General features: G+C 47.0%; 5 protein-coding genes across 7 annotated transcripts; 3 read left to right on the top strand and 2 right to left on the bottom strand.

The window, feature by feature from the left end:
- Positions 1–4,409: 4,409 nt before the first annotated feature.
- LOC144173122 (uncharacterized) lies at positions 4,410–15,747 on the bottom strand. 3 transcript variants are annotated; one of them, XM_077701641.1, is made up of 4 exons: positions 15,555–15,747; positions 14,876–14,962; positions 7,930–8,371; positions 4,410–5,166 (listed from the first exon to the last, which is right to left on the bottom strand). In XM_077701641.1, exon 3 carries the CDS (start codon positions 8,330–8,332, stop codon positions 7,976–7,978), a length of 357 nt encoding a protein of 118 aa, XP_077557767.1. In that variant the 5' UTR covers positions 8,333–8,371; positions 14,876–14,962; positions 15,555–15,747; the 3' UTR covers positions 4,410–5,166; positions 7,930–7,975. The 3 variants fall into 3 exon arrangements, 1 of the variants encoding a protein (XP_077557767.1); XR_013323160.1 differs by lacking the exon at positions 7,930–8,371; XR_013323161.1 differs by lacking the exons at positions 4,410–5,166; positions 7,930–8,371 and adding an exon at positions 10,290–10,409.
- A 42,373-nt stretch (positions 15,748–58,120) lies between these two features.
- On the bottom strand, positions 58,121–99,500 carry LOC144173121 (uncharacterized). The gene is made up of 4 exons (XM_077701639.1): positions 99,333–99,500; positions 75,857–76,078; positions 70,377–71,609; positions 58,121–62,479 (listed from the first exon to the last, which is right to left on the bottom strand). Exons 1-4 carry the CDS (start codon positions 99,391–99,393, stop codon positions 59,007–59,009), a joined length of 4,989 nt encoding a protein of 1,662 aa, XP_077557765.1. The 5' UTR covers positions 99,394–99,500; the 3' UTR covers positions 58,121–59,006.
- A 42,366-nt stretch (positions 99,501–141,866) lies between these two features.
- On the top strand, positions 141,867–180,005 carry LOC144173136 (glucosylceramide transporter ABCA12-like). Its single transcript, XM_077701651.1, has 8 exons — positions 141,867–141,876; positions 144,547–144,818; positions 148,024–148,269; positions 149,244–149,547; positions 162,202–162,450; positions 166,717–166,905; positions 175,346–175,530; positions 180,000–180,005. Exons 1-8 carry the CDS (start codon positions 141,867–141,869, stop codon positions 180,003–180,005), a joined length of 1,461 nt encoding a protein of 486 aa, XP_077557777.1.
- Positions 180,006–182,879: 2,874 nt separating this feature from the next.
- Positions 182,880–212,197, top strand: LOC144173135 (phospholipid-transporting ATPase ABCA3-like). The gene is made up of 10 exons (XM_077701650.1): positions 182,880–182,884; positions 183,094–183,277; positions 184,490–184,607; positions 187,106–187,260; positions 190,191–190,346; positions 200,869–201,041; positions 204,691–204,901; positions 209,666–209,831; positions 210,648–210,907; positions 212,003–212,197. The coding sequence occupies exons 1-10, from the start codon at positions 182,880–182,882 to the stop codon at positions 212,195–212,197; spliced, it is 1,623 nt and encodes a 540-aa protein (XP_077557776.1).
- Positions 212,198–212,386: 189 nt separating this feature from the next.
- On the top strand, positions 212,387–269,395 carry LOC144173133 (uncharacterized). Its single transcript, XM_077701649.1, has 15 exons — positions 212,387–212,515; positions 215,724–215,993; positions 222,033–222,186; positions 224,937–225,062; positions 228,846–229,103; positions 231,519–231,705; positions 232,225–232,394; positions 232,674–233,150; positions 243,108–243,358; positions 246,372–246,524; positions 256,030–256,188; positions 257,572–257,753; positions 262,575–262,748; positions 264,494–264,716; positions 269,049–269,395. The coding sequence occupies exons 1-15, from the start codon at positions 212,387–212,389 to the stop codon at positions 269,277–269,279; spliced, it is 3,144 nt and encodes a 1,047-aa protein (XP_077557775.1). The 3' UTR covers positions 269,280–269,395.
- Positions 269,396–288,358: the final 18,963 nt, after the last annotated feature.

Here is a 288,358-nt window from a genome sequence, read left to right as displayed (position 1 = left end):
AAATACAAACAGGCAGGCACTCGCCTGGTAATACAAGCAGGCACTCGCCTGGTCAAAAACAAATAAACAAATAAAGACGCCTTGGGGCCCCTACAGGCCCCTTGTTCACAATGAAGAGGGGTTGACAGGTCGCGACTATCTATAGGTTCGGTGGCGCAGAGTGCGCATGTATATCTCGGGGGGATTACCCCACGACCGGTTAATCGTGTTTTTAATTGGTTGAATATGCACTGATTCTAAAAGTAGTCGTGTCGACAGGCGCTTCTCTAATGCGATTATGTTTGCGGAATCCTAATCGATGACTTGATCAGTAGCCAGGTGATGATCCGCCAAGGCATTTCAGCTTGCATTGCCTTTTTTGACATCGTTCTGGTGCTATTGAATTCTTTTAAAAATTTCCAGTTTCACCTATGTAGGATTAGGAACGAAAAAGAGACGCCGACCAGTCCAAACAAAACGTACTGACGTTTCGGCTTCCAGCACGAAGCCTTGTTCACAATAAATGCATCACCAGAAGTGGGTCGTTTAAGTGGGCTTGAATAATCGCTGAAAAGAGCATGCGTAGATCGGGTTTAGATTTCAGTCATTACGATTGACTGTGTTAGATGTGGTCTGAATGATTAGTGATTCCAGATGTAGCCGTGATGCTGTCACTTTTTCTGTAGTGACGATTCTTGCATTGTCCTAATCAATCTTGTGGTCATTCACGACGGCGTGTTCGGCTTTTATTCTTTACGTCACGTGCGTGCTGCTGCAGACGATTCTTATAATTTCCTGATTCCCCGATATACACGCCGCTGCAGTCTGCACAAGGTATCTCGTATACCACACTGGGGAAGCGCTCCTTGGGAAAGCGGTCCTCGACTCTCACGAGCTCATGGCGCATCTTTTTGACTGGACCGTGGGCCACCTGCATGTCATATTCCCATAGGATACGTGCCAAACATTCACTTGTTCCTGGAAGGTAGGGCACAGGAGCTCGCTTCATCGGGGCAGGAGGCACGTCCAGTTGTCCCCGTCGGGTCAGTTGGCGTTCCGTTGCGTTTATAAAGTGCCTCGGGTAACCGCAGCTAGCCAGGTCGTCCCGCACCTTTGCCGTGTCCACCGCCGCATCCTCGGGCTTCGAGCACAATCTTTTCGCACGCTGCAGTAGCGTGCTAACAACAGCCCTCTTGTGAGAAGCGGGGTGCACGGAGTTGAAGTTCAGGTAGCGGCCTGTGTGCGTTTCCTTGCGGTACATGCTGAAACGTGGCCTCTGGCCCTGCCGAGACACGAGGACGTCCAGGAAGGGAAGTTTGCCATCGGCATCCTAATCTGACGTGAACTGAATGGCACGGTCCATACTGTTGAGGTGGGCCAGCAAGCTGTTCGCCGCGTCTTTCTGAACGACGCAGAAACAATCATCGACATAACGCAAGAACACTTGGTTGAGGGGCAAAGGAGGCTAGCGTGCGTGCTTCCAGCGCTTCCATGGGCAGGTTCGCCGCCGTGACCGAAATAGCGGCACCCATTGGAGTCCCCTGCCTTTGCTTGTAAAAATGGCCCATAAAGACGAAGTACGTATTGTTCAGGCAAAAATCTAGAAGCCTGCGTAGTTCTGGCACATCCATCGGTGATCTCTCGGGCAACGTCTCATCAGCCTCGAGAGCAGCGGTGCATACGGTGACAGCCAGGTCACTCGGAATGCTCGTGAAAAGGGACTTCGTGTCGAAGGACACCATCAAGTCGTCTTTCTCGATCACGGTGTTGCGAGTCTTCTCGACAAAATCGAAAGAATTACGAACGTGAGTGGTCCCTTTATTGACGAGCGGAGCCAGAACTTGGAGCAGGAACTTCGACAGGTGGCCCACATTCCAGCCAAAAAGATGCGCCATGAGCTCGTGAGAGTCAAGGGCCGCTTGCCCAAGGAGCGCTTCCCCGGTGTGGTATATGAGATACCTTGTGCAAACTGCAGCGGCGTGTATATCGGGGAATCAGGAAATTATAACAATCGTCCGCAGCAGCACGCACGTGACGTAAAGAATAAAAGCGTCCGCAACAATGCTGTAGCCGAACACGCCATCGTGAATGACCACAAGATTGATTGGGACAATGCAAGAATCGTCGCTACAGAAAAAGTGACAGCATCACGGCTACATCTGGAATCACTAATCATTCAGACCACATCTAACACAGTCAATCGTAACGACGGAAATCTAAACCCGATCTACGCACACTCTTTGCAGCGATTATTCAAGCCCACTTAAACGACCCACTTCTGGTGATGCATTTATTGTGAATAAGGCTTCGGTGCTGGAATCCGAAACGTCAGTACGTTTTGTTTGGACTGGTCGGCATCTCTTTTTCGTTTCTAATGTACCCTCCCGGCCAGACGGGATTCCGTCATGCTCTCGATTTCACCTATGTAGGATGCGTCACAATCCTTGCATAGAATTTTGTAGGCAACTCCGGGGAATCTTGATTTTTCTAAAGGGTTCTTCACGCGTACCAGCTTCTGATTAAGCTGGTACGCGTTTAACACCATATTTTAATTTTAACACCATATGTGCCAAACACCCTTGCAAGAGCTTCACTGATGCCTTGCGTGTAGGGGACGGCAGCGCGGTTTTGCCTGTATTCTTCAGGAACCCTTTCGGGGGAGGCAACTGAAGCCCGCAATTGTTGCGTCCTCACACGCTTTGAAGGGTAGCCGTTGCTGCGAAGGTCCTTCCTTACCACGGCTAGCTCTTGCTTGCACAGACCAGGCTCACAGCAGATTCGTGATGCGCGTGAGAAGAGTGCAGCGGCGACGGAGCGTTTTTGGCCTGTAGGATGCGCAGAGTCGAACCCCAGGAATCTACCCGTGTGGGTCGGCTTTCGATACACACTGGTTGTAAATCCTTTGGCCGACCGTCTCACAAGTACGTCGAGGAAGGCGATCTGTCCATTATTTTCTTGTTCCATGGTGAACTGGATGCTTGGAACACAAGAGTTTAGATGCTCAAATAAAGGCATTACGTTTCGGCGGTGGATCGCACAAAAATAGTCGTCTACGTAGCAGACAAAGATCTTGGGGCCGTCTTGTACGAGCATAGCGCAGAATTTTCTAGAGCCTCAGGGCAATATTCGCACAGACTACTGAAACGGAAGCTCCCATCGCTGTTCGAAACCGCTGGTCCGTTGAAAACAAAATATGTGTTCTGCAGGCCAAATTCCAGGAGACGATATAAGTCTTGCATCTCAATTGGCGAACGTGAAGGCAGAGATGCATCGTTCTCGAGTAGATCCTTGCAACTCCGGACCGCGTAATTTTGCCTGGAATTTGGCCTGCAGAACACGTTTTGTTTTCAACGTACAATGTTAGAAGCAGCGGTTTGGAACAGCGATGGGAGCTTCCGTTTCAGCAGTCTGTGCAAATATTGCCTCAGAGGCTCTAAAAAATTCTGCGCTATGCTCGTACAAGACGGCCCCAAGATTTTTGTCAGCTACGTAGACTGCTTTTGTGTGATCCACCGCCGAGACGTAATGCCTTTATTTGAGCATCTAAACTCTTGTGTTCCAAGTATCCAGTTCACCATGGAACAGGAAAATAATGGACAGATCGCCTTCCTCGACGTACTTCTGAAACGGTCGGCCAAAGGATTTATAACCAGTGTTTATCGAAAGCCGACCCACACGGGTAGATACCTGGGGTTAGACTCTGCGCATCCTATAGGCCAAAAATGCTCCGTCGCCGCTGCACTCTTCTCACGCGCATCACGAATCTGCTCTGAGCCTGGTCTGTGCAAGCAAAAGCTAGCCGTGGTAAGGAAGGACCTTCGCAGCAACGGCTACCCTTCAAAGCTTGTGAGGACGCAACAATTGCGGGATTCAGTTGCCTCCTCCGAAAGGGTTCCTGAAGACGGGCAAAAAGGCGCTGCCATCCCCTACACGCAAGGCATCAGTGAAGCTCTTGCAAGGGTGTTTGGCACATATGGCATTAAAATTGCACACGTGCCAACGAACAGGCTTAAGCAGAAGCTGGTATGCGTGAAGGACCCTTTAGAAAAATCAAGATTCCCCGGAGTTGCCTACAAAATTCCATGCAAGGATTGCGACGCACCCTACATAGGTGAAACTGGAAATATTTAAAATAAGAATTCAATAGCACCAGAACGATGTCAAAAAAGGCAATGCAAGCTGAAATGCCTTGGCGGATCATCACCTGGCTACTGACCACGTCATCGATTGGGATTCCGCAAGCATAATCGCATCAGAGAAGTGCCTGTCGACACGACTACTTTTAGAATCAGTGCATATTCAACCAACTAAAAACACGATTAACCAGTCGCGGGGTAATCTCCCCGAGATATACATGCGCACTCTGCACCACCAAACCTATAAATAATCGCGACCTTTAACCCCCGTTTCATTGTGATCAAAGGCCAGTAGGGGCCCAAAATGTCTTTATTTGTTTATTTGTTTTTGACCAGGCGAGGGCCTGCTTGTATTTCATCAACACCGAACTAACCCGCCTGAATCACCACTTTATAGACATTGAGCAATTATTTGAATTGGTTTATTGTAGCAAGCTGTCTTGTTTATTTCCTTATTTTTTTGGCATTTCCTGTCTCATTTGAAATTGGGAGACCAGATAGCTTTTACTACGGGCCATGCACTGGCGACAACAAATATTTGATTTCACTTTAAACAATTTTCGGTTATGTTTTATTGCTCACCAGCCAATGACCTGAAATACAAGAGGCTCCTAAAACATGTGCTGGCATTTCTTTCCTGCACTGCAGTACAACTAATCATGACTTTTATCATATTTTGTTCACAAATTGTAATATTTAGAAAGTATTCAGCTGAATGAAAATGTTATTTCAGTAGCATGCGCAATCAACAGGGCCTCAATGACTCTCACCACGTGGTTCACTTGTTTCCGTCACAAATAACCTGATTGCAGCCACATTCCACCCAAGACGAAGGTAACATATCCTCTGGGATGATGAATATTTAAAATGCCTTACGAGTAAGTGCTAAGCACATGAAATTGTGGCATTAAAACCGAAGATCCCTCTGCGGCATCCTTCACTTGGGGCAGCGCTTGATCACAAACTTCGAGAAGTTGAAAAATGCTCCATGCGCCGCTCCAGCCAGCAGAAACAATGCAGGACGCAAGTTGGTAGGTGGACCGTTGGCATCCTGCGATTGTGAAGATTTTTTTAGTAGATGCACTTTTTTTTGTACCACTGTTCATTTTTCCGTTAACAAGCAGCTGAACTCCTGCAGGTTCTACGAATCATACAAGCATAATAAAACGCAGCAATGCAGAACAATTGGCAGGGTTACCTCAATTTTTCTTTTCTAGGAATGAAACAAATGTAGGTAATCTATACACAACTACAATCAAACCTTTCAATTTTTACCTACTTCACTCCTAACAAGCACACATACACGTTAGACATGTGAGAAAACTGCTAAATTTATGCCCACAAACTTAATCAGGCATCAGAAATCGGCAGGGAACGACGTGTCACCTTTAAATGCACTTTTTTCGTTCAAAACACTAAAATGGGCGAGAAAGACCCATAACTATGATTTGGTACCCTTATCTGGTATGGTTTTCAGGCAATGCTTACATCTCACTTCAGTACCTTCAGGTGGTGGAGATCTTTGAAAACTCATTGCGGGCAAGTGGGTTGTGTTCAAGCTCTCGTATCTTGCCAGCATATGCTGGATTCCAGCATTCCCAAATCAACGTGACGACTCGAATGTGGTGGATGCAAGAGAAAGAATAAGCACACGCCAAGGGCGTAGCCGGGGGGGGGGGGAAGGGAGGGGGGGTCCCGGTGCCCCCCCCTTCATAATGTTTTATGTCATGCTGGAGTTATCTTTGTGGGTGTTCTTTTCCCCGGGGCTTCTCCTCCAAGCCGCTGCAGCGCTGAGGATCTCACCCCGGGTATCTCCAACCGACAAACTCAGCCTCCGATCAAAACTATACATTTATTTACAGCCCAGTGGGCGGCTAAAAAACAGTGCTCAGGCGGAGCTCGAAGACGACGGGCCGAGCTCTCCTGTGCCCGGACCGCGTCTCTCTCATCTCCTTGTCTTCATATTCCCTCCACCCTGACGCTGGGGGCCAGGGAAGAGGGAAAAGCGAGTCCTTCGTGGGAACCCCATGTGGTGGCCATTAGCGCATTCGGTGCGAGCAGGCGCGACCCTCCTCGGAATGCGGGGAGTTTCAAGGCGCCGCGTGACACGACACGTGCGTTCAATTTCTGTGCTGCTCGTCCCAGGTACCGCGCCAGTTCATGCGTCGAAGCGCCCGACACCTCCACCGCCACTGTGAAACATAACTTCAGGAATGTTCACACACCACACACACTTTGCGAGCGTGCTCCATCGTTCCTTCAATTGGCGACACAACAATGAGCACGGCCAGTGCCCCTTGACCCTGGCTGCAGGTCACCATGACAAATTAGGCACAATCCTCACAGCTCATTCAGAGCGAGCGGCCTTTAGAATGCGGTACGCACCGGCCGTCGTCGTCCGAAAACGCCCTTGCCATGCGCCGCACACCCTCACACAACAGTATCATGGGCCCCTCTCCTCCTCGCTTCCTCGCTCGGGAAGGGACCACTGCTGGCTCGTCACCATGCGTTGAAGCCACTCTGCACTGAGGTGAAGCTGACTGACGCTTTTGCCTCTTTCTAGGCGAACCCTTGGGTTCGGCCGCTTCTGCGCTCGGAGCGCCGTGCTCCACTACGCACCGTTGGTCAGCGTAAGCAGGAGAGGACTGCTTAGCGGCTACGTCAACGCTGACATGAAATGCTGTAGGGGCTATCTCTTCAGCCACTCCTACAGACCTACCTGCAACTGCCCTGGGCTGCATTACATGAGCGGCCGTACCCTGATTTACACTTTCCTCGCTGAATTCGCTGGAGCTCCCTATGGCAATCACATTGTCGGTACTCGACATTTAGGTATCTCGAGAAACACAAGATACAGTGTGCGTGACACCAACTGCATCCGATTCCTCGCGCGATTCCCGTGCTGCTGCATCCTGCAATGCAACTGGCCGCTCGCCCACGCTCCCGGAACGTTCTCCCTCTCTGAACGCGGTGACAACGAGCTCACGCTCGACTGAAACCAGCCCCTTCACAACGGCTGATTTAAGAACTTCATAGTTCTTCCCCTCCTTCCTGTGCGAACCCTCGTGTTCGGCCGCTACTGCACCCCTGTGCGCGCACAAAGCGCCGTTCTCTACCACACAACGTTGTGTCAAGCAAGGAGTAGCGAGGGGCTCATCGGCAACATGAACAATAACATGCGACGCTGCGGAGCCTTTCTCTCTTGCCATCAGCTTCATCACGGGCATGCGCACACTCTCATTCAACTTTGACTGCCTGTCATTTACCAACGCAGCCTCGCGCGTAACACCTTCCTTCACCTCCATCTTTATTTCGGTGAAATTCTCTAAGCGGGATGCTTCACTATCCTGCTCCCCGGTTGCAGAAAATCTCAACGCCCACGAAGGAACGTGCGCCACTATCCTATCTTCGCCTTTCCCACGTGACTCTGATCGTGGCGGATCCCGCGAAACAGGAGGACTACGCGCGTCCAGTGAATGGGTTCCACCCAGCGCATCTTTCGGCGTACCGGAGCACCCCAGTTCACTCTCTCCCCGAGTGCTGAACATTACTGTTTGAGCAATCGGTGAGGTAGGAACATTGTTAGCTCTCTTGAAACGTCCACTCTTCGAACGTTCCGCTGCTAACTCTGCCTCAGCGATTCTCAATTTCGCCAGCAATAGCGCCTTCTGCTCAGTGAACGACATTGCAATGCTTGCTGTCCCTGCAACGTTCATGCACGCTTCCTAATCCTCATCATTATCTCGCGGCTACACCTAGATAGCTGCTAGATGTCATGGTGAACCGCAGACCCAGCATCAAACGAGGCACTGACCTGTATAGCTCGGCGCCTGTAGAGATGCCGCACCGGTGCAGATGGGTTATCCATTTATGCACCGCTCCTTCCGCCGAGGTGTCCACCAAACAATCGCCCGCCGACTTCTCGCCTGCCGCTTCTCCTTCAGTGGGCTGCTGATGCCTCCACTGACCGCTCGCCAAGCTGCTTCTCCGCTGCTCAGCAGGCCGCAGAGATTGCCTCGGTCTCCGTTGAGTGCCGCTCGAGCCGCTTCTCCACCTGGGTGGCGAGCTCGCTGCTCCTGCAGATCTCGTTCAGCAGGCTGCCGCTCTCCGTTGAGAAGTCCGCTGAGTGCCGGTCGAGCCGCTTCTCCACCAGGCTGACGAGCTCGCTGCTCCCGCCGATCCCGTTCAGCAGGCCGCGACTTCTCCGCCTGCTCCATCTCGCCCGCCGGCTGGCTGAGTCGTCGCTGTTGAAGATCCTGTCGACTGCGCCAGTTATCTTCTTGGATGTTCTTTTCCCCGGGGCTTCTCCTCCAAGCCGCTGCAGCGCTGAGGATCTCACCCCGGGTATCTCCAACCGACAAACTCAGCCTCCGATCAAAACTGTACATTTATTTACAGCCCAGTGGGCGGCTAAAAAACAGTGCTCAGGCGGAGCTCGAAGACGACGGGCCGAGCTCTCCTGTGCCCGGACCGCGTCTCTCTCGTCTCCTTGTCTTCATATTCCCTCCACCCTGACGCTGGGGGCCAGGGAAGAGGAAAAAGCGAGTCCTTCGTGGGGGTCCAACCCCATGTGGTGGCCACTAGCGCATCCGGTGCGAGCAGGCGCGACCTTCCTCGGGATGCGCGGAGTTTCAAGGCGCCGAGCGACACGTGCGTTCAATTTCTGTGCCGCTCGTCCCGGGGCCCGCGCCAGTTCGTGCGTCGAAGGAGTGTGGGCATGCCCGTGAAAAAGCTGATAGCCAGAGAAACAGCCTCAGCTGCGTCGCATGTTCTAATTCATGTGACTGATGAGCCCCTCTCTACTCCTTGCGTCACACAACGGTGTGTGGTAGAGAACGGCGCTTCGTGCGCGAACGGTGGTTCAGTAGCGGCCGAACGCGAGGGTTCGCACATTAAGGAGCGGAAGAACTATGAGGTTCTTAAATCAGCCGTTCTGAAGGGGCAGAGACTGGCTTCAGTTGAGCGTGAGCCTGTCGTCGCACCGTGCGGAGACAGAGAACATCCTGGGAGCGTGGCCGAGCGGCCAGTAGCTTTGCAGGATGCGGCAGCATGGGAATCGCGTGAAGAATCGGATGCAGTTGGTGTCGCGCACACTGCATCGTGTGTTTCTGGAGGTCCCCGAATGTCGAGTCCCGAAAATATGATTGCCATGGGAAGCTCCAGCGAATTGAGAGAGGGAAGTGCAAATCAGGGTACGGCCGCTCATGTAACGCAGCCCCAGGCAGTTGCAGGTAGAACTGCAGTGACTGAAGAGATAGCCTCTCCGGCTTTGCATGACCGCGTTAACGTGCCCACGAAGCAGCCCTCTGCTGCTTACCCTGACCAAAGGTGTGTCGTAGAGAATGACACCTCGTGCGCGTACGGTGGGTCAGAAGCGGCCGAACCCGAGGGTTCGCCTGGAAAGAGGCGCAAGCGTCAGTCAGCTTCACCTCAGTGAGAGTGGCTCCAACGCATGCTGACGACCCAGCAGTGGTCCCTTCCCGAGCGAGGAAGAGAGGGGCCCCTGATACTGTTGTGTGAGGGTGTGCGGCGCATGGCAAGGGCGTTTTCGGACGACGACGGCCGGTGCGTACCGCATTCTAAAGGCCGCTCGCTCTGAATGAGCTATGTGAGGATTGTGCCTAATTTGTCATGGTGACCTGCAGCCAGCGTCAAGAGGCACTGGCCGTGCTGATTGTTGTGTCGTCAACTGAAGGAACGATGGTGCACGGGCCAAATGTGTGTGTGGTGTGTGTTTCGTGTGTGAAACATTCCTGAAGGTATGTTTCACAGTGGCGGTGGAGGTGTCGGGGGCTTCGACGCACGAACTGGCGCGGGCCCCGGGACGAGCGGCACAGAAATTGAACGCACGTGTCGCTTGGCGCCTTGAAACTCCGCGCATCCCGAGGAAGGTCACGCCTGCTCGCACCGGATGCGCTAATGGCCACCACATTGGATTGGACCCCCACGAAGGACTCGCTTTTCCCTCTTCCCTAGCCCCCAGTGTCAGGGCGGAGGGAAGATGAAGACAAGGAGACGACATCGGGAGACGTGGTCCGGGCGCAGGAGAGCTCGGCCCGTCGTCTTCGAGCTCCGCCTGAGCAGTGTTTTTTAGTCGCCCGCCGGGCTGTAAATAAATGTACAGTTTTGTATCGGAGGCTGAGTTTGTCGGTTGAGGATACCCGGGGTCAGATCCTCAGCGCTACTGCGGCTTGGAGGAGAAGCCCCGGGGAAAAGAACATCCAAGAAGATAACTGCTGGGCTGCCGTTTAAGCAGCCTGAAAAACCGCCTGAAGTCACCTGCAGGCGCGGAACCTGCAGTTTTAAGGACATTCTTGCTCATATAAAGCTGAAAACAAGGGCTATGTCAACGTCTGATCCCTGCGCCCGCTCCAGATGCTGTACCTGTCAACATATACAGCCCGGCTGCATTTCGCGCAGGATACACCGACAAGCGCTGGGAACCTGCCACGAGCCAATCGAAACAGCCCCACTGTTTCAAGGGCGGAACAGCACGGCCGGGGAATGGCAGAACAGCAGGAAAAGCCTCATATAGGCTTACATGTTGTCGGGAGCGTGTCATTCCTTGTCTTTAGACTGGTACAAAGTATAATCACATGACAGAGCACGTCGCTGTATTTTGTTCAGTCAACTATCAATCCTTGATATGTTTACTTTTCTACCGGCATCGCACTTCATTGACTATTGCAGATCCATAATTTCTTCTGCATAAAAAGCATTGCTCTGCCCATCTTGTATTTCCTCCACATCAACAAAACTACACAATTCTCCCTAATGCGGAGCTTTGTTTTTTTGGCACTATTCCAGTTTCCATGACCTCCCTCTTGGTTAGAATCAGCATTCTGTATTTGCTTAACCGGAGTTTTACTGAAGCCATGTCTGTTTCGATTTAACAGATAGAAATAAAATGAAATTTAAGAAACGTGCAACAAGCTCAATATTCAACAGCAGTGCAATAAGGTGTTCCGCTTAGCGAAAGTTTACTACTCGCGCTACTAGCACAAAAAATAACAAAAGGCGATTACTTAAGGACGAAGACGCACATTTGCTAGTTTCAGCGCCATAATATACGAATGCGCCGCATGTACAGTCCACTGCGATTCGGAAGTTGTCGCACCCGCCGCGGTGGCTCAGTGGCTAAGGCGTTGCGCTGCTGAGCACGAGGTCGCGGGTTCGATTCCCGGCCGCGGCGGCCGCTTTTCTGATGGAGGCGAAAAGCAAAAACGCCCGTGAGTACGAGATTTCGGCGCACGATAAAGATCCCCAGGTGGTCAAAATTAATCCGGAGCCCTCCACTACGGCGCGCCTCATCGCCTGCGTTGCGTCGGCGCGTTAAACCCTACAATCAATCAATCAATCAATCGGAGGTTGTCGCGGGAAAGCTACTCTTTCAAACGAAGCAGGAAGAACAACAGCTTTAGCAAATATTCCATGCAAGTTTCGTTATCATTGGTGTAGATAAAGGGCAACCAAGTCCAAGTCTGTGCTTGATAACAACGAATGTACAGGGCCGTCCACGCTAGGTGCGAACACGGCGCAGCGTGGCCTCGCTCAGCGGAGCGCCAGCGCACAATCCACGGCCGCGCATCGAAGCTAAGCGGCGCAGGCGCATTGGGGCTTGGAGGCGGGGCTTCGTGTAGTCTGCTAGAGCGGGAGAGCGCCGTGCCTGCTTTGCTGTGAAGCACGCCTAACTGTAATCTTGCTTGCCTGTAGCGTCTAAGCGCGCTGCGACGGCGTTGCGGGAAAGCGCACTTTCCTTATTACGGTGCGTTGTGTAGTTTCTGCGTACGAGAACCCACAGCTTCCGCTTTTCAGTTCCGTGGTGCAGGTTAAATGCAAGTATTGTTGCAAACATTTCAGGACTGGCGGCTTGGTTTGGTTCAATGAGAGACGCTGTATAGAACGGCATCGTATAATTTCGGCCACTAGGATTTATTTAATGCTCACTGGCATTACGCAGAACATAATTGTCTGTGCATTTCGCCTCCATGGAATTTCGGTCACAGCGGCTGGGTTTCGATCTGCCGAATTTCTTCCAGATGTGTATTGGCTTTTTTCAAACATATGAATATCGCGCATCGTTGAGATGGTTCAAGGAGTCGCGAGGAAGTACGGGTCTTACCATAAAGGAGGATGCGCACAGGTGGCAACAAAGGGAGGGGCCGCTTTCTCCAAATAACGAGCCATGTAGGGAGCGCAACCAATGACGTATGCATTATAATTTAGCACACTAGAGTGGGACCGGTCCAGGATTCGACCGTAGAGTAGACGATTGTGCTGGGGGCGTGACTTCCTGGCTGGGCGACTGCTTGAACCATCTCGACGATGCGCGATATTCATATGTTTGAAAAAAGCCAATACACATCTGGAAGAAATTCGGCAGATCGAAACCCAGCCGCTGTGACCGAAATTCCACGGAGGCGAAATGCACAGACAATTATGTTCTGCGTAATGCCAGTGAGCATTAAATAAATCCTAGTGGCCGAAATTATACGATGCCGTTCTATACAGCGTCTCTCATTGAACCAAACCAAGCCAGTCCTGAAATGTTTGCAACAATACTTGCATTTAACCTGCACCGCGGAACTGAAATGCGGAAGCTGTGGGTTCTCGTAGGCAGAAACTACACAACGCGCCGCAGTAAGGAAAGTGCGCTTTCCCGCAATGCTGTCGCAGCGCGCTTAGACGCTACAGGCAAGCCTACAGTTAGGCGTGCTTCACAACAAAGCAGGCACGGCGGTCTCCCGCGGTAGCAGACGACACGAAGCCCCACCTCCAAGCCCCTGTGCGCCTGCGCCGCTTAGCTTCGATGCGCGGCCGCGGATTGTGCGCTGGCGCTCCGCGCAGCAAGGTCACGCTGCGCCGTGTTCGCACCTAGCGTGGACGGCCCTGTACAGCTTGAAACCCAAAGGGTGGCAAGTCAGTCGTGCAGGCCATTGTTGTATCATGGAACAGCCAACAAGGGAGCGAAGAGTGTGAAATCTCGATTTTCATGGTTCCGAAACGAAACCGTGGGCTGGTGGCACGCTTGGCCGCTCGATAACCTTCAAATCGTGCTCGACTGTACTTCATAGCTGACAAGAAAACTTAATAGTCCCTTTTCTAAAACACGAGAATCTTGATAGTAAACATTCAGTGTTGGCCTCCACTTCCGCCTGACGAACTTCGGGGTCCGCGCGCCATTTACGAGCGCACTCATGATCACACTCACGAGCGCGGGTCCGCCTAACCACCTGCTCTGCGGACGAATGAATCGCCCGTGGTCTGCCCATAGACCAGCGAACAGCAATTTAGCTGATCATCACTATCATCACCATCTAAGCTCCTTAAAGGAGCCATGAAGAGAAAATACAACTTCGTTTAATTTGAAAGAACTAGGATTCAGTATGTCACTCAGCTCCATTAGAGCCGCAAAATATGTTTTTTAACAAAAAAAAGCAAGAAGTATTTAAAAACTTTCAAATTTTGCGCCACAGTGACGTGTTATGAGCAAGAATGACGTCATACGGGCCCACAATAAAACATAATTTTCAGTGCCTTAACTGCACCTTAACGTTCAAGTGATGCGGTCAAATGAAACTAGAGGCCGGATTACAGTCCAGTCATGTGCCGTCGCGACAGGTCAGTTAGGCGGCCGCCAATCGCACAAACAAGGTTCCGTGACGTCATAGATAAGTTGCGGGAAATTGGCTAGGGGGTCGCGACTGCTTCAAACGTGTTCCTTAATATCTCCGTTATTTTTTCGAAGATTGCGATGATATTGGGATCATTGTTATCAGGACTAAGCAGTCTTTCTAATAAACCCAACTTGTATTTTGTCTTCATGGCTCCTTTAAGGTGGGCTTTACAGGTAGTGTTGAGCATACACAAATCACATGTTAAAGTCAGTTATTTCAAGCTTCGTTTGCAAAACAACGCGCAAGATGCCTTGCCTACATATTTCCCCGTCCCATTTTTTGGTCGACCACCCCCCCCCCCCTCCCCCCGAAAAAATTCCTGGCTACGCGCCTGGCACACGCCCAATCAGGAGTACGTTCAGCATGCACGTCGGTTGTTTAAAAAAAAAGGGTGTAATGTATTGCTCAAAAGACTCAATGCTTGCACGCATCTTGGAGCAGCAACGGCCTTGGCAGATGTGTTTGAGTGGTTTTCTTCTCTCATAACATCCACAGTGCTTTCAGGAAAAGCCCCAGGACTAGCAATTAGCATGTTCCACTTAAGAATAATGCTGCTCATACTTTACACTTTCAAATCTTTTTCTTTGTGGAAGGGTGTTTCTTTATTGGCGGTACAGCACTAGCGTGCGTAAATCGCAGCCTTCAGAACTCCAATCAGGCCTCTTTAAATGGTACAGCCAGTTACATAACTATTTGAAAAAGTGGACTGCAAGGACTGTCAATTCACATGATAAACATCCAAAAAATAGCTGAAAACAGAACTGGTAAGGCTTTATCGAAGACTAAACTACGAAGGTTATAACATTTTTGTGTACCTAAGAAATATGGCTTCACCGTAAACATGGCTAACACCAGGAAATTCGTATACATGGTGATTAACTGCTACGCCCACATTATGATTTTGGGTGAAACTTCGAGTTTTCCGAAATTAACAAGAAAGGTTGCCATTTAGCGGCTACATGTTAGGTTATGCATGAAACACCAATAATTGTTACGGGGGCGAGAACTTGTACATTCAAGTGATCGAACATTATTCAAGTATGGTAGCCCACTGTGCTACCAAAACTGTGTTTGAAAACTTACGTTCTGGCGGCCAAACACTGTTGACAATGCTTGTGGCTCTTGTCCGGTTGAATGGAGGGACGTGATGTGCTCAGACCGTCCAGAGGTCTAAAACAGGATGACACATGATTACCACACAGGCAAGAATGGAAATTATTGGGTGCACGAATGTTACAACTCGGGCAACACAATATTCAGCCAAAATCAATGCCCGCGTACAGCGGCACTGTACACATGGTGAGGTGGCTCGCCGCAAACGCAACGAAGCTTGCGAGGCGCGCACATTCGCTCGCAAACGATTCTCCCTCGCCATTCCCAACACGGCACAAATGACAGCGGTGATTAACGAAGCCGTAAACGCTGCGCAGCATAGTTTAGAGGAGTAGCCGCCCGTGTTCTGATAAACTACGCGTAAGACGTGGCTTGCAGTGGTGAACTCTGAAGCTGTTCAATGTAGTGCTGCGGAATGGGAAACGTTACTGAGTTACTGAGCGCCAGTGCGTTCAGCGCTCAATGCAAGCACCACAATGTTCTTTCGCACATCGCCTTTCTAAAGACGAGCCCTCAAGGTTCAACCTAACTAGTTCAGTTAAACAATTCACACACGCGGGCTCCTGTTAACGAATCCTTAAAGCGGCGCTGACAGCTACAAACGGCATCCAGTGAAAAGAAAGGCGGTAAATGTGTCGAGACAGCTTACCTGCAGGAAACGAAGCAGAAGAGCGAGCGACGTTCAGGGGCAAGCGCCGAACGAATTTAGCCGTCTTCAGGTGGCAAAGTTGTTCTCAAATACTTCATCGCGAAGTCGAACACGACAGACATAACCGAAGACGACGAGGTGTCCAATTAATCATAATAACTGCGCTTGTGTAACTGCACACCACAGTAAACAATCCATGAATCCATGAAAGACGGGTCACGGCATGGAGGGTCACGGGGTGTCTGTTCCCGAATCCGGCCACGCCGCCGCGCGCCATACTCAGGGTTTCGGCCGTTGGCAGGGAGTTGAGTAAAGAAATTAAAACGACAACAATAAATAATTGCCTCTTTTACTGACTACAACACTAAATTATTATTTTTTGTGTGCAATATAATAAAGAAGCTTAGATTTTTAAAGTTTACAAACACAAAACGCGGACTGAGTTTTTTGGCGCTCCATTTGAATGTTAAAAAAGCAGCAGATAGTAAGATAACACTGCGCAATGAAATTTGGCAGTGTTCTAGTGTAAGTAATCGTATTATTATTTGGCGTCTGTTTATTTAGCGCCCGACTTCATGCCCCCTCCATTCCCAACTTTTGTTTTCTTTTGATATCTGCCTTGTTCTCCAACGTTGATTCTGTGGGAGAAACTAGGTGGTCTGTTTATTGCATTTGTACACAATATTTACGGTCGCTAACAATAAGAATGGAATAAAATTGTGATTGCTAGTACTTTATAACTCCACTGAGTGACGAGAATGACTGTTGTCAGAGGGGGCTATGATTGTGCTGGTGGGGCAGGAGAGGAACAGGGAACGACGGAATGATGATACAGATGTCACAGTTCAAGGTTGTGCTGTGCTCGGTGCAAGGTTGTAGAAAACAAAAAGTGGGAGGGGGAGTGTTATTCTGTCGATGTCGTAATAAGCAAGGGCTGATATTTTTTCCTGTTTCAACGTCGGTGCTGCCGCTGCTTTTTATTGAATTTGGCAGCTTTTTTTTTTTGCTTTTGAACATTTTTGACGAGGTTGGGAGGATGGTGCAATGGGATGTCTTTTTGAAATTATATTGCATGCATGACCTCAATCAATGATGAGCTGAACACCTTTTCCCCACCCTTTCAACACCCTTCCAAAAAAAAAGGTGTTGAGGTTGGTCAACACCCTTTTTTTTCACGCAAAAAGGGTGGAAAACTACAAAAAAGGGTGTTGAGATTCAAGAAAAAGGGCGTAAGGGCCTCCCAACACCCTTTTTTCAATTATCTTACACCCTTTTTGGCCAAAAGGGCGTAAAAAAGTTTAGTGTGTACACACGCATCGCACAGCAGGAAGTAAAGCGGCTGTCTTTTATTTCTTTCGCTGTCGTTGACTTGTATCAGATCAATGTTTTTTTTTCTGTTCTCAACACATTCATTTTTCTGCATCGTCCCACCTTCACAAATGTCTTATTAGTAGGTTTGGTTATGTTTGGGAAGCTCACAAACATCGTGAAAAATTTTCTACAGGCTGTATTGCTACATTTCTTTCTTCACAAGTTGGTTTTCGTTATGACTGCGTGCAAGAAGGTTCATATCCGCAGCGTGCGTTGTTCAATCACAATAAAATACACGGAGGAGGTTTATGCTAGGCCACCGCGAACACGCCCCAGACAACGTTGTCCGCAGTACCAGAATTTCGATCGTAACCATCGTTATCATAACGAACTGAATCTCAACCCGAACAATTATGACATGATTACGGTGTTGAAAGCTTGATATACTCGCTAACGAACTGAATAAATGGTATACGTGCATTAATTACAAGAATCGAAAACGATGAATATTTCCAAGCAGCTCATTATTGGGTTTCAACCATTCCAGGCGTAAATAACAAATGCTGGTGTACTTGGGATGACGTTCTATGAATTGAAAAAAAATTACTTTTACTCTTTTGTCCTGGTCTGAGGACTCAGTTCACTAATCAGCTCGATTTCACTGTTAAATAAACTTTTATCCTCCACCTCTTTCTAATCCTCCTCCTATTAAGCGCACTTTTTTTTATCACGCATATCTGAATGTTCGGAAAATAGGGCACTGGGAAATATGGCGAAATATCCCTCCAGGTCTTAACAAACATAGTGTTACTGTATCTTTACCATAGACTTGACTCGTGTTGCTCAATAAACCTCCATACTGGTTAGAAGCTTGGTATAAAACCAGCACACGCCTAAAGACGCCATGGGTTATTTGGAAATCGGCCTACAGTTTTTGCAGCCCATAGTACATGTCGGCACACTTTCATGCTATGACAACATAACATGATGTGGAACAACACTTTTGAGTGTTTGGCAAGATTGCAAAAACTCTTTTAATGTACATATGAATACGAGGAATCGTAATATTTCTTGCCAAAGCCGACACCGCCGAAAGCCGGAAATTTCTTTTGCGCTTGTATTTTCGCTGTTGTTTACTAGCATTCCCTTTGTTCGAAAGATTGCTTAATACAGGAGCTGACGTCTAGCTCTGACTCTTCGTGCACACAGATCCGGCTTCGCAATGAATGGGGCTACGCCGGCAATGCTTCTTCGGTAGCGGTATCTCACGCCTTGAGCTTCTGTATGCGACTTTAAGTCTATAATTATGATAAAAAGGTGCGCACACACAAAATATGGTGCGGACAAGCCTCAGACGTCAACCGAACGCAAAGAAACAAGAGGGAGAGCGAGCTCGAGTGGAGCAGACGACAAATGCGACAATCCCTAAGCCGACGTCACGGAGGCGCGCTCCCCAGCGCCGCGCGTGGTCGCGCTCACCGCCAATAGACCTGTTCCAACCGGGGCGCGCACAGTGCGCGTGATAAAGAGGTTTCGCGGGGTAGTTTGATCTGTGAGGCTAGCCAGACGAAGCCGCGCGAGCGCCCTGAACCAGAAGGTGTTCCTTCGGGTTCGAGCTCTAACTCAGGCGATGTTGTGGCAAATCCTGCGAGCGGGACACGAAAGACTAACGAGCAACGAAGCCAGAGCGCCGAACGGACCGTAAGCTCTTGCGGTAGCGTAGACGAACCGCCAACAGCCGAAGCGGGTTACGTCATCCCCACTGGCAGGGAAACCCAGCTGTCCCCGCGTTGCGAGGCAGACTCGATGGTGTCCCATTTTTTGATGGCTTGCTGGGAATTAAGGTGGGGAACAGTTCTGACTTTCACCTGCATTCTAACCTAGTTGGGCGAAGGCACTCAGTGTGAAAGCGAAAGTTGAGAGCTCTCTGCTTTGAGCGAAAGCGCGATTGGGAGGCATGCGTGCCGGCCGCTATGTGGGCCTTGAAGTCAGCTCCGCACGAGATTACGGGCGTCAGCTTTACGAAGCTTGTATATGTCCGGGGAAAGCGAACACGTTTCGAATGACGAGACTAGCCGGGGGCGAAGAGCTAGTTCTAACGGTGCGTTCGTTTCCCCGCTGCGGGGAACCACAGTCCCGCGCATTGGCAAGCGGAAGCAGTAAGCCTACGGTCAAAACGCTCTCATCCTCGCAGTATACCACAATGCAACACATAGCTTCCAAGGGCGTCCATGGACGGCGCTGCATGTATTGGCGGCCACGCGCTCGCAGTGTCGCGTTTCAATCTGTGAGCACTGTACTTATTTTTTAGCTTGAAAGAACTGAAGGTGCCTTTTTTGCACCTACAAAAAAGAAATTCTGTCATGTCCTGTCAGAGCGAGTATTTCACGGCATTACACCGCATATTTTTGGCTTGTGTACTACTTGAACTTCCATTTTTTACAGGGCCAGGTGTTTGACATGGAGGATGTACGTTGTGAGCTACCAGAAGAATTGGCTGCCTCCTGTTTCTATCTATCTTGCACGACCTGTAAGTGGAGTTCATTACGGCTGTGAAATGCATGAAAATCTCGATTTTGAAGGCTGAGAGAACATGAAAACATAGAAAACCATTGTGGCATCCTTGTGGTACCTTATTAATATTAAGACATAAGAACATTGCAGAGATGGGACAAAAAATAAGGAACCGATGAGGGTGAGAAACTTCCTGGTACCTTTCTTATTTTTTTGTCGCATCAGGGCTGCGTCCTTGCTCCATGAATTAATTAATAACGACTTTGTCACCCTTGTTCACTGTGGTAGTTGGGTGGTGGCCACAGACAGTGTGTGGGGATTTTTCTTTTACCGCCTATTACAGATGAACTAGATCTTTAGACTTCTACTCAAAAGTCATATTATGGATTACATTACATGAGTGAAACAATTCCATGCACCCAGAAATAGAATTTAGGTGAATTCACTTCAATGCCCTAGATGCAACTTGTGCCTAGCAGTGAAAAGGGTGTATTGCGTGCCTTTTTGCCACTTTGTTTCTTGTAGTGTAATGAGTCTGACTGGCCATCGTAGCCCCCTCCCCCCCCCCCCCCGAACAACTATTTACTCTAGCAAATATAATGATGGTCCTAATTGTAGAAGGGTACTCAGCAATTGAAGAAAGAGCTGTGGGGGGTTCTGGTTTGTGTACCAGACTTTGTTTGGAATATTGTTATGTAGCCACGGATAATGCAGGGTTTTCGTAAAATTATAGATTATCGGAGCAAACTTGTGCTCCGCAGTGAACATAAAAAAACACAAACCTCAAAGGAGTCAGCAAAGGGACGTGCATGGATGAGCGTTGCCGAATTGAATGCCGCAGGGTTTCTTTTGCACTCATTCATTTAGATCGAGAACATTTTCAATAAAAAACAGGAAAAGCGAGGATAAGGATCCCAAAGCTACACCCTTTCCATATCAAACAAGACTGCTGGTGCAGCATACAAAGGAAAAAGGGGAAAAAGACGGTTCCCTTAAAAGAGGATAAGATTGCAGGGTGTGGCCAGGTGCTTGTAACCAAACCTTTTTTAAAAAAAATCAAATGGCGTGGTTGGGGGCAATATGATGACGTTTATAGTAGAAAAAATCTGCATTATTTCTTAACAGTATGAATGCTCTGTGTGCCAACATATGCAAAAACGCTTGTGTGTTTTTAGCATTTGAGTGCACGTTACAGAGTAGTCAGCTCAAGTTACTGCGGTAGCTTCCTCATTGCTGATAAGCATAAACCCTGAAATTAAATTTGCTGTATTCGACCGCTTTAACCATTTCACTGTCACTGATGTCCTGGTTTGTCTTCGAATTTCTATTCCACATTGTCACTGACATATACCGGTGCGTTTTCTGTTTTGCGTTGAAAAATTCGTGCCATGGTGCAAAGTTGGTGCACCTGCACTGTTTGTGCTATCTGTCGAAGCTTTCTAGTAGCTTGTATTTTCACAAAGTACAGAGTGACCACGCCCAGCTTTCGCTGCTTGGGGGTCACTCCGTGCGCTGTACATCTGTTGGTATGAGTGACCACGTGGCACGCGTGCAATTATGGGTGCAAGTGTGCTATCCACCACGGTTTTCTTGGGTTGTTTTTTATTTCTGTAACTGTGTCTGCTACGGCGCACCAGGTTACCCCTGCACACACCTCGTGTCAGCAACAACCTCGTGTTTCAGCAGCACATGAGGTTGTTGTATTAAGGTTGTATACCTTTTTATCTCTATCTGCCATCATGGTTTCAAAAGGCACCATTTCTGTGCGTTGTGGGGCTGCTGAAAGTGCTCCCTCTATGCGTGTCGTTACTTTCGGATGGCTGACCGTGCGGGGCCTTCGACTGCAGATAGGAGCGGTGGTTCTTCGATTCCAATTCGAAAATGAGCTGAGCTCGAATTTGCACTCTGAGAGTTTCTCATCTGAAGAAGGGGTGTGAGTTCCACAGCATCGGATTCTGATGTTGAAATGATGGGTCATCCTCCCGGAAGTGTGCACGGCAAACTGAAAATATCTGGAAAGGCGATTTCTCACCCACGCTCTTTCCTTTCGACGTGTTACGTTCCAGACGCTATCATAGTCATATAAATCACTGTGTTCCTTCCTTGATATTCCGGAAACCAATCCGACACTAGGGGTGCGTCACGGCCAGAAACCCCCAACAGTGAAAGGGTTAATACCGCTGACATAATTATTGAAGAGCCCTCCACCCCCCAGTCACAGATCTCTGGTATACATGTGCACCTTCTTAATGCCCAAACGATGAATTTATATTTGTATCTATCAATAATTATGGAATTCACACGGGGGGTGCACACTTCCTTCTGCTTTATTTACCCATGTTCTGGCCGACCCATCGACACAAGAAAATATAAAAAGTGAGGAGCCAACCTAGAGGTTGGTCAGTTCATGGTGATGTACATTTTGCTTTTTGTCAGCAAATACAGACAAACAAACTAGACAATTCAAATGCTGTCTCGTAAACGAAATGCACAATAAAACTGCTGCCTTTATAGGTTCCAAAGAACGCGTAGACACAAGCAACTACTCATGATGACGACTGATCAATGCCTGTCTTGGCATGTTCATGCAATTTTATGTTGCCTTCTCTGCCCCCCCGCCCCATATTGCTTTGTTCCCACAGTGCTGCTGCAATAATCTCATCTCTCAAATGTTCTTGCGAGGCTGTATAAATGGCCGTCATGAGGAGGCCATGAATCTAAACAGCACTTAGTTATGGGTTGTGTTACCTATGTAACAGTACGCCATATTTGATGTTCGTAAGCTCATTAGTTATTTTAGGTGGTCTAAATATTGTGGGTAATTTTGCAACTTAGAAGTTGTACCTTCTCTTTCAGGATACTTGGTTCAGTTTTGTATGGAAACATTCCTTTATATTTATAAGCATAACCAGCAAATGTTTTAGACGTGTTTGTTTAAACCCCTTCAAATGCGATCAATGCATTTTTTCATTTCAGGTTCAAGTGTGGCAGTGGCTATCCCGTCCTGTAAGGGGTAAAGATGAGGAGACACCTGGTGTGGCAGGCGGCAGCAGCACGTATGGATCCAACCTGAATAAAATAGTCAGGTTTGCAAGAGTCATATGTGATTCATGTGATTTCGTCAGCTTGCTCTTACAGAAACAACTGCAGCATGAAACAGTGACTGTGGAGCTGGCTGACATTTTCCACATGCAGCTGGCTGTTGGGCGCTGTTATTTGACAGCATGCAAAGGGCACTCAAAAGGTGGAAGCTTGTGGGACACGTAGAGGACGGAAACATAAAGGATTCTTGGAGGACGCAGAAAGTCGGTGGCGAAATTTCAATGCAGGGGACGCACAAGGGACGAATGCGGTCTGTTGCCTTCGAGACATACAGGGGACACACAAAGGCCGTATGGTGTCTGTGTTGCCTTTGGGAGATAGACTGGACGCATGCAGGACGGAAACACACGGGACACTTGGAGGACGCAGAAAGTCGGTGGCGAAATTCCAACACAGAGGAAACACGCAGGACGCACGCAGTCTGTTTCCTTCGGGACGTAGACTGTCTTTTGACTGGACGTAGAAATTTTCATAAGGGGTCCGTCCCGTCATGCATGTTGAGCTTCGGTCTCAAATAAGAGCAGTAGTGCTTCTCGAAACCAATGCATCGGGTCTTTGTGGCCTATCGGAGTACGCGCTCCTTTACGTCGACGGTGTCTCACCAGCTTTTCTAGAACATGACTAGGAGCATGTAGAGCACTTAGAGTCATGCAGAGTAGGCTCACAGAAGCAGGCCTGGCAGTCAAGCCGTCGAAGTGCCACATAGGTTGCGCCAAAGTCACGTAACTGAGTCAGCTGGTGGTGGTAGCGCGGTCGGCCCAGACCGTCGGAAATCAAACTAGCCGCGGTCGTGAACTATCGCCGACCACCACGGAGTCCGATATAAGAGATTTCTTGGGTTTGCCTGGATATTTCCAGCATTATGTGAAAGATTACTCCACACTTGATAGTACTTTAACTGATGCTCTTAGGACAGAGCCAGTTAATGTTGAATGGCATGCAAAGAAGGAGGACGCTTTTCAAACACTGAAACGAGCCTTGAGTGAGGAGCCAGTTCTAATGGCCCCCTACTTTTCAAAGGGCTTCGTGATTCAGTGCGATACGAGCGATCGGGAGATGGAAGCTGTACTATGCAAACAGGATACGAACGGCCCAGAACGACCAGTTTCGTATTTAAGCCTCAAGCTAACTTCCAAGGAAGAGGTGCACATACATACTAAAAGGAATGTAGCTGCGTCGTGTGGGCAGTGCAAAATGTCAGCGTGTTATGTAGCTGGTTGCCAGTTTGTTGTAGAAACTGATCATTTCCCGGTAACGTGGCTAACTATCATGCCGGCTAAAAGCGGTCGTTTGCTTAGGTGGAGTATGATACTCCAGCAGCGCAGTTTTGTTGTTCGCTATAAGAAAGAAAAGTTGAACGCTAACTCAGACGCACTAAGCCGTGCATTCTAATTAAGGCTGCCTTTTTCCTCCCTGTGTCTTCTGTTTCGTCTCTTCGTGAACAACTTATAGCCTAGCAGGTAAATGGGAGTAAAATTATTGCCCTCATTTGCTGCTTCAGTTGATTATTTCCGCACCGTGTGATTTCAAGTAATCAACCTTAGTTATTACCATTTAATATCGTGTGTTATCCTTGACACACAGTTTCAGTTCTTATTTTAAGTCTCTGTCGTCCCGAAAGGGCCTTTTGGTGTAGAGGGTCCAAATTAGGGATAAACGCTTAGATAGGAGAGTTTATGACGTTTTAGAGTGTGGTGTTCAGACGGAGGACAGAGGGCGCTTGCTTGCGCTAGGTGTTGCCTGTTGTCGGTCGGCTCTTTGCACGCTGCAGAACGATGACCTACTGGTGCTCATAAACGAGACCGGAAGAGCAGGGCGAAGCTGGAAGAGACACCTGGGAAACACGGGGATGTACAGGCGGTCACAGAATAAACCGGACCAAGCGAGCGGTGCGCGAAAACTATCGGCGCGACACCTTCCGGCCCAGCGCCTGCTGTCGAGGCAGCGGCGGGCGCATGCGTGTCCCTAACTATAGTTTGTGCATGTCAGTTTCATTGATTTCGGCTGCAGCACTTCGATCCTCTGGAATGCGACGCGCGGCGGTGCCTTTCCCGGCGCGCCTACCGAGCAGGCGTGATGCTTGGCAAGAGCCGGCAGCGCGCGACATGCGCTGATACCGCGTAACTGTGCGTTCATCTGAAAATGTTTGTTCGGCGCTCTTTTTTATCATTTTATTGACTCGATCGCTAACTGGCGTTGAAGAAAGGCTGCGATAAATATTCACACATGACTGAGCCAGTGCTGGTCGTTATGCGACGAACGCACAGTTGATAGCAAGAACTGAAAACAGCGATGGTTTATTCGCTTCGGAAAAATAGACCGATAAACACAACTGTCGGTGTGAGTGAATTGCTATCGAAAAGCAATGAAGCGTTTCCTTCTATGTCACCCATTGGACAGTGATAGCTACGAAGCGTATAAAGCACGTAACCCGTCCTGCATGGCCATATTCGTGAAGAATGCCGTTCCGCGTCCCAATCGAGCAACGGAGGCACATCGTGCGACTTTTCATCGAAGGGACTACTCAGCGGGAAATTTGCCGCCTCACCGGCAGGACTAGGACTTCTGTTAAGCCCCATTATTCAAGCCTACCGCGATGATCAGGGCAGACTTATTGACGCTGAGCGGAGCGGGTGGCCTAAAGTCACCAGTGAGGAGCAGGAACTACTGATTGTCGCAGCCGCTGTGGCAGATCCCTTCCTGTATGCAAAAGAAATTCGACAGGAGCTGTCATTGAATGTCTCTTGCGAGTCAATTCGAAGACGACTGAAGGAGGCGGGACTCGGGAGTTGCGTGGCAGTGCAGAAATCGCACCTGACGGACCGCCAGAGGCCGGAAAGGCTAGAGTTCGTAAGGGCAGTGGACAACGGACGAGTTGAAGGAAGTTATATTCACAGACGAATCGACTTTCTCCACTCGCTGGGATCAACAGCGGCGTGTTTGGCGTCCGATGAGCTGCAGGTACGAAACTGAACTGTGAAACGTAGCTGGTAATGTGCATTCTAGGCGATACATAAACCATTATAGCGCAAGAGGTCAAATTGGGAGCACGGTTTAATGTGACAATTGCTGAGCATTCCTTGGGGGGTCCCGAATGCAATGCTAAGCGTAATTGTTAAGGCTAGCAATTCATAACTGCCTGTTAATACCTATATTTCGGAGCAACCGATATAAAATGTCCCTGTAAATTTTATTCATCTGGGTTCATTTGAAACGTTTGAATCGTAGTTTTATAACCACCGTTTGTTAAGCGTTTCTTGTCGCTGTTTTTTTACGAAACACTTCAGGTAACCCCCACCGGCTAACGGGGTATTTTGTAATTCTCGGTGTGGAAAGCGGATACAAATGATGCATAGTTTTATGCAGGATACTGTTCGTCTACGTGCCAGTGGTGGTGCAGCCTTCCGCTAAAAAAAATGTGCCAGTAATTTCAATCAATATAAACTATCCGACACGGCGAATGTCATTTCATTGATTTAGCTAGTATACCCTCCCAATATCTTCGGGGATACCTTTCCTCGGAGATATCTTTCCTGATGTATTTCAGTATTTAGAATACAAGTTCGCTTTATTCCCTTTTCAGATACCAGCCCGGCTACATCCCAAGCGTCTCTTCCAGTGGGGGCGTCTCCATCAGCGTATGGGGCGCAATGAGTGCAAACGGCCTGAGACCCCTCGTCAGAATTACTGGGCCATTCAATGCTTCCCATTATTGTAAGATCATTTCGACAAGTCTTCTCCCCTACGTCCTGGACGGCCCGTTCATGGACGGGTGCGTCATCCTGCAACAGGACCGAAGCCCTAGCTGTCCACACAGCACGAGCCGTGAGATCACTGCTCGAGGACCACGCGGTGCGACAGCTGCGGTGGCCTCCGTGCGGGGCAGACCTAAATCCGATAGAAAATGTGTGGGGAATTATGAAGATGAATCTCGGTAAACGAAATGACTCCCGGCGCTCGGCGGACGAGTTGTGGCAGGCAGTGGAAGATGAATGGGGACGCCTGCGCTCCCGTCCCGAAATCATAAAGTCGCATTATGAGTCGCTCCCCCCAAAGCATTCGTGAAGTTATAGAAAACGACGGAAACTTCACACACATTTAATAAGGGGAACCACTGCGACAATCACCGATGTCTTTTTTTTTTTGTTCCGAACCGAATAAACCTTCGCTGTATTCAGTTCTTGCTGTCAACTGTGTTCGTCGCATAAGGGCCAGCACTGGTTCAGTCATGTGTGAATCTTTATCGCAGCCTTTCTTCAACGCCAGTTTGCGTTCCAGTCAATGAAATGATAAAAGTAGCGCCGAACAAAAATTCTCAGATGAACGCACAGTTACGCGGCATCAGCGCATGGCCCACGCTGCCGGCTGCTGCCGAGCATCACGCCCGCTGGGTAGGTGCGCCGAGAAAGGCGCCGCCGCGCGCCGCATTCGACAGGAACGAAGTGCTGCAGCCGAAATCAAGGAAACTGACATGCACAAACTATAGGGAGGGACACGCATGCGCCCTCCGCTATCTCGACAGCAGGCGCTGTGCCGGAAGGTGTCGCACCGATAGTTATCGCGCGCCGCTCGCTTGGTCCGGTTTATTCTGTGGACGCCTGTACCTATGATCCGGACCTGGAAGGTGGTACCTGGTTGTGGAAAGGAACGTGGTGGAGCCGCCCTTTTCCTGGAGCACTAGAGGTGAACCTGGATGAACCTGGCGAACGAGTGCGTCCGGCATCCTAGCCACGTGGAGGCAGCTCGTCTTCCTGGCGCATCGTCTGGAGGCGGGGGTGCTGTTGTGCCAGAGCGCCCGGCCTAAATTTCTTTGTACGGGGCGACGCGCCGACAGCGGGTCCGATTCACGCCTCATCCAAACCACAACGAACCACCCGCGGCCGACGGGCTCAAATATGCACCGCCGCATAGTCGCCTCATCCTTTTGCGTCGCGGCGGCTCGGCCGAACCATGCATAGGGTGAACGACCGGCAACCGACAGGCTGCTACTTGCCTGGAGGCAGAATCGCGGAGACGGCGTGGTCGTCGCTCTCCCTTTCCCTATTGAGGCGGCTCGGCTGACGCAACCGCTTCGCTTCCATTCGTCGGATTTCAAACTTCGGCCAGCGAGAGTCCTGATTGGAGCGATTCAAACTTCTAGGGGCTCCAACAAACTCCCGGGGGTATAAAAACCCGCTCGGAAGCCCTTATCGTCGGCTTTCTCACAGCGGAACATTTCGGGGACACCATGTGGAGAGGTGCTGTCGCCTTTGTGCGAGCCATGTAACGCTTGGTTACCCTTGCACCTACTGTATATAAATGTTGCTTCAACTTTTCGTCGGCTGGAGAACTTCATCGTTCTGCTGTGCGCCGCGTCGATAGCGAACGGAGCAAGGCAGCGTCGCTACACCGGTGAGCGCTCGAATGGCCCTTCTCAAGAGTGGTGACAGCGTCGGGATGGCTGATTCCTACCATCGGTGACAAGCTGGGATGCGAGTCACGACATTGGTGTCTGCGTAGGGATTCCCAGTCCCAAAAGCACGTCGTCCCCATCCAGAAGAAAAAAAGCTGACCGTAATGAGGTGGTGGTTGCGTCCAGTGCGATAGCCAGAAAAAAACTTACACCATCTTCCCGTGGGGAACCCCGATGAGGATGCCAAGCATCATGAGAGCTCCGTGTGGTTGCATTGTGTTGGCGTTCAGTTGAGTGATCTGGCATTTAGTAGCGCCAGAAGGGATTCCGCGTCCGGGTCCACACCGGTGGCAAAGGCACGCAAGTACTGTTGGGTGACGGTGAGTAGGCGGTGGTTCTCGAGGCTCTGAAACTCGTCCATCATGTTTTTGCCGATGTTGTCGTGTCTGTGGTTGAATCGGTAGTCTCCGTCAGCGTTGGTGAGGTAAAGGTTGTTGACGTTGATGCACCGGCTGAGATCAAAGTACACGCCCTCCTCTTCGCACCTTTGTCTTCTTCTCCTTCTTCTTCAGCAGTTCCCCTACGGGAATATGACAACGGTGGTTGAAAGCGAAACTATGTCGTGATGGGTTGGCAACGCACACGCCCTCCTCTTCGCACCTTTGTCTTTTTCTCCTTCTTTTTCTTCAGTGTTTCCGCTACGGGAAGATGACGACGGTGGTTGAACGCGAAGCTGTCTCATGATGGATTCTTTGTTTGGCCCATCCCTAGGGGCATCCTGCCACAATTTTCATCAGAGGCGCTGCGGACGGGGCACGGACAAGTGTCATCCCCCCGAGCAAGAGATGCTCTGAATCTAATATTTTTGGAGTTGTGTTATACCCCATTGTTAAAAAATTAAAAAAAGACAGTCTGCTCCCAAAATAGAGGTTATTTTTTATTTATATCTTATTCTCGTTTTTACATTTACTTTATATATGAAGCGTGCAGAAAGCGTGGGCAGAAAAACTGTGGCTCCGATCATGGGCGTCGGCAGGATTTTGTCCTGATGGGGGCAAAAACTGCATTGAGGGGGAAGAGGGACAAGGCGAGGGGGCAGGGCAAGTATGCTGGGCTTCCTTGGGGGTGGTGGGGCAAGTGCCCGTTTTTGTGAACTCCTTCAATGAACACCTGTGAACTTTCTGTGGATTGATTTTGCAGTAGCTTGTTTCACCACCACGGACATTTTTTGCGCAGTGTTGAGCGCCCAGAGTACTTGAAAACTGATTGTTTTTTTTTTGTTTTTAGGGTAGCCCTGTTACCACTAGTCGAGGTGCCCTGATATTTGGTTTGCACTAAATTCTCGTTTCACTTCATTTCGCACTAAATACGATTGAATAAACCTTGTTAAATTCGGTTTTCGCAGAGGTCTAAGCAGTGCACATTTCTTTGAATATTTTAGCTGTTACAGATGCAGTAAGTTTGATTATAACGAAATGGTAATTTGCCTTTTCGGCGATTTAAGAAAGGCATTTGACACAATGAACCACCCCTCTTTGCTAAGAAAATTAGATACCTTTGGTTTCAGAGGACCATATAAAGCAGTTTTATAATAATTACTTTTCTGATCGTGCTCAATGTGTCCGTATTTCAAATAGCATTAGCAATACGTTTCCCATATACCATGGAGTATGGCAGGGGTCTATGCTGTGGTATTTATTATTTAATATTTATGTTGGCCAACTGGGCGATCTTCGTTTGAGATCAAACATTTTCCTTTACACGGATGGTGCAGTTCTTGCAATGGCCTGCGACACATGCGATGATGGAGCACGCATTATCCAAGAGGATATTTGTGTTTTGGTAGACCGGTTCAATATCAAAAGTATTTTTCTTAAGACATCAAAAACAAAGTTATGTTTTCATAGCCCGCATAAAGTACCGGCGCCGAGAGAGAGACAGAGAGAGAGAATAAACATATTTATTATTTCTTAGTAAGGAGTCTTTGGGGGGCCTCTTCATTCCAGGAGTCCATTGTCACGGGTCGCATCTTCCGCACTCTTCACCAACTTGCGAGGGACGTCGAGGGAAGAGCTGGCCAAGGCGCTCTCCCAAAGCTCATAAGTGTTATAGGTATTGGGTGCGTCAAGTGGGCTTTGTGTGCAGCCGCAGACCATATAAAAAAGTGCTCCGAATTCCCCACAGAAGCGGCACAAACGGGGATACAAGGTGTGGGCTATGGAGTGGTATCTGCTCGGGTGGGGGAAGTATTAGTTTGCTTGTACACAATGTAAATATCTTGGTTTGATCTTTGACGAAACGTTATCCTGGTGTTTGCAAATCGAGGAGGTGGCTAAACGGTTGCGCTTGATATGTATATATTTGTATTCTCTGAGGTCTTGCTGTGACGTTTGCGTTAGAAAAATGGTGTATAAATGTCTGGATGAGTCTATTATCAATAATGGTCTGACTGTTTATACTTCTGCTTCCTGTTACATATTAAACGTTATAAACCGAATATTGAATAAAATTTCTGTTAACCTTGCGTATCGCACGCTATACCATGATTACAGTTTTCAATCAATTATGCATTCCTTTGGCATGTTGTCTGTGCGCTATCAGTGCATTTTCAATGCAATAACGAAACATTATTTTAATGGTTCATTCAAAGTAGTACACATTAAAGTAAATCCGCTACGTTACACTGAACCATTTCTCCTACCTCGCGTGTACACCAATCTTGGTAAAAGAAGTCGCCGCTTCTATATTCCATTTTATTTTAATGCGCTTCACTTTGATCCCAATATTCCTAACTTCACCACAGTGAAACGCTTGCATCGACTGTGGTTAAGCGCAGACGCATAAAGCTTCCCATTCTTCCACACCGTGCTTTACTCAGTTTGTAATTCTTACTGTGTTTGAGCAACAAGCTTGTCATTCCTTAATGTAACGATTGTTGTATTTTTTCCTTCTAGAAGCTTCCTAAATCGCAGTGTTTTCTAAAATGTGTTGTATGTTCCCGTACTTGTGCTCCTATTTATCGAGCTTGTTTTAAAATGTTGAAAATTTAGTATTTGGTTGTAAATGGATATATGCATATTTATTATGTTAAATCACAAACTGTGATTTGCTGGGCTGCCCAGCCGCGCACACAAGCGAATCACATACGCTTATGCGGGCTGGATCATGTATTTGCACACGTACAGTGAATAAATTACTAATACTAATACATACCAGGGCGAGGCGCCGACATCGCACTGCGCTTGCGTTGACCCCTGCCACTAAACCAAAATGGGGCATGCGGATTGCTTAAATCCGGTTCAACGCATGAGAGAATCCCCACTAAAAGAATCATACACATCACAGATAATTGTTAGATTGTTATATCTAAAACTTATCTCTGATGTATATACCTTTTTTATTGTGGATGTAGAATGTAGCATCCTTGAATTTGGAGTGTTGTATTTTGCTTTATTTTTAAATCAATATCGAATTGGCTTTCTTCTGAAACTGTTCTTGCCCAAGTGCCAATTTTATTTATTTTGAATTGGTTGTGTTGGTGCGGGTGTTGTCCTCGATTTTTTTAATGTGTACATTAGGGGACAGGAATTAATTGTGAATAAATGATTCAACGCAAGAGAGGGCACCACCGCCTCAGCAAGCGCATGATTGCTCCTCTCACCGGCGCTTCTCCGGCGCCCAATCATAGCGCGTCGTTTGGCAAGAGAGAGACTTCCAATCTATACTAATGCACTGCATGCCTCGCCACTCCCCACGTGGCGAGGCATGCAGTGAAGATGGCCGAGGATTTCATGCAATATACGACTGCATTTGGGACTAAACGTAAGCTACCGCCTTTAAGAAGGCCACGAGCCGCTCCGAATTATCTACAGGCACGACGACGTTTAATGATCCCCGTACAGCGTATACCCCAGATTATTCATTTTAAATTAAACGGTTTCATTGGTAATTATACACACGCCTGGTGCCCATTATAGACACTAAAAAACTTTTTTTTTGATGGCGCAGAATATATTTGGGATCTGAGGCACACAGGTTTCCACAAGGGCAGCCATACAGTTACAAACTATTTCTGTATTTTACTGTTGTGTGCGGACGGCGCTGCTGTTTTCGAAGAAGGGTCGCTTCAGTCGTCATCCAGTCCGCAAGCATTTCAAGTTTTACGTCCGGAAAGGACGCCCTATATGTCAGATTGGAGACTGTCAGACCAGGTTATCGGCAGAGCATGCTGCTTACATTTGAACGTCACGTGAAGAGGCAACACCGCGCAGAATGCCAAGAACTACAGGTTTTCCCGCTCAATTTAGTACAATCGCCATACAGTTTATTCCAAGCGTCAGATAATTTAATCCAAGAGTCGTCTAATTTAATCCAAACGCCATCGAATTTATTCCAGGTGCCAGCGCATTTAATCCAAGTGCCAACCAATTTAATCCAAGCGCCAACCTATTTATTCAATCTGTAGGAAGGTTGTTCAGGGGTGTTATGTGCAGAATTAGGTGACCTTTCGGGCCTTCATGCGCGTGGTGTTATTAAAACGTGATGTTCCATCATGGCGTACGTGCAAAATATCATATTCGCGTAGATTAATGGACATTTACTAATATCCACAGACCAGGAGAGCGGTCTCGATTGATCCGTAGGTTGCGTGTGGTGATCGTCTGCGAGATCGTCAGAAGTGTCGCCTGCTCGCGTATTGTTACCCCAGCAGATTTGCCAGCGTATTTTTAAGCGAGCAGACAACGGTTTTGTCGCCAGCAGGCGATATTTCTGACGATCTCGCAGACGATATTATAACCGGAAATGTTGCTTAACACTGCAGAAAAATATTCAATTATTGAAAATCAGAATGGAAAGGCATTTGTGCAATGTGTCTTTATTAAACGAGCTTCTGAAGGCATTGTTACGCGAAGATCAGACGATACTTCTGACTAGTGCTATCGACGGCGCTGTTGCAGGCGATCAGCTCACAGCAACGCTCTGCGTGTGTTAGTAAATGCATATTGAGCTGTTCGCATACGATATTTTTTCCCATAGTGAATAGAAAAACCACGTTTTCACGACACCTCTCGCAACAAAGTCCACAAAGCTGTGCCTAATTTCGCAAAAACACTCCTGAACATTCTTGGGGTATCTGGATTAATTTGGTTGGCAAAAGAATGAATTTGGTTGACCCTTGGGTTAAATTCGCTGGCAGCTGGATTAAATTACATGGTGTTTGGATTAAATTAGTTGGCGCTTGAAATAAATCTTATGAACATTTCGATTAAACTGAGCCGGAAAACCTGGAGTTGCAGTCAGACTTGAGAGTGGTAAATAATCACTTAGACATCTCATCACTTTTACCCCCCGATTCATCGTTACGCGGTTATGACCTAACGGATATGAAATAAGCCCTTTGATTTACTCGTTTTCATGACACACGATCAGCACGTCTTATAAAATTGCATGTGGTAAGAACGGCTATATGAATCAACTATGTGAAGTTCTTCATTTAGTGGGTCTTTCATATTACAGCACACACAGAACGAGTGAACAGTCTTACAACACCTCGCGATATCTCGAGGTGTAATATGTAGCGATCGTAGTGAATGTGGTTACATATTCCCAATGTTAACGGCAGCGCGAAGAAAGGAAAAATTGTGTCTCTCATACGCTGCATATTCAAGGAATCTGATGTTCTCAATGGCCTCTTTCGCGGCGTTAGCAAGCATGGAGCGCCGATGTTGCTTTTTTGTCACACCTGCTGGCGCGTTGAGGAGCGCCTGTCGACGTTACTCTAGGTAGGCCTTGACGTTGAACTTGAATTTCGAAATCACCTCTTCAGTCGGATTGAAGAAAGGGCTGTAGGGCAGCAGTTTGGGATCTTTTGTTGGATCATGGCCAAAGCCGCCACTTACGCCCGTCGATGGGGTGGGGCATTTTCAAAAATAAAGACCGCCTCGCTGTCCGGGTCCTGTTCATGTGTTTGCTGCGACGCTTCTTCAAGGAATTCGTTGAACCCAGCCCAGTGTACTTTGTCGGCGATACACCAGTGGACGACGCCGTTGGGCGACGTACAGAGCAGGATGTTTACATTTGCCCCTGTGGTTTCCGTCACAAGTTTTACAGCCGCATCACCTCTCTTACCTATTGCAAAACTCCGCGCACACCACACATTAAAATTGGTCTCATCAATGTAGTAGCGTGACACAGTCATCCCCTCGTTTTGCAGTCATTCTGCGTACTCCCGGCGGTTCACCTTGACTTCCGGGCTGTTTCTCTCTACCGGTCTCAGCGTGGCCAACTTCAGAGAATAACCGAGGACATCCAACAATCGGTGGTTGTTGGAGAAACTAAGCTCAAGGTCTGGCATGGTTTCGGCGAGAGCAGACCGAATCTCAGAAAGTGTGAAAGATGGGTTATTGTCAACAATATCGGTCAGCACGTGTACGATGGTCACGTCGAACTTCTTTGCCGAATCGCCACACTTTCGTGCGTTGCTGGGGTTCGTTTCTGCAATGTATCTAGCCATCTTGACGTTTTAAGTCGCCGCCGCGCGGGTAAACCTCAACTATCCGGGCTCTGTCAAAATTTGAAACGAGTTGTACTTCTTTCCTTCACCCGACGCTTTCTTCGGTCTTCCTCGGGGCATTTTATAACACCCGCAGGCCAGACAAGCGGTCTTTTTACTCTGTCGGTGCCGTGTGATGATCGTCTACGAGTTTGTTAGAAGTATCGTCTGTTCTTGTATTGTTGCGCCACCAGACTTGCCAGAATAGTCTAACTGGCGTCAGAATTATCGTCTGCTCCTCGCGTAACAATGCCTTAAGACGTTTCGTTGGTAAAAACTCATTAACGCTTTTCTGCAGTGTTAAGCAATATTTCCGAATTCTAATATCGTCTGCGAGATCGTCAGAAATATCGCCTGCGGGGGACATAACTGTCGTCTGCTCGCGTAAAAATGCGCTGGCAAATCTGCTGGGGCAGACGACACTTCTGACGATGTCGCAGACGATCACCACACGCCACCTACGGATCAAACGAGACCGCTCTCCTGGTCTGCGGATGTTAGTAAATGTCCATTAAGCTACGCGCATATGATATTTTGCACGTACGCCATTAAGGAACATCACGTTTTAATAACAACACGCGCATGAAGGCCCGCAAAGGTCACCTAATTCTGCACAAAACACCCCTGAACAACCTTTCTACAGATGGAATAAATAGGTTGGCACTTGTATTAAATTGGTTGGCACTTGGATTAAATTCGCTGGCACATGGATTAAATTCGATGGCGTTTGGAATAAATTAGATGACACTTGGATTAAATTCTCTGGCGCTTGAATTAAATTGTATGGCGATTGGATTAAACTGAGCGGGAAAATCTCTACTCCCGCAGAAGCCGTCGTATAGCAAGTCCTCGCAAGGGTCTGGCAGTGAGCAGGTTTACCGACTACAGACTGGAAAAACATGAAGCAGACAAAACTCCACCACACAGTGCATGGGAGCGCGAGTGTGAGCGTAGACATAACCGGAGAATCCGTCATGAAAGCTTGCGTCTAATTGGTCCCTATTAACGGTCGACCATTTCGCACATTTGATGACTCTGCGTTTCGAAAATTTATTGACCGTATATTTCAGGGCCTTAAGAGAATAACGACTGTGAGCGCCGATAGTGTTCGATTACCAGTGGATCAAGAACCAAAAAAAGACCAAAAATTGATTTCACAGTCACTTCAAAATCGTCCTGGCTCGCGTTAATAGAGCAATTCATTGGAACAATTCAGAATATATAGAACACGATACGATCCGCCTGCAGACAGTGGATATATAAGAGCTTTTCGAGTGGCACACCGCGAAAAAAGTAAAGAGGGAAGCTCTTGATGTGCTCTGAATATGGAGTAGCTCTGAACCAAGTGTACAGTGGAACGACGGACAATGGAGCGAATATGGTCAAAGGGTTTACACTTCTAGCGGAGCCGGCATGTTTGTTTGTTTATTTAGGCAGAGTACGAGTGCACCGCGCAAAATAGTGTGATTTTCAATCTGCTGCCGAGGTAAACGGGGCAAAAGGCGTTTTAGCCAATTTAATCGAGCCCGATCGGGGGGCCGCATGACGAGGCCCCGTCCCTGATGTAGCACAACAGTAGCAGCACTAGCGAAGCACATTCAACAACCAGTGAATCAAATTGTATACATAAACAAACCAAATGGCATAATAAAAAACAATGACAAAGCACAAAAAACAGTTTAATGATAACAGATATATACTACGCAAAAGTTAGAGACTGTTACATAAATAGAAAAAGTTTGGCAAAAGGAAGTTTTACCCGAACAATACCAAAGCAAACAGTTTTTGTTTTGCAATCACGGCGGGTACGCAGCATAGTTTTAACGGTATACATAAAACAATACTCAAGGAAACCTTCTCATGACGGCACACAATACGGAATATAAACCGATCACGCGCGACATTCATGTCTGACAAAATTTTTTTATTTCTGTCTAAACAATTGTACTAAAAGAGAACTTTTTCCCAATTGTCTTGGGAGACATGGCGAAAGGCAAAACCATCCTTGACTGGGCCATGACACCCTATAGCTGTAGCGGCTTCGAATGGTACGTTTGTTTACAATTTTCTCACAAAACAACAAAATAAGATGTAAGTAACTGCGGAACAGAAATAACAAACTGTATCACATCAAGTGGGAAAAAGTTATTTTCTTTTTGTATATGGCATTGCATAAACAATGAAATTAGAATAGTGAGTTTTGTGTACATGAACTGATGTTAGCACAACCTAACAAAACATTCGTGTGAGGTATATAAAATAGAACGCTGCGAATATGTTGTGAAACATTTCAACTCTAAGTTAACTTTGGGATGTTTTTTTTTCAAAGAGTATTTGTTTTATAAGTATTTGGTAGTTATTCCTCGCATATAACTATTTAAAAATTGGGCTTTCACATTACGTCAGGTATTTTAGATGCCATATTTGTTGAGTACCATAAATTGTTCGGAAGCACGGTTCTCCAACTGTATATCTTCGTAGTTCATAACAGGTGTTTTTCGGGAAGTAGTTAGTGTCAAACAAAGCTTTATTCGTCCTATGTTAGTGGAAAAGTTCTAGGCTTAGTTTGCATTTGTATAAAGTTCGAATATCGAACACTTTATAAGTTTCAAAGTACGGCGCTACGCTTTCAGTTCTATGCAGGTTGGCAATAGTCCGCATTCCTCTCTTTTGTAGGTTTAAAAAGTTTCTTAACTTAGTCTGAGTTGTCGCCCAAACTACACAACAGTAACTTGTACGTACGTGGACGAGCGCATATTATATACCACGTTTAACGACTGCTGGTAGGTAATATCTGAACTTATTTAAGATTCCAGTTGCACGACAGAGATCTGATCTAAGTGAGTCTACGTGTGGTGTCCACCAGAGATTTTTTTGGAACAGGCCTCCCGAAAACCGGGTTGAGGTTGATTCCTGAATTGGGGAACCGCGAAATGGTATGTTTAAATTTAAGGTTGCGGATGTCCCTCTCGCTCTAAACAAGACGTATGCGGTTTTCTTTAGATTTAATTCCAGTTTGTTGGATGCAAGCAACAAACTTAGATCTGACATCCAGCTGTTTGTGAGTATATATAAGTCTTGTAAGACGATTCCAGAAAAAAATACATGCGTATCATCTGCATACAATATTACTTAGCGTCACCTTTTATGTTTACCATATCATTTATATACAAACGGAACAGTGTTGGCCCTAAAACTGATCCCTGAGGTACACTATACTTTAAACAAATAATTTCAGAATTTACGCCATTAAGAACAGTGTACTGGGCTCTAAAGGACAGGTACTTTTTATCAGTGACAACGTGACTCCTCGAATTCCACAGAAAGGCAGTTTTCGTGCAAGAATGTCGTGCTGAACACAGTTAAAAGCTTTCCTTAAATCAAAGAACAAAGCTAGCGTGAAACGTTTGGCCTCAATGTTTTCAAGTATCTGCTCCTTAATTTGAAGGAGAGCGCTTTCTGTGTATTTATTTCTCCGAAACCCGGATTGTTCCTTCGCTAAAATGCAAGTTGCTGCTAGGCATCCTACCAACCTTCTGTTTATAATGTGTTCCGCTACTTTCGAAAAGACTGACAAGACTGAGACAGGCCTGCAGGTATTCAATTCCTCTACTGATCCACCTCGGTGTATTGGCTAGGAGATCGTCCTATAGGTGACGCCGCTTAAGATAGGGGGCACCACGGTCAAATTTCAATAGAGGGGAAACAAACGACAAAAATACATGGGTTTCTATAGGGCACTAGTCGGTCCAACAAGATTCCTTTAATGTACGGAGAAATTATGCGCAATGGGGCAGTGGAAATATACAAAATACACATCAGACATTAGCCTGCATTGCTTTCCGCAGCCGAAAACCGAACGCAAGCTCTGGATATCAAAGCTGAAATTTTGAAGGAACGCTGGACTCGGTCTGTAGTACACTTCAGCGCAGAGTGTTTCAGGCACATCGATCTCAGACGGAAATAAAAATAACAGCGCAGAAATCGCCCCAGACAGGAAAAGCCGACCCAAAAGGCTTTACAATCATTCGCGGCGGTGAAAAGACAGTGACTTTTTTGAAGAACAGCTGTTCCGTCGGACAATTTAGCCGTGGTGAACAAGACAACCCGCCTCAAGTTGCAAGTTTTTAGAGAATTCCCATTGAATTCCCATCGAGAATTCCCTTACCGGGCACGGCGGTGAAAAGACAGTGACTTTTTTGAAGAACAGCTGTTCCGTCGGACAATTTAGCCGTGGTGAACACGACAAGCCGCCGAAAGTTGCAAGTGTTTAGAAAATTCCCATTGAATTCCCATCGAGAATTCCCTTACCGGGCACTAAAGAAGTTTGGCTCTAGGTCACTTTTGATGAACGCTGTGTGTACGTAGTAAGTTCCATACCTACGAATTGAGTCGCGAGTCAGTGCGGAAATTTATAAGGCCCCGCTTGCGAAGACGATTGATACTCCACAGTCTACGCTATGCCGAAATGAAACTTGAGCATGCTAAAAGCTGTTCTGGAAAAAACTTCTTGCTAGCAACCTTCACTTCAAAACAAAGCCGCGCGAGTGGTCTAAAAACGCGTACAAGTAACATCAGCGCCGGTCACCTGCAACGCTCACGCCGCAGGCCACCGTTGAAACAAGCTGATGTTGTTAAGATGAAAGCGCTGATGAAGAAATGCCAGGATACGGCTCCGCAAAGGAACAAAACAAAATACGAGCATAGCACGATAACACAGAACTATTTCTTTTTAATTTTGCAGTTGTTGCGCAAGAGTCACGACCGCGGTACTTACGCAAACGCAAACGCAGAAGCCACGCAAAACACGCAGCTATCGCGGACGACCCGTAATCCGGACAAAATAGGCAGCGCTACACGTACCACACACTGTTGTGTGAGTCGGTATCCAATGGTCATTAAACGTCGTCGCGCGGAGAGCCGGCAGCGAATATAAGACGGGCGAGCTGACACGCAGACAGTGATAGACCAAGCACAGGACTGCAGGAAAACCACGAGATGTACACACCATAGAGTTTCATAACTCTATGCGACACACTGCACAAGCTGCACACCGACACAGACGAGCTACCTCAACGAGCCATAAGCGCACAATTCCCGCGCAGCCTTAGCACGGCGAGAAAACCAATACGCTCGAAACAGAAGCTGCCGCCGCGACACGAACACTTATTGGTCTAAACAATCACGCGACCCGTCGCTGTCTGGAAATGAACGCCTACAAAGAACGGCAAGTTCCCTTTGAGGCAGGGAACGACACGGAGGGGGATTCTGGCGGCCGCCTCCGCCACCCCCTCTGTTCTTTCCCCATCACTTTGGGCTTATTGGGTGGTTGGAGTCAATACAAACACACAAAATGCGGGAGGTCACTGCTCTTTTTGTTCCCCGTTCCTGAACGACAGCACGTGACGAAAATGCGGGCAGCCGTTAGGGCAGTTCGTGGCTCTTACATCCGCGCGTGATTAGCGAACTTAGCGGAGCTTTTGATGTGCTTATAACCAGGTCAGTGTAGCGCGTACTTGAACGGGTATAGAGTGCGAAAGTCGTGAAGGTATTATAACTCTGCCGCCTTCAGCGTCTGCTGGGTGGGACTATGTTCAGTGTGGGAGACAAAATTTTGCACCTGTCGGGGGATCCGTACACCGACACTAAGGCAGTTTCTTACCAAACTGGAATTTCATTCGGGCGCCGAGAACTAAACAACGTCGGAGACTTCGCTCCTCTGTTTCTTCTTTTAGTATCTTGTCTCGTGCAACAGTTGTACGGATTCTCATAGCCATGGTAGGAATGACGGAGTGTGGCAGCTCTCGTAGAGGGGCGGCTGCATGTTAGGTAAGTGCGATTTTAGTTCGGACAAAACGCGGTAAAACAGCGAGCAAAATCTTCTCGGAAAATGTGTACAGTTGGAGTAATTCTTTCAGATCAACATATACTCAAAAGTGCTCCCTAGAATGGGGTAAATGTCTAAATATCGTTCTCCAGGAAATAAGGTACGTCTTCAGCCATGTGAAAAAGCCTGTGTTGTCTGCTTTGTTTCCCCTCATTTCAGTTTCTCGTTAGCGCCACTAGGGGCGCCACTCTAAAGTCTCCTCCTGGTTAAGAAAGACTAGAAGGCTAACGTTGAAATACGCAAAGAACAGTGGGGAATCCAAAACCGCCAAGGTAACCAAAAGAGAGGCAAGGCAGATTGAAACGAATAAATGGGGGGAAAAATGGAAGCTAAAACGTCGTTAGAGATGTACAGGGCTGAGAAGATGAACATCAGAAAGAAAAATTTCTACGATAATTCCCAGGGCAGTGCTTTGCTTTTTGAGGCTAGAGCAGGTTGCCTGCGAACTAAGAGTTTTGTGGGGAAGCATTCACAAAATGATGGGGTATGCGTGGTCTGCGGAAAAGAAACAGAAACTATGCGGCACATCGTGTTAGAATGTGAGGGTATCCATCCAAATCTACATGAAGGGAATATTGGGCTTTCAGAAGCCCTAGGATTTAAGGGTATCACAGAGGAAGTTCACTGCAAGGCTGTCGATGGGACGAAAAGAAGATTAGAATGCTGGTGGACGAAAAGCAGAGAGGGGAATATTGCCTAGGACAGTTACCACCTGTAACAGAAAAAAAAAGTATTTTGTGCCTAATAAGCTTTTTGTGCCTGCCCTAAGCGGCGCTAGTATTGAACCAAAAGTGTAAAACATAGGTATATTAGTCCTTTTTGGTAAGATGACATGTCATCACCCCGATACAAAGGGGAAACCAATAGAAATCATCATCATCATCTCCCCAGCGCGACGAAGTTTCATTTTGTCAGGAAAGACACCCGTCGTGAGAATCAAATCAAAAATGTGCGCTAACGGCGCTCTTACGATGTTACTAACAAGTTTTAGTGGCTTTAATTACCTCATCTGGGCCACCAGCACAACAATCTTTCAGCCAAGAAATTATGCACAAAATCTCATTCTCATCCGTGGGGAACAGATGTAAGGAATTCAGGTTATTTACACAGATGAATTGCTCCCAAGGTTTTCCTGCTATGCCGCAGGAAGGAGCACGTATGTCGACAAAATGGTCATTGAAAATATTAGCCAATATTCATCGGAGAACCCCTGTTTTTCAACTATGACTTGTTTAGGTGGCTGACATGGAATTAGTTCTTCAATACTTTGCCAAGGTAATCGCGAATTACCCATTATTCCCGAGAACTTGTATATGTAATATTGACGTTTGGCTCTTTTAAGGTCGGCGGTCAGTTCATTTCTAGCGGTTTTAAACAATTTCAGATCACACTTGTTTCTGGTGCGTAGAAAGGCATGGAACAATTTGTTGCGATATTTAATTCTTTCGAATAGTTCACGTGTGATCCATTGCTTGCGCGTTTTTTTCTTTGGCGTGTTTTTAAAGGAAAGCATAAATTTTATATTCGGAGAAAGATTGTTAGAAAGTTTTTGTAGGTGTTATCAGCACGTGTTGCACCCATCACTGAACTGCAGTCTTGGTACAGGAGGCCATCCTTGAAACGTTCCATATTTTTTCCGATAATTCCCTAGTTAAAGTATCATTTTTTAAAGTGGAGGGATACTTAGTAGGCAGATCAAAGAATATAGGCAAGTGATCGCTCAGATCACATGGCAAAGTGCCTGATCAAAATTCAGTGCTAGGAAAACTTGTGATGCATAAGTCAAGAATAGATTCAGCGTTTTTTGTTATCCTAGTTGGGGTAATAATAGTGTTAAAGCAGCCATATGGCTGGAATAATTCTGGGAAAGTGAAATAGGTTGAATTTTGAACTGAGGCATTGAACTGCTGAAGTCGCCCGCCATCACGTTTCGTAATTTCCGAGAGATGCATTCTTCAAACATCGTTTCAATTAAGTGGAAAAAATCTCTTAGAGACCCAGAAGGAAGGCGGTAAGTAACTGCAAACATGATATTACAAATTTGATACTGGTAGATTCGTAACTTTAATGAATAAGTTTAATAACCATATAATTTAACCCAGAGCGTATGTATAGGGCGACACCTCCTCCTGTCTTTCCTGTGCGTCCTAACCATACACATTCAAAACCAGTAATCGGTACGTATGTATTACGTAAAAAAAACAACTCCGTGAAGCAAAAAGTTTTAAACAAAACAAAAACACTGAAAGATCGTTTTGCAAGCTGCGAGCGTTTAAGTGAAATACCGACAATTTTTAATAAAGTTGAGATCAGTGATGTGAAGTGAAAAGTCAAGCTTAGAAGACATGAAAGGAGGAAAACCTATTCAGACAGCAGAAAGTGTGATAGTTATTGAGGCAGGCCGTCAAGGGCGGCTTCACAACGGATAATTACCGCCTGGTCACCACTCTTCCTTCGCACCAGCACTTTACCATATGAATGTCAGGCATACTCGTAGCCTGACGTCTTATCCATTCATTCTTTTGTTGCTTCAAGCAGTTTACGGGAAAACCCAGTCATATTCTCACAGATATACACGTCGCTTTTTTGTTCCTTCAGTTCTTGCTTAGCTGCCAACTATGAGTCGCTTAGCTGCTGGCTTACGAAACGAATGATGACACCGGGTAATTGGTTGGGCTTTGACGGGAACCTATGTGAGGCAGCTATCTCGCTTCGCGTGTTCGGGCGGTACGAGCAGCTTTGCTGTCAGTTCATTTATCTTAACCAATACATCCTCGTCCGGAGTTTCTGCAATACCCTGTAATTCAAGATTGGAACGGAGGCTACGCCACTCAAGTTCATATACGTCCAGTTTGAGCGGAGCTACATCGGCAGCTGAACCTGCTCTTTCAAGCTGGTTAAGCCACTTCGACAAATTCTTTGTTGATTTTCTTGATCAGCCAAACGCGTCTGAAACTCGACAAATTTGATTGATTGATTGATTGATTGATTGATTGATTGATTGATTGATTGATTGATTGATTGATTGATTGATTGATTGATTGATTGATTGATTGATTGATTGATTGATTGTAGAGTTTAACGCACCGACGCGATGCGGGCGACGATGCGCGCCGTAGTGGAGGGCTCCCGATTAATTTTGACCACCTGGGGATCTTTAACGTGCACCGAAATCTCGAACGCACGGGCGTTTTTCTCCATCAGAAAAGCGGCCGCCGCGGCCGGGAATCGAACCCGCGTCCTCGTTCTCAGCAGCACAACGCCTTAGCCACTGGCCACCACGGCGGGTAAATTTATGTGGCATAGGCTGCACAGACCCTTCAAGTGCGTCACCCTTGTCAGGTAAAACAAGAAGCGCGACCAGCTTATTTTCCATCGCTAGCAGTCGAACTAACAGCTCACTGGGACTTGTTAGTTTGCCACTGTCGCCTTCCGATCTTGCGGTCACTCCCGTGCACGTGTCGCATTTCCATGCTTTCTGAAAACTCTTACGTTTTGAGTAATGCTTTTCCTCAGCGGCACTAGAACATGATCCTATATGGAATGCGAACTGACATTCTACGCAAGTCAAACCCGGCGTGCCAGAAACAAATGGCGACCGACACACACAGCAGCGCGACGTACTCGAACGAAAACGAAAAAGCAGCATAAAGTGTGGCAGATACAACTTTGGCAGCAGCAGCGGAGAAAAGCGGGATAACAAAAATAAATTGTAGGTAAAGTAAACCAACCTGGCAAATTGTAAATGCCAAGATCAGGTTGCTGCCCCTCGATGCCGCGGCTGCCAAATGCCAGGATCCGGTCCTCGTTGGTCCACAGTAGCGCACGGTGTCGCTGCTATCGTTGGTGCAGTAGCGGTGCCATTGGTTTGGTGATGTTCTCGGCGACGTAATTCTGAGCAGCACCCGCCCCAAAAAATAACAAAAAATATCGGACTGGTTCTTCGTCGCAGCGGCAGACAGGCAGGCTGGATGCTTCAGCGCATCCGGTACCGGCCTTGTCCGCGGCTGGTCGCAAAATTGGAGAAGTTGGAAAATTATAAATGCCAAGATCAGGTTGTTGTCCCTCGATGCCACCGCTGCCAGAAATTGTGAAGGCGAAGACGTGCGGCATGTGCCACAGTCTGGAAGGTGAAGAGTGGGAAACGTAAGAGGAGAATGTAAGCAACTGGCCTTGCCTAAACGAGTATGAAGAAGACATCACGGTTCCGGATAATGGACCCCTCCAAGGAAGGAGGTGTGCCGTTCACACTCTGCAACTTGGAGTGCACAATGAGCTGGAATGTTCAGCAGTGGAGGACCTTGTTATGAAAGCACGCAACTGTCATGTACTGCGCTCCGGCAGGCCCCAACTCAAGTAGTGCGCTCCGTAAAGCCGATGATGATGATGATGATGATTAGTGGCTTTCTCTTTGAATCGGGGCGTCGGTTGTCAGCAACCGACTTGCCAGTTTAATTACACTTACTCGCCCTACTCCCAGCTTACCTAACATATTTGCATCCTCCCTCCCATCTGCCTCTCTTCCCTGTTTTAAAACTCATCGCCCCCACCCCCGTTTTTTTTCCTCCCCTCGCTGTTCTAAATTCTCATCCGTATGATTACTCCACCTGCGTACTCATCCCTTCCCTACTTTTCCTCCACCACCACTCCAGTCGCCTCTTCGTCACCTCTATGGCCTTGAAGTTGAGGTTCACCCTCCCCCCAAATCCCAAAGCCTCCACCAGCGTCATTTCCCCCTCACCCCGCGGTGGTCGTATCTCCGTACAGTTCCTGACAATATGGTCTATAGTTTCCCGATCCCTGCCGCAGCACGCACATGTTTCATCCTGCTGCCTGTAGCTACCCAGCAAACCACTAACATCTCTGCGACGTCCCAAAAAGATCCGAACGTCTATGTCCCAGCAGTATCTCTATTAGACATCCGTACAACGTGTGATATTTTTCTGAAAATTTTTGGATGTGGAGATAACGTTGCTGGTACCTTAATGTGGGACGTTATTTCAACTATGCTGAAGACGTACTCTAGATGTTGCTGCTGCTTCATTTGTGGACGGTATTTAGACATATTTTTCTGACGTTGTTCAGATGTCGCTGGTATGTCTGCTTGTTACTTCGTACATGTCTATCACAGTTACATATTTTTAGCCATATCTGCTATACCTTATTTTCAAACTCTCCGCAGCCGTAACCTTTTCATGTTACCGAGGGTTTTGTATGTGTTTTGTATGGGTTTTGTACCGAGGGGTTTTGTGCAAGTTTTGTTATCCACCAATATTGCTTTTACAGAAATATAAATGCGGAGGACATAATAAATAAATTATCTTCAACATATGCCTGAACAAAATTTGATGCCTAAAGGAGTTTTCATTCACTGAAACCACCATTTTACTTGGTCCTTGTGCTCGCTCTCTCCGATGTTTCTTTGCGCGCGGTTGAGATTTTGTGCTTGTCAGCAGCAGATCTCGCGTATGCGCAACTTTTTTGGTAACAAAAGACTTAAAATGGCGTAAACTAGCTCAAGGCGTCATTTTAAGTATAGTTTGTGATACCGCTCCGGAAAAATACATTGCCGGCGTCGCCCATGCATTGCTGTGAAGCTGGCCCCGTGAAGAGCGCGAAGAGTCTGAGCTGGGCGTCAGCCTCTGTATGCAGCAGTCTTTAGAACAAACGTAGAAGCCGGAGGCTGACAACCGACAACAGCGAAAATGGAGGACCAAAACAAATTCCAATCCTTCAGGGCTGTCGGCTTTGGCAGAAGGCATTACGATTCCAGCTAATCGTATATGTAAGGTAAAACAGATTTGGCAACCTTGCCTAACGCTCGAAACTATTGTATAAAGTCACTTTACGTTGTCACGGCATGAGAGTGTGCCGACATGCACTATGGGGCACAAATAATGTAGGTTGTTTTCTAAACAACCTTCTGTGTGTATAGGCGCGTGCTGGTTTTATACCAGGGAGTATGCAGACTTATTGAGTATGCAGTATGCAGGCTTATTGAGCAAGACGAGTAACCGGTATTGCAAACATACAGTAAGGCATTTTTGTTCAAATTTGGAGGGATATTTTGGTACATGCGCCACAGCCATATCATCCTAATATTCAGATAGGCGTTATAGTAGAACTGCACTCAAGAGGAGGAGGACCAGCCGGAGGAGAAAACTTTAACAGTAAAATCGAGCTGGTTAGTGGGCAGGCTTCTCAGTCCCAGACGAGAGAGAAAGATTCATTCTTCAATTCACCGAACGTCACCCAGAGTTGCCCAGGATTTGTTCTTTGCGCCTGAAGTGGTTAGAAAACAATAAAAAGCTGCCTGGACATATTCATTGGTTTCGAATTCTGTCATACTGAAAATTGGCATGTACTCTATTTATTGCGTTCGTTGGCGAGTATATCAAGTTTTCAACACCGTAATCATGGCATAACTGTTCGGGTTGAGATTGAGTTCGTTACGATAACGATGGTTCGATAGAAAATAGGTGCGCAAAAGCTTTCTTCGAGTACTGTGGACAACATTATCTGCGGCGTAGCACAAATCTCATTGCATTGCATATCCACACGAACTTTGTGAGCCTTGAAAACATCTCCAAACCTCCTGGGACGTTTGGGACGGTGCAGAAAACTGAATGCGTTGGGCACAGAAAAAAAAACTTTCATCTAACACAAGTCAACAAAAATGAGAGAAATGGAAAACACCCGTTTTATTTCCTGCCGTGCGCCCCGCTGCTTCATACGTGGCATTACACTGTTGAGTCTTCATAAGAGCATCTCAGAAATATTTCGGGGAAGCTTACGCATTTTCAATACTTACCAAGGAGCTCTGAGCACTGAAACTCGCAGATACGCTAGGTAGGACGCGTTACGCACGATCGTCTGAGCGGTGCTCTCTGAAAGACGTTATCGCTCTCCTCGTGTGTTGTAAACTTGTGCGAGATAAACCTTGAAATTATTCAGAGCTGTCGGATTCTGAATAAAAACACGCTTTTTAAGGCCCCAGAGCATCAAAGCGGGCGATTTCTAGCAAAGGCACTGCTGCCAGTCACAACCGGACGATCGCGGCGCGAATGTAGCAGACGACAGAGGAGCGGGTCCCTCAGACGTCACATCCAGGGGGCGCTACTCAAATATCTCACCGTCATTTCCCGCAGTGCCCAAAGTTGAGTATAAACTCCTCCCGCTAAGATAAAAACTACTCAAAATACACTAAATCTGTACTAACGCTACAGTTCGAACTATTGAAAAGTTTATTGTTGTATATGCTGTTTTGAGACCGCAAAATAACGATGGTGCTATAAAGCCAGATCATATGAGCCAATCCAATCCACTAGTAATGACCTTCGGCGTTCAACGAGTGCAACAGCCAGACGCGTCTGTTCTGTGACGCGTCTGTTCTGTGGACGCGTGCTGCGCCGTTCAGTTTAAACGTGTTACCGGATGAGAGCCTTGAATGTTACTCAAATGTCTACTGTTACTACTGTGAATGAAAGAAGACTGTGTGCAGCCGTGTGAATTGTGTTGTGAACTCAATTCGTCTGGAAGAGCTCAGCGAGCCGAAAGCGCGACGACAGTTGTCACCGATGCAACGCTATTTAGACCGTTGCAGTTGCGACCTTGTTCATCGCCTTCCCCTCGTGAGTATTGTGCATTTCAACGTCATTACTAATGAAATATCACGGTTTATTAGTTTTGCCAGCATATCTCTGAAAAGGCATATGGGTTGTACGTTGTTGCTGCGTTGTGGGAAACGTGCCTTCGAAATAAAGCGGTGGCGTTACAGACGGGGCGGAGCGATAAGCAGATAAACACTTGCGCTTTGTTCACCGCAGAAGCACAACGTCGCATCTCATCGCGAATGCGACCACAACACACACACACACCCACACCACTTCGTTCGCTGGCCTGGCTACAAAGCTTTGTTTGGACAGTCAGCGATGTCACGACGATACAGAGCTGTGCGAGGGAGATGTGCTAAGCACTCGTAAAGCAAGGAACTTTCTCCATCGGAGGCAAATTACTGTCGACAGAAAGGCGGAACCGTGGATGCTTGTCGCGCTACTTGCCGCCTGTTGGAAACGCAAGCGGCCTTACGTAGGCACGCTATTTCGCTTCCGTTCGCCAAATGCAGAAGCGGCTTAACGTACGGCGCATGCGCAGTGAGAACGACGCAAAGAATAAGCGTTCGCTAACTTTTTGCATACGGTTGCGTACGTTATTCTAAAACTCTCTAGTTTCCGCCCCGTCCGCTCCATTGGCCTACGCCTTCCCTCGAACCTACCAGTCGAAGTTCAAACTCTGTGAAGCGTGCCTCAAAAAAAGCAGTTGTTGGCGACGCGATCTTCAATGGATTTACAGCGCACGTAGACGAGAACATAAGAAGAGAAAAAGGACAAAGCGGTGAACTCTGAGTTTTATTCAGACACGAAAGACATAAACCGGGACACATCCGATAGGAATGGCAACACCACCTGACGTAAACATCATCTTGCGCCCTGCCAGCTACACCCGTTGCTCCTACTGGCTCCGCAATGCTGATTTGCCAAAGTGGACTAGCTGTGTAGAGGTTTGGTCCATACTCTTTAGCACAGCCTCGTTTCCCACTCGTGCGTGAAGGCACAACGCCTCAGAAGTGTCATCGGGATTTGTTTGCGTTCGCAGCGTAGAAGGCGCCTTTTGTACAGTCAGTAAAAAAACAGAACGAGAGATTGTGCACCTGAACGGGAAACCTCTGATGTGCAGCATTGATGTAATGAACACGAGTGGCAGGAATTTTCATTGTTATATCCTGTGCGTATATATTTCTGCGATTTGGGCAGAGAAACTGTAGAATGACAAAATTTGTGCGATGATACTCAGCACGCCATGGAACGGAAGCGCCCAACCACTAAGTGCGCAATTGAACGGAAGATGATAAGTATAACATTAAGCGACAAGAAGAGAACGGAGTGGATCAGGGAACGAACGCGTGTTAATGACATATTAGTACAAATTAAGAAATGGAGGTGGGCAAGGCATGTAATGCGAAAGAAAGATAACCGTTGGTCATTAAGCGTAACAGAGTGGATCCCTAGAGAAGGCAAGCGTGGCAGGGGGCGGCAGAAACTAAGTTAGATGGGCAGATGAGGCGAAGCTCGCGGGGGTAAATTGATCGCAGTTAGCGGAGGACCGGGATAATTGACGATCTATGGCACCTTTGCCCTGCAGTGAGCGTAGATTGGTGGGTGAAGAACGCAAAAAAACGTAAAAGAACCTAAAAGAACGCAAAAAAACTCAGCTCAGCCTCAAAGAATGCAATTTTAACTTTTGTATTTTTAACACGCCGTTCTGCTGAATATAGCAACCTTGTTTTCGCGCAAGTTGGTGTCTCTTTTATGTCTAGCGCTGAACTGCGAATGCAACACCAAACTCGTAACAAGACTGACTGCCAACTTTCACTTGGGGAAGGCCTACCCCAATAGCATTGCTATACAGTCAATTCATCCCACCTATGCAACGAACAAAGCCTGCTGTATTGCGTAAAATTGAGCCAGTATCAATTGCACATTGCGTGTATCATGTTTTACTTCACGTGCGTCTTGTTTGCGTCCTGATTATCCCGTCTACCAGTCATGTTTGTTGGTCGCCTAAATGCCACCTAAGTCATTATATTTTGCATGTGCTTCATTGCTGAGACGAATATTTTTAAACTTGCTTATCTCCTGGTGCAAGCCAATGCCATCCATGCCCCACCCTTCACTGCATTGTAGGATCGTGCGGTGTGGCCTCATTAACTGTATATTGATGCAAAGTTGAATTGTAAAAATATTCGGCTAGCCTGTGTTCAGGGCATAGTAGGTGCAGTAATAACCAAAGTGAGTGAGGGAATCTATTATTTTGGTATCATTCCTACCTGTTTTTAAGCAATGCCGCAGCCACCACTGTCACATGTCTGTTGTTTAAACGCTAACGCCACTGAAAGAACATAAGCAAAATGCACTTCATTTAATGAAAGCCTGCCAAAACAACTCACTACAATAGAATTCTAACCTCAGAAATTCGAATACAGTGGCCACTGGAAATTTTTCATAGAGTTTAAATTAAGGGAGGTCTATGTTTAAACTTGAGTGTGCAGTAAATATTTCTTGCACTACCTTGATGTTTCCTGCTGTACAACGTATATTTCAAATAAAAATGTAGGCCTAACAAGACAAGCGAACAGGACAACAGGACGAGTTTTTCAGTGATGTGGTTGTTGAAGGTTTAGTTATGCATATATACCAACTAGCCCACCTCGCCATTGTGCTGCAGGATGTACGTCCATGGCAGAGACGCTGTCCGGGTTTGTGCATGTTTCCTTTTGCCACATTTTGTGGACATGGCTTCACCGGTGTATATATTGTCACTTCACTCAAAAAAGTGGTTAACATGACACAGAAAAATATTTTACAAGTTCTGGTCGGACCCGTAGCTGGGCTAAAATGTCCTCAGAGTCCCGATTCACGAAATATAGTGCGTATAAATAGTGGTACCTCACATTAGCAGTCATAATTTTAAGGTTGCCTTAGTAGTCCAATGCTGGCATTAAATTACATCGACTCCGCTCTCTGCCTTTCCCTTAATGTTACACCCATCATCTAACGTTCTACGGCCTGCTAAGTAGTGCCTAATTTCAGTTAGACCCTTTTATTGACCCTGGAAGTATCTGCCCCGTAGGTGAGTACCGGTAAGCTGCAGCTGTCATACACTGTAGTTTTCAAGGACAATGGTAGGCGGCCACTCTGTATTATACCAGCCTTAAAAGCTGTATTAACAACATAGATTTTCCTGTACCCATGCCTAGATTGAAGAACTGGATTGCAAGGGAGGTGCTACTGCAACAGTGCACAAGGCGCCTGTTCGAGCTACTTTTGACGGTCAACTTGGCGCAGGAGTTCTCCCGGTTTGGGAAAAAGAGAAGCACCCTTTTTTCCACCTGCGAACGACATCCTGAATGTGTGTAACTAGATATCTTCGTGTTGTTACAGACATCAAATTCTTTCATTAGACAATGTATAGGGCCCAGATTTTTATTTTCAGTCACATCCTGCGCAAATATCAACATTGTCGACAACCGGCGGCTTCTTAGTTTTTATTGCTAGAAGAGGCATTTAATTTCATTCAGCCTTTGGATAATTAAATTTCTACTCACTTTCCAACCAATCCGGTCCGCAACTATTTTGACAGTTTCTGGCACCACAACGAAGAATGAAAACTGTTCAAGAATCCCTACCATAACTGATGATGGAGGCATGCACCATAGAACCACCATTGAATTATTTTCTTGCTTCGATGCATTTTTATTTTGTGTTATTGTTCCTTCAGCGTATCACTTGGTGTGAATCATGTAGTTGTGTATATCTGTCTTGTTGTAAATATTATTCAATCATTTCCGTGTTCCCCGTTTTTTCGTTTGTTGCCAAATCATATCACTTTGTGTGAAATATTGAAATAGTGTAACATTGTATTGTTTTCCTATCCAGACTTGAATAAGTTGTTGCTAAAGTTTTTTGTTGTTTTATTGTTGTCCTGCCATTTCGCGAAGTGTGAATTATTTCATCACGTAAATTACTACTGCGCTTGTAACCGCCGTACACTCATTTCTGTATACTCACCTTTTCTAGTGTCTATAATCATTTCCCTATAAGTTGGTTTGTTTAAAGTATCTCAAATTTGTATGGCACTCCAACCCACCACTCAACACCACGTTTGTGTTTCCAAGGTGCTTTTGGTGTATTGTTCCACAAATTGTTCACTAGATTTGAACCATTTATTTCCGTAAATTTGCTTTGTTTTTGTAACCACCATTCAATTATTTTTTTTCCACACTGTTTTTTTTCCACACTGCTGTTTTTCACCCATTTCACTTAATGTGAGATACTTCAAGTTGCATAACTATCTTGTGCTTGTACGCTGGGCTTACATGTTTGCTTTTTTTCTATTTTTGTCAACCTTTTTGCTGTGTTTGACTTATTTAATTTGTCATGAATATTTTTACTATTCTTGCAAATATACAATGTGTACCCTGTGAGCCAGGGCAAATAGGAATCAAAATAAAGTGGTTGTGTTGCGAAAGCATATCACATAATTTTGTGAAGTCAATATAAACTGTGTTACTGAACTCTTGTGTTTTATGTGTACATTGAAAGCTTTCTTACTACCCAGCTGCTCTTACTTACATCTAGGTTGGCAAGACTGTCATTTTAAAGTTTAATTTTTGAATTGTTTCCCTGATAGTTTATTTGCAGAAGGCCTGTACAGCCATGCTGGTGGTACAATTCGATAACGCTACTGTTGTTGCCTTAGTGTCAAGGTCACTTGTACTGATCGGGACTGGTTTGCTGTTACTTACTGCCACTTGTTTTCGATGCGACATTTCTTGTTTAGAGCAGTGCTTCGTGTGCTTCTGCAAGAGTGTGTGGTCAGCTTGTTACTTCACATATAAGACTTCATGCAGTATGCAGCACTTCAAAAGTGGAAACATTATTCTAGAAACCAGGTGACAAGTAACAGCAAACAGTGCTGAATAGCTAGTAAGACATGTATTTGAAATATTATTGCCTACAACACGTAGGCAGCCTTGGATAGGGGGCTGGCCAAACATCCAGATAATGTATAAAGAATGTAAATTTCCATTATACAGGTTCATCTCTACAATATCATACTAACGTACACTAGTCATGAATATAACAAACTAATGCTTGTGCCGAAGACAGAAAAAGAATGTAGAACAGACGTCTATAAACGTCTTGCATGCGTACCACTACAATATCCATACGACGTACCACTAAGGTAACGTCCCGCTAACAGCGTATAAAAGTACCATGAGACGTCTACAGTACGTGATCCTTCGTGTTATTTGGATGGGTTTTTTGCAGTTGTGGGGACGTTGATTATATGTAACTCTGACCCCAACAGTACGTCTCCTGGACGTCTGCAATGTCTATTGCTGACGTCTCCGGGATATCTGCACGACGTAACGTGGTTTGCTGGGTACCCGTGTATGCCCGGGTTCTCAGCCACCCTGCCCGTGCCTCGAAGAGCAAAGTACGGCCTCTCGTATTGTCATAGAATCCCTCCTCCTTAATTTCCCGTTTCTCTGCCCTATAAGTCTCCAAGGTTTTTTTCGCTTCCATGCTCTGTGCCCACTTCGTCGTCTCTGCTGCCTTTACCTGCTTTTTAACTGTTGTGTAAACACCAGTTTCCCCTACCGAATTTCCGTACCGCTTGGTCAGCTGTCTGGTCCTCCGTCTCCACCGCGTGTCCACGCTCCTCATATACAGGTACTTAAACACCCTCGCGGCCCATTTTTCGTCCTCCATGTCACGAAGTCGCTCCTCAAACTTTATCTTGCTCTGGGCCTCCCTCGCCTCGAAAGACGACCCACCCATATCCCCTTGTACCGCTTCATGTAGTTTTCCTGTGGGCCCCTAGGGCCAATCTGCCTACCGCCCTCTGATTTACCTCCAGGCCGGCTTGGGTCTCTGGCTCCATGCACAGAACCGAATTTGCGAAAGTTAATCCTGGTACCATGACCCCTTTCCAGACTCCCCTTACCACCTCGTATTTGCTATATTCCCACAGGGCTCTATGCTTCATTATGGCCGCGTTCCCTCTTCCTTTCGTCTTAAGGTGCGCCTCATGCGCCTGCGTGTAATCTTCGCTGTCGTTCAGCCATACTCCTAAATATTTATATTCTTTCACCAATGGTATTTCTACTTGCTGCACTGATACTGTTTTGTGCTCCGCGCCGTCGTTAAAGACCATGATCCCCGATTTTTCTCTGCTAAAGGATAGCCCTAGCTGCGTCGCTTTTTCACCACATATGTCCATCAAGCCCTGCATACCTATCCGGTTATCCGCCATCAATAATATGTCGTCTGCATACATTAGTCCCGGAACCCGTTGTTCCACCACATGCCCGTTTTTCATGTATGATAAGTCGAACCCCATCGTACTGACGTCTAGCTTCCTTTCTAACCCAGCCATGTAGATCATGAACAGCAGCCACCTGGCGGAGGAAGGGGAGGACGCCACCGCCGTAGCGTTAAGTGCGGGCGTCGAAGGAAGGCAACGTGCGCGCAAAGCCGTGTGCGATGGGGTAGTACGAACATCCAGCTGTGTCGCTCGTACAGCGGCAGCGCTTAAACAACGGCGGGAACCGAAAAAGAGGAAACTCGCTACTGTGGCGTGCAGCTTCGCAACCTTCAAGTCTTACGGGTTATTGTGAGTTTCCTTCAATTTTTTCCCTACGTTGAGCTACTCTTTTACCAGTAACATTCATTGAGGTTAAACGAGCGCGATGTTATAAAAGAAACGTACTTTAGAAATTTCACGTTCCGAGGTTCATGACTTCGGTGTGGGTGTTGATATGACATGTAGCCGATTCCACATCGCCGGGGGTTAATGCCCCACAACCCGTTCGCAGTTTCACAGGTTTGTTGGGAAAAAAATCGAAATACATTTTGGACACGTTTAGGGCAACATTTGTAAGCAACAAATAAATTGAGTACATTCATTGGCTAAGTATTTTTTGAGAAATTCGTATCAACTCGTAATTAGCCTTAAAGGGACACTGAAGTAAATTTGTCAAGCTCCATTTTTGCTTGCACTGCGTGGACTAGCTCAAATTAACACACTTTCATCGTTTATCCGATTGATAAGTCCTTAATTATTTTATGAAGCGGGAAAGAAGAAAGAACTACCATGCGCGGTCTGTGGCGGCCGCACCAACTAAAACTGTGACGTCGCGAGGAGATGGCACCTTGATTGGACGATGTCCGAGGTTAGCATTCAAACAAGTTTCGGTTTCGGTTCTGTAAAACAACATGCTTGACATCCGACGGCATCGTTCGATGGGCATTCTCGATATCTCAGTAATCGCTGTACCACCCTTCTGTCATATTGTCGGCTGTAAAATGCATAAGATAAGCCTCCCAGCAGAGTTTGGAATCGTAGCAATCACTAGCCGAGGCCTACGCAGTGGATGAACGCCCTTCGCGTCACCGCTGACGCTCAAATGCCATGCGCTTTTCCCGCATATTCGGAGCTTGCCTCACTCATGCCTGTATCGTAAAAAGTGTGTTCGCACTAGGCCGAGGGTGTGCTGATTCAGGCCTGTGCCCACTGCCCGCAAGCAGTCGGTGCTTGTGGCAACAGCACGCTAACGAGAACTCACTAGCGCGTCAGTGGCAGTCTGCGCGCGTTCTGTGAACTCGCTCTTGGAGCAGGGAACTTTATGGCCCAAAAATGATGAACTCAGTTTAGAAAACATCGGCCGAAAACGAAAAAACCAACTGGCAAAAAAAAAACGATGTAACCTCGGGAAGTCGAACTTGCGATTTACAAAAGGGCAACCTAGCGCCTCAAGCTACTCGGCCACAGGCCAGCCGTGCCGAATTTGGATATATAAGGTATATAATGTATAACCAGTTTACACTTTTATTTAGTCTTATCATCTGAAGTACTTTAGGTGACTATTTGTTGTATAGCGCCCATGCAGTAAGCGTCCCCCAAACATCCACAATATCTCACGTCTAGCAATTGCATTTCTTGAACTTCACAGATGTGCGGTCGTGCTGCTGACCGCTCTGCTTGTTCACCCAGCGCAAAAAAGTGCTTCCTGCAAGCTAGTTTTGCGCTGTACGGTAAAAGTTTCAGTTGATTTTATTTCCTTAGTACCAATATTGACTTCGTTGACTCTTCTCCCGCCTTCAAGTGGCCTTAGATTTTCCTACTAGCGTAAAGACAACGAAGCGTCGCATGTGCCCTTGTGCAGCGCTTGTGTGAGGCGACCTTGACTCGACTTGGAGCTAGATACAGTGTACAAACTAACAAAGTAAAGAAAGGCACATTCTTCCATTCAAAAACTTGTTGTGGCTTATTTTCAATTGTGCGAGCCAATTGCGACGACGCGTCGGCGGCCGGCTGTCTAAACGCTGGGCCGACTGATTCGATCGGAAGGTCGGCGAACCGTCCAGTAGCGCAGCCAATTACCAGCTCGACTCCTCGTGACGTCACACGAAAACGCCGCAAAAATAGGCGAGGTTGCAGAGAGGAGGACAGCATTTTCTAATTGCTTCTTCTACTAAATAAATTCGCGTAAACGCGCTCAGAGTGGTCGAAACATGGCCTATGGACTCTGGACTACAATTTGCGCTAGTAATCCCGCAATGTTTACGAATCACTTCAGTGTCCCTTTAAATCTTTACTCCACTATAGGAGTTCGTTAGGAGAAACTTCAACAAACAGCCTTTAGACATTCGTGTTCGTTACGTATAACCGCAAGAACCAGTGCGATGTGTTAAGAGGCCTACGAGATACCTAAAAATATCTTAGCACTTCTCACTCTCTCACCAATGTTTTTTTTTTAATTCAGCCACATTGACCTGGGACAGCGGAATAGAAATGAACTGCCAAAATTTTAACTCCTTAGGACCTGCACTTTTGCTGGGCTTTAATATCACCAGTTAGACCTTCTTGCTGTGCTAGCGATGTGAGTTTTTAAGCGGCAGCGTAGAGCAAAATTCATAATTTTTTTCGCCAATTTCAAGAGTAACAGATGCTTAGAAAAACCAATTTCCTATATCAAAAGGCAGAACACATAGGAAATCTTTAAGAACACCCAATTCATACCCTGATTCTGACTCTCTCTTACAGGTTGCTTTGGGCGAAACAGTGAAACTGCTTTTTTTGTACGAGTTGCACATATATCTGCAAAGACCTCTCCTATATCAGAATGGATAAAAGAGGTAATCAGAAATTTGGGAAAACATAATTTTCCCATTTTCTCCTTAAGGCGTTATATCCGGAAATTAATCTGGGTGGGCCCAACGCCATGATAATAATATACTTACGAAATTTCACGACTCTATGTGTAGTAGTTTTTGTTGGGCGTTGACGAGTCAATCGGTGCTTCGGTCGCTCGGTCGCTCGGTCACTTCTCTTACTAGGTATACATGCTGAATACAAACGTGAGTGGTGCCACACGTGTAATGGCGGCACCCCTAACATTAAAAATAAGATATGCTAGAAATATTACTATCGCATAGCTATTATAATCGCATACTATCGCAACAAGTATTTTAAAGCTGGTAAGACTTTCTATGAGACTTGAGAACGTAATACCTTCAAAACAATGCCAAACTGGCCAATGAGTACACGCTCTTTCTTGGAGAGAAATAACAGTATTGCATTCCGTATAAAATTCTGGTTAACTTCTTTTAGCGGCTGCACCCTTCATCTTCCTACTACCTGGACACACCAGTTACGGATATACATCCATACGTGTGTGCTTTCACGTGGTCTCAAAGGACACCGCCTACCAGCGTACCAGCCCCATCGAGAATGAAGAGTTAGAGCGAAATCTAAGACATACCGTTTCGTCGTATCTGCACCCAGCTTCTAAGCGTGAACTATTCATTCTCGCACAGGAAAACAGGATAATTATGACTAGTTCCAGTTGAAATGCACTCGGAGTACTCGGAAAGAACCAGAAAAGGGCGGAATAATTACGAAGCCACTTATATTAAACATCAAACTTGCTTTCTATCCCTGCCAAGCGCCAAATGCTATTATTACCTTCCGTGCTGTTTATGCATTTTCCCATCATTAATCACTGGTAGCAATGACACCACATTTAACTTCTGTCGCATTCTACAACAAAATGTTTAAAACTACAAATACAGTTGAAAACGGCCTTCCGCAAAAAACTCTGATTTGATGCTTATGACTGGTCTGAAGAAATGAAATTGAAGACTGTGCATGTAATAAAAGGTTTTATTACAATCCACCAGCAATAGTTCGAGAACTTTTACGAATGACAGCCAAACGATATCTTCATGGTATTTTATAACACCGTACAACAGCATAAAACACCCGCACACACACTTTTTTCGAGATGTGTCCTTGGGCAGTGTCCTCAATGTTTCATGTAGCTGTGGCGCTTCCACATTGTGTATTCAAGGAAAATTGTGTTTTTCCGTGCAGTAAAATCACACAAGTACAACTACACAAGTAAACCCTTTCATAAATATTTAAAATAGCAATATGTTGCTATGCTTATTCCCCACCTTCGCACTGTAAAGAACGATATCTGACGAGACCTTACCCACGTAATTTCTCACTTTTCGCCCGTGTAAACCCGTCATCCATAAGTTACTGAGCACCGTTTCACGAGCGAATACATCTGTTGCGGCAAGAATAAACCCAAACACTTTTTTTTCAACGTAAAATTGTGGTATACTAACAACCGAGCAAGCGCATCTAAAAACCAAAATTCAGAGCCATATTTTGTTGTACTGTCTCCAACTACGCCTTTTAAACTATAAAAAGTAAAGAGCGGATTATTCTTTGCGTATCCTCGCAAATAAGAGTATACGTCTACCAGGAAAATGTTTTAAGGTGCAAACTATCAAACACAAAATAAGTATTTAACGTCCAACCTACAGTCGGGGTTGCAAAGTGGAAACACTACTCAGTGTTGTTATTTTGTACAAAGCTGCTGACCATACTCGTGAAATGATAAGCCTTATGGCAACATTTGTTCGCAATGCTTCAAGCAACAATGCACAGCTAAACGCGCAGTGATTTCTAGACAATATGGACTGGTAACTAGGTGCTTCGTACTCCCTTTTACCTCCACAAAATGACGAATAAACAGATATCAGAAGAATAAATCAATTACGTTCGTCTTGGGAGGCAGCCGGCTCTGTAGGGATAATCGCAAACCATTATTTCTTCATTAAAATGCAGGTTGGCAGGGCATTTCTTCACGAATGGTTTAGAGTACGAACAGTGAACGAAGAGGTTACAGTCAGTGGGATGGCGAAAGAGGCCAAAGCTTGTTTTGCATATGGGGGCCTTCGTTGTGGTTGTTGGCGGTTTCGATGCCGTTGACGACGTGATAACTGTGAGCGTTGTAGGCGCTGAAGGCACTGGAGAAGATATTACGGCACTAGTGGTTGCAGAGCTGCTTGATGTTGCGTACTCTTCTGGCGGTGTCGCCGTTGTGGCAGTAAAAATATTTTTAGCGTCATCGTGAGTTTGAGTTTGGAATATTTCAACGTGTGTACTCTGTTCGTATGAAGCCTGTTCTGTAGATTGCAAGTAAGATGTTTGTCCGCTCGTTAACGTGGGCACAGTGGAGGTTTCAGACACTGGAACGTATCTTATGTCTTTTTCAAGCATTGTTGTATCATCGGATTCTAATTCAGGAAGTGTTATTTCGGCTGTTTGTCGGTTTCGATTAAGCTCGATTTCAGGACTCTTCACGGTTGAGACCTCCTCGTGACGTGCACTTACTTCTGCGTATGACACAGTTCCCATTGGCGAAGACACTTCAGTTGTCATCAGCGCTTGTTGAGGGGAGTCCGATGGTGTGATGTTTAATTCATTCGTCTCTAAAGAGGGTTCTGGTGCCGACGTTTCACCAAGAGCGGGCGTTGTTGGGGTGCTAGCGTCTGGTTCGCTACCATCGTTGCCATTAGAGTCAGATGTGTGTGGAGTATTGCTGTTTGGCATTCTAGGAACGTGCGTGGTTAAATACATTGTCATTGAAGGTCTGATGTTTTTGCTTCTCCAAATAGCTTTTGAAAGATGCAATTCCTCCGCCAACCACTCGGATGACTCTTCAGGATCGTTTTGGCAGCCTTTGTCTGTGGTAACAACGTCTGAATCGGAGACTCCTCTCTCCATTGTTGCTGTTGTTTCTTTCTTTTGTGTTGAGAACACAGACTCACTTTTGACAGGACTGTTTGCCGTGCGAGGATGGGTAGTAGTTTCAGCGGCTGTAGTTGCAATAGGGAGTTCTGTATTTGAAGGAGGGTTCGAAACTTCTGACGCAGCTTGTTCTTCAACTTCCGAATCCGTCCGCGCGAGTCCTAAATTTGAAAGCTGTGTTTGGTTAATTGTAGGAAAGCCCGCTTGTGTTACCGTGACAAGCCCTTGCTCTGTGGTACCCCGTTCTTTCGCTTCCACGTTCTCTTGAACTGCATTTTCTCCTTCAAATTGCAATGATGTGGTTGAACTTGATAGAAACGGTTTCTCTGCATTTTTAAGCGACGTTTTCGACAGTGTAAGCGTCTCCCATGAATCGGCCTGGCTAGAAAGAGTTGCGGAATTGGGGGTGTCCGAGCTATCACTTCGAGGGCCTTCTCTATATGCATTGGCGGTTTCTTGCTGAGGGAAATTAGTGCTACTGGAGAGTTCTGTCGTCACTTCTAAACCTAGAGTGTGCAGTGCTTCCCTTTCTTTGTGTGCGGTAGGAAGCTTGAGAGTCGTTGGCAGCTGCCTGTCGCTCTCTCCGGTTTCTTCCGTCGTCAGAGGTAGCTCGAAAACACCGTGCGGTGTTGTTAACACTGCTAAGGTAGATTTATTCGAGATTCCGTCCGATTCTGATGGTTTGCTGCCATTCATAGCTATTGAAACTTCTGGGGCATCATTTTCTGACAGGACTTTCGGGCTGCCAGGTCCACCATTGGGTGTTGTGCTGGTCAGATTCGCATTCGCTGCTACGTTTTCAACAATGGTCGTTTCTAGCGGTACCCCAGTAAATGTTGAGATATCAGTGGTTGCAGCGTTATGAGGTGCCGCCACTTCTTTTTGGTTCCAAAATATTTCTGTCTCCGTTGGTGACGTAATGGCGGGGGTGAAATTATCAGCTTGAACAATCGTTATGTGTGGTACACTACTAGTCACAAAGGAAGAATTGCTATTTTCTTTCGTATCTGTCACACTAGTTGCCTCAAAGTTCTGCTTGGTTGACATAGCAGAGCTCGTACCAGCCTCAGTGGGAAAAATAGAGTGAGGGTAGTCGTTGCTGTCTTCAGTACTAGAAGGCGTACTCCGAAGGACACTGATCTTTTCATATTCTTCTCCTCGCTGCTCTGCTTCCTGGGGTTTATCCGCAGTTTCCGAATCCTTTGATAATTGTCTTCCAAGTTCCTCTGCTTCCGAGGGCACTGTTGTTGGTGAGTCGCGTTTGGGTGGTATTTCTTCGGGTGGAATAGGACTTGTGGTGTCAACTGCTGTCGTTGACGCGCAGTCAAGTTGCTGACATTGGCTTGCCTCTTCTGGGAAAGACGACTGTGCACTCGCAATGGCTGGCGCAAACGTTGTTGTTTCGATCACCCCTTTCACTGTGCTTAACGCGTTCTGTAAACTGGTACTTTGTGGATGATCACTTCCTAATTGTCCCACTTCAATGTCCGTTTGAGCAGGAAGTACTTGTGCGCGTTTTGTTGTTCTTGCTTCTTGTACTTTGGAATATGTGGGAGTGTCCGTTAGTGAAGAAGTAGTGTACTGATAATAAACCGATTGGGTTTCACTAGTGCGCGGTAATGTAGCCCCTGTCACTGTATGGGATAATATGCTGGCTTCTGTTTCTTGACTTCTTGAAGTTGTCATTCCAATCTCAGTACGCACAGCCGGAAACACTAAATCACGATCCTCGTTAAGAGTCGTCTTGACGTAGCTTTCATCTGGCGCACTAGTTCTTGTTTTAGCGGGAGACGCAGTGGTGGCATGCGTGAACTCTGTATTTGAGGCAGTTGGTTCTTCCTTTGGCGTGTTGAGGAAAACCTTAGAATCGCTCTCTGGAGTTATTTTAGGCACAGTTGTAAGCGTTGGCGTTGAAGGCAAGGGAGTAGTCAAGATCGGGAGGTTTACTTCTGTTTCAGCGAATTGGCTATCGCCATAGCTGATGGTCTCTCTTGTAACAGCTACCGTAGTCAAAATGCTAGCCGGAACTTCTTCAATACCGTTTAGGTGTGCTTCGGTCGAGCGCGTATGCGTAACTTCACTTGCACTAGACGATGTTTTAAGTGATTCCGTAGAAGGCAGTGCTGTTGCCAATGGTAGGTCGCCAGTCTTTCCTAATCCCACACTTGTAGATGGTCTCCTGTCGCTGAATTCAGTACCAGCAGGTTCCGACAAAGCGTCGGCGGTCGAAAGTTTTGTGTCTGCGATTATTAAATTCGTGTCTGGGGTGACGATGTCGGCAGCATCCACGATGTCTCTCGATTTTGCATTTGGTGGGTAGGCCGACGTCGAGTTTAGAGGATTCGATTTCAATACAGCAGCTCCACTTTCCAGATTTTCAGTGGGGTTATCCTCCCGAGCTCTTTCTTGAGGATGCCTGTCCCTTGTACTTGTACCTAGAACGTAAAAAAACATAAATGTGTATTTTTAATTAAATACTCAACCAATTTCTTGGCTGCTGGGCATCGTGAATACATGCGATGCGGTAACGTACGTATAATGAAGCCACGAGCAGAAATAGGCACCCGGCGCAGTAAGAAGCCGCTGATAGCACACTACGTTTTCTATAAATCAGCCTGCACTGCATGTTAGGGCACTACAAACAGGGCGTAATTTCTTCACCAGTTATGAAACAGTGCGTCACGCGCTGTGCCGACGTCTTGCGGGGCTGCATCTCCGGCAGAGCACAGAGAGGTTTAGTACACTGCAACGTTGCAGTCGAGCGTGCATAGTGGAATGGCGTGTTCCCACCGCGCACGCGCGACACGATATTAGACCATTTTAGTTGGGCGTATGCTACATACTGGTGTACGAGCTCAATGTACCCGTCGCTACTTGGCATTCGCAGTAGGCTACGCATTCGCCTTGGCGATGAGTGCGTACATAAGAAGCGGCTAGGAGCGAGAGTATTCGTGGGCGTATGCAGGCCATTCTCCCAAGATCTCGCCGCTGCTAGTAGGCACCTTTCAAAATGCTAGCTTTAACTCCGGAAAGTGAGTGACGGCGGTTAGACTGCAAACGCGGCCTGCTGCGTGTCTGTCTCAGCAGGTGACGGCTTCTTCATTCTAACTATGATGAAGGCCAGAAACGAACGAGCAAGATCATCTCCGACTGCTCCTGAAGCAGGTGGCAGTGTACACGTGCGTATCGCGGTGGTGGAACGTCCGTGTCCTTTGTGCGGGATGCCCCCTTTCGAGGCGTCAGAAATTTTCACCTCTGCCATAGTCGCACCCTCGGGTTTGATCCGAGAGCGTTGCGCTACCTGAGTGAAGCGCATTCGTTTTGTAGTTACACTACAAAAATCAGAGGAGCTGAGTGATCGTTGAGTGGCGACACCTCGGTGAGCAGAAACTCAACTGTCGCGCCAGGGTTTCTTCTGTTTCTTTCTGCGTGTCACATTCGAGTCTCATGCATGATATGTTCAGTATTTGTCGCATGGTCTTGGCTTATTTTGATGCTGAATAAAATGAGTATTAGCCCTGCCAGTTCATTCAAAACATTGGTGTGAGTGGTTGAACAAAACCATAAAAACAAATGTGCGATATCCTGCGTTCTATATTATTGAAATATAGGCCGGGGCTAACGCATTTGTCTTGAACGAACTGGTCGATCAGCTGCAGATTAGCTTGTATGTATTAATCACGTGCAATATAGCAACTTGGACAATTCCCACTTCGTTGAGTTTTCAACAAATAACGCTTTATAAACATATCCAAGGGCGCGTCGTGACGAACGCTCGCACCATTTTACGCCCCACAATACCCAAACGCCGGAATGGCCGTTAAAAAACACTGCATCAACGTCTTCGCACAGGATGGAGGCGCGGACCCACCATCGAAATTCCTCAGGCACTGACGTCTGCCTACGCTGATTGAAGGCGACACCATAGAGGTTGTCAAAGACTCCTTTATAGCTGTCATTTTCTTCTTTTCTTCGTGTCTTGACACGAAATAATTCGACAGGCAGACTGGCAGCACATAACGCTGCGGCTTCCGCACAGTCGGAGATATCCTGCGTGTGCACCCTTTTGAAAACGCAGGCCAACACGTCCACCCATCACGGCACACGCATCGGGCTAACTCTTGTTCCATTCGTACAGAGTGCCGGTTTAGCGCTGTTATTAGAGCAGTCAGTGAAATTAGAGCAGCCTAATTATAGCTCGAGGTGCTGTCTTGGGAAAAACACAGCGCGCAGACGAACGGGACAACAAATGTACAAGCAACCGCAAAAGGTGCGCTGTGCGTCTTTCTTGATGTCTCCTCGTTCGTTTGCGCGCTGTGTTTTTCCCGAAATGATACAGTACCGATTCCCCCAACTTTCCGTGTCACTCAAGGTGCTGCTCTTGCGACCCCGGCTAAAATTCCTCGCAAACAGAACTTATTGCCTGTTTAAAGTAAAAGCCATTTTGGTACCATTCGCCTTGCCGCCACCGTCGACGACGAACATGATCACTTTTCGCGTTAGATTTAAGCCTTAACATATATTCGGTCCTCGTGCGCAGCGCGCGCCTTAAAAGACGCTACATTAGCCTCCCGCACTCCCCTTCGCTTCCCCCAAACTGGCCTTTGGCCTCCCTTACCAATAAACGGGCTACCATTACAACTAATGGAGCCTGCTTCTCGTACGTGGAGTTCTGCAACCAGGTTTAATCAAACGCTTCGTTGAAATTTCGTTATACGAACGCACCTATACTTCTTCCGATGCAATATCCACAGTAAAAGAAAAAGGCGAGAATTAACGTAACAGAACGTCTTGTGCGTGAGCTATGCCAGTTTGTTGCCTAGCTAGTGCCGAGGACGAAGTTGACATGCCTCAAGTCCGAAAGCCTTTGAAAAAATACGATTATAATTCAATGGGGGTAGTAAAACAAATGTCCTGGTACTCTTTTATTTCTTTGCATGAAAAAAAAAACTGGAGAAATTACGATACGAGCTTTAATAGTGTGCGATTACGAAAACAAACAACCACTTATAGCATTGATTCCACGCAAATCGAACCTGCCTCGCCAGACCACTCCCATGCGAAACGTCTGCAGAAATTCAGAGAACCGTCTGCCAATGCTTAGCATTCTTATGCCGCTTGTCTACAGTGTGAAGACTTTACAGCCACACTTGGCTATGCGTAGCCAAAGTTTTAATGTTTAAAGTTGTTTTAATGCGTAGCGTTCTTTGCCTTGTACCCTCACACTCAGAACCGTGCAAGGCCCTGCATTTCCACAATAATGCAGATTTCGCAACAGTTCCAAATGGCATCGTTGTAGTAGCGTAAATAGAGATAATGGGTGGAAGGAAACTTTGAAAAACTAAAATATAATAAAAATATAAAAAGCACATAACCGCAAACCGTACAACGGCCTGCATTTCCACAATAATGCAGACTGTACGGAAGTTCCACCTGTAATGGTCATATCAGCGTAAATGCACATAATTGGTCGAACGCAATTTTGAAACACAAACAAATAAAAAATATAAAAAATCATGGAAAATCGCGAAGCGTGGAAAGCCCCGCATTTCCAAAATAATGCAGATTTCGCGAAAGTTCCTCCTGTAATCATTGTAATAGCGTATGTGGGGATAATTGGTCGAACAAAATGTGGAAAAACTTCAAAATAGGAAACGTATAACAAATTACGGAAAATGGCTAACCTTATGACGCCCTGCAGTTCCACAATAATGCAGATTTCGCGCATGTTCCACCTGTACCCGTAACAATAGCGTGGAGATTATTGGTCGGATAAGATATAGAAAAATCAAGAAATTTGGCTGTAAAGCACCCCCATTCAAGACAAGCGCCATAAGAATGCTACGCATTAGTGGACAATTCTCTGAATTTCTGCAGAATTTTTACTGTGTTAGAGCTGTTTTGTTTCTTTTTCTCCAATAAGGCAAATATATACCATTATTTCGATTAAGTGTCTTTACTCCGCCAATTATGTATTCACGCACATGCAAGGCGTTGTGCAGGGTTGGTAAGTTTTCGCCATTTTTTTCGTCGTACTTGGAACGTTCTTTGGCGGGCTTTTTTCGGCCAGTCTTCGGTTTCTTGGGGACACGTACAGATACATATTTTTTTTGGTTTCGTCAGATCACTTTTGTCAAATTTTTATTTTTTTTTCTACTTTTATAATTTTTGGGTTTTTAGTATTCTGTTCGAGCAATTTTCGCAATTTGAACTTCATTATAACAACTAAGTGTGCTACATTAGCCATTTCGGTATTTTTGTGGAAATGCAGGGCGCTACACGGTTTGCTCATTTTCGCAAATTTTTTTCGTATTTAAGACGTTCTTTTGTGGGCACAGGCTTTTTTAGTTTAAACTACGGTTTGGGGGGAAATGTATAAGGTGCGCGTCCTTTATTTCGTCAGATGGATTTAGAGCGCAACTGTACTTTGGTTGCCAGAGGTAACTTTTTCAGTTGACAATATGACCAATGTAACGGGAGGATCAATTTCCCCTTCCGTTGGACGTGAGTCTAACTTTTTACTGCGGATTATATCGGACGTAACTTTAATTTAATTTTAATCTTATGCCGGCCGTAAATTTAGTTTTTTATGATGGGTCCGACGTAAGTTTACTTTTAATTGTGGATTCCGTCGGATATAACTCTAGATACTGCGCTTATAACAGGTCCTAAGGTCCTCCTTCTTTTGTATCAGGTGGCTCATACGGTGCATGAAAATGTTTTCCCGCAGTCTATGTGCGCGTTGTAGTGAAGTGAAAATTACCGGAGATCAAACAACTTATATGACGCCTGAGCAATGTTTTCTTACTAACGCACATCTGTGTAGTAATGAAGCCACCTTAAGAGCGGTTTAATCATTCGTTTGACAATTCTCATTTGTGAGTTCCCATAAAGTTTTTCAGAAGCATAAATCGTTGACAATACGTGCGACTACTTGCCATGACCTGCGTACGTCATTTGTATATTGCTTGTTATTTTTTCAGGAGCATTTTACAGGCACCGTATAAGCTGCCAGATACAAGAGTAGAATGGTCTTAGGACCTTTTACTAAACATCTCCAAAGAGCCCCTGTATACTGTAAAGTTGTGCACAGCGAGTGTCTTTGAAGTCGGATTTACTACTTTACAAAATTGTTCGCTAGAAAGACATGTTAGGAACCCTATATAAGGTCTTGTATTAATACATGAATTCCCTAAAGTCTTGTTTCATAAACGTCCAAGCAACCCCACGACGGCGACGACCAAGAGTCGAAACTGCCGAGTTGCCAGACTGCGGTGTCACACTACGCCGACGGCGACACAAACACGTCGGCCGATGGAAAAGTCTGCTTAGTGTGACTGGCTCACTGAGCGAAGACACCAACAAAACCGGCCGCGACCGGTCGCCCGATGCGTCGTCAGGAATCGACCGAGAAGCGAAAATTGCGCCCCGGCAACATTCGTGTCGTAATGAATGCGGATCTATTTTGGTACTTTCTTGAGTGTAACAAACTCAGTAAGGTCCATAAAGCCCATACAACTCAACACTAGCGCTAATGCGATCCGTATTTTTGCTTTCGACGCTTCGGCCGTGCTCTTCGGCAACGCCGCTACCCCGTAGCTGTAAACTGCACATGCGTGTACGATGGGCTCTCCTGTAGAAAGTATAAGGTCAGTTTCGGGCACAAGAATAGTTACGTAGGGTACTTTGTGTGATAAGAGATCAATATTGGCGAAGGTTTTCAACGTAAAACGTAAAATCAAAGTACAGCAGGCACCATCCCCGCAGTGCGAAATCGCAGTCGCAGCCAGGCACACAAATTTTTGCGAGCGCTTTCGCGAAGCAGTGGAGTTGATGGCGACAAGCTATTGTGGGGGCTTCAGGGAACCTTACTGCCCAAGCACTGTTTAAGAAAGTTCACTTTACCAGCCAGGAATTCTGTAAATCAATTAGTAAACACCGACGTACGACACGAAGGATGGGCCTCCATGTACTACACGGGCTATTTGCCAGTGGAGAGGCATTTGTGCGGTGGCGCCGTAGTCTCGAGCGTCGTGTCCGCTCCGTCAACAAAGCGGGTTCGATTCCCGGCGGCGTCAGTTATTTTTTAGCGGCTTTTTAAAGAGCATAGTTTGCGTATCCAATTCGCGAACCATTTTCTGCGTGACTTTGAGAAGCAACTACCTTGGTTGTGGAAAACTTCCTTCAAAACGGCGAGTACCCTGTAGGAGCCACAACAATCAATTTTACTTTTCTTGCACCGAGTTTCTCGAACATGCGGTGCCATGGTGCACTGTAAGGCCTTCTCCATTAGAGGAGGTTAAATTTCCGCTGACGTACGCACTAATTTATATGCATATTCTACGTGCTACAGAGGTCTTTTCGCCGGGGGTTCATACATAACATGCGTATTATTACTGCCGCGGCAGCAGCGAACGCAGCTCTTTTTTTTATGTGCCTGTGATCCAAGAAGACGTTGAGGAGTACAAACAGTACAAGCAGCGCACACGCGAGTACCCCCGAACGGCTTCAGTCGTGGTAGAGGCGGCACAATACTGCAAGTTTGACTAAAGAAAGAAAGAGGTCCCCGGCGGAGAGGTGAGGCGGCAGTGGGTCATCGCGCGGTCGTCGGCGTGGTGTGAGAAGCGCGTCGGCCGACAGCACGCAGACACTTACGCGCCGCCGATTTCTCGCCGACGCCGACGGTTGCCCTACAGTCGGCGTCGGCGGCGTGTGACATGGCCGCCGACAGCTCGCCGACACGGTGTTGACCGACCAAATCGGCCGATGGTCGGGCTAGTGTGACTGCGGCTTTAAGGAGCGCTCTACAACGAGCTCCTTATGGTCGGCTGCGCTGCTATACACAAATTTATTACAGGGATTCTGGGCAATATAACAGCCCTGGGTAGAAAGCATGATGCCCCAGTGCGTTTTAATAAATACCTCGAGAACACGCCATGCGTCCATGCAAAGGATTTTATACCAACCCCTCCTAATGTCGGCGTCACTTGTACACAGATGTGCATTGCTAGAAAGGCACTTTCAGGGATTATATTAGGAGGTTGATATTGTTACTGGTGTGCTGATGCTCCGAGTGAAAACGACACTCGACCACAGTTGTACCATCTGGCACAATCCGCCGCGATCATCATCATCATCATCACCTGCGCTCATTATCATCGCCGGGCACTCGCGCTCTAGGCGCCATTCGTCGTGCGCGGTGCCCCGGATCCCGTTCTGAGAATCTCGCAAATACACTCGCTTCCACGCAACATTTTTGCAGTGGCAGTAAATTCTACCTTTAATCTTTTTTATCTTCTCGTATAGTTAAAGATGACTCGATGCGTCGTCATCCTAATTCATTCTCCGCCCCTCAACATTTCTGATCTCAACCGTCTATTGAAGATTCTCCCGTACTTGTGCATCCTTCCCTGGATAGACATTGGGTTAGTGTGGTTGTTCACTTGTTATTAATACTTCGCATTTCCAGGTTAGCACAACTGAGCTTATGTTCCTAAATTGAGCGAAGATGTCTTAAACATCAGTATGTTGCCTTATGGACGGCGCTCGTTTCCAAAGTGTTTCTCCATAATCGTTCTACCCATGACACGTAGGGTTGACTTAAACTTTCTTTCAAGACGTCTTGTAAGGTACGGCGTTTTTGTAGCATAAATCATCATACCCATTCGCTGTATCATGGTTGTGATGATAACCGTGAACGAACCTTTCCTATAAATAGTTAGCGAAAAGAGTTGCGTGGTGCCCCACACCGAATAAATGTAACAAGTGCAACCCTAGAACTTTTGCTATTACGTTCGCTTCCTTGGCTTTTTGCAGACTTTGTTGACGGAGTGGCACAGTGCTACAGCCCTGGGTTCTAACTAGTGCTCGATTGAACGTAGGCTGGTTCATATCTCAGACCGCTGATACGGTTGTGCTCATCAACGGTTACACTCCACTGGTCTACGAACGTCTACTCTGTCTTTCTCCCATGGGTAACAATTCCACCAAACTGACACGGAAAAACAATACTCGATGTTTTTACTTCGCCATACACTCTTAGCTCATCGTTCAGTTGCCTGGTGGATTTCTTAAATTACTCTGTTTTATTGGGGCCTAGGCGATAGTTAGGAACCTACGGCATACTACAGCCGCAACCTACAGCATACTACAGATGAAATCGCTGAACTTGATGCTTCCTTTAGTGTGCTTTGTGCATGCGTACCTATTGTAACGCGTTTCATCGCCTAGTGGCGTAATAAAACGCCGCCGTAGCGCCAGATCGATCGTGTGGTAGCTTTAGGCTTTAAAGGTATGGATACTACTGCACGTATTGCAAACATTTTACTGTACCTTGAGTAATGCTGTCCGGTGCTTCAGTTCGGCCGACGTTCTTAGATGCAACAGCCAGGACTCTTTTACCGGTCACATCTGTATTCCACGTTGATCTCTCTGGTAGCTCAGTAGTAGCTCCGTCTGGAACATCGCTTCCATGCCGAAGGGTCACGTGCACGCTCTCTGTAGCCCTCGGAGTGGCTGCAGTGGTGCCGTTTTGTGGTGTCTTGATTTTGCTCGCAAACGTTTCGTCACGAACGGGGGCACTCGACGTCACATTGACAGTTCGCTTTCCCTCTGGCGCCGCGCTTCGGATGCCGACAAAAGAAACCCAAGTGACAAAGTCTGCAGCAAAGTTGCTGGCCGCTTTAGCAGAATCCCCCGTGTTCGATTTTGCTTCCTGTTGATGACTTTTTGTGGTTGACTGAGGAATGTACTTCCGTCTGTCCTTTCCTTCAGTCAGGTGAGGGTCGCGTATTTTGGCGGACGTCCAAGGAAGTGTCGACGAAGACGGCCTACTTTTTTCATTTCGCACTGCTGGCCATTTTTGTGGCCACCGACGTCCCGTCGTATACTCTGGCAGCGCTTTACTCGTGATGGCGTTGCTGCTGGTATAACCCTTTTTGCGCGTGGACTTGAAATTCGCTGGCGTTGAAGACGATCGTACTGAATGTGAAACAGCTTTTCGGTCCTGCAACAATGCCGTAGTTTGGCCGCTTGAAACCGAAGTGATGGTCAAGGTTTTCTTCAATACCGTGGAACCGGTTGTCCGCCTCGGCGACATCGGCTTCACAGTTCGACGGCGAGTGCTAGCCTTCGTTGAAGACGTGTAAACATTACTAGCCTTGCTAATCGGGGCAGCTGAGTCTGTACTCCTCACTGGGATCAAAGGCCGCGTTGCAGGTTTTTCCTTTGCCACCACTACGCGCTTGGTGGCCTGCTTGAATGCTCGATCCGGGCATCGCAAAGGACGCGTCCTGCGCTGTTCATTTGGGTGTACAGTGGAAAGCCCATTCTCCCGTCGCCTGGTAATGGAATCTTGAATCTCTTCTTTGTTAGCACCACGGTCGACTGGCGCACTGCCGCTTTCTTCATGTTTCTTGTCGACGCTGTTCAACTCCTTGTGTGGTTGCCTGCGCTCTTGTTTTTCGAACGAAGGCCGGCTTCTTCTGTCGGCCGAGGAGACGCCCACACCGCGGCGATTTTCAGGAAATGGTGAGTTTTGTGACTGGTACGATTTCCACGTGGAACCTGCATGCAAAAAAAAAAGGAATTGCAAAAGAGCAAGGCCTGAAGCCAGGCTCCAAATACTGAAAAAACCCTTGAACAGATATCGGAATGCGTTATAGACAACGGTCTATACAAACTGGTGTAATGATCTGACCGACTTCCCTCATGATTGCCGCAGCTCCTCTGCGAGAAGCGACGGAAAACCTGCCAGTGTTGAGTGAACTTGAACATGAACAATGACCCTTTTATGTAAACTTGTGAATGTCTCAGGTGTTTCACCTTCCCCTACACCCTTCGTTTCCCCCGGCCCGACCAGGGCGCTTCTGCCCCCTTTCGATTAAAAAGTGAATACTACTTATTTTATACCTTAATTGTTATACCACCTCGTGATAAAGGCATAGTTTCAAAAGGCAGAAAGATGGCAAAACTGAAGTTTATCTTTGTACTAGGCAGCTCCACTACTTAGGGGCACATGTCCTTTTTTTCCTAAAACTATGCCGCTAATAGAATTGGTTGTAACTTGTCACCATAATGCTCACGGCGCAAAAAAACAGGCAACTGACAGAGAAAAGGACCTCAAACAAGCGCTGTGGTAATATTTTGTGTCCGCTGTGTGGTTTTTGCGCTGTGAACATTATGGTTTACTAAGTAGCCCACACCCTCACACTTCTAGGTTTTGACCGAAGCCGTGTTTTCTCAGTCCACCCTGCGTAATGAACCACCCTGTATTTCGGAGTTCCTTAATAGTTCGTACGTACTTTACATTGGCCATCGTTTATATAACTCCAAAATAATGAAATTACAGCGTCTCGCGTGAATATTAATAACTCCCGTTTTGAGTAGCGCCAGTTTCGCAGGCTTGAAATCATTCGCGACCTCTCTTGCTACACAGCTTCTCTTCTACAATGACGCAGCCTTGAATTCATCGAAGAAATTGTGTACATTGTGCCGCGGTGAAATTATGGTGCCTAGACGCAGTTTTGAAGAAACGCAGTCTTGAAGAGACAAGGGGACTGAATAAGAAGCTTTTACTTGTTCAGGTTGTTGAACCTTGTTCCGGAAACAATCAGTTTTTTCATCCCAGGATCTCAGGAAGGGGAGCGATGAATAGCTATATCCGACGCTGCAATGGACGCATTGATTAACTCTGGCCCACGTAGTCCTGTTGAGTCATGACCGACATCGTTACAAATAACGACCAGCTCACGCAGCCCGGGCCTCCGGGAGCCAGCGGGCCGATGTGTTGGTTCGGAGGAGAGGCGCGTGCATCTGCTGGTGCTAAATTTATTCCTCAACTGTATGTCTTTAAGATGTTTATTGGTGTTTTGGGAGAGCCGCGGCTAATGCATAAATATATAAGGCAAGGGCTAAAGAGAGTAAAAGAAAACTGTGCAGAACACCTGCCGGTAAAGAGCACGGTAGGGGGGCAGAAAGACTGTTGGAGGGTGGAGGGGCTGTGATGAGGCGGAAATCATGGACTTGAACAAAACAGTGATGAACTGGTGAGATACTTTACGTATGACTTCGATCAGTTGCGGCAATCGAGAGGTCCGATTCTAGTGAGAAACATGAAGCCTATATTGAGGGTCTGGATGGACACATGGATCAAAATGGCACACTCATATTACATATGTGTGAAGATCGTAATATTAGTGCTGCAAACAGGTAACTGCATTGGCCCGGTACTAGCATTGTTGCAAAGGGCCCAGATGAAATTTTCACTCTTGTACCAACCCGTGTTTTGAAGTAAATAAAAATGAGAGAATGAATAATTTATGAGGGGCAAATTACTTAATAGCAATAAGAGGGAAAGCAGCCTTGTGTAGACTACAGCTTCCTATCCAAAGGAATGTATGAAAGGTTGAGTGTAAATGAAAGTCTAAATTAAAGCCTACAGGTGAGCAAGTGGCCATAAAAACTACCTTTGTCCTTTGGCAAAGTGCAGGACGAAATCATCGTAAGTAGCGCTAGAGACGGGACACAGAAGAGAAGACACACATGACGGCGCTATGTCTTCTCGACGGTGTGTCTTTTATGTCGACGGTGTGTCTTCTCTTCTGTGTCCCGTCTCTAGCGCTACTTACGATGAATCAAAACCAACTAGCCCAACTGTCAATTTTATTGAAGGACGGAAACCTAAAAGCGGTGGTTTACGGCTTCCAATAAGTGGTAACGCGAAGGATGCAACTAATGGAAAAGAAAAAAAAGCCAAGAAGCTGGTGGAACAAGGAGATCAAGGAAGCTATAACACAAAGAAAACAATCACGGAGAGAACGCAGGCACACCAAGCGATGGGAATGCAGACAAAGGAAATAACTTTGAAGTGGTTGTGGTTCCACCAAAAGAAACTGCAAGCATAGAAACTTGTATGGCAAAAAAATAAAATAAACGCGAAAGTAAGCGATGGATGCAGAATATACGGGCAAAGGATAAAGGCGTGCCGATAACATTTCGGAACCATGCAAAGCAACTAGAGAAAAATACTGAAGAACTGAGCAGTCATGTCATAGGAGCTGATGGTCAGATACTGCAAATGGAAAAATCGGTGCTCAACTTTTTCTCCATTATACAAGAGATGATTAGAAGAACGGAAAGACGGTTGCATCTACTAGCGAGTGGGCCAACTGAGGTGCGTACAGATAGAAAACTGAAGTTGTGAAACATGAAGTGATAAACCCGAAGAAAATTCAAATTTAGGGGTATAACGTGCACAAGATACACCTGGGCGATGAGGCGTGCTATATTTGAAAACTCTGGATTAATTTTCAACGCCTGTGGATCGTTAAACTGTGCCTAAATCTCGACAGACTGGTGTTCTTGCTGTTCGCCCTCATCTGAAAAACGGCCACAGAGGCCGAAAAACTTGTTCCTGCTATTATGGAAACATCGCCTAATGAAATTCGATACAGTTAGTCATCTATCCAGGCGCAAGAAACAAGGCACAACTGACATGTACAAGTGAAAAAGACATAAATGTTAGGCAAGTACCGGGTGTTTTGCGTAAGCGAGGAAGATGTTATGCTACAGAGGTTACAAAGACAGGACCGAGTCCAACTCGTACAGTAGAGCTCCATTGATTTCATTGGTATACAGGCTGCCAATGCTAGCCATGCATGCGGAACTACAAGCTTGGATGAAAGAGAAGGGGATTCTGGGAGGAGTATGAAATGGGTTCATATGAGGCAAACAGTTAGGGTGTAATCTGTTTGTCCTAACCGAATGCACAGAAGCGTCACCTGCTGAAAGCGACTGATATGAATAGCATTTTTGGATACAGAAGAAGCACACAACCATGTGGATAGACAAGTTTTACAAAGTCTTCCTCAACCGGAGGGGTTAGGCCGGGACTTCATTCAGCTGCTGCAAGGAATTTACAGTGAGAGCATTGTGCAAGTTACGTGAGCGGACCTGTAAAGTTCACCAAACCGGTGATTACGACTGGAGTTTTAATGCAGTATTGCTCCTAGTCCCCACTGCTGTTCACGCTCTACATGGTAAGACTAGAATAAAAGCTTGAAGTCAGTAAAATTGCTTTCAATTTTTTATAGCCGCATTTGACAGAAATCGGGACATGCTCGTGTACGGCAACCATCGCAGTTGCACAAAATAATGATAGACGAAAGCACAGCCTCATTGCATTACCGGAAGCAGGCAGACCGGCATCGGAGCATTGCAGAAACTGTTATGTCTTGACAGACGAGGCTCATTATTGTGCAATTATAATCCCTGCAATCCCGGAAAATAATTAACTTTGGAACTATGTCTTGCGCAATGTGTATTTGAGCACGGGCACCTGCTCACATACACATTGCGCAACATACACCAGTTCGTCTGTCGAGTGTTGCAAGCATTGCGCTCCCATCAAGGAGACTATGCATGCCGAGAAGTGGAGCGCCAAGTTTAGGTGAGCTTAAAGCCCCTAGCTCCGCCGCCGTAAAATCTATCGGCAGCTTCGAGATGATGCCAATACACCTTCATTAATTGATAAGAAGTTGGCTTCTCACGCCCATGCACCTTTTGTCGAGCATGTGGTTAGCCCGACACAATTAACTTGACCCCTCAGTATGCTGAGTGGCCTCCAAGTGATGGCTCGCATGCAGGCTGCCTTCTTGCCTGGAAAGCGTTGGTTGGAATGAAAACGCCTTATGGAGTAACTCAGGGAGGGTGATGAATTTGCAAGGGGCTTTCGTATTGGAGCCGTGCTTTGGAATTCTATCAGAAATAAGGCCTTCCTTTATATAAGAAGTCCGGGCTGCATCCTTACGTACCTGGGTTCCGTGAATTTGCCGGCGTGCAGCTCTTGGTACCGGCGTCGAAAAAGAAACCCGCAGGGCACCTCCGCCACTCGGGCACTCCTCCGACGCATTCCAGGTAGGCATCCGTTTGAGGAAGTGCAAAGCGCTGTCCCTCGCCACATACCCGGGACAGCTTCGCTACGTTGTAGCTGCGCCTGCCGGATGAGGGACGTTCACCGTAAGGAAGAGACCAGCCTGCGGTGCGGAAAATTACGATACCATTCGTCGCAAATTGGTGAACGATTTTAATGTAAAAGCAACGACATCGAAAGTAATGTGACAGCAATGCAGTGAATGAAACAAGCGGACTCCACAGGAGCTTCACAGCTCCTAAACTCACGTGGCTGCAAAGCATTCCATAGCATACATTTTGTATTTACGAAACAATAAAACGACCACGCTGTTAGGCAATGGCATTGTCTCCATCATGTGTTATAGTGCGTTTCTTGCCGAGAAAAGAAACTAGTCATTTTGTCGTACATCCAGGATGTGTCAAAGAAATTAAAGAAGGTCGCGCAGCCGGTGAACCTTCAGGTCTAATTGGATGCTCGCAAAAGTTTTGTAACTGTGGAAAACAAACAGGCCAAATCTCGAAGCCGATCTTTGTTGCCCTTAAATCATCGAACAAAGTATTTTGAATGTGTGCAAGGGGTAGTCTATAAAATTCTCCTTTCATCGTACGGAATAAACTCTTATATGCGCTTTCAACACATTTCAAAAAATAAATATTTTGGCACAATTAAAAAAGCCAGTGCTCAAAACAGGTATTACCGCGGGATGTTTGAATAGCAGGTTGCGAGGGTACGATAACAAACCACGGCATGCTTAGGTAGGACACCTTCACTCGCGTATCTGACCATGTGACCTCATAGGTCGCAAACTGTTAGTCAACAATTGCGCTTTGGTAGGACATCTTCACTCGCGTATCTGACCATGTGACCTCATAGGTCGCAAACTGTTAGTCAACAATTGCGCTCTGGCTAGCCGTCAAGCACATGATTTGATTGATTGTGGGGTTTAGCGCGCCGAAGTGAAAAGCTTCGGATTTAGTTTGGTCAACTGGGGCTCTTTCAAGGAACACTGAAGAAAACCAGCAAGTTGAACTCAGAAGAAAGTTCAGCTGCCCCGTAGCCCTCTCAACGCTTATTCGGCGGCGAAAGATTCTGTAATTGCCGAGAAATCACCAATTCAAAAACGCATTTAATCCCTCGCGCCATTTCATGATGTTTCGCGTGACGCAAGCGGAGACCGGTAGCGAGTTACACAGCGGTGTGGTCTAGCACGAAAACTAGAACCTACCAAGTGAACCATCGCGGCCGCTGGAGTCACTGGTCGTGCCTTCGGCGCATACGACAAAACAACTTCACCATCATGAAACATTAACCGTCATCATATTTAACCATTGTCGCACGTTCCCTGCGGCAAAAAGATTGGGGCGAAATATTGGTATTGCACGGGACTTGCAATGGTGGGTAAACAATGTGAATGCGCCGCGCGACCTTTTACTTCACCTGCAAAGCGTCTAGCGGGCAGCGCAACCACAGCGAGAACGACGTCAGGGGCGCTCTATTGCTTTGGAGTCTCGTATGGATAGTCGGGTTTTAGTCGCTTCGATGCACTCAGCTTGGCTACGTGCGCCATCTGTTAGTTCCATTTGTAACAGTGTCCAAAGCCTAGTGTGAAAACGGAGCCTACGTACCCGGTGTACGAGCACCTGAATGGCAGTACGTGTGCATTTGTGATCTATTAGTATGCAGGCGTGCGTGTGCGTTTTCATCTGAAAACTCGAAAAAGACATTCAAATTTACGGCTCGACAAACGGGCCTACGTAGCGCAGCCTTAGTACACGTAGAGTTGGGAGTAACTCATGTAATCATACCTATATTTTTATAATTGTTTATTACTTATGAAAGTTATGACGTGCAGATAAAGTGCTTACGTGTTTTTTGAGAGCTTGTGTGTGCGTTCATCGCTCTGTTGTTCGTCACGTGACTATTAGCCCACCCGCTCAGTCGCTCGTTACATCATCTGTTCTGCGCAACTGCTAGCTTCATTTTTTTTATTATTTACGAGATTATTTTAAAGGCACTGCTCCAGAGACGGGTATATTAGTTTTCTTGGGACGCCAGTCTACTTATTTAAACCAACTTCGTTTTTTTTTTCTTCGGTCTCCAACGCGTAGGATCACCCCTGGGCTTTCCAACAGGCCGCAGGAAACCCTGCCAGAGGACAGGAGCTTCTGTCCGACGTATAGTCTCTCCAATTGCCATTTAAATAGTTTTATGCTCTCTTCTCACAGTGTATCTTTAATGTGAGCTGAGATCTCTACATTCCGGAATTTTCTCTTTCAGTTATCCGGATGTGCTAATGCGCGAGACTATTGAGGAATGCATGAGCTGGAGAGTGGAAAGGACAGGTGCGTAAGCTCTCCATTTCATTGACGTGAGATCAGTTTTGTAGGCTCCAGCAGGAAATGAAGAATCCCAAGCTAAAAAGATACTGTGGATCATTGTCGCTTTGTCGCTGGCCTTATAGGTGATGCTCTGTTACATAATTTCAATCTTTTGCCATGTTGCGGCTGTGTGGCTACCAACCTTATGTATTTGTATTGTGTATATTTAAGCTTTTGGTTTTTCAAGTAGGTCGAAGTCCGCCCTTGTTTCTTACCCCTTTTTTATTCTGTTCGTGGCCCCTGTTTTCGCTGTTTTCCAGAATCATCGAATGACGAATAGGATAGACCCTCACGCTTTTAAACTGTAACTCTAGCTTGGAAGCACTTCTTCATTACTTGGTCTTGACCACTGCAGGGGAGGTGGCTACGTCTAGTGGTCTAGCAGGGCTTACGGCCCCCATTACAAACCCAGCCATACCAAATCAATGCTAGCAGCATTTACGCCAATAATATGTTAGAAAAACGGCCTCTTCATTATTCTTAATATGAAAATTTCTCGGAAACTAACCACGTGTTCACACTGTTGCAAGCTGTTTTCACAAAGCAGGGGTGTAATGAACGCTAAATCTGGCTTTAGGGTGACCACAGACGTCATGCAGACGTACATCAAGCTGGCTTCGCCTTCCGCACGTGCAGAGAGCGAGTGAAGGATATGTCGGCTCCGCCCTTGGAGCGTGTATTGATGTCAGACGCTGTATAAAGAAGGACACTTCTCTCGCCAAAATAATGGTTGCGTGGAGCTGCCTAGCCTACCCGCCTGTCCCTGGGAGCTTTACTACCGACGAATTGCCCCGCCCAAAGAGGCTGCACACCGAGGTCTAGTTTGACGGGTCCGAATGTAAGCTCGCCACGACTGCCCGACGCCGTTACGCTGCCCATGCGGGTGAGGCTTGCCTTGTCATACAAGAATGACCGTAGAACACCATACGCAAAGGAAGGGGTGTTTTGACGCAGGCCAAACGTTTGTTATCAGTAACACTTACAATCGAAAGTACGCTAGGCGTCGTGTTCTGTAGAGGTGAAAAAGCATTACTTCAACACATATTTTCAAAACTGATTAACCACCTTTGGTCCGAGATTGTCCAGGAATTGTGGCTCGCCATTTTTTACAGCTGTGTTGAAATCAAGCATTCTGGGAAAAAATTAAAAAAGAAACCAGCGAGCCATGGCACACATTCCTCACACATGTGGGCGACAACGTATATTACGCGATTTTTTCCTCTTTCTTTAAACTTAGGTCCCCCATAAGATGTTAAGACGCGACCATATTAGACATTTGGTTATGCTGAGTAAGAAACATTTCTGGACAAGGTGATTCATGTCGGGATTTGAAAAGGTTAAATATGAAATGACACACGAAATGCCACATCACAGACGCAAACTCACAACTTCTTAATTTTACCGAGAAACCCCACTAAATACTCTTGCGCATCCATAGAAACGTTTTTTTAAGTAATACGTAAAATTAGCAACTCAGTATAAACAACGACTGTCCAAAAATTGTTGGTATTTTAGAAAAGGTACGGAAAGAACACGATCACACAGGCGCTTGCGGGTGTAAAATACGTCTCCGGTAATGTATGGGCGATAGCGCACGGGCAGGGGGCAGTGTAATTGTTTTTGTTTGTTTCTTCTTTCTATAAGGAAACAGCGCAATTTTAGAAGGGTGTTTCGCCCGTTTCTTACCCGTTTTGCGTACTAAACCTTTATCCTTTAAATAATCACCACGCCACCTTCAAAAAGCACCCTTCTGTGTCCCCGAAACGGCACACCGCTGCACTCAACAATACGAAAAGTGCAATGTGAAGAAGCAATGTTTATATCACGTTTCACACTCAAGCGGTGACCACGGCGAAGATTTCTCGTGGAATTAAAGCAGCGCATTAACCCGCAACGGCCGCTGATTATTGCGTTTCTAGAGGAAATGAGCAAGCAGAGGTAACTATGTCATTGCTTACAGTCAAACGAGTACACGTATTGGTTGTTTTGTCGTGTGCAGCACGCGTCTTGCGCCGCGCGCAACGTGAACAAGCAGACGACCCCAGAGCGCCATCCACACTAGGAGCGGTTCGTCCCGCCGCCGACAGGGGCCGACTGTGTTCGCGCTAGGCACCATAATTTCGGGAAGGCGCGACGCAAATAGTGGTGGGGATTTCCTGTTCCCGTCACGGTTCGGCACTTTGCTCCGGCGGGAGCGGCTGCGTTCCAAAGGCAGCTCCGGAGTGCCCGCTCTTCGCGGAGTCGGCGCGCTCCGCGGTGAAGCACGGTGACCGCTCCGGATCTGCCATTGGAATTCAACATATAGTGCGAAGCAGATGAGCTAGAAGGACGCGTCTGCGCACGCGCCTCCCGCTCCGAGAACCGGTTTGTCTGTTGGAACACCCCCCGCATCGGCCGCTTTCGAATTTTGGCGCACGGCCTCGGAAATGCGATTGATCGAACACACGTGCCTCTGCCGCATGGGCCTTATGCAGTGCCTACCACTGACTGTGGTGTCCTCGGATGTCCACCCGATTCATGATATCGGACATCATTTGAATATCGGAGCAGCAATGCTTCTCATTATGTTGCGTTCAGCGGGAGCTGGGTTCGCTTTAACTTTCCTGAAAGATAATATGCAGCAGAGTATTTTTTTTTTACAATGCTCGTTTCCTACCAACTACTGAATAAGACGTAGGAATGTATGAGTGGAATTCGCTTGGGAAACGACTGTAAATCAAAGTCTCCGCACACGCTCGTACACGCATTTTGGAACTCAGTGCAATGTTTGGCCGTTTACAAAAATAAAAAAACCAGGCTACGTTTCGTCTCACTCATAGCGCCCATAACAGGCATGCGAGTTACTGAAGGGGCCATAAAGTCAAAACACAAGTATGTTTCATTAAAAAGTATCCTTCGTACGGATAACAATGATACTAATTTTATGGCGAACTTTTAGCAAATAACGGAGATATTAGAGAAAACATATGAAGCAGTGGTGACTCCCACCCAGTTTCTGACGATATCTCTGTGACGTCAGAGAAGCCTGTTTGTGCTATCGGCGGCCGCCGGCCTCAGCCACCGTCAAGAAACATCACTGGGCGATTGTAGCGGGGCGTCTGTTCCGTTTGACCCCATTACCTAAATGGTGACGTGCAAATTAACCCACTGACAACTCTTTATAGTGCTGGCCTATATAATGTCCACCCTGGCCATTTTAGCCTGATCCTGGGGTTTCCTTTTTTTGCTGAGCACGAGGTCGTGGGTTCGATTCCCGGCCGCGGCGGCCGCTTTTCTGATGGAGGCGAAAAGCAAAAACGCCCGTGTGTACGAGATTTCGGCGAACGTTAAAGATCCCCAGGTGGTCAAAATTAATCCGGAGCCCTCCACTACGGCGCGCCTCATCGCCTGCGTTGCGTCGGCGCGTTACACTATACAATCGATCCCCGGGTTTTTAAGGGACACACGCCTTAGTGACTCCTGGTGATTTCCCGCGCATTGCGGCAAGAAGGTGTTGATCGGGGGAGCAATTCCCGATATATCGCGCAAGGCTGTATCCAAGAGTTAAAAAAACATCATCACCACCACCACCACCACGACACTGTATGGAAAAAATTTGAAAATTTCTCAATATTTCTTGCTGTTTTCAGGTGCGAAGTCTCTCAGGGGTTGGGGGTGTTGGCGTCTCCTGTCGTCGTCGTCGTAATCGTCGACTCATGTAGTCACGGTACTAAACACCAGGAAACTCGTTTACGCCTCGCGCTAGAACGTAACGCGTGTGAAAAAACACCGGGAAACTCGTTCACCCCTCGCTGGAACGCTTCGTAAGGCGTACTGAAAAAAACACCCGGACACTCGTTTACGCCTCCCGCTAGAGAGCTTCGTGCTTCAGAGACCAGAGAATTCTACAGCAAAGCTGTATATCTCTACCGCTGCCCCCCCCCCCCCCCCCCAAAGCGCCAAGAATACACTTATACATTGCATGCTTCGCCCCTCCCCAGATTTCTTGTTAGTGAAGATGGTTCGGGATTTTTTTCTTTTTTTTTATTGAGTGCGTTTTTGGTGGCTGGAATGGAGCTGGGGGAGTTTTTGTTAAAGCTACTTCATTCGACTTGAAAAAGTTGTATTTTGTTTTCACGGCCCCTTTCAAACGAATGACAATGCGTCAGAATCAATCAATCAATCAATCAATCAATCAATCAATCAATCAATCAATCAATCTTTTTATTCTGCATGAATGGCTTCCCGGAATGGCTCTCTTTAATAGAGCCGTTCCGGAATGTCTGCCCGGATTTATCTACTAAAAACGGTAGTGGAACGTCCTTTAATGCGAATACCCTGCCCAAAAAACCCTGCATGTTTGTCTGTAGAGAGAGAGAGAGAGCTCTTTATTAGATGAAAGCAGAGAGGTTTGCCGGCATGTTACCGCCTGCATGCTACTCTGCGGGGATGGGGAGAAGGGAGTAAAGGCCCTAAAAGAAGTAGGGCAGAAGAAAGATGGGAAAAGAAGAGATTAAAAGAAAAGTGAACACGAAGCTTTGCGTGGTGACTTAAAGGTCCACACGATCTGACACGTAAAGTTCTAAATTGTCTCTGCGAGGCCGATTCCGTGTAAATAGTCAAATAAAGCAACCAACACTTTTCTCTGGGACGATGGAGAGGGCCAGGGTCCAAGGAGACCTTTCAAAGATATAGATGCGTTGTTGAGGCACTCAATCTTTTCTGCGAGGTGAGTTCTTTCTTGGATGTATGCCGGGCACTCTAGAAGGACGTGCTCTACTGTTTCGGGCAATCCACAATTATCGCAATAGGGGTTTGCAGTTAGACCGAGGCGATGGCGGTAAGAGTTCGTGAGCGCTGCGTTGAGACGCAACCGGTGGTAAAGGGTTTCAAGCTTACGTGGAATCCGCTCTGGTAGCCTCATTCTGAGTCCAGGGTCTATATGGTGCAGGAAAGGGTGCCGAGTTTCAGGACAAGACCAGAGGCGGTTTCGCTCCGCTAAGGCAAGCTCCTTCGCTAGCGCCGCGGCCTCGTGTTTTGTGAAAAAAATCTTTCTTACATTTCGCAGCTGTAGGCCTCTGCGAGCTGTCTCATCCGCTTTCTCGTTGCCGAGAATGCCGCAATGTGCAGGAATCCATTGTAGGGTCACTCGGTGACCGGCGACGTAGGCGAGATGGTGCAGGTACGTGACGTCACGGGATACATGCTCGTGAAGACTGAAGCAGCTGGCACGCCGTAAGGTTTGCAACGCTGCCTTCGAGTCCGTGAATATAGCCCATTCGGCTGGTGGCTGCTGAAGAATGTAGCGCAGGGCTTGTTTAAGTGCATGGAGCTCGGCAGACGTGGAGGAGGTTGTTCGTTCCAGGCGGTAGGACAAGGCTTTGCCGGTCGACGAAATGAAGACGCCAGAAGAACTACCGTGAGGCGTAGTTGAGCCGTCAGTAAAAATGTGGGCCATATGTGAATATCGGGCATTGATGTGGGCAAGCGCGAGTTGTAGGAGGCAAAATTGTGGCAGAGTTTTCTTGGAGTTAAGACCAGGTATGCTAATGTTTATGCAAAGGGGTGAGAGAGTCCAGGGAGGGAAATCAGACGGCATGGTTTGTCGTGCTTGAGGGGGTACAGAAATGTTTATAGAGTTTATCCCTTCTGCGAAGCTGGAATTTTCGTTGCGCTGTACATTACGGGCCAAGACATTGCCTTGTGAGTGCAACTGATGCCTCAGGTATATTCGAACTGTTTCCTGCAGCCGGAGAACATCCAAGGGCAAGCAACCAGCCTCCGCAACTGTACCAGTGCACGAAGTGCCCTTAGGCAGACCAAGACAGGCGCGCAGACAATTATTTCTTGCTCCGTCAAGCTGCTTTTTGCTTGAAGTCGATAGCAGCTGTAAAACTGGTAGGCTGTAACGTAGCAAGCCATCGACATAAGCCTTGCAGAGCAGCACCATCGATCGACAGTCACTGCCCCAGCGACTGCCGGCAAGGTACCCAATAACTTGCGACACTGCAGAAACTCGAGTACGTAGTCTGTGGACCTCAGGGGCCCACGAGAGGTTCCTGTCCAGAGTTATCCCGAGGTATCTTTGGGTGCGCACATAATTCAGTCGATGACCCCCAAGGATTAACGGGAATTGAGTCATCCGCTTGCGGGTGAATGCCATGGCTACGCTTTTTTCAGGCGATAGACGGAGACCCTTGGGCGCAAGGTAGTCAGATATATTTTTTAGAGCTTTCTGGAGCCTCTTTTGTGTATGGCGACGAGACCTTGCTGCACTCCAAATGCAAATGTCATCGGCGTAAATTGTTAATTTCACGCCAGGAGGCAGGGCACGCTTTAAGTTGATAAGCACAATGTTGAACAGCAGAGGGCTCAAAACTGCTCCTTGCGGTACTCCTTTCTCGATAATGTGACACGAAGTAGGGCCTTCCGGTGTACTCATAAAAAGTTGTCGTCGTTCCAGGTAGCTTGATACCCATGCATACAGTCTCCCACCAAAACCAATACCAGCAAGGGACTCAAGAATGGATGTATGAAAAACCGAATCAAAAGCCGCCTTTATGTCTAAAAAGACCACAGTTGGTATGTGCCCGCGGTGTAATTCTTGTTCTAGTGACGCCACAAGAGCAAGGATGCTATCGATGGCAGACCGGTTTTGACGGAAGCCATTCATCTCAGGCGGATAAAGCTTCCTGCTTTCGATGTACCAGTTCATTCTTTTAAAGATCATTTTTTCCATAAGTTTTCCTATACAGCTTAGTAGGGCTATGGGACGAAAAGATTCGTATCGAGTTGGTTGTTTTCCAGGTTTTAAGATGGCTGTAATTTTGGCTGTTTTCCATTCTGCAGGTACAGTACCACGCAGCCAGGTTGCGTTGTAATACTCCAGAAGGCGTAAGCGCGAGTGATGAGAGAGGTGGGAAACTGCTTCATATGTTATGCCGTCGTAACCTGGAGAGGACCGTTTCTTCACGTTTGAGATGGCCGCGTTCAACTCGCCTATCGAAAATGGAAGGTCCAGGGCAGGCAGAGAGGTTGGTGGCGCTGCGTCAGGAACACGCTGCGGAGACACTTGAGGCGTAGAAATCGTAGACAGGAGCATACAATAACCTTCAGCCGCTAAAATTATAACTCGACCAAGCATCTTGTTAATCACTGGTGCCGCCTCCTAGTGAGTTGTCGGCATGGTTAACGTCGTCATGATGCGAAGATCCTGTGTCCGGATAGTCCACACTATCGCCGACGGTGGATGGAGAGCAAAGAAAATAACATTTGGTGCGTTTGGGTGCGTGATTCGAACCCCTGGGTTTTGACAATAGCAGAGCGAAGAGGTAAACGACACAGTGAGAAAGGGATGACGGCGACGGTAGTAAAAGGACACACCGCGCCACAAGACGTTCATCTATTTGCTGGCAGTGGGGTCTGTGCTGCGATGGAACTCTCAGGCGTCTGCTTCCGCGGCAGCTGCGACAGGTGGTGGGTCACGGATGTACACCTCAGAAGAAGATGGTTGCAAACACAACTTCACCACCCCTAACTAAAGAAAATTAAGAAAAGCGCGAAAACTTTGACATAGAAACAGCGTCATAAAAGTGTGTCAAAGCCTTTGTGAAAAGTGCGTCCAACTTTCGCCTAAAGTGCGCTCAATCGACCGTCAGACCTTCAAAGGGCCAAATCGCAAACGAACAACGAACCCATGCAACGATTTTTCGCGCATTAAGCAAACGCATCTCGACCGATCTACATGTATACCGATACGTGGTTTATGGAATGAAAATAGAATACTTCATTTCGTCTTCATAATCGATGCAAGTAATGTTTTACCCAGAACCGCTCCTTTTTCGCGATTTTCCAGTAACCGGCTCGGCACAATAGATACCCAGTTTCACAAACGCGCCTTGTGTCCAGAGATCATATCAGACCTTTTTGATCGGCCAAGTGGTCCAGAAGGAAATGCATTAGTTTTTTCAGAGGACGCCATTACACCTACTAAGAAAGCTTTCACAGTAAAAATGCCGCACGGCGCGCGAAGAGGCAGCCGCTGACTGCTCTAAACTACCACCAGCCATCAGTAGATAACACAATCACGACCTACCTACCATTGGACGTGCAGGATTTCCAACTTCCGACGAGATTCTCAGTTATGAAGAGATCCCACCGACAACCCGTACGTTAAGCTGATTCAAATAAAGGAAGGTGAAGATTCGGAATAGCATCCTACATCTTCGAAATTTTACATTGTCCGTGAGGCAGCTGAATGAACATTTCTGAAGATTTTTTTGGCTTTCCTTTATACAAAGCTTTCAGTAGGGACAGGCATTCAAGGATGTGTATGTATTTCTCCGAATTTATTTCTTGTCGGGTCAGCTACAGGCGTAAAGAATATGACGTCACACTTGTTTTGTCTTTGCATGAGTGCGCGTACGGCGTGTTGCGTTCCACTAAAATAAGCTTTTAGTCGCATCTGCTATTCTTTTTGTTCGTGCGGTCGACGCATGGTGACACCAGTTCCTTAACATCTTCATCCCACAAGCAAAACATCGCTTCTTGAGAAACTAGATAAGTAAACTGTGCAGCCCTTTCTATATATCTCCTATTGGGGCCGTTAAAGCTAAAATTGAAGCCAAACCCGGTAAAAGCCCGAGTTCCCATTCAGACGCTGAAGGAGCAGTACAGACAAAAACGGTGACGTTATTCCAAATCCGACTATAGACAATAGGCACTTCTTTCCTTCGTTGAGCTCAGGCCTGAACAGGACCTCCTAACGCCAACGCAGAACCATTTTGGTGCATCCGTTAAATTAAATCAACCTACTTGCAGCCATCGTCAAACTTACCATCACCATTTTCTCTATGTGGGATTCAATTTATATTGCAGTGGGAAGACTTCTACTGATGCTTTCCTCGTGCCAATATCTTGCGCAGGCAGAATCACTCTATGACCCCCAATGTTTGTACGTTAAGCTGCCCCTAATTATATGAGTCTCGTCAATTATCTTCCGGCACCTATTTCTCATTTCACCCCTAATACTTACTCTGTCGCATCCGACATTCATCTCTCCTCCTCCTTTCTGAATAGGTTCCGCTAGAGCTTATTTCTCTTTACTAATTTGTTGCAGAAAGCTGTGAAAGATTTGGCAGCCTCAGCTAAGGCTCATGCTTTTTCACACAAACCATAATCTCTCCGTAATAACATCGATTTTTGCGGATATTTTTTCCCCAGCTCCAATGCTCAAAACTATTTCTAATCGGGGTTCCTACGCCCATGTGTACGAGATTTCGGCGCACGTTAAAGATCCCCAGGTGGTCAAAATTGATCCGTAGTCCTCCACTACAGCGCGCCTCATCGCCTGCGTTGCATCAGTGCGTTAAACCCTACAATCAATCAAATTGGGGTCCCTAACTTCGTGAAAGTTCTCAGGGCGCGTAAAAGACAAATTTCCATTAAAAGGAACGGCGCCGCATCAGGGGAACGTGAACTGTTGATAAAAAGCGATGGAAGAACCGCGCCATTTGTTCCCCTATACGAACGTGTGGGTCTTCTGCATAGGGTCGTTAAACGCAGTCGGCAGATAACTAGCGCCGCCTACTGCTCTGATAAAAACGGCTGCATTCACCCGAGCAACAGCAAGCAAGAGGGCCATTCTGGAGGAATAACGAGTGACATCGGCATAGTTTCGCGGGCGGCACCGTATCGCAAAAGGATTCCCCGGCAAGAGAGCCAGACGGACAGCAACCTTGGCCCACAATGACGGCTGCCGCGGCGCAACTAGCGTTTGCGCTTTGTGCGCGGGAGTTTTATTTCGGTAGACGTAAAAACTTGGGCGCGTGAGAGGTCGTCAGATGACTTACCTTTCTCATGCGTAGTGGATAGAACAGCTAACCTCTACTTCTGGTCATTACATGCCAAACATCCCAGTCGTAAAGTCAACCATCACGGATTTCTTCACTAAACATTTTGGCTGATCCTTGCAAGGCACACAATGCTTCCTCAAAGTTTTTTGTTCAATTTTTTTTCTTTTCGAAGCCGCCATTTTGTCTCCAATGATTAAAGCAGAGCTAGGTTCGTCAAAAAATTCACAAAAAGAATCCATTCTTTTTCAATCGCAACCGTTTTTTCATGGCAGCATGTTGAGGCTCTGGACTGACCCATGCCGCATTTTAAAAAACATTTTTGCTTTTTGCTCTCGTTACGATATCCAGAAAATACACTATGCTGCGTATTTTCAAACATTCTGGGCAAATCCAAGCATACTCTGTGAGCCAATGAAGCATTTCTTTCTGAATTTCTCCATGCTGGACAATTTAAAAATATATATTGGCACTGAAAGGGCCAAATGTGCGAGAAAACATTTGTAAAATTTAGAAAAAGCTTCTTTCAGGACCACATTCCCCGCTAAATTGCGCAGTGTTGCGCTCATAGTAAAAATATCAAATACAAGATATTGACTAGTACAAATCATTCCAGGTTATTTCAGAAAGTGTAATCGGAATAGTTTTTGTTTTCGAAGGGAAAAACATATGTTAATTTGCACACCGACGTTTCATTGTGTTATTCCACAGAGCGTATTCTCTGCATGGCTGTGTCTGCCTTCATGAAAGACGCTCGAGCCAGCGGCTTCGTGCTGCAAGAATAAATTTCCATGCAATGTTATTTCGCAGCGTCAATACGGGAAAAAGGGATAGTTCACGCGTTGGTGGGAAAAGTACAACGTGGAGCTAGCGGTGGTGCGTCCATTCTACGAGTACGGATAGACTCAAAAGCTGACTGGACATCAGACATGCATTTAGAGCCTCAGTTATGCGTGGTGTTCCTCATGTATGCCGAACATTAGGAAGCAAACAGCGGCCGAGTCATCGTGTTGAACTGATTTATTTGCATGCGTTTGAAACATCAGTATATCAGTGCAATTAAAGCATCCGGTATGCACTAATGCGTTAAACGCATGTCTGGTGTCTAGCCAGCTGTTGACTCTACACGTGCTCATAGAATGGGCGCACCACCGCTAGCTCCACGTTCTACTTTTCCCACCAACACGCGAACTATCCCTTTTCCCCGTATTAACGCCACGAAATATCATTGCAGGGGAAGGTATCCTTGCAACGCGAAGCCACTGGCTCCCGCGTCTTTCAAGAAGGCAGGCGCAGCCATGCAGAGAAGACGCTCTGTGGAATAACGCGATGAAGCGTCCGTGTACAAATTCAAATATGTTTTAGATGCAGAGCATCTGATTCACTCGCCTTGTCCCTCCGGCGCCGTCGTCGTCGTCGTCCGCGTTGTCCACCCCTCCCCCATTCTCCTAGCCGCGCCAGCTGCGCTCTCCGCCGCTCACCCCCTCTCCTCTCCGATAGCGAACACTCTCTCGCGAGGGGCATTGGATTGGATTGGATTGGATTGGCTTGGATTAGATTGGATTGGATTGGATTAAAGTGGATTGTGTTGGATTGTGTTGCGTCATAGCCGCGGCACGTTGCGTCATAGTCGCGGCAGACGCGCTGGGGCCGGCGCATGTGCAGTACCACGGCCGCTGGATGAGAGCGCGCCTTTCATCCAGCGGCCGTGGCAGTACTCTCTCTCCCGCTGTTTCCTCTCCTTCGGGCGCGCTGCGCATATAACCGATGTGCCGTTCTCCGGTGAAGCAACATCCACGCTTGGCTCAAACACCTAGAGTCCACGCCGCTTTACAAGTACGCCAACGTCGTCATCGACTGGGACCGGCTTACGCAGTCCCCTCAATGTTATGCGCGCTATAAAACGCCGTCCCTTCGCCGCTCCGCCTATGCGTCGCATCTACACAGGGGTTCCCGCGAGGGGAGGTGGTAGTTTTTTTTTCCTGCTAAAACAAGTACTGTTGCAGTTCAACTTTGTGAAATAAACTGGGGTGACTTGTTGTAGTAAATGCCTTGTATTTGATATTTTTACTACGAGCACAACTATGCGCAATTAAGGGGTGAATATGGGTCGGAAAGGAGATTTTTCCAAATTTGATAAATGTCTCCTCGCACATTTCTCCGTTTTCGGCGTCAATATAGTTTTTACGAATCGTCCACGATAGTGAAATCCAGAAAGAAAGACTTCATTGGCTGATAGAGTGCGCTTGCATTTGCTAAAAATATTTGAAAATGCGCGGCATCGTGTATTTTCTGAATTTCGTAACAAAAGCAAAAAAAAAATCAAAAATCAATACAAAATTCGGCATAGCTCAGTCCCAGAGTGTCCGCATGATGTCTACAGAAAAATTGGGGCGATTGAAAAAAAAAAGTGATTCGTTTTGGGAAATTTTTGACAGACCTAGCTTTGCTTTATTCTCTTGAGGTAAAAAGACGGCTACAAAAGGAAGACATTTTTCCGATAAAAATACTTCGCGCGAGCATTGTGAGAAATGCAAGCATGAGCCACAAATTTTACGGAAGAAATCCGTAACGGTCGAGTTTACGGCGGGGACGTTTGGCATATGGAATGACCTCTTCGGCATTTTCTCCTTATGTATATGGTTGGTTGTCAAGCATGAATACCAACATTCACTTATTGTCCGCACTCTGACTCCTCTCCCTGCTGACATATTTTGTAAGACAGCGTGGGAGCAATATTTGTGTTTTAAGGGAACGACAGAACCCGCGCGCTTGACACCAGACGGTTTTTTTTTTCTTTTTAAGTTCTTGCAGTTCCTCGTTAATAATGGACAAACTGAAGTGTCTCACTGAATGACGGCAGTTGCTTGTTAGATATTGGTGTCCCCAGTAGTGGCCACCGCCTGCTTTCACTCAGGTGTCCAGGAGGTCCGGGTTCAACTACCGGCGTCGGAATTTGCACAAGGTTTGGAGGGTGGCTGGTCCGGCAATAACATCTCCGGATTTTGCAAGTACGGTTCCCCGGCATACAAATAGCACTCCCTCACCAAAGCAGGTTATGGCCACCCTGGGGAAGTATTCCGTCGCAGCCTAACTATGAAACGACAACTGAACTTAGTCTGCAGCGCCTGTAGAGAGCCCGACCGACGCGGTGATCCGGTCGGCCTTCTCGAGTCCGCACATGCCGCAACTGGACCTTGAACCTAGTAACGTTTAGTACCAGCACTGTGACTAGCAAGGGTAGCTCATCCGGGATGCCACCGGAGCGTCCCAGGCGTTAAACGGGACATCGCAAGACTAAGCGAGGTTAGAACTGGCGGGTGCTTCGAGGTGTCAAAAAGCGAGCGTATTTTGTGCTATCAAAAGCGAGAACAAAGAAACGGGGGGCGCGTTTTTGAATGCGCAGTCACAGGAGGGAATGTCGCATTGAAAAAGAGGCAAGGCCGTTGTGATCTAGGTAAATAGTGAGTGCAAGTTAAAAGTAATGCAAGCCTACGCACCAACATCTAGCGAAGTAGATGAGGGGGTTGCGGATTCTGGATCGGCAATAAATAAGCTAACACTCAGTTCATTACTGTGGTGGACGACTTTGAGGAAAAATTAGGAAAGAAGCCTCTCCAGGCGAGCGCCAGTGGGAAATTTCGCAATAGCGGAGACCATGTGCCCGATTGATTAGCGGAGAGGCGTAACCTGAGGACACTGAATACGTTATTCTGCCTACGAATGAACAGGAACTGGACGCGGAAAAGCTCGAACCGGGAAACTAAAATAGAAACAGACTTCATTCCAAGTGCAGCTACAAACAACGTGTAGGATTTAGGTGTTAGCAAGAAGCTAGGCAAGCTGGCGAGAACTACAATATATCGCTCAAGAGAAGACAGACGAATCTAGCGTATTGAAGGAAGCAAAACATTGTCACCACTAAGACACAAAACGCCGGAGTTTCGATTAAAGCTTCCGCAGAAATTCGCGGTCCTAACCCAAAGGGAAAAAGCTTAGACACACTAAATAACATCATAAAGTTAAAGATTCAGCAGTAGCAGCAAGAAAGTAGATCCTGAGCAACACTCTAGTAATCTGGCAAAACGAACAAGCTCATTTTAAAACCAATAAAACTCAAGAGAGCACAAAATTCTCATCGTACGGGCAAAGTTACCAGAATTTGTTTAACGAAGCGTCTGCAGTGACGTAAGTGCGTACAATGCGACAAGAAGTGATACAAAAAAGAAGCTGTCTATTAACACGGATACATGAATGCATTGAGGGAGAAACTGGTAAGGTACAAGCAACAAGAATGAGATAATAAAGTAGCGGGAAGGTTCTGTGCCGATTTATACCCTAGCAAGTTTCGACAAGAAAACTGTCCTGAACGGACTAGCTTGGTGGTTGATGTTCCAGCAGTAACATAAAAGGAGGTAAAGAGGACTCAACGGAAGGAAGACAGGCAAAGCCGCAACGAAGATGGAATAACCGCGGATCACCTAACGCATGGAGGTGATGTTGTAAAAGAAAAGCTAGCTAAGTTATTCCCATCATGGCTTCCGAAACCGAGGGTACCCCTAGCCTGGAAGAATGCCAGCGTAATTTCAGAAAGCTATGCGGAAGCGTTTGACTCACCAATCAGTGAGCTCTATGTGGTACACAAGCTCAGTGTGCTACACAAGATATATTTCTGTTGGAATGTGTTATTACGTATGGATTACTGTTTTTTTTAGTTACACATTTGCTGGGTATAAATATTAGAGTGTTTTGTTCCCATCCCAAATTGAACAAGTGCTTTGTTTCTGGCTACTGGTTGTTTGTTACCCTTGCTGCCGGTGTGGCTCAAGAGAATGGAGCACCATAAATCCGCCGGAATATAGGAAGCTTGACGGGGTGAAGCTCGGGTAGCCGCTTGAGTATTGTGATTTCGGAGAACACCTCGAAAGAATGCTTCGGAAACTGCACTCAGAAAGCGTTCTCGTATAGTAATAAATACAAATATGAATAAAAGGAAAACAATATTAAATAGGCTAATGATGGTAATGAACAGTTATAGGCATGCAACATACATGACTGACATTGCAGCATTAACTTTTTTTTGTTTATTTACATTATGCATAGGTCCCGGGGCACCATGCTGGCGGCAATATGGCAGTGCAGTCACATAGTTATGTGGCACGAAAGAAGCCACGGGCACATCATCACACAAATTGCATTAGGAAAAGAAACCAAAGCAAAAGGTAAAAATATAAGCCAATGAACTCCGTACAGATGGTTAACGAGCGAAGCGCTAACATGTGGCCAGTGTTTACCCGTACGTTACTACTTATGGTTCCTTAATTAAAATCTCTATCATTATGCGGTGCGTACGGATTATGCTCGTCAAATGCTGCGTCTTACAGTCCCACACCTTCTAAATAAGTTGAGATCCCAAAATATAGATTTAGGAAGCAGCAATTTTTATGTTATTAGGCAGTTATTTTTATTGTGAATACTTTTCACGCCTAGGCTTACTTTTAGTTTTCTGTCTTTATTATTTTTAAGTACATGATATTACATATTACTGCTGCTAGTGCCATGCTGTAAAAAAAGCCGGCGAACTGATGTATATTTTTGTGTATATTAAACTAAACATGTGTAAAGTTTGGAGACCTCACTCTATTTACATTTGACGTTTTGCCTGTATAGTTATCATTGATATACATGTTTTCTCTGTTGTTTCTCTGTATTTGTTTATTTTACTTATGTTGATTTTTTCCTGTTGTGTTCGGGTGACTCCTGTGCTTTAAACACATGGTTGTATACAAATATTTACCCTGATTTTACGTATGAGCAGAAACTACGTCAGAAACTCTGTACTGAAGAGGTTCAGTTTTTTTTTGCTTTTTTATACATCACTGTTTTGTATTTAAAAAGCACTGATTTCTGACGTTGCATGCCTGTACGGGGGGCCCGGGCTTTCTTCAAGTGAAGCAGTTCACTTTTCGCACGGGCCTACCGCATCGAAAGGATGCAAACAAATAACTTGAAACTGAGTTTCTGGTATTTTTTTCGTTCCCGTTCCTGGTCATGGCGTCGCTTATAGTAAGGTTTCTACACCGCGTGCGCACGTTTTACGCGTTGCCTAACCAGTTTGAAGAGACATGTGGTGGTTGTTTGACATTATCACGTTGACGCTGTTCCTGCCGCACCACCGGCCGCCCTAAGCCCGCCGTTATCGCCCGAGCTGTGCTTCACGCAGTAGTTTGCTGTACGCGCACTCTTCTGCGAGAATAACAATTCCAGCGAAGCTCCCTCTCCTCTTACTTGAAACTCCTTTCCCAGCTGTTTTTTTCACGCATGTTTACCGGGTTGTCTGCCTGCACAGCAACACGGGATTACCTTTCGCCTAAGGCGCATGAAGCTTCGCTTTAAAAAAGTACCGTTCCACGGGGTTTGGGACGATGTTATTGTCGGATTGAAAAGTAGAGTTCTGGCCCAGGGGGGACGCAGCTTTACTTAAAAGGCATTTACCCGCGAGTTGTGAGAGAGAGTAGGTCGATTAATAGGAACCCGACAGCTTAACGCACGCCCTGACCGAATAATACGCAGTTGACAGAGTGACGATGTAACTGAAATTCGGAATATTTGTAAATATCTCGGAGAAATGTAAATGTGTAAAGAAACTTGCAAGTATAGGAAAGGTAAAGTAATCTGCTCACAAAATTGGACTTCAGCATCGACCATCGCGGGTCATAGAACGAGCTGAGATACCATTTCCCCGCTCCGGCTGCAGTCACCTAGAAGAACTACAAGTCTTCACTCGGCGCAGCCCGACGCTGAATCTCACTTAAAGTTTTGGCTTACTCTTTGCAACTGTAGTTGCCCAACGCGTCTATCGCATTCCCCCTCTTTAATGTAAAAGTACAAATGGTCCATGAGTGAAAAACCCGACGTCGGCGTCTGTAACAGCGAAACGGCTCCTTGGGAAGCGTTCCATAGCGGGAGGTTGACCATAGCGCGAGCCTTAACTCGACAGTTGCGAGAAAGGGCGGTTCGCGCCATACACCACAGATTAACGGAGCAGGAGGACGCACCCAAAGGAGCGAACGGACAAGCACGGAAACAGTCGTCAGCTTTCCCATTACACGGTGGCAGGAACGAGAAGCAGTGCAGCGTGTAGGAGACAGGACGAAGCCATTCGAAAGCGTTAATGTGGATCGCTAAGGAAGGCTTCACTAGGGGCACGATTACAAAGACATTCGACAAATCGAGGCAAAGCAAGGCGCCTGATGCTTTGAAATCGACATTGATGTCATTGCATTCGCAACCAATTGGATTTGCTTTCGTCACCTGGAACTTTTATCGCGGTTTCGAAATAAAACTATTGCAACAGGCTGAAGATTTCTTTTAAATACCCCGAACTAAAAAAGTACGGATGACGTCAAGGAATGGAAATTACAGATTGTGGTAGTAATTAAGGTCAGTCCCAAAAAATTAATGCCTCGCCGCCGCGAAGTCCACGCGGATTTTGTAACGGAGCCTTCCACCTAATCAGAATGGTAATGTGTGTACCAGTTAACTTACAGCTTTGCAACAGGCTTATACGAAAGAGGGTTCTGCAAAAAAAAAAAAAAAAATCACACGAACAGTTGCGTCTTTCGAGAGAGATATGTAAACACTTCATTTTATTGTCCTTCGAAACTTTTATATAGCTTACAAGGAATCACGACCAAAAAGTATTTCAATATTGTGATTGGTTGGTACTACAGTGAATAACAACAAAGTGCCTAGAAGGTTTATATCCCATAGGATGCGCTCTTACTAACAATAGGTTTAATGGCGCTTGCATGATATAATGAATGACACATATCATGCATATCATATATCATGATATGACGTCATGATAATACGATATTATATCATGATATGAAATCATATATCTTATAGCATATCATATACTGCATGCATAGCATGCATTATATATTTATAATTTACCTGACCGGTGCTTTTAGCTGCGAAAGTCGTTTAGTGTACGAAGTATCTACTCTTAAGCATTGCCAAGTTTAGAGAAGACTAATGGTACGTACACAGTTGACTTTACTGGAGATGTGTGCCCAGCATTGTTGGCGGCCGCTAGCTGACCTCGACATATCCATCTTCGAGATGAAGTACCGGTGGATGTGTAGGACAAGTCTATGGTAGTTTACAAATTGCAAATTGGTATTCTTCTCCCTTAATTAGGGTAGTGGACCACTGCATGGCTATAGCTTAATTTCTGTAAACAAAAATACTTGCATTTGTTTCGCCACATACGCAATGAAACACTTTTTTCCCCGCGCGCCCACAAAGCTGCTGTGGAGGTTTAGGCGTCGTGGCACTCATTTTTAAGCCCTCATTTACGAATGTGTGTGATAACAATGCAATGAGTATACACAGGTAGCGCTCTTACAAATTTCCCTTACCTGGCAGGTATATATAGGATATTGTGTACTAAATATGCATTATATATTCCCAGTTACAGGAATTTTGTCAGACGTCCGTTACTGTTACCGGGAAGCTAACAACGCCTTTCTTGACCACCCAAAGGGGCAGAAGCTCCAAGTCACGGGCGCGTTTGCATGTGAAGCGTTCGGAAGCCCCTAATCAGCGGCCTCAAAAAGGGGAAGGCGCTCGCGCACGGGATACGAATGGGATCGGCAAAAACGGAAACTTTCCGAGCTCGACGCCACGGTACACTAGGTGACCCGGATTGTCCACGCAGCGGTGTTAACGATGACACCGTACACGTCACGTGGGACTTCCCACGATTACCTCAGCACAGACGAGAGGATCTTACCAAGGTCAGTATCCCTCTTACACCCCGCTCATCGGACTGAATACTGCGAACAGAAATCAGCCCATGTTGCGAGCGCCACTTATTATCCGCCTTGCACATCTGCCTGGAGGTCTGTGAGCTTCTTAACTTTCTCATACCTCCAATCGCTCGTATTTTTCCTCTGTTAAGTTTGCCTTCCAATTCCTTCTTTCGTACTGCCTTCTGGCACCAAAATATGCCGGTGCACGAGATGGTGTATTCACGAAAAATAAAGGCGTTTTAGCACCTCTCTCCCCTGCTGATTATGTTGCGCGTGGACCATCCTCCCCCTATCCCCCTTCGATCATGCTAATCTCGATCCTTCCATACGTGAAAACTATGGAAAAGCCGCTTTTCAACATTTACATCGCACGGGGAATGCGCATTAAATATGGCGCCCAAATGCGTAATTAGGTTAGAGGCTCCTAGCATGAACGCAGAGAGGCAGAGACGGCCGGAGAAAGGAACGAGAAGCTGGTCGGCATTGCCTGTGACGCGCGCGTTCACAGAGACTGAACGGCCGAACCATACATCCTTTCCAGAAGTGGACACTTGCGTCCACAGGACAGATTCCCACTACTATGCATGAGCTCATATTGCGGAGCGCTTGGGAACAAGTACCTTTGTAAACTTGGAATGCTCGCATTCATGCGGCAGTCTCTTTTTGGCTTGCTGTGCTGTACCACCAACATGCGTTTCGCTCAACCGGGCACACGTCCAGGACGTCACGAAATAAAGTCGGTTCGAGGCCCTTGTGCAGGTATTAGAGAAGGTCATGAAACCTGTCGGTATCATCGTGGGCTACTTGCAATTCGAGGATTTAAGCATCAACGTATCCAAAGCAGCCAAAGAAAATGGCGGGAAAGTTGAATGGTAGCTCATATTTAAATACAGCTGAATAAAACAGCAGCAAAACTATTACTGCGATGTCTTCGCGCGAGATTCACCGAAAGGGAAAAATATAGATAACCCAAACACACCGCAGTGATGCTACGAATGGGTACGGAACGACAGAAACCTAATAACTCTATTTTAGTTCCCGCCCTGCGACTTGAGCGAGTGGGAGTTTATGTTGCTCCTTTCTTCCCCACCCCCCCCTTCCCCCCCCCCCTTCCCCCCCCCCCCCCCAAAAAAAAAATCAGCGTGGTCTCTTGACAGTGCTAGCCAACAGGGCTTCGTGCAGCATTCGTCTCATGTCCACTGCTTTTAGGAATTACCGCGGTTGAAAGTTGCTTCAACTCCTACTTCCCATATATGTCCCTAACATTGTGTCGCTATTGCAAAGGTATATGCAATTAGCGCAGTACTGGAGACGTGCGATTCCCTGTACACACGCTGTCCTTTTCTCTGTAGAGAAAACACGCTAATAATCCCGGGAATAAGCGCGAAAAAGACGACACGCTGTCCTGTGTCGTCTTTTCGTCGTCTTTTTTGCGCTTATTCCGAGAATGCGTCACAAAATCGCCCAAATTTCAAGAGGTTAATGAACCACGGGCGAATTTAGGTACCTTTTCACTAAGTCCATGCGACCGCGATACGGTATCAAACATTGCCCGGAAGGATGCGTTGTTTATATTTTGTTGTCCCCAGAAGACCGGAGACGGCTATCTTTTCTTATCTCAGGCTGGAGCATTCGGTTGTCAATGGTAGCGCATTTGACGCCCGCCTTGACAGTTCTGGCTTGTTCCAAAATGTTTCCAGTCCAGTAGCACCATTATACAGCAACGGATGCTATGATTTATGTCCCCGGAGTCCAAATACTGCATACTTGGCACGCCTACCTCCCTACTGGTCCAAGTTATTTGCGTAATGAAAAGAATGGACTGTCGACGTTTCTTCTTCTTTTTTTTTTTTTTTTTTGCAGCAGTGAAGACGGAGTACAGAAAAATCATCCCGGGAAACCCAATTCCAGAGGAGAACGCATTTTTGATAGAAAAACATTTTGCGATGAACGTTTCAAGCATTGCTGTGTCAACGTTGATCGTACCAGGCCATCGTTGACTTACTGTTATCAAAATAAAGCCGCTATCTAAAACGACAAACCTATTCCTCCAACTATCAATGTTTCGCTGGCGGAGGGTGTCAATACCCTCGAAACCGAAATAATAGAACTTTATGTCTCGAACGAAGAACCAGACTGCGCGTCTGATTTTTCACAACACCCTGCTGTAGAATCGAAACGGCTTACTTTTCTTCCAAGCAAACATAAACCTGATCACGATGTTTCGGTGGGTCACTGAAAATACCTTAAACCCTGGCTGACCCACAATGCCAGTAAAATACTATTCATTGGACACTCTTACTCTTATTCTGCCTCGAAATTGATTCAAATAACCCCCTTATACTCACCGGGGACGAAGAGAATGAGTGTGAGGAGTATCAGCGTGGTCATTCCGTCAATTTGATGCATAGACTCCACTTAATCCTCCAGAGCCGGACTTCCTTTTGCGGCACCTCCGCTTGCTTTCTTCGGCACAAGATGCTGCTGACGTGAAAATGGCTATCGTCAGCTCCTGCTCCCGCTAAAACAGCCGACAACAACTGCGCCTTCAAACGGCCCATCCCGACGGGGCGATAAGAAGGACGTGCAATTGCCCCCTCATGAACGTCTGCAGCCGCACTATAAAGCCAACGAAGTGAAACACTCGCCCTGTAAATTACTCATATACGCAAGGCTGAGATAAGTATTGAGAGGCATATTGCGAGCTCGGTGAAATCATTGTTCACGGTGGTTTTTTTTTATTGGCCGTTTTCTAGGAGCCCCAGGAATTGCATTCGCGATTATGCGCTCGTTTCTCCCGCCCGAAATCAGTAAGCGGGGGTAAATGTTGCGTTATGGCTTTTGTGACATGTGCCTCCTGAGCGAAGGACATCTCGCACGCTCTCGTAAGTCTTTATAACGGTCCAGTTGCCTTGGCCTTCACCTCCTTTTTTAGCTCGAATGACGTCCTACATTGAATTCTTGGCGTATATAGCTCTAGGCGTTGCGCGGTCATATAAAGCAGACGCAGTAAATGTTCCCCGGCAGTGCAGCCGACAGCCACTTTCATTTTGTGTTTGGTTTTAATAGTTTTCTGTTCTATCATGTTGCGTTCATTTTTTTAACAACAAAAAATAATCATCATATTTCGTTGCAGATTATCACCGACGCGGTTTGTTTAGTCCAGGGCAAATGTCTCTCTGTCGCGCTGCAAAGAAGCACAAAGGTGGAACTGCATTCGTTGAATTACTTTGTCAAGAATTTAAATGTTTATAGCGCACGCAACCGAACATCACACGTACACTTCTGTGAGAATACGAATGATTGACCTTTTCGTGCGGAATCTTGAATAAGAAATCATGAGCAATTAAACTTTGTTAAAGGGACCCTGCAACACTTACCATCGACTACTAGGAATGTATTTTGGGGCAAAGTCTATTGTCCCAGCAATCTCCTCCCGCAAGAATTATGGAAATCCGTTCACTATCACCGAAACTACGCGCGATGAGAAATCGCGCATAGTCATTCCCTCTGAACTCGACCACGGACAACGCGACGAAATCTGCGCGCTCTCTCCCGGACAAGGGGGGTGGCTCACGGCGTTCTCTTCGGTGGCCTTCGGTATATCACAGGCCGGGGAGTTTTCTCCTTTTCTCCGCAACGCGAAAGGCCTATTTCCGGTATGGTGCCACAAAAAAGCAGGCACGGATGCCTGCTCGCCAGCGGGTGCTCGGGCTGGTAGGGCGTTTTTGAAGCAATAAACGTTTGTTGTCGAGTGGTCCCGTTGAAAGGGAAGTATTGAGCTCATTACGCCAACTCCGCGCGCAATCAAAACACAAAAGAAACGGCAAAACGTGTGCCTGCAGGTTCAGGCATAGAAGAGGTTCGTACACAGCGCTGACGACGGTGAGAGAGAGAGAGAAAATGACATTTATTGAAAATTTCCGGCGGGGAGGCGGGTCAGGCCACGCAGGGCTTCGCCACCCCCTGTCTATGTGCTAAGCAGACCCCGAAGCTATGCCTGGGCACCGGTTCAGGCTACTCGGCGAGTCCCCTCCCGAAGGAGGGTCTCCTTTTCGCCTTTGCCGGGCCAGAGCAGCCTCGAGCCGCTGGACTGCCAGCAGTTGCCGCTCGTATTCGGGCGAGCTCACGAGTCCTATAATGTCCGGTGGTAGCTCTTTTGGGCTCCCCACTGCACTGTGTCTTTCACATCCCCACATGATGTGGGCCAGGTCTGCAGTCACCAACGCGCACACACTGCACACTGCACTTTCGTAAGTTCCAGGGCACACGTGGCGCGCGAGCGCTGGAGTCAGCACGGATCCAGTCTGTAGTTGACGGAGGAGGACGGCTTCGCCCCTCTTGAGCCTCGGGTGAGGTGGGGGCAGGGCGCGTCTTCCCGCACGATGCCAGTGAAGGATGTCCCCGTAGTTGGTCAGGGGCTCCATGATCTCCGCCGCAGACGATGGGCAGGGGGGCACCGCACGGTGCGCGAGCTCGCGTGCGATGGCGTCCGCCTCCTCGTTACGGTTGACGGTGCCACCCGCAATGCCCCCCACGTGTGCGGGGAACCAGCGGATGTGCGTTGTAGTCTCCTTGCGCTCGGGGCACAGGCTCGCTGCAGTCCCGCACACGGCGTTCCTGGCGTAGCTTGCTACTGCGGTCCTCGAGTCGCTGAGCACCGTGGTGATTGTGGGGCTGCTCGCTAGCGCTAGGGCTATGGCAGCCTCCTCTGCCTGCGCGGCCGTTCGGGCCTTGATGCTGCAGGCGTTCATTAGTTCCCCGGTGGTGGCTCGTACGACCACCACCACATATGTGTTGGGGTGGTCGCGGTGCTTGGCTGCATCCACGTATACTGCCCCCTCGTCACTGTTGTGTGCCTCGGCGAGCGCTCGGGCTCGCGCCGCTCTCCTCTCCGCGTTCCTGTCCGGGTGGACGTTCCGCGGCAAGGGGAGCACCTTGATCTTGCGAATGATGTCGTCCTCTATGGGAACGATCCTATCTTGATGTTGGTCAACTTGAGGTGGGTTGAGGCCCAACCTCTGGAGGATGGCCCTGCCGGTCTTGGTGGAACCGAGGCGTTCGAGCTGGGAGACCCGCTGGGCTTCACTCACCTCGTCCAGGGTGTTGTGTACCCCCAGTTCGGCAAGGGCCTGTTTACTCGTGCTGTTGAGCAACCCCAGTGCTGCCTTGTAGGATTTGCGGATGGCCGCATTGATCCTATCCTTCTCCTGTTGTTTCCAGTAGTGGAACGCACCAACGTATGTAACGTGGCTCATGACAAATGATTGCAAGAGGCGCAACAGGTTAGCTTCTCGCATTCCCTGTCTGCGCGTAGATATTCGTTTGATGAGACGCGTTGCGATCCCCATCTTGGTGACCATGCGGTCGATTGCGGTTGTATTGCTGCGGCTGGCAGCGATGTGCATGCCGAGCACTCTGATGCTTTTCACGTGGGGTATGACTGTGCCGTCCCCCGTGCGCAGCGTGATCTTTTTGGCGTCCTCCGCTGCTCGCTTGCGGAGGCGCCCGGGCGGTGGTAGTATCAGCAACTCCGATTTCTGCGGAGAGCATCGTAGTCCCGTGTCTTTCAGGCAGTCTTCAATGTTTTCGATTGCCTCTTGTAGTGTGGATTCAATGTGGCCGTCACTACCCCCGGGGACCCAGAGGGTAATGTCGTCCGCATAGATGGTGTACTTGACTTGAGGGAGCTGGTTCAGGCGTTCGGCGACTCCAATCATCACCAGGTTGAAGAGAAATGGCGAGATGACTGCGCCTTGCGGAGTGCCGATGCTGCCCAGCTTCCGCTCTTCCATTTGTAGGTTTCCAATCTGTAGCATCACCGTGCGGTGTGACAGAAAGTCCCTGATGTAGTTGTAGGTCCTCTCTCCGAGCCCCAGTCTGTTGACTTGAGCCAGGATCGCAGAGTGGCGTACCTTGTCAAAGGCGCTCTGTAGGTCTAGGCCGAGGATGGCGCGGTTGTCCCCGGTGTTGACTGTGGTGGTGTCCATGGCTTCGTGCTGAATTAGCAGCATGGCGTCTTGCGTGCTGAGCTTCTCTCGAAACCCTGGCATCGTGTGCGGGTACATTTTCCGGTCTTCTAGGAACCTTTGCCACCTGTTGTTTAGGACATGTTCCAATACTTTTCCCGCACACGAAGTGAGGGAGATGGGCCTGAAATTCTCAATGCCGGATGGCTTGTTCGGCTTTGGTATTAGGATTGTTCTGGCTGCCTTCCACTGCTTGGGTAGTGTTCCGGCGCGCCAGCACTTGTTGTAGTAGTTGGTGAGGGCCGTTATGGCCTCGTCATTTAGGTTTCGCAGGGCCTTGTTGGTGATTTGGTCAGGGCCGGCTGCGGACTTGCAGTTGAGGTCTTGGGCCGCCTTGCGAACCTCCCACTCTTCAATATCCTTGTCGAACGACGGTGAAACTTGAAGGAATTAGCCGCGAAGTTGAGCAGTGACAGCCTATTGGACAGCCATGGCCTCAATGACGTCGTTTAGGCCATGCCAGGGGTGCATAATGAGGAGAACTGAAGAGAGCGCAGTTGGTTTTTCCGTGTCTTTCAGAGCGATTTGCGCGCTCACCGCTTGAGGTGCACGTGTAATATTTGGCTCAGGTATCTCTGGCAGTGTAATCTAAACGTCCCGCACATTTACTTGCACTGCTCAAACAGTGTTGCAGGGTCCCTTTAAGGCGGAGGACCAGCGGTGCTTTGTAGCACGCGACATAGAGGTGGCAGAAAATTTAGTTATAATTTTGTAGTGGTTGAACGCGGTTAAACACAGTTTCTATGTTTTCGTTCGGTTTTCGCGCCGACAGCGCGCAGTGAACGCGCGCGCAATTACAACGCAAGACAAAACCCAGGCGCTGATCGGCGCTGTAGACGCGTACCCATATTGAAATTCGATGCAGGCAGCTTCCTCCTCGTATCATTTTATGAGGACCCGTGTCGTTTCTCTACCCTATCCTACTCCCCGCACCCCTTACCTTGAAACCAGCGCACCCCCTCCCTTGAACCCGCACCCCTTCCCTTGAACCAGCGATTAGACGCTTTCACTGCGCAGCCGCACGAGGCGCGGGCTTGACCTTGTGTGAGCTCGAAGGTCAAAATAACGTTATTAGGAACGAGCCGTAATCTGGGTTTTTCCCTGGAGTAACAAGCTCAGCTTAAAACACTAAGATATTTTGAATCAGCTGTGGGGTGCCCGCTTAAGTGCCATAAATTTCGTGCTCACGCACAACTTCTGCGAGCGGCCCGTCCTCCTTCAACTGGAGCAAGGCGCCCGTGGGGAAAGCACGACAACCGTTGCAATCACCGCACAACCAGTGCAAAGTGGATCCAGCCAACGGCCACGAACGAGTTTGAACACGTAGCTTTAAGGGGCAACGCGCCGTGACCCACGACACCGCAGCGTGGCTGAAAGACGCTCAGCGCGTGCGCGCGGCCAGCACTGTTGCTCGGGGTTAATGAATCACCGCTACTCCTGACTCTCTGAGAGTGTTTTGAAGCGTGAGCTACACTGGCCGAGGTTAGTTTTGCGTGGCTCCTGGATGGCCGTGCTGCGCATGCGCAAGGAGCAGTGGCGTCACACAGCGCACAGCCGGAGCGCCGGAGCCGCCGCCGCCGCCGCGCGCCTCGCCGGTCTGCGCATTCCAGAGGAGTGACGTCATAGCCGCGGCAGACGCACTGGCGCCGGCGCGTGCCCAGCTGTGCGCCTCAGTTGCGCAGTAGCCAAGTCTGACGCTGCGCCGAACCACCGAGCCATCTTTTTGGCAATCGAGAAGCAACCAGACGTTGAGCAAAAATAAATATACATGTGTCACATAGTGCTTATACCACGTGTGTGTGTGTGTGTCATTGAAACAGCAGTAAGCATGATAATCAAGCTAATACTATGATAATCAAGCTAATTCTAGACAACCAGGAAAACTAAAAATAACCAGCTGAACCTTAGCTCACGCTATGTATATCCTGGCATAGCCGACGTAAGCCACTGCTAATTTTTTGCTCGTTCGTATTTTCTCAGTCTGAAAATATCGATGTGTGACGCGGGAAAACTGACAGTCAATGCAGTGACACGACGAAGAGCGTAAATGTGTACTCTCCCGAGAGGGTACATCTTTTCGCTCTTCAGAGTCCAGTGCAGTGCGTTTTTAAATGCGAATGCATTTCTTAGTCGGGGGTTGTCGTGCTCCGTCGGCGTGCGCCTGCATTCCTCCAGCGCGAGCACAAATGAGCGCGCGCCTCGTAGTTCTGCCTTCGTCGTCGTCGTCGTCGTCTCGCCGCGACGGACCCGCGGCGCTCGCATCGCGGAGCTCGGGCGGAGTAGCGGAGAGTGAGTGGAGAGGAGGAGCGCGCTCGGGCGTGTGAGGGCGCTCGCATCGCGGAGCTCGGCGGGCTCTCTCTCCTCTCCGCGTACCCTCTCTCCGCTCGCTGCGCTCGGAATCTATATAATGCAGTGGAGCGCGCGCCTGGCGCCTTGATAGCGATGGAAGTCGGTGAAGTCGAATCCCTCGCGGCAACGATACCGCAAGCACGAAGTGTAACACAATGCAACCTGAGAATTACACCTCCCGCTGGCGGTGACGTCACTGCCGTTGCTTCAACGTCATCATCGGTTGGAGTGCTCACACTCTCGTCTCTCTTCATTAAGTACGCCATTAATAATAATTACTCGCGCCGCACTCATCGGTGCACCCAATGCATTCGTATTTCCGCACGATCCCCTTCGGGGAGGTGGGGGGATTTTTTTGGGATTCGCATGGTAGACGTTACTCTGTCCGTTCGAGTTGTTATGTTTTCGCACAACAGCGTGCTGAATCGTCGCCTTTCTCTTCCCGCCATGGATCAAACTGTGTTAAAAAAAGTACTCTCGTTGGTAGCTTCAAATCAGGCACATATCTACGCAGATATTGGACAACAGGTTTCCTAGTAAATTAGTCTGAACGCACGCACGACCTTCTTCTTTCTATTTGCTATGTGTGTCAAATAAAAACCTCATGTTAGTGGGACTGTTCGACGGGTTCTGGACTCTGGTCTTTTCGTAAAAAAACTGTGTTAGTTTGGTTTCTGGCTCCTTGTCGTCGGAACGGAGGGAACTCTTCTGCGGGGCGCTCGCCAGTCACGGTACCTCGAAAAAACAGGCTGTACTCACACGCTGACACCTTAGCACTGACGCGATGTTGAACGAAAAAGCTATTTAGTCTAATTGCACGCCGCTGAGTGCTACTTACACTGCGAGTAATGTTTTCCAGTTCTATCTCGGGGTATCCGTGGTGTGTTTCTTTGGACGGCCTTCTACCGCCACTGCCGAAGTTGAGAGAGAGAGAGAGAGAGAGAGAGAGAGAGAGAGAGAGAGAGAGAGAGAGAAGGCTTTTTAATGTAAACTGGTGAGGTCAGCCCTGCTAGGGACAAGGCTTGCTACACCAGATGGTGGATGACTACGTTGATGAGTGGTGAATATTAGACATTAGGGTTACAGCAGGAGGAAGACAAACAAGAAGCGTTCAAAAAAAAGGAAAGTAAAAACAAGAGAAATCTGCCAGCAGAGTCCGGACATAAAAATACAATTGAAAAGAGAATCGTTAATGTAAACACTGAAACAAAACGAACAGTAAACACACACAACCATACAGATGGCTTCGGCTTCTACGTACGCAAACCTCCAAGTAAATTATTTAGCGGCCCCGAGCACGGACGTTTTGGAGAACTTGTAGACTCCCTGGCTGAATTCGTAAAGGGGAAATGAATGAACCAACGGCCCTTCATCCGAAATTATGAATGCCAACGTGCTTTGCACGCTTTCAGTGTTCGCTGTTTGTTTTTAGGCCAGCCAGCGGGAGATTGGTAGGGAAGTTGCCTGGTGTCAGGTCTTTTACATCGGCGGGGTGTAATCGGCGTCATACCAGCAGTAAAGATCGTTTCCCCGAAGTCCGGTGTTGATCAGGAACCCAATCGCCCGGGCTCCGGTTGATTTGGCAGGAGGCTGGCAGGGCGATGGTGTTGAAGTTCTTGGAGACGGCGGTCGAATTGACAAACTCAAGGCGTTCGGGTTGATTGAATGAAACGAAGAGTTTATATACAGCTATTTACAGTAGGAAAACTGGGTACTTGAGTAATAAAGGAAAAACTGCAAACTTCAGCTAGACGCTAGCTCCGAGTGCGCACAAATCACTCGAGCTCCTCGACTTCGTCTAACTCTCCTATTCTAGGAGCGTACACAAACCGCTCGAGAAACAACGGCCGAGACTCTTTCTCGCCGCAAGATCCGTATAGTTGCCTGGTACGGCGCTGCACCCTAAACCTCCGACGCGATCTTAACCTCGACTAAAGGGCTCACAAATTCCAACCTAGCTTTAACGGTCGAGACTCCTTGTCCCGCCGGGAACTGGCCAGCTCGGCGCTCAGACAAGAACGATTTCTAACGGCCAAGTTCGGCCTTATAAAACCTCGAGATCACCCTCTCTCGGGAACGCCCCTGTGGCGTTCGTACACGCGTAGGGGAGTGCCCAAATTCACGTAGACAGCTGTCGCTCAGCATGCCACGGAATATTCAAAGAGGTGCCGCCATCTTCGGGTCAACGGCATGCTCGCAGATGAGCAGGTGCGTGCGACCCCGCGGGGTGAAAGCGAAAGACGGCGACAGTGCGTCATGCTGATCAGGACGCGTTAACAATGGAGGCTCGCGCGGCGCTCGTCCCGACGCCGGTAATCCCACCACCTCCGTGCGTCAAGCAGACGGTTCCCGGAGTCCGGCGGCGCTGTCTGCTTTGTCAATGGGGAATTATCCCTGTGGTATGCGGTGGGCCAGACAATCCGTCTCCCATGCGCGCCGTGACGAATTGGCGACGGCTGCAGCGCAGTGTTGGCAGTGCTACGACGCCAGACACTGGGGCGGGTTCTCACGCGCAGTCTGCGCGCCTGGCCACTGACCGCATAAGTGGACCTTACAACTCCCCCCTTTGAGAATGTTACTGGACCTCTTGGTGCAGTCAATCCGAAAAGAATTTAAAAGGGCCACTCGTTTCACCTCTCCTTCCGCAATAACAGCGGAACAAACAAACAAACAAAAAAACACGTGGAAGGAGCTTGGTATAACCGCAAATGAGCCCCCCATCATTTCTGCAGCTGATCCGAACCCTCTCTCACCTAAACTACAAACACAACCTATTCACTAGCCGTTCAACAGGGAGGGAATACTCTAGAAAACCAGAAACACACACAAAAAAAGCTGGGGACACTAAGTGCGAGTAAAAAGAAATTGCGTAGTGTCTCCGGGGCGCGTAAACGCCACGAATAACGATACAGATCAACCTATAACCCTCATGCGCGCTATCACTGCAAACACGCACACACATTTCGGCACTTGACAACAAGAACAAAAGGAATAAGGACTGGCAAACAACACGGGCAAGTTTGCAGTCAACAAAAATAAAACGTTAAGAAAGTTTGCATTGTCACTATGAGCACGCGCGCAAATGTCCTCCTTGACAGCATAGCCTGATAACGTTCCCTCGAGAATGTTTGGCTGTGCTTTCGCTCACTTGCGGTGCACAGAAAGTTCGGTTCGGTGCACGGATCGATCTATTCAGTGCATGGATCGAGCACCCAAGGCATCTCGTCGCGCACAACCACGGCACACACACACACACACAACCAACGAAAAAGGACGGGTGAACGGGAACGTTCACGTCTCCGTCGTGGCGGTATTGGGGCTGGGAGGCAATTCAATAATGGCCTCCCCGAGCAACATTCCGAAAACAGAGTAGGACATTCGAGTATTTCCAACCCCTCTGCTGATGATCCGGGCCGTGTAGCGTTGCAATGTCAACGCAAGTCTCGACAATTTAGCCCCATGAGGCGAACACTACTTCGGGAAAGACGGAGTGGTATCGCAAAATGCGACTTCGTTTCCTGTCCCACAGGCCAAGTGGCCATGCTTCTCCAATGCCCCAACGTAAGGCAATGTTGCGCGCTGACAGCGTGAGCGCAGGGTTGATGCTCGAGCGGAATGTCGGCCCGCGAACGCGACGACCTTCTCGGGATCATTCTTTCCCCTACGCACAGACTGCCCCACAACAACCTCACAAGCACCTGTCATTACCAAAAACCGCTCGTGCACGCTAAGTGCATTCTGAGCAGCGGCCTGACAAAGACAGTTTTTCGGCTGTCCCAGCACGCACTCATCCTGGCACAACTCAGAACTAGGGCCTGTGACCCACTGCCAGGTCGCAGAACTTAGTGCGTCAACCCATCCAGCGCGGCTACCGAATAAATCTCGGTAATGGCCGCAACCAACACTAAAGCTACGAAGCCTTATCTCAGACACCGGTTTCGCGAGATCGCCGATTGCGTCTCGTTCCTCTGTTTCAACTGTAGCTGCCTCCTCACATGGTTTTTCCCTCTCCTTCGCAACCTCCTCGGTTACACTCTCACCATCAAGACTACCAAACCCACGCGACATCTCCGTATCGATCCTACCCTCTTCAAACGTTCTGAGCTTCTCATGCTCCGTCTTCTCGCGTTCTCTCTCACTTCCTCTTCCATTTTCTACATGTTCAACCCAATCTACCTTCTCAGCTCCCTTACCCGCCTTTAACTCCTGCATTTCCTCAGCCTGATCGTCAACTCCGTCCCTCTTTTGATCCGTCTCGTCACACGCTTTCTCGTCTTCTATCTCCTTTCTCTTCTGGGCGAGCTCCTGAACGCCCGACACGGAGTTCGCTTTCTCGTGCAACTTTCGAGCGTAATTGGTAGCGCGGCGGGCCCCAGGACTTTCCTGCGCGACTCCAGCCTCCTACGCTCCACCGATTAGAATTTGGGCACTGCCCGTGCCAGGAAGTTCAGCATGCACTAGCGCAAAAGCAGCTAGTCCGGTGCAAAAGTCCGGTGCAAAAGCAGCTGGCGGCTCTACACCCGCAACAACAGGGCTACCCGTTGACTCTGCTCCCATACCGGACGCGCTCGCTGGGATGCTCCGCCTGCTCGCTTCCCCTTCCATGCGGCTGTTCCCGGCTGAGCCGCTCGCTTCCCGTGCGCAGCCACGGCTGCTTATCTCGTTTTCGCGCGGCTTCAAATTGAAAAACCGGCTGCCCCCATCCAACTTTGCTGTCAGTGCATAACTGGGCCCGCTCGACGGGTTCTGCCTTATGCGCTGCAGCTCCATCCCCAAACTTTGCCTGCGAGGCTGCTCGTCATGTTCGAGCATCACTTCATTACACCGCTCTACGGTATCATCGGACGCGCTTTCCTCGTCACTCCTCATCCCAATGTCCGTCTCCACGCGCTCGACACCGGTGGAAATGCTAGCCTCGTGTAGGGAGTCACGGCTGCTTACTTTGTTATCGCAATGTTCAACTTCCAAACATTCGCCAGAACCATTACACTTCGCTGTCGCCATACAACTGGCTGGATCTGTGCCCCATTGTTTCTGCTCGCGGGTGCCCGAGCGCAAGGGCGACTGCCTTCTCCGTTCCAGCTCCAACTCATACGTTCGCAACCGCTCTTCAGATTTGAGCTTCAGTTTTTGCATGCGCTCCTTCGATTCTCGCGCCTATATTCTCTCTCGCTCCGTCGCCTCACGCGCTCTTTCCTCCGCTTCGCGCGCCTCTTTTCTCTCTCTTTCTTCGGCTTCGCGCGCTGCTTTTCTCTTTCGCTCCTCCGCTTCGCGCTCTGCCTTTCTCAACCGCTCTTGAAACTACAATTCCATTCGTCTAATAATTATTGTTTCGGTCTCCACTTTGGGAGATCCTCCTACTGCCGTTCCTTCTTGAGGTGGCGCCTCATGTGTCTGACCATTTCCGTCTCCTTCTGCCATGTTCGCCAGCATGCTCCGCGTGACTACCATGCAACCCCAGACTCAGCCTACGCCGCCACAACGAAGCGCAAGAAATCCCACTCACCCGCACCTTGGGTGGTCGGCTGCCACGTCGTTGGCCCCGTGCGCTGGCTTGGCTCTGCCGCTCCACTCCGCGCGGAGCTCGGCTGCTGCTGATAAAGGCTGGCTTGCGTCTGCCTGCTTCCCCTGGTTGTGGCCTGGAGATTTCTTCTGCCAAATCCTGTCGGCTGCGCCAGTAAAGATCGTTTCCCCGAAGTCCGGTGTCGATCAGGAACCCAATCGCCCGGGCTCCGGTTGATTTGGCAGGATGCTGGCAGGGCGATGGTGTTGAAGTTCTTCGAGACGGCGGTCGAATTGACGAACTCAAGGCGTTGGGGTTGATTAAATGAAACGAAGAGTTTATATACAGCTATTTACAGTAGGAAAACTGGGTACATGAGTAATAAAGAAAAAACTGCAAACTTCAGCTAGACGCTAGCTCCGAGTGCGCACAAATCACTCGAGCTCCTCGACTTCGTCTAACTCTCCTATTCTAGGAGCGTACACAAACCGCTCGAGAAACGACGGCCGAGACTGTCTCGCCGCAAGATCCGTCTAATTGTCCGGTACGGCGCTGCACCCTAAACCTCCGACGCGATCTTAACCTCGACTAGGGGGCTCACAAATCCCAACATAGCTTTAACGGTCGAGACTCCTTGTCCCGCCGGGAATTGCCCAGCTCGGCGCTCAGACAAGAACGATTTCTAACGGCCAAGTTCGGCCTTATTAAACCTCGAGATCACCTTCTCTAGGGAACGCCCCTGTGGCGTTCGTACACGCGTAGGGGAGTGCCCAAATTCACGTAGACAGCTGTCACTCAGCACACCACGGAATATTCAATGAGGCGGCTCCACCTTCGGGTCAACGGCACGCTCGCATTCGAGCAGGTGCGTGCGACCCCGCGGGGTGAGAGCGAAAGACGGCGACAGTGCGTCGCTGACCAGGGTCCGTTAACAATGGAGGCTCGCGCGGCGCTCGTCCCGACGCCGGTAATCCCACCAGCTCCGTGCGTCAAGCAGACGGTACCCGGTATCCGGCGGCGCTGTCTGCTTTCTCAATGGGGGATTATCCCTGTGGTATGCGGTGGGCCAGACAATCCGTCTCCCGTGCGCGCCGTGACGAATTGGCGACGGCTGCAGCGCAGTGTTGGCAGTGCTACGACGCCAGACACTGGGGCGGGTTCTCACGCGCAATCTGCGCGCCTGGCCACTGACCGCATAAGTGGACCTTACACCAGGTTTCTAAATTTTCATAAGTAAACTTACCTGCGGGTTAAAATCAGAGCCACGGTATAGCTGTGCAAAGAGTGACCTGGCACGCATGTAAGAGAATGCGAAGCAAGCGCTATGGAGCGTATCGCAGACTCGGCTCTCAAATTCGGCCGCCGGGTGCGACCATGCTATGATGGTCTGCTTCGGTAAAAAGACGGCATTCAAGGATATGCTTCTCAGCGGTACGATGAAAAGTCAAAGCGTATGCGTATTACAATAGCAATATCAGCACAGTCATTAGTACGTTGCTTTGATCGCACAGTTGGGCTACTTCGACATGGCGATCCGGTCGAGCGCAGGACAGCGCACATTCCATCGCCCTCGAGTGCGTAGCAGTCACGTGAGTTTAGGAAACATTTCGTCACTACAGAGGCCAGACGCCGACTTTTTGCTCAATAGGCCAATTATATTTTCGCATTACTAAAGGTCCACCAGTTAAAAGTTCACATACTTCGGGTCTAAGGACGACGATGGTTGAAATGTGGGGCTTTCTTGCGTGCGAAAATCAAATGCCGAAGTGCCGAATTCAAGGCCGCGGAAGTCAAAGTCCAAGCATCAACAACCAAAGAGCAAACCGCCTGCAAGTCAAAGTCAGACAGTTTCAACTCAGTCAACTCAAACTACATTTGACTCAGACTACTGGAGTCAACTCAGACTAGAGAAAACGAGTCCACCACGAGAAAACTAAGTACCCCGTCCTTACCCCATCGTCATCGTTAGACCACCGTCGTCGTTTGACGGAAGGGATTTGAACTTTTAAGAGCATAGCTGTTTAAGCTCTAGGTTGCGCCGGTAATGAACAGAAACAATACCGAGAAAATGCTGAGCACGCGTGAGCTTGCGTATCGTGAGAGCGCCGGTTAGCACATACCCACGTGGGGGACTGGCCAGGAATCGAACGTAAGGAGGGCTAATGCGCCCGCTAGACAAAAGTGTAAATTTGGAACTTCAGTATTGCATGAAGAGCACATAATCACGAACTAGATTTGGTAAAAAATTTTGACGCAGAGGTTGGAACAAAATATTAAGCTTTGCATGTTGGCGGCAAGTACTTACGTCGGGGCTGGCCAGGATTCGGGATGGAGGGCTAACGCGCCCGCTACTCAAAACTGTAAATTACAACGCGTTCATACGCAAGGCGTACAAGGCGGCACTCGTACTCCTCGACTGCACGAACACCGAGAAGTTCGTGGCCGTGGGGTCGCACAACACCCTGGAAGAGATCTCAGAGGCGCACAGGACCGCCCAGATCTCAAGGCTATCGGAAAAGAGAACGGGCAGACAGATACTGCACGACCTGGGTCTGACACCGAGAGAGGAGGGAGCCGAGAACGAACCGGTATACCCGTGCCGGACGCCACGGGCAGATGGTTACGGGTATGCGCGGTACCGAAAAACATGAACCCGGAGTTCAACAAGGAGCGAAGGGCGGCGAGGGCCAAGGGCCCGTCGACCTCCACGCCAGGACGGAGGAGCCGTGGACGTGGACGCGGCGGAGTACCGGGAGAGCGAGGGGACCTACGCCGCGGTGGCCGTCGGGGCGTCGACCGGCGAAGCGATAGCGGCGGCGAGCGTCAGAACCCAGAAGGCGCGCCGGGCAGATGAAGTGGCCATCGCCGACCCCCCTGCACGACTTTGTTGTGCGACTCAAGAACAGCGGTGAGAAACTACGCCTGAGGGAGAATGTGCAGGGAAGCCGCGCGAGTACGCACGGTCGACCACGACGGCGAGAGGAGATGCGTGGCCATGAAGTGGTTCCCGGCACACATGGGCAGCGATGTGTCGGACCGGGGCACACCAACCACATCAAGACGGCAAACGTGGCGGCGCGAGGGCTGACCAACAGCGTCGCCGCAGCTGACGCCGACCCGTCGCGGTGGTGGAGGGAGACAAAGGACAGCATGACCACCTACAACGAGATCGTGAGGGGGCACAGACTGAGTAGACGAAAGGTACCGCCACCCCACTTGGGCGTGACCCGAGAGGAAGCGGCCATATACAGGCAATTGCAGACGGGGTCATTCCTCACCCCGGTGCTGATGAGGCACGTGTGTCCGAGCGTGTACGAGAGTGACCTGTGCCGAGTGTACCAGAAGAAGAGAGCCACCGCGGCTCACATCCTCTGGGATGGTGTCGAAAATTCGCGCGAAGCGTCGATAGAAACTATGATCCCACCGAATCTCAAAGCAGCAGCGGAAAGCTACGAAGCAGACCAGGCCGCCCAGCAGATCTCGGTGGGGCCCTCGAAAGGCAACGCGTGAGCTAAACCGGGGGAAAGTTACCGCCCGAACGAAGGGGCAGGCCAAGCCGGCCGTAGGGAGTAGCGAGGCCGGAGCCGAAGTAGAGGGACAAGAAGTCGAGAAGACGTCACGGCCGCGTCACTGAAAGACCCCCCGCACGAGGGGGATTGAACCGAGCTGCGGGCACTTAAATAAAGTTGTTCTCTTTCTCTCTCTCTCTCTCTCTCTCTCTCTCTCTCTCTCTCTGTCTCTCTCGAAGAGAATTCGCTAAAGATGTAGTGTGTCGTGTTGTTTGAATGAAGAGGCGGCACGTAATAAATTGCTTTCATTACATTGTCTTCCTCTCAGCCAATGTACAAAGCCGACGCCTGCGCAACGAACCCGAAAGAAATGCTCAGCGACCGCAACGCCCTAATTGCGGAATCGGATCAACGTCGGCTTCTCAATGCGGCAAACCCAGGTTCAATTCCGATCGAGGGAAGTGCTCCTTTTCTTGTTTCATCATCCTCAACATCATCTGCCCTACTATAGCGTGAAATTTCTTTCCTGCAATGCATTTTGGTCACAACACCGCTATCAGAGAAACGAAGCAATCTTCGATTTTAAAAAATCCCAAATTTCAGTGATAACCCTTGTTGCGACTCTTGGTGCGTGGCTGAGACTGGAATAGTCTCGCGTCACGACAAATATCCGGGCAGAAGTGGAACCAAGAAAGAAAGACTTTATAGAGTAGTTTGTTTAATTCGAGAACTAAGGTCAGCAGGACCCTTTCTGCCTTTCCTCACGCAGTGGCGACGCTTGCTCCAACCAGGAAAATCTTAACAGACGAACAACACTCAGGGTTTCTCTCTGCATATCCCGGGTGGCGCCGTCGTTCCAAGATCAGCTTGCACAGGCTCGCACGTCCAAACCTGTGGCCATTTCCCCATAGGCGAAAGTCGTTTTATTTATTTTCAGAATAAACAGGTAAGTACCGTCGTTGTTCTCAGTGTCAAACAAAATACACCACAAAATGCGACCTTTGTGTGAAGCTTGAGCGCAAAACAGAGCAGCGGTTCACTCAGGGTAAAAATATAAAGTGTTCCAATTATCGTTTTACACCCTGCAGCGCAGATTCACTGTTTCGAGGGTGACTCTTTCCCTGTCTAGTGAAGGCTGTGGTGGTTTTGCGGGAAGTTCGGTGCGGCCCGTACCCATGTCGCTGAATGGCCAATTGAGCGAAGTGTTCGCCACTACACTTCTGCAGTACAGGGTGCGTGCGACACCTGAAGAGGTAAACTACTGTGTAGCGTTGAAAAACGGGTGAGTTCGTGAATGTTCGTCCTCACAGCGCAAAACATTCCAGAAGTAGAAAACACAAGACATGAGCTGAACATCCACGGAGTTGCAGTTCAGCGCCTTTCCTGTGTTTCCGTCTCCCTTTGTCCTGTCTGCTTTGCGCTGCCAAGATGAACCTAAAGAGGGCACATTGCTTCACCACGGCAGTGCAATCGGCCCCGCAGTCTACCCATGCCAGCGAGCTGTGCCTCAGCCGCGATTTGTAAACAATATAATCCAGCGAACTCGATTTCGCCACATTTACAGCTCTGGCTTTTTTTTAATGGCGCAACTGATGAAACATCCACCGTGAATCTGCTCCTTTCGTTGAAAAACAGAGTCTTTGTCGACAATGGAACTCTCCCTGTATGTAAACACCATGACGTCGCGAAGCACACGTGCGTGACGGGTGGCGCCTGCTGGCGGTCGCAAAATGCGGCGGCGGTTGGAAGAACGCGCCTGCGCCGACGGTCCATCCTGGCCGCGCGGCGCCCGAAAGGAACGATGTGCCGTTGGTTCGGTAAAAGGGTTGAGAGTTGGGCTAGTTGGTAATTACGCATCTCGAAAAACAAACTGCGGGCAAATTCACGAGGACAAGAACACATGAAGACGGCACAAGCGCAGTGCCGTCTTCATGTGTTCTTGTCCCCGTTAATTTGCGCGCAGTTTGTTTTCCGTTGGTTCGGACCGTCGCTGGCCGCCTACAGTACAGGTGGGGGGGAAGTCTAGCTATCCTAGCTGCGGCCGTCGCACCTCCATGTAGCTTTCTGCACCAACAACCTCCGCAACATTTTCGTGTACCGTAGGGTACACGAAAGTGTTGAGTAGGTTGTTGGTGCACGAAAGTGTTGCGGAGGTTGTTTCTTCCTTGTTTCTTCTCTCGATGTACTTCTTTCTTGCCGGTGGAGGTGGCGTTTGAACTTGCGGGCTTTTCTTGGAAACTGAGACCTTTCCATTTTCTGGCAGCTGAACTCATCACCGACGAACTGACACCACAGACAACAGTGAAGACGCGCGACTACGCAACGACTGGCAGGCTTAGCAGCAAACCGACACCGCACTCACAAGTTTAAACGCACAGTAGTTTGCGGTGCCGACGAAATTCGCTAAATTACTGCACTTCTCCAGCCATTTTTTCAGGGAAAGTTCCAAAAATAATGACTAATCATGGCAGCGAATTCGTTACATCAGGATTAACCGTCGCAATGCCTTCGTCACATAGAGGTTGCAAACACGTGGGTTTCAATGGAGCTGGTAATGGGGAATTGAAAAACTTCGTTAAATCCAGGAATTCGTTACACAGAGGTTCGTTATATCCGGGTTTACTGTATTTCCTTTCGCAAAAATCAAGCAACTATGAATTTTTTTATTGAAGAACACCGTAAATATCCCTTGTGTATTAATTTTCTGCATTATATTTGCATAATATCTTGCTCTTGTTCAAGAATGTTGAGAAGTATGAACATATAAACAGGACTCAGGTGTTTAGATTTGGTCGTGAGTATATAATACTATTGCGCAGACTTCGTTTCACTTTGCCCTGGTGGCTGAATCGAGTCACAGGCAGACAGACAGACAGACAGACCAAAATGTCTGGGTTTAAGAAGCCCAAGAGAGACTATCGTCTTTGAAAGGCACGAAGCTCCTCAAGAGCATGCCCGCATTCAACGCGTCTGAAATGCGGCCACGCACACAACTTCGATGTCAGCGGTCGCTGCATCCGCCGAGCAAACGTAAACCCGGTACACAATGAGGCTTACGCCATTGTATTCAAGGTTATTGACAAATTTGCACGAAACTGCTTGAACCAAGAGTCCATCTGCCAACTTTTGTCAATGTATCCACCACATGCATTGAACACCAAAAATTCAAATGGGCGCTTTTTTACCGTCGCTCTTGTATTGGTTCATCTACGCGCACAAGAGGTGTGTTTGTTGTTTCTTCTTAACCCATAGCCCATACGCAAAACAAAAAAGTGATTAATAGACGCCAGGACTTCCTCTTTCCGTAAATTATATGTAGCGGTGACTTCCTTGAAATGAGCTGTCGATATTGCTGATGAGGTAGTTCTCATCCAATTGATAAGGTCAATATTCGCTGAAATTGATGAAAAAACACGACAGGTCTTAAAAATCTCCACGGTGCCGATCTAGAGCCTTTATGATTAGAGCACAAAAAAATGCAGCACGTGAGGTAGCAGTTCACAATCTTGAAATAAATACGCGCTCATCAACACACAGGTCTTGATGTCATTGTGAATACGTTAGCATCAAGGAGCACCGAAAGGGCTCGAAAAAATCCCCGCGGCGCACGAGAACAAAAGGCGACATTGATGTTCGTATTAATCAACAAAATGCTGTCTCATTTCCCCTTCTTGGTGTGGCTAACAAGATTCCGAAGCACGGAAAGGTTAATCTTATCAACAGAAAATACAGGCAGAAGTCTGGCACTTTATAACCAGATTCCTCTGCCATCAGGTATCGCAGGTGTTTTGTGGTAGGTGGGTGGGAAAATCTTGGACGCGATTGGCGGAGATCTTGGGCCCGTAGATGGTTTACCACCAACGAAACGAAGACTGTGTATTTTTATTCTCTTCGCCGGCTGCCGATCGGTTTCACCAGCACTGCGTAAAAAAAGAGAACGACGCGCGTTTTCCGCACACGTATATACAAGAAAATACAAACATCGTGTCTTTCACACGACGCGCACTGCGAATATGCTGAAAATCGAAAACAATTGTTTCTAGAAGATAATTAGAGTAATTGTTTCCACAGTTCGCAACATAACAATGTGTGCGCGCGTCAAGAAGTCACCGCCCTGCGTAACTATCCCAGCGCTCTCTGCGCAAAATCCTGCGGCATAGCTGGGGAAGCACCCACGAGAGTGCTCCCCGTTCTTGTTACGCAGACCCAATATTTGTCGCGTCACGGCCAATAGGAAGTTTAGGAACTGTTTTGTCGCTACATACGCCGTGTGCCGAATTTATCACTCAATAGACCATTTATGCTTCGCAATGAAAATATAACAACCTCTAGAGTGCCACAGAAGCCATATATGTGCATCATCGGCTACTGCTACTTAATTGCTACTACACAAAATCCGAGCTTTACTAATCTCGTCGAGCGGTTTCGCCGTAGCCGTAGTTTGACCTTCAGTTGACCGCAGCTGTGCCGTATCTTTGGAAACGCATCAGGTGACTCGCTGGGCCGAGCTCCGCCGACGGCCCCCTTCGCCGCTGCCGGCTTGGCGCATGCGCTCTCCGCAGCTGGTTCACGCTTGACGACGTGACTTGCCGCGTTCATGCCATAGGGTTTCATACCAACATATACTAGAGGGAAATGTGTCGCTGCAGCCGCGGGCCGCCGTGGGCGGCGCCATTGCCGCTAGCGACGTTCCTCGCCTACTTTGCTTAGCTAGCCATATGGCTTCTTTTTTTGTCTCAAAGCCAAAATCAACAATAAACGGTAACATTTTCCTTCTTGTTCATCTTGCATGAAGCTTCTAAAGAATCACTTACAAAATATCTTTTGGAGGTTCAGTTTTATAATAACAAAACAAATTCTATGAACCTTCTTAATTAATATTCTTGCTTTTTCGCAGCCAGAGCCAACTTTTCAGCCTGTTCATGAGCCATGCCAAGGACAAGTGGAACGTGCCTTTCCGGTACATGACGGAACGCTTCCTGAAGTGCGGCTCCCCTAGACAATGGCGCCAGATTTCCCTCTGTATATATTAGTATGAAACTCTGTGGTTCATGCGAGCTTGGGCATGAATAAGAGCTAGGCCGGGTCGTCTCCTTTGAGCGTTCCACGGAAACTGTAGGTTTTGCTCCCTCGTCGGCAAGCGGCGTCTGACAACCCCGCGGATATCACCCGGCGAGCCGTTCAGCTCGGAAAACGCCGGAAGCGGGACCACAACCGCAGACAACGGCAGGCTTTCGACGAATAGTACAATAATTACAGCTAAATCTAAAGATAACAAAATGAAACCAAGACCTAACCAGGCGAGGTGAAGAATTTGGTTTCGGAATCCAGGGTTAGCCGAGCTAAGCCGAAGCCATTTTTTTGCTCCAATGTCAAAAATTTCTGCGTGGAGCAGACCAGGGACCGGCCCATGGGGACGCCGCTGTGCCAGTTGACCTGAGGAGCAGTCTATCTGCCACAAAAAGCGATATGCTAACGTACAGTAAAACGAGTCCATTCGTAGTGTTGTCTTAGGTCTCGGGGTTAATTTCTTTCGCTAAGGCAACGAAGCCGCGGGACGGGCAACAAGCCGCACTGAGAGCTACCTCGGACCCGCGGCAGCCGCGACAATAAACCGCCAAGCCGCTCTTTTCTGCTTCTATTGTGAGGGAGAGCTGGACTCGTCAGCACTACTGATACTGCCAAGATTGCAAGAAGAATGGCCACGTAAAGAAAGAACGCATTGCCACGGAAAACATCTGTGGGACGAGAAAAGGCTCATCAAGCAAACCCTCGTCCGATTTTCGCCGCACGAAGTGAAAAATTGTGTTCAAGTGTTTTTTGGGCGCCGCCAGGTTTCACGTCAACTTGCACAGGCTAGGGGAAAAACAGAAATAAACGAGACGCAGACACGAAGCAGAAGAGAGGCAGCACACTTGCTGGGTTAGCAACTTACGTATAATTGAAAAATTGTGCAGCCGTCTAACAATCAAGTTCCAGAGGATACGCAATGCTTTTAAAGTACAAAACTTTCAGTTTGATTGATTGTAGTGTTTAACGCGCCAACACAACGCAGGCGATGAGGCGCGCCGTAGTGGAGGACTCCGGATTAATTTTGACCACCTGTGGATGTTTAACGTGCGCCGAAATCTCGTACACACAGGCGGCTTTGCTCTTCGCCTCCATCAGAAAAGCGGCCGCCGCGGCCGTGAATCGAACCCGCGTCCTTGGGCTCCGCAGCCCAACCAACGCCTTAGCCACTGAGCCACCGCGGCCGGTTACAAAACTTTTTCATGGAGTGTCTTATGCCTATAGGGACCACTTGTAATCTGGGCAAAATACAGCCTTGTTCATTTTTTATAGAATGAGCCTGTGGCAACTCACTCAGCTCTATTATTGCCACGTAAGAAGTTTTTAAATAAAAATGATCCGATACTGAAAATCTTTCTAGTCTCGCACTCTACGTCGTCACCAGTGGCGCGACAAAGGCAGCAGTCACGCAATATGAGCCAACACTAAAGCATAGTTTTCAGTGTGTTAACTACACGTTAGTCGTGAAGTGAAACGATCAAAGGGAACTAGATGCCGTACTACAATCGTCCAGTCATGTTTATTGGCGGTGGCGCTGGTCGGCGCCCTCCAATAGCGCGCGCGAGATTGCGTGAAGTCATTGAGAAATCGCCGAAAAGTGGCTGGGGTGGCGCCACTACTTCGTATGTTTTATTTATAACTTTGATTTTTAAAGCGAAGCTTCAAGCCTCTCGGTGACGTCGCCTGTAGTCCGCCCAAAACGCACTGCACGAAAGCCAACTTTTTTTGACGGTGCTGATGATCGTGGGGGAAGTGGAGAAAAATTAAAACGGTTTCCGCCGTCGGAACCGAACCTGGGTCCCCCGCCTTATGAAGCCGACTATGGCGGCTATGTAATGACGAAATCTATCTGATTTCACCATTCCGGGCACGGTCGAAGCAGTTTGGATTATGAAAGGGTGCATCGACGTGCGAAATTAGACAGAAAATGCACCTCTGCGTCTAAAGACGACAATGGTTGATCGGTAGGGAAAGCCATGAAATGGCCGTACCCCTAAAGCACTAGAGCGCACAATCTCAGAGCAGTGAACCGTCCAGGTAAAAAAAATAAACAGGTGTTCTCGTAAACGGTGCATAGTCGTATACGTGTTACTTTACACATCACACACGAGACGTTACAGAATTGTACACAACTCGCTTCTGGGTTGCTTCGATGTGTTGTTGGATCTGGAAAGCTTTGCGTTTCCCTTGTCGTTGTTGTTTCTACAGGTGGGTACTCGGTTTGAACATCATAGCTGTTTAGGCTGACACAAACGCATCCGGTGTAGACAGAAAACTTCGAAGCCTCAAGAAACAATGTGGTTAGGGCCTTTACGCCGTGGAACCTTCAACCTACCACTGGGCCACCCAAAAGGCCTGAGGTGTACGGGTTAGCGGCGGCAGGGAACAATAACATAACCAGCGAATTGCAAAAAAACAAAACTCTTGCCGTGGTCGCAACCGAAGCAGGGTCCCTCGCGTTATGAAACCGGCCTCTATGCGATTGAGCTATCATGGCATTCCGGGCACACAGCATTTGCTTTGGGTTCGTAGCGCGGGCATTGGCTTTGGACACGGCCGCGGGTTCTAGGGCGTGCTGACACGATCCACTTTGGGAGAGGTGTGAAAGCCTGCGTACGAAACGATCTGGGCTTGCCAGTCACGGAGAACTTTTAGCGACAAGTTCAGAAATAAATGTGAGGTAAAACATATGAAGCGGAAACTTGGCGTCTTACGAAACAACTTGAACACAAATTTAGGTCGGCTCAGCGGGCCATGGAACAAATAAGGATCGGAGTAACATTTAGAGACAGAAACGAGCTTCCTGGATCATATACCAACTTGAGTAGAAGAAATAATAGTTCAAATAAAGAAAGAAAATAGACTTGGGCTGGCCACGTAATTAGCGGAAATGACAATCCGTGGACTGCCAGGGTGGCAGAGTTGACGCCGATAGGCGTGTCTAGAAAAAGAGGAAGTCCAATTACTCGATTGAGGAACGAAATAAAGAAATTGGGAGGCAAAAAATGGACTCGAGCGGCGCGAAACAGGAGCGGTTCGAGGACGCTGTAGTTCATACCACAAGCGGTTCGAGGAACTATAATTCATACCACAAGCTGCATGCAGCACTGGGGAGGCTACATTGTTGTCAATAGAGGCCCTGCTGAGGGCGCCTAACTCGTCGCGAAGGGGGTTTTGAAAGGACCTTTCCGTCTCCCCTTTCGGCCAGTGGTAGCCGGCGTCTATTCTCCTTTCCTTCGCGGCGAGTTAGGCGCCCTCAGCGGGGCCTCTATTGACAACAATGTAGCCTCCACAGTGCTACATGCAGCTTGTGGTATGAACTATAGTCGGCTGCTTCTGCTGCTGCTGATGCAACAGCTCGGTCTCCCACGAAGGGAGAGGGGTCGCCACATCTGCTGCTTCTCCAGCCTTGCACCCCTAGTGCAACCTGCGCCAATTGTTGTATGATTTTTCCGATGAAATTGGTGTCATTGTTATCGGGACCAATCAGTATTTTTTATTTAATTAACAGAACTTGTGTTTCGCCTTCACGGCCACCCTTTTCTTTACCACTCATATACACAGAACCAGCTCTGATGCAGTTTTCTTTCTCTTGTCGACCGACTTGAAACGCCGCAATTATTTCTCCCTCCATTTCGCTTCTACGCTCTAAAGTAGAGCGATCGTACAAAAGGTAGTTCGCCTGAAGCAGGTATTTGCACATACTACTGTGACTCAACCTCCGCACCATGAGGAGCTATTAGCGTTGTATGAAGACTCAAGTGAAGCTGCTCTGCGTCTTGAACACCAATATATTAAGAGACTTAACCTTAAGAATGGTGTTCTGTTGAAAACAGGCATTGGTGGGAACAGGACAAAAAGAAAGGAGCGTTCACTCGCAGTATTAGGAAGACTAAGACTGCCTTGCCATGTACAGAACAATGAAATGTATCTGCACTGATACTTAATAATAGGGCGCCTTCCACTCTGCGAAGAAGGATGACCAGCGAAGCTGGGCACAGTTCAAGCAGTGCACGAAACAAAACACGTTTGCTTGCAATTTTCGGTTCAGCTTGCTTCCTAGCTAATTATTTGATCATATCTTAGAACGATTAGAGTTTTAGTCTAGCGGCAAAACGTGCGGCTGTCCGTTACCCTCCCGCGTCGTAGGCATCTTACTGTGTGTGGAACACACCAACCCAAACGACTCGACAAGAGAGGACAGCAGTCGGGTCGCATCTGGCCGGGGTGAGGTGTCCACGTGGAATTCTCCCCCAAGCAGGACGGGTATGCCAATGGTGAGCGCGTGAAGCCTGGCTCCGCGAACACGGAAGCAGTTCATAACATAGCATTCAGGCTTTTAGAATTTCGTCGTAAAAGCCTGAATGCCAGGTGCTGATAAGAAGCACGCAATATCATCGCCATGGACGTTCGTAGAACTTCAGGACCCCGGAACAGGGCTGAACAGGACATTCAAAAGAGTGCATAAAACAACATGCACTTGAGCAACCTCCTCTTGCCTGCAGTCGCCGAGATGGACAGATATTACGGCTGACAACTGGACTGCGTGTCCCTCATAAACTCATAAAGCTACGGCACAATGTACCTTGGGAATTTGAGATTCTGTAATCTAGGCAGAACGCATGAAAGATATACAACAATGGCGTAGCCCTTGCATTATTTAGGGTCACTAGAGCAGCAGTAGCAGTTTCGTGCCAGTTTATACTGCTTGCAAGGTAGATGAGACCACTCGAGATAGAACTACACGGGCAAAAGCAAATTTCGCTCAGACTGAAGATATTTGTTCTGAAAATAACTTGCGGAATGCGTCTAGGCAGAGCTGCCCGAATGTGTTTCGCAACGTTGGGATTCAAGCTATGCGCCGGATGTTTTCGACAACGAAGCCTTGGCCAATATTCTAGAGTATTTTTGTCAATCGCCACATTGCGGGAACTCCCGTATTACTGAAGAAATCGACTACATTCCGCCAATAATTCGAGTTGTCCCCGAACACCTGTTTCAGCATGTTTTGGAACAGTTGGAACAGCTGTTTTAAAAGTCACCATCTGCTCACAAATAATATGAATTTATTGATACTTACAATGAAGTCATACCAGAACTAACGCGGAATCCCAGTTCACCAAAGGTTGAAAGCTTATATTCGGTCAAATGATAAGGCTACTAAATGTATGGGTTAAGCGTCACGTAGAGCGCCAAAACCCAAACGGGATAAAACAATTTTGGATGGCAATTTTTTCGACCCAACGTGTAACTGGTTCTTGATTATCAAGCCGCATCAGCTAGCTGAAGAAAACAACCCCGTTAATAACTGGCCCCAGATAAGGTCTGCGTGTGCGTCAGAGGAGCGATTCAGCTACTACCGGAAGCAGGTGGAGGAGACAACGGCAATCTGCAAGGCTGAATTTTCGCAATCTCTGGTATTCGCGTGGTTCTGGTGTCGGTAGAAAAAAAAACACTATGTGGCTTGACGTAGGCGTCACTGCTGCATAACCGCGAACGTGCGCCTTTTGATTGCGGCGCAGCGCCTTCACGATAAACTAGACTTGGCGTGAGTTTGCCGCCGCGTTTTTGTAATTGCAGGCTCTCGGTTCATCGTAAGTCTCTTCCGTGAGGCACTGTGAAGTGGTCGCCCTCCACGCCCATTCTTTGTGGGCCAGTTTTGTGCTCCCCAGTTTTTTCAAGACAAAAAATTACATATATCATTACATACCGCGAAATAAAAAAAAAACGTCGTGGCTGTTGCTGTGCTGTACAAAAAATAGCGGCCCTGCAAAACCCTGGTGTCCATAGACAGAGACGGCTGCGTTGCCACCGCGCTAACTCCGCACGCTAGTCGCGGTTTAACAAAAGGTGCTGTCTTTTTTTCATGTGTATAGCTTATCAACCCGCCAAGATTGGCAAAGAAAAGGGGCAGAATTTTGGGGCTGATGCGTTCGCTTCATGCCGCGTGACACGCGAATGTGAGGGCACGTGAGTAGAACAGGTGAGTCCCAGCCGCGTAGAACTTCCATTCTGGGGGAGCTTCGGCATCTGTCATCACTCTGCTTGTACGTTAATTCACTCGAAACGACGAAGAAACGACAGCGCTGAGAGAATAAATACGATGTAGTAGCAAATAAGTGGTTGAGACGTCTCAGCAGGTTTTTGCCTTCAAACCACGTAAGCAGACTGAAGTGCCCTGAGTAATTTTTTTTGGCCACCACTCCCGCTTTGCTTCAAATGAAGGCGAAAACCCTCTGCGCCCCATGAGGCAAAAAATTAGGCACTGTCCGTCGTTCTATATTTGTGTAAGTCCTGTTACAAAATGAAAGCATACAGGTGCGGTAACCCGTGGTCTCGAGGTTTTAAAGATAATGTTAATAAAAGAAGCGGTTCGCTGGGGTACGATGGCACAGAATACGAGGAGCTCTTCCGGGACACGTCAGTGGAGCCAGATGCTGTTCTATGGTCTGTGGTGAATTTGTTTGGGGTTGGCCGCATTCCACGGTGACTGCTCGTTTGGTTTCAATTTTCGTTCCCTATCCTCCGTGTTAGCGAACAGGCGTTTGCCATGTCTTTCTCTTCCCCCGGCCAGGGAACCTCTCCCTGGTCGGCTTGTTTCTCGCCACAGGACGTGCCTCTGGACTCCTTCCTGCGGAATAGCGCGACAGCTGTTACAGTGCTACTGGCCCTTATTAATGGCGGGACAATCAGGCTCGAAAACTGGAACACAATTCAAAAAGACCCGTCAAGCTGCGAGTGAGCACTTCAATAACGTGCAGGAGGTGAGACCGTACGAGACAGGTGGAATCGTCTGCGAATCCTCACAAAAAACCCTGCTTGGTCGACCGTCCAAAGCGCAGAAATTTTTTTCTTCCCTGTGAGCTCTTTTGTGCACTGCCACCTTACATGCACCAAAGACGTTCTCCGCTGTGTTGACGTGAGCATATTCGTAAGTGAAGCTGCTCGAGCAATTCCTGGATGGTGGGGTGATCTCAGCGTATTGCTGCTCCAGTGTGTTGGATAGCCCTAGCACCGAATCAATGACAGCCACATTTGCGGGTACTTCATGCCCGTCAGAAATTAAGGTACGGCCTTTGATCTTTTATGCCCCCGCCCTGACGAAAGTAGCAACAGCTGGCGTTTCGGTCCCACTGCATGGTTGTGGGAATCCTTTACCCTCTGTTTCAATTGTGGAGGCGAGCCCTTGGCAAGACAGTGTTCTGCTAGTGAAATCTCTTACGGCCTTGAGCAAACTTAGGATTCAGCCGACTGTAACTGCCCGGCGATGGCATATGAAATTAGTGTTCTGGAAGGGTGTCATGTGTCAGGGCACACCCTTGGAGGTGGATTCATTAAAACCACAGAGAAAGAAAAAAAGGAACAAAGAAACAGAAATTTAAAGTGCCCGCCAGGAATGCACCAATGAACGACCGCTGCGCCTAAACAGCGAGGCATCATGGCCCAATATAGTAGCGCACTGGTCAGGCAATCCGAGAAAGCCACGCAGGAGACAAGTGACGTGATGACCAAATATGGACACGAAAAGGCAAGGAGCCAATCAGAGTGTGCCGCGATCAAGCCCAGAAACGTTAAAAGCGGGGCGCACAAGGAGAAGGGAGGAGGCGCGGTACCAGGAGTGGGAAGGAGCACGTGAGGAACGAGCCAGGGGGATGCGACGAGGCCATCGACTAAGCCATTCGAGCCTGGGCGGGAGCGGGCCGACCTCGCATCGGCTACGGTGTCCTAGGAGCCCCCAACCTGTGTTTTGGAGGCCCCAGTGGCATCTGTCGGGAACCAGCTGTTCAGCGTCCACGCTTCGTCGACCTTCGCTTCGACGCCCGAGACCTACCTGGGACCGCCAGCGGCAGCGGCTACCAGGGGGTAGCCACCGAGGAAACATGTCGGGACGCGCGGAGCCCACGCCGTCCAGGGAACGACCTCGCGCATCGAACGCAGGCATCGACGCGAGACGACGACGGCTACACCGAGTCGCGGCCACGCAACAGGTGTGACACGTCCGCGCGGACGACCGGGGTAGGCCAGTCCATTAGGGACACAGTCGTAGGACACAAGTAGGGAGTTGTGGTGGGAAAGACATTAACTATGAGTTGATGTAATTAGCGTAGTTGAACTAATTGAGTAGAAGTTTATTGTATATACTTTTAGGTTTTCGTGTAGATTGTGTTTTGGGATATTTATTTAGGGTTTTGATTGGTTATTGGTTGTGTTGGTTGTGTGCAATTGATCTCCTGGGGGGTTTGCTTTAGGGTTTTACCAAGTGTGCATTAAATATGTGTTGTATTAAACCTGTCAACGACTTTCCTGCGTGCACCTCTCTGAGCTGGTCGAGACGCCTCACCAACTGTCACGTGTCAAAGGGCTTGAAATGCTTCGGTGCGCCCACAAAAAAGTGGTGGAGATAGTGAAAAAGGGAACTTGCGGGTACGCAGGGGCTGTAGCCCGTCGAACCCCATCCATGAAGCTTCTCTCGCAAAAGCCATAGCTATTGCTTTGCGAGAAGTACGGCCGGATGTTTCCGGCCAAATAATGCTGTTGGCCACTGGAGAAGTATCAAATTTGTTGCCGGTCCAGACACTGCAAACAGTGCAGGTTGTGCCTTTATCCTTGTCTGCCTTCCAGCAGGCGGGCTGTTCGCAGTCTGCATCCACAGCTTCTAGAGATCAAGTGCCCCACACTTCAGCGGTTCAAATAGCCAATCATCAGTCAATGAGTGCACTCCAAAAGTCTGCTTCAGAAGAGGCTGGAAGCCAGAATTGGGATATGGCGTTCACTGTTCAGGTTTTGACACGAGTCCCTGTAACTCGCCGACCACCCGCGATCACCACGACCCCTCGCCTCCATTTCAGAATTAAGTCCCAAAAGCAAAAAAAGAATAACCAATGCGATGTTAAACTTAAAGAGTGAATTTTGGAGCCAGCCATTCCAGCCATCGACTCCCCGTAATGGGCCTCCGATTCCATCAGTGGAATGATCGTTCGGTAATTGCGTCTCATGCGAATCTTAAATATCTTATCAGAAACCAGAAAAGGTTTGTTTGTGCGAAATATACATAACATATGCAAGATACACAGAAAGAGGCCCCGTAGCCAGCGACTGTAAGGGGACCTCTTGTGCAATGTAGAAGTGCGAGTAGCTTTTATGTAACAGCAGAGGGACAGAACTTCAGTACATTGTAATTACGGGCAAATAAGATGTGAGTATACGCTTATAATCTCATAGAAAACCATTGAAAATCAAGAAAAACACAGTCATTACAAAAACAGGTGTATACAGAAAGCCACTCACAAGGAACAATAAACAATTAAGAAAGATACAAACAGGATAGCTAATTGGCATGATATGATCTTGAACCTTCGTTTTAATTTCATTCTGGGAACGGGATGTTTTAAGGTCAAGAAGTAAACTGTTACAAAAAGAAATTAAAGCCGTTCCTCTCAATGTGAAAGCTGTCGGAAGTGTAGAGCAGTGATTCGCCATAATGGGCTGCAGCGCCGTTATCCCCTCACTGCTGCATTTCAAATTTCCCGCCTTCTCAGTGTTGACGCGCCCCCTGCCTGTAACTGCACAAGCGGGAGTTCTGTTCTTTTTGCGCTTGCTTTAATTTCGTATGCTGGAGCTGATTTGCGTGATTTCGAACGCGTAATTTTTTCTTGCGTGGCTGGAGCCTTTCTGCGTCATTTCGAACGCGCCATTTTTTTCTTCCGCGGCTACAACTTCTCTGCGGCATTTCGAACGCGCCATTCCTTTCTTGCGTGGCTCGAGCCTTTCTGCGTCATTTCGAACGCGCGATTTCGTTCCCCCAAGGCCACGTTTTTCGCATACTATCGTAAAAACAAACCCAACGAGCGTTCCTAACTAAATGAGCGCTGGGGCTGTCGGTCGTATACACATATTTTGCCTGAAATGTACCTGCAGTCTTTTGGAGGGGGGGGGGGGAGGGCGAGTAATGGGGAGATGTATGACAAGCGCCAGAGGTTCACGAGGTTTGTATTTAAACCACGTCGTTCTCCAAGACCCGCGTGACTCCCTGACCCCGGTACAGAAGGCTCTACTTGGGTCCGCTATCTCGCTGCACCGCCTAATTCCGGCAGTCGCATCAACCGTTAGCGAGCTAATAGGACAGGGCGAGCCCATAAGTGCTCTGCACTTAAAAGAAATTCCACAAAAATAAACTGTTTGTGTGCCGTAGTTACTATAAACTTTTCGCAAGAGAAAATTCTTTAGCCCAAACCTCGCGACATTGTCGTTTGTAAGGATAGAAGTTAAGTGCGGAAGTTGATTGTTTGTAATACCAGAGTCCTTCAATGCTTTTCTAGTCATGAAACTCCGGCCGAAGTTTCATTCAGGGACAAAAGCTGCCGCTAGGATCGCCCCTGTTAACGTGAAGGCTTCGCCGGCGGGAGACGACGCTTGCTGGCCGGCTGTTTCTCCGTCGGCACGCGCCTACTTTCATCTGCTCTTCATTTCCACCAGTAAAAATGTGAGCGAAGTTTTTGAGTAAGCTTTTGAGTCAGTCAGTTGTTTTTGAGTCAGTTGTTATCCCTTAGCTCAGCTGTGAAACTGAGGCAAGACCACGGGTGGTAGTGAGGCGCATATGTTGCAGTGTTAGTTCGTTCCGGCAAGCACCACTACGTTCTCGCTTCGAAAAAGCGGACATCTGGCGTTTTCAATTTTTGACTAGCCTTTGCAGCCGCCTGCATGATTTGAGTGAACTAGCGCCAGAATTAAATCTGTATTCAGCCCTGGGCGCGACATGCTGCGCTGAGCAAATAGGTGTGCAAACGTACAGCACGTTGGGTTAGCGCTGTGTTTGCGCTATTTTATAGCGAGCTAATAATGTAAAACAATAATCGAGAATCGGAAGGTTAGCGTGGACAGCAGGGAAAAAAACGGTCACGAAATGGAAGCAGAATAATGGGCGCACGGAGGGGCCAGGGTAGGAGTAAATGCTACAGTTTTGAGCTAGTTTCTCGGCTGTTCTCATAGGCATAGGGTGTCAACAGATAAAAACTCGCCCGCTCAGTGCCTGTCACACCCATCCCACCCAAACGGCAAGTTAAAAAACATTGATTGACTGATTATGATGTTTAACGTACCGACGCTACACAGGCAATGGGGCGCACGCCGTAGTGTAGCGCTCCGGATTAATTTTAACCACACAGGTATCTTTAACTTGCGCCGAAATCTCGAACACACAAGCGTTTTCTCTTTTCGCCTCCATCAGAAAAGCGGCTGGGAACCCGCGTCCTTGGGCTTATTAATAAGCACAACGCCTTAGCCCCTGGGCAAGCGCGGCGGGCAAGTAAAAAAAATATATGCAGGCAAAGATAGCCATGCTCCGCTTTCCAAATTCAAAATATCTGGTTGGATAACCAAAATCACAGTAGCTGCAGTCCGATCTTTGTGCGGCGACGAAAGGCGACGACGTTAAGCAGACAGATTTTCTCGTTGTGAGCGCGATCGTGGCTTGGGCTTCGGAAGATACGCCGGCAGGTTTTCAAATATCCGGGGCGACGCGGAGCTTGAGTTTCTCGCGCTGCAGAAGCACAGGTTGTCCACTTATTTTGAACTCATCGGCTCAAATAATGTCCGTGGGGTCGAAATATTTCCCGAACACACGAACGGCCCTCGACTCGAAGCTGAAAGCGTCCGTCTCCCGTCGTGGAATGGCTCGCATCCACCTGTCGCGTTGTTCGCGGTCGCTTGGGAGGCAGAACAACAAAGCCTTTTCCGTTGTATTCCGATAGCCAGAGCGGCAACCAGGTACACAGCACGTCAGAGGCATGGTAGTACACATAGTTCCCTGCCATCCTGTTCGTCTGCTCCTGCCGCTTTCGCTGTGTCCACGTGTAGAAGATTTGTAGAATGCCTTGCAGGTAGAAACATTGGTGTCTGTGAGTGCGAATGACACAAAGTGTCAGAGAAACTGAGAAAAGGAAACAAGGCCTGCTGCGCTGCTGCGTGGTGCGACAACTCGCGGAGGAATAGCACAGATAAATTTTTCCGCTTCCTATTGAACCGCAGGTAACCACACTTTTCATTTAGTCTAAGTTATGAAGAAGCAAGCGCTATGCGTTTAAAAAAAAATCACGCCATATCCACGGAATAAATGATGATAAGTGGGGCGAAGCTCGAGAAGGGGAGATCATCGGTGACCGTAACTCTCCCGTGAAAGTTCGCCCATTACATCATTAAGAAAGACGTAAGACTGTGTGCGTACATTGTACAAATCAACTTTTATTTTCGGAGTCAATGCTCCCAGCCCCAGACCTGGTGAAAGACCCCGCGCCATCGAGGACTACCCCGCACCTCCACCACAATTTGCCACGTAGGATGGGACACAACGTTAAAGAAAGAACTTTTATTTAGGGCGAACTTGTGCCCGAACAAGAAGAGAGGAAACGAGCAAAGGTCCTTGCGTCTCGTTCGATCTCCGAGAACGACTGCCTGCGTTCGTGGCGTGATCTCTTGCGTGATCTCCCCCTCGCAGTGCACGTGCGCTCGCGCCTCCGTTCGCGAACACAGACAAGCTCGCGCTCCCGGTGCCGAGTTTGCGCTGCCGGTTGCAGCCGGTTCTTGCGCGTGCAACGCGGCCCACTTTGCGACATCTCCGAAAGCATGCGGCGGTCACGTACCACGAGACACAAGGGATGGACAGACCCATGGCTTTACGAGCTTCGCCCCTAAAAGCTGCAGCGCGAGCCGAGAAATCTTCCCCTGCTGCTTTACATTGAATTTCTTTTTGTTTCGCCCAACGCAATTTTCAGAAATGTTGTAAGCATGTCAGAAATGTTGTAAGCAGTTTCTCATGAGCCGATTGATGCCAGCGGACGCGCAGACGAAAATTTGGCTTGGGTATCCGTTTGGTTAGCGGTTGCTCTGGAGGTCGGGGGGACACCGCGCCTTGACGACAGGCCTAGAATAGTCGGGCTGTGGGCGATCCTGCGTGGTCCGCCTGCAGCCTCCGTAGGATTTTTGATCCAATAAAGTCGATTTCTCTCTCTCTCTCTCCAGGAGAGGAAATATTGCAAATTAGTTTGCCGAATGAGATTAAATGCTTTTTCGACGAACTGCTTTGGCTTTAAAGCGTTCCGACGACCAGTTTCCTATAGTTACTGTACCATCTTTGAATGTTTATTAACACGAAAGAAGCCCCCAAAATAATTTACGTAGCAGCTGACCGCTTGCATTCCGTGTGCCGATAAATTCGAGTAACCTGCGCGACGGCCGAGCTGCGATTCGCTTTTCAACCTGTTCTAGAACACGTTTTTGTGTCTCTTTGCACTCTCAATATTTGTTTCGCTTTTACGTGGTGTTTAGTGATATCCATGGTGGTATTTCTTCCATTTGTTAGGTGTGCCGTGTGGCTGAATTACGCAGAAACTTCGCTGGCTATAGAATGTTTCTTGGGCTATCAAATTGACAAGAATAAAAAAAGAAGCTGTTGTTAATGGTGTGCGAAATGTGCCGGCCATCTGCACTTCATAATGATTTTATTATTCACAAACGTGTGCTATTATGAAACATCATTTCTTTAAAATTTTATTGTGTACAGCGAGTTAACGTGGTGACATCTGTAGCAATTTTCTATAGACTATGAACTGTACGAAGATGTCTCGTATGTTTGTGTAACCGACACAGGATGCGAGCAATTGTACTTACTATACGAGATGCACAGCTCTATGCTAATGTGGCAGGCATTGAATTTCTTCGTCTGCGATACGTTGTTAATAAAATCAGTGAATAAATCAGGTTTCTCGCCCACTCCTTCTTCTTGCCGAAACAAAATTGTCATGCTTTAGGGCGTGCTGGCTCACGCCTACTGAACTGAGAAAGATTTACGAACAAATGTTTTGGGCACGTGCCTAGAGTCTAAACCAATTGGCAACTGCAAGCAGTCTAAAATGAGATGTGCAGCAGCAACACAATTTAAAAAAAAAATGCAAGCGGTGTTGATTCCCGCTTGCGCCACACGAAGATACTCGCGCTCGTTGAGCCTATATCAGAGGACAAGAGGCATGGCGTGTCCTCCTCGCGCATTAACGAATGGGTTGCCATAGCAGCATCGGTGATTTTTGTTGTTTTTTGGTTTGACAGTTTGGCCTACCAAGCACCAGGGGACAAATTGGCGTTAGTGCGGAATTCCCCCTTAACTGGTGACGTATACCAGCTGACCTAGCCCTGGTAAGATTGTTTCAGTTGTAGAGACGCCAGATTAAATTTTACATTTCCTTCATCAAATCGCTCGGCAATGAAAAGAAATTGAAGCCGTTACACTTGCTATGAAAGCTGTCGGAAGTGCAGAGCAGTGATTCGCCATAATGGGCTGTAGCGCCATTATCCGCTCACTGCTACCACCCACTGCATTTCAAATTTCCCGACTTCGCAGTGCTCGCGCGCCCCCTGCCTGAAACTGCTCCAGCGGGCATAGAGTTTCATACTAATATACACTAGAGGGAAATCTGGCGCCACTGTCTAAGGGAGCCCCGCATCGGCGAGCGTTCCGTCATGTACCGGGCATGCACGTTCCACTTGCCCTTGGCATGGCTCATGAACAGGCTGAAAAATTGGCGATGGCTGCAAAAAGCAACAATATTACTGTATAAGGTTCATCAAATTTGTTTTTTCTTATAAAATTGAACCTCCAGAAAGAAGCTATTGTCAGTGATTACGTAGAACCTTCATGCACACTGAACAAGAAAAAAAAATGTTACCATTATTTGTTGATTTTGGCTTCGAGAAAAAAAAAGAAGCCATATGGCCATCTAAGCTAGCCAAGTAGGCGAGGAACGTCGCTAGCGGCAATGGCGCCGCCCACGGCGGCCATAGACTGCACGAACAGATTTCCCTCTTTTATATATTAGTATGAAACTCTATGCCAGCGGGAGTTCTGTTCTTTTTGCGCTTGCTTTTCCCCCCGCACGTTCCGGCGTTTCCCTGCCACTTATTTTCGTTTGCTACTGTAAAAACCAATCTAACAAGCGTTCCTAACTACATGAGCGCGGGCGCTGCCGACTATTTACGTATATTTTGCCTCAAATGTACCTACAGTTCTCTTTTCGCTAAACGACGGGGAGGTGTATGACAAGCGGCACCGGTTCACGAGTTTCGAACGCTTATGACTATATAAACTGCTTGGCTTTCGAAGCCTCTGGGTTACGCCGCGACGGCGGAACGCCATGTGGCTCTGCACTTTAGTGCAGCGAGCGAGCTACGACGACAAGGCGAGCCCCTAAAGTGTCATGCATTTAAAATGCTTACTGCTACCTTTCCATCAATGGTTCTTGAGATCCACCCAACTTCACACTTTTCCAAGGTCACAATAAAAGATATGGTTGACGTGGCCTTGCGCCTCCCGGCAGCTTCTCAGGCGTCCGATGGTGTCTCTACTTCCTCCATAAAGTTATCTTTTCAAGAATCACCTCGTGGTCAGCTAAATATCGTCTATATTTTCTTAGAAAAAGGATAAATTGCCGCACATTGAAGAATCATACAAATTATTCCTGGGCTAAAATCTCCAGTCTTTCAGCTATCCCGGACAACATTCGTGCAATTGCTCTGACTAGCATCTTATTCTAATATGTAGAGAGAATTTTGACCGGTAACTCCGATTCCTCTTCAAAGAAAATGTTCTTAATCCACACCAAATCTTCCAGGTTGTTCCATTTGGCCGGCTCATTTTAGCTTGGAAAGTGGAATTAAGGTTGCCCGTGAATAAACCCGTTCGCGTGGTGGTCACACTGGCCATTGTCGAAGCGTATGGAAGTGTGGAATATAGCATTTCTCTTTGCCAAACTCAAGAATTTCGGTCTGCCTAAATGCATAATTTCCTAAATACGGCAATAGTCTATCAGTAGCCTGCTGTTTTGTTCCCAAAAAAGTTTTAATTCATCGACTGCACAGCAGGCAACGGGTGTTCCGAAAGCATGGGTTCTCTGTCCCATCCCTTTTAACATATGTATGACCTGAATTCCAACCAATCCGAAAGTCTGTTTTGGTGTTTATGCTGAAGATACAGCCTTCTTTACTGCTACGTGCAGGGTTAATCGTCTGTACCGAGAATTACAAGCATATCTGGGTATCGTCGAGAGGTGGACTGCGGACTTGAATTTGTCTATCAATGTAGTCAAATCCGTGGTTCTGATGCTCCCAGCATCCGCTCCTGTTAAACTGTGTTTGACTTACCGGGAGGAGATCATCCTTTAGATAACGTATCTTAAAATAGTTAGTCATTATTTATGTCGGCAAGCTTGATAGACGCCCGAACATAAGTCACAATACGACAGAAGGGGAACGCGCTCTTGAAGGGTTGCCAGTTTGAGCAACAGAAAAATTCTTATGAAGAACGACACCCTACTCTTATTATGGGGGATATATGCGACCTATCTTAGAATTTGGATGTGCCCTCCTTTCGGGCTCAGCAGCGTACAGACTCCATCCTCTTGCTCTTTTGGATCGACTATCGTTGAGATTGTGCCTCAGCCTTCCGAGATACGTGGCAAATAATATTATGTATGCAGAGGTCCGCTTGTTGTGTACAGAGTCGGAATTTCAGCTTTTGACACTGCAGACTATGATGAGAATTTTGGAATCTACCCTGAGCAAGTCTGGCATCGATGGTGGCTCAGCCTGCATTGTTTTTTAATTCTGCATGGCCTCAATACAATCGCCATCCGTGTGTTTATGACCGGAGCTTGCTTTGGCCTTTCAACATCAATCATCCCGCCAACGTTTCGGTGTTCTCTGAACTACTGCCTCCCCCGAAGACCTTCAACAACGTTTTCTCCAATAACAACAAAGTTATATGCGCACGGATACCAGCGTGTTTTTCGGATGACCATTTGGGAACTTGCACTCTGACGTAGTGGCGACGGATAGGCCGCAACGTGCGGAGAGGGCGGGCGTGGGAATCATGAGCCGATAACATAATTAGTCATTTTCTTATATTTTACCTTACTTTACTCCTATATTTGAAACTGAGTTTTTTGCTATATTTCTGGCTTTAAAAATGTTACCTCCCCAGTATTTGGATGTTGCTCTTCGAAAATTTGAAAATGCCGACTGCATATTGCTAACATCTCCCTCTAACATCTCCAAAAATTTCACTATTTATTCGCCCATTAGGTTCTTTCGTGCCTTACAATTTACGCGGCATCCGCCTCATTTGGGTTCCAGTTCACGAGGGCTAGGTCTCAATGAAGCGGCTGATTCTGTGGCCGCATGATCTTTAGATCGCCCTCCGGAGGATCCCTGCCCTAATCCATCTGTGGCGCGATCCAAGTTCCGCAGATGTCATTGTATATGGAGAACGCAGGAAGGTGCTATCACTTGCTCGAACGACAAGTCCTATTTAGCTCATGTTTGGGATTCACGGTGTTCTGAGCCCTGCCAGAGTGAAGTTACATTTACCAGCATCAAATGTAGAATTCCCCAGCTTAACTTCTGTTTGAATCGCGCCGGTCTCACCTCCTCCGGTCTTTGTGCCGTTTCCGGTGAAAGTGAAACAATTCTTCATTTTTTCTTATATTCCCGAGGTTTTCCTTTGATTATAAAACGTTACCTAGCCAAGACAATCCAACTTCTTGGCCTTACTCTGTCGACGCCTGTCCTGCTTTCGTTCGCGGCCACATCCCTGGAATTCTGCCACCGAGGGGCGGTTGTGGCTATAGCATAGATCGAAACCTATTTCTGCCCTCAGGCTCTCGTTCTTGTCTAGCCGTGGCGACCTCCTGTACGCATCTAGCACCTTCTCCTGATTCGCTTGTAATACTGCGATTCTTTTCACGGACACTCCGATTCATATACTCCGATGACTCCACGATATGGAACGGGGCCAGAGACTACCGTGCATCAACATACATGCTGTAGTAAACACACTAGAGGCGCGCCTGCCACAGTTACGTTTAGAACTCGCCAATTAAAACACTCTCTTCTCATGGTTTAGAATACGAACAAAGCTCACCGCACAGGCGATGTCGTGCCCCAAACAGCAAACACGGAGACACAAATTACACTTTGGCACGTACGGCTACTCGGCCTCCCCCTGAACAGTTGCGGGAGCCCCAAAACATGGATGACAGAGCTTTAACGAAAACGGATATCAATGCTGACATTGATAGGGAAACAAACACGGAGGTGCGAGTAGGAAATCATGTCAAACGATAGTCCACACGGTCGTAATTGGCGCTCTCGTAGAAGGAGCCCCTGTGTACGAGTTCAAAATGGCCAACACCAAACACAATGAGGTGCTCCACAGAGCCACACTGCGTACCATAACGGCCCTCCCCAAACACGAAAAAATGTCAGCCCTTGAGCAAGCCATGGAATGGTACTCCCCCCCCCCCTATCCCCCCTGACCCCCCCCCCCCCCCCCCACCAATGTTACCATATTGAGAGAAACAAAGGATCAAGCAGACTTCAAGCGAGGTTACACCCACCTACGTTTGCTCCTCCCGGCATGGGAAGAATAAAACCCCACCAACAATTGCGCTTCCCATTTGCACCTTGGTCAAAAACAGACAACTTAGCAAGGCACCTCAGCAAGCCAATCCGAAGGGCCCTTGCAGCAACGACATCCCAACGCGTTCACCACCTGGAGATGTCCAAACTACCAAAGGAAATTTTATTTTCCCTGATGCAAGCATGACTTCCCCACAGATCGGGACCGCGTGGAGACGTTCCGAAATTTCATCTCCTAACCCGGTAATACCCCTTAAACCAAAGGAACGAACTACATTAGAAGGACAACTAAACGCCATTAACTGCGCAATTATCCATATTTTCTACGAACTCGACTCTCAAGCACTGCCAACGTTTACTCCTTGACAGATTAATTCACAGCAATTTACGAGCAACGAAAACCCCTCTTACTTAACCCGCTCGTTAAGTCCATGTTACTGCACAAGGAAGTACAGAACAGCCACAAAGTTAACAACAGAATCGACCAGACATCTGTCCAAGAAGTGACCAAACGAGCTGAAACCAGGGCGCTCACGAAGCGGCACAGGATAAATAAAGTTAAACCTCCGTTGGTTTAAACCTCGGCCACCTCACCGACCGTACTTATCCTTCAAATCAAGAAGCGCAAGAAATATCGCTACGAACTAGTCACACCACCTAGTTAGCTAGCTGACATCGTCTCATCAAATGAGCACCAAGACAGGTCGTTTACACTTAATAGAGTTATGCCCATTCTTCGATGAACATCGTCCAGAAAACATTGGACACATTGATCTACAAACCATACAGCAGGAAGCACATACTGCATTAGATTTTTTAATACATAAAACAGGCACATTTGCAGCGCGCGAGTAGTCTGACGGATGACCCCGGCGAATGTTCCAGTGACTCAAGCAGAGAAAACGTACTTGAAGTCAAAGAAGTGCCCGCCTCATCACCCGTTTTCCCCACTATGTTGCTCTTGCCGTCCCGGGTTAAAAAAGCTTCACTACTACAACTACACCGTTGCCTTGGGTGCATTTTTGCAAAATCCGAATTTTGGTTACCAAGCAGCCTCAGTGCTCTAGCCTTACGTCTTTTGGGATCAAAATCCACTTGACGAAAGTTTCTCTTGGTACCGCTCGAAGCCCTATACGGAAAGGCCGCACAAAAAAGACAAATACGAGGTGGTAAGGGGAGTCTGGGAGGGGGTCATGGTACAATGATTGACTTTCGGAAATTCTGTTCTGTGCATGAAACCAGAGACCCAAGCGGGCCTGGAGGTAAATCAGAGGGCGGTAGGCAGATTGGCCCGGGTGGCCCACAGCAAAACTACGAATGAAGTGGCACAGGGAGATATGGGCAGGTCGTCCTTTGAGGCAAGAGAGGCGCAGAGCAAGATAAATTTAAGGAGAGGCTGCGTGACATAGAGGAGGATAAATGGGCCGCGAGAGTGTTAAGGTACCTGTATATGAGGAGCGTGGACACGCGGTGGGGATGGAGGACCAGACAGTCGACGAAGCGGTACGGAAATTCGGCAGGGGAAAGTGGTGTTCACACAACAGTTAAAAAGCAGGTAAAAGCAGCAGAGACGGCGAATTGGGTGCAGAGAATGGAAGGGAACAAAAACCTGGAGACCTATAGAACAGAGAAACTAGAAATCAGGAAGGAAGGTTACTATGGCAATACGCGAGGGAGTGCATTGCTGTTTGAAGCCGGAGGGGGGGGGGGGGAGGTGTCCGAGAACACGGGCATACACGGCTAACTACAGGCAATAGGACGAAACTGTGTATGCTGCGACAAGGATCGGAAACCGTAGGGTATATTGTTATAGACTGCACAAAGATACGACCGCTACGGGTTGATGGGGAGGCGATGTTGACGGAGGCTTTGGGATTTGGTGTGAGGGGGAGCCTAGAGGTGACGAAGAGGTGGCTGGAGTGGTGGTGGAAGAAAAGTAGGAAGAGAGTGGGACGTAGGATGAGCAATATACCGAAATAGAATCAGAAGGGGGGAGAGAGAGAGAGAGAAAACTTTAATGAATACTGAATAGGTTAGCCCCACAAACGGCGGGGCTTGCTACTTCAGATGGGGGTGAACATAGTGAAGTGGAAAAAAAGAAAAAAAAAAAGAAGAAAAGGGGAAGAAGTGCGCACCAACAATGAATAAGAGGGAGAAGAAAATAAAATCAGTTCGGAACGTAGAAAAAATTTACAGCACTAGGAGAAAAAATCTGAGGATCCCAAGTTTACGGGGGAGGTAAACAGGTAAACAAGGGCAAAAGGGCGGGGGAAGCGATGGAAGTTTGAAACCGGGAAGGAGGAAGGGGGATAACCCATTAAGTTAGGTAAGGGTAGAGCAAACAAGTAGAATAACACAGGCAAGCCGGTTGGTGACAACGGACGTCCCAATACAAAGGGAGGGCCTGTAATCCCCATCATCAGTGTGCGCCGCTCTCGATAGGTGGCTTACAATGCTGTGCGCACGGAGAACGCCGGATGACGGCACGGACATTGCGAGGACCTAAAATGCTTCGCACTTAAATTCTGCGGGAACACAGAGCAGCGTTTCAGTGAAGATTTCAAGGGGCGCTGCTGTCGTCGAAGCTGTACAGTTTTGAAATATTGCAGGGTAACGTGCGGGCACAGTTACCAATATGCATTACAATTTTGTCCCGAAAGAGCCGAAGAAAGTCAAGATATTTTTTAAACCTTACTCACAACCGGAATGGCAAACCACGGTCAGGAATTACTTGTACCGAAAAACCAGGCAAAAGATTGTGGGCTCTAATAACGCATATTTTGTGACACTTTAATTCGCAATTTGAGTTTATCAATTGCGTACGATCAGCCAATTTGCACAAAAAGGGGGAAATAGTTTTAGTGCAATCAAGTGGCATGGTTCTGCCACTCTGATTGGTGTAACTAATTGTCAGAGACCTCCCGCCACTGAGAGGGGAGAATTACCAGTTTTGGCTCGAGAGCCGCAGTTGCCATTGGTGACTCTTCTTTACATTAATTGCTAAAACCTTTCGCACGCTCATAATCTAAAAACATGCCCAGCGCTTTAATGTGTTCTTATGGTAACATTGAGATTGGCGACGTGAAAAAGATCGTCAAACTCGCTGTATATCCCGCTTCGGGCTCTGGTGAAGGTCGTTGGATCTCAAAGCTTTAAATTTGTTAGGGGGAACGTTACAAACCACTATTGTTCAGCTTAGCGAAGTGCGAGGCGAAGCTGAGGAAATGTCGAGGGAGAAAAGGTTAACGTCGTTAGTCCTCAAACTTTTACGTTAGGTAAACGTCGGGGCATCGCATACCCTCGTCCGCCTCCCTCTTCGACGAAAGCCCAAACCAAAAGGCTGGGTTCAAAGTGCCGTCCGACGGTACTATTAGCCACACACTAAAGCGACGTCCACCGTCAACATACGAGGCGCAAGCGTTAACGTTGTGTAACACCGACCTGCGGGTATGTTCTGGCCTGCACTTTGATAATGATTGCTTTAAAACTCACACAATGGCAATGAAGAACATGTGGTGGCAGCTGTACACCGCTAATGAGCTAAATGAGAAGGCATTATATTAATTATGGTCACCGGAGGCTCCTTCAAACATTTATTGGGAGCTGCTTCAAAGATGCCATCCTGGCAACATAACTGAGGAGGAGGAGAAGAAAAGCGAAAGGAAAGGCCGAGAGGTTATCCAGGCTTAGAGCCCGGATTGCTACTCGGCACTGGGGAAGGGGTGTTCAGGGGATAAAAGAGATGGCAGGCGAAAAAGGGGGGATAGGAGCGGGGTCGCGCACACACTTAAGTCCCTTCGTGGGCACAAGCACCTGCAACGGCCCTAAGGGATCTGAAGCTGACGAGCATCTGAAGGAGAAGAAGAAGAAGCACAGCAAGTTGGCGCACCTGCATGCGCTGTGTGCCGTATCGAACCTTTCTTCGCAACGACCGCACAGGACGATTCCAGCTGCTAGACGATGGAATCGGGTAAGCATAAGTGCTGGCATTCTCACATTGCTAAGGGAACGATCTGGCGACGAAACACGCTTAGTAGTGGCTACGCAGCGTGGCATTTGAAGCAGGAAATCTTCGGAATGCTGAGGCCTGGAACTGACAGCTTTAACTGTGTGGGGCTGGGATTGATTCTTATACAGCTACTAGAAATGCGATCATTGAATTAACATTGCAATCATGGCTTAGCAGCGAATATTTATGGAGCGTTTGTATTAGTGGCTTACGTAAATTAAACAATGCACTAGGCATCCGCCTTTAGACGTTTCGTGTACGTGTTTTCGCGTATGACCTGACGCTAAACGAAGAACTAGAGCATTATATTTCTCCGCTCGTTATTAACGTGGCTTAACCTTTTCGGCGTACCTTGGAAACCTAATAAATACCCCTTTAAGTGTGGCGTGCTGACATTGACATCTGGTTCACTTGTGCGGGTTTAATTCTCTACCCTCTACAGTGACACCGCTGAGTTCAGTTGGCCGGTAATTGTGCTTCGACACTTCTGCATCCCGTTTTTTAAATATTTTCCCCCTACGCGTTTATAAGCGATTGAAATGTCGTATGCTTAATTAAGTTTATTTTACAGAAGAGTGTGTGTCCACCTCTTAACATTCTTCGTGCCATGTATATCTTGCATTTATTATCATTACTTATAGTTCGCATAACAAAACGCTTCGTTACAGCACCAGTTGGTGAATAGCTGCGCTGAAATTTCGTCTAATAGCCCACCCTGCAACTCATATCTCCGCCTCCTCTCTCCAGCGCAATGTTCGGTGATGGTACTGCAGCAATTCTCTTTAGAGCATGCTTATGTACGCCTACGTAAACAAGTAACTTCCAGGGGCTTTTCAAGCGCAATTTGCATGTATATGACGAGTCACTCACGCCTTCCTGAAAGTGTGGGGTGTGGGGTCCCAATAAAACACCCAAAGTGACACGGATGGATTAATGCCTTTTTAAGTAATTTCGGCAAAACCATCAGGTGCACCACTGTGCGAAAAACCGTCGTTATAGATGTTTGATGCCGAAAATGGCGAAGTCAAGGAACCTTGGATTCATGGTCATGGTTTATGGTGTCAGGGTACCGTGGGTTCAAATCCTCATTTATCTGGACTTTTTCTGTCTTTTTCTTTTTGTTGCTTTTAGAGAGAAAGCTTTTTTGGTGGCACCGATGGCGTTCTGTAAAAAAAAAAAAACTAATGCATTTCCCCTTTAACCGGTTGGTCGACCGAAAAGCTCTGATGAGATCTCTGAAAAGCTCTGAATGGAAGCCTGATGAAACCAGGCTTCCATTGTGTAAATACGGCTGCTTGAAAATCGGGAAAAAGGAACGGTTCTAGATAAGACAACGCACATTGGTGATGAAAAATGAGTAGAATAGTATATCGTATTCTCATAAACCACGTATCGCAATACATTTAGATGGTTCATCGATGAGTTTACTTAGTGTGCAGAAAATCGTCCCATGAGTTCATTCTTCGTTGGCGACTTCGGTCTTTGAACGTTTGACGATCATCTGGACGAACTTTCGGCGGAGGTTGGACGCACTTTTACCTTTCGCGCTTCTCTTAACTGTCCTCAGGAATCGAGGGTAAAAGTTTCAAAGGTAATTCACTCAATTTAAAATATTTCGATAATTGTACTCGCTAGTACTTTTTGAGATGGCTATAGGCAACAAGGCAAGTAATGCAACGTTCTGGCCTTCTGCCATTCAGTCTATCAAGGCAGTAATAAAGGTATACACAGTATTTTGAGAGGCTGGGCTGGGGTTGTGCCTTTGAAGTCGCGGACGACACAGCGCGCATAAATACTATTTCAAAAGCCGTGAGCATTGCACAGAAAAATGGCACACATAGGGAAGACATTGTGTGTCGTTCTTCTGCGCAATCCTCATGGCTTCTCAAGTATCAGAACTAGCCCGTCAACAGATCTTGCTAAAGGCTTTATATTTCGGGAACTAACAAACACATAGACATTGTGGTCCATTGTACGACGTCGTTCCTATAGCTGCAGCCAAGAAATAGCCTCGTCTGGAGCCGCCAGCGCCGGGGAACCCCGTGTTCTGCCTCACCTTGTCTCTTCAAGCGAATTCTCTCTTCTGTATGTAGTCTTGTGGTTTACTTATTATTAGAAGTTAAAGGGCTGATTTTGTGCATGTATGCGTACGGGTGTGTGCGGGTGTATGTGTGCGCGTGCATGCCTGCGTGTGAGTAAGTGCACGTGCGCATCCCTGCGTGCGTGTTTTTGCAATAAACATTCTCTGGGAAGTTAATGTTCGTCCTGTGTGTTTTCACATACATCTTTGGTTTTCGCCTCAATGTTTTGTATTGGTTACAAAGCCAGCGTGAAACGCAAGCGCCATCTTTTGGATTCCCCGCCGGTCAAATTTATCCCTTGCGCTCGCTTGGCTTCTGTGTCTAACCAGGTCCGCACCCTAGATTGACAAGAACTGCGATTGTGTTTACTGCTGTTTCAGCTTGTAATGAAATGTCGGAGCATTATAATACATAGTTAATCGTATATATAGTATATATAATTCATTCGTGGCATAACTGCGGCTTCGTACACTGTCTATTCTGTTATATGAGCCGTTTTAAGCTAGTTCTATCCATCGAAGCGACCTGACACGTGACCCAACACTTCCAGACGACGCCGAAGAGGAGCGTGTCCAAAGCCGCTGTGCCTTGTGGATTCAACAGCTGCACGTGCTCTTGTGGAAGGACATCTACCTGAAGCGCATCTGCCGCCACTACCCGTCCCTGCTGATTGAGATCACGCTCATGATCGTCCTCCTCTTGGGCATCCAAGAGGAGACCGTGGTCAGGGAGCCACTCATCCTCCGAGGGGACACCATCTACCCGCCCGTCCATCCCAGTCTCTTCTGGAACACGAACCCCGCGCTAGCGAACATACGCGAGGTAAGTAGAGACGCTGACTTCCGTGGATAGTGGAGTCGTGTTTCACACTCCGCGAGTAACTGCAATGACCGTTCATAGTGTAGAGAGTGGAAAGGTAAGCGAGCGAATAGCGAACTATGCGGCAATAAAATTGTTCCTACGAGACAGTATACGGGTGCAACTTGTGCCCTTCAACTCTAGCATGATTTGCTGCTTTGACGCCATAGCTGAGGCGCTCTGCCGCAACAGGTGTGCTGGATTGGGAGATATCCTAGCCCCTGAGTAATTGTGTGCCTGCATAGCAGGGCAATCCCATGGTTTATGATCACAACAATGTGCTCGAGCGACCAATTGATGTCGCCAACGATGCATACAGTTTCACACAAAGTCTGCTTGGAGCTGCGGCATTGTGGAATACAGAACGTCATGCTTGCATTGCGTGATACCACAGCAAAGGACCCTATTTTGCTCGTAAGCTGGACACGTTCGTTCACCGAAATTGGGTTATTGACTGCAATGATCGGTGAATCGAGCTAATCGTGGTGAAGCTGAACAGCAAAATTGTCTCAGAGTGTAGATAAATCCTGCAGTTAAAAGATTTCAGAAAACCGCAAAAGACTTGCGGATCACATTAGTTTTCACTGTAGGAGCCGACGATCACGAACGATGGAGATGAAGCACTTTTATATAATGTTGCCGGATCATTCTTGCTCGTGTCCCAAGCTACAACCTACGCCTCGCAGGCGCCGTCCTTCTCCAAAATGTGGTAAAAACACCAAGCATGCCTCGGTGCATAAAAACTAAGATTTTATCCCCGTATTTTTTATTAGTAATATACGTTCTTTTGTTTCTTTTATGGCACTGGCATGAAAGATGGGCCACGATTTACCACACAGATCTCGTTTTTGGAACGCGTGGCCAGCAGGGCGCAGCATTTGCATATTGAAAGATTACCGATGGTACGGAAAGAAACTGAGAAGAAAGCCTCGCGTCCTTCTTAACGTCAGATGGTATGCAGCACTGTTAACGTTATAAGAACTTCATTTTTTCGTCAGACGAATATCGCTTCCAAAAAGAGTGCAGTTGTATTTTGGGAAAATCCTGCCGAATACCACACAAACTCGGGATTTTTAGTTGCTAAGAATGAAAACCCTTCCTATTTTGTTACACAGGGCAGTGTAAATTATTCTTCAGTCTCATGACAGCCCGAACAAGCCTGGCCAAGCTAGGGATTTTGCTGACGTGTCCGTGGTTTCGCACGGCGTTGCGCTCGCGCGACTGATGCTAGGTATAGAAAAACCATTCGGACAGATATATTACTGTCGCGAATCAACTACTGGATTAGCTACATTACCCCTCAATAAAACTTGAAAATATTCTGAAATATTTCCAAAGCCTGAACCTTTTCAAAAGGTGCAGACGGATGCTGTGCAGATAAAACTGGGATTCTTTTCCTCCCTTTCTTTTCCTTCCTGAATTGAAGCATGCTGAAGATAAGCGAGGTTAACGGCAGTTGCGCGTTTCCGTTGGTCTGCGGCTGCCCCATCAGTGTCGCTTATGGACTCGGAGTAATTAAGAAAAGAACCCAAAAAAGAATGTCTTGCCCTTGAGAACCATTCAACCGTCACTCGTAAGGAACGGCCTGTAATAAAAGCAGGGTAGGAAACTCCAATTGACAGATGAATATAATCAATCACACGGACGCCTGACTTACTGCTGCCTTGTAAGTCAACTTCTGTAAAGCTGTGACTTTGGACATCTTACGAGGACGTGGTGAAGGAACCTTTTCGCTTAATCCTGCCTATCACGTTTAATGTTGTGGGTTACGGAAAACTGATAGACTGGTTGGTAGCGACTTCATGAATATTCCGCGAAAGCAGCATCCATTCCTGCGTACAAAGTTAATACCCCATTGAGGGTATGCGCTACTGTGTGTGTATGCATCTTTGCTCGGTCCCCTTTATTGATTTGTTGATTGGTTTTTGCGTTCCAAGCAGCATCTGCATTACGCGCACTGCAGCAGAGAACATTCGTGCATATAAGCGTTGGCCAGTAAACCATTGCGCACTCGTGCTACTTTGGGGTATGTATCGCTTCGCTGGAATAACCGCAGCAATTGTGGGGCATGCGCCGTAGCGCTACACAACACGGCGCCCTGTCAGGTCTTACGACCTTAATGGTTAAACGCAGATCCAGCTGCAGTAAGTGCGACGAGCAATTTTTCGAATGGGCACCAGTTCGTGACTTCAGACCTCAAATCGACGTATGTGTAGGCTCAGCGTTACGTAACGATCAAGCTGAGCTTAGTGGCGACGAATTATATTAAGTCGGGCTGCGTGCGATCGCTGACGAAGTTAGACCCCCGCAGCATAACATTAGACGTGAAGTCCTAATTTTACGCTCAGCGTTAGATAACAATCAAGTTGAGCCTGATGAAAACTTCTTACTTGTGGTATACGCCACTGTGTGTACTGGTTGACGAAGTTAAGCCCAAAAGCTGGCCATGAGGTTTAACGTCGGGCCTTTTTGTACCCGCGTCCCTATACCTCCACTGCTCCTCTACCTTTGCACATAGCTATTAAAAACCCATTTGCACTAAGCATATCGGGTGAAGCACATACCCCAATTGGTCCTCACTCTTTTTGCATCCCCAGACAACGATCAAACGTAAGCTCGTTGACAGTCTGAAAGCTTCCTTACTTTTGGTTTCCGGCCCGTGCAACTCCTGCTCTCACCTGTCCCGTATCTCTTCGATGTCTGTTTATTGACGGTAAAAAAATTTCTCAGCCGCCCTGCTTATGCCATTGCTGTCCTACGAGTCATGATTACACCTTTCAGACTTTTTGGCAAGTTGGACTACAGAACATTCTTAATACTGTTACGTGGCGGCAGATGAAACGGACCATGTAGCGATGAAGCGATGTATTTACATGATGGTTAAAGAACTATTTACATAATGCCAAAACGGAGCCCGGCCTGGCAGCGCGGCGCACACAGCTCTTCTTCGTCGTCACCATCCTTGGTGGTGGGCCATGGCGCAACGGGGATTGTCCACCACGTCCCGTGACAATATTCTAACAAAACCAAAGTAAACGTTACTGTTGACGCATCTTCGTCAGAATACTGCACGGTAACAAAAAAATACATTCGGCGTGTAATTGTCAATCGGAACAGTTGTGAGCCGACATGAACGAAGTCGTGGGTTGTGCTCTCCCTTTGGCCGCAGGTGTACTACTTCGCAGAGGACAATTCGTACCTTCATAAATTAACCGTAGAAGCGTTCGCTGACCTGGGCGTGAGCAATGTCGTCAGTCTATCGTCAGAGGCACAGCTGATCGCGATTGCACGCGATGTGGTTCGCCAGACAATGCCAGTGCGCACCGTGGTCCTGCGGTACTCGTCCACCAGCGACACGGCGCCTGAAAGTCTGCACGTCTCCTTCTTTGCGGGTCCGCTACCATTCGACGTCCAGGTGCGGTCGCATCATGCGGTGTTCGCCCTACTCTTGTTGGTAACACCCTTTAGGCGTCATTGGCTAATTTTGTTCGTCAGATGCGCTTTAAAAGTCACGCATGTGGGATTAGAATTTGAGACCATGTGTTGAGGACATGTAGAATCCGAATTGCGAAATACATTGGGCTTATGAATGAACAGAGACAGAAGAGCCAGCTCGCAAGATCGTTGAGGCAGACACACGGGAAGTACTTCTAATTTTTTGTTACAAGATTTTGTGTCAGAGGTTTGGACGATATCAATTGAAAAAAAAAACATTCTTCTAAGGAGAGACCTGAACCTATGACTTTCGGGTTGTCTGATGCAACACCAACTGAGATAATGGGGAGGATGTGCTCCCGAATTCTCGTGTATTCATGAATGTACTTGCAGGCTACGCTTGGGAGTGGTAGCGAGCAGCGGTTCGGCAAAAGTGCAGGGGGACCTTCTTTATCCCCTTGGAAAAGTTCACATGACAGAGGTCTCTTTCAGGAATTAAGCAGCTCAAATCAAAATGGCGCCGGCCTCGTAAGAGCATTCTTTGTTTGCTGTTTAGGCAAATTAATAATTTTTAAACCTGATTTTCGTCCTTTCGGAAGCAACATTCCAATTAGAAAGCTGCAGGAAAACTGCAAAACATAGTTTACTTCTGTTTGCCGTCAACGCGTTGTTTGGCCATTGTAGGGCGTCGAGCATTGCCCGTGCACGCCAGCGCTCCGTTCGAACACTTGTTCGAACATTCCTTATGGCGTGAGTGAATTCGCAGTAAAGCAGTGCGGGGAAGCGATACTGTAAAACATTTCAGAATTTTCCACAGAAGATATTTCACAAACGGCTCCATGGATAACCTATAAATGCTTAGACCAAAGATTATTGAGATAATAGGGAGAAGCCCTTGTGTTCGCGACCAGCTCGCGTGGCTGCGCGTGACACGCGTGCTTGTGACCATCGCAGCTCCACTACCAGCGCCGCCTCATCGCATCGCCAGAGGGCCCTGCGCGGGAAGAAATGTATCCGGAGGTGAACACGCTGCTGCCAATTGTGGCCGCGCTGCAGCAGCGACATCTGCAGCTGCAGGCAGGGCGCTTCAACTACAACCACCCGCTGCACCCCGTGACGCTGAGGCGCTTTCCGTACCCGGACCACATCGAGTACCACGACACCAAGAACTACGCGTTCGTGCTCACGCGCTTCTGCGTGGGGATGCTCATCCCCTTCTCGATGTTCGCCGCGCACTTAGCCGAGGAGAAGGCCACCGGTGAGTGAGGCCCGCAAACTACTGCCCTTCATTCTTCAACACTGCGCTATATCTCATCTCATGTTTCTAAATGACACGTCGTGCATTGTTCGGCAATGTCATCATTTTAGCTGTCAGGAGCCGTCTTTCAGTATAAAATGGATCAATTCTGCTTTTAAGGCGAATGTTTCTGTGGCTCAGGGTTCGTCCGTTTTTTGTAGCGCTAGCTACACTGGCCGAGGACGAGCAGTTTCGCGTGGCTCCTGGAGAGCCGTGCCGAGCACGCGCGAGGAGCCGTGACGTCTCACGGCGCGTAGCTGGTGTGCTGGAGCCGCCGCCACCGCAACTGGGTTGGATTGGAATGGACTGGATTGGATTGGATTGGAAATCCTCTTAGCAGCAGTAAGCATGATAATCAGCTAATCCTAGATAACCAGGAAACCTAAGAAAACCTTAGCTCACGCTACGTATATCCTGGCATAGCCGACCTAAGCCACTGCTAACTTTTTGTGCGCGTGAGCAAACACTCCCCCCAGGCTCGACGTGCATTTGCAGTGCGAGGCGCTGGAAAACGAGCTTCTCGTATGCATGCTATTAGCACGCGATCTCCAACAAAGAAGCGCGCCGTTGAAAACTCGAGTTATACCTCAAGGTTATACGCCCTACTGTCTGCGTACTTTGGTAAGAAAAAGAAAAGTGGAATTTAAGGGTGGCACCCTAGGTACAGGGCTCCAGTAGCCAGTGGTAACCTTCACTCTCTACAGCAAGTTTAATTGGTCTTGTAGACATGTGCTTGCCAGCACCGCCTCCCGTATATCTAGTACGATTAGCTACGTCGGTGTGTTGTTACTTGTAGCTCCTCATATATCATTGCACATGCAGTACCGTGTGACGTGGAACGGAGTAGCTGTCTCCCCGCAGTGCTTTCTGAGCAATCGAGTTTTTTATTCTGGCGTCACAGCTTCTTAGGCCATACGAATCTTGCATACACATCTGTTAATTTAGATTTTCGTACTATTTGTGCTTCCGAGCATTTGCGGTCTTAGGTGGGAGCAGTTTTGGGGCTCTCATCTGTCGTAATACGTAAAGGGCTGTTCGGGGCTGTGCGGAACGCGTGATGATCATGTCGGCTACGTGGTGAGAGAAGCCGTCGCCGCGTTGGCCGCCTCATTTCCTTCGAGCGATTCATTCGACAGGGTCCATGGGATGTATACCTTTTTCATTTCTCGGGGCAGTATGGATCTGAGTTGTTTGGGTATTTTCCCCATGGTGATTAGTCGCGCCGAAACTTGGGGGTCCGTAAAGTGTACAGACCTATCTTCGCTCCCGGCTGAATGGCCAAGGGTATAGGTGGGCGCACTTCTGCTTGTTTGATTGCGGCGTTCGTGTGGGTGAGGCAATCAAGGATGTCTCCCTGTTAGGTGGTTACCACTGGAGCCGCGAATGGGGCATTGTAGCTTCTCGGGTTGACTTACGGCGTTTTCTCGTGAATGCTTAATTTCTGACGGATGGGTAAAGTCCGTTCTCAAGTTCCTGCGCTCTCAGTAAATCACTGGGAGTGCATGCTTAAAGGAGCCATGAAGAGAAAACAAAAGTTTGTTTTATTCGAAAGATTAGGTGTTTCATAGTACCCCAAGCGCTTTCCCGGAAGCAAATGATGCTTTATTCACTGAGAAATAAGGCAATTTAAGCCAAAATTTTAAATCTCCCGCTAAAATTGAACATTCCGTGACGTGTACAATGGCGTCATAGAGCCGGTCCATGAAACAGATACTTAGTATGTCGACTCCATATAGCACCCACACGCGGGAGTCGATCGAGACGGCGGCCATTTTAAAAATACTAGTAAAACCTAGTGCACCCGCAGCCCTAGTCATGGAATCGCCTGATCCGGAGAACAAAACTCTCGCCGAGGAGCTCGGGCTTGCATTTAACAACCTCACACCACAAAAACGCTCAATGCTTCTAAGTGCACGAGCGGCAAGAGTTGTGGGATACGCGGTGGACGGGAAAGCGACCATTCCGCGATAGCCACAACAGACGAACGCCCAGCCGTCGGCACCGCTGCCTCGTCAGCCCCGTCGCGACGGACGAATATAGACTGGTACGTATGTGCCGTATTTTGATTACGGTTAATAATAGTTCAATTTCAGTAGCAGTATCACTTATGCCAGTTGGCCGGTGTCGTGTATGGAAAGCCGTTCGCGCGAGCTCTCTGCTTCGACCAGAAAGATACGAACGTCAATGCGCGGTGTTTACGGCATTTTTTTCCCCAAGGTCAGAGCGATTTGACGAAGTCGGCGACGAGCGCCAGCATGTCCCAGGAGTGAGCTAACGTAAGGGTCCCTGCCGTAACTGAACAAACTGAAGTTTTCAGTGGTTGTAAACTGGAAACGAGCTCGTAACGACAGCAGCAAGCCAACACCATTCGAAACTTACGCGACGACTGGCACTATCTCGTCGCTTCTTGCTGTTCCTTACTCCCCTCGTTTCTATTTTTACCTTTGCTGGTTGGCGATATGACGGCCAACCTCCTGTGAAGGGATTACGATACGAAGCAAGGTCGCGGCTGTGCGTGCTGGAACGGTTCGTTGGCCCCGAAGAGCCTCGAACCCGAAAATTCGTCTGCGCGACGGCGAGATGTCGAGCTCGGCCGCGGCGCTAGTTTTGTACGCATTGGCGCACACGCTTGCGAGTTCGTTCGGACCTTCAACCGTTTACTCCACCGTTCTTTGTCATAAAAAGAATGTGCAGTATGTTTCACGGGCATTTAGCTCGCTATGCAAGCTGTAAGCCCTGCCTAACATGCGTTTGCTTTTGCCGGCCTCCGCCAATCGCAGAGCTTAGCCCATGTGACGGCATAGGTTCTGTTGCGGAAAATGAGCTGGTGGGTCGCATGGTCATTTCCTTTTTTCCTAATTATGTAGCTTATTTGAGCGAAGTTTGCGTTATAAGTGGTGTCGCTATGGTTCTAACGAGGCAATCTTTCGAATGAACCAAACTTGTGTTTTCTCTTCATGGCTCCTTTAAGAACGGGCAAGATATGTGTTTTCGTTGCTTCCTGGTGCGATCGTACTCCGGTCCTAGTATTTTATTTTCCGGTAGGTGTCCTACCGCCCACAGTACGGCTCGAGGAGTCTTTTTTCCACATGCGTTCTTTCTGCGCGGACATAGAGACTTTTCTTATATCTTCTCTGGCTTCGAAATCTCGAAATTTTATCTGTGGCATGGTGTGCATTTGCATCGCCCCCTCTTTCTCGGCATTCAAAGCGCTTGCATGTCTAATTTCCTCTGCTTTCTCCGGACTGTGGATCCGCCGTCAAAACAAGTTGCCGTTGTTTATTTTGAACTTCACGTCTGTTGCCTTGAGTGGCAGGCGGTGTATATTGCCGACGTCATCTTTTCTTGTCGTCCACCTTCATACAGTGGAATGGCTCATGAATTGTTTTGTGTGCGAGGGAATAATTAGGGGGGATTCACCTGATAATATTCCTAGGGGACTTACCACTTAACGACCCCCTACGTAAAAACCGTCGTACTAAAATAAGATTGATTGATTGATTGATTGATTGATTGATTGATTGATTGATTGATTGATTGATTGATTGATTGATTGATTGATTGATTGATTGATTGATTGATTGATTGATTGATTGATTATGAGGTTTAACGCGCCGACGCTACACAGGCGATGAAGCGCGCCGTAGTGGAGGGCTCCGGATTAGTGTTGACCACCTGGAGATCTTTAACGTGCGCGGAAATCTCGAACATGCGGGCGTTTTCGCTCATCGCCTCCGTCAGAAAACAGGCCGCTGTGGCCGGGTATTGAACCCGCGTTTTTGGGCTCACCAGCAGAACGCCTTAACCACTGAGCCACCGCGACGGGTCACCAATAAGAAAAGCTTTGCAACAACATATCAATGTTCACAGCGGCCTAGTTTGCTTATAATACTAGCGCTGCTTAGGGCAGACACAAAAAGCTTATTAGGCACAAAATACTTTTTTTTTCCTGTTACAGGTGGTAACTGTCCTAGGCAATATTCCCCTCTCTGTTTCGTCCACCAGCATTCTAATCTTCTTTTCGTCCCCTCGACAGCCTTGAAGTTACCTTCCTCGGTGATACCCTTAAATCCTAGGGCTTCTGGAAGCCCAATATCTTCTTCAAGTAGATTTGGATGGATACCCTCACATTCTACATTAAGTGCCACATAGTTTCTGTTTCTTTTCGCACACCACGCATACCCAATCATTTCGTGAATACTTCCCCACAAAGTTCTTAGTTCGCAAGCAACCTGCTCTAGCCTCAAAAAGCAAAGCACTGCCCTGGGAATTATCGTAGAAATTTTCCTTTCTGATGTTCAATTTCTCAGCCCTGTACATCTTTAACAAAGTTTTAGCTACCATTTTTTCCCTACATTTATTCATTTCAATCTGCCTTGCCTCTTTTTTGGTTACCTTGGCTGTTTTGAATTCTACACTGTTCTTTCCGTATTTCATCGTTAGTCTTCTAGTCTTCCTTAACCACTGCGTGTCCACGCTTTCCAAGTATAGGTACCTAAAAACCTTAGCTGCCCACCTTCGTTGATCCATTGCTCTCAACCTCATCTTAAAACATATTTTACTATGTGCTTCTTGAACTCCAAACGACGCCCAGCACATATCGCTCTGTACTGCTTCGTTAGTTGTTTTTCCATGCGCGCCTAAGGCCAAACGTCCTACCGTTCTCTGGTTCACTTCAAGGCCTTATAGAACGTCTGATTTTAAGCAGAGTACAGCATTCGCAAACGTGAGACCTAGAACCATTACTCCTTTCCACATTCCTCTTACTACTTCATATTTGTTATACCCCCACAGAGCTCTATGCTTCATTATAGGTGCGTTTCGCTTTCCGTTAACCTTAAGTTGCTCCTCGTGAGTTCTTAAGTAGTTACCCCTTCGTTTATCCACACTCCCAAATATTTATATTCCTTCACTCTAGGTAATTCGCTTTGCTGGATAGACACTACGTCAGTGGTAGCATTAGTAAAAACCATTCCTGATTTTTCTGCATTAGAATTTAAGGCAAGGTCGGTGGCTTCCTGGCCGCTAATATTTATCAGCCGTTGCATATATTAGCCGTTGCAATATTAGCCGTTGCATATATATAGCGGTTGCAATATTAGCCGTTGCATTAACCGTTGCATTAGCCGTTGCCTTAGCCTTGCTTGCTAGACAGCTAGTGCCATCTAGTGAAAATAAATAAACCAACACGTGTTCTTTATGCATTCTTTATCTCACTAAAGAAGTGAAATATCTCTAAAAGAGCGAAACTAGGCCGTTAGGACCATTTTTATGCATTTGTAAAACTTTTCGTATCGGTGCACCATGCTTTTTAAGAACGTGGGTCATGAATGAATGAGTCCCATAGGAGTGTGATCAGGTGAGTTCCCCTTAAACGTAAAAGTTTAACACGAGCATCACTTCGCGAGGAGCGTTACGGCCTACTGGAAGCTCTAGCGGTGTTGACATCACAGCTTACGTTCTTGTCACTAAACCCAACCATACTTCAAATAATAAAGTACTGCTTGGTGCTGGTATTATTTGAAAGTTAGGTCTGTAGTACAACGGAATAGCATTTTATATTACAACCAGAGTCCGTCAAGCATTGACGGACTCTGGTACAACATTAAAGAACGGTCCAAGCTGTGGAGGCGAAACTCAGCCTCTTAAACTTAATTCTCTGGGTAGCAGGGTTCGGAATGGAATGCGTCCTCATAGCCATTGTGCACACATCACATTACGAATTCCAATGCTTCCTTTTTTGGTGGATCCGTAACGTAGTTAGGTGCTATGGGGATTTCGGGTAATCGGCTAAGTCTGTGTTGTCACGCTGACCATGAACAGCATGGCTTTGGGACGGGACAGGGAACAGTGTGAAAATAGCAGAAATATAGCAACAGAGACAAAGACTGCAACGTGCGTTATGTGGGCCAGATTTCGCGTATTCCGGCTATTAACAGGGTAGTGTTTTATTCCGGGATTCACAAAGATTTCAATTACGTCATATCCATCGTGCGTTATGTGGGCCAGATTTCGCGTATTCCGGCTATTAACAGGGTAGTGTTTTATTCCGGGATTCACAAAGATTTCAATTACGTCATATCCATCGTGCGTTATGTGGGCCAGATTTCGCGTATTCCGGCTATTAACAGGGTAGTGTTTTATTCCGGGATTCACAAAGATTTCAATTACGTCATATCCATCGTGCGTTATGTGGGCCAGATTTCGCGTATTCCGGCTATTAACAGGGTAGTGTTTTATTCCGGGATTCACAAAGATTTCAATTACGTCATATCCATCGTGCGTTATGTGGGCCAGATTTCGCGTATTCCGGCTATTAACAGGGTAGTGTTTTATTCCGGGATTCACAAAGATTTCAATTACGTCATATCCATCGTGCGTTATGTGGGCCAGATTTCGCGTATTCCGGCTATTAACAGGGTAGTGTTTTATTCCGGGATTCACAAAGATTTCAATTACGTCATATCCATCGTGCGTTATGTGGGCCAGATTTCGCGTATTCCGGCTATTAACAGGGTAGTGTTTTATTCCGGGATTCACAAAGATTTCAATTACGTCATATCCATCGTGCGTTATGTGGGCCAGATTTCGCGTATTCCGGCTATTAACAGGGTAGTGTTTTATTCCGGGATTCACAAAGATTTCAATTACGTCATATCCATCGTGCGTTATGTGGGCCAGATTTCGCGTATTCCGGCTATTAACAGGGTAGTGTTTTATTCCGGGATTCACAAAGATTTCAATTACGTCATATCCATCACGGAAGTGACGCTAGTACGACGAAGCAAGCGGCCTGTAAAGGGTGCACCCCCGCACACAGGGTCTTCTTGCGGGAAAGAGACCTTATAAACTAAACAGCACGTTTTACTTGGCGTTGTTCGCTTTCGGGTTGTATATTTTCAGGAAAGTGTTTCATGCCGGGACCCACCAAGATTTCACTGACGTCATATCCGTCACAGAAATGACGCCGGTACACCCTGCAGAGGTGACCCCGAGCAGGATGTTGCTCGCCAAGCACATCCAGAAGACACCTGCCGACCCGCGAATCATGCTCAGCTGCAGATTTCGCTGCACATTTCACTTTCGTGTTTTACCGATTCCTATTACAGAGGAATCAACCGCAGTTTTTTTTTTGCTCGTACAGCTATACACCAGAAGAAGTGACAACTGGGCTAGTTGGTAATGCATATCGGACATCTTGAAGGAAGCGCACTTAAACCCGGGCACTAGGAAAAGAAACGACAGACCACAGCGCTGACTCACAACTGGTTTTTACTAGAATAGACACCCCCTAAATACTTCAACCTAAACCCATGTGACCACACATCATACACACGTCACATTGTAGCGTATCATTTTTAAGACATGAATGTCATGAACAGTGAGGACGAAGGCGCGTGTAATATTTACGTTGCAGAGCGATTTAAAAATTCAAACTCACTCTCATGTGAATCAATCGACGGCACACTAAAGCACCACACCCCCATTTTTCTTATATTATTTGCCTCAATAATTTCGCGTGTTCCTTTTGTTCCATGCAAAAAGTGTGTTTCCCTTATACCATTTCCTTGCGGTTATGTGCATATTGGAGAGACATGTCGACGTATCAATGTCAGGTTGCTAGAACATAAAATGACTTTAGGAGGGGACACCTACTCGCACATGGCTCAACACGAATCTAAGTGCAAATGCGAGCCTGCGTTCGGAGAAACGGTGATATTATCTGTGCACAGGGACAAGTTGACACACGAAATTATTGAGGTATATAATATAAAAAAGGGGGTAAGGTGCTTCAGTGTGCCACCGATTCATTTACATGAGAGTGAGTTTCCATTTTTAAATGGCTCCAGAACGTAAATATAACACGCGACTGCATTCACACAGTTTGTTCATGCCTGTCATGTTTTGGAAATGATTCGGTGGAATGTGACGTATGTATGATGTGTGGTCAATTTAACTGCGTGACTGTTATAATAAAAATCAGTTGTGAGTACACGCTGTGCTGTGTCGTTTCTTTTCCTAGTGTCCGTGTTTAAGTGCGCTACCTTCAAGATGTCCCATAGCTATACACCAGTCCCGTAAATGCTGTGCTGGAAAAGTGAAAACATGTTAGATATATAAAATGCGCAAGCAAAAAAATTCTGTGTATCTGCTTGCCTCACCGCATATGTCACTGAATGACGACAGTTTTCTGAAGCTCCCTGGAGGCGAAAAGCAAAAACGCCCGTGTTTACGAGATTTCGGCGCACGTTAAAGATCCCCAGGTGGTCAAAATTAATCCGGAGCCCTCCACTACGGCGCGCCTCATCGCCTGCGTTGCGTCGGCGCGTTAAAACCCTACAATCAATCATCTGAAGCTCCTGCCACGAAACACGCTTCACTCTTCGCACCCACCCCTCGCGCTATTCCGCGCTTTCGTTCCTGTTAACGATTAATACAGTGGATGTTTGTAAAACGAAAACCAATTTTACCGCCTTTTCCGCGCTCGTGCGCCATCAATTAGGAGAGTGCGCATTTTTGTTACTGATAATTTGTTTTTTGTTCTGCCAGGAGCAGCACGAGCGCCAGCTCTGTTCTTTTCCTTCTTGCCTTTATCTCAACTTTCTGTGCAATGTTTAACGCGTCCCTTTTTCCTTTCCTATAAAAAAACCAAACACAGCGCGTATTTTAATGAAAAGAACATCGATACTCCTGCATAAGTGCTTTTATTTCGCCTCGACTATGCCTGAGGTTTCGTTTGCGCTAAATAATGCGGACGAGTTACGACCCATGACAGCAGTTTCAGTAGTTTGAAACTGCACTGCCTATATATATTTCACGGTCGAATATACTTTCACTTTGTCCTAGAGGCCGAGCCGAGTGGTACACCGACGGACAGAGGGACCAACAGTGCAAAAATTCTAATTTGCATTAGGCAGCCCGAGAAAGACCTTCAGCTTGAAACCCTACCGCTAGTTATTATTTTTTTGCCACAGTGGTCCATAAAGACGCAGGGGCAGTCACCATGTTTGTTCCTCTACTATTCTATGTCTTGCTATCTTTTTTTCTTTTCCTCAACATGGTGATAGCGATTGGTAACACTAACTGAACTTTAGCGGTGAGGATTGTTTGTGGTTCATGAGGTTTTGATTTTGTGCGTGTGTAGATCATAAACGACATCCACTATTCACATTAAGTTCGGTAAGTGCAGCGGGAAGTGCTAAAAGGCCAAATTTTACATGGTGTCCCAGCCGGACTGCGCGAACCGTTTAAACAAAAAAGCACGTTAAAAGTATTGCAATAAACCAAATTTTCTCACATTTGCCTCAGCCGAAATGGAAGTGTTTTGACCCCCCCTCCAAAACAAAAAATGGCGCTGCTTGTACTACTCGTGCAATGCTGGAGAACAGCACAGCTGGCGGCCCCCCTCCATTGTTTGGAGACCCGGCTGTTGCATAACCATCATCATTATCATGATACTCATCACCATCAGAAGCCCACGAGGTCCACTGCAGGACGAAAGCCCTTCCCATCGATATCCAGCAGCTCCTGTCCCGGGCCGCTCATGTACAATCTTTGCCTGCAAATTTCCTTATTCCATCCATCCATCCAGTAATTGGCCTTCCTCTTTTTCAAGACCCATTTATTCGTGTCCCCGCTATCATCCTTGTAGTCCACCTGGTATGATATTACGCCCAATTTAGTGACCAGCCCAAGCCTTTCTTTTATTTTAACTGCGATATCTTCGACTCTAGTTTGTTCTCTGATCCAGGAAGCTCATTTCCTGTCTTTGAGTGTTACTCCGATCATTATTCGCTCCACGGCCTGCTGAGCCGGCCTAAGTTTGCTTTGAGGTTGTTTAGTAAGGCGCCAAGTTTCCTCTCCTTATGTCATCACGTCGCATGTATTTGTGAACTTTCCACTGAATTCTCTAGCTGGCCCGGATTATTTCGTCCGCAGGCTTTGACATCTCTCCCAAAGTGGACCGCGCACGCGCTAGAACCCGCGGCCAAGTCCTAAATCAACTCCCGTGCTACGAACTAAAAGCAAGTGCTGTGCGCCCGCAATGCGATAATAGATCTGTATAGCGGTACTGGAAAAAGAACATCTCTAAGATCTTTAACTATGTACCGCATTGGGTCAGGGCCAGATGTACTGTGTCGCGTCAAAAAGATGGCAGTCTCAGCATGTATGAAAACATTATTTTTAGGCTTCATTCGGGAACTCTTCTAGTCAAAACATCGATGGCTGAAAAAGGGTTGTTTGTGCCATGGACAATAGTTTGTCTGTTGTGAAAAAATCCGAAACAATAGACCACGTTTTCCTAGACTGCTGGGATGCCGTCTTTTTTTGGGACGTCCTTCAGCGTACCCTGAAAAAAGACTTGCCTGTGACACCGCATGACCCGTTTCATTCCAGTAGACAAACATGACAGTGTGCCTTACGATCTGATAATGCTTTCGGGCCTACACGCCATCTGGCTGAGTCGTATGGCGGTGCGTCACTCTGATGCTGACGCGAAGACTGTCAGCAAGTACTTTGCTCAGAATGTCAGTATGCTGAAGGAAGTATTTTATATGCAGTGCCCGGAGCTTACGTGGTTACCAATTTTGGAAGAATTGTCTTCTTTCGATGTTTATGATAGTTTTCGCCCACCAAAGTTCGGTGAGCGGGTTTTAAACCGACACTGATGTGTTTTTAACCAGCATCGTAGTCATTGACGTGACTGTTCGTTCAATATGCAATAAAGAAAAAAAGCGATAATAGATCATTCGGATTGACGCCTGTTTCATTAAGTGAGAGACCGAGGTTCGATTGCGACCGCGGGAAGCGTTTTTTTTTTCTTTCCAATTGGCTGCACATGTTATTGTTCCCCGCAGCTGCTAACCACGCCCTTGCGCGGCCTTTTGGGTGGCCCAGTGGTTAGGTTGCCAGTTTCACGGCGTACATGTCCTGGGTTCGATTCCCGGGACTTCCATAAACATGTTTTTTGCTTAGGCTTCGAGGTTTGTTGTTGCGATGGTTGGATTTGTGCCGACCTAAACAACTGTGCTGTTAATATCCGTAAAGAAATTCTGGCTGACCATTACTACACTGCCAAATGCGAAACTTGTGCGCAGGGCAAAGTGCAGTCTTCTCGGTCACGGCGCACAGCTGCTGCGTCTCAGCAAAGGATATCGTGATGAGCGAACGCACGGCGGTGCGCGCTAATCTACCGCTATCTCGCTCCGCGTCGCCGCCGCCGAGCATGTCGTTGTAAATCGTGTTTAAGCCTCCTGCGCAAACGTCAAGTGGTTCGGATGAGCCACGAACGCAGGAGTAGCGTCTGGCAAAAGTGTGAGGGGAAGGTGCTTCATGGCGGCCACGCGGAAGGACCGATGTACGCGCATCACTTAGCGCGTGCTGAGCTTCTGTGGCGCGGCCTCGCCGTACTGCCCTACCCCTCAAACTTTCACCATACTTTCATACTCCGCTTTCCCGCGGGCTTATATTCGGTGGCGTCTTCCTTCTCGCGGGTACCTCGTAGCGCGGCGCCACCGTGTAGCGGTTCGCGCCGCCTTGGCATACCGCTCTTCCCTTCATGCTTGCGCCACTCTTTCCTCCTCAGTTTTCATTGTGTCTTCGGTGTTCCCTTCGTTCGCTCTGTTACAAAGCGGGCGACGGCGCAAAACCACAGTAGCGAACTCCTAAGTGCTGCACAGTAAACGAATTGCCGACAGTGCAAAGAGCTTCTCAGCCGTGCCTTTCTTGATACAGCATGCACGAGAATCTTTTTTGTGGCTTCCTGATGTTTGACGCCGCCGTATTTTCGGCGGTGCTGTTGCTTGAGATGTTTGGGAAATCTTAAATCTTTTTGAAAATACTACACATGACATATCAAACAAGAGCGCAAGCTTGCCTGCTCACACATATATCTTCTGAGGACCAGGTGCTTCACGTATACTTCCACTGACAGTAATCACAAGGCCTTTGCGTTACAGACTCCTTTGAGGTTTCTTGTTGCGTCTCAGACGAACGAAAATGACAGGAACGATTGAGGCCCGACATTAAACTTTCTTTCGCAATCACATTGTGTAGGTGTTCTTTAGTAATATTTAAGCAGTTCACCAATTTATTTCTCGACAGCGAGTACGGGGATGGACAGTGTACGAGAAAGCTTTTCTCCATACAAATTTCTCAACAAGCCGAATCAGGCTGTTCGCCCCGCGGACAGCAGTGGCGGAACATAATTAACTAATTAGCCTTTATTACTTCTTGAGGGACCCACAATTATAGAACGGTGAAGAGTTACTCAGGCTGTGGCAGTAGACACTTGATTCTCTTGGCGGAAAACAGTTGGCCTCTCTTTTAAGTTTGGATGTACGTTAGGTGAGACAGCTGTGAGATCATGAAGCACCTGACTGCAGTGCCACATTTGTTTGAGGCGCCCATTCTAGGAGCATGTTTGTAAAGAATAAAAAAATGTAAACAGATTGCCTTCAAAACTGTTTGTATATGTACAGGCAACTTTTGTTTAATTGCACTAAATTTAGGCAAGCGAAAATTGCGTAGTTGCACGAGGAACGTTTTTCAGGGCTACAATAACGTCGGGGAGGTCCTCTTTCCAGGAAATGCACTCTCCTTTACTCACTGCAGGCATCAAGGAGATGCAACGACTGGTGGGACTCAGCGATTGGGTCTACTGGGCGAGTCACTACCTGGCTGGCTTAGCCATCCACACGTGCATCTCGGCGATGATGATGCTCTTCGTGAGCATCATAAGGAACGAGCAGGGCCGCGCCTTCATCGAGTACAGCGACCCTGCGCTGCTCCTTTGGATACTGATGTGCTTCTGCAGTTCGTGCATCATGCACGCCACGCTGCTCTCGATGTTTTTCTCAACCTGTGAGTGGCATCCTCCATCGCTTATAAGACACCGACTGGGGTGCTTTCTTTGAAAGAATGAAAGTATGTACGGTGTCATAAAAATACCTACTCTGCTTGCCGCAGACTGCATTTGTCATTACATGGTTGTACATCTAATGCAATAAATCTAACAAAAACAAGTCCGTTCATTCGTTTATCTTCCTTAAATTGCTCTAAAAAGTACTAAATCCTCATCGCGGTGGCTAGGCGGCAATATCTTTGCCCTACTGTGCATGTGGTAGCGGTTTACACTACTTTCTGCAAGTTATATTTTAGTGAAACCAAGAGCAGGCTCGCGTGCTGCATGGCTTGGCCACCGTTGACAATCTCGATTCGGTAACATCGGCGCACGGAAACTCTGAAATCGTACTGATTTTACAGCGGGCAAAAACAGCTGAAGAGGCGATTTTGGCTGAATACATGGACACAGTAATTTCTTTTACCCAATAGATTTTCATGTGTGCCCGAATCACGCCACGCAATGGAGCGCACACCTGACAAGTTTTAATAAATTAAACCATGAAGACACACTTCTTGCTCAAAATATTTATCGCTAGCATATTACGTCGCGCTTCAACGATGTTCACTGGAAGCGCTGCGCTGGCCCAATCCAAAAAGATATACAAACCAGCTGTTGTTTGTTTTGTTGTTGTAAGAACTTTACCCTGAAGCCTGCAGAACATCCAGGAACCCCTAAGTAGTGAGAAATGAGCATATATACAATTCGTCTAGGCTGCTATAGTTTCATGTTCAGCTTGCGAGGCAGGGAAGTAGAAAAAAAGAGCATATCCCAAATGTCAACTTTCTTTCATGTTTGCCGGAATCACGTACACAATGCTGCGCCGACATGACAATTTTGAATAAATTAAACCATAAAACCACCCTTATCGCTCAAAATATTAATCACTGGGATTACGGTTTTGCGTCGCGCTTCAACGATGTTCACTGGAAGCGTTACGCTGTTTCAATCGAAAATTATATACAAACCGGTGGGTGTTGTTTTCGTTGTAAGAACTTTAACCTGAAACCTGCAGAACATCCGGCAACGCCGGAGTGGTAAAAACTGGGCGCATATACAACGTGTCTATGCTGCCACAATTCCATTTGCAGCTTGCAAGACAGGGCAGTATAACAGTAAGGCATATCCCGAATCCCAAATATCCACTTTACTCGCCTTTTTGGTTCAATCACAAATGCCCACGGGGCGAATACTGGGACTATACATGGTTAATATTCCGCCCACGAATTTTGTTGCTGTCTTGAATCGAGGAGGAGGAGAAAAAATGTTTTACTGAGCAAAAAAGAAAACTGCAGAAAGGTCGCTGGTGAAATCCGAATAATGGCAACCAGTCTACAAGTGACAGACCCTTGGTTTATATCATGGCGGTGTTTGCCAGACATGCCGCTCTCATAATGACGGTGTACAAAGTCCGCTTTAGCTGAGTGTTTCTGCCTCCATAGCCCCCCACAGTCCCCCAAAGGCGGTTTGTGACTGAATGGCGGTTGAATGCTGTCTTAGCGCCGTCAGCCACATGCCAAAGGACCTCAAAACGCCCATGTTATGTTACCGAAACGGAAATGAAATAACCAGTCATAGAAGTGAAAGTGGGGTGCCTCTCCGTTTATTGCAGCAGCCTCAGGGTGGGGCTTGCTCTTCATAAAAGCCTAGTTTGAAGATCAACTTAGTGTCTCTGTACGACTCGCTCGCAAAAACTGAAATGCTCATGCCACGCGCTTTCGAACATGGGAGTTACACGGTCATGCCTTTTATCCGAAGTGATACAAGAAACGAGTACACTTTATGATTGGTTTTTCTTCCACAACAAAGGGCATATGTTACGTCCCTATAGCGTTTAGTTCCAGGCAAAACCATTCTGTTTCAGCTGAGGGTTCTAGTGGTGATGATATTGGTGAGACTCTATGGCGTTTTACGTTATATCTTGCTTCATTAGACGTCTCGGGGGCCCAATTTGAAAGCAAATATTGTTTTCTGTAATGGAAAAATCATGCAAACTCGGTAGAGTAACGATTCTGGTGAAGATACTAATGGGTGATAGACTGGATCTCAAGCGGAGCTCAAGCGGGAACATTGTTTGATAATTCAGTAAGAAATCATAACAACAACTCGATAATTTATCTCCTGTATGGTCTAAGTAAAAAAGAAAATCCAATTGCATCACAAAAAATGTATTTTGACAACCCCATTTCAAATAAAACAGCAGAACATCAGTCAAAATATTTTTCAAAAGAAAAAAATGGTGTGTATAATACAGCGATCCGCAGGTAAGAGGAGACATAAACCATAGCTGCATTGAGAACAAGAAACAGTATACGTGGTCTTCACTTCTCTTCATGAACCTCTGTCGAGTTGATCCTCTGTGATCCCCTTTGAAGTTGAAGAATGGTCTCATCTACAAGATACGTTGGTCCTGTGGTCATTGCTATATCGGGCAATCAGGTCGATGCCTAAACGATAACCTAAGAGAGCACCGAAACGAGTGCCAGCAAGTGACGGTGGCAGGAAACCTCGTCACTTCCAGCGTGATTTATTAACGGTGCTATGTCAAATAGCCCAACCCGAAGCTTTACTGAAGAACAGACAAAAGGGCAAAGGAAGGAATTTAAACAGATTCAAAATACACGGTCTTCTACATGACATCGTACTCCACACAACTTTCCGATTGTTTCACACATTTTTTTTCTAGTCGCATTGCAAAATGGCTAATCTTGGAATAGTGAAAACGTACGCCGAAGCCACGTATGGTTCGTGCATAACTTATATGCAATTAAAAATTATCGGAAGTCACTATTTGTGATAGGCAAGGTTCTTTACGTCTTCCCTCCACTCACTCCAGTGATAAAAGAATTTATGGGAGCGGGGTGGGGGACTCGCCTTCCTCGTATCCTTTGCCTGCGTAGGCCAGTGGTTCGAATTAGTTGATGATCGCTAGTCCGGGAACCGATCCTTTGCTTTACCTAGGAACTGCCATCTTCCCAAATACAGCTTCTGATCTAACTTTAGTTGCATAAAGAAACGTGGCACTCTATACTAATGGGACTTTTGGAATCACAGGGGTATCTCAGCACCCCGGAAAAGTCTAGAATAGCATCCCGGCTTGTGAAGATTTGTGAAGTTATTTTTACGTCACATGAGCACCCGAAAAACAGGAAGGAAAAATGGAAGCGGAGTGGCTTTAATGGATATTTTTTAAAAAGGTGCTTCGTCGGCAGGGAAAAAACCAACAGAGCTATGAAAATGTATGATATTTAGGTTAAAATGGAGTGTGTGTTAGTGCCCTTTTAGAATGCCTTGTAAGCTTTAGTCAGGACGTTTTGTATGCAAAATTATAGGTTAATATCTGGCATACAAGGATGACACCAGATTATGAAGATGCCTATCTGTATAGCTCATGTAGGGTGCTCATACAGTTAAGGTGTTCAGGTTTGTGGCTAAGTGTCCGCTAAGGTAAATCTATGAAGTACGCGAATGCGTAGGGCTGCCCAGTGGTTTTCACCAATTGAAATTGCAGGGGGAATCTTTGTGTCGCCGGGTACCAGTTATTTCGGTTATTTTTTATGTAACCAGTATAGCGCCCGTGGAAGAGCAACAATCCCTATGGGAGCTTATCCATGGTTGGTCAGGAAATATATACTACCAGTCTAGGAACAAATGGTTAACTGTCCGATTGTCTTTGTCAGCGTTCAAAGGTTATCGTGGCAGTTTCCACGACGTTAATAAAAGAATGTGCAAATTTTGACTCAGCTCGAGGTTCGAAACATTCGCTCAATGGTGCTTGAAGTTGGACCGCTTTTAGGCTGCACAGGCTCAGTTTCTTTGTCTCCTGTTTTTACCAACATGTTTCAGGCAATACCTAACCTAGATATAACGTGACCAGCAGACACCAAAACGTTTCATAGGGATAAGAATTTCCTTGCTTTTTTACAATGATCACTTGGACTGCGGTTAACCGTGACAGCAGGCAGATTATTCAGCTCAGTACACGCCAATGAGCTTTCAAAAAGAAACCCCACTAAGCTCTAAACACGTCTGGGCAGACGTGCGCACCGCCCACATCCTACACGCCACATTCCCAAATCATGAATGAACAGACCGGAAAGGAATGAATATTATTTCGCATGCATTACCCCATTCACAATTACCTCAAGCGTTAAGACTAGTTTATCCATTTAGCGGCGTCGGTGCCAGATGGTCGGTAACTGGGGCCCGTGGCGCATCCCACGCAGCTGCATCAGCCGTGGCTGGAGCCATGGTTTACTGGACTCTGTGCTGCCTCTTGCCATTTCTGGCGCTGGAGCACGCCGACGGGCAAGGCTACCATTACATCCAGCGGAAGCACAAGCTCTGGACCGCCATCTTTCCCGGAATGAACCTCCACTGGAGCTTTCGTATTTTGGAGCGCTTTGAGAAGTTTGGTGAGTGCTGTAAAGAAAAGGCGCCCTTCAGTATTTCTTGCGGCGCGCATAGGAAGGAGTTTGTGAATGGTACGGCAGGATTTTTCGTTCATAGATCTGTATCGTAATGTAGATAAAGCTTGGCACTGCTCGTTTAGTAGACGTTTGTGGTTCCATGATATTTGGAAAAAGGTTCACAGCGCGGGAGACGAGGGCGACGAAGAACACAGGACAAGCGCTGACTTAACAAGCTTTATTGACGATACCGCCCAGAATATACACAGAAGGGGAAACACAAAAAGAAGATAAAGAAAACGATGGGCATGAGGTCTCACCTACACAGGTGTTGAACCCTATCGCGACACAGCCAGATAATGGAGTTTTTTGGAAAGTGCTATCGACGGCACGCTGACTCATAGTTCATCCAGTCGCTCTATCTGTTCCGCTTCTACGATTTCGCGTGTTAGCTGTTCACGGTGTCTATAGACAATTACACATTTTTTGAAGACCAGGACGCAACCACCATCTCGTCAGTGAATGCCCAGATGGCCCTGTACTGCGGTGTTAACATTGCAATAATGCTCTTTTAATCTTTGTTCAGGCATCTGCCCGTTCGGCCAACGTACTTCTTCCCGCAAGTAAGCGGAATGGCATAACCCACGCCAGCAGTACATGACACGAAAGGCTTTCTGTGCTTGATGGTGCAAATGTTTCGTCGTCCGGCACGGGAATTCACGCACTTGCAAATCTCAGATAATTTCTCAGGGGCAGAGAACACCGCTCTAACATTGACTTTGTCTCCTCTCTTCTTTAAACTGTGCGATATTTTGTGCAAATACCGCACTTGGGTGTTTTGGTAATTCATTTTGGAAAAAGGGTTAACAGCGCGGGAGATGCGGAAGACGAAGAACACAGGACAAGCGCTGACTTCAACAAGCTTTACTTCAACAAGCTTTATTGACCGTCAATAAAGCTTGTTGAAGTCAGCGCTTGTCCTGTGTTCGTCGTCCTTGTCTCCCGCTCTGTTAACCCTTTTTCCAAAATGAATTACTAACACGCCAAAGCTTCCACGCTACTGAGTTCAATGATATTGCTGTAAAATTGGCTGGTAAGAAAATCTGTTTAGTAGGCGCCAAAGATGTTCACTGGAAGCGTAACGTTATTTCAATCGAAAATGATATAAAAACCGGTGGGTGTTGTTTTTGTTGTAAGAACTTTAACCTGAAACATGCAGAACATCCGGAAACTCCTGAGTAGTGAAAACTGGGCGCATATACAACGCGTCTATGCTGCAACAATTCCATTTTCAGCGTGCACGACACGGCAGTAGAACCGAAGGGCATATCCCGTATGCCTAATCTCCATTTACTCGCCTTTTTGGTTCCATCACAAATGTCCAAGATGCAAAGACTGGGACTATACGTGGTTAATATTCCGCCCACGAATTTCGCTGCCCGCTCGAATTGAGGAGGAGGAGGAGGAAAAATGTTTTACTGAGCAAAAACTAACTGCAGAAAGGTGGCTGAACAAATCCGAATGATGGAAACCAGTCTACAAGTCCCTTGGTTTACACCACGGCGTTGTTTGCCAGAAATGCAGCTCTCCTAATTACGGCATACGGAGCCCGCTTCAGCTGAGTGTTTCGGCCTCCTTCGCCACCACATTCCCCCAATCCGGTTCGTGACTGAATGGTGGTTGAATGCTGTCTTAGCGTCATCGGCCACATGCCAAAGTAACTCGAAATGCCAATAGTGTTTTACCGAAACGGAAATGAAATAGACAGACATAGAAGTGAAAAGTCCGCGAATGTTGTAAATATGCCTGTAATATACGTCAGCGGAGGACATTTTTTATCAGAACTGTAAATTATACAGGGGGTCCCAGCTATCATGCACCAAGATTTAAAAAAAGAGAAATTGCGTAACTTGAAAAAAACCTAGTGCATAATGTTTGCAGTACTATGAAGAAGCGAAGAGTAATTTTTTCGCTAATGAGACTTAATTAATTAATTGTAATTAATTATCTAACTCGAGAAATACTGTCCTAATCACTAAAGTTTCAATGAGGCACTTGCAGGTAACCACGAGGGACATCCAACTGCGGTATTTTCAGCGACGAACTAATTGCGTACCCTTTTATTCTGACTGATAAAGGAAGCCCGCGAGATATGAAAAATACCACGTTACGACGCTTGCGCGCGCATTGTAAAGCAGCGTCCTCAAACAAAGCTGATTGAAAGCAACTGCTTCGCGTGTTACCCGCCCGAAGAGACAGCGCATCACCTTGATAATAGCATGTATGGAAGGAGCAGCAGCAGCAAGATTCGCGGGACGCGTGTGCAGATAAGGAACAAACTCGGTCGCGATTTCTTCTTTCTTTCTTTTGTCTATTTCATTCTGGCTAACTCAGAGGCAGCCTGTTTGGGGGCGTTGCTTTACGGTGCGCGCGGAGGCGCCGTCACGGGTTATTTTTCATATTTCGCGGGTTTGCTTTATCAGTCAGAATAAATGTGTACGCAATTAGTTCATCGCTGAAAATGCCGCAGTTAGATGCTCCTCGTGGTTACCTACAAGTGCCTCATTGACACTTTAGTGATTAGGACAGTATTTCTCGAGTTAGATAATTAATTACAATTAGTTAATTAGGTCCCATTAAAGAAAAAAATACTGTCCGCTTCTTCACCGTACTGCAAACAATATGCACCTGGTTTCCTTCGAGTTACGCCTTTACTCTTTTTTAAAATCTTGGTGCATGATAGCTGGGACACCCTGTAGATAGTAACCATTCCCCACATTAGACTTCGGACAGAGGATATTTACAAATTTATTAGGGCATAACACTATGACGGTCAACCACACAAAATACGTGTGAGTCTCTCAAGCCTACAAAGCGCTTACAGCCAGCGCGCGTGCATTGAAGCAAAAACGAACGAATGCAGAATAACAAAAATCATGCACCCCTCCGCCTAACGATGACGACGGTTGAACACGAAGTTCACTCGTGATAGCTTCTTTGGTTGGCCAATCCCACACTTCGGGTATGTGCTACTCTGGAGGTACGCAAAACGTTTCTACAATGCCCACAGCAACCCTCAGGTGTGCACTCCGTAGGCCTAACGTTTGGGTGTGGAGTGTACGGCGCGAATCGGCACCTGCTGCATGGCGTCCGCTTCGACCATGTCGAAACGGAGCAATCGGATAGACGACGGGTTCATTACGCGAGGGACCCAGGTTCGAGTACGGACACGGGGAGCGTTTTTAGTGGCAAAGCACGTTAGGAGCTCCGGCTGTCGGCGTCTAATGTCGTCGTATTCTGATGTAGTCGCGGTACTAAACACCGAGACGGGCGTTTTCTAACGCCTCGGGCTGGAACGTAACGATTGTTCAAAGAACACACCGGGACACTCGTGTTCTTACGCATCGCACTGGAACGTTTCATCTGCGAGGACAAAAACGCGTAGTAAAAGAATGCACCCTTGTTTTTCGTTCGCTCTTGCTTGCTTGCTTCTATTTCGCTTCGCACTCGCTTTAACTTTAAAAGTTGCAGTTCTCCGTTTCTAGCTCCACTTCTTCTACACCTTCGTAATTGGGATGTCGCGTATATCACCTCACGCCGTGTGGCAAGGGAGAGGCTTGCAATGTTTGAGTACACTTATACACTGCATGCTTCGCCCATCACCATGTCTCACGTTAGTGAAGATGGCCCGGCTTATTTTTTTCACTTCACCCGCGATCAGTCATCATCATGGTCAGAGACAGTTTGCTTTCCTGTGGGGCATGTTGGCGAACAACGTCATCAGTGAAGACACTAAAGCTTTGCTTTGAAAAAGCAGAACAGTGTAGCATCGAGAGGGAGAGAACGCACGTTGGTACAGTGGGTAACAAGGAGCTGGGGTGAGGTAAGCATGCGCCGCCCCTGCGCTGCTGTGCAGAGCGGCGGAGTTCTCCGGCGTGTCTCGATTTCTGCGTCTGTCTATGCGCACGGCCTCAGGGATTAGCAACGGCGCAAGAGAACAGCAGCTACTCATACAGAAAGATGTCGATCCGCACAAAAAGAAGACAGTGCACAGAGAGAAAACTTTATTTGAAAGACCGCCAGCGGTGCGAGTGTTCCTGCGCTAGTCATCGCGGGGGCAACCTTACCCTGCTGGGTTGTCAGCAACGCAAAATGACGGCTAAATGCTTTTAGTGGATGTAAAAGCAAAGACATCCACTATCCAGGATGCGATTAGTCATTAGAGAAGACACTTGATAAGCTAGTCGTGGTTTAGTGGCCAATTATCCAAGAGGATGGTGATGACGAGCCATCTGGAAAGAATAGAAGACGAGAAAGAGTTCGAAAAATGTTCAAGCTGCCACAAAGAAATTGACCGTTCGGAGAACGCCGCGACGAACACACGCGAGGCAGCGGTGAGAGTCGGGCACCTGAGGCCAGCGTCTACGCCCCGTCGACTTCATCTTCGACGGCCCCGTGGCTATGTACCTGGACTCACCAAGGGCTTCCTGCTGCAAGGGCTGCCACAAAGGTGGCAGCCCTCGCAGCAGGAAGCCCTAGGGCATACCTCCCGACTCACGGCGTAACCAAAACTCGGGAGGGTATTGGTTTGGCCGAGTTGGTACATAGCGGTGTATAGATCGCAAAGACGAGGAAAGGAACACAGAAGGCGACACACAGAGCGCTCTGTGTGTCGCCTTCTGTGTTCCTGTCCTCGTCTTTGCTTCGCTTCGATACGTCGCTATGTAACCAAAACGCCACCCTCAGCACAGCCGAGTGCAGCGATGAAAACACCACTAGCGCACCACACTACGTCTGCCACCATGCCATGGCTACGATACGTCGACGCCACGTCAGTGCAAGGGACAACGGAGGGACAGTTGATTAGGGAGAAGTGGTAGGACGCATAGGTGTCGTGTGACTGTATTTAGGACTTGGATATTCATTGTTAAAGTAGCCATGAAGAGAAAAAACAAGTTCGTTTAATTTGAAAGCACAAGGATTCAGTATCTCACTCAGCTCCATTAGAGCCACAAAAGGTATTTTTTTAACGAAAAAAAAGCAAGAAGTATTTAAAAACTTTCAAATTTTGCGCCACAGTGACATGTTATGAGCAAGAATGACGTCATACGGGCCAACAATAAAATATAATTTTTAGTGCGTTAACTGCACGTTAGCATTCAAGTGATGCGGTCAATTGGAACTAGAGGCCCCAATACAGACGTCCAGTCATGTGTCGTCGCGACAGGTCAGTTAGGCGGCCGCCAATCGCACAAAAAAGGTTCCGTGACGTCATAGAAAAGTTGCGGGAAATTGCCTAGGGGGTCGCCACGGCTTCACACGTTTTCTTTAATATCTCCATTATTTGTTCGAAGATTGCGATGATATTGGTATCATTGTTATCGGGACTAAGCAGTCTTTCTAATAAACCCAACTTGTATTTTGTCTTCATGGCTCCTTTAAGGGTTTCTGTTTGGTATAGAGTAGCACCCCGATTATACGACTTCGTAGGGAGCGTGAAACAACGTCGTGAAATGCGGGCGTCGCAAAATCCGAACAATTACGCCTATACATTAGTTTCACGCAATGGATTTGCAACAAACCTGTATGTAAACAACGAACTAATGTTTTGTAGGACTCGGAAACCCAAATCACTAATTCGGAAAAAAATATACCAGTGCAGGTGCCAATCACGCTGTAAAAAAAAAACCTTGCGCCGCAGTCAACTGCCCCGATTCCCCCTAGCCAGTGCAAATCATGGAGCACATGATCACGACAAACACATGTGGAAGCATAAGTCTGTCAACCGAACTTCTTTGGTGATTCGCTGCTGAGCGGGGGAATCGGACACCTGCACTGTCCCCACTGCCCCTGCTACCCCTGCGCAACAAGAAGAGACGCCAGTGAGGAGAGAGGGAAAGGTATTGTGCAGAGGAGCGGGCCGCTGCTGGAGGGGAGAGAAAAGAAAAAGAAGGCGAAGAATAAAGCTATGCCGCAGAGAACCCATTGAGCGTGCTCAAGGTCTGCAGAATAGACCCTCGGCACATTCATTTTGTACGCCTTTTGGTCGTGTGGTTCGCGTGGGTCATCAATAACGCTGGTCAGGCATGAAATAGAGTCAGATGACAAAGGTTTTAAATGCAGTTTCTGCGTCCGTCGTCGTCGTCGGCGTCCGCACTCTCCTCTGCTCCCCCCTCTCCTCTCCGATAGTGAACACACTCTCGCGAGGGGCATTGGATTGGATTGGATTGGCGTGGCTTGGCTTGGCTTGGATTAGATTGGATTGGATTGGATTGGATTGGATTAAAGTGGATTGTGTTGGATTGTGTTGCGTCATAGCCGCGGCAGACGCACTGGCACCGGCGCGTGCCCAGGTGAGAGCGAACACTCTCTCTCAACATCTGCGGGTGTGCGGCACAGCGCGCTCTCACTCCGCCGGTGGGCGGCGCTGCGCGCGGTGCTGCGCATGTTCAGTACTCTCTCTCCGCTGTCTCCTCTCTTTCGGGCGCGCTGCGCATATAACCGGTGTGCCGCTCTCCGATGGCCTTTCGGTCGACGGTTGCTGTCCGCTTGCGCTTGAACACCCCTCAGCGTCGCATCACACCAGGGTTCCCGCGAGGGGAGGTGGGCGTAATTTTTTGTCGTAAAACCCGGAAACATATTCCCGGGGTTCCAGTGTACTATATTGTAGTAACTTGAGGTTTGGGTTGATGATGCGTGTGTTTTGTATGTTTAGTTAGAGGTTCAGGGTGATTTGGTTTTGGGTGTGGGCTTTAATACTTTGGTTTGTTTTAGGGTTATAAGAAACGTTTGTTTATCAAAACAACTAAAGGCTTGTCCTCTCCTGTCCTTACGGCTGAGACCCCAAGTGGCAATTACGTCTTGCTAACCGTTGTTTAAAAAAGTTTGGGAACTTGTGTTTGATGTTCTAGGCTGGTTTACTTCAACCAGACCGATTTCTTCTAATCTCAAAAGTATGTTACTTATGCGAGATACGTGTGGATATAGAACTATATTTTCAGAACAAAACAAAGGCTCTTTTTTTAAATCTCCCGGCATCGAAGAGAAATACCGAATGGCAGCGGGGCAAGTTACTGCAAGAGAATAAGCTCCGAAAAAGTTTTGGTGTTGGTGCTTCTCAAATTATAATACGATAACAGAATCTTCTAAGTGAAAAAAGTTACCTTGATATTTTAAGCCATTGAGGTAGGAGTTGACATATTGCGTTATAAAAGCGACCGAATGGCGTGAATCAATAATTATTTGCTTTTCTGGCTATGTAAGTCATTTTTATTTGAGCAGAAAAACAGCGGTTCACATCGCTTCCGCCATCTGTACCAATTATAACCCTTTACTTGCGTGAAACAGACACCACGTACATGACTGAAGACATTTGCAACCTTAAAGGCCCGAAATGCATTTAAACTTGTGACGTTCCAAAAGTTCAGATATTTACAATTATTTTTGTTCCGTGCACTTATTTTATCAAACCATCCAATTGATAGGGAGATGGGTTATTTTCTTCCCAAATAAACTGCTCACACTATTATTGATTTGACTTCTAATTTACCCTTCAGCACTATAGATATAAACATATTCGTCGACAAGAATATTTTTGCGATGTATTTATGAACTAGGGCTCCAAAGCGTTATATTAAGTAGTTATACAAGTTTTCAAAAGCATTTATGGTGGTAAACAAGTCTAGCATTCTAACGCTGATTGATATTCTAAAGATTTAGAAACACGTAGAATGCAATCCATTACGCTGAAATTTTCAAAGCTGGCCCGCTTCCAGACATTTACATACCTTAGGAGAATACGTGTTATCTGATGCTGTTCCTACAAGACGCATGTAAGGCCCTCAGAATTAAAATACGCGTTTCTAGTGAAACACGTGGCGTTAAATTTATTCCGGTAACGAAGCATTCACGTTAGAGTAGTCAGTGTCTTTGTGGTATGCTCTTTTCGTCATACCAACAAAACAAAAAAAATATTGGTTACAGTATTGCGCACCTCGTAATCAATCTAATCCCCAGTAGTGGCATATTTGCTGTCCGTAGCGGCAGTTAGCTCAGTGCGTGGCCTAGAATTACATCCTTTCGATATACCGTTCACCTCCCCAAAAGGCTTTCTTTTGTCTTCAAACAGCCGCCAATGTGGGCAGCAAAGGTAATATCCACATGTAGTTTTACATCTTAAGGTTGCTTCTTCACTTTAGTTGTCTTAGTATCGCACACATGCATTAGCTCAAGGTAGACTATACAGTAACGTTGTACCCTTGCAAACACAGGTTTTTACTCCTTTATGATATCTGTACTTAGTTTTGTTCTTTTTCATGTCCGTATGTCTACCGTAGCCTGAAGGAATTATTGTTTCGACTTCCATCAATCGCATGTACGCTTCAGTGAAAATAGTCAATAATTTGCACTTCAAAGCTTAAAGCCACATGACCTGTTTTACTGTCAGTTGACCACGGAGCCAACTGGAATAATTTCTTCGACTCCGCCGCCACTCCGGACAACGTGACCCTGGGCGAAATGATACTTCTGGGCATATCCACGGAATGGGCCATCATGTTTCTGGTTTGGTATATCGACAACGTGTTCCCGACAGGCCCAACACTAGCCAAATCGTTTTTCTACTTTTTAAAGGTAAGAGGATGAACACTTCCGAAGGACTAATTTGATGTTCAGCACCGCTGTTTAGCCCGACACTGGCAATTTTTATTTGGTGAGCCACGTAGAAACTAGACATTGTTGTTATAACAACGCGGTATATATAAGCGCATAATATGTTTAGTCCAATTCAAATTCAGCCAGTATTATTTAAACACACCGAATATTTAGACAAACTACCATCCTCGTAACTATTCACAAGTAAGCAGAATATTTGGCCGCAAGAACTTCAGTTTGGACAAGTTAGCGCTGCTAAACTGTGAACACGTACGACAAGACTTATGCCATCAATGTATATCTACAATCTCTTCTTAGTACCCTCATTCGGGATTAGTTTCCTAAAGCGCCGGTTTCTTTTGCAAGGCACCTTTCAGTCTACGAACAATTTTTGTGAGCATCGAACCCAGTCACAAGTAAATAAAGAATCGCAATTTTTTATACCATTGACAGTGGAATTTTCTCCCTCAATACTACAAACAGCACCGTACTGGCAGGGGCCCTCATCTTGGGGGCTCCGTTTTGCAATAAAAAGAATATTACGCTTTCCATCCACACTGTGGCTCCACTTCGAACGCAAAAGCCAGCCCTCTTTCTGGAGACTCTGACTGGCGATAATATTCCCGGGATTGAACCTCGTATTACCTCTACTTTACCTTAACGCAAATTCTTGCATCCCTCTAGTCTGGTGACACATAAAATTACACCACGCTAGTGTGGTTATAGTCAGAAAAGTTTTGGAAATTATTCTTCGCCAAGATCTTTATTACGCAAGTGCCATCGGATTAACTAACCGAATTCATTTACTCATTTGCATTTCCCAGGGCATCTCGGCTTTTTACCAAAACTATGATATTAGCTAAAAAGGCATAAATGAATTCCTAATGTACACTACAGCTTTCGATCCACCTCCCGAAGGGGTACACGTGCAACAGGCCTACGGCCGGGTTTATTATGTCTAAGGTATCTAAGCGCATTATGTCAGTCTCCGCGCGCAAAACCTCGGACCAGCGCTTTTTCCCTCCGTTCGTCGCCGTAAGAAAGATCTTGGCTGGTTGTTCATAGCATGTGCGCTGCTATCATCATAGTAGGCCACGCTGTATGTACAAGGGTCAGAGTCAGAGACAGTATATACTATTCTTGCGATAAACGAAATAAAAAAATTGCTTGTACAGAAGGAGGTCCTATAGTCAGAGAAAATCAAAACGTCTTGTACCAGTGAAGGTAGAAAATTTATTTCGGGAAGGAAACAGCAGTAGCGGGAAAAAGTAATAGAAATTATCTTAGATATTACCAGAGTCCTTCAATGCTTTACTGGTCACGAAACTGTTCCGTAACGGAATGGGAATGCTTCATATGCTGCGTTCGGCCGCCGCGCGGTGGCGCCACCACCTCACTGTGGTCACTCCTCGGGCGGCCTCGCGCTGGCTCGAACGGCGGAGACGCGGCGTGTTGTGTTTGTTTTGTGCGGGAAAGAAATGTAACGCGCATCTCGCACTATTGTGATGCGACTGAAGTAGTGCAGCGACGATGCCCAACACGTGTTGTGCCCTGGGATGTCGTTCCGGGTTCAAGGCTACTACAGAAAAAGGTTCCTTGTTCTGTTCACCGAGCGACGGAGAGCTTCGTGAGTAATGGAAGCGCGCCATTCCAAGGCAAGAAACGGGAGATTTCAGCTTCGATTCTAAGTATGTGAGAATGCAATGTGTGAGAGACCTAAAAAAGCAATACACCCTTTTGAGATCATCCTAGACCTATAATTGTACAAGGCTAACTTAATGCTCGATTTTTGTCAGATCAGTCCGGTAGTACCGGTGCTTTATTACCTGTTTGCAAACTTGTATTACCTTGCGTCCAGGCTCGCATGTAAAAAAAGCTATGGGATGTCCTTGCTCTTTTACTTTTGATATTTCCAAGAACTGACCCTTAGGGTTCGTTTTGTTTGTTTTGTAACCGCGTGTGGCTGCTTCCGGTTTTCTTATCTGGTGTTTCAACCGAAGCGTCTGTTTGCTCTTTTTGTTGTACGAGTCCCGTTGGGCAATATGGTTTGATATGGAAAGAGTATCACCTTGGCAGTAGATTTTTTTGTTTCTTCGAGAATGTTCTCCATGGATGTGAAATTAATAACGTTCCCAGAATAATGCATGCATAGCAAACGCCACGCAACTCACTTTATGGGAGTTCATCTGTGCACGTAACGCTGAGGACTGCTTCTTCGACGCTTGTGTTTAATTCTAGTATTTTGTAGAGCAGGATGGCGCTTTAATAAACTCCGTTCAGAAAAACATTGCGGCGTTCTTGGATACGTGGCAATATTCTGTTTCCTCTGTGAGCTGCACACCACAGCGCAGAAAATAAATTTTTGTACGCTGGACCACGCTCTTTTGTCTTCCTTCGTAATATTGCAAATTTTTTTGTTGCGTGTGATAAAAATCAGTTTTATTCTTTTCGCGCGTCCTTTTTTGCAAGGATTGCAAAGCGTGGTAGCGTAAAGACACACGAGCACCATATATCTCTTCGTGTTCTGATCATATGCGTTACTACAGCGTTTTTACATGTTCTCAAGTATGTACCAACTCATTCAAACTGCAATATATTGGGCTATCTCTCTGAGCGTTCTGTGCATTCCAGAGCAATCAAAGCATTCAATAAGCGTAGTCTGAACGAGGCTTACTGGGTTGCTTTCAGTTTTTTTTTTATTGTATTATCGATAGGCCTGCAGCTGTCCGTGATTACGGAGATATCGTATGTATGGTAGTTACAACCTCTGCTTTACGAAAAGAAGCAATAGGCATTTAGAAATCCGTAAATACGACGGCGCAGCGCTTGTGCCGGGGGACAAAGAAGCAGTTGCCGTTCGCGCCCGAAGCCTGCGGTAATTAATTTGGAAAAATAAAACACTATTGAAGGCAGGTGATATATACAATGACTGGACGATTAATCGGTAACTACTACAAAAAAAAACACGCTTAATCAGCGCGCAGGCACCAAAAGAAGCGAGCGTTTTCACGGCAAGAGCTGACAAACATACCGCACGTGCGGCGGCTGGATGCCCTTCCTGTGGCGATGGCGCCAGTAGTGGCGCCCGCGGTCCCTATATGAAACGAGCGCCGAAGTTTCGTGACCCGTAAAGCATTGAAGGACTCTGATATTACGAAGGATTCGACAAAATAACAGCAAAATAATGTTGAGAAACTAACGTAATAATTAGGCAGGATAAACACCGAAGGTAATTTTACACTCCTAAGCAGTTCTGAGATAGTTACAGCTAAAAATGTAATAAAGACTAAATTAAAAAAGAAGCAGATGGCGCACCTACCTTCAGCAATGTGCACAAAAGCTATTGGTCGAGCTGGTGAGTGTTCATGTTGAAGAGGTTGAGCGTTGAACAGGTTCTCTGACGGTCTTCGAGGAGAAAACGGGGTTTCTAGTTACGTCCTAAACATGTGCCCGGTTCAGGTGACTTTATTTGGATTTCAACTTATGTTTCACGATTGTTTGCGTTTCCACTACACAAGATTGTACGTGTAGGTAATATATTGGTGCTCTTTTTTCAATATAATGTTAGTTGCGACTCAGCGGCCGTCTTCTGGTCTCTACCTCTGCCCGTTGTTTGGGCTGTACCGAACATAAAGCCTGATGTAATCCTTCTTTGAAAAAAGGTTGGGAACAGGTATGCATATTAGAGCAGAGTGGGACGAAGTCAAGAAATTAAAGTAATCAGAACCATAAAAGGTGTGGCACGGATGTGAGGAAAGTTTTCAGCATTTGTTTTGTGAAATACACAAATGATCAGAAGGTTTTGATTGCCGGTGGTATTTTGTTTCAGAGGCGCATTCTTGCAAACCGCACTGTTTGCTATAGTATAAATTCGATGTAAAAAAAGGTATAGTAATAAATTGAAATAAATAAGGTAAAATAAAAACGCAATATAAAATAAGGACAATCGGTAGATACGCTTTCGGAGAGTGCAGCTTGCATTTTTTTATGGCCGCGTTTACGAACTTAAAAACGACAACACTGGGTAATGGCAAGTTGCGATTTGGTTAACTGCGTGTGGATCAATCGGTTGTAAAGACCACATGAGGCTGCGCACAAGCTTGGGCCATGCGCGACTGATGATTGCAATGGTCACGCAAAATTGAAGTTAATTTTTAGAGTTGTCGGGATGGTACAACAACAAAATCAAAAGATCATAATCGAAAACCAGCACGACAGCGGGAATAGTGACTGCGTTTCGGTGTAAAGAAAGGACGGTCGCGCCTGAGCGGGACTGCCTGAAAATAGCGGGTCACGTATTAGGTTGTCTTCTTTGTGTGGCGAAAGTGGTTCTGCTACGTCCGAAAAAAAGCGACAATCGAAAAGGCAGTCTTTAGTACGTAATATCGTTTTTGTGAGAGTTACACCTGTCTAGAAAGGGGTGTAACGACCCCTTTATGTGATTTCAGGATTGAGAAAATCTAACAGACGCTTGCAGGAATGGTTGTACGCACGAAAATAATCTGAGCCGATTGGAATGACCTTGGCTTTTAGGGCGCGGCAGGAAGGGAGCCAAATTGTCATTAGAGCTGTAGTTCTATTTATCCGCATTCAGTTGCGCAAAACCCCAGGCGGCACGGTAGAGAGCCTATAAAAATCCCGTAGAGAGTCTAGTAGCTTACAAAAATAATGTTTAGGGCGCCCTTGAAGGCAGCTTTGTTAGACATACAACTAGATAGGTCACTTACAAGCGAGTTGAAACGAAGCTCGACACGACAAAAACTGAATCGTGTGAAAACATTGGTGGAGTGCTCATTTCACATTCTCCTACTGGACACCTATCAACAAGAGCTGAACCCCCTTTCGTGAAAACGGACTTGTGAGCCATGCAAAAACTTAATTTTAGCTTTCTTCCTTCTCTATCATCATCATCACCACCACCAGCCCATCTACGCCCACTGCAGGGCAAAGGCCTCTCCCATTACTCTCCAACTACCCCGGTCCTGTGCTAACTCTACAACCAATTTACCCCTGCAAACGTCTTTATATTATCTGCCCATCTAACTTTCTGCCATCCCCTGCCACGCTTGCTTCGCTTCTCTAGAGATCCACTCTGCTACCCTTAATGACTCTAGACTTCGCATTACATGCCCTGTCCACATCCATTTCTTCTTCTTAATTTCTACTAATATCTCCTTGACACACGTTTGTTCCCCCCTGACCCACTCCGTTCACTTCTTGTCCCTTAATGTTGCACCTATCATCTTCCGTTCCATTGGTAGCTGAGTCGTCCTCAATTTAAGTTGAACCCTCTTAATGAGCCTCCAAGTGTCTGCCCCGTAGATATAAACCCATCTGGTTCCGAATGCACAGTAGCTAGTTTAGTTACGCAGCACAGCCCGGCCGGCCTTTCGTTTCTCATTGAACTCATCCAAGGCTCTCGGTGTTTTTCTTTTGCTTGTTGTGTAATTTGGAGCACGAAAGGTTGTCTTAGAAACACTGATTGTGAGTTCTCTTTTTATCGAGCATCGGCTTATTTGAGAGCACTCAGGAGTGTTGCTCATTACCAGCCGCATGCATTTACAAAGCTCATTGTCACCGGAAGACGGAGGAGGTGAGCGACATTTTAAGCATGAAGCGCCGGCTTGAAAGCCACAGGGTGACATATCCGCGCCCGGTTCACAGCAAAAGGAAAAGCAGCTGAAGAATTGTTGTTGTTAAATGGCTGTCTCGGTTTTCAACCGAACCTCTGATGCGTGTGGGCTATAAATTATGTGGCATGCCATGAACGGTAGGCACACAAGAGCGCCACGATAGCTCCTGGGAGGGAATTGTTTTACTTCCCCCTGTCGGGTTCCCGAGATGTAGTAGTTTGCAGTACACGACCGGAGTCCTGCTGAGATGAGTAAGGTTGTAATTCTTTGTTGTGATTTTCTGGATACAATCCAGGCATACATGAAATTTATTTCATGTTCAGCTGGATACAATTCGGTTATACAAGAAAATTGTAACTACAGGTAAAATTGTAACTACAAGTAAAGGCAAATATAGAGTGAGAAAGTGGTGTGGATATGCACCGTGATGGCCTGCGGTTTTTACGATAAGTGACATTGGCTGGCTCAAACGCGGGCTCCAGAGAGCATTCGTGGTGTGGAAGAGGTACGCGACCGCGCTGTGCTTGGTTAGGACCGTGGAACCACTTGTCGAATGGCAATTCACAGTGGGGGAAGGACAGGAATTAGCCGCCGCGTTGGCTCAGTGGCTAAGGCATTGCGCTGCTGAGCACGAGGTCGCGGGTTCGATTCCCGGCAGCGACGGGCGCTTTTCTGATGGAGGCGAAAAGCAAAAACGCCCGTGTGTACGATATTTCGGCGCACGTTAAAAATTCCCAGGTGGTCAAAATTAATCCGAAGCCATTCACTACGGCGCACCTCATCGCCTGCGTTGCGTCAGCGCGTTAAACACCACAATAATCATCAAGGACGGGCATTCGTCGCATGGGGCAATCCGCAGTAGGGTGACCTCGTCGAATGACGATTCGACCCTCTATTAGAAGCTTCTTGGGTTAAGACTAATATGAACTGGGCTAGTTGGTATGGGTTCATTTCACTACTGGGCGAAAAAACGAGGACAAATACAAAGCCATACAACAGTGGGCCGCGTTCGTTCTTATTAAGTACCGAAGAATTTATAAGAAACGTGCATTATTTTGCGCCTGCATGGAATGAAAACACGTTGTGCATTAGAAATGCTTCGGCGCAAGCTCACGAGGCCCGCTCATTCGTTTTACTCAAGATAAAGTTTCTTGTAGTTATCGAGTTTGTTTTATTTGACTGTGGAGAGCCACCTTGAGGAGTTGCTGGGCAGTTAAAAAGTGATCCCGCTAAAGGAATTCTATGGGCAAATAAAATACGGGGCTCCTATGAAGTAGTTGTGAGCCTCCAAAGGACAAATAAAAAAGGGCTTTTGCTGACTGCTTCTTGGACGTTTGCGTTTTTTATGGTTGATTGCGGAACACAAGCTCACTCCGATAAACATCAACTAACTTGTCTTCGTGACAATAAATTTATCGAGTATTTTATGATGCAGTGAAAGGCGGAACAAAGTTCTCTTAGTAAAATAACGTTCATTTCGAGTGAACTGTTGCCACGTGATAAACTAGAAGAAAAACTCCAGCAATGAAGAAACAGTTCACAAGTAGAGCGTCGAGTGAAAAGATTATGCCGGCGATAATGCAGCTTGGTTCCCGAGCACTGTCTTCTCAAGAGTGAACTGAAGTTTTCTTTGAATGCTTTTGCACTTTATCTTAAATATAAATTCAATTCACCCCCTGTTTCCCAAATTTCGGAATGCGGTAAGCCTTTCAATGTTCAAAGAACCTTTTTGTGGATAACTACATCTCCTAGTGACGAATACACCTATGACAAATGAATTTACGTGGCCAATTGCCCTTCAACGACGCGCTGTATTACGTATTGGCCTATTACGAATTGTCTTTGACCTATTACGAGTGGTACGTAGACCCTTGGTAAGCAATGTCACTTGGGTTGTGCTCCATGCCAGTGGTGATGCGTCCAGTCTTATCCCTGACCTCAAGTACAGGTTTTCACACTCGTCGCAGGTGCGGTACTGGTTTCCAGCTGTCACGATTGTGAGCTCACCAGTGCAGCCGGAGAAAGAACCACAGAATTTCGAACCTGAGCCCAATGACCGAGACGTTGAAATCGAGCTTGTCCAAACAAGCAAGGTAATTATCGGGGCAAAGAATTGTTATCTAACCAGTAACAAATCATTCCCGCACTTGAGTTGCTCACACAAGATATATGTTTTTCTCCTGGCGCTCTTTACACCTTGTTTATAAACTCTGCACGTGTCATTATGACTATCTTAGTGTTTTGGACTGAGGGACTTTCAAACGCACATTCCAATTCTTTATTTTTATTGACATCACATTCATCCAATTATATTTTTCTCATTGACAGACCATAGAACTAGACCTGGCACTTTTTCACCTCGGCTCCCTGGCACTGTAAACACGAACATACATACATACATACATACACACATACATACATACATACATACATACGTACGTACATACATACATACATACATACATACATACATACATACATACATACACACATACATACATACATGCATACATACATACATACATACATACATACATACATACATACATACATACATACATACATACATACATATATACATACATACAAAAACCGAGATAGCATTTTCGTCAGTGCTTTAAAACTCCATCGCGAATTTTATTATTTGTTTTTATAAAAAAAATTCTAAACTTCCACAACCAAAATGCAGCCTCTCAGGCCACAAGATAAAAACGGGTACTTGCATGAAGTTCGGATAATACGCAGAACCAGTGCATTAATGCGGTTCTAACAATTAATTACGTCAAGCGCCCGAATAGGCATCACGCCATCAAAGATAAGCCAAATAATGGAACCCTCACAGGAACTTCTAAAATTATGATCCCGCTGCTACTCCCGAAAATTGTATTTGGTTTATTTGCGTGTCTGTTTGTTTATATGAATAGGCCTACTACAGTGTTATTCTTCTGTTAACAACATAACGTGCGCGTTTTGATCTAAACTTTTTCCTGGATAAAATCAAACAGTAAATTTTTCTGTAAATACTACCATTCATATGGTTAATAAGCAGAAGGAACTTATGCAGCCACTTCTAGAAGTCCTTTTTGCCTTGTTTATATTGATTTAAACAAGGGCTTGCTCTGGCGAAACTTCAACATTTCTCCAAGGTAGTTGTGCCAACCTGCAGTTACTACACGGCTTGACAAATCTATGGTGATGTGTAGCTATACGGCCATTCGATAACGATGGTAAATTGGTTTGGTGAGCACAGTGGAGTGAGGCTGGGGACCCGATCTGCTTTCTTATGCTTCCCCCTGGATTTGCAGAGTTATGATGGCGTAATGGCTGTGACAGACTTGAGCCTTCGAGTCTACAAGAACCAGATCACCGTCTTGCTTGGTCACAATGGTGCCGGAAAGACGACGATTCTCAAAATGATTACTGGTGAGAGAAGCTTTCCCGAATTAGTTTTTGCTAACTGTCATCAGAGTTGTTTCTAGCGCTGTAAACCACAGTGGAATGTTCTCAGAAATTTACCAAAAGTAGAATCACATGAAGTGGACGCAATTTTAAGCGTTTTGAACCTGCCCTTAAGAGATGCACAACTCAAATTCATAATTATTAAGGAATAGTCAAGCAAACAATTATTATTATCTGTAATACGAGTATGCAGTCAAGGGTTTATTCCAAGTTTTTAGGGACAGGGATCAGATAAGCAACCAGTTGGGTAAGGAAGTCACCGAGGTTGAAAATGCCCACATAAAAATCTTTACAAAGGGTCCTGACATTTCACTCATGCTTTCAGCGGGAAAATATCAACTCGAACATTACTAGTATGTTAGTCTATTGAAATGATAAAAAGCATGACAACGAACTTCTTTCTCCTTTCCCTGAAAAAAAAAGCATTGACGAACGCATACTAATGTGGAGTAACCGCATACAAATGTGGAGCAACATTCGATGCTGATTAATGTGCATTCTTTTCTTCCTTCTACGCTGATAGCAGGTGTACTCTCGGCGTCGTTTTTTAAAGACGATACTCTTTCTCGGGCTACTTAAACGCGAAATTTTTTCTGTCTGTCTGTCTGTCTGTCTGTCCCTATATTTACCCGTACGGCCAAAAATTGAAAGAATTATTAAACGAGACGTATATATGGGCAAAATATTTCCAAACTAATAACCGGCAGGCAATGTTCATGCTCGCCAATATTGTTTGGCAAAAGCAAACATTGCGCATGTTTAAGGAACATCAATACATAAGTAGAATATGCAGTGTTTTTTAAGTAAAATACATGGCTGCTTGATTTTTGCGATAGGAAATTAGAACATACGCCTCTAACAAAATGTTTTCACTCAGAAATGCAAAAAGCGCTCGCGGCGGCCCCTAGGGGCGACATTCAACAATGTCTAACATTGACAAAAAGTTCTAATAGATGGCGCGTGAGCAGTGGAACGCGGGAAAATTGAATTGAGATGAGAAATGCTCCACTGTGGTCATCGCAGGAGAAGGGAGACGGGAGAGGAAGAGCGTGAAAGGTGGTCGGGAAAGAGGAGAGGCATCTACGTGGCAGGGGCGCCTGAACTAACGCACAGTGCGGGGGGAGTAGGGGTGAATAAAGCATCACACCACCTTGAGTGAGGAATAATTCAGGTGCCTATTCCGTAGCACCTTGTGCGAATATTGGGACCCACCTATTGCAATTGTATTTTAAAGACAAGCATCTCAGCAAAACGTTTCAGGTTTTTATAAGGTGCGTGCAGGAACAAAACAGAATTACCTTGTTCAAACAACATTTTCGTTATGAAACTGTATGTTAAATGTTTCAGTTTCCTTAGTGCAAGCAAATTTCTCGAAGACTTCTTCTGAAACTTTTGAGATTCATCCAGCAGTCATGTGTTCGGAATGGCCTGGATTTTTGTTTTTACTTTTTAGAGAAGGTTTCCGGACAACTTCTTTGATTACTGAAGCTGATATGCGAATTTCGCCACGATTTGTTTAATATTAGGTCCGGCGTCAGGGTCACCTGAACGTTATATTGTAGTTGGTACTGGTGCTGATTTAGTTTTCATGTCGTTATAATGCAGGCGCCTAAGCATTTTTAATTGACCTGAACATTGTTTAGACTCGTGGAATATATAAGCATTGCACTGGATGTTTCATTTTTACCATCTTGCTGCTCAGATTTATTGCAAGTTTCAAGCTTATCCACATATGTAAGGTTACGCTACACTGGCACATGAGGTCCTTTAGGCTGGCGCATGAAATCCCTTGTTGGGGAGAAGCCTAGAACCGGCGCCACATTTAGAAGTTCTTAGTTGCACAGGGAAATTTTACTGCGATTTTCTGTACGCCTGAGAATTTGTGAATATAATTAATATGCATGTCCAGTGAGCCGTGTGCGTTTGGATAGTAGTAGAATTTTCGCGCTCAAGAGAAGACTAGAGCAAAAGGGATTTTACCACTTGACGGGGAAATATTTCTATTTTTTCTGATGTGAAGAGCGAAAACTAAAAATAAAACCGCACAAAGGAAGTGCTGGTGTACACATGAACCATCGTTCAGTTTTTTCTGCATGATTGCACAACGAATTCAGTGCGCTACTTATTTCTACAATACACGTAATGTCTCCCAATACGTATTGCGAGACTTGTTACCTCATGCTCCTTTGATCACCACCGCGTCTTTGCTTACAGCCTTTTCGAAGTGTGCTATTACAACATGTGGGAAAATAAAATCACAGCAGCCAGCATTTGCAACTGCCACCTTTCGCCCTGTTCAGGCGTGGTTCGATTGCGCGGTTCGATTGCGTGCGGCTCATAGTTACTGCACACATTTTGTATATGAGCAGATACCAACATTGATTAGCAGCACTATATTTGAACTTGTGTATCATTCATAAGCAATTCTTTGAAGAGTGTGCCGTATTTTTATCTTCCTGCAGGATTTCTAGACTGCACTTCTGGCCTGGTATTGGTGAGGGGCTACGACATAAAAACCTGCACAAGGAATGCCCGAGAGAGCATAGGCTACTGTCCCCAGAACAACATTCTGTACGATGATCTCACTGTCGAAGAGAATCTCATGGTCTTCGCACTCGTAAGTCGCTTCCCCCAGTTTTATGATAGTTTTTCTTTACTCGCCGGTGTCCCGCATGACGTAATTTAGCAGCTCTTACCCCTAAGTAAAATAGAAACCCTTTATATTACTTTTTCATTAGATACTGTTGTAAAATTAGGCTATAGCTGCAGTTTTCAACACTAAACAGGCAGCAAAAGTTGTGCGTTTGTTCGGTGGTAACGCCATACAACTCTCATAGGGGTTGTATGGCATTCGTAAGGCGAGTACGGGTGAGACATGTGGGTTTAGCGCTGGTTGGTTGTGATCCATGCTTGCGCAATTTTAGTACACGCCGTAATGCACTTGTTTACATTTATAATATACGTGTCCCAGGATTTTTCTATCTACAGCATGCAGTTTGTTCTTTACACTGTTGAGTTGGCAACGAAGTTGCCACAAACAAGATTTGCAGGCTTCCTTCTATTTTAGCTGGCTTGTTCTGTATTTTTGCATATTTTTATTCTCCTACGCGTATTATCCGGTTCTGAACGAATAGAGCACTGCAGTACAAAAGGGAACACTGTATCACAGTTCGCCTTTAGGGCTTCGACATAGGAATGTGTGTCTATCGAATTTGTACCGAACCCTTGCTGTCTTGTTATTTGGTCGCATAAGGTATTGTTTTACCCCTAGAAGACAGGACGTTTATTGCTTTGGTGTCAGGATATCAATTGTAGCAATGTTAAGGGTTTTCTTTTTTACACACAAGCCTGTGCCTTTCGCCTCGAGCATTCCTGGCCAGGTTACACTTCTTTTCGTTTTTCCTTGCCTTAAGACAGCACACGAGCGCCAGTTTCTTTCGGCGTGACGTATCGCGAGAAATAATTTGTATTGTGTAATGGTCTTCTATTTCAGTTCATATAATGTTGTTAGGTTTAATTTTTGGTGGTAACCTGTCATACTTTTACCTCTTTCTCAGCCCTGTCGTATCCTTTATCTAATGAATGCAATGAAATAATTTCTAGGTTACTCTGATTGTAAACTTCAAGCACAGGCTTTAATTCGGCTGCGACAATCGACGGCAAAAACATTTCGGGTCTTTCATTTATTTTTTCATACGCGTCAGGTCCACCTCATTGTGGGCATTTCGAAGATCTGTATTTACACCTCACATCTTTCAATTCATCTGTGAAGTATTCCTGATTACTCGCATGTTGAAGTTAACTTCAGGGCGAGGCGAAGTATTTAGTGAGTGATGTAAGTAAATGCTAAAAGCTATTAGTAAAAGTAACAGTGAAACGAAACAAAAGACAATTCAGATGACTAGTGTATAAGGCCGGGATGATCATGCAGGATAAGACAAGAGCTGCAGAAAATTTATCTCTCCTAAACCCTTAAAACCACGTTGGAGAGAAAACATTGATGATGATTGGGTTTTTATGGCGCAAGGCCGACTAATGGCAAAGAGCGCCAAGGAAAAGTTGTTTTGTGTAGACGAAGTGATAGCAAATTTAAAAAAAAAATTAACTAAAATGCGTCTGAAATACATAAAAAACAATGTAGATGACTGGTGTAAAGTGCCATGGTGTCAACATGCATGGTAAGTACTGAAATGTAAAAACTCCACATCGCTGAGAAACTTAAAAGTACGCTTGTGGGTAATAAAGGGATCGACCCCTAAAAAGTACGATGAGTGTAGTGGAATGTGCTGTCTGTATAGATGTGAGAAGTGTTTGTATCGTGTTGTTTTAGTGCCTTGCATTGTATGAGAATGTGGATCACGGATAGGCCGTCTACACACGTGCTACACACAGGTGCTGGAAAACCAGTGAGTAGGTGGGAGTGTGTTGCATGTGTGTGCCCTATCCGTAATTTAGCCAAGGCGACTTCTATTTATTTATTTATTTGCAGAATACTGTCAATCCCCCATGGGGATTATTAGAGGAGTGAGCATCACTCTCACAAGTTTTGACGCATGCAGCAAAAGAAATCAGAATAAGAAAAGAACACATAATCACTGTGAACATAGCAGTACGGAATAGTACAATCATACATAGTTATTTGTGTCATGTTACAAGTATGAATTCACCAACAAAAAAACAGAGGCCAAGAAGAAAAGAGGCAAAGAAAAAAGACAACGCAAAGCAGAAGCATCAATTCAGGTATTATTATCAAGGAACCGCAAAAACAATAAATATCTGTAGACAAGTGCTATGGTATGACAATTCGAACCGGGGGGGGCTTCGTGAAAAAAACAGTTAATAACTGTACATGCTAACTCGTTTACCATGAATCAGTACCTTCAATTAGTTCCATAGATTTGTCTAATCATGGCTGCTGTGTAATGACTGCATCCAGTGTGTTCCATTCTCGAATTGCGCGTGGAAAGAAAGAATAACAAAAAGTATTATTACTGAATAAATATTCTTCTAGCTCTCATGCAATCCTCCGTCTTGTCGGTCTGGTGTCTCGAAAGTTCAAGTAAAGATCTGGGTTTATGCGGAGTGATCTGTGTAAAAGTAGGTAAAGAAATATAAGCCGACAAACCTGTGAACGACTATCAAGGGTAGCTAGACCGGCATGGTGTAATAGAGCGGTAGGCGAGTCATTGCGCCCGTATCTGTTAAAGATAAAGCGCACTGCTTTCTGTTGAATACTTTCAAGTGCAGTGATATTATTCAAAGTGTGTGAAAAACACAAAACTGGCATATTCTAAGACCGGGTGGACAAATGGGACGTAAGCAAGAAGCTTCATTTCATGTGTGGCAAATGACAGGGCCCGTTTAATCAAAAATAATTTGATTAATAAAAAGTAAGAATAATAAAAATAAATTGCTGTGTCAGTGGTGTATTGTCCTAAGTGTGGGTTTATTACGTGTAACGTGTCGAATAGATGACTGCTTGAATAATCAAGAATTGGTATTGCTGTTTACTCATTTTTTTTAAGATCCTGTCTTCGGGTATTGCAGATTAAAGGCATCCGGAGAGACAAAGTTCGCCAAGTCGTGTTCACGCTTCTCAACGATGTCGGCCTGTGGTACTGCCGGTCCGCTATTGCACCTCAACTTTCCCCGGGCCAGCAGAGGAGCCTGTGCGCCGCCATCGCCATCTTGGGCAGGCCAAAAGTGAGCTACTGAGAGCGAATAAGTGATTGAGTGCCACTTTTCATTTGCGTTGTGTTGCGGAACTTGGAAGAAATTTTTCTCCGTTAAAACCCCCAAAAATGCTCACTTTACGCTGCTTGTCTAGGAGAAGGTATCTGTAAAAGAATTTCTGTGCAATTTATTACCAGTGCGTGGGTTTGAGTAGCAGGAACGCTCATATATTTTCCGTGAACTGCACATATCCATAAATTTGCCCCTATAATAAACCCCGTTTGGTGTTTCTCGAATGCCAGTTGTAAGAGTTGGTTTTTCAACTTGTCTGTTTAGTACAACATCCGGCGTTTAAACACTTGTCTGGGCGAATTCACGCTCGCTTGGGAAGAAAATAATAGGCCTCAAGTGAAGAATATTTGGTAGTCCCGGCAAAAGAATTATTACAGGACATTACCTCCATGCCTAGTCCTCAGTTTGCGCGCTATTTTGAAAACAGCGCATTGAAATTGTTAGCATTTTTCTTCATAAAGCGTATAGTGTAAATAAACTACTGGTTACAATGCGCAAAATGTGAAGTAGCAGAAATCTATTCATACCGAATTCGCCACTTTGTTTACAACTTAAAGCTTATTCTTCATGTAAACTTAGGCACAAGGTTAATGCTATTTAGTGTATTGTTACGGGGATGATGTATGAATGTCAGATGATTTTGAACAAATAACAATAGCAATGACAAGACGGTACTTTCGCGCGTTTAATTTTCATGTTTGTATGCAAAGCAACAAATGACTTGGAAAACCTTGCTGGCCTTACACATCAGTTGCTTAGACACAACACCTTACTGATATATTAACCATTCAGATTTTCCACATGGTGTGTTCTTGTTGTATTGCGAAGTCATTTTATTTAAATGGGAAAAACAATAGGTCGGTCAAATGACACATACGTAAAAATTAGACAAAAACAGGGTTGTAATGTTAGCGCGTCTTCATTGGTTTTAACACTCATCTGAGCAGGCTGCCCTTGCAAGGGGGTGCTAAACTGGTGTTTAACTACTAGTTCAACTGGCAGGCATATGCGGTTCTGTATGTTGCAATGCATATAAAATGTTACCAGAAAACCACGGCATTGCCAAAATAAAAATAGATTTTCCTTGACTATTGTCTTAGCGTACTTTTTTAGGAGTTTCTTGGAATAGAGTTGTCTCTTCATGTTTACCTATCACAAAACCATCCGATGCTGTCCGATCGAAGTGCCATGTGAGAAGAAATGTACGCGCATTGCGTTCTTGCAGCAAAAAGGCAATGCTCATTATGTGCGACGTCAAATTTAATATTACGCAAAATATCATCATCAACACCACCAGCCTATCTACGCCCACTGCAAGGCAAAGGTCTCTCCCATTAATCTCCCAATACCCCGGTCCTGGGCTAACTGCGACCACTTTATCCCCGCAAACTTCTTTATCTCATCTGCCCATCTAACTTTCTGCCGTCCCCTGCCAAGCTTGTTTTCTCTAGGGATCCACTCTGTTACCGTTAATGACAAATGATTATCTTGCCTTCGCATTACATGCCCTGCCCACGTCCATTTCTTCTTAATTTCTACTAAGATGTCCTTAACACGCGTTTGTTCCTTGACCCACTCCGCTCTCTTCTTGTCCCTTAATGTGACACCTATCAACTTCTGTTCAATTGCGCGCTGAGTCGTCCTCAATTTAACTTAAACCCTCTTAGTGTGCCTCCAAGTTTCTGCCCCGTAGGTGGATACCGGTGAATACCGGTAATAGTCAACGACGAAGAAACCAATATGAGAGGGCTCCAGAAGGCGGGTAAAAGCACGATGTCCTGCATAAACCCTTTTCGACTCTATTGCCTTGGCACATCAAAGATATCTAAATACCAAAATTTGAGCATGCTTCCTCGCAAGAGCTTGCTCAGCACAGAAATTTAGCTCTTTCGCATAACTTTTTTAAGTACCATTTTCACATAACTTTTTTATACAACCAGCGTGGTTACCTAATTGACTCTTTGTTGCCCGCGTGACAAGATGCAGCGTTGCCTACAGCACTGTTATTGACTGCATCTTATTTCTTATAGTGATCCTCATTTCCTTAAACGTATCCTGAAGTGCGTAGAGTACTTTCTGGTATTGTGACAGGACACATAATTAGTGGTTAGCGAAGCGAACTCTCGGTCTTTGCTAAGCGTTAGTCACCCGTCAAGACACGATAGGATTGTGCACCACAGTTAGAATAATAAATATTTCCGCGTGAAACTGAACAAGTTCCACAAGAAACGATCAGCAGTGTCAGGACACGTCTTGTTTTAATACAACACATTTCATGAGGTTTGTTTCAACTTCAGCTCAACGTTACTTTATTACTGTGCGAGAAAAGTTTGTGCTGAAATAGAACCTCTCTACCGGTGAATTTGGTAGGGGTTAATATCCCTACATATTGCTGCGGCCTTTAAGCGCTGAGATTTAAGTAGATGCTGAAGTTGAAGATAACTTCCAAATTAAATCAAATAATTTTTGCGTGCACTTTTACACACTGCCAGTATTCTCGCTGAGTAAGAAAATGGGACATCTCTTCCGCACAAATGCACTCAAATAATGTAGCTCATTGTTTGCAATGCTGATCACATCTGTAAATTTGCATTCTGCATCGAACTATAGGTGTTTGATTCCATACGAAGGAAACATGGTTTTTGGTAAACGCGCTATATTGCACACAAATTTAAATTTCGCTTTACGCGATTAACCAACCCGATCCAGCCTTTGAAACTTCGAAACAACGTTGACCCAAACGTCTCATTGTGAGGCTATCAGGTTACAGCCAGTGGCGCACACAATGGTTTAATGGTGGGGGTCCAGGTAAAAAACGGAAATTGACTTTATTGCTGCCCCATACCCCAGTGTTTTGACTAAACACTGGCCTTCTTTTCCTTCATACATAAGCACGCAGAATTATCTCGTTAACAGCCAATACCGGGCTGTGTTGAAAATTGCTTTTAAGGTAAAATATTTTTTCGTGGCGCCTTCAAACTACAAACCCTGCAACTTAATTTTATTGTAGTTAAGGTTCTGGAGAATTGAATGGCTGCAGACGTAGCCGAAGGTAATTATCCCGTCTCTGTTTGGAAAGGAAATGACCGGTTAGGTGACTCGCGGTCACAACGTTACGGGTGCGGTATGGGGGCCGTTCTGTCCAGAACGAGGACACGAAAAAATGGTGCGTCGAACGGTAAAGTTCGGAGCTGCACGCAATTTATCGCTAATATGAACACACTAAAAAAACTGCAATGCACAGTTCTTATTCACTTTATATTAGTGATGTCTCATCCGTTTTTCTTTGAGTGAGGAATACAACTATGTGTTAACAACCTTACCAAGTGGTTCGACAAAAACGGTTTAAGGTAAATTCCCAAAAAGCACTTGCCTTTTTATTCTCAATGCAGCGTTGCATCCTTGCATAAAACCTGCCATACTATGAATTAAGCGGGCATGCCGGTTAAAAAGAAAACCCAGATTTTTGGGTCTAGTTTTGAATTAAAAGATGACGTACATGGTACACAATAAACAACTTAAAGTGTTTCAAACAACAAAAAGTGCTGCCCCACCATTCCTAACGCATGGTTAAAAAGTGCCTTCAGCGTATTCCTAATGGGCTTGTCAGGGCGTGATTTGACCTCGGGAGTGCCATACACTGACCGGCATGAAAACCTGTACTAAATGTGTTGGATTCATTGTTCTACCCGAGGTTCCGCCCGGCGTATGTTGCCTTCTATACTCGCTCCATACAAAGCCTGTACGTCGCATGCAGTACTGGACCAACCGCGGGCATATGTTTTCCCGGCATGCAGTTACAGCGACGCCTACGATAATCTTTTTTGGTTGTATACCAGGGAAGAGATCGGCTCAGAACTTGTACGAAAGCCATTTATCACGACCCACGCCTTTGCACTAGGGGCGACAGCAGAAGCAGAGCAGCTTGGGATTGTGTTCGATGACACCAACAAAACTCATGTTACTGCAAAAAAAGTTGAAAGTTGGGTTGAAAGGCAGACTTCCTTCCGCCGTGGGAGTTATATGGTCCCTTGTGACTTGTCCTTCAGTGAAATTAATAAGAGGCGTGCACTGTGAGAACAAAACTCAGTAATTCCACTTACAACACAGTTTTCATACATCTCTTTTGACACAAATGCGTAAAAGTCGACCGCTGCTGTGTCATGCATACTCAAGAGCTGCACAAGGCCCCCTTTGTTAAGCACAAGAACACTGAAAAAAGGCGACAGTACATTTACGACTGAAGGAATAAAATTTTACTTACTGTAGAACATAAAGTACAGACAGAAACAATTGAATATTTTGCTCAATCGAAGCATATACACTACATTGCCGTCTGGAAAACCAAGCGAAATCGTGGCTCTTATGCTATGGCTTACGCTATGAAATACAAAATCATTGTGTGTTGGGTTCCCGGACACTGCGGCGCTTCGGGAAACGAAATTTATTCATTGATTGATTGATTTCGTGATACTGTCGATCCCCTTGAGCGATTATCACAGGAGTAGAGTTACATACTAAAAAACAGTATACAGTCACTGTAAAACATGTTGCAAGCAAACTATTCTGGTTAAAGAAAAAACAGACATGGTGTTCCAACCTTTCTCGTAGGGAAAGGCAAACAAATCGTCAGTATTACGCAAATGTAAACACACTCACTTGTTGGTACAAAAAAAAGCAAACTTTGAGATAACTAGTGTTGCCGTAGTCAAATGCAAGCAATAATCATGGCTGCATTAGTGTCAACACAGATTCACTCTCTCAAAAGTACAAATTTTTCAACTGTTGACTGCGTCGACACACTGCGGTTCAGCGCGTTCCAGTCGCGCATGACTCGTGCAAACATGTGACAGAAAATTTACCACCGCTTTCTGAAGGAAGTTGAAACTAGTGCGTTGTAACTTTCGCTGAAAGTGCGTCCAATCGAGTGTCAAACCATCAGACTAAAATCGCAAATGCAAAACGAACGCATGCGAATATTTTTGCGCGCTAAGTAAACACAACTACGAACGATATAAGTGTATACCGATACGTGGTTTAAAGGTATACTATTGTCCTGCTTCATAATCGTTGCGTGTATTTTCTTATCTAGAACACCATTCCTTTTTCCCGATTTTAGGTTACCCTTTTCACACAATGCAAGCCCGGTTTCACGCACGCGCCGTGTGTCCAGAGTAGTTAAAAGAGCTTTTCGGTCGACCAACCGGTCTATGGGGAAATGCATTACTTGTTTGACAGGACGTCATCTGTCGCGCTAAGAAAGTTTTCGCTTTTAAAACGTTCGTGCAAGGGAAGTGCGTGACAATGTTTGTTTTGTGTTTGGCGCTTGCAGTTAACCTTATTATAAATGGCCGGATTTATTTTCAAGGAGTTATGTAGGAGCAGGCAAAAACATTTCAAGCTATGAAGCTTATCGCGGCTTGCCAACGGGAAAGATCCCTTCTTATCCCGCCTATAACGATTATAAATGAAACGAACTGACTTACTGTGTACTCTTTTCAAGCGTGCGTGTATTTTTGCTTGTAAAAGAGAACCACGGAACATGCGCATATACGAGAATTAGAATTAAAATTAGGCAACCAGCAGCGCAACGTGCTAAGAGCACGTTGCGCTGCTGGTTGTTTCGCAAGAAGCAGCGCCGTTTTCTATATCCTGGTGGTTCGGGGGGTCATTTCTTGTAGGAACGATGCCAGAGTCTCGGTTCGTAGCATTCACATTCCGTTAGTGTCAGCACCCTGTCCTAGACAGCAACAGCCGGGGTTATCACGAGTCACGCACGGGCGCCCACACAAAGAAGACATGTAAGGTAACGTCAGGATAAGGCCGAGAAGGACGAAGAGTTGAGGCGGCGCACACAAAAATACGCTAGTTTTTGATATTGTTCTCGACCAGTCAGATTGCAAATAATACAAATGGCAGGGAGGAACGGATGCATTCATCACGGCCGTCTTTCTTTACACCATGCTTCAGTGTCAACCCCATAGATCGTTGGCACGGCATGCTGCAGGCAGTCGGTGATAACGGCTCGAGAAATCGTCACTCCTTTAACGACGCCCTCTCTTTAGTAGGAAAAGTGCTGCGCTCACAGCGGTCCCTCTCGGGTGCAACGTGCCTATAGGCTAGAATTATTGTTTGTGGTGTCGAATAGCGAAGGATTCGCTTAACAAAAAGTAACTTACTTAGGGCCTTTGTAATAAACTTGACATTCGCAGTCTTAAAGTCCCAGCGTATAGGCACGCTGTGCTGATGTGCGCAGGCAGCAGCGCTATTTTCTGCTGGCTCAGGGCGTCATTTCTATTGTGAAAGATGCCACGCTCATCACGACCGCGGTTCGTAACATTCAACTTATGCAGTCATTGCCCGGCTGAACGAGACACCAACAGCCATTATTATCATAAGTGAAGCCACGGGCGCCCACACACAGAATTCTCTTGGTAATGTCGTAAGAGAAGCCAAGAAGAACGAAAAGTTTAAGCGGCGCAAGTGACAAGGCGCCAGTCGCTGAAAATGTAGCCGATCAATCAGGTTAAAAAAATTGATTGATTGATTGATTGATTGATTGATTGATTGATTGATTGATTGATTGATTGATTGATTGATTGATTGATTGATTGATTGATTGATTGATTGATTGATTGATTGTAGGGTTTAACCCGCCGACGCAAAGCAGGCGATGAGGCGCGCCACAGTGGAGGGCTCCGGATTAATTTTCACCACCTGAGGATTTTTAAAATCAGGTTGAAAATAATCAATAAGCAATCTATGCATTCATAACGCCTGTCATTCTTTACACCTTGTCTCAGTGTCAGCCCGTGGACAGTTGGCGTGGCAGGCTGCAGGTAGGGGGTGATAGGATGGACACTCTCTTGTCGAGGCCCTAGCGTGCACTACAGGCAGCCTTATTACTAAAAGTGCTGCACTCACAGCGGCCTCTGCCTGGTTCACAGTGCTTATACAAAAGGTTGTCGTCATTTTCTAATTTTTTGTCAGTGACACGGCGACTGCTTTCGGTGTAGTTTTAGGGGCGAAACTCGTCTTGCTCAGGCCCTGTCCCGGCCGTACACGGAACATTGTACACGGCACATTGATGATGATTGTGGCAGGATCCCCCTAGAGATTGGCCAACCAAAGATTGGCCGAAGAGTTCATAACGTTCAACGCATTCGTTGCTACCCAACAAGGAGGAGAGGAAGAAGAAGTTGTCGTTCATCGCATGCGAGCTCAAGACTCTTGCTCGGGCCCTGTCCCGTACCTCGTTGCTGCCATACACGGCGGAATGATGATGATTGTGGCAGGATCCCCCGAGGGATTGGGCAACCAAAGATTGGCCGAAGAGGTCAAAACGTTCAACGCGTTCGTTGCTACCCAACAAAGAGGACAGGAAGAAGAAGAGGTTGTCGTTCGTCGCCTACGAGCTGAAGAGACGTACCGTGGGTACGCGACACAAGACGCTCTGCAGAAGGCGACGGCCAAGATGGCTAGAATGTCACACACCGAATTTGGCAACTTACGCATGGAGATTCTCATCGTCCCAAACAAGCCCTACAAATCGCCACAAACATCGACGTCGTCGACGGGCTTGTCAACGGAGCGGTGGAAAGCTTGACGTGTCGAGTCTTTATATGATGTGTGGGCGAATGTTTCACGGTTTTGCCGATAAGAATTTTAGCTTCGCCCCTCTCATCATCATTCACTTCGTGGAGGTGGCGGGATTTTTCCATTCGCATTCGCGACAGCAGTTTTCGACGTTTTTTAGCTAGTTATTAACTAACTGATCCTGATAGCTGTCTATTCTCTGATAGAGAATGCAATCATCTGCAAACAGTCTTGTTTTTACTTCAACTGCATCTGCGATGTCATTGATAAAATAGCGCAGCTTGTAGTGGTGCAAGGCTGGAGAAACACGGGAGCTGGCGGCCCCTCTTCCGTAGCTTTCCACCGCTCCGTTGACAAGCCCGTCGACGACGTCGATGTTTGTGGCGATTTGTAGGGCTTGTTTGGCGGCCTTCGTCAGAGACCCGGCTGTTGCATCTCACAAGGATTTCCGGACTTGATTGTAGGGTTTAACGCACCGACGCAACGCAGGCGATGGGGCGCGCCGTAGTGGGGGGCTCCGGATTATTTTGACCGTAGGGATATTCAACGTGCGCCGAAATCTCGCACACACGGGCGTTTTTGCTTTCGCCTCTATCATAAAAGTTGCCGCAGCCAACGGGAAAAGAACCCGCGTCCTCGTGCCCAGCAGCCCAACGTTTTAGCCACTGAGCAGATTGGCGAGCTTGCCGCCGAAAGTTCTCCATGACCGGCAGACCTGGATTGTTTCGTCCGCCGCCTTTCACATTCCTCCCAGAGTGGACCGCATGAGCACGCGCTAGTTCCCGCGGCCTAATCCAAATCCAACGCCCGCACTACGAACCCAAGGAAAATGCTGTGATCCCGTAATACGATTACAACTCAATCGGAGAGACCCCGGTTTCATTGCGCGAGGGACCCAGATTGGATTCCGACCCTTGGGAAACGTTTTTTTTTTTCTAATCGGATGCACATGTTATTGTTCCCCGCCACTGCTGACACTCGGGCATTTGGGGTGACCCAGTGGTTAGGTTTCCGCTTTCATGCCGCAAAGGTCCCGGTTTCGATTTCCGAAACCTCAATACCCACATTTCTTTCCTCGAATCTTCGAGGCTTTTTGGTGCGACGTGTGGAAAAATTATTCACCTCTCCGAGCTTTCTCGTAGCATATTCTTTGGTTGTTGTCTGTTTGCACTATGTTAGCATTCGGAGAGGCGCCGCTTTCATAACGCGAAGGACCCAGGTTGGATTCCGGCCACTGGGGCGTTTTTTTAGGTGCGGAGTACCTTAGGACTTCACAATGTCCGTCCGCATCCGTGTGCAAAGCATTTACAATCGCAAAAAATAAAACAACAACCGGCAGGATTCCAGCCTGTGTCTGGTAGACCAGACAGAGTTGGTGTCAGTCGTCTTACCCATTGGGCGACGACCGTGAATTAGTAACCGAAAGTCAAGCGGCTTACTCCCTCGCCTGTAACGGTGCGCAGTACCTCAGGACCTCCCAATGTCCGTTCGCGTCCATCCGTGCCGACACCACCATCAAGCGAAATTGAAGCGCAATTCGATTTGAGCCGTCAGTTGCAGTTTCATTTAGGGAATAATCAAGGTGCAACTCACGGCTCAAATTGAATGACTGTCGGGGCGCAACTCGGATGTCACTCGGGGCGCAAGTTGGGTGTCATTTCGAGTCCCCGTACTGCGCACCCTCGCCATCATGCACGGAGTGGAGATGCTGCCATTTTTCAGCAAATTATCACTAACTAAAATAAGATTTAATAAGGAACTAGCTGCCAGATGTGCACGCGCTGGAGTGACAATGAGTTGTGTGATATTGCTGACCCGACTGCTGCCGCGACCGCATCCTGCCACGGTGGAGGAGTTCCTCCGGTCGTGTACCAGGATATCAAAGCGCTCGTACCAAATGCACTGGGCAACTTTTTGCACGAAACGTGGGGCACATAGACAGAGAACAAACTGTATATTTTGATTTCATTCGTCGGTAGCTATTCAACAGACAACGAGACAGAGCCGCATAAATATTGATATGCAGACTGCCATTCAATTATCGCGAAATGGCGCACCATCTTGATGACGCGACTAGCATTTAGGTCTTGAATGTTCTGTTTGTGATCACGCTAAACGACGTTGTTTTTGTAAACATATAAGGAAATAAAATTGAGGTTACATCGTTCGTTATTTTGGGCCCCTGAACAAACCAATAGTGGTCTTCATACTTTATCTTACTTTAGAAACACTTTATTCTTGTAATTCATTTTCTACTTTATCTAACCTCAGACCTCCTCAAAAAGAGCGGAAGTGGTGATAGTACCCACATGTGCGACAAGAAACCCCATTCTCTAGCGGTGCTAGTAGTTTTCTTGAGGTTTTCTACTATTTTATCACTGTCATCACGTACCATTACGACCATCTTTTACATTTCAGGCCTTATACGGGGTTATATAAATTGACTTTTATTCAGTATTTCACTTTTGTGCATCATTAATATTTCGGGTACGAAACCGCTGCAATAATTCGACCTTCCACGATAGAATCGCCACTCTTTCGCTTAGCAGCCCTCGCTCCAGAAACCCAGGCATAATATTAAAACGAGCACGAACTGTTTGCGTTATACCGTAAAGTTTCATTCACTATATTTTATACTCAGAGATATGTCTCCGTGAAAGCATAACTTCAAATTCTAATATTTTTACTGGTAATTACTTTGTAAAACTTAATTAGTTCCATAACGGATATCTGTGAGACAGATTAGACACTATACCCTTTCTTCGAATTAAACCGACGTATAGCAGCACTCAAAGTTTCAAAGAAATCCGCGTCCATGGAACGTCTTTCTTTAATTATAAACGCTACAGCCTTTTGCAGGACTAAGATTTTGTTGCCACTGCAGGTAATCATCATGGACGAACCAACGGCATACATGGACCCGCACAGTCGCCGCGAGATGTGGGAGCTGTTGCTTACAATCCGTCGCAGCTGTACCATCCTTCTCACTACGCAAAATCTCGACGAGGCGGATGTCCTTGGGGACCGCATTGCCATTATGATCAATGGGCGCATCAGGTGCGTTTTGAGGGCCTCGCACTATCTGTGGCGCCCGTCCTTTAGATGCCCACCAAAAGTTAGCTACTCAAAAGCCCCTAAAGTTTTCAGCTGTAAGGGTTGTCACAAGTATATGTCGAAATGTGTGACCATCATCAGACGGAATGACGGTGAGGAATTCGTACAAGAGCTGCCGTTAGTTGAACGCCTGCAGTTGCGGCATGTCGGTTTACTGTCTCAGCGGCCTTTCTGCAGCAAAAAGAAAAAATTCTGAATTAAATCTGAGGTATCATTTGCAACATAATGTTTCTAGCTATAGCAGTCTCTTTTATTTAGGTTATTTCAAACGCGGTTTGCTCTCGAAGAGAAAGTACCTTGGTCGCAGGTAGAAAATGCCATTTTTTATCTTACATTGCGCGTCATCAACAAGCTTCATGCCATATAAACTATGATGAGGCAACATCATTGTGAAGCCTGATCAGGAGGTTGCCACGTCAGCTCGGTTAACTCTGAATCGGGAAGTCACCGCAACAGGAGCATTTTAGTCCTGAAACAAAATATACTTCTTAAAGGGAAGCTGAAGCGCTTTCCAAAAAATTTTAGTTAGATTAACAGTTATATAGTTTCTTGCGCGCTGATTCCGAATATCACATTGAAATTTATCGTACATGAGTCCAAGTGGCATTTATCTTGCAAAAAGCGCCGCCCCGTTTGAAAGACGCGCGCTTTTCGTCTTTTGACGCCCCTGATTGGTTGCGCCCGTCATGACGTCAAAGGAGGACACCCTTCGGCCGCGCGGGTTGTCGGAAGCATTGCGAACGATCGCACGGTTGCCTTTGCGGCAATTTAGCTTGCAGTTTAATTTTCGCACATGACTGGAAGTTTGTTTTATAATTTCTCGTGCTGTTGGTTCAATTATCTAGGAGCTTAAATTTGCTTTACACGACATAGAACCCCAAAGCAGTGACTGTGACGTCAACTAGTGGGTTCCATCAAATATTTTTGAATTAGGCAACCAGCATAGGGGGATTTTATACCTTATGTTAATATTAGGTACTGCCTTAACTGTTTCTTATTATACACAAAACCATTTATGCCGAAGATTAATGGGCGTTTTATAAACAATCTACCAGAGAAAAGCACGTACGTGCACTGCGCGAAAAAATAGCGTTCATGCGCTGTAAACGTATATGCGAGACACATCTTGCCGGTACACGCATAAACCAACAAGCAGACTCTGCTTCCGCATTTCCTTTGTTCGTTGTCGCCCACCCCAGCCCCGTTACTCATCCCGGTAAACAGACCCACACGCGCGCGCCATTTCGGCAGCGGCGCTACGGCGCCTCCGCGATTGCTAGCTGCACTTCGATGAGTGGCGTCTTACTGCTTCACATGCATTTATTCTAAAAACACTGCAGCATACTAGTGCCTTCTCAGCATTATTGGCTGTAGTAGGGGTTGATTTTCGCTTGTGCGTTGCGCATTCTGCTACAATATTACGGCCACCTCGTTATAATTAACAAACCAGTCGGACAAGGCAGTTACGTTGTAGTTACGTTACTTTAGGTAATAATCACCAAACGTTTGTGATAATGAATCGTTGGCCTGTTTCAGCATTTCTAGATTTAAACATTTACCGCGCTAGTCGGACAGAGGCCGTATATTTACTCTTCGCTCCTAATTTTTTTTAGTGTCATCATTATATATATATCACCGACTATCACTGGAGCACACTTGAGGTTCAATGTCAACAAGTGCTTGCCAGGTTATAATATGCAGCCACACGGAATCTTGGGCAAAAAATTAGGCCCCCGCAGTCAACACAAATTATGGCACGGTGGTGGTTTGGAGTGGTGTTTTTCTTTTAATTCCAGACAAACATCACCTTATCGCGACATGTACACTTGCAAAATAAGTAATCTGGCTGTCTTGGTTCTTTTACTTTGTAGGAATACTGTTTACCACTTAGCCGGGACAGAACTTCTATCAGGATTGGCCCCTTGTTTTAGTTTCGCCAAAAAAATGTTTTTTTTAACACTGTCCTGAGCCCATAGGGAAAGAAAACCGACGCGTTTAACGAAACAAGTATTTCCTGAACAAATGTGACTTGGTTTCTAGAATGGAACGAAACAACCCCGGCCAAAGTACAGCAGTACTCCCCATCCTTCCTAAATCTAGAATCTAATGTGAACATTCACGTCCGTCGCATAAAAAAAAAAACCGCATTGGAGCGGTTTACAAAGTATTTAACGTAGTGTAGTATATTCTCTGTCATCAAGCACAGCCACCTCGGCTGTCGCTTCTGTATGTTATCAAGCATCCCGGCGTGGCATTATTCTGCTTAGGAATACGGCATGATAACGTATGCCTCGTTTGGCGTTCGTGCATACTTTCTGAACACGAAAATTGTACAAATGAGTGCTATCAACCACAACAACAACAAGTATCATTCACAAGGAAACACGGCGAAAAGAGCATGGCCGAGGCGGCCGATCCGGCCGGAAGTCCAGGTATGACGTTTTTCAGCCGGTTTTCGCCCGCGCTCTTCGGTCTTCCGGCATCGCGCGGCGAGGTGGGGGCGGGGCATCGGGCCACTTTTGTTTGCTCATTGCGCCGCTTCTATTGCATGTATTGCGAAAAGATTTCGTACACATGAACTATTCAATGTGTACTTGCTGCTATTCAACCTTTCTTTTAATTGTAAAACCGCTTCACCTTCCCTTTAAGTAAAAGAGGGCGGGTTTTGAAGTGCGAAAAACGAGGAAACTTAAAAGAACGAAGATAAAAAAAATATCTGCGTTCATGTAATGCTCCCATCCTTGTCCCTTCCTGGAGAACTGAGTGTAGACAGCTTTGAAAGAGAGAATCTGAGGCTTTTAGGCGCATAGCTTTGGGGAGAATGGGGTGTGAATGTACACACTCACGAATATGTTGTAGTGTCTTTCGGTGGCTTTCTCAATAAGCAATTCATCGAAGAGAAAGTCAAATTATAGCTAACAAGCCCACGCGAAACCAGGGCAGAACCTTCAACGATTACCGCATTATGAGCTGCTAAACACTGTTGCCAAATGTACCGGAGAACAAACGTTACAAACTAAAACAACTTAGCTTGATTTATTCTAATTACAGCAGCACTGCCAGCTTCTGTAACGTAAAAATAGTACAGACCTCCCATCTATATCATACGGACGAGACATTTTTTGCCTTTGTTTTGTAAGCTATATTACTACCCCTTTATGATGAACTGCTTTCGCAGCGTCAGTACATATCTCACCACATTGACCATAATCACAAAGTTGGTGTCGAATCATCTAACACACAAAGTACTTTGCTCAGTAATTCCCAAAACGTCCCGTGAATGTAACCGTCTTCCCGCCCATATCTTTTACACCAGTGATAATCACTTTTTCCGCAAGTATTGGCAAAGATTGTATAATCAAGACAATGTATTTCGTGTACTTGCACTGCACTGTTCTGTAACCACTCCCCCCTCTAATGCTCATGGTCTTAAAGGTAAAATGAATGAATGAAAGAATGAATGAATGAAAGAATAATAAATAAATACATAAATAAATCAATAAATAAAAAGTAAATAAATAAATATCATTTCGTATTGTTTCTTTTCGAAGTGAAATTGCAGCGTTTACAACACTTGTGTGGCAATCTGCAGATGCATCGGCTCGACAACATTCCTGAAACAGCAGTTTGGTACCGGCTATCACATGCGAATAAACAAAATGGACGGATGCAAAGTTACACTCATCGAAAAGGTGCTGCGAAAGTACGCCCCCAAGGCCGCCCTCCAGAGTGACTCCGACAGGGAGGCGGTGTTCGTGCTGGGCCAAATTGCTACAACGCAGAACATCATCACGATGTTCACTGTGAGTGCTCTTTAGCTGTTCTTTGGATATTTTTTGTGCGCGCGAAATTCTGCTTCAAGGGATCCCCTGCTATCCGGAATGGTCCTCGCAGTATGAACAGTGCTAATCCATGTCACGCCATCCACATTACGTCTTGTGGTGTGCTTACAATTCCCATGCCTCTTGCTTGGCACATACTTGAAATGAAGCTCAATAAAAGCATGTTTGCAGACTGCTTAATTATTCAAGTGTCACAAAAAGGTCTCAGCTAGCGTAGTACGCTATCCAGTAGCTACTACTTTCTGTGTATCAGCTCGTCCCCACGTGGGTTATTTAGCTCTTCATGGGGCACGTCTTGGCAGTTCTCTTAAAACTGCAGGTTTAGGTGCGAATAAAAGAAGCCCGAAAGTGGTTTTTGCGAATAAGAGCTATGCGGTACTGCAACCTACGGCCAGTACTGCACGCTTTAAACTTGAACACATATATTCTTCCAACCGTCCAGCCTCGCCATTCGCCCTATTAATGGAGTATTGGGCTCGAGTTGCGGAAATCCGAGGTTCGATTTTTGTTTCGGTTGCTGCTGATTTTTTTTCCGCGACTCCCTTCCTGTAATTCATCTTTGGGGAGCATCTGAGCGGATTACCCGGTTTTGGACTGACCGTTTGTCAACTACCATTGAGTCCCCGAAAGGTTGAATGATTGTGGCAAAGTCGGTATCCCCCAAAAAATCAACGTTCGTTCTTTTTTGCATGATATTGTGTATTTGTCGGCTACCTATCCAGGCCAACACTCGCAACAACCGAACTGTCACTAATCTTACCAAATCTTTCAATAGCGTTTTCACGTGCTACGTTGCATCTCCTATATACACCGTAGAATGAAGGATGAGATTGTCTTACTCATCTCAAGAGTCAGCTACTGCCCCTACCTTACACTTACTTTAAGGGGAATTCAGTATTGGTAGACTCACACGCAAAGCACTTACTCCTAACTTCCCCATGACTACATCCCGTGAGCGCCCTCTAAGTTATGAACTCCACATCACGGTTGCTGAACTCTTCCAAAGACGTTACTCCAGTCACGGTCGGCAATTCGCCGAAGCCTTTAAAGATTCTGTCTAAAAGACTGAAATTTGTGAACAGACGTGTTATTACGTACGCTGTAAATCGGGTGGCTGAGGCCTCTGTCAGGCCACGTTCACCTTTAGTCTCAGCCTCCCCTTGGTTTTGCCAAGAAATAAAAATAAAAAATAAAAAAAAAACGTTTCAGGCTTGTAGGTTTAAAATATTGTGTAGTCACCATTCTTTGCGGCATAGCCAGTCAACAACCCCTCCCTCATTACTGGCAAGAACGTGTAACGCTAGGACACGACAAAGCCGGCTAACTGGTACTTCACACACCAAACATTTTTACACCCTTTTTGGCCGAAAAAGGTCTAAAACTCTTGCCTCAAGGCGCACACCTTTAAAAGGTATTTTGGCTAAAAAGGGTGCAAAGATGAAAAAAGGGTGTTCTTGTGAACACCCTAAATAAAGGGTGTAAGGTTGCTTAACCCCCGCTCCCCCTCCAAAAAAAAAAGGTGTGGGCAGCCCAGCTACGAGCGACATTGTGTATCGGCTGAGCGCGCAGCAAGACATACAGACACATTCAACACGCAAAAGTCCCACTTGAACCACGAATGAACTGAGCAAGAAAGCCAGCGAGATGCATTGGAATGCCGAGTACATACTTCCTTCGAAATATATCTGCTCCTCTTGCTTTTATAACCATCAGAGAAAAGTCCTCTGATAGCGTCGGCGGGCTAGATATTTTAGCGCCAATTTTGGAATAATGCATTTTAACGTGAGAAATACAAGTCAGCATACGGATTTGCAGAAACGCTTTAATCGTGAAGTGGCAATAATGTTCAATAAGTCGTAGAATTTGATTAATACCATACAAATATTCCACAACCCACCAAGAAGAATGTTGATTGTTTCAACACCCTTTCTTTCGCAGGGGTGTAAAGCTACAAATTACTGTGTTGGAAACTAAGAAACGGTGTGAAAGACCGCCAACTAAGAAAAACGGTGTAAAAGACCTTCAACTTTGGAGGTATTTTGTACCCATTTACATGGATGGAATGAAGATTTCTATAGCGGGGGATGTTTTGTACCTCATAATGTTTAAAATAATATTGATTGCCATAATTTGTTACCATGCATGCGGTGGAGCTGTTTAAGCTTGAGCTAGGTTAGATTGCGTTATCGAAATAATACCAAGAAAAAGAACTGGGTGCACCGTGGCAGATAGGGTATTATAACATTGAAGCAATTTTTGAGCATTTTCGAGTGTGAGCACAAGGGGTGCATGCCTATGCGCACCTCTTACTACAGTCGAGTCCACTTATAACAATGTTGAGGTGCCATGAAAATATCATTGTTATAACCGAATATTGTTATAAGCGGGTTATGCCGAAAATAACAAAGAAAACGTGACAAACAAGAGCATTTAATGAGGGGAACATGATAAACAAGAGCACTTAATGAGGGGGAAGTTGCTTAACAGTGACCACAGAACAGGAACAGTGACAACAGGCAAGGAAAACGACGCTGGTAAGCACCAGACTCGAAACACGTGTAAACGGCGGAGCTGGAGACGTGGCCAAATTAGCGAAGAATAGGGGAGGTCAGCACAGTGCACACAGCGCTGCTGCTACGGCGGTTTAGGTGCCCCGGTGCTTTTTCTACAGGCGGCGCACCCTCAGAATGGACTGCCCCACTGCCCGTAGAGGCGCCCATCCGGTCCTCCACCCCCTTCTCCGCGTCGCCGCGGCAGGCGAAAGCAGCGGTGGCATGCGAGCCTCTTCGGCGCGCACTCGCCGCGTGCGAGGCCAAGTGCGCTATCGCCTGGCCGCCGCGCGTATGCTCTCATGCCCTTTTGCGTAATAGGCGGGGTTGGGGTGGCATTGTCGCAGCGTTTTTGCATTTTTGTTTTGTTCAGGGTTAGTTCCAGTGCCCACATTTAATTGTTATAACCGATATTGCATCATGACAGCATTATTATAAGCTGTTTATTATAAGCTGTTTATTTTGCCATAGAATACAATGAAAAGCTGATGGTGCCGCTGCTGTCCATTGTTATATCCGATATATTGTTAAAACCGGTATTGTTATAAGTGAACTCGACTGTATAACATTTCAAGGGTAAGAGTCTTTTGGGGATACTAAAACGAAGAAAATGGCGCAGCTTGTACTAGTGAGGCAAGGCTGGAGAAACAGCGGAGCTCGGAGGTCGACCAAGCTTGTTTCCCCCCCCCCTCCCCCCTGAATCTTCTGTCAGTGTGGGGGATGCAATGTAACAGCCTCGTAAAATCTGTCTAAACTTGAACTCACCCATCAGCACTCAGCCTAGTCAAGCAAGAGCATCGCAAAACCTAACAAAATTTTGCAAAACTTAGCAAAGCCTAGCAAAACCTAGCAAAACATAGCAACACCAGAAGAAGCTAGGTCCACCTTCAGGTTCACCGTTTTTTGTTTTGCAAATGAACACCTATTTCACACTCTTTCAGCACCCTGCAGAAAACCAGTGTTGCTGCAGTCGGTCAACACCATTATCGTAACAGAAAAAGAGTGTAAAGCTACAAATTAGGGGGTGGGAACCTAAGAAAAAGGGTGTACCGACTTCCAAATGCCCTTATTCCACTTATACCACACCTTTTTTGGCAATGAGGGAGAAAAACGTTTAGTGTGATTGTATAATCTTTTTAATTTTAGAAGTTCAAATTGACGTTTCACGTGCCAGAGCTAAACTTTGGCCATGAGGCGCACCGCACATGGAAACCAGCGATCATTGCAGACGAACAATATTTTTTTTTTGCTTTTGAACATTCCTTGCGAGGCGGAGAGGAGGGTATCCGAGGATGTCTTGTACTTCACAGTGCATTAAACATGCATGCATGGCCTCAATCAATCAAAAGCTGAACATCTTTTTCCCACCTTTTTAACACCCTATCAAAAAGTGTTGAAGTTGGTCAACACCCTTTTTTCTACAAAAGAACGGTGCAGTGCTACGAATAAGGGTGTTGAGGTTCAAGAAAAGGGGTTTAATGGCCTCCCAACACCATTTTTCCACTTTAGCTACACCCTTTTCGGCCACAAATGGTGTAAAAATGTTTGGTGTGCATCTTTGGAGAAAATACAGTGGAACCCAATGTGGAGCACAACGAGCGCTATACGAATGGACACGGGCGGGCGCTAGTACCACAAATTACGGCCATAAGACGGGCCCCCTGCATATACGCAGCCGAGGGTCTGGTTATTTTGTGTGAAGCTCTCTCAGCATACTTTCAGGAAGTGCGAGGTCACAAAAGTGGAATCTAACACCTCTTATAGAAGTTTAGATAGAACGGGAGAATACCCACTGCGGGGAAAGGTCGCCAATTTCATGTTGTAGAAGAGGGAACACGGATAGTGGGGGTGACAAAGGTACGTTCTCCAGGCTTCTAGGAGCCCACCTCCCCTGCTGTTCTTTCCAGCAGTGGGTACGAGCTGACAGGGGAGCAAAGACTGAGTACGTGCAATAATCCCAGCGTTCGAATTTTGGGTGCAATACTTTCACCCACACGCAAAACTGGTTCCAATTATTCAGCACAAATAAAAACAGACTTCTATTTTTAGAAACGGAGTTCGGAATAAAATTTCTGTTGAGGTTGTCGTAGGTGGCTATTTCAATGGCCCAAAAGTGCACCCGTCATCGCTCAACAGCAACGTAGTGAGCAAAAGTAACTTTTTTGCCTGCGTACAGGAGCTAGAGAACAAGAGCAAGGTCCTGCGCATCCATTCCATGGGCCTAGCCGTGACGTCTTTGGAAGACGTGGTAATCCTAGTAGGCGAAGACCAGCCCACCTATGGCCGCCACGAACGCCCAGCCGCCGGAGGCGACGAGCAGCAGGTTCAAGTGGGCGTCCACGGTGAGAGAGGGTGATACGAACCTCTATTTTGAAACAGCAGCTAGCATTCGGTCTCCGTCGGGAGCAAGCTTCAAAAAGTCTTCAATTATGTTGTGCCAGTCTTAGCTCCCCTTCGTTTTGTACAACAATACGCATGTAATTGCGTTCGTTATCCCCAACGACTGAAGGGCCACCTGGTCCGGTAGAAATAGAAAAATCCGTTCCCAGTTAGACTTAAGATGTAGGTGGAAGTATACTAGGGAGGCCTTGGCAACAAAAGCAGCACACACTCACCAGAAGGCGATTTGGCCTCACTGTGGGCAGTATTCCGCTGGAACATTCCATACCGTGAAAGACCTTGGTCCAGCGGGACTCTTATGCCGGAGAAAGAATGAATGAATGAATGAATGAATGAATGAATGAATGAATGAATGAATGAATGAATGAATGAATGAATGAATGAATGAATGAATGAACTTTTAGGCTGGCACCGAAGCATTTACCTCGGCGAGAGCACGCGCTAGTTGACGAGCACTTGAATGCAGAGGTTGCGCCCTAACGGGCATATTATGAGATTATTTTGCGTTTAGAGTAGTCGTTCGTGCATCGAAGTTATCTCTTCTACTTAATTCCATTCCTTGAGTTAGTGAATTTTCTGTCAGCTGTGAATTTCTCAAGATATTAATGACAAAAGGTTGTCCTAGATGGCGACAGTGACCGTCGTTTGGTTTTACTGCAATAAACGCGATTCGTTCAAATGAATAGGGTGTCGATATTTCATAAACTAGTCTGTTCAGCGCATAAATCGCGAGATCTGCTTCCTTCGGGTGTCCGCAGAATCTCAACTGAAAGTTGTCACCAGTGCGACGGCGAACCAACCGTCCTCTGCCGCGGTCGTCCGCGCCCTGCTGAAGAAGCGGGCCATTCACGCGTGGCGCGAGAGGAGGATGCCTCTGTTCATCTGGGTGATCCCACCCTTGCTGCTGACGCTGCTCTTCGTCCTCGAGAACTTCGCGACGAGAGGAACGGGCAACGAAGTCGAGCGCACGGGAGACACGCTGCGCTACTCGTTCCCCGATGTGTTCATTTTCGCTACGGTGAGTATGCACTATAGTACCGCCCTGCAGGTGTTATGAATACGCTACGGCAAGAGTCAAACGGGCTTGTCAGCCGTGCAACTGCAGTGTCAATAATCAGGATTCAACTATACAGGCATTAAGTAGACCTGCCAGAGAAATACGCTCGACGATCGCCTAATCAATCGCTCAGTTGTGCAAAAACTGGCCTCGGAGCTTTGCTGAACGATGCGGTATCAATAGTTGGCAAGGCGTGCTCATCGAGAGCGCGCTGAAAAAGTAAAACCGAATTCCCATCTAGCAGGCGGGTTTAACTCTACCGTCAGAAGAAAAAAACGCATGCCAAACTGAAAATAACAAAAAAATGGTCATTATCATTTCTCAAGGTTGTACAGCTAGCTGTAGTGGGTAGTAGTGAGCGTCGCTAGTCGAGAGCAAACCGAGTAATTGTCATTTTAGTTCTATCTTGTCAGTTTGAAACCTTATTACGTAATTGGAAGCGCCTGTTGACGAGCGGGTTGCCTCGGTGTTGCGTGAGTTAGATGAACCCGACGCGTTTGTTGCTTGAAAGCGCCAGATGAACCATTGTCAAGAGGCCTTTTATTGCGCAAGCTACACTACGCTACCTCGGGCAGTCTTCGCATGGTGACTAGTTTTTCCCTTGGGCGCTAGAGGTCAAACCACACCCCCTTCCGTAAGAGCCTGGCACGGAGGAGCGGCCCGATGGCGGTGAGATAGGCGGCAGGGGAGAGATAAGCGAAGAGGGAAAGAAGACGTGCGGGGCACGTGGAGGAGGAAGGCGAGGAGGCCGCCGCCGCAGCTATAAGCGCGTGCCACGAAGGAAGGCCAGGATGCCACGTGCGGCGCAGAACCGTGTGCGATAGAGGAAGGCCAAAGAGGTTAAAAAAAATTTTTTTTAACCTCCTTGAGGAAGGCGAACGTTCATCTGTGGTCCCTCTTACAGCGGCGAGGCTTAAACAACGAAAAAGAGGAAAAACGCTACTGTTGCATACAGCTTCGCTACCTTTAAGTCTTACGCATTAGTGTGAGCTTCCTTCATTTTTTTTAATTGGCTGCAAGAAAGGATCCTAATCTCTGCGTATCGATATCCCACAGGGTTTTGTGCAGGCCGACACACAAGATTCCATCCTGAAGAATTACCTGGAGCCAATGTTCACCAATGATTTCGACATACTTCGCGTACCGAAGGAAGATGATATTAACACGTACCTGCTCGAGTACGCCGGGGACTCGCTTCGTAAATTTGTGTTCGACCTTCATTTTGGCGTGCAAATGACGACAAATGGGTGAGTGTTTAAACATAGGTAACGCTCCAGCTAGCCAGGATAGTGCTAGGATGCGCAACGTTGAGAGATGGGACTTCTTCGCTTCTGTTTTACCCACGTCCTTTCTCAACAACAAAACAAGAAACTAAGGCTGATAGGGTACCATGTCTGGCTGTTGTTTAGCAAGAATTCAATTGCGGCGGTAACATAGGGCATGGGGAAGGTGGACACAGATCTGCGCCACCCATCCGCTACCAACGAGCAAGAGAGGAACAGGGAACGACCGAGCACATGTGGAGAGGACTATAAGCTGATCCTAGAGCCTCCAGAGTCATCGGCTGTGGTGGCGCTGCGTTAGCAGTTTCTAAGGAGACGGGAAGTCAAAGCTGTGCCGGCTCGTTTCTTTCTCTCCGACCGCTCCGTCGTGCGGCTCCTGGACGTGTCGCATCACAGCTTCTTTAAGTTTTCAAATAGAGAGTGATGGGAGCGCCGAGCAAGAGTTGGTGACAAACAGGATGGACTAGTAATGGCGCTGGCGAAATGCTGATACTGGTGGACAAAAAAGGAGCGAGCGGCAGCCAATGCCGCTACTAAATCGAGGACACGTGACCACTTAAATGGTTGGCGCGCAAACCATGGTTAGAAGGGTGTGCGAGAGGTGTACGGGAAACGTTATGTTGTGGGCTTCTAACGCCGTAGCGAGGTATGCGCATCGCGGGCGCTCATGTTCGCGTTGGGGAGCGACTAGGTGCTTAGGTATTCGTAAGTTGCAACTACGGATATTGCAATAGGTATTTATTGGTGAGTGCTAGTCATTTCGCGAGAGCAGAGGAACGTCGTGCTTTAGACTGCTTTCTCTGTTTACGCGATGCGGGAGTTACGTGATCGCACATGATTCATCTCGTCATCACCTCATCCATGGCGTTTAAGGTGTTGGTTATGAGGTTATCACAACTTTTTCTCGTCTCCCGCTTCTTTCTGGCTACGTGCACGATCGGAAAAGATATCGTCACACCCCTGATTACTTAAAGGAGCCATGAAGAGAAACTACAACTTCGTTTAATCTGAACGAACTAGGATTCAGTATCTCACTCAGCTCCATTAGAGCCACAAAAGATGTTTTTTTAACGAAGAAAAAGCAAGAAGTATTTAAAAACTTTCAAATTTTGCGCCACAGTGACGTGTTATGAGCAAGAATGACGTCATACGGGCCAACAATAAAACATAATTTTCAGTGCGTTAACTGCGCGTTAGCATTCAAGTGATGCAGTCAAATGGAACTAGAGGCCCCATTACAGACGTCCAGTCATGTGTCGTTGCGACAGGTCAGTTAGGCGGCCGCCAATCGCACAAACAAGGTTCCGTGACGTCACAGAAAAGTTGCGGGAAATTGGCTAGGGGGTCGAGATTGCTTCACACATTTTCTTTAATATCTCCTTTATTTGTTCGAAGATTGCGATGATATTGGTATCATTGTTATCGGGACTAAGCAGTCTTTCTAATAATTCTAACTTGTATTTTGTCTTCATGGCTCCTTTAAGCTGCGTTTATACAAAATATTAATACGTCCTATGCATGGATCTGTCAGTACTGCCTGGGGCCACCACGAAGATTATGTAACTGATTTCATTGAAAGAGCAAATAATCGTAGCGCACGCCCCATTCTCGCTAAATTTTCTCAGATGTCAAGTCTAACATGTATGAAGACTACACCAAACGTCCGCCGACTTTCATATTGTAGGAAATTAGGAAACTCTGAAATTGGTGCTAGAAATATATCATTAGAATAACAAATAAAAATTAGAAGCATGGCACTGTGGTGTCGTGTCATTTCACGAGGAAAAACTATTTTTATACCACTTGAAAACTGCTGCAGACTCTGTTCTGACTACAAGTAGAGAAAAGCTGATTCCATTGATTGCACGACGGCACAAGCTAAGAGAAAGCGTTTTTCTGGCTCGAATTTTCTGAATCGCAGGCTCTCGGTTTGTTCAACTGCAATGTAAAACCCTGACAACTTGCATAGTTGTACCAATCTTTTTTGCTGTTTCATAGTGCGAAACAATGCACATTTAGGACAAAGTCGCACGAAAACAGAGCTGAAACCCAGTGTTATTCTGTTCTCTGGTCCGTGATCTTTTTAAAAGCGGAGCTGTTGAAGCTTTCGTTGACAAAAAACTGCGTTTGGCGAAGGGGAGAGGGGAAAATTCCATGCCAAGTACTCTGAGTGAAACTGGCGAGACGGACAGGAGCCAACGAGCAGGTGCGCTTCAAGAAGCAAAATGTGGTTAGGGCGGTCCTCGGAATCCAACACGTAAGCTTTACGCAGTGAAACCGGCAACCTAACCCCTGGACCACCCCCAAAATCTGAAGGGTGTGGGGTTAGCAGCTGCGGGGAACAATAACACGTGCAGCCAATTGGAAAGAAAAAAGTTGTGTTGGCACGCGCACTGCACAAAACTTACAATGAAAATATACCAGATAGGACGTTATTACAGCCGAGCGGGTTAATTTTTGAGTGGAAAACAAACCTAACAAGTTTAGGCTCCCATAGCGTGAAATTCTGTCCCATCTCGCCTTCAAAAGCCGCCTCGTTACGAGACGGGAAGGCAAATGCACACGCGGATTTGGGGTGTTGCACAAAAAACAATAAAAGACCGAAAAAATCGATAACACAACCTCTAAATTAGACCCAACAGGAAATGATTAAAAGAAAAGAGAAAAACCCGGGGAAAAAAACTGTTCCCGTGGACGGAATAAAACATGGGTCCCTCGCGTTATAAAACCTGCGTATATCCGATAGCGCTATCGTCGCAATCGAGGCGCACAGCATCTCCGCTGGGTTGGTAGCGTGGGCGCTGGCTTTGGGCTTTGGCTTAGTTGAAGTAGACTTTGGCTTCTGGGTTTGTCAGTTAGGATTTTGGACACTTTAAAGTGTGAATAGCGGACTTTGATTTGACTCAGTTTCTATGAAGGAAGCTTAGCTTTTTACCCATCTTTCTCTTCAGAAAGGGGCGGGCCTAAGAAAAGATAACTTAGAGCTAGTGAAGGGCACCAGTTCCGCTGTTTTCTAAGTATTCGAATCTCAATTGCGAAAATGGCCCAGTTTTCGTCGCCGGCCAAAAACGAAGCCACGTTTGGGGGCGTTCACACCATGTTCCTTGATTATCACCAGGCACGCAACATAATTTTCAGGTGTGGCAATTTATTTCCCAATTCTAATTACCATGAAAATGTAAAAAAATAAGCGCAAGGAAAAGAAATTTCGTTTTGCAGCTAAGACTTACCTGTGCATTGACAGGGCAATTCACTGCACGAGACAGTGAGAAACACCGTACACATTAAAAAAACCGCATGCGGAGCGCTTGTGCACGTCACTTCTTTGCTGTGTTCCCTGTTTGGGCTATTTCGTTTTGAAACGTAAGACTTGCCCAACTACAAAACTTGCTACAATGCAATGTAACGCTTTGTCAAAACCAAGTAGACCTCCAAAACACCACGATATACCGCACATTCTCCTTGGCAGGACTGTGTTGTGGTTCAATGGGCAGATTCAACACTCGGCCGTGCTGGCGACAACCCTGTTCAACAACGCTCGCCTGCGGAACGTGACCAACGTTGGCGATGCCACGTTTAGCTTCGACGTGTCCACGTTCGGGCTCGAGGCCCTTCCGCAGTTAGATTCGTGGAATCGCTACAGCAGCCACAACAAGTACTACCAGGTGCTGCCCGAGGTGCTCCGCTCCATCTTCTTCCCCCTCTGCTCGAGTCTCATGTGCTGCGCCTTCGTGCTCTTTCCCATCGCTGAGAGGGCGATGCAGGTGCGTGCAGGGGGCCACTGCGGGCGCCTCGCTTTGGAAAAGCTTGTTAAAAAGATGAAGGAAGCTCGCACTGATGCGTAAGACCTGAAGGTAGCGAAGCTGTACGCAACCTTCACGACGACTACGAAGGTTTAAAGCACAGTTTCATACCAATATACACTAAAGGGAAATCTGGCGCCACTATCTGGGGGAGGCGCGCTTCGGCGAACGTTCCGTCATGTACCGGGCTTGCACGTTCCACATTTCCTTGGCATGGCTCATGAACAGGCTGAAAAGTTGGCTCTGGCTGCAAAAAAAAGCAACCATATTAGTGTAAAGGTTCATCAAATTTGTTTTTTTACTATAAAATTGAACCTCCAAAAAGATTATTTTGCAGTGATTATGTAGAAGCTTCATGCACGAAGGACAAGAGAAAAGTGTTAGTTTTTTGTCGCTTTTGGCTTCGAGATAGAAAAGAAGCCATATGGCTAGCTAAGCCGAGTAGGCGAGGAACGTCGCTAGAGGCAATGGCGCCGCCCCCGGCGGCTCACTACTGCAGCGCAAGATTTCCCTGTAGTATATATTCGTATAAAACTCGATGGTTTAAACGGACAGACAACCGATTTTTGTCGCGTATATGCTCTCTATCACAAATGAAAGAGCATCCCTTGAAACACCTTAGCGCGACATGGTTTTGCTGATAACGCCCTAGAAATTTTTAAATCAAAATTTTTGGAACCGTGAGCCGTATGTGTCCTCCCAAAATAATGCTGGCAACTATGACATACAGAAGCGCGGCAACATACTTCTGCCTGCATGCGAGATGAAAACTGTATTTAAAAACTTGTCCCCAGCCTAAAAATAGTGAATTTAAGGCTTTTTTATTAATTGATGTGTTTTCTTATTCAGTAGTCCATTTTGCATGAAGGCGCCATCTGTAGGGATGAACGATATATGTAGAATGCTGGCTTCATGTTGTGGAGGTCGGCAGTTCGATTCTCCCCGGGCTTTTCCTTTTTTCTTTAAGCTGCCGTTGGCGTTTTTAGGAACTGAAAACGAATATTTCGCCAGAAGAAACGCCCCTGATTCAGGTATGATCGTCAAACAACGTACAACACAAGCAGGTAGCTCTTTCATTCGGTCTGTTTACTGAACGCTGCCGTTGATTCTGGACTGGGCATGGAAGTTCAGTTAGCCACACTGAGAGCAACGCTGTGGTGGCTAGCAACGCAGTGGCGGCGGCGGGTGGCATGTGTCTGAAATGTTCAAAATGTTTTAAAATAGATATACAATTTAAACTTATACCAATACTTGTGTTAAAAGGTTTTAAATAAGTGAATAAACGTTTCAGCTGTTTCAGTAGCTGCAGGCTTTGTAGGGCACGTGACTGGGGCACATATTGTAGTGTCAAGCTTCTACACTACGAACCGCCACCCTTCCGATTGAAAGTTTAGTGCCAAATTAGTTATTTCCACCACTTTGTTTATAAATTTCTTGTGGCTAACCCACTATGTAAAACGCTGGCTTTCATATGAGCCAGAGGACATATGCTCGACAAAAATCGGTCGTCTGTCCCATTAAGTCCACGATTACAGACCATTTGCTTCGTCTTCGCTGCGGCAACGACTGTTACTCCATCATTGTTGCTTATAAGTGTGAGCTTCCTTCCTTTTTTGGAAGTGATAATCATTGGACGTCACTTTGCGTGGGCGTGCGCACTAACGTTTCTTTCTTGTTCCGAGCAAGTGTTGCCACGAATACGCGAACGCTGTAGTTTCTTTTTTTCTTTTTTGCCACTCTCCCTAACTGGGTATGCTTGGCTTCACAAACGTGCGCTGGGGATGCAGGGCGGTCACCGTGAGGTACCCACACACGAGCGCTCGGCATTTTCTTGTTCTTTATACTTGCCGGGCGGTCGCCGCAATCTTGGCGGATCTCCCTAAGTGGGTATGCTTGGTTTGACGAACGTGCACAGGGGATGCCGGGCGGTCGCCGCGAGGCCCGCGCTCACGTGTGCGCACTAGGCAATTTCTTGCTAATTTTAACTGCGGACACAATAATGACGGTTTCCTAAACAGCTTCGCTGTTATAAACCAAACGTTCATGATTTCGTCAGACGCTTCAACGGGGCCGTGAAAGCAAAATACAACTTTGGTTCCGTAAAAAGACCAGTTTGTACTGCTAACAATGATAGCAGTTTTTTGCAAGCTTCGGAGAATTAATCAAGATAATAAGAAAATGTATGAAGCAGAGGTGACACCCTAGCTACTTTCCAGCGATTTCTCTGTGACGTCACTGGATCTTGTTTGTGTTATTGGAGGCCGCCAGCTGTTGTGCCAGAGCGGCCGGCCCAAATTCGTTGCACGGGGCGACGCGTCGACAGCGGGGCCCATTCACGCCTCGTTTTTGAACCCGGAATACGCCTTTCTAACAAAAGTGTGATTATTAAACATGTGCATAAGGAAATGAACTTCGTTGCTCGAAGAACAAAAAAGTCATTTATTCTTAAATTCTGCCTTATCCTGTGCTCTTAAGCTTAGCGTTACCCTTGTCGCGTGTTCGCGAAATTACCAAGTTGCAGCGGTGTTAATCAAAAGATTCTGCTCTTTCCTGTGTTTAATCAGATAAGGAAAAGCTAAATAAATCACCAATTATGTCACTAAAAAAACGTTTAAGAGACTTGCCGCGTAATATGCGGCTTTATGAGAACGTTGAATGGAGGTATAAACTGTCTCGTTGCTCTGCAGAAATAAAGTCCAGGAGGCGTAGGCCATGGTCTGAAATTGTAGGTCCACTTTACGCGCGTTTTAGAAAGAAACACGCTATAAAAAGTGAAAATATTTTTTTCAGAATTGGTGAAGCTATGGCGCCGCATTCACCAGTGTGCAGGGCTATGTTTCGCGGAGTGCTGTTCAACGGAGAAATTTTGTATAGTTGGTGATACGACTTCGAGATCGTAAAAAGCGCACTAGACGGGGACAGAAGAAGAGACAGTGACCCGGGACGAGCGCTAGACATCAACTCGGGCTGTATTGGCAAGAAAAGCAACATACAAATAAATGCGCAGCAACGCTAAAAAAGATACGGAAGGCACACCTTTCACACAGAATGTTATTGAAGCTGTAGATAGACTTTTTTGTGTGCAAAGCCAGAGACGGTGTGCTCACCCAGTCGTAATTTTGTTTGATAATACAAAACGCCTCGAAGATCTCTCTTTGCAGTTGCGTGCTAAAGCCGCGCAGGACGCGTGTTCCCCGAAAGTCAGGCGTGCAAGAGCACCGCCGGCAGTGATCTGCAAATGTCCTCCCACCGCCAATGAATTTAGCGCTGAGCGATGCTCTCTCAATCGTTCATTAATGCAGCGTCCGGTCTGTCTGACGTAGCATTTTCACAATCTAGTGGAATCCTGTACACCACACATATCTTACATCCCACCAAGCGTGTGGTGTGCTAAGTTGCGGAGCCAGCCTTTGCAGCTTCTTTGTTCACGATTTTGCACATCCGTGCCAGCTTGCCTGGCGCCGAAAAAAAAAAAACCATGGTGACGCGCCGTCCCGCCTCTGTTTTGAACCGGTGGGACAGGTTGTGTACGTGTGGCACGACCACATATCGCGCCTTATGGCGTTCAGGTTGATTCAGGCTTTCCTGGCTGCCTGAATTTGCATCATCGATTAAATTCACGAGCCTTTGACAAGGCACGTGATTCACGCGTGCCTGGACACACTCTGCGGTGCTAAGATTATAAAAGCTTTTTAGATATGTAGATGACTACCAGATTCTTTTGAAGAATGTGTGGGCTGAGTAGTCGTCTGAACTTGTGAACCAAATTCTAGGTGTTTTTAATTCATGTGGCAAAGGGCTCAAATTCACCTTTGAGTTACCTGAGGAAGGATGCCTTCAGTTCCTCGATATAAGCATCTTTTTCCATGAGGGTGAGGTGTGCTAAAGATACCACCCCCGTCCAAAAAACCAGTTCTTAACTACAATTTGGCCCATTCCAAGATTCTGAAAAGGTGTATCGCCAAAAACTGCATGCGCGCTGTTCTCAAAAAGCCCTGTGACCACCAAGTTGCATGTAGCCTTCAGCACCAAGCTCGACGCCTGTTCAATGCTAGTTTTTCGGCAGAATTGTTGGCTTCCACCAGCAGTGTCCCTGTCACTTTCCATGGTCACCTGGTTTCTTCTAACCCATATCTGGACGCCTGATCAAAGATGCAAATCCAGGGAGCCAGGCAAGCCTTAATAAACCTGAACGCCATAAGGCGCGGCCTGTGGCCGTGCCATACGTACAAAACCTGCCCCACTGGCTCAAAAAGTGGCAGGAAGGTGAAGGTACGGCACCATGGTTGCTTTATCGGCTCCAGGCAAGCTTGCACGTACGTGCAAAATTGTGAACAAAGAATCTGCAAAGGCTGGCTGCACAACTTAGCACACCAGTCTTTTGGTGGAATGTAAGAAACCTGTGATGTACAGGACTCCACTAGATTATAGAAAATGCTACGTCGGACAGACCGGACGCTTCATTAATGAACGATTGAGAGAGAATGGCGTAGCCGTGAATTCATTGTCGGTGGGAGGACATTTGACAGATGACTGCCAGCGGTGCTCTAGCCCGCCTGACTTTCAGGGAACACGCATCCTGCGCAGCTTTAGCACGCAACTGCAAAGAGAGATCTTCGAGGCGTTCTGTATTATCAAGCAAAATGACGATTGCGTGAGCACACCGTCTGTGGCTTTGCACACAAAAAAGCCTATCTACAGCTTCAATCACAATCTCTGTGAAAGCTGCGCCTTCCGTATCCGTTTTGGCATTTCAGTGGATTTATATGCATGTTGCCTTTATTCAATAAAGCCTCAGTTGATGTCTAGCGCTCGTCCAGTGTCACTGCCTCTTCTTCTGTCCCCATCTAGCGCGCTTTTTACGACGTCGAAGGCGAAGTGCTGGCATGTTTAACCGGTACCTATGCGTGTGAACGAAGTCGGTAATAATTATGAAATTTGTGATAATCATAATTAATTAGACAGAGTACACAAAATATAGTGCGAACCGACGTGATGTTACTGAGGTAGCCCGCGCAGGGGCCGTGTGCGGCACATAAAATTTTCTGTCCTGCGACTATAACAGGTGCACAAAACGTTTTGGACTGCCAACGGGGATCCAAAATAATAAAGTACAGGAGTAAAAGTGCGCAATGAATTCCTAATGGAGAATTCAGCAAATTTACTTTAGTGGCATTTTAAGAGACACAACGGGTGTTTGCACGGCGTATATGTTGTGTGTTCATGCAGAAACGTGTTGCGTAAATTAATAATCCGTAATTCAGTGATTCTTACAAATACTATCCCGTTCTCGGAAAGCTAATTATTGTGTACCGTTATAGGAGTGCGAAGATGGTTACGCGAAGTATGAATTTCCCATGCAAATATAAGCGCTCAATAGTTCTCTCCAGAACATTTGTACGGAGCTGAAGGCATTAAATATACCAAGAACGTGGAAGTGCAAGGGAGGTATTTTCGTATCGCTGAATACGCTTTAAAACGCACTCTTGGAGATTAATACCTTTTTTTCCAGGTAAAACATGTTCTTAAAAAGTCATGAGCTCTCTGCCCTCTGGTACAGACAATGTGAACACAAAAAAAGGCGCTGGTTAAATAGGGTGAATATAGTTATAATAATCCCAGCGTAATGCCCATATAGCAAGGCATACAATATCCCGGCCTAAATACGGTTAAATTTGGTTGTACGAAGTCGAGCACTCCGTAGCAGCAGAAAGGGCCCTTAGAAGTTAGAGGTTGTGGTGCGAGTTGTCCGAGGTGCATGCAAAAAAAAAGCAAACGTGGCGACGGCACCATGAAATATGGGGAACTTGCAGCCATGGGGAGGGTGTACATACGCACGTCGTAGGCGAGGCATTCGCATACTCGCATGTTACGAGAGTGAAACACGGTAGTTCGAAGCTGTAGCAGAGCGCGTATTCTATGTGGTTACCAGGGTAGCCGGTTGTCCATCTTGCCGCAGTACTGATTTTTAGAACTCTGCTCCACTTTCTGCGTGCGCAGGTAAAGCATCTCCACATGATCACCGGAGTCTCCCCGCTTTTGTACTGGCTAACAAACTTCGTCTTCGACTTTTCGTTCTACCTGGGCGCGGCGCTGTTTGTGCTGCCACCTGTGGTGTATTTCCAGTATGACGTGCTCACTAGCTCCGATATAAGTGAGTACTTCGCAAAAGACGTAGGAGTAACCCAGGGGTAAGCGAGTACATTTGTAAAAATAACCCAGTTCTTAAGAACGAGAAACAACCAAAAAGGAAAAGCAAGTTTTTTCCCTCTCATAACGACTTACACCGCAATGCTGATACCGCCCCCCCACGGAATTGTTTTTTGTGAGAAATGAAATAAAATAACAGAAAATAATCCCTGGAAATGTTAGCTGATCTTGCAATGTGGACGGCTTTTGAAGCTCATTATTGTGACGGCAGTCTATAAAAAAATTGACTTCCTACCCTTCCATGGGATACGTGGGGTGATGGGCGAATAAAAAGTACAGACCCACAGTAATAAATTATATCTTTGTTGCTGCTGTCACCGATGTAGGAATGTCACGCTCAGATATGAAAAGAATTCACCAGGCTTGTGCGCAAGCCATTTCCGAATCCGACAACTACCGCTACGTTAGCCTTATTATGGGAAATAGTATAGCGCGTTCAAACTACAACAGCATCAAAATTGCTGCGGATGCCGCCCCCTCTGTGTCTCTGAGCATCCTAACATTGAGGTTAGTCAAACATCTCAAGTAAGCAATATTTGGTTGCTACAATGTAGCGCTTTCTTGCAACGTGTCTTCTTAACTTTGCACCAGATATTTGCAGCCGGGGAATTCACAAAGCTTCCAAAACTGCGGGCTGCTGACGGTTGGTTCGGGCTGTCCGGTAATCGGGCTTTATTACGTTGTCTGCCCATGTCGAGCGGTGAGGTTTAAACACGCGCCCATAATCTCTCAGGTAACCCAGCACGTCGGCAGGATCCTGGAAAAGCCTACATACGTACCTCAGTGTAAATCCACCAAACAGAAGCGTGCACTCGAAAATAATGCCGCAGAATGTAGTAGTCACACACCTTTATTTGGGAAACGTTTCAAACTGTTAAGATTGAGGTCCAGGGAAGCCGATGGGCCCTGCGAGATCCTGTAGAAGGATCCCAGTGTTGAAATTATGCTTAGATTCAGGGTATGAGATTTAACGCGCCGAAGCTACAACCGGGCTATGAGGCGCGCCGTAGTGGATAGCTCTGGATTAATTTTGACCACCTGGGCATGCTTAATCTCCACCGAAATTGCAACCCATGTGCGTTTTAGCTTTTCGCTTCCGTCAGAAAAGCAGCCACCGCGGCTGAGATCAAACCCGCGTCCTAGAAGCACAGCGCCTTAGCCAATGCGCCACTACGGCGGGCATCAATTGTGTTGCTAATGCAAAAAAAAAGTCTGCAAAAAGTTGCAGAATATGGGATGCGATAAATAGGTTAGGACTACGAGGGTGATACAGATTAAAAGCTTATATTCTGGACTGTGAAATCACACTTCGGCATTCTGAGCGAGAATATCCGTAAACCTAGTCTACTCCAGCCGAAAAAGAATGCATGAAGCACTGGTGTAATCGGAACAATTGCAAGTGTAGATGTTGCGATACTGCGCGCCGGATGGCATCTCTGTCTCAGGTTGATCCCCGCTGACAAGTTGGCTACGCCTGCCCTTGACAATAAATATGCTTTGATATGATGTGCCGTAGTCACCTAGTTTTATCGCGTAGGTAATTAAACAGTGATTTCAATATTTTTAAACACATACAGCAGTTCTTAATCGTCCACAACACGGAATAATAATTGATGGGGGTCGCAAAGTGGTTCCTGTAGTATAGTCGTACTTGTGTAGCAGGGCCGAATTATTCTCAGTTCCCTTTCAAATCCGTGATTATGACGTACTTGTCCACATTTAATGTAAACTTGTTCCTTTCCGGTGATACTTGTGAGATGCCTTGGAGAGCGCAAGAAATTAAGCGAGAGGTACTTCGTCAGAATTGCAACCTCACGGCCGCTGTCGCCTACTGCACTCAATTTACGTGGAATACAAATATCAAGAATAAAATAATAGCAACCGAGAATTTTATTCTCTTTCTCTTCGGTCGCTTCCGGTGTATTGCAAGCAATACTGCTATCTTAAAATCTAGAAGATCAGCGATCCTTCTGATCAGAATGTTTGTTAGTACCACCGTTCAGAACACAAGTACCGAGGGATGTTCGGGCAGTTTTCAAACGTTGACTTTCGTCAAATTCTGGATCCCTTAGCTTTAGTTTGAAGTAAGAAAAGATGAAAGAGAATCCGTACTGTGCACTTCGTGGTGGGAACTTCAACGAAGAATGACAGCAATGTTAAACGGAGGAATGTAAAGGGAGGACTGCACATCGTGGCCATGCTTCTGCTTCCACTCGGACGCAAAGCCCCTTCGACTTTCTCCGCGTACTCGCTAAGCCATGCTCTTCATTACCACCCCCGGTCGAGTATTTTTCATTTTTCTTATTTGTAAGTCCCTCAAGATGGGACTTATTTGTAAGATGGTTCAAATTTCCTCCCTAACAAAAGCTCTGATGTTTCAGTTCGGCATGTGTTCTTTTTTTGTTGTTGTTGTAAATATTTCCCAAAAAAATAAGTTCATAATTGTCTACATACATGGACGGAAATTCTATGCTTCTTTAAACGTTCTGCTGCGTACAGATGGTAGAATTTTGTATTGTTTATCGGTGTTATAACAAGCGAAAAGTGTTCTACACATTTTCGGGGATGCGTTAAAGGGAGTTACAACCACGATGGCTGTGTAGAGCGCACATCCTTACTGTGGCACATTTTGACTGTGGAGTACTGGTCAGACATAATTGTGAAAGGTTCTCAAACCTGTTTCTTTTTTCACAGAACTAATCTTCGCACTCAACTGTCTCCACGGCTACGCTGCTCTACCAGTCATCTATGTTTTCTCCTTCATGTTCAACAATCCGGGCGTTGGTTTCTCGACACTTGCGGTCTGGACGTTCATAATATGTGAGTCCCCGAAGCTTTTGTTTGCTGCTCCTGTTGTCAGACTATGAAGTTGGTGGCGGGTGCTGGTTGGTGCATCTGGGTACAATACAGTTTATGCTGCATGGTGACCGTTTCGTCGTGACGCTTTCTCTTTCTATAATCGATAGGTAGTTATTGTGCGCATATGGCATAATTGCTTACTTTATTTTCAATGTCTCCTATCATGTACCGTACATAAAGGAATGGGGATAAGCTATAGGGACATAATGTGGCCTGCCACGTGGTGCAGCATAAGATGAGCGTACTATTTGCACCATCAGCAATAGGCGAGTTGCACAGTATGTCCCCGTTAAAGTCATCCTTGCTTGACGATGCGAATGCAGGTGTATGCTTGGTTATATTAACAGAAAAATATATAAGGGACACAAAAGGTAAAGAAAGGTGATGACAATGAGAAGGCATATGCGCGTTCCCTAACTGGACATCCAAGCTTTCGCTATCACTATGTGACAAGAAGTGCCGAAGTGTGCTCGTAATTTTTTATTAAGAGTCGGTTTGCTCGCTCAAAAAATATTGTAACGCGCATGACATCGGTACATGGATAGGTTCTCATTCCCAGTATGCACAAGCGTGAGTAGTAATTTCAGATTCAACGTGAACAAATGTTTCAAGGGTATTGGGAAATGGCCGCAGCGTTTTTGAACCCTTGTAATGGCTTGTAGATGCTGCGCCTCTCTGTATTATCAGAGGAAGACAGCGCAGGTGGCACAAGGACAAAAAATTCACCCCACCTCCCCGAAGGGAATCGTGAGGAAATGCGAATGCATTTCTTTTGCGCGAGAGTGCGCGGAATTTATAATTAATGAGGAGACGGTGATTTGTAGCGTAACCATTTATTTAACACTTGTTTGTGTTGTCGTTGTACTTGACGGCCACGATCACTGTCTTGTGGTCGGTAAAGTGCACAGTCAAAGGGTCTTTGAGAAGCATGCGGGCGTGGGAGAGTAGGGCGAGCGTCGAGAGGAGAAGCACGGAAGCACCGCGCTACCCTCGCCTACACTCTCCCACACACGCGGGAGCTCCGGCGAGCTCCCGCGATGCGAGCGCCCTCACACACCCGAGCGCGCTCTTCCTCTCCACTCACTCGCCGCTGAACCGCCCGCACCACCTGCTCCGGTTGCTAGGGGAGAGGAGGAGCGCGCGCGCTCGCAGCTGTTGCTATGGGAGAGGGGGTGAGAGCGGAGAGATAACACCTGCGGGCGCGTGGACGCCGCACGGCGCCTGACATGGCTCGACTAAGAAATGCATTCGCATTTAAAAGATGACTAGACACACACGAACGCTGGGACCAACAGTATATTCAAAACTCTCACACACGCGCACGCGCACGCACACACACACACACACACACACACACACGCACACGCACACACACATGTGCGCGCACGCGCGCACACAGCAAACGAACATTTATTGGGAGGGGTGGGTCAAGGCCGCATGGGAGAACGGGGGAAAGTGAATTCGAGGGCATCAATAATGACCTAACATGGAGCAGTCATGGACGAACTACCACAATGCTGATAAAGACTCTGCGAGACGGCCTTGGGCGGATGCCTCATTTGTATATATATCCCCTTCACCCCGAGTAGTCCGAATTGCGCTGGCTGCCACCCCCAAGCACAGGAAACAACAATACCTAACATAAATAGCCCAGAAAGTGAAGGGGAAAATCGCCCCGCCGGTAGCGTAGTGGTTATCGCACCAGACCGGTATTCTGGAGGTCGTGGGTTCGGATCCCACCTGGCGGGCATTTTTTCTTCACTTTCTTTCTTTCCAAATTCTTAATCTGTTTCAATGATCTACCACATCCTCCCCTTTGCTTTCCGAGGTTTTCTCGACTGCCAACCCTTATTTCTGTGTTATTTTCAACGAGCCCCTCATTTCCTATTCTGATTCGCTATATATATATATATATATATATATATATATATATATATATATATATATATAGTAACAAAGATTGTGAGCTGTGCCAGCTGCGCTGTCTTCCCCTGATAATCTTCACCCAACACGCCCAAATATCCGCCTCAGTGCGTTTCATCTCTGTGTTGTATTATTCAGTGAATATTTTTGTCACGCAACGACCGGCATCGGACTGAAACAATTCGTTCAGTTCTAAATCACGGTCTTGGCAAAGGGTTCCAACGGTATTACGGCGCCTTCTTCCTCACGGAAATGTTGGACTTGTTTTGCCGTCCTCAAGATGATTTTATTATGGTTAGCTGGTGCGCGACGTTGTCTTACGCCTGCCTGCTTATAACGTGCTCTGGCGGTAGACTTCAACAAGCCTGCTTTCTTGTTTTGTAAACCGAGTTCGCTGGGGGCATAATGCATGGAAGAAATTAGCAGTGCGAATATTTTTGGTTTATATTAAATCCTTCGGTAGAGCTTAGCAGAATTAGCAATCAATATCTGAGCCTTCCGCACCTCGATTAGAACTTATCTGTTCGACGATTAGACAGTAAAACTTTACCGACCAAAAATGGAGACTAGGTTTTTTTATTACAGGAGCACAAAGGCATTATGTGGAACCAACAAGTTAACAATGGGTGCCGCAGTAGTGGAATAGTAGTGTTAGACTACGTTACGATCTTCAGCTTGCATTAATTTCTAAACTGTGGGGAGATGATTTTTTGCCCCACCGTCAAAATTTCCTACGCGTGTGGGGTCAAATCGGCAATTTTATCTCGGCCATGGCGGTCGCTTTTTCGATGGAGGCGAAAAGCTTAAAACGGTTGTGTGTTCCACATTACGGTGCACATTTAAGATGCCCAGGTGGTGAAATCTAATTCGGAGCCCTCCACTACGGCGTGCCTCATTGCCTGCGTAGCGTCGGCGTTTCGGACCCCACAATCAATCAATCAATCAATCAATCAATCAATCAATCAATCAATCAATCAATCAACCAATCAAAATAATTTTGTCTCCAAAATCACAGCCAATCAGCACACGCGGCAAAGGTACGTTTTATTTAAAAATGCAATCAGGACTACTGAGGTGTGCAAGTGGTTTGCTGTTGCTTGGCTGACTGCCCGAGTAGTGTAAAAAAACTCAGAGAATTTTTCAAAACCATATACATCTAGAGATTAAGCTTGCCTACATTATAATTTTTAAGAATCTTTGGCCGAACGGGAGCATACAAGAAGTGGAGTGAAATACACAAAGCCTGGTAAAAAGCTCCAATTCATACAAAGGGCAACGAAGTAGTATTGCTGGCCGCGAGGTCTCCACAGTGACTGGCTCTAGCTGGTGTGATTAGCTACATACTTGGCTTGGAACCAGTTTGAACTTGGACGAATACAGAAGTCGAGACTTTGGTTATAGTAATACAGGACCAGACCTGCCCTTATTTCTGCATTTATTTTTGTGTGAAGTGGTGTGAGTTCGACGTGCTTTCCATTCAGGCCTTAGGGCATTGGGTTTTCTTCCTCTCAGTAAGGCATTCACACAGAGTGAAAAAAAAATACTACAAGCGTACGTCAACTCTGACAATGCTTACAAAAAGGCACAGTTCTTCATTATATTTACAATGTATGCGGGGATGTCTTGCAGGGGGCAATAAAAGCGCCCATGCTGCTTTCGGTATAATGCCTTTGCTTTCTGTGATAACGAAGGCAGGTGCATCGATGAACCCTGAAAGTAATGCTTTGTCCAAGAAGCTTTATAGCGTTGCTACAAAACGCTCAAATTGAAAAATGAATAACTTTGCTTCTCTCCCTCTCTTCTGGCACTCAATCTCGGCAGCGGCCATTGGTTGCTTCGCCTCGGTGTTCGTCGATCACTACAGCCACGGCGAGTCCAGCCCACACTTGGTGATAGCAATCCGGATGCTACTCCAGGCGTTGCGGATGGTACCTTCCACTTCGTACTCACGGGGCATGATCAAGGTCCTGCAGCTGGCCCACGAGAACGCCGTCTGCTGGAAGGGAGGCACCGAGCTCGAAGCGAGCTGCCGCGGCGAGGCCAACCAGCACCGCCTCTCGCTCATGCAGTGCTGCAGGTGTAAGTGCCCAGCAAAGACACAATTGAGGTCTGCATGGTGGCCCCATTAGAGCTTCGCTGGCGTTATTTGGCATAATTTGCAGTTTGTTTTATAATCTCTTTGTTTTATAAACTTTCATGGTCGGTGCCAGTTTTAATCATTTTTGTCATAATTTTCAGTTTATTATTTATTATTAGAAAAGCGTACAGGGCATTAATAGTAATATACATAGAGCGGTTCCAGACTGTGACAGTGTGTTGGGACTCCTTGTAAGTGAACACGCAGGAAAACATCCGCACAGGTTACAAAGACTGTGCATGCCATTTGATTGTCACATGGAAGCCATACGAAGAAAGCCAAAATCAGTAAAAGTTCTGCACAATAGAAGAAATTCGGCTCTGGCTAGATCCATATTTGTAGTTTCAGCGCAAAAAAATGGGCGCGAAAAGAGAAGACGAGGATATGCGCTAACTTCTGTTAGAATTTTATTGAACTACAGGGATATATATATATAGACTAAAAAGACAGAAATCAAGAGATACACAAAAAATTTGAACAACGGAGCAACTTGGTGCCACCCCGCACGCTACCACAGCCACTACCACATCCAGAACTTTTTCAGTTAAGTCCACTACTTCTAATTAGGACAAGGTTACCTTTGTAGCGCTGACACATTCGAAATCGCCTAGTCGTATTTCAGCCACCTTTACTATCTCGCGTGTGCGTTGATCCGAATAGTGAAACAATATGGCAGCGTTTACAATGTATAGCACGCACTCGTATTCGCCGCAGTGAGTAGGGGCGTTATCGATATTTCCTTTGTGGCCATTGTTTTGATGCTCACTTAGTTCTAGTTTACGCACCTGCCGTTTGTTTTACATATGCATTTTTGCAGGCCAACGCAGTACAGTAGAATCCCGTTACCACAGCCGACGCACTAGTTGGGTTGCCCTACGCTACAGACCTGTATCAAAAGCTCTAACAGAAATCCCGCTTTAAAATGCACCAGCAGTGTACATTACTGAAACCAGCGCTAACTTTCGACTTTGAGTTTGGCTCATTTACTAGGTGAAAGTTTTCTTTCTGCGCTGACCTTCGTACGCCAACACTTTTATGGGGCAACTTGAAAGCTCTTTCCGGCATAACGCCCAGGTTTTCGTCCGCTACATAAATGATATCTTCATTATTTGGGAGCACGGACGCACAAGTCTACCAACCTTTGTATCGCATACTAATTCCTTTTAAATGGCTATTAAATTCTCATGCCGGTATTCTCATATTCTCATGCCAGTATTATCATCAAATTCTCATGATGCTACCGTGGTCCTAAATAATGGTGAATATAAAGCAACAAGAGTACTATGACCATATCAGTCATCAGCGGCAATGCAAACAGGAGATATTTGTAGGACAAGCTTCCAGACTTGGAAGTTTGTAGTGATGACAGAGACTATGTAAAGCATCTCGACGAACTGAACTCCTCCCTAGAAAGCACAAATCACCCAGTCGGCTCGCTGGATCAGGCCTAGGAGCGTACATCCAAGCTGGAAAGAAATGTAGTGCTCAAAGGCTGAAACGAAAGCGCCCGGCCGCCTGTCCTAATAACCAATTTCTCAAGCGCGCTTCGTAACGTAAACAAAATCCCTCAAAAATACTAATCCGTTTAAGCTAGCAATTCCCGACCTAAAGTGGCTCTCCCGGACAAGCCAAGGGTACCCTACCTATAGTAAATAAAAACCTAAAAGATATCTTAGTGCATGCCAAATAGGTGCTTCCTAGCAACTAGCCATAAGCCCATGTCACTGTCCTAAACGCCAGACATACACACATCTGCAGACTGCTGGCTTTCTAAAGAAAAGCCAGCAGTCCACAACGCCAAGGGAGGCACAGGGGAATAGTTTGGTTTTTTATTAGGTTAAGTTGAGATAACCTAATTTTCTTTAGAAATGAAATTGGAAAAAACATGCGTCCCAAATGGGGACCGAACCCACGCTTCCTGATTACATGTCAGGCGCCTTATCAAATCGGCTATCTGGGTGGCCTGATTCTTGTTTCCTTTCTGGGGTATATATATTTTTACCCTGTATGCTGCACTTAAGTGTGGTAGCCAGCACCGCTCCGTCTACCATCCTGTAATCAGAAAGCGTGGGTTGGTCCCCATTCTGGAAGCATGTAGCTCAATATATATATATATATATATATATATATATATATATATATATATATATATATATATATATATATATATATATTGTAAAGGAGCAACGCATTGCCAGAGGAAAGCTTCAAGGACGCTCAGTGGTCAGTCCCCTGCTAAACCAAGTAGGACGGCCGCCGACTGGAAGCGGAGGAAGAAGAAGCGGGGAGCTCGCTCTGGGTAGAAAATAAACATGGCGTCGTAGGCATCAGACGTTGGTTCTTTACAAGTGGCGCAGTCGACAAGTTTTCAAGCCCCGAGGATACCAAGCCTCCGGACCCGCTCTCCCTCGCGGCGATCCAGCCACAGGGACGGCCCTCAGCAGCGGCCAAGGCCTGGCACGCCTTCCAGCCCTGCTGCCCGACTTCATCGGTGGGCCCGCGGTCGCACCACGAGCGCCGAACGCAAGGACAACCCAGCCCCAGGTGGGCCAGCCTTGGACGCGACCTTCCCCAGTGGCCGACGTCTTCTTGACTCGCCACTGCGTCCGCCGTTCGCGCCGTGATTTCTGCTGACTTTGGCCTCTTCTCCGAGAGTGACCAACCTTTACCGATGGCGACCAGTGCTGCGCGTAGAAGCCACCCGTGTTGGACTGCCCAGGCTCTCAAAGAGATGTGTCAGCAGCTTCGCGACGCCATTCCCAGCACGTTTCCATCGCCCGCCCACACGGTAGTCCCGGTCTTCCGAGGGTTCCAGGACGATGCTCTTTCTTGGGTAAAGCTAATTGACGCCCTTGCTAGCCATCATGCCTGGCCCTACCCCACCAAACTGTTCGTTGCACAAGAACGCCTGCGTGACGCTGCCCGAGCATGGCACCTTTACGAAGGTCACTCCCATCCCACCTGGGCAAGCTGGAGCGGGGCATTAATAGCGGCGTTCAGTGGATTGTCAGCCAGCTACGACTCTCGCTTCATGTAAATGCGTGCCCGCCTGCAAGGCCTTAGCGAGAACGTTGCGGTCTACATCTACGACAAGCTCCGCCTTCTCGCAGGCTGCGACTTCGCCTGGGCGTCTCCTGTGGCGAAGCGGTACGTCATAGATGGCCTGGCTGACCCCATTCTAGCTGCAGCCTTGGCCGTGCAGCCACCGGAGTTGAGCCCACAAGCCTTCGTCCGTCTGGCTGTAGGACTGCAGCAGGGAGCAACGCGGCCGGCACAGGATCCTTGCGTGCAAACCTCGACTCAGCCCTTTGCCGAAAACGCAGACCAAAAACCCGAATCGAGTAATATGTCCCTGATAGATGAAAAGGCGACCAGCGGGACGGGTCCGAGTGTCATTGAAAACGGAGTCCAGCTTCCGAAATGTTTTTACCGAGGAGCGCGTAGCCAGTTGACGCTTTATCCTATGCAGACGCAGTTCTCCCGTGGCAGCGAACCACATTTGACTCCCACAGGATCGGGGAAGTTGGCGTCTCCGCTGAGCTTGGTCGACGAAGAGATCCTTTCGGAGCGTCCCGGCGCCTATACACAGCTTAACTACAGAGCCAACAAGAAGAGTAATGCTGACCATTCGGCGCATTCCCAGTCGGCATCCAAAGGTACGCCAGAGCATTCGCCAGATATACTGACGCTCTGCTCCATCGATTCGACTAAACGAAGCTACTGCTACTTTGCGGACATCACGACACCCAGAACCTCAACCCAGGATAGCGTGAGGCGTGGAAGTACAAAAGAGTGCTTCAACTACTCCAAGGTGCCATCGGAAGGCCACGTTCCATTCACCGTGACGTGCGACTCCAACAACCACACGCAGCGCCTCTCGCCGCTACGAAAACACGAGGAGATGGTTGCGATGGATACTCTGAGCAACTCATCCGCCGGCGTTTCTGAAGCCTCGGGTCACGAACGGGCCATCGTTTCTGCTCTGTCCGGTGAGACTGAGCACGAGGAGATGCCAGCTGAAGAAAGCAACGAAGCACCGTCAAGAGACCAGATGGGCGACGATATTCATGTACAAACCAAAAATGCACTTGTCACAGACAAGGATGTTTCAGCGGCTGTTATCGAAAACGGAAACCAGGATAACCAAGGCGGCAGTACCGACCTCCTGCAATACGAATGCAAAGACATTATGACGCGCCGGCTGGGGGTAGAGGAAATGATCATTCCGGAAGCCATCCTGACTTCCTGCGCAACGGAAGAAAACGAAGTTGTGACACGAACCAGAAAGAAAGATTGCAACCGAGCGTTGAGAAGCAATAACCGACAGGAATCATACAACGGACTTTTCAGCTCTTCGTGGGTTGACCGTGAAGCCAGTGCCAGAGGCCCACACCAACAGTTTGCTGGGAGGCCTCTTCGCAGTGTGGCCGAGCGTAAATGAGCAACGCATTGCCAGAGGAAAGCTTCAAGAACGCTCAGTGGTCAGTCCCCTGCTAAACCAAGTTGGACGGCCGCCGACTGGAAGCGGAGTAAGAAGAAGCGCGGAGCTCGCTCTGGGTAGAAAATAAACATGGCGTCGTAGGCATCAGACGTTGGTTCTTTACAATATATATTGTGAGCAGTTAGTCGTGTGCTACCCTGTCGGGGCATTGACTGCTACTACAGTTACCTAATGATTACTACCCCATACCTCAGCTTTTTCTCATAATCTTCCTATTCATCATCATCTTCCATCTCATCGGCTCGTGGTCTTTCTCTTCACCTTCGGCTGAGCGTGTGTTCCGTGACGGCTGCTACGCCTAATAAACATCTTGGAGCAAGTCAGTCGTTCGGTTCATTGTTGTAGCATGGAACAGCGAACAAGGTCGATAATATTTCGAAATCTTCATTTTCATGGTTCCGAAACGAAACGGTTTTACTTACTTGTTGCGTAATATTTTAAAACAACGTAATTCGCCTTTTTTTCTGTTGTTTTCCGTGTAAACACACTTTTTTGAAAAACTGGCGCATTTGATGCCCCGTGCTATATCTCTGCTCCGAGGCAGAGCTAATGTTGCAGGCCGGCAGACTTATTTTAACCAGCTGGTGATGTTAAACGTGGATCAAAATCTCGGTACATGAACGTTATCGATTTCCATCTATTTCAGAGAAACGATCGTGGGGAACAGAGATCGAACCTACTTGTGGTCAGAAGCAAACGGCTTAGCAACTGAGCAGCTCCTGCGGTCACACTTGTCAAGTATTAACGATTCGCAGGTGTCGGACCTTTTAAACAAATTATGAAATGCCCCGCACGGGGCACCTTGAGTATTCATGGTGACGGTACTGGCGATACCGCGGACCCCGAGCCCCCAAACATAAGCTGGATCCAACCGTGGCGATGTGTTTATAGGTGGAGGGTTAGAAACCACGAACGGTGGCCGTCGGAGCCCAGGTCAAGCTCCGGTGGATGGGCTCTCTGTCTGTTCACCAGGCAGGGAGCTCCGGGACCTCTCAAGCTATTAGGGTAAGGTTTGAGACGAAAGTACCCCCGTCCCCTACTTTTTTCCAATGCCACATGGATAAATCAAAACCCCCCCGCAAACCCGATCGGTCCCTGAAAAGGGGCCGCACCGATGCTACGTACCCACCCCTTCCAACTCTCACTCTCCCGAAACCTGATAACTATCCCCGATTCTTGATTATCGAATCCCTTGAAAAAGACAAGCCAGTTGCCTCAATGTCCGTTTTTCTGACTACAAAATTCATAGAAGGAATAATCGGTAAACACTACAAAGCCAAAAAGCAAAGAACTGGAGAGTTGCTGGTAGAAGTCACCACCCAGCAACAGTCCACAAGCCTCCTGAGCCAGACCCGTATTGCCGATCTTGGCATCAAGGTCACGCCCCACCGCAGCCTCAACAGCTCGCAGGGCGTGATCTCAGAGACAGATCTGGCAAACGAGACGGAAGCCGATCTTCTAGAAGGCCTGAGAAATCAGGGTGTGACCGCAGTCAGGCGGATATCCATAAGACGAGATAACAAGGAAATACCTACCAGGCACATAATTCTCACTTTCGACCGTGCAACTCTTCCAGACCATATCAATGCAGGATTCATCCGGTGCTCTGTCCGAGCGTACATCCCGAATCCGCGGCGCTGTTACAAGTGCCAGCGGTTCGGGCATGGTACCAACTCGTGTCGGGGCCAACTAACCTGCGCCAAGTGCGCGCAACAAGGTCATCACTCTGATAATTGTCCCTCTAACCAATTGCTTTGTGTGAATTGCAAAGGACCTCACGGCGCGTATTCGCGAGCCTGCGAGACATTCAAAACTGAAAAGAAAATCATCAACGTCAAAGTCACGGAAAACATCACCTTCCCGGAGGCGCGGAAGAGGTTCGCCTCTTTCCCTCTGGGGAGGTACGCCGACGCAGCTCGCCGGGGGGCGGAGCGGCGTCTGGTTTCGGCGGGGACCCAGTACCGCGAGTCGGACTTGGTCCCGCCCCCGCCCCCCCCAGGGTTGCCCCAGGCAGCCCAACCAGCCTCTGCACCGCTAGCTCACCCAGCAGCGGCTGTGGTGGCAACAACGTCTGTTGGGGATGCCGCTGCATCCACTGCTTCCTCTCCACCGGCCCAAAGCACATGCAAGGGCACGGAGATGGAGACGGAGGCAGTCGCAGCGACCCCCTCATCCGCCTCACTGCCGGTGCCATCTGTGGTGCTCCCCACGCCTTCGGCACTGGCAGCGCAGGCAAAGAACACCCGAAAGGGTACAATGTCAAGGGGGCCCAGTCCGCTGGGCACCCCCTTGCCTTCAGATGACGACATGGACGTCGAGCCCTTCCGGCTTCCATCGCAGCGGAAGGAACGGGCTGCGACGTCCAGGTCAGTAGAGAAGGCCAGAAAACCCCTTCCAAGAGTGCAAGCCCCGAAAGACCCTACATAAATAATCACACTCCAGTAGCTCTGAACACATAATAATGGGAAGAGAAAATATTGTTCAATGGAACTGCAGAGGCCTTCTGAATAATCTTGACGACGTGTATGAGATTCTGCATGCCAATCAGCCAAGTGTAATGTGTGTTCAAGAAACACACCTGAATTCCAAGAACACACATTTCTTGAATAGTTACCTGGTATACAGAAAGGACAGGGTTGGCTGCACACACTCTTCTGGCGGTGTGGCCATAATCGCCCGCAAATCCTTAGCATGCCACCCTGTCACCTTGAACACTATCCTTGAGGCTGTTGCAATTCGAACAATAATATTTAATAGGTTGATAACGGTATGCTCCATATACATTCCTCCTGATGTCTCACTTTTAAGCTCTGACTTCGAGGCGCTGGTTGACCAGCTGCCCGAACCGTACATTCTGACAGGCGACCTTAATGCTCACAATTCTCTTTGGGGCTCTTCTCGTACGGATGCCCGGGGTCGCCTGATAGAGAGGTTTCTTACATCCTCTGGAGCATGCCTTTTCAACAATAAACAGCCTACATATCATAACATAGGACACAACACATACTCATGTCTTGACTTGGCTATTGGCTCCGCAGTTCTCTTTCCTCTTCTCGAGTGGGGTGTGGGAACTGACCCATATGGCAGTGACCACTTCCCCACCTCACTCATATACATAGGTAAAGGCCCAAGCAGTCCATCTTCCCATAATAGGTTCAATGAAACACGAGCTAACTGGAATACATTTACAGAGACATCCAAACTACACCACACATCCATAGGACACCTACAAGTTGAAGAATCTACCCAACTCCTCACGGCGCACATCCTCGACGCCGCCGAAAGGTCCATTCCCCACGCCTCTGGTGCCCCGCGCAACCAGCGGAGGCCGTGGTGGAATGAGGACTGTAGGCGGGCGCGAGAGGCCCAGAACAAGGCGTGGGGTATCCTTCGTCGGTACCCCACGTCGGGAAACCTCCTCTTGTTCAAACGGGCCAAGGCGTTAGGAAAACGTGTGCGCCGTGAGGCAAAACGAGAGAGTTGGCGTACATTCATAACATCAATAAACTCCTACACAGACACAAGGAAAGTATGGACACGAATACGCAAACTCAAGGGTCAACAAACACATAGCCTGCCTCTGGTCAGCACTGCAGGGGACACACTCGAAGACCAGGCTGACACACTCGCACAACACTTCCAACACGTGTCCAGTTCAGCACACTACACAAACACTTTCCTGAAACATAAAGCCTGTTGTGAAAAGAAGTCCCTACGCGACAACAGCAAATCACAGACTTCTTACAACTCCCTGTTTTCACTACATGAGCTGAGGGCTGCTCTAAGCACGTGTAAACCCTCAGCTCCAGGCCCAGACAACATTACATATACAATGATACAGCACTTACACGCAGACACTCTTGTAACACTCGTTCACCTTTACAACAAGATATTTCTTTCGGGGCATATTCCAAAGTCTTGGAGGGAGGCCATAGTTGTAGCATTCTTGAAAGAAGGGAAGGACCCTTCCTCTCCTGCTAGCTATCGACCCATTGCCCTGACCAGCTGCCTGTGCAAGCTTCTCGAGAAGATGATAAATCGCAGGCTCGTGTACTTCCTTGAGTACAACGGTCTTCTCGAGAGCTGCCAGGCAGGCTTCAGGGCGGGGCGATCAACGAACGATCAACTCGTAGCTCTTGAAACATATATAAAGGATGCCTTTGTGCATAAACAATTTTGTCTGACGGTGTTTTTCGACATAGAGAAAGCCTATGACACCGCTTGGCGGTACGGTATCCTCAGTGACCTAAAGTCAATCGGTGTTGCGGGCAACATGTTGAACATCCTTTGTAGTTATATGTCGGAGAGAACCTTTCGCGTCAGAGTTGGTTCTGCACTGTCAAAGGTACATGTGCAAGAAAATGGCGTGCCGCAAGGTGGAGTGTTGAGCTGCACTCTCTTCATAGCAAAAATGAACTCTCTTGGAAAGGCACTGCCACTTACAATCTCTTATTCCATGTATGTAGATGACGTGCAGATATCCTTTAAATCGTGTAACCTGTCCATCTGCGAACGTCAAGTCCAGCTCGGCGTCAAGAAACTTGCCGGCTGGGCTGACAAGAATGGCTTTAATCTTAATCCCGCGAAGAGCTCTTGTGTTCTATTCTCCAGGAGGCGTGGCGTCCACCCGGACCCAGACATCACTCTTGCGAATGTGCCAATTCCTGTGAACAAGGAACACAAGTTTTTAGGTATTTTATTCGACGAAAAACTTACATTCATCCAACATATCAGACAGCTCAAATGCAAATGCTTAAAAACAATGAATATTCTTAAGGTCCTCTCACATCAATCTTATGGGGCCGACAAACAACTCTTGCTGCGCCTGTACACAGCGTTGGTGGGGTCTCGGCTCGACTACGGCAGTGTCGTGTATGGGTCGGCTACAAAAACAGCACTGAAAATGCTCGACCCAGTGCTGCATCTTGGCCTTCGCCTCTCATGTGGCGCATTCCGCACTAGCCCTGTTGAAAGTCTTTATGTCGAGTGCGACAAATGGTGCCTAGGGCATCAGCGGGAGTATGTTGACCTGTTGTATGCATCCAAGATCATGTCTCTGACCAACCATCCTTTTAATCCCATCATGAACAATACATCGAATTTACAACTCTTTTTAAACAGGCCATCTATTCCCTTACCGTTCTCTCTCAGAGTTAGGGAAGAGGCTTCTGCACTCCATGTCCCCCTTTCAGACACGCACAAGACACCCATTCATAATTTCATGGCACCATGGCATCTTCGTCCTGTAACATGCGACCTGTCATTCATTCGTGTAGAAAAAAATAGGGTACCCAGGAATGCAATTCTGCAGCACTTCCTGTTCCTACAGGACAAGTACAGGTGCGCAGAATTCTATAGCGACGCGTCCAAAACTAATTCTACTGTCTCTTGTGCAGCGCATGGACCAAATTTTAGAGTTATCAAAACAATGAATTTTCACAGCAGTATTTACACGGCAGAAGCGTATGGGATTTTACTCGTGTCAAATCACATCCTCGAACATAAGATTCCAAAGTCCATCGTCTACACAGACTCTCAAAGCGTCGTACAGGCACTGTCATTAGGAAGGTCATCTAAAAACTATGTCATAAATGCTCTCTTCAAGGTACTAATGTCTGCCTATGCCTCAAATCTTGAAATAACTATATGCTGGGTACCAGGACATTGTGGAATCCCTGGCAATGAGGCCGCCGACCAAATGGCTGGTGATGCTGCTCTCATGACTACAGTTGACGTTACAACAGTACCTTACACCGACCTAAAGACACACATCAGACGACAGCTTCGTAACACATGGCAATTACACTGGAGTCAACAAACAGACAACAAACTACACGTAATAAAACCACAACTGGGACGCTACATAACTGACTCACACAACAGATACACTGAAGTCGCCCTGGCTAGGCTGCGGATAGGCCACACACATGCGACGCACTCCCACCTGCTCACTGGAACTTCGGGACCCACGTGTAGCAGGTGTGGAAAGGGCCTATCCGTAGTCCACATACTAATCACATGCAAGGCACTTGACACAACACGACACAAACATTTCCCTGAATTATACAGACGACACATTCCTTTGCACCCATCATACTTTTTAGCCGACGAACCAATGTTTTCTAGTCAACGTGTTTTTAAGTTTTTAGCTGAGGTAAACTTTCTGCAGCTCTTGTCATATGTGTAATCACCCTGGCCCTATACACCAGCCATCTCCACTGTCTTTTGTTTTGCATCACCTTTACTTTTAGTCACATGTTTTAGTATGTACGGTCTCATCATAATTCAGTAACTTCTTCTTTGGCGCTCTTTGCCCATAGTCGGCCTTGCGCCAATAAAACCCAACTATCATCATCATCATCAAATTATGAAATGCAAAACGTTTGAACACATCGGCTGTGGGCTTTCGCTGTGGCGCGGTGGAGCACTCCTGCAGCCTGATTGCTCCAATAAAGTCGCAGCTAGGGAAGGGCAAAGTCATTTTATATCCCCTTCAAGCTGCCGAGAAAGACATTTCGTTTGGTCAGCTTGCACTACGCTCGCGCTTCCAGCAGCAACATACCGTTGCTACATTGGTTCTCATTTATTTCTTCTGTTGTTACATAGAGCGTGATAGTGTTCAATTGTCTGGAGGGGAAAGTGCGCGAGCGAGTACACAGTTGATGGTACGTAAATGAAAAAAGCCCTGGAATGCGTTGACTGTGCAAAATCCACAACGGAGGGTCGAACCGTATCGGCATGGACCGGGAACCGTATTTCTATTTTCGGTTCAGTTCCGGTTTTCGGTTCGTCCGGTTCGACACCCTGATATATATATATATAAATATATATATATATATATATATATATATATATATATATATATATATATATATATATATATATATATATATATATATATATATATATATATATATATATATATATATATATATATAGTAATGGTGCCTTTAATTACAGCGGCGACGTGGTCAGTCCTGCTAGCGTTAGCGCGACAGTGTACTGAAGGAACAGAAGAACGAATGCCTTTTGCCAGTACTTTTGCCTCTGCTTTCTCGCCATTTTTGACCCTCCGTGTGCTTAGTAATTGAAAGTGCCCCCTAGTTTTATCTAAACGCTACATTTTTGGTTGAAAGTGCGGGTTGTATCCCCGTATGCATCAAGAAGATAGCGTTTCTGGAGACGAAGTGCCTCAAACAGAGTTGAATCCTGTTTACCAACGCACAAGTCGCCGACTCCAAGGTGCTTCACCCGAATTTGGCCGCGTCAACCAGGGCACCGACTACTAACGTCATGTCCTTGACTAGGACGCAAACCGACTATTCCGTCCGAGGTAACTTCGTGATCCATCAGCCGCGAACACCGCGAACATTTCACGGCGATGTCTTTGAGGACACTGAAGACCGGCTTTACCTCTATGAGCCTGTCGTGACCATTAATGGTTGGGATGCAGCACTGAAATGGCGATAAGTGTATTTCAATGCTCGACCACCACGCTAGGACGTGGTTTGCGAACCACGGAAGGGAGTTCTCAAACTGGGATGAATTTCGCAGCAGTTTCTGGCTGCCTATACACGGCGCGACAGGAGGGGAAAGGCCGAAGCTGCGCTACACGTCAGAAATCAGCGTCCCAATGAGAACGTGGCAATGTACTGCGAGGACATGCACCGCCTTTTCAGACGCGCCGTCCCGAGTTTGGCTGAAGAAAAGAAGCTGCGCTACCTCATGCGACATGTGAAGCAGGATCTCTTTGCCGGGCTTGTACTCAACTGACCGCACACTGTCGCAGAATATATTTCAGAAACAACAATGAAGAGGACACTGGAACGGCGCGCCAGACAGTATGACCGCAATCTCAGCTGCGCACCAGCGGATGTGCTGTCTGCTGCCTTGGCCACCAACCAATATGTTCTACGGGAGCTAATTCGTTCTAAGAACTCCGTATGTCCCAACTGCCTAGGGCTTCGCCGTCGTATGCCTCTCTTGCTGAAGTGGTTAGAGAGAGGAAGTAAGGCAAGCTGCTCGAGAACCCGAGGAACTAAAACTGCAGCCGCCTTCTGTCAACTCAGCCTCGTACGCTCAAGCTCTGCAACAACTCAGCACGTGTGCTGCTGCGAGTGTCGCCCCTCCAATGTCTACCCCGCGTTATACGCACGTAAATGGCGCCGTTGGTCCCCGCCAGCCAGGAAACCGGCTCAATCCACTTCCTTACCGGGGCACAGTTCGCAAGACGAATGTATGGCATGCACCGGACCGCACTCCACTGTGTTATCACTGTGGAGAGGCTGGCCATCTCTACGGGGTGTGCCTGTATCGCCGTGCCGGCGATGATGCACCCGCAAAAAAAAAAACCGCTTGTATTGAGGGCGTTCAGAACAAAGCGCTAAGGTTTATATATCACGCATACGGGAGCCACGTTTCTATCACGGAATTACGCAACATGTCCGAGCTCCCAACGCTTGAATCACTCCACAAAGTTCACCGCCTCAAAACCCTGTTCAACATTGTCAATTGGCACATTAGGCTAAGCTATCATGACTACGTACAATATAACACAGCGCGTGAGACGCGAAGGAAGCATAAGACAATTCTGATTCCTCGTAGTAAAACAAACGCTCGCCGTTTCTCTCAAAGGACCATAAGAGACTGGAACGTTCTTTCGTTCGACGTGGTAAATGCGTCATCCTTGGATTCTTTTTTGGCGACGCTCGGTTCTAATCCTTGAACCCAGGACTCAACCGACATGTCTTATCTGAAACCGACAACTGCTGCACTCTGGCTTCGTACATCTGAGTGCCGTTGAACCAATCAATAACATGAATTTCGACGTGTTGGCTGTTCTCTCTGCTGTTTCTTCTACGCCTGTATTTCCCCTGGTCATGTATTTTTTGTGTTAGACGGCAATGAGAGTAGCTATGTCCTATATATAACTCTATTGTGTTTTTTTGTTCCTCATAAGCTACAAGTAGTGCTACGCCTGTCGCATACTCTATTCCAGTGCGTACTTAGTCATTTACATGCCCAATCATACCGTTACGAACTTGTTCCTCACACATTACAGAATTCAGTAATATTTGTTTATTTTTTGTCACTGTTCTTTGAATATTCTGCATATTTGTGTTATAGGTCTAATTTATCCCTTGTTCCTCTTCTTTGATCGCAGTCTGCAAAATGCATTATTTCACTACTTTGTACATTCCTGCCTTGGCAGCCAAAAGGCTGCTGGCAGTATTGACCAAATAATTAAATAAATTGTAACGATAAATTTTGTGTAATTTGAAAAAAAAAGCACTCTCGGTGTGAGTATTGCAGGTTACGTTAAGAATATATAGCTGTGAATTGGAGAGCACAGATTTTCGATGTATTTGTCGAATCGGATGCAGCACCGGTGACGTGTCGCGAATGCATGCAATTCGAAGTGTGTAGCTTGCCCGTTTTAATGCAGACCTGAAATCAGGGGACGCTGACCAGCACGCCATCGATCCCCTGGACATGCATTCGTACTCGGCCCTTTCCGAAGTGCTCAGCCTGTCCTTTGAAGGTGCTTTGATGTTCGGGGTCCTCCTCTTCGTGGAGTGGTATATTCCCCGCTTCAAGATGTGCATGAGCATGCTGGAACCGTCGGCCTATCTGCAAGGCGTCCAGGTCCCCACGTCGACGCAAGCAGCTCCACACAGCCTCCCTAGGCCCATGAAGGCACTGAATATTTCTTTACTAGCCCGTGAACAATCTTAAGTTTGATTTTGACAAACCTGCATGCAACCTTCTTTCTATGTGAACAAACAACTTTTATCTTGACAAACCTGCATGCAACCTTTTTTATGGGAACAAATTTGTTTGACGTTTACAAACCTACGTGCAACCTTTTTTTCCATGTGAACAAAAAATAAGTTTGATGTTGAAAAACATGCAGGCAATCTTTTTTCAGTGTGAATAAATTTAAGCTTGGTCTTAACAAACCTGCATGCGACCTTTTTTGCTATGTGAAGATATTTAAGTTTGATCTTGAAAAACCTGCATGCAACCTTTTTTTCTATCAACTCAGCGTGCACTCGTACATTATTTTTAGAACTACTTTCGTAGACTTACGTTCTTAGAAATACGTTCAAAATAACGGCTCACTGCAAAGGGGACCGCACGTTCATTTTATTTATCTTTAGTAAAACTTGATGTGGTGAGTTCTGACCGTGTCCTGCGCAGTTTTGTATTCTTAGGTCTTTCTCCAATCTGCTCTGATTATGAATGTTTGCGGACTAGCTCGATTCTCAACGCGTCAAGAATTGCTGCCGTACTGAAATGCCCTCTACAAGCTGTATGTGGCAATTTGGCCCGTGTTTTTTTACAGATATTGTCGGAATTTTCTGAATGATAAGTTTTCAGACATGCTGAATTTTCAATAATGGTGCTTCACAAACAGGAAATCGGAGCGCACACTCGCCTCTGGATTTCTTCGGAGCTGCTTCCCACAATGCGCATGTTTGAACACATATGCCTTTACGAGGGCGTCTTTGTGTCTAAGTTCGGTCCTTACGCTACGGGACGATTTTGGTCCGTAGGCATTTCTGATAAAGTGTCCTCCGGAACAAAGACCTTGTAGCGCATTCTGCTAACTAGTTTTCGTACGAATTCTCTGGGAACACTCACAGGGCTGTTATCCGCCCGCGTGCTTGTTTGGGCATATTTTAAAGGCGATAGTCTTTGTTGGGCTACTTAAACCCAGAAAATTTGGTCTGACTGTCTGTCTGTCTGTCTGTCCGTCTCTCTGTATGTGACTCGATTCAGCCACCCGGCCAAAGTAATACAAGGTCTGCGCAATAGTCTTATATAGTCATAGCTAAATGTACCCGTCTAAGTCGGGTGTAATGTTCATACTTGTCAACATTGTTATAGAAGAACAAAATATTACTCAAATATAAGACAATAAATTAATACAGAAGTGATATTTGCAGTGTTCTTTTTTAAAAAATCATACATGCTTGATTTTTGCGAAATTAAATACTTCGTCAACTGCACAAAAAAATCAAGCCATATCCACGGAATGAATCATAATAAGTGGGGCGAAGCTCGAGAGGGGGAGATCATCGGTAACCGTAACTCTCCCGTGAAAGTTCGCCCATTACATCATTAAGAAAGACGTAAAACTGTGTGCGTACATTGTACAAATCAACTTTTATTTTCGAAGTCAATGCTCCCAGGCCCAGACCTGGTGAAAGACCCCGCGCCATCGAGGACTACCCCGCACATCTACCACAATTTGTCACGTAGGATGGTACACAACGGTAAAGAAAGAACTTTTATTTAGGGCGAACTCGTGACCGAACAAGACGAGAGGAAACGTGCAAAGGTCCTTGCGTCTCGTTCGATCTCCGAGAACGACTGCCTGCGTCCGTGGCGTGATCTCTTGCGTGATCTCCCCCTCGCAGTGCACGTGCGCTCGCGCCTCCGTTGGCGAACACAGACAAGCTCGCGCTCCCGGTGCCGAGTTTGCGCTGCCGGTTGCAGCCGGTTCTTGCGCGTGCAACGCGGCCCACTTTGCGACATCTCTGAAAGCATGCGGCGGTCACGTACCACGAGACACTAGGGATGGACAGACCCATGGCTTTAGGAGCTTCGCCCCTAAAACACTCCACCGTAGCCTGCTGTAGCCCGCACCACTATAGCTTCTGGCGCCATTCTAAGAAATCAACCGTGCAGTTACGCAAGGTTCCACTACATAGGATCCACGTTCTGCTTGGAACGCACGTGGAGTAGGGCAACGTGGTTCTATAAACGTAGGGCGCCTCAATTCGCACGTGTCTCCGCCGTACGGCAGCGTTGGCATCGAAACACCGGGCCTGGAGCAGTGGAACGCGGTAAATGTTTAAAGATTTAAGTAAACCTTTGGCGTCTTTACCTTGAAAGGAGCGCGACGCAAGACGAACAACATGAGAGGTGAGCGGGGAAGCGAATGGAGGCATTTAATTGGCAAAAGTCGATAAAGACTATTGTCTTTTGTCGACCTTTGCTACGAAAAGAGCGGATACGCGGCCAATTTTTTTGCGTGCGAACTTCGTATATCGCTATTTCCATCATATGCGGACAGTCAGATGATCGGCGAGTCTGTTCTCCTAAGCGTATTGAACGTGGCCGCTCCTTATACTTAAAATTTGGCACGTCGCCTAGTGGCCACGTTGAATGATGGTTGGCCTCGCTTCCCTTAATGCGTCGTTCATCCTGACAGGCAAACTAGATTGCGCTTCATTTTACCTGACAGAATCGGCCTTACCTTTCCGTTCACGAATTCTGTTAGCGTTGGCAACTGTTACACGAAATGGCGAATATGCGTAAACTATCCCCGGGAGACTCCAGTGAGTAGTGGGGCGATGATGATAGCATTTATAAGACTCTGGCGTAAATTCGATTGGGTGGAAGGAAACGCTTCGAAGAATAGGAATTACCAATCTCAGCGACTGCGTTCGCCACCACACTAACACGACACATTTTTCTGGATATATGACGACGGTCAAAGCGTGCTAACTTCGCACTCCCTTTTTTGCAAACTTGTGGGGTCTCACCTCGCTTTACAGGCCTCGTATAAGGCCCGACGACAAGTCGAGGACAGAACGGAGGGATGCGAAACGTAGGAAACCTCCGAATTAAAACACGCCTGCGTGTGCTGCTTATATGCAGCAGTGCTCACAACCGTGTGGAAACACTCTTTCTCTGGCAGGGAGACGTGGAGGACACGGACGTTGCCCGCGAGAACGAGATCGTAGCCGGTTTAGTGGCCGGCCGGCTGGTGCCCGACACCGCGCACCCGTACCTTCTTGTGAACCGCCTGTTTAAGTCCTACGGATATATCAACAGCAATCCGGTCCTGCAGGTAAGTATGCATCGGACAAAGTTGCCCGTGCAGTGCGGTCTCCTAAAGGTTCATGGTAATGATCAGAAGCCTGAACCGTAGCAAGGATATAGGAAATCGTGATTAAATTGCTATTGGGAAATATTTAGGAATAAAGCTGCCGGTGTAGACGGACACTCTTCCCACGTTAAGGGGGAGTACTAGAGTCACTAAATAAGCTACGCTTAAGAGTACCACCACTTCGTGCACCCAGAAGCGTCGGCGGGCCATTTTGGTGCTCGCTTGCAGTGGTGCCAACTCTCCCAACGAAATGCCGCCGGTAGTGACAGGCAGAGTGTGACGGCCGCTCTAGCGTCCGCGAAGCAGAGAGAGAGAGAGAGAGAGAGAAGAGGAGACCAGAAGCAAAATGGCTGCGCCCATGTGTAAACAAGTATCACGTGGTGCCGACCGACCAATGAAAATCCTGGCTGCACATAGCAATGAGAGAAAAGAGTGCCGATAATCTAAAAGCCTTTATTCAGTGACCCTAGGGAGTACCCGTTAACATTCCTATGGGGCTTACTTTTTCATGACCCACGTACTTATAATCCATCGTGCACCAATACGAAAAGCTTTACAGATATGTACATATCAATACTCACAACGGCCTGATTTACTTATTTTAGAGATATGTCAACTCTGTACTGAAATAGAAAAATAAATCTTTTGCTTGCTAGACAACTAGCGAGATCTAGTGAAAACTGTATCAAGCAGAATGCGTCTATTGTTTATTTTTTATCTCAGTAATGTAGTAATATATGTCTAAAAGAAGCAAACAAGGCCAATTTCAATGAATTTGTAAAGCCTTTTTTATCGGTACACGATGCTTATGACACCCATGGGTCATGATTCTTGAATTAGTCCCATAGGAGGGTGAGCAGGTGAGTCCCCCTTAAACAATCCCCCTACAGAAAGATGTTACTCACGCTGGTTTAGAAAAAAAAACTGTTGTCTTTAATAGTTGGTATTTCTCGGCAGCATCTGCATTGCGCCAAAGAAATGACGAATAAATATAACACCACAACTTTTAGTGGAATAGACTGAACTGGCCTCTCGGGATACAAGGCATAATTTCCTTAACAATATGCTGACACGGATTTGCTGTGGCAGGAACTTCTGATCAGCAATATTGCATAAAATCTGCATAGAGTACTAATTGCCTAATCCATTGTGAACAGGGTAATATAAATTTTCCAACAACCATGGCTAAATCTTCCATCGTTTAATTTATTATGACATTTTATCTGTATGAAGTGCGCGGTTGTTCATAAGCAAGTACAAAGGTGCAACAAGTCCAATGGTTTTAAAAGCTCCGCGTGGCGATTCCTCACCGAAAAGCTTGGAGACCAAGACGTTACAAATAATAAAATTAAAGACCTTGCGTTAGTGGAAATATGGTTAAAACGCGAAACTTTCCCCCATGCAAGCTCAAATTCAAAGATACAACCTGCTTCGACTGTGTCGGAATGGCACGGTCGGATAGAAATTGGCTTCATAACACAAGGGCCCAGGTTATATTCCCACCATGTGGGGTGTTTTTTTCTTTCTTTAGGTGCTTCATGTGCCTTCGCTTATCATCATGATTGTTTTGTAAAACACACTGTGTAAAGTTGGCTTTCCTGCAGTGCGTTATGGGGCGACCTCGAAAGCCACCAGTGAGGCGTAGAAAGCGTCGCTCTAAAATGTGTGCTTACAACCAAGATTACACAAGAATCAACCCCAAGAAATCCTGCCGTAGCTGGCGCTTAGAGGTGCGTAGTTAGGCGAACTCTGAAAATATCCGCCACGTAGACGAAATGTGGGCGCTACGGGGATGGAGCGCCACAAACACTACCGTGAATAAACATGGGTTTTGCGCGAAAAAGACACCACCCACACGACGGACGGGAAGAGCGCAAAGGTGGTGTCTTTTTCGTTTGTGATGGGTGGTGTCTTTTTCGCGCAAAGCCCGTGTTTATTCACCAAGATGCACCAACTCGCCCAACAAAAACTTCTAAACACTACCGTATTCGACCTGACTTAAGTCGAAGCAATTAGATACGTGCACAATTCTCTGCACTTCATTACTGCTTGATATGTTGCACTGCATTCGAATGTTTTAAAACCCGTCTTTTAACACGAAAGTGTTTATTCCCGGACACACGAAGATTTCGCTGACGTCGTATCCGTCACGGAAGTGACGCCAGTACAACGAAGCAAGCGACCTGTGAAGGCTGCACCCCTGCACACAGCGTCTTCTTGCTGGGAAGCAACCTTTAGTACTAAAGAGTACGTTATACGTAGGGTTGTTCGTTTCTGGGTTTTATATTTAGCACGAAAGTGTTTCATGTCGCGATACCCCAAGATTTCACTGTCGTCATATCCGTCACGGAAATGACGCCAGTGCACCTTTGCCGAAGAGACCCGCCAGCAGGACGTTGCTCGCCAAGCACCCCCACAAGGCTGCCGCCGACCCACACATGCTCAGCAGCAGATTTGGCTACACATTTCACTTTCGCATTTTATTGATTCCTAGGACAGAGGAATCAACCACAGTTTTTTTGTTTTTTACTGTGTTCATCTCGGCTGGGGTAATTGCCTCTTATTTATATTTTTAAATCGCAGCTTTAGTGTTCTGAGGGCTCTCGTCTGTAACGCCAAATCGCCCTGCGAGAAAGCCACCTTTCTTTGACGATGATGGTGAATGATCATGAGGGAAGTGAAAGAAAAAAAAAAAACGCTTGCCGTGGCCGGAATCCAACCTGGTTCCCTCGCGGTATGAAGCCGGCATCTGTGCGATTGAACCATTTCAACATGGTCGAAACCAGTCTAAACTCAGACGACGAACAGAGAATCCGTCACGAGAAACCTTCGCGTTCAACCATCGTGGTCGGTTAACGGAGGGGTGCATGATTTGCCTTGATACTTCTGGTTTCTTGCATTTATTTATTTTCTTACAATCCTGAAACGAACTTTAGGATGAGCTATTTTGACTCTCTAAGAAAAAAAATTCTGGGGCCGGTTAAAGAACCATTAAATAGGATTTTGAAGGGTGTAATTTTAAGCTCGCAGTCGTCCGAGTACTATACGAAGAACGTCCTCCCGCAAAAAAAAGTTTGAAAATGTTAGGTATTAGCCGACTTATCGCTTACTAAAAGGGGTCAGAAATCAGGCCTGAGGCTTTCGCTCTTTGAACCTCAAAGCGCTGCGGATGCTACAAGCTCACCAACTCGGACCAAGACCACCTAAAGACTCCTGCTACGGCTGTGACCCTCCGAGATACGCGTAGACATTGGTTCCGCTCGGCGCTACGTCACGCTTTTTTTAGTAGACGACGCGCATGTTCCACATAATATGGTTGAATACGGGTGCCGCCGGTCGCTGCTTCTCTCGCCCGCCGTGCTGGCGTCCACACATTACTCTTTGAATAGGGACATCGATTGTTCTATGGCCCGGTGTAGGGGAGGGGGGGTACAAATTACAAACGGTCACTCACGACAATTTTTGAAGATTTCAATCAAAAACTAGCGGCCCGCTTGCGTTTCTTGCATGCGGCGCTGTAGCGCTGATCTGGTCCCTCCGCGGCTGCTTTCCGTACGGCATCGCTGCAGATTTTTGATCGCCGCTTTCACAAGCCAATGTGACCACGATCCCCAGTGCAATTTTTCCGACACAATATCATCCCGTTTTGCGCATGTGCAATCAGGTTTTCGCCAATAGCGCCGTTCCAGCGGTCGGTGGCAACTTTTAGCCGCTTCGGCAGACGTCGATTCGCGCGCGCACGTATAGCACACCGCGCAGGGAGGTGATTGTTGCGGTCGCGGGCGGACGCGCACGTTTCCCCCTGCAGGAAACGCTGCATGCTTTTCACGCTGTCCATTTCGTGTAAACGGCGCGCCAAATATGCAGACGCACCTAACCTCGTGCGATGGATGGCGGAGATTGACACTCGTCCCTACAAAAAGACGCCCCGCTGCAGGGGAGTCGCTCGCACAGACGGCTGCCCGAACCGCCTGAATCACCAGCGGCCTCCCCGGGAGAGTGTGTACTAGAAGAGAAAGTGTATCGTATCGTCCGGGGCTGGTCGCGGGTACTGTAGTCGCGGGGGTCCATTTCGCGATGAACATTTCTGCCAGGGTGCTTCTTTTGTAAGCAGCGCCCCTGGCGGCCGTTGCTTACCAGTCGGCTTCCCAAGTTTCGTTTGTTAAATTATTCTTTATTTATTGCCTTCTCCATTGTATGTGATAAGGGTTTATAAAACACCTGAAGTAATTCAGTTTGGTTAAAAAACTTTTAGACGGCACTGCCTGCAACAAAAGTTCGTCGTACGCGGGCGCTCCATACATTTTTTTTTCCTCGCATAAAGGACCCGCGTTCTTCATTGGCTCGTCCCCCGCACCACACACCTCTATCTTTTAGTACTGTACGCGGGGGCCGAGAAAGGTAACAGGCTGCAGTAATCGACGGAACCCACCAATAGCGGCGCCGTAGTCTTCAACGCCAGCGTCGATAGACTGCTTCACATCGTATACTCTTAATGCACATGTGACGTCAATGTTTGGCAGAATAGCGGCGAGTGTTTGCAGGTGAACACGGAAAGAACGGAAGATCATTTTTGCATGCTTGTGCGGGCTCCGAATTATGCAGAGGTGTAATATTTCTCATATTATGTCGTGAATGCGCACTGTAGCGATTGCGCGCGTGAAGTCACGACCTGTAGAGGCCTATGTAGGGTGCCTATAGGTCTGCTTACAAACGTTGAATGCAAACCCCTTGTGACAAATGCGGTTGCTCAATTGGAAATCAACTACTTACGGTAGCTGTCTCCTTCATTTGCATATTTTTAGTGGCACGTGGTAATTGTAGGAGGGTATGTAGACGTCGATCACGGCAGACTGGCAATTGGCGAATCGGCGGTGACCTTCTGCCGACAGGTCTGGGCATGTAAAAATAGGCATAATGCCAGTAAAAATGCCAATAGTACCTTTTTTACTGAGGTAAATGTATTTAAGTGTGTGTTATTGTAGATACACTGAACCATAATGCCATAAAGCCACCCCTTGCCCAGAAAAGGTTTGTGAATCATCATCAGCCTATTTTGTTCAGCCACATCTGGCATACCCGCCAGTGCGGACGTCAGAACGGCGCATATTCGCGTTCGCAGCCAATAGAGACTTCAGGCCAACGCATACCCGCATTAAACACATCTGATGGGCAAGTTGCTGCATTATGATTGAAAATAATAGAGCGCGAAATAGACAACGACAGTAAAGAAGGACAATTGTCCCGCTTGTCCCGGCGTCCTTCTTTACTGTCGTTGTCTAAGTCGTTCTCTATTTTTTCAAGCATACCCGCAGGCCGACACATACCCGCTTTTGGAGCCAACGCATACACGCTTTTGAAGCTAACTGCAATTTTGCGCCCACGTTTCTGGCACCAAGCATACACGGGCACAGCACGCTTTCCGCCACCTGAGCGACGTAGTGCTTGTGTGAGGCCGACACCTGAAATGTTTCCCGTGTGTTCCACCCTTCCCACTACACCGCCTGGCAGCACTCCGCGTTCCACACCTGGTAGCGCACGTTGTGTTTGTGAAGGAAAACTTGTAAGCGTTAAATTAAAAGCGAACTCCTGAACAACAATGTTGGAGTGTGAAGGGGTGACAAACGCCATCACGGCACAGTTGTTTCAAAGTTTTGGTTTTATGTGGCCCGCACAGGAATTTGAGAATGTGACCGTGCCATAATCGCTCCCAATTCATTTAATTTTATATCTTATTTCGACACATTACATCTTGTTTTATCTGATAACGACAACTGGCGCTTTAAAACCAGCTCGTTTGTGTTACCCAGTAAGATAAGGTCCACGGCAGGAGAGGTTGTAATCTCCATGGCGGGGAAGGGTGGCCGCTCTGGCTGCTCTGGGTTTTGACGATTGCGCGGCTGCGGGATACGATGGTAGTCGCGCGGCGCAGTCACATTGGTGTACCTTGGGGGCCAGAAACGTTTTACCTGTTTAGAGTTCCCCTTTTGGCGGATTCACAGGGAGTCACCTCTTTCACCCACGAGTTCACAGCAGCCACCGAAAAACAAGACATCGATTTGCCCCTGGGTTGCAGTGATGTTGGTTCCAGAGCCAGCTTGGCTGTAGGTGCCTGCTTAAGATCGAGAAAACTAGTCTAAAAACTGAGCTCATCACATTTTGTTTCCATTCCGGGCAAAAGGCGACTAATTCCATTCTCATTCTATTCCTCCAAGCCTTGTCGGCGTTCCATTCCCATTCCATTCCGGGGTCGCGAAAAAGTTTAATGAACCCAGTCATTACAATCCCGAAGCGGTAACTCCGCAACATTGACACACGCACAAACACAAGCACGCACGCACACACACACGCACACGCACGCGCGCGCACACGCGCGCGCGCGTGTATTTTCGCCCAATGAGGCAGGTAATGCTTCCTCATTGAAAAGAAAATTGGTCGTCTGCTACGCTTTTGGTGTACTCTCGTGATAAATTGAAATACGAACCACGGTGCGCGGTGTTTCCAGTACATGCGGCACTCCCCTGGTGAGGGGCCGTGTATACACAGCAGGAATGAGGTTGGGAAAGCCCTCTGGTATCTTATTCTTTCTGCGCAGGACAATCCCCTCGCTTAGAATGCGGATCATATATACTAAAAACCACGCGCACCGTCGTTCGTATTTCAATTTATCAGGATAGTACAGTCATGGAAAAATGAAACGCGACCATGAGCAAAAAATATGAACCAGAACGCACAAATATCGCGTTTTTTTTTTTCATACAAGTCATATTGAAGTCAGGCCTAATTACAGTAACGAAGTTCAGAAATGTGGCTTTCCAAATTTTCTAATAGTGTGCTATTGGACATCAATGACATCAATGAAGAGTATTAATCAAATTGGCATGTTCTGGTTGAAATTTTCGCGTTAGCATTTCATTTGTGCATGACTGTGCCTATGGTTTGAACGGCATTTTATCTACCCGGGAGCATGAGCAATGCCAAAAATCGAGAACTGTTCGGCGTCGGCGTCAACCTCTACCTGTCAAGCGTGTCAGATGGCATTCAGAGGGGTTTCAAAGATTCAGATTTTATTTCCTTAGAAGTACGAGGAGGCAGGCTGGGACTACAGGCGACAAAGCCAGACAGAGGCCCCAGCCCCCTTTGGTACAGTACAATGATGAGGCAAAATCAAACAAGGTAGAAATTGTAATGTGAGTTACAAAAATACAAGCAACATGTAGAGCACGAGACGTTATAGAACAATATGGGAAAGGTACAGTAACGTGCCTTTAGAGTACCAAGGAGTAAATTAAAACAAAATACAAGTGGACAATGAGAGTACAACTATGATTGAGTTTTCAAGATAGACACAATTACAAAACCTGCGCATTTAACAGGTCTAGACGACATCCACATTTGTAGCCATTGAAGCAGATATTCTGATTTAAGAGGTATTCTTTCGCATGTGTTTTAAATATGTTTCTGCTGCATTTGAAATCAATGTGGTCTCCAACTTTGTTGAGTATGTCGGTGCGTTGAAACAGAGAAGACTGCCTGCCGTAGTTTGTTCGCAATTTCGGTGTATGTATTTTGGCACACCTGAGAGGGTATATACTGCTATTCTCGTTATGTTTGCCATGGAGAATTTCTTTGTGTACAGCTTGTAAAAGCGTCATATAATAAATTTGGGATTTGACCCAAGCTTTGAGGGGTCTGTGGGTTTTATAATCACAACGAGACCACCTCTGGAAGGATGGGGAGTTCCGTGATTTTCGGTGACTTGCTGACACTGTGAGGAGTCACGACGGCGCTTATTCGGGAGTGGACAGAATTTGTCAGATTCTTCAGAGTCCGAGATCATGTCACTATCTACCGGTGGAGAAGCGGCACATGATGCTTTTGGTAGCTGTGGTTTTGCAGCAGGTGACGTTTGAGTTGAAGATGCAGAAGTCACAAGTGAGCTTACTTGACAAGGTGGTAATGTTAGCCCACTGGATTCAGAAGTTCGGCTGATAGGTGCGTAGGCACCCGGCTGTACTGGAAGAGGTGGTAGCAGTGAAGCGGCAGCCACTGCGGGCTGGTGGTCATCTCCAGCAGTTGGTGATTTACTGACTATAGTGACTATAGTGACTATGGTGATTTACTGACTATAGGGAACCACCGGCGATCGTAACTTGATAATGACACTTCAGCGACAGGTGACAGCGATTTGGTTGTAGTAAAGATAGTGAGTAGCTTAGTGAGTTCACAAGCAGCTGTAGTGGTCGCCTGCATGCCAAGGCTGCAGAACAGTAGCACACAGACAGAAGGCATTGAAGAACGCTATCGGATTTCCTTCGCATCAAACCAGTTTATCGCTGTAGTTTTTTTTCTTTCAGTTGAGTTTCTTCCTACAGTCTTATCTCATATAAATACTTGTTTAGAATACCCTAGGATGAATACAACACGCATTAGGCAGCTATTTGCTAGCTTCAGTGCGTGATATCTATCTTACGCTCGCAACAACATAAAGAAGGACATTTCATAGCATTTAGGTCGTCGCCACCAAAAAAGGTTCCGCCTTTTTTGCATTCAACTAAACCTTCTGATCGGTTGAGAGGGAGAACGCCGAAAAATTTTCAAATGCCAAGGACCCCCAAAATATCGAGGTTTGGTCCAACTCGATATTTTTCACTTCACACTAGGCGTTCCTAGAACCGTTTCACTAGCCATTCCTGGAACCGGTTCAGAATGGTTCTTTCGATTCGTTTCGGTTTGGGTTCAGTTCCAAAATGGCGGAAAAAATACGGGTTCGGTTCCGGTTCGACACCATGCATGAAAGAGCAATGAAGCCAAAATGTAGCCAATGAGGCCGGCGGTGCGGGCGTAGCAGCGACTACGTGGCAATGGCGAGCACCGGTCTCATGTAACTTCGAAATGGGAAGGTCACGCGTTATGCGTATCCCCGAGAAGCATACAGCTTACGATTTGCGACGCCAATAGCAGGAACGGGAACAAACGAAAATACCACAACCACTCGACGGGTAAGGAGAAACGCTTTAAGGAACCGTAACGAGTAACACACAAGTAGACACCAGCAGCACCTTACGGATTAGCTGGTTAACCATCTCTACGGAGTGCATGGGCGCACATTTTGTCCTCCCTTTTTTTTTCGCTTAAACAACGTTTCTTTTTTTGGGTGTGTGGCTGGGATAAAATTATCTCGGTTACCAAAGGCTAGTTCTTTGAAATTTGTAAACAAAGTTTCACCTTGCAAATGATACTTCGTATGCAATAGTTGCAAAGTAGTCAAGTCACTCCCCATGACGGTGTAGCGGGGCTAGAACCCCGTGTCTGCCACCTGTATTTTTTTTCTGAGTTGAAGGTGCGCGGAACTTGGTGCCATCCGCTGCTTACGACGCCTGTTTTTTTTTTTTTTTTTTTTGTCTCTTGGGGCTCGTGATGTTTTGGGTATAATAAAGTCACAACGACTGATTTTTTTTTTCAGGGTTTGAGCTTCACTGTGCAGAAGGGCGAGTGCTTTGGCCTGCTGGGAGTGAACGGCGTTGGAAAGACCACCACGTTCCGCATCTTGACTGGGGAGCTGCTCCCGCACGAGGGCGATGCTTATATAACCGGTGTTTCACTCGTACAGACACCGCGACAGGTGAGCCCCTGGCCGCATGCACTTAAGGAGCGATAGATCTTGCCGCGAGATGGCGGACTTATTACCCCCAGTGAAAATGGAAAACCGATGTAACTCATTGTTGGTTACAATGACAAGCGCAAATCAGGGAAGTTAATTCAAAAAGCTTTTAAAAGAGTTCAGCTTGGATGACCTGGCGAAATGTTTTGAAGAAATCAAGAGAAATGACGTCAACGTCCTCACAACAACCAGGTGCGCCTGGAAAGCATGTTTTGTGTGAAGGTGGAAGGACACCTTTCAATGTACGGTTGCTTGGTTTAAAGCATAATTACTTGGAAATATTGCACCATTTTGCGATAACACGTTCTAACAATTTCCATATATCAAACGTCATTGGTTTGAGAAGGTGATCTCCAATGGGCTGCCTTTTTCTTGAGTTAAACAGGTAAAATCTCGAATAATTGAGTCGAGTACACAAGTTACTAAAAATGTTAAATTTATGACCAGAAATGATTGGACATATTTACAGTGCCGCTTTGAATACTAGTTTGGTATTATATAACAGCCAGGAGAATTACCCACGTTCAATTATAGCAAGGCATTCATTAAAGCTTCTGTTACATAAAAATGTAGTTATCACACTGGCTCTGATATTTCAAATTAATAGGAGCATCGTTATATACTTACGACTGAATGCAGAACACAGTAGCGTTCAAATCTTGTAATATTAGCAAGGATTGCCCCTCATGGTATTATTTAAGTATTCCATTTATTGAGGACGTATTATTATAAGCGAGTTTTAAAGTTTGGTACAGCGACAAAACACTTAAAGTGCTGATATTCTTGTCGAGTGCTCAGTTTCGATATTACCTTAGTATGTAGTGAAATTTAGTTACAGCGCACGACCCATTGAGCGCATCAAATAGTTTAGGTCAAGAGAAGTTCACAAAATATATTCATACAAGGGCACGTTGTTTTTGTGCGCAACGTACGCCTTAAACTTCCTACACCTACTGCAGAATGTGCTCATTCATTACTTGTACCATTATCTTGAAATTAAGGTACGGAGCCAGTTCCTGATGAAAACAGATGTACTTTCGGCTTCGTTAAAATTGTAAATGTAACCTCTGGTTCCCGGGTAATGCTGTGCTCAACAAAAATTAGGAACGTGTTCAATGACGGCTGTTTCTTTTTTCAATTTTTTGCTGCCGATTGTTCAGGACAATGGTTTTCAACTCCTTCCTGAACGAGTTTGCCAAGAAACTACACTGCTGTGACAGAAAGTTTGCACAAAATGAAAAATTAACCAAACTGTCATTCAAGACAAACGTGGAGTTCAAAAAAAACACTAAGCTTTGTCAAACCAGCAGCCATAAAAATGACTCGAGTGGTTCCCGCTTTCAGTTCCGACGCTATATTGGTTACTGCCCCGAGAAGGACGGCGTGCTCGACGTGTTGACCGGCAAGGAGACCGTGCTGCTGTTTGGGCGCCTCAGAGGCCTCGCCATGACTCCTGAGTATACGAACGTCCTCCTCGACATCTTCAACCTCACAGAAATCGCTAATCAGCTCGTTCGAACTTACAGGTACCAACCAACCGTTTTTTGAGACTCTTCAGATTCTTGCACATCGATCAGCGATAACCCAAAAAAATGAGAAAACGAATCCATGAGATTTGCACAGAAATAAGAACGCTTTTTAATTTGGGGAACTTGTTGCTGGGCTTTCTCGTGTGACGTGTTTTAGCGCTAATAACCATGCCCTTAGTCTTGTTCTGGAATTTATCGAATTCTGTAGTATTTTGCGCCTTACATTCCGGTGAACTCGGCTGAGGGGCCGATGAAACTTTCTACTTTGTGCTAGTATACCACAGTGTATCGCCCTTCTGATGTTAGCTTTATTTCTTACTCTGGCGTGTTATCTATGCTTTGCAACCTTAATACTAATAATCATGTGGCCCCGAGAGCATTTCAAACATATTTCTTCGTCGCTATGCTGAGTCACTGGCTAAATTTTTTGTTGTTTTATTTCGTACTTCTTTAATGTATGGCGAGCTCCCCGAAGACTGGAAGATAGCTCTGGTTGTACATATCTTTAAAAAGGGTGACCGCCTATGTTTTTCAAATTACCGTCCAATATCACTAGCGTCTTCTTGTTGCAAACTAATGGAACACATTATCACCACTCGCATTCTTGAATACTTAAACGAACATAATATTCTAACAGGTTTCCTACACGGGTTCAGGAAAGGGTACTCCGGCCGTCACACAGTTAGTTACAGTATTTCATTCGTTTGCACACACCTTAGACAACACCGGTCCAATAGATGCAATTTTTCTAGACTTCATTAAAGCATTCGATAAGGTACCACATGACAAATTAATTCTTAAGATGCGAAATATTGGTCTCCCCGAAATTATGGTCACATGGGTTGGAAATTACTTGACAAACCGCAAACAACTGGTCGCAATAGATGGGATAGAGTCCGGCTATCTTGATGTCACTCCGGAAGTTCCGCAGGGAAGTGTGCTGGGTGCATTGCTTTTCATACTGTATTTAAATGATAATGTGAATGTAATTACCACTGGTGTGCAAGTTCGGTTGTTCGCGGATGATGCAGTCTTGTTTCGGGATATTTCATGCTGTGCTGATTAGTGGGAACTTAATAAAATCTTACTAATATACTTGAAGGATGCAAGAACTGGGGAATGGTGTTGAACGCCGACAAAACACTGTATCTTTGCATAACACGAAAGCAAGTTCCGTACGACTACCAATACACACTGGGAACATCGCCATTGAAACAAATCACCACTCATAAATACCTCGGTGTCACACTAACCAGCAATCTCTCGTGGAATTTACACATTGACAATATTTGCTCAGCTGCCTGTCGTAAAGTATGCTTCTTAAAACACAAACTCAGAAATTCCACTTCTAACGTCAAGCTCCTCAGCTACTTTACTTTTATTAGAGCTAAGCTCAAATATGCCTGTATAGTCTGGGACTCCTACACTAATCCGAACAACTGTAAAATAGAAATAATTAAGAGAAAAGCTGTAAGGTTTATTTACTCTAAACACTCACGCACTGATTCTCCCTCACAAATAATGCTTACTAACAATATCGCAAGCCTTGAATCCAGGAGAAAGTGCTTCCGCCTTGATTTCCTTTCTTCACTAAGCAAAGGTGAATTGTCAATTGACCCATCTCCGTTCTTGTCACCCTTGTCAACAAGACCTACTGGGCACCACAGCCCCAACGCTTTCGCCCCATATTTTGCTGCTACTGACACCTTCAAATACTCTTTTTCCGCGTATGATACAAGAGTGGAATGAATTACTCCCTGTATAAGTGCCTTGTTTCCTTGTAATGTTTGTATTTTTTGCATTTTATCTTCTTGTGCCCGCTTGCTTGGACCTAACCATGGTCTGCAGTACGTATTAAATAAATAAATAATAAAAATAATCTATGTCTTTCACAGCCTTGTTTTGCTAGGAAGGACTGGTGTTTGTTTCTTGAGTTTTATATTGGCTCTCCCCAAAAAGAAAAAGAACCACATTTGAATACAGAAACAGGCGCTCTTTACAGAGCCACGCATCAAGCATTTTAGAGAACAGGCTAACCATTCGTCCTTCTTTAGTATTGCGACCCATACAAAGATTCTTGCCCAAGTATTTGTGTCAGAGACTCCAGAACCCACCGCCGGCTCTTGATAAAAGCTTCTCCTCTGGGGTTCGTAGCAGAAGACTGACATACTGAACGCGTGAAACTGCAGCCCAGGCTTGTACATACAAAAATATTCATAACAATCCTAGGGACGGTGAATCATTTTGGGAGCATTTCTAGCCGATGATTAAAAGCATCGACGGTCATACCACCTTAGATTTTAAAATTATTCGCTCATCTTGGTCTTGGCCCACAATGTCCATCCTGCTGAAAACTGGTCATACACGCTGAGGGAATTATTGATACGAAAAAATTCACATGGCACAGTCCCTTTTTCTCTATGAAAAGGACACCTGAAAGAAAGGCAATTAAAATCTATACGTTGCAATACAGCTATTTTGCAACTGAACCGGCCCATCTACTGCACTTGACATGCATCGTGGCTAATTCAGCGATAACTACACACAGGATAGGTACCCCCTCTGATAGCAACATTGGTGCTTTGCTCTCGCGAAAGCATTATAGGCCCGATGAGGCAAAAATACCGGCGTTTTGAACAGTGAATGAGCTCAAAAATATTCTTGCCATCAAATAATAAAGACATGCGGGGAAGTGACGGGAATCAAGCCGAGGGACCCGCTGTGACAGCCAAGTATCCGTACAACACTGCATCTGATTTTCATTCGCAAGTTTCAAACATTACCGAGAACCGTGCTACATATAAAGACAACGCTGGCTTTTCCGAATACATCGTAACATGTCAAAAAAGGAGGCATAGAAAATTTATCTCAAATGTGTTGAGAAATTGGGCAGAAGCCGCCCGGACGTACACGGTTGATCCTTAACTACACGTACAATGTTGTCGAAACTTTCGCAAAAATAATGCCTTGGAGGTCTCCCATCAACTTTTTAGTGACCTAATGAAATTCAAAACCTACGTTTTTCAGGGATTACCGAAGCCTCCAGAACATTATTAAACACCACATTACCATTTTTACCACTGTAAATAAGGTATATCAGGATACAGCGGAAGATCCTTTTCAACCTTCTCTGAAAATTATCTCACAAAAGCCCAGAAACACATGCCCAACAGTATCGAGTCTCTTACACAACAAATCATCAACTCCCCCAAGACATAAACAAACCGTTCTAAAATGTATATATTCAACACCTACTACAACAGCGTCAATACCCTACTTCTGTGCGACATCAAGCACGGCTTTTGAGGCCCACTTAAGTCTGCTTATGTTTTTTTTTTTCAGTTTGAAAGTATTATGGACAGTAATGGCGACACTCTATGCTACATCGCGCGTGCACCACCTTCGTTTTAAATAGATACCTTGTTACCATTCGTAGCCGCTCAGTGCGGGATTCCCATTGGTTTGCTAGCTGACTGCCCACATGAAGAGTTGGCCAATGGCGATGACACCTTCAGTCAGTTGCAAGGATGCGAATCGAACCCATTTGCGCACGGTGACACAAGTGACTTGAGATTATTTTAGCATAGCGCGTAGCTATGCTAAAGGACTTTCCGGCGGCGCATACGCACGCGGGCACTGCGCTGGGAGCTGTTCCACCTCCGAAAGAATGGGCGCGACACATTATCTCTAGAACGGGTGAAATGGCTCCTTAATGAATGGGCACGTGCACACTCGGGTGCTACCCCCTAAGGTAAAACCCTCTACAAAGTATTCTAAGCGTGCGCTACATGGACAGGGCTTTCCAGAGACATCTATGTCTGCTTACGTGCTTTGGATGCGAAAGCACAATGGCGTCTCCTAGCGAGAGCTTGCCGTTTTACCACGCGTGTGCCATGCTAGGTTAGCGTAGTACAAACAAATACGTCGCTGTTTACTGCGGACTTTCTAACGATCTTCAGAACGGTCACTCAAGGGTAGATGGGCCAATGAAGATGACACCTTCAATGAAACCTCACGCAAGATTCAGCAATTCTTATTTCGCTGAGACGACAGCGTACACTACTACAATTCCCACGTAACCCCTAAATTGTATTGTCCAGGCAAGAAGGCATAATACTGCCTATCCATAATTTTGTATGGTCGCAGTGTCGCACTGAAAGCGCATAAGAAGACTTCAAGGCCCTAGTTATTTTTTTTCAAGATGAAAGTGCAGCTGAGCAGTGGCCATTGGAGTGAGAGGATTCAAAGGTTGAAATCGAACAGAAAACTCAATGGCATACGGTATTGTTCGCACTACGTGTCCCGACATCTAGAATTTAGAGCACCGGTATCAATACAACCTTTCGCAACTTTAGTTATTTTCTGAAACAAGTACGTGTGATTTGTGTTTGTCCTAATTTTTGCAATTTCTATGGTGTAAGTCTCCCGAAACACCTCAGCGTTTTTTCCCCAGCCGTGCAGCCAAAATGTCGTTCGAAGGTACCACCAGGAATTTTTTTTATTCCTAACACTCGGTAGCGGTTTCTCAATCTCGAAAATGTTTAACGACCATTTTCTACATACTCGCTACTTCGTTGAAAATTTTTGGTTCTGAGGAGCTTGAGGAATCGCCGAATGAACAATTGCGGAATGGTTGCCATTTTTACGTTCAACGGCGCGCAGATTAAAAGTATAAAACCACCTTTTCATAGGCACGATAAAAAGTTTAGTGATCATGTGTTACTAGCTCAGGCAATGTAATCGGCGGTTGGATGCATTAATTTTTATCTGCCGACGTTGGGAACTTTGAAATTACTTTTTTTGTGTGTGCACTCTCAGCAGCGGCAACCGGCGGACACTGTCGTTGTGCATCGCTGTCCTGGGCGTGCCCCGTCTTCTGCTGCTGGACGAGCCGTACGTTGGAATCGGCAGCTCGGCACGCAAGCGCATCATCAACTTCATCAGCGCCATCCAGAAAGCTACCGAGGCTTCCATCGTGCTCAGTTCTCACAGGTGTGTCATTGTAAACGTTAGTTACACAAGCAAGTGCCCCAAGCCCTTTTTTTTTTGCTTTTTGGGATCAAGCTTAGGCACAACTGCTTCCAGTCGAGGCACAACGAAGTTAGTCCTTGAAACAGACGCACCAATGTATGTATGCATGTATGTATGCATGCATGTATGTTGCGTGTACGTATGTGTGTATGTATGCATGAATGTATGCATGTATGTATGTAGGCTGTATGTATGTATGTTGGTAATGGTTGTAGGTATGCATGCATGCATGCATGTAGGTATTATGTATGTGTGTGTGTATGTACGTGCTTAAGTGTATGTATGTACGCACGTACGTACTAGCGGCAGTACCCGGCGATGCCCGGATGGGCCACTGTACGAACTACACGAATGGGTATAACACTTGTTGGGTTACCTCTTACTCGTCTTACCTCGGAACTGTACACAATAAGCAACTCCTGCTTCCTGTCAATGCATGGACTCCTCCTGGAGGCGTACGGTTATGGGAAATGGCGGAAACTCGTGCGTTATTCGACCTATTTTGATCAAAATTCTACCAAGAAAGTGTATTCAAAGGACTACTGACTCAAGGGAACTATTATCTTGTAAGCGTAAAGGATAGTCATCAGTCACTTATAATAAAGAACATGGGCTCTTACAGGATGCGTGCGGTTGCAAAAATTCCCAACAGATGGACAGCGCTCTGCCAGGCGAGAAAATGGAAATGAATTCCATTTAGAGAGGTGTGTAATTTTGAAAATCCCGCTCGCCTCTAATATTCTTGTTGGTCTCAATACTTAAACTGGTTTTTAGACAACTTTATGGGCGGAATTTATAACCAAAAATGAATTGAATGTATCACAGGTCGGAGCATTTAAAAATCCGTAAGAGCAGGTAATGTGCCAAAAATTCTTATTCTCCCTATTACATGGCTGTTATAGAAAAATGCGCTGACGCGCACTCACACACGGCTCTGCTGGTGCTGAACAGTCAAAAGCCTGCGCAGCAGCCGCTTAACCCTCGCCTAGTCACGTGGTACCTCAGCGGTGAGGCTCCTAGCGAGCGAAACAATACGAAAGGCGCATCTTCCGCGCCTTCTGCTACCGGTCACTTGCTTCGCGCTGAAGTACCCTGTACGATGAAGTACGATGAAGCCCCTTGAAATGCCGCGTTTGCCCAATTCTAATCCGCACCTTTTTTCACTTAGATTACCCTTAAAGTTTACGTGCGCGTTACAATCGGGCTCAAAACCTACATCAGCTTTCAATGTTCCCCGCTCTGGTTTTAACGCCAGCAGGAGCTGGATAAGCAAGTTTGTGAAAACGAGGAATTTTCGCTGGTACAGTTGCGTGCGTCAAAACAATGTCTTGCCAGATATAGTGATGTCATTTCTTTTATATTGGTAAGGTAGGATCGGCGTCAATTTTTTTTAATTTCCATCAGTAAACTTACCCGTGCGTTACAGACAGGGGCGCGCTAGAATCGTGCAAACACGGTATGTAGTGTTGTAAAGCTTTGGCTCTAAAAGCACCAGCGGTGATTATCATACATACTAAAATTTAAAATTCAAGTCGTTCAAGTCTTCACAAGTAAATCTCAGTGGCACAGTAAATCCCCTACTGATCCTTAATCGGTTCCAACAAAATACAGAGCCATTTCATTGGCGGTTGCGCCGCTGAAGCAGAGCAGTCTGTGCTGTCAGACGGCCCCAAACGCACTATCCTAAAGCCTCGGTGCTCGTGCAGCATGGCCGATGTGGAGTTCCTGTGCAACCGCATCGCCATCCTGTCTGACGGCCAACTCCAGTGCATCGGCTCGCTGGCTAACCTGAAGGAGAAGTTCGGAAAGGGCTACACCATCATCGTGAAGACGTACCCTTATCGCAAGCAAGACGACGACTATCTGCGTGATGTGGCCGAGGCGATTGTGAGAGCCTTCCGCAGGGCAGAGCTCATGCAAATCTACGAGGTAGTACCGCTTTTTTTACACTAGCAATGACGTAGTTAGTGCGTGGTGGAAGTAATTAGAGTTGTCTGCAACGCAAGGCCACAAAGCTTGCAGAAATTTTATTAAAGGAAGGAACACCGGCGGCAGATAATTGTTGACAGAGCTTTTTGCTGATGTTTGATTTGGGCAACTTAACTCTGGATTTTTTTTTTTTTTTTTGCACCGGGGTCGTTTTTGTTGTAAAACTGACACGACAAATGAGTTTATCTTTTGCAATTGTCCTTCTGGTCCGGGAGGTTTAAAATTACAATTGCAGCAAAAGTTGTATGTCCCGACAAAGTGTGTCTTCTGTGTGGTTCCGTAAGAGCTGGTGATTTGTAAAAAAATTAGAAATGACGTAATTTGCCTTACTTATTTTATTATGGTTCCTTTTTATACAAACGAAGTATTTGCACAAAGCACGCAATTCGTAAGTTTCTCAGTTTTATAAAAGGCGGGCTTCGGGGCACAAGCGTTATGAATGCTCCCATGTATGCACTTGTGGCACGGTTAAACCCATGCAAGTGACAGAACCTGTGGTCGGTGCGTGAGTGAGAAGCCAGCACGGCAGAAGTAAAGTATACATAGTCGCTGTTTACCAGCTACAAATTTCGGTCCAAGACAACTTACCCGCCGCTGTGGCTCAGTGGCTAAGGCGTTGCGCTGCTGAGCACAAGGACGCGGTTCGATTCCCGGCCGCGGCGGCCGCTTTTCTGATGAAGGTGAAAAGCAAAAACGCCCGTGCGTACGAAGTTTCGGCGTACGTTAAAGATCCCCAGGTGGTCAAAATTACCCAGAGCACTCCACTACAGCGCGCCTCATCGCCTGCATTGCGTCGGCGCGTTACACCCTAGAATCAATCAATCAATCAAGACAGCTTACTGGGGAAAGTTTCTTTGAAAAATGCACCATCGTTCAGCTTGGGCTACTGAAATCGAACGGTTCGTAGCGACACTATACGGCGCGTTGGATACTAGGTATTCACTAATAATTTAGCTGAACCGACCACTCATTTTTAAAGAATTATTATTGTTTTACAATATTTGGTTTTGAAATATATTCTAAAAATAAACTTGTCTGTAATGTGCGGAGAAAGCAACTGCGCTTCCGCATTCATGGTACTCAAGGGCTTTTCGTAGTGCTGTGAAAATAATCTTTAGAGTGGCTTTCTCCTCCTCAGTAGGCAGAGTTCTGAATACAAGCGCCTATCTCGAGCTCACCAGTAACTTGTAAGCTGATATGCCACAGTGCAGTTTCCATGTCTCACACGAAAAAAATAAGCAAATTTCTCAGTATTAACAGTACGAAGTGTGAGTGGCACAATCTGGTTGTAAGTTTAGAAGGACTTGTTGGTGGGAAAGTTGGTTCATCCTTAACGTAAAAAAAAACACTGCGCAAATTGAGACGGCCACAAAAAGGAAAGTACACGAGGACAGAAAACAAGGGCAGGTGGTAAGGGCATAGCTCATTGTCCCACCACACGCCGAAAAACTGCTGACGGAGGATAAAACAATCAAAAAACTTTAGGAGAAATTAGGGCGCACATCATTAAAAATGAGAAGGTGAGATGTCGCACTGTCGATGATCACAACGCCGACGGCAGCCTTAAATACGACGGTGGACGCTTCCCCGGCCGGGCCAAAAACAGTACCCGCTTCCCAGCGTGCTCGCATAACTGTTCCTTCTTAGATACGCGCCTGCTTACCAGTGTACGACCGCAAGCGTGCTTTCAAGAGAGTGCCCGCGCGGGAATGACGCATTAGCTTGCCAATTTTACTGCATTTCCTGTTCACACACGCCTGCTTCCCGGTGGGCCAGCTGCCGGCATATTCGTCTGGTTCTCCAATGTTTCCGAAGGTGAAAATAGACTCGCAACAATTTGCGGCAGAAGTGTGTTGAGCAAGGCAATCGTATTCAAAAATATTTCGTGCACTCGGAGGGAACTTTGCTAATTCAATGACGTTCTCTTCTGCGATTGTGGATGACCAGCGGAGCTGGAAAAAATAGCCCCTTACTTTCTACTGTGACAATGCCTTTGTTTTGTCGCTATAATTCATATATAGGCAGACTTCCAACCGCGGACACATTCTCGGATAAAGTCCAATCGATGCCTCTACGCCGCTGTGTAGTTGGCTTATAAGAGTCGGTGCGGAAGCGCTATCGAAATGCCCCGGAAACGCGAAACGCGTAAGCCCATTCCTTTACCGCTGCGATACATCCATGTTGAAGTCATCCACTGCGACCTTAAAGGTAGTGCCATGCGAACTCACCCGAGGGCGCCTGAGCACTTCTTAAAGGTTCGGGATTCGAAAGCTGTAATGTCCAGTTTGGCGACTGAAACGCCCTCGCTTCCACCCCGTGTTCTTGAAGGAGTTCGTCCCCTTGCTGCCTGACACGACTTACGGTTTCGAATGACTTCGATCGTCTCTCACGCGTTAAGCCTATGTTTGTCCCGTTCTCAACTGCGAGTGGAAGTGCGTGCTATCGAACGCCTCGCGCTTCAAAGACACGTGGGGCCCCGTGTGCTTTGATGTGAGGACATAGAAGAAAGTATGGAAACTTAGCATAATGCAGCTCCGATATAAAATGTGCTTGCTACGTCCACGCGAGGCCAGCGACACGGGCCACTCGCCTGGCGAAGTGACGGAAACGCAACGGGTCGCCCCAAAGTAAAAAAAAAAGAGGTTCAAGGAGGTCGTCAAAGATAGTAGCAGTCGGTTTGTTTGAATTGCCGCAATGTGTTTCTATAATCTGCAGGCACTTTTGTGGCCCAAGACGGGTTTCGTACAAGCGATGTAGTATGCACGAGGACGTCAAAATAGCCATTCGCTATTTGTCTTCACTGTTTCTCAGATGCACGATTTCTCATTCCTCTCAAGGACGTGGGTTCGATTCCTGGCCGCAGCGGCCCCTTTTCAATTGGAGCAGAAAAGCGAAAACGCGTTTTTTGCCACACGTAAAGATCACAAGGTCTTCAAAATTAATCTGGAGCCCTACACTACGGCGCGCCTCATAGCCTGTGTAACGCCGACGCATTATAACCCATAAACGAGCAGGCTTACTGAATCCCCGTTTGGTTAACACTCAACAACTTATGCAGGAAATGACAATTTTGTTTAAAATAATAGGGGTCTGTGTCCGTTTTAATCAACAGCATATAAGTAGCCTGCTGAGAATTGGATGACAGTTTTAGCGATAAAAAAACAAAAATCCTTTACGTAGCGTTTTTCTCTCCGTGTATTCTCATTCGCATTGCAGAACACACGGCGAGGCTAATGATTTGTGCCCTCAACAACTCACGAGGATGGCTCGGTGGGCAACTTGGTGGTGCATATTAACAGGGTTAGCAGCACACGCGTTGGGCACAGGAGGAAGGAACGACAGGACAAGGCGCTCATACAACTGATTTGTTATTCAGAAAAGAAAGGCATATAAACCCCCGCACATCCAGCAGCATGGCCAACACAACCTTCCGTCAACACTTATCCTCTCGCCTTCAGCATGTTACAAACGTTGGCTGCTTATTATGGCTGCTTATTACGCGCACTCCGAGAATAGATGTTGCAATAAAATCAGTATTCTACCTGAAGATTAGTACACAACTATTACGGGGATCAGACGTATCGAGGACCTGGGACTGGTGATCATATTTCAGGTGTCTAATAACAGAATTTTTGTTCCATGTTCTTGTTTTAAGTGCAGATCACTTTATGGGCTCGCATTGCCGTCGTAGCTCGCTAACGGTCGATGCGTCTGCCAGAATCAGGCGGCGCAGTGAGATAACGGACCCAAGTACAGTCTTGTGTAGAGTCGTCAGGGAGTCACGGTGAGGCTTCGAAAATCACGCGGTTTAATTTTTAAATAGTCATAACCGTTGGAAGTTGCGTAACAGTTGCGTAACAGCGTCGCAACACGCTGCATTTTTGAATTCCATAGGGGCGATTTCCCGTGCAAGCCGGGTGAACATCCCAAGCGTTGTAGTCCCACACAAGCGACGAGCGCCAGGCCGGGGACTCGCTTGTACCTATTTTACCGTTACGTTTCCGGCGCCACCAAGGCACACGAATGCACGTGGTGACTTTCACATATAGCGCCTGTGAATTAAAACGGGTTTGATCTGCAAGTAAAGCGCTCGTGTTGTGTACCCCTTCCCTTTGCTTTTCTCGTTTCCCTTTATTGCAAAGGACGTAAAATAAAGTAGCAATGGATATATAATCATACCAACTTCCCGTCGTTCATTCCTACTCCAAGTCTATGTTAGTGGATGTGCAGCTGTAAGAGAAAGTATTTCAGTGCGTTGTGGCTCTCTCGCAGGGTCAACTCGAATTCCACATGTCCCGAGTGTACCTTCTGTGGAGCGACATGTTTTCGCGTATGGCCAACATAAAGAAGCGCTACAAGCTGCAGGATTTTTTCATCACGGACACCTCCCTCGAGCAAATCTTCCTCAGCGTGGCGCGCAAGGAGGCCAGCAGTGCAGACACCGCTGCAGCCAAGGCCAACGCCAGGGACGCTGGCTCCCCACCTGTCGCGCTTGGAATATGAAGCCGACATCGACCGAATTTTCAATAATGCAGAATGGACACTTCTGCGATTAGAACGTTTAGGTTGTGTTTTGAGGTCGTAACTGGGCGGCATGTTCCGACAACTACTTTCATTTTGAAGACACCTATGTAGAATGTATATAACTTTGCTACTAGAAAGCAAAAACTGAATGTCAAACGGCAATTTTCTACCCAAAAAAACCTCCCAAATAAAAACGATCAGCTAAATGAAACTCTAAAGCTTTTTTTTCAACCAAATTTCGCATTCAAAAAGTCAAATTTGTTTTATGAAGGTGGTCAAAACGTTAAAAACAGCAGATTTACGGGGACGTTTGCTTTCTAAGGCTTTGATAAAATTACTAGCTGGTTGTCAACCCAAGGCCTCCATTGTCTTGGGTGGCTAACTACAAGCTGCTTTAAGATCATTCTTGTTGATGAAAGTTCCGCCACTTGTCGGAGCCAAAGCGATCTTTTTCACACGACGGACATTTCCGCGGCCGGATCGGTGACGTCGCGTGACGTCAGTAGACGGTCCGGCTCAAGGAAGCATCCACAGGAATGATAAAGCGAGCAGACGACAGCGCGGACGAGCAGAGCGTACTCTCGACGCGTTGCTCGTCTGTGGGTATAGTGAACTAGAAATTCTAGTTCACTCTACTGCGGGCGGCGAAAAGCGCCACAGGTCGAGAGTACCGGCTCCGAGTGGTCGAGAGTACCGGCAAAGATGAACGGCGACCGGAAGCGTCGCGGAGCGGCTAGAAAGAGGAAAGAAATCCTTGGGTCACGTGATCAAAACGCGACGTCCCTGGACTTGTTTTTGAGCGCCTAGGGACAACGCCGAAGTAGGCGCAGCATTTCCCTGGGTCCCCCCCCCCCAGTGAATGATTTGCGCTGTGAGTACCCAGCGTGTCAGTTCGTGTTGATTGCTACGAAATGAAGCTGCAAATGCGTGAATATAGCGTGAATGCTAGTATTGGTGCGCTCTCCCTATCCGATTAGGTGTCTTGCATACCTGCATACTACTGCGACATTTCAAGAGAGACTTGCAGCCTGAGCTCAGCGTATATCAGCCATGCCGATCGTTGGCTGTCACAGACACGGAAGAGCGGAAAAGAGGGCATCTACGCGCTCATTTTTCCAGCAGGGTCAGTAACGTCGTTATTTAATGTTTGCTGTAGTTATTGAGCTTATACCACTGTACTGGGTACCTAAAGCTGCGTGAATTCTTGTTTGCGTAGCCGCCTCGGCCTCCTAGTGGTCATTCTCGTTCCCGATAGTATTGTTACGTTAACAATTGATGGATAATCTTGAATTCAAATTTATCGTGCGCTGCATACTTGGACGAGGAACAGAGACAGTTGAAAAATACAAACCAGACGTTGGCGCGCAAACCAACACCTGCTTCGTGAAGCCAACGTGCCTGTGGTTTGTCTTTTCCCAGTCCCTGTTTCGGCCAAGTATGCAGCACACGCTGAATTCAAATTAAGATGCTATGTCCCAACACACTCCGGCCGCAGTTTCAAGCGTTTCTTTGTTTTTCCTCTTGTGTAGTAGCCCATAACATTGCTAAAGTTTGATCAAACCGGTGGCGTGTACTCCCCGAAGCGCAGTCCTGGATGTACGAGGTGCAGTGCCTCGATCGTACGTATGCGTGTGTTTGATAGCGTTAATCTCGCGAGTATGTCGTGTGCACGCATCTTCGGGCAGTTGGTTGCGTTGCGGGAGATGAATGGCAAACGTCGCTTCTGTACAGAGAACGTAAGGATACCGCGGCCAAAGGGGAAAAAAATTGGGCCCATCTCCCCGCGAGGGGGACTCGAGCAAATGCGTCGCATAGGGGGGGGGGGGTGTATTGCGTTAACGTTTAGTGTTTGGGGAGTTGGTGGTAGTGAATGCGTTGTATTAGCAGCTTCTTGGCGTAGTTTGAATGAGTCAAGGATATAAGGCGCGTTCGTAGCCTCCCATTCTGTGTCGGCTTTGTGGCGCAGTGGGTAGAGCACCATGTACATTGCGTTCCGCCCGCAGGGTCGAGGGATCGAAACCAGGCCCCCGATAGTATTTTTTTTTATATATAGTGTAGGGGGAGGGGTGCGGACTACGACTACGGACGCCAACGCGGGTGACATCGTGAGTTACTGAAATGCTCTGCATTTAAAAAAGCGTGAAACCGTGAGCCAAAAAAGACGGAAGAGGGAGAGAGAAAGGATAGACCAAATGACGGCGGCAGAATCAGATCGTCCGAGGGGCTGTGAAGGTTACGCGGCATTTTGGGCCCTTTATGAGGAGGCACCAGGAGCAACTGTCAGTACACTTTACATTGAAAATGAATAGAAGCAGCTGCGTATGGGACAAATAGTATGTGGCAGGGCATCAAGCCACTGAAAATTTGAAAGCACACAAATAACGCGTACAGGCAGGAGAGACACACCACAGTCTCGTCAAACAAAGGGTGGCACCCACACTTTTTTATAATGCACAGGAATATTTGCGCCTGTTGAATTCGTTATTGTAAACAAATGCTCTCCGAGATGCACGCTGAGACAGCGTCCTGTCTGGCCCACATACACGGACTTACGTGACAACGGAATTCTGTAAACCATGCCTATTGTACAACGAACTAAAGGCTGCGCATGGTTAACACTGGACTCGTTCCTCCCTTCCCTTATGTGATCCTTGTTATTAACAATGCGGCAGAGATTGTCCACTTGTGCTTTTGCAGAAAACAACACACAGGACGATTCGCTGTGTGTTCTTTTTCTTGTAGTGGGTTCTCCTATGTGGTCTTATTCCACGTCGCCATCTTTTACGCATTTTGTTTTTCAAAGATTTATTATTAGCCAACCCAGCTTTCAGTTGTGCTGACACACCACTAATCCTGTTCTTGTAGCATCTGCATGGGAAGGTTTCCAGTGGAAAAAGTGCTTGGACCTGGCCCCTACGATGTTTGTGCAGGGCCTGGAGGGAAAGCCTTGATCTACAACCTTTTTGGGTACCAATAGAAAGCAGGTGACTGCCTCTAGAAGTGGGTCTTTTTGTGGTACACTCGAAATTAGCAGCAGACAGACTGCATCTGCTCGGAGACCACCCTGGTAGTATGAGAACCAAATATGTAGCTGTGACCTAGTTACTGACGAGAAGACTTAAAGGAGCCATGAAGAGAAAACACAAGTTTGGTTTATTCAAAAGATTGTCTCGTTAGAATCATACTGACACCACTTTTAACGTAAACTTCGCTCAAATAAGCTACATAATTAGGAAAAATGGGAATGGTCATGCGACCCACCAGCTCATTTCCCGCAACAGAACCTATGATGTCACATGAGCTAAGCTATGCGATTGGCGGAGGCTGGCAGAAGCAGACGCAAATTAGGTAGAGCTTACAAACTAGACGAAGGAGCGGTTTGCGCTTAAATTTAGGGCACATTATTTACAAAGCAATAAGAATGATGGGACAAACAGTGGAAGTTACGAAAGCACATGTAAACATAGAAGTACTGATGCGTTCTGCTGTTCGTACTGCGCACAGCATGCATGCTTGGTTTAGCTGCACAGCACTACGGGGCTTGGGGTTGCCTCAGACGACACTGGCCGATTGACGCAAGCAACGGTGTCTTACGTGACCCCATTTGTCGAGCGAGCACTGTTTCAGGGAACGAATATTTTCTCCCAGAACAAAAACAAGCCAGGTTTAAATGCGGGCAAAAACAAACCAAACGCTTGCCACGGTATGGTGGCGCCATCTAGGTTACGGAACGTAAAGAAACGCGGGAACAAACCAACACCGCTGTACAGGGTGGAGACAACCTTTGAACGGTCCCGTGCCGCCGCAATTGGGCCAATGGGCTCAACGCGTTATTCGTTTCGTTTCCCACGAGACCTAGCAAAGCGAAACAGATAATATGATTCAAACTTCTTCAGTAAACCGCGTTGCGGCGATAATTTTAGCGCGGTTTTGACACAATGACTTGCTTCGGCGGCGAGCGAGCAACCGAAAATGGCGGCGCCAGCGTATACGTGTCTCTACCCTGTACGGCGGATGCGTGAATGAAGGTACTCTAGGCTGCAGAGCGGTCGGTTCCTGTGATGTCATTTGGGACCACGAAAACGCATGATTGAGCGGGAAAATCAAAATTTTAACCGAAATTGTTTAATTTCTCAGTGAATAAAGCACCGTTTGTATCCGGACAAGCGCTGGGGGCACTATAAAACACGAAATCTTTCGAATAAAACCAACTTGCATTTTCTCTTCATGGCTCCTTTAATAAAAAATCAACTGCCAATCTGTTGAAACGACAAAAACGGGGGATGTGAAGCTTTCCAAAACCAAGTCCAACACCAAATTAACCAGCACCAGTACTGAGCAACTGTTTCTTATTGGTACGGTCTGCTGCAATGCAGTTGTGCTTTCTGGAGCTTTACTGATGCAGGCAATCCATGGCCTTCCGTAGTGTACAACCGTTTTCATTAGAGGAATGTGTACATTTTCTGTGTAATTTTCCACTTCCATGCAAACCCAAATTGCTTCGACTGTGCTGGAATGGCGCAATGGGATAGACGTCAGCTTCATAACTTGAAGGACCCAGGTTCAGTTCAGATCATGGGAAGCGTTTTAGTGTTTTTACACTTCACCCATAATCGTCATCATCGGGAAAAGTTGGCTTTCCTGCAGTGCATTTTAAGGGTTGACTACAGATACATCAGGGAGAGGCTGGCTTCACTTTAGTGAATGAAACTGCGCGAAGTACAGTATGTGCGTGAGCCGAGCCAGTAAGGAGTGGTTATAGGTTAAATCCTTGTAAAGATCACAACAAGTTCGGTGTGAATCCCTAAGCTTGAAAACTTGTCAAATCTAAACGTGAAACTTTATTGAACCAGTATTTCATGCTCAGCTGAGGAATGGTAGACAGATGAGGGCAACAACAGGCAGAAAGGGCCAGCATGAAGTTCGTACCAGCATGAAGTTCATGTGTCTGTGTAAATATTTTAAAAAGTACTGGTACGAAATTTTCGTGTTACATTTCTCCCATTGCTATGGCTGCCTACCAGCCCAGGAATCATAGCATAGAACATTAGATGGTCGACCGCAGGGCAAATAAATAATTATTTTGAGCCTTGTTTTTTCGTATCAGTTTCGGCTTCGACAAAACAAACACCAAGGCGGCCGCCATGAGAGAATGGCAGTGCTGATGTCACTGCTTTCGTTGCATCATGGTCAGACTGGACGCGTGCGCTAGATTGAGCGAACACGGCCAGGCTGGCCATGGTTGCACACGCCTAAGCCACACGATATCAGTCCCAAAACTGTGACATGATACACAAGGCAGTGCAGCGTGCTCCATCAGCAGCCGGTGTGTTGGTTAAGTGACTGGAGCCCTGATGTAGGCAGTTTCGGGCGAATTGCATGGTGAGGCACTCCACGCGTCTTGCTTATGCCAGTGTCAAAAGGGTATTTATTCTGAGCTTTCTGATGTATGCAAAGGTTACACTTGATTTAAAATATGTTATACTGAACGGTTGCTATTAAAATCTTCATATACAAAGGAAACTTTTTGGATAGTTATCTCAGCTTTTATATTTCGCCTCAGTACTCTTTTAAGTAGAGCCTCATCATGTTATGAATGTTTAATAAAGTCGATGGTTGGACGGCATACCGTCTGGTCAGGTAGCATACTTCAAAACAAGAAACACAGGTCACTGACCAAGTCAAAAACAAATTGACGTTTCGGGAGCGCTACGGCTCCCTTGTTCACAATGAAAACGGCCACTGGAAGACGCCGAATTATCTAGCCCCCAGTAATCTTTTAAGAGATTTGGCGTAGTCAGGATTCATGCAGCCGTCCGTCCTGTTGATTGTGTGCGGAATTGTCTGAATAATCAAGGACTCCAGATTCAGGCGCGCAGATATGTTGCGTTCCGTTGTCAGTATCTTGGAATGTTCCCAGTTTATCGCATGTTGAGTATTCGCCACGTGTTCCGCAATGGCGTTGGAGACCACGTTTTTCTTTCGCACGTCGTACTGGTGCTGCTTTATGCGCTTGCAAAAATTACCGGATTCACCTATGTATACCGCTGGGCATTCGGCGCAAGCGATCCGATAAACAACACCAGGAAATTTGCAACGCGGAAGGCTGTCTTTCACATTCACGAGCTCATTGCGCAACTTGCAGACCGCCTCAAGGCCCTGACTCCAACCGGCTTTTTATCCGCCCTGCCCCCGCTCCCAAGATCAGCCGAAATTTTCATAAACAAATATTTTGCTAATGCTAGCCTTACCCCTGAGACCTTCCGGAAATGGTACACCCCGTCTCTACCGCCTCGATGTCCCTTCTGCGCCTCCCCCACTCCCGCCAATCTCCAGCACCTAATTTGGCACTGCCCGAAGTTCGTGCGCTACAGAACCTTCAAGCCTCCTCCAAATACAGCCTCTCTTTACATCGACCCTCGTACACTGGAACCCTCCATGCTGGCTTTAATTGCACACTTTTCCCTAAAAAGCGGTCTAGCGCGAGCAGTCTAGAGTCGTGAGCCTGCTCTCCTCACCCCACGCGGCCTCTTCAGCATTCTTAAGGAGCCCACCTGGTTTGGGTCGAACTGTACGCATTTAAGATGTCCCAAGTTACAACCCCCCCCTTCTATTTCCCCTTCCCCCACTTGACGTAGAGTCTTCCTGCCACAATAAAGGCTACCTCCTCCTCCTCCTCCTCCTCCTCGTAGGTGCGTGCGCCAGTTGCAAATTGTGCTTTCGGAAAACACGTGCCAGGGCCTCACTGATTCCAGGTACATATGGCACCACGGCGCGTTTTGGCTTCTCTGTGTTCTGGCTTGTTACATTTTCCTCGAGTAGAGGGCGCTCCGGAACCATTCTTCTCTGCCTGTTTTTCACGAACGAAAGCGGGTAGCCGTTCTTCTTTAGGTCCTTTTCAATTGTTGCCAATTCCTTCTGGAGCAAAACTTCATCGGAGCAGGTTCGTCTGGCCCGATTTGTTAATGCCATGACAACTGACCGCTTGTGACTGGTAGGGTGTGCAGACTTGAAGTCCAGGTACCTTCCAGAATGGGTCGGTTTCCGGTAAACACCGAAAGTAAGGCCTTCACCGCTACGAGAAACGATGGCGTCCAAAAAAGGAAGTGAGCCACTGGCCTCCTCTTCAATAGTAAATTGAATTGAAGGCTCCACGCCGTTAAGGTGCTCCAGGAAACGTTGAACGTGCCTCCGGTCCAGGACGCAGAAGCAGTCATCCACATACCTGAGAAACAGTTTTGGTCGTGGCTGGAAATTATCCAATGCCTTGGATTCTATGGCCTCCATTGCGAGGTTTGCCGTCGTCACGGATATGGAGGCCCCCATCGCTGTCCCGAACGTCTGCTGGTAGAATTCACCGTTGTAGCTAAAGTAAGTGTTTCCCAGGCAGAAACGAAGCAGCTGGCATAGTTCCGTCACGTCAAAAGGGGTCCGTTTTTCTAGCGATGGATCCTCGCTTAGACGTTGCCTGCAAGTTTCAATGGCCAGTTCAACAGGAACGCTTGTGAAAAGTGAGCAAACGTCAAACGACACGATGATATCATTTTCCTCCAGCGTGACAGCCTTCGCTTTCGTAATAAAGTCCGATGTGTTCTTGATGTAGGTCCCCGTCTTCCCGACCAGTGGCGCTACGATTTCGTGCAGGTACTTCGACAGAGAGCAAAGAGGAGACGTCGTAAAATCGAATATTGGGCGGAGCGGCACGTCTGGTTTGTGCACTTTCGGCAACCCGTAAATGGCTGGAGCTGATCCGTTGGTACAAAGCAGCCTGAAGTACAGGCGCTTGTATGATGGCGGTAATCCCTTGAAAACTTCCGCCAGCAATTTTTGCAAGTGCGTCTGCACTCTAGACGTGGGGTCCTTCGCAAGCTGGCTATAAGTGTCTTCATCGTGCAAGAGGCTCACCATTTTCTTGTGGTACGTTGACCGGTCAAGGATGACGGTCACGTTGCCTTTGTCGGCGGGCAGGACAGCAATGTCGTCGTTGGAACGTAGGCTACGGATGGCTTTGCGCTCATCTTCTGAGAGGGGGTTGCGAAAGGTGCTCCTTTTTATGTGAGAGAGCACACCTATGGCTTTCGTCCTAACCTCATCTTGAACGTCCTGATCCAGCAAACGTACGGCCCCTTCCACAGCGCACGCGACCTTGCGTATGTCAGGTGGCTTCCCCTGGTTAAAATTCAGACCACGCAGTTTCTCTTCGGCTGAAGACAGGACGTAGGAAGAAAGGTTTCGGGTTTCGAACAATGGAGTTGCCCGGTCATTCTCCTTCGTGGCTAGTAGCGCCTGCAGCTTCCTTTCTTGGGTCTTCGTATGCTTACATATTACATATTACATATGGCACCACGGCGCGTTTTGGCTTCTCTGTGTTCTGGCTTGTTACATTTTCCTCGAGTAGAGGGCGCTCCGGAACCATTCTTCTCTGCGTGTTTTTCACGAACGAAAGCGGGTAGCCGTTCTTCTTTAGGTCCTTTTCAATTGTTGCCAATTCCTTCTGGAGCAAAAATTCATCGGAGCAGGTTCGTCTGGCCCGATTTGTTAATGTCATGACAACTGACCGCTTGTGACTGGTAGGGTGTGCAGACTTGAAGTCCAGGTACCTTCCAGAATGGGTCGGTTTCCGGTAAACACCGAAAGTAAGGCCTTCACCGCTACGAGGAACGCAACATATCTGCGCGCCTGAATCTGGAGTCCTTGATTATTCAGACAACTCCGCACACAATCAACAGGACGGACGGCTGCATGAATCCTGACTACGCCAAATCTCTTAAAAGATTACTGGGGGCTATATAATTCGGCGTCTTCCAGTGGCCGTTTTCATTGTGAACAAGGGAGCCGTAGCGCTCCCGAAACGTCAATTTGTTTTTGACTTGGTCAGTGACCTGTGTTTCTTGTTTTGAAGAATGTTTAATAGTGGTGCTACTCCTTAAGGTATTTTTTAGTTGTTTTAAGCTGACGTTTTGAGTTTGGAGTTAAGAGAGGCCGTAACATTCTGGCCGCCCATTTCTGGCCATCAGTATTTCTAAGTCGTTCTTCAAAACATTTTTTGCTCTGCACTTCTCTGAAATGTTGAGGACACCTAACTGAACTTAGTCGTGATTAGGGTATTATCGTGAAAAGGTCAAGCAATCTCTACCCTTTCACTCACCTGGCAGAGGATCATCCTTACACCATAAAGAGCTTTGTTTTGCTGTCTTTGCCACTTAGGACCACCATAGAACTTGCTGCCCACAGAGGAGTGCTCTCCAGCCGAATCAGGCTTAGGTGTCAGAGGAGCGAGGGTAAGAACTTTAAAATACTATTATAAAAAAGCACTATACAATAGCTATCTTTTTTGGAACGTGTTAACATGTCGACCAACCTCATGGCGACTGTAGAATTGTTTGTAGAGGGGCAAAATCAGAAAAATAGAGACGAGCAAGTAAGTCATCGTTGCACGACAGCTTCTGTAACACCTAAGTTAAGCTGCCTGCAATCAGTGGCGGTCCCAGGAAGGGGGGGGGGGGGGAGGGGGGCGATAGCTTTCCCCTCCCCTAAGGAGGTCCTCAGCTTTTTACTTTTTCATTTTTTAAGAATCCCACTTGTGCGAGGTTGCAAACAAGCTGTGGCCGCCAGAAATGCGAGCTTGAGCCAGCCGGCATGGTTATCACCTCCTCCGAAAAACTGGTGCAAGGAGGGGAGCGGTTCTTTATTCGCCCCCTCCAAAACCAATCTCTGGGACCACTACTGCCTGCTATTTACATGCAAACAAAATTGTATGCAAGATGTTTTCAGTTTTATTGCCTGGTTCAAAGAGACTGGTATACAAAATTTTGAGGAAATCTGGAGTTGGCCGTGTTTTTATTTGTATTAGGGGTTTTCATGGAAATGTGCCATTTTGTTATTTATTTTACAAATTTTTAACTGCTACAAGAACGTTAATTTGTAGAGGTAATTCCATGTATTTGGTGTTCTATGTTTATTTATTCAAGATACCCTTATGGCCCCATGAGCATTAATGAGGGGTGTGGTACCTGAGCAGATTGAACGAAGAATAATAACATCAGACAATTCTGCCAAGCGTGTACAAGAAAAAAAAGAAAAAAATACAGCAGAAACATCAGTGCCCATACGCATACTAAAAAACATGCCAGGAACACAATAATAATATGCTGTGTTTAGGCTATTTGGTCGTTTGAATTTTGAATGGGAGGCTCCTAAGGAAATATATGTAGTGCTTGACCAGTTTTCAAAATGGTATTTCTTTTCTACTTTTCAGTGACAGGTCTCAACGAGCATTTGGATGCACCTACAACATTCGTGCTGGGCACCTCTGATATCTGTCATCTTCTATGGCTGTGGAGCTGGGAATGAATAAAACTAAAAACTGGCTCCTTCATTTGGTATATTCCTCTTACATAGTGCAGGGACGTGGAAATAGTGAAAAATAGTGCAGGAACGTGGAAATAATGTGGAGGACAATACACGAGAACTTGCACGTCATCGTCCTCTGGTCTCTTATCTGGTATTTATGCTGCAGTTTAAACAACGAACTGCCAGGCTGCCAACATTCACAACCATTTCAAGTTTTACCTCTCAAGCTGAAAAGTTATAATTCATTTGTCCGAGGAACATTTTAAGGTTCTTCAGAAGAGCACATGATTAAAGATTGAGATGCTACGCTGCAGGTTCACTTACAACAGCGGGTTCTAAAAATTTTGCATATTTTAATACTGGCCTTCACATCTGCTTTTGAAGCCTGTAAGTTGGAAGCAATCTAATAATGCTTGCTCTACATCGGTTACTACAAAAGGCTAGTGTCATAGCAATCACGCAGCGCAATAACACAAATTTGTTTAGACTTAGAGCAACTAAATGAGCTACGCTACCATCTATCGCCAATAAATGTGCAGTTTAGAATGACCAGATCTGGAAACTGTCTTGAAGGGGAAATATCTCAACCTACGTTTTTTTTTTGGTTTAAAAGTGGCACACTTCACAAGTAAAAGTGCTGTACCGATTACTGTTCTCCCCGGCCGGTACATGCGCGCGCTTCTAGGAAATCTCGCAGCTCTGCGCGGAATTTTTTTTTTCTCATCGTTCTTGAAAGAAGCAAGAAACTTCAACGCAGAGGTAATTCAGTGTCGGAAAAATGCAGAAGACGCCCTCCAAGCCTGATGATTGGTTGGTGCGGCGCAGCAGTAATATTAGGGCCACACAGAGGAGGAAGAAATGTTGAAGTTTATAAGAATAAAGGAACCAGCGCAGGACAAACTCGGGGCGATACCATGGGCACGGTCAGGCAGGCGCGCTCCGCATTCATAAAAAAAATATCGTCGAGCAAGACACCCGTCAAAACTGAAAGGAAGCATCAGTTCCAGCCGTTTCTTGCGTCATCTGCTGCTAGACGCCGGCACTCAGCTTCTTACAGGGAATTCCCTAGGAGGCGACGTGCGATGCCACAACAAGCCTGCTCGCTGCAACAACAACTTCCCTAAATGTCCCTAACTTCTGTCCCCAACTGACAGTTGCGAGCCAATCAAAACGTGGAATATTTTCCTCCTCTTAGCCGCATGCGGAAGCGTCGTAGCGCGGTATGGAGGAAAGATCTTTCCTCCATGTAGCGCGGCGATGGCCGTAGCGTTGGCCACAAGAATGAGCCGCGTATGATCACGTATGCGTGCTGCGTGAGAACGGATAGATGCAGAAAGATGTAGCGCCCACGTTTTCTGGTTCTGCGTTTCTTGAACTCCTGCATTCTTTGCTGTCGCTACACGCGCTCTACCTTTCCCGGATTTCTGGCGTAGCTCCAGAAGTTGTTGCGGGCCTGCGTCACTTCTCATTTTGGTATCACCGCTGGGCAAGCAGTTCGCGAACGCTGCAATCAGTGTTTCGCCCACTCGAGTTTTTGTCTGACAAGACAAATGCCGCTGGCACGAAAGCCCTGCACCGCGGTGCTACCATGCCGAAACAAGCGTGCGTCCCGCGGGAAAAGGGCCCTAAGACCATGAAAACGTCAACAAACGAAGACGTAGCGGCGACCGCGCTACGCCCCTCTCCTCCGAGCACCAGCCTTGTGAACGCCAAATCGCAGTATTTTGCTGTTTTTCCCCGCCAGAATCGCGAGGCCCTATTCTCGACTGCACAAATTCACAGTGAACTGTGAATTTTCCGGAAGCCTTTCCTGATTGGCTTTCAATTTTGGTCACGTGCTTCCGGTTGACAAAGGGGTTTTGTGTACTTTCGTCATTTTGATTGATTGATTGATTGACTATAGTGTTTAACGCGCCGACGCAACGCAGGAGATGAGGCGCGCCGTAGTGGAGGGCTCCGGATGATTTTTGACCACCTGAGGATCTTTAATGTGCGCTAAAATCTCGTACACACGGACGTTCTTGCTTTTCGCCTCCATCAGAAAAGCGGCCGCCGCGGCCGGGAATCGAACCCGCCACCTCGTGCTCAGCAGCGCAACGCCTTAGCCACTGAGTTCTAAAGTTTTCCCTATTTCTCTACTGAAAACGCATAATCCTTGGCCTGCAATGAAAAACTAGGCTAAATGCAGCAGACATGACAACGTACGCCAGTCTTTGCTATCCAACAACAATACGGCTTGTATGTCACACTCTCTGTGATTGGCTGCGAAAGCGTGGCGTAATTTAAACAACTGGCGGGAACGATCACGTCACACATTGGCTAATTTAGCCTGCGTAAAAGAGACGTAATTTTACGTAACAGCTTGAAAAGGGGGGCTGCTGTATATTAACTCTTGCTGTTGTCGTCGTGAAATAAGGCAAAATATTTCTCCGACCTTCGGCGCAATGAAAACCCTGTGGATTTGCAGCAGGCGCAATTTTGCATGACGCGCGTTTTAGAGCAGTATTTTCTACCGAAAGATATAATAGTTCTGACTATTTCCAAGTCAGCCATCACGGAGCACGTAAATAACGTGTCTTAGTTTGCTTTTATGTTTGGTAATAAAAAAAATTGGCGCAACAGCAACATAAGACGGCAGTCCTCTCCATGACACAGAGAACCCAATGCATGGCATTTGTCCACACTCCTCCTAGTAAGCTGCTGGGTCATCTTGTCACGATGCCAAAGACGACGCAGTTGTTTTCAAGGAAAACAAGTTTATTGAAGCGAACTTGTGCTCCCCTAACAACTCTAGAATACACAGGCGGCGAAGCAGCAGTCAGCAAAGTGACGTACGCAAGCGAGCGTCGGCGATCGGAATACCGCGGCGTCTGCTTTGCAGACTTTTTTTTATCTTTCGGCACGAGTGTTTCTCGAACCGTCGATTTACATCTAGAACATTGTATATCAAAGAAGATTATTTGAGGCTAGTGACGTTAGGGCAAAACGCTCTCCGTATCAGTATGAGATAACCCGTGCGGCATAAAAATAAAGAACGGAACACGCGCTTCGCTTGGGACACAGATAACACAGCCGGGCGCAGCCGGGCGCAGCCGGGCAGTAAAAACAAAACCTAAACAAACAAACCCAATGCCTAGTTACGGCATTATGATCGAACTCAAGAGAAAAACAACAAAGAAATGTGACTGTTTTATACATTACTGCGCTTATTACAGTAGAGCTTGACGAATGAGTGAATCGGCGGCATCGGTAAACTCCGCGGTTATCAGGCGTAGCGCTTCGCTGACGCGACCGTCTTTTTCTGTGATTACGCCATAAACTTGTAACATGGCAGGAGACGATAGCCTGGCAGCGGTGGCGGCCGGGAAGGTGATAACGCGACAAAGCTTGCATTTAACCAGAGAGCTCAACTATGTTACTAAAAGTCATTGAAAGAAATAGATAGATACGGTAAGAAGGATTGTGTGATGTTCTTTAGCTCAACATTCCCATTTCACTCGCTTTTAGATCAACATTACTCGATCGCCTTGTGGTGTTGACGCCAATTTTGACCTGCAGAGATACGTTTCCCTTGCCAGCCTCAGCTACCGTCATAATTTTATAATACATGCCAAGGGTTTTATATCTTCTATGCACAATGTTTGTGATCTTTATGAGTGAAGCGTCATTACACTGTAATCCGTCATACCTATACCGTAAAATCCCGAGAGATGCCCCAGCATCGAAAGATAACCCACCGCCGTTTTTGGCACGATTTTCCGTTTTTTTTTTTCAAAAACACCAAAAGATAACCCACCCCTGACAATAGCCGGGGATGACGCCCGCGGAGACGAGGTTAGCTAGCGTACGTAGGGTGCAATAACCGGTCACAGGAACCTGAAACCCGGCTGCGATAACAGGTCACAGGATCTAAAAATAACATGTGCACGTTTAGGTTGGCAATGCAGCCCGCACACATGCAGAACTCTATCGAAATCCTGAACCCGAAACGCGACCACCACGCATCCTTGAACATTCCGGTCATTCGTCTTTCGTCGCGAAGCAAGAACGGAAGGATGCGGCAAAGCTTCACCGTGGTGAAGAAAGTGGCGGTTGTCGGATGGCACCGAAAGGCCGGCAGCAACGTGAGTAAGACGTGAGTAAGGCGGCCGTGAGCGAGGAAGTTGTCCCCCGCTCCTTCAAGCGGTGCGGTATATCAACAGCCCTCGATGGATCAGAAGACGGAGAGCTTCATGAGCGGCTCGCTTCGGCGATCCCTCCTGCTGCCCTGCCAACCACGTGGAACTCCGCCCGTGAGGAGCTGGTCGACCTCTTCTTTGGCAGTGAGAGCGCTTCTTCGTTCGACGGTTTTGACGACGAATGAATACAGTGCTCATAATAAACGCGTGTTCGTTCTTTGGCTGCGATACATTTCTCAACTTTTTTTTACTGCACACCGAAAGTTAGCCCACGTCATATTTTCACTTGATTTGCTCTCAATCTTAGGTGGGCTATCTCTCGGGATTTTACGGTACGTGCATCGCGTCACTGATTGCTTACGTTGTGCTTACGCAAAAAACACGGCGATTTCACTGTGAATTTTTGCAGCCGAGAATAGGGCCCGCGAACGGAAATGAAGCCTGGAACTGTCAGCCCGCGTCGTCCGCGGTGTCTACGCGAAGGTCACGAATCGCTGACGTCGTATCACATGGTACGCATTTCGCGGTACGAATCAGTGACAATGTCCGCCGTGTGAATCGACCTTAAAGGGTAGCGCCGGTCGGTGATACGCCCGATACAAGTTAGTTTTTTCGTGTCGGGCTGATTCGCTGCCCGCCTCATGCTGTTTCATCGTACGTGATGGCTGGTGAATGGTTTGTGGAGTTCTCCGTGTTGCCCTGGTTCCCGTTCGGCTTCGCAGAGACCTATTGTGCGTCCAAAATGAAATCTCGGCGTCACCAAGAGCAAAGTCACAAGCTTTCCACCGAATTGAAGAAATGATCTCCGGTGAAGAGCTGTAAACAAACTCGGCTTGTACTGATGTTAAATGGAGAGGGGGGGGGGATTTTCATGGCAAACACCTACGCCTTACGTGCTTGTTCATCATCAGGGATGCAGTGGAATGACACCTGCAAAAATGCGATGGCGTTATGATTGTCACGAGGGGGCAACAACGCTAGTCTCTTCAACCTCATGATGGGTACAGCGCGATCAAAACCGGGACAAGAAATGACACAGTACGGAGCGCTACTAGCAACTGAAAAGTTTAATCGTGAACACACATATACATATATACATACACTCAAAGCCACCGTAAAAGCATCGTGTACGTTACAATCCACCACCCGGCAAGATCGCGGGGAAACAACAAACAAAGCACTGCACATAATCACAGGACACGTGTACAAACCCAGAATAACGACACTGCGCAGTTCCAACCTTTTTCCAAAAAAGCAAACTCAGTGTCTGATAACATGACGGACGGTTTTGGCTGACACATATATTTCCTTCTTTCTTGATGCGAAAAGCCTTAAATTATCTCTCTTGTGGCCCGCTATCTGCGTTTGCGAAAAACGATTGTGTGTGGCAACTCAGGACGGCGTGTGTCCTTTCTTGTACGAGTTTTGTTTGCACTGTATCAATCATGAACCTATACCAACACGCCCAACTCTCAGTTCATCGCGTCAACCTGTTTTCCTAACTGAAAATTTGTGCTAGCTCGTAATCGCGAATACGATGAGATAGGCTCATCGATTGAAGCTTGTGAAGAGGAATCTTTCATAAAATGAAAGCGATTATGACGGTTGTGACCACACAGAACACCGCCAGCGCAACAGCCACCCCTTCCCCCTCCTTTTCGGGGTACCTCCTCAAGCCCGCATTGAAAACGAAGTTCAAAAAAATTGCGCAGCTTGCAGTAGTGGTGCAAAACTGGAGAAACAGCAGAGCTGGCGACCATCTCCCGCAATCGGAGACTGGGCCGTTGCACCTCGCATGGGTTTCCGAACTTGCCGCCTAAACTTCTCCATGACTAACAGGCCCGGATCGTTTTGCCCGCAGTCTTTCACAACTCTCCCAAAGTGGACCGCGTTAGCGCGCACTAGAACCCGCGGCACGCGGTTTCGCAAACTCGGCGTCTGTAGCACGAAGTCGCCGCCTGTGCTCCCCCCTTCAGGCGCGAGCGCACGTGAATCGGCAAGAGGAACAGCACCCGAGAGATCACACCACGGACACTGGGCACAGGGTTCTTGAAGGTAGAGCTGGCCGACGCCGGGGTGGTGGTGGTGGTGATTTATTAACAAAGGAGGGAATAGAAAAGGCCTGGGGATATTGTTGAACTCAACGGGGAGTTCACCCTCATACGACCCAGTCCAGGGAAGGGGATTGGGGCTTCAAAGGATAGGAAGAGAGAAGGGGGAAGAGGAGAGCGTTAGGAGAGTGGGAGATAGTCTATATCGCGTTCGTTTAGTCCATGACTCGATGGCTACAAACGCACTGCTAGTCCTGTTGTAACCAGGAAGTTGACTAGGTGCTGGAAGACCTCCCGTCGGATGGCGTCCGGTCCCGTGGGGAACAGGAAGTCTTCTAGCTTGTGGCTTGGGGCACCGAGTCGCTGGAGTTCGGCCCGGAGTTGTGTCCTTGCGGTGTCGTGCTGCGGGCAAGAGCACAGCAAGTGCTCTAGCGTCTCGGGCTCTGGGCAGTCGGCGCAGGTGGGGGATGCTCGGCGGCCTTGGTGGTGCAAGCGCGCTCCCACGTTGCAGCAATTGAGCCGCAGGCGAAGAAGGAGCGACCGGGCGTCTCTGCTAATGCGTCCGGGCAAGACCTGTGGGGCCTGCCCACTGACTACTCGGGCATCTGGATGCTTGGCCTCCACCACTCGTGCCAGGATAGTCCTTGCAGCGTCAAATGACACCACATCCCGGGAGGCTGGAACCCCTGCCTGGCGAGCAGCACCTTTGGCCAAGGCGTCTGCAACCTCGTTGCCCGTGATGTTCACGTGCGATGGCAGCCAGTGAAGTCGCAGTGGACACCCCTGCGCTTCCACCGCATGAAGCTTGGCCGCCAGCGACCGCTCAACGTAGCCGCTAGAGCTAGCTGGCTGGTCGGCGGCACGCAGACGGAGGAGGGCAGACCGTGAGTCAGTCAGGATGATGGCCCCCCGGGCCTGGGTGCCCTGCTTGAGAAGAAGATCTGCAGCCAAGTGAAGTCCAGCCAGCTCTGCGTGGGTGGATGAGGCAGGGAAGGGCAGGCTGCACACCTGGCTGGTGCCGAGTTCTAGGGCCGTGCAGGCGGCTCCGGCTCTGCCCATCGACTGTTGTACAGATCCATCCGTGTACACTTGCAGATGTCCGGCAGCGTCGCCCTGCAGCAGGGCAGCCACCTCTTGGTGGACAGCCTGGGGTGGAGTCGACCTCTTACTACGGACCCCCGGCAATGTGGTGACAATGCATAGAGCCTCCCCGTGCCTGGGGGTGGTGGCTCCAGGCGTGGCCGCTGCGGCAACGCGATGTGGCTCTCGTACGTACTGAGCAGCATGCCCATCCGAGAGTTGGGCCGGCTGCGGTAGCGCTCAAGGAGTGCCACGCCGTCAGGTGTGCCCTGCAGGCGGTGGATGTGGTGGAGACCCACCTGCAGGGCCCGCATCTGGATGGGCCAGAAGCCTGCCTCCGTGTATGTCGCCGCCACCGGAGATGTGCTCGGAAGGCCCAAGCAGAGGCGGATAGCCCGGCGCTGATCCACCTCCAGCTCCTCCCACCGGCGCGGCTTGAGTTGCACTAAAGGCATAGCATAGAGGACGGCGGACGATGCCATACCGTGGAACACCTTCAGGGCCACGGTGTGTGTGCAGCCCTGTCCATGCGCCAGCATCCTCCGCACGCCCTGGTGGACCCTCGTTGTGCGTTTCCGAAGCGCCTTCACCGCAGGTAGCCAGGACAACTGGCAGTCGACCAGGAGCCCCAGATACTTGGCGCTAGTGCACCACGGAAGAGTCTGACCGTTCAAGGTGAGCGGTGGTGTCGTCTTGCGTGCTCTGTAGCCCCTCGAGTGGAAGATCATGGCCTGCGTTTTCGTCTCGGACAGCTGCAGGCCACGGCTTGTGAGGAAGGCGGCGACTGCCCACAGCACCCCCTGGAGACACGCCTTCACCTTGGAGAGTAGCCTCGTTGGTCCGTGCGCCCAGATGGCGATGTCGTCAGCATAGACTGCCATCCCCACTGGAAATGCAAGCCCAGCTGGGATGCAGTCCGGGAGTGGAGCCAGGACGAGGTTGAAAAGGAATGGGCTGAGCACACTCCCCTGGGGAACCCCCGAGTTGACATCTCTTGGGCTGCTCGTTGCTCGGCCCACCCTGACTCGTAGGGTCCGGTTAGTCAGGAACGCCCTCACGTATCTTCGGAGGTGCCCCGAAACGCCCATGCTGTCCAGGGCGTCCAGGATGGCCGTGTGAGGGACGGAGTCGAAGGCCGACTTCATGTCCAGCAGGAGCAAGAAGGCCACCTCCTTGTCGTGGCGGGCCTGCTCCAGCATAGACACCACATCTCCCAGGGAGTCAGCCGTGCAGCGGTGGCGCCTGAAGCCGCTTTGCTGCTCCTTGAAGACGCCCCGACGATCAGCAATCCACTGGAGGCGGGCCAGGATCGTGTTCTCCATCAGCTTTCCCGCCGCGGACGTCAGGGAGACCGGCCGGTACGATGCAGGCTCGGTGGGCGGCCTACCAACCTTCA

This window comes from Haemaphysalis longicornis, unplaced genomic scaffold (genome assembly GCF_048455015.1).
Source record: "Haemaphysalis longicornis isolate Haplotype H1 unplaced genomic scaffold, Haemaphysalis longicornis Haplotype H1 scaffold_29, whole genome shotgun sequence".
In the NCBI taxonomy this organism is placed as follows: Eukaryota; Metazoa; Arthropoda; class Arachnida; order Ixodida; family Ixodidae; genus Haemaphysalis; species Haemaphysalis longicornis.
This window is presented reverse-complemented; position numbering and strand designations above follow the sequence as displayed.

What these genes read in the sequence shown, in the direction of transcription:
- LOC144173136 (XM_077701651.1), top strand. An exon ending in CGCTAGCGAACATACGCGAG is followed by an intron (nt 144,819 to 148,023) that starts GTAAGTAGAGAC and finishes CTTTGGCCGCAG; the next exon opens with GTGTACTACTTCGCAGAGGA. An exon ending in AGCCGAGGAGAAGGCCACCG is followed by an intron (nt 149,548 to 162,201) that starts GTGAGTGAGGCC and finishes TACTCACTGCAG; the next exon opens with GCATCAAGGAGATGCAACGA.
- LOC144173135 (XM_077701650.1), top strand. An exon ending in AGCTTGTCCAAACAAGCAAG is followed by an intron (nt 183,278 to 184,489) that starts GTAATTATCGGG and finishes CTGGATTTGCAG; the next exon opens with AGTTATGATGGCGTAATGGC. An exon ending in ATCTCATGGTCTTCGCACTC is followed by an intron (nt 187,261 to 190,190) that starts GTAAGTCGCTTC and finishes CGGGTATTGCAG; the next exon opens with ATTAAAGGCATCCGGAGAGA.
- LOC144173133 (XM_077701649.1), top strand. Translation starts at nt 212,387, where the DNA reads ATGGGGAAGGTGGACACAGATCTGCGCCACCCATCCGCTACCAACGAG. An exon ending in TCGCTGAGAGGGCGATGCAG is followed by an intron (nt 215,994 to 222,032) that starts GTGCGTGCAGGG and finishes CTGCGTGCGCAG; the next exon opens with GTAAAGCATCTCCACATGAT. An exon ending in GGTCTGGACGTTCATAATAT is followed by an intron (nt 225,063 to 228,845) that starts GTGAGTCCCCGA and finishes CAATCTCGGCAG; the next exon opens with CGGCCATTGGTTGCTTCGCC.
- LOC144173121 (XM_077701639.1), bottom strand. Translation starts at nt 99,393, where the DNA reads ATGCATCAAATTGACGGAATGACCACGCTGATACTCCTCACACTCATT. An exon ending in GGCAAATTCACGGAACCCAG is followed by an intron (nt 71,610 to 75,856) that starts GTACGTAAGGAT and finishes TTTTGCATGCAG; the next exon opens with GTTCCACGTGGAAATCGTAC. An exon ending in ACCGGACAGCATTACTCAAG is followed by an intron (nt 62,480 to 70,376) that starts GTACAGTAAAAT and finishes TTTACGTTCTAG; the next exon opens with GTACAAGTACAAGGGACAGG.
- LOC144173122 (XM_077701641.1), bottom strand. Translation starts at nt 8,332, where the DNA reads ATGGAGCAGGCGGAGAAGTCGCGGCCTGCTGAACGGGATCGGCGGGAG.